Below are 288,358 nucleotides of genomic sequence, written 5' to 3' on the forward strand. Positions count from 1 at the left end.
AGACCTGGCTAATCCAGCCCTTCCTTAGCCTAGTCTGGTCTGACACTTTCAGATGTGTCTCCTGCAACATAATTACGTCCGCCCTCAGGGCCTGCAAGTGCGCGAACACCCGCGCCCTCTTAACCGGCCCATTCAGTCCCTTGACGTTCCAGGTGATCAGCCTGGTCGGGGGGCACATCCCACCCCCCCACCCCGCCGGTCAGCCATAGCCTTTCTCGGGCCGGCCCCTGACCCGTGCGTCGCGCCCTTCCTGGCCCGCCCTATAGCTGCCTCCACCCTCGACCTCTTTTCCAGTGCCTATTTCAAGTCCCTCTCCCGTCAGCAGAACAACCCCCCCCTCCCCTAACCCCATCCCCCGATACCCCCACCCCTGCCATCTACTGGCTGTAACTTCCCCCCCCATCTGACTTCCTTGACTAGCCAATCTGCTAGCCCGGTGACTCAACACTCCGGCGCCTTCCTGTCCCATTCCCCTTGCTTCCCCGTCCTCCTCCCCACCCACTGGGGCAAGCCGGCTCCAGTGTCTTCCGCGAGCTGCACAAAAAGCCCAAACAGGAAAAAAAAAAGGGAAAAACCACAGAAAAAAGAGAAAAAGCACATAAATGTCCATGAACAAAGGAAAGAGTCTCAAATGTTCCGCTTGGCCCCTTTGGCCCAGCAAACCGTTGAGCAGCAGTCCAGGCACATTCGGCGTTCCTCCCCACAGAAATCCTCGGGCCCTAACTCGCGTCCTTGGGGCCTCCTTTCGGGACCAGCCCCAGGTCCCTCACAAAATCCATCGCTTCTTCGGGCTCGGAAAAGTAGTGGTGTTGACCCTGGTGCGTGACCCATAGCCGAGCTGGGAACAGCAGACCAAACTTCACGTGCTTCTTGAACAGAACCTCCTTGATATTCTTAAAGGCTGCTCGCCGCCGAGCCACCTCCTGGCTTAGGTCCTGATAGATGCGGAGAACACTGTTATTCCACGTGCTGCTCCTGGCGCTCTTTGCCCACTGCAGCACCCGCTCCTTGTCCACGAACCTGTGGAACCTAATCACCATCGGGCGGGGGGGTCCGCCCGGCCGCCCCTGCCTTGCCTGCACCCTGTGTGTCCCCTCCAGCTCCAGCGGTCGCAGAAAGGCTTCGGCTCCCATCAGCTGCTTCAGCAGGTCTGCTACAAACACTGCAGCATCAGCTCCCTCCGCCCCCTCCGGGAGGCCGACCATCCTCAGATTGTTCCTGCGGACTCTATTCTCCAGCTCCTCCACTCTGTCCAGCAGTCTTCTCTGCCGCTCTTTCAGGCCGTCCACTTCTAGCGCTGCAACCGTTTGCGCATCCGCCTGCTCCTCCACCGCTTCTCCCTGCTCCTTAACTTTAACATCCTGGGCGTCCAGCCTCTGGTTCAGCTGATCCACCACTTTCTGGATTGGGTCCAAGCTGTCCCGCTTCAGCGCTTCAAAACTGGACTTCATTACCTGGAGCATGTTATCCAGCGCCAGCTGGATTGCTGAGTCCGGGGTCCGTGTGTCCGCCATCTTAGGTCCCAGGTAATTTTCTTCCGGTCCTTGTCTCTGTCCCTTTTTCTCCTTCTTCTTCTGCTTTCTGGAATCCCGCTGTTCCATGTGCCGCAGCCCGCTCCTCAGCGCCTCCGCTGTCGCTTTCCTTCGCCCAGCTCCTTCAATTTTACCTCCTGGGCATCTGAAGTGGGTCCAAGCTGTCCCTCCTCAGCAACTCCAAACTTTTTTTTTTTCCCTTTGTCCTGGAGGAAGGAAGGTCCGTGGGTCCGCCATCTTACCCTGCAGGTCAGCTTCCTCCTTTCTTCCGTCTCTCTCTCCTTCCTCCTCACCTGCTGGCCTCCCACACTTTCATCTTCTGCAGCCCGCTCTCCTCTTCTGTTCCCGGCAGCCTTTCTGCCGCCTTCGTGGTCCCGCTATCGCGGGGAAACAGCTGTTCAGGCCCGCCGGAGTGAGAGCCCACCGAATGTGCGGCTCACCCGGACATCGCCGCCACCGGAAGTCTCGAGGCTGTCAACATTCTGAGGTAGCATCTCCCAGGAGTATCCAGTGATGAGTAAAACAAGCATTTTGTTGCTATTACCTTTCACAACGATCTACATGTGCAAGGTTAGATTTTCTGCTCTCAGAAAGATGAAGGTGGTACAAAGGAACTGCCTGAACTCTGCACCTGATATGTGCATTGTGAACCTCCTGTGAACCTGATTGGAGTGAGATCATGAGGACCAAGCTGGCTCCCCTTTCGCATTAAAGGTAAGTGAGAATGGTGGGTCACGAAGGTCGGCTAGCATGGGTTGTGAAGGTCGGCTGTTTGGCAAAATGGGTCCCCGGGAAAAGAAGTTTGAAAAATACTGTTCTGCTTGTTCGTAGAATCTCACAGCATTTACCTAAATATTAAGCAGATAGAGACATGAAGTCGACTCATGGAGTGGATAATGTTAAATCCAATTCATGCATTCTGGATTTAAAAGCTCCAAAACCCAATTTAGATTGAACTGCAAGTTAGATTGACAGGTCTGAAGCTAAAGGCATCACTTAACATTTGACAGTGTTTCACTTGTTCACAAATCAGGTCAATCATTTTCCAACAAATATCCATACCATTCCTTTTTATATTTTAAGAATATGCCTTCTGTTCCATTAGATTTAATTCACTTATTTCAGAACCTTAAATGGCTTCGACTTTCCAATGTCTTTCCCAAAAAATAATATCAAAGACTGGCCAAAACAGAGTGGTTCCTGGAGTGTATTGTCTGTGGGGACCCTTTATAGTTTTGTTTTGAAGCTGCAATATATATATATATAGCAACAAATGTAACACTGACTCACTCAATACCATTCACTCAAACACACCAGGGGCTGGATGCTCCATCCCCGTGACGCCCGGAATGCATTCCCCAATGGGATGGAGAATCGGGCGTCGGGGCAAAGTCGGTGAATGCCATGCTCCGACCATTAGCTGGTGGCATGAACAAATTCCACGCCGCACACCACGGGAGCATGGAGATAAATGCAGATAGGTCATAATGACCAATTTGCATCTATTTAGCAGGCCTGGCGCCCTGTGCTCCACCTTCCCGTGATTCTCCAGTCCCCGCGGCTGGGAATCAGTGGGCGAGGTTCACTTGCAGTCTCTACAATGGTGAACCTGACATGGTGAACCTCGCGTTGGGCCAGGGGGCAACGGTTGGCTCCTTGGCCCACCGGAGGTCCACCAGGTCAGGTTCACGATCATAGAGAACAGCCAAGGCCATTCTCTCCGCACTGCAAACCAGCCCTAACAACCCCCCCTTACTCCCAGCACCTCACAGCAGGCCCTAACCCCCGGATTGCCTGGGTGTCCCCCTCACCAAGTATGGGAGTTACCTGTCCCGACCTTCCCAGGGACCCCTGTAATTTGCCTCCCCCCAACTCCTCCAATAGGAAGACCACCCCCCACAGGGAGACCCTGCCTAAAGTGACCCCCTTAACACACAGACCCCTCCCACACACAGAGCCCCCATCCAAACCCAAGACCCCCCCCCCCCCCACATACACACAGACCCTCCTCACACACAGATTCTCCTCACACACACACACACAGACCCCCCCCCCCCCCCCCCAGAAAAGAGACCCCTGCCTGGAAGCTAGAGAGCAACCACTTTGGAAACTTTGGAACCCATTTATAAGAAACTGTGCCATTAAGAATATTACAGAATTAGCAAGTGATGTATTGAAAGTGTTTAGCAGAATGTTACATGATTTCTGCCTCTTTTCAGATAAATATTCTCAACAGTCAGAGACTGAGGTCAAACACGTGACCAGAGTCCAATGACCTGCTCTGGCATTGTACATTATATGTAATTCTTTGTTTAATGATAATACCAAGACTAACATGACCTCTAAAGTCAGAATTTAAAGTAAGCAGAAATAATAAGCCAGGAATAAGCTGGATCCGGCTCTTTGGCAGCCTCTTGCCATTTGTAAAATGAGCATGGGCCAGTTTCACATGTAAGATAGAGCAAGTGGTTTTTTGTGCTTTGGTGTTTTGAACATGACTGTAATATTTGTATTACTGTAAACAGGCTGCACAGAGTACTGTTTCTTTATCGGTTTAACAATAAATGAATCGATCTACTGTTTATATCCGTAGTTTCTGATAATTGAAGCTGACCCCCAAATGGAATACGCACTCTGAAAAATCCAACACCCAACGTTCAACTTAAGGTGGGACTACAAGACAGTGGGCGCAATTCTCCACTCCCCACGCCGGGTGGGAGAATCGAGGGAGGGCCGGGTGAATCACGCCACACCGCCCTGGCACCCCCCGCGATTCTCCCACCCCCCCCAAAAATGGCATGTCGCGTTTTTCGACACGCCGCTCGGAGAATAGGCGCTCGCCGTTTCTCACGGTGACCGGCGATTCTCCAGCCCGGATGGGCCGAGCAGCCTGCCGAACCCGACCGGTTCACGCCGGCGCCAATCACACCTGGTCGCTGCCGGCGTGAACAGCGCGCGACAGGTGAGTGTGGGGCCTGTGGGGGGCGGAGGGAGGATCGAGCACCACGGGCGTGCTCAGCAGATGTCTGGCCCACGATCGGTGCCCACCGATTGTCAGGCCGGTGTCTGTAAATAACGCACTCTTTTCCCTCCGCTGCCCCGCATGTTCAAGCCACCATGTCTTGCGGGGGCAGCGGAGGGGAAGACGGCAACCGCGCATGCGTGGGTTGGAGACGGCAAACCTGCGCATGTGCGGCTGACGTCACTTCGGCGCCGCCGGCTGGGTCATTCCCGGCACGCCACTTTGACGCAAGCGTCAAGGTCGGGTGTTCGGGATTCACGCTCCGCCGCTCCTAGCCCCCTGGGGGGGTGAGACTAGGGGACGAGGAGCGAGGGGGGGGGGGGTCTGACCCCAGGAGGGACCCCACAGTGGCCTGGCCCGCGATCGGGGCCCACCGATCTGGGGGTGGGCTTGTTCCGTGGGGGGGCCTTCATTCCTCCACGCCGGGCCCCCGTCGGGCTCAGCCCAGGGGCTGGTGGGGAGAAGAGAACCCCCGCACATGCGCGGACATATACGCCGGCCGGTCCGCGCATGCATGAGACAACTCCGGCCGTTCCGCGCATGCACAAACTCGTGCCAGCCCTTCACCGCCAGTTAGAGCGGCGCCAACGACTCCAGTGGCAACCTAGCCCCCTAGAAAGGTGAGAATTCCTCACCTTGGGGGGCTGTTGACGCCGGAGTCATTGGCGCAGGTTTCCCTGCCGACGTGGGGACATAACCCCATTTTCAGAGAATCCCGCCCCAAGAGTCTCAATTAAAAATAGAATTATTCAGGCTGTGAAAATAAATCCCAAGATTAGTAATATAAAATGGAGATAAAACTGCTGAATGTGAAGGAATGTTTTCATGCAAATAATACTTTAAATTGTAAGTTCCAGACAATTCTCTCCAATTTGAGCGACTGCAATCAGCCATGATCATAATGAATGGCAGAGCAGGCTCAAAGGGCTCAATTGCCTTCTCCCGCTCCTATGTTGGAAGTACTGAAAGTTGTAAAAGGCCATGATTGTGTCACAACTTCAATAATGTAAATGTAAATGTCATCTATTGTTTATCTATTCAGTTGCTAAAAGCTGGCAGATCTTCAAATACTTTTTCACCAAACTTTCTCATCTGCCGAGACATTCCTATTATGTTTGTTACAGGCCTGTTACAGGATATTTCACATATCAAAATCTGGAGAGATTCAGCAATTTAATTACAACATAATATGCATTTATATATTTTCTCTTTCATGGAAAGCCTGTGATTTGTAAGGACAGCATTTGTTGCCTGTTGCGTATTCATGTTTGTGCCTAGCTGGAACACAGTCATATCAGAGTCCGATCAGGTGACATTTTGATTATATCATCGGCCGTTTGAGCGGGCAAACAGGCAGCCTATCCTAACAGCCCATACAGTAAACACATTTCCAATAAAGCTCTTGTTGGTTTGTATCTCCGTGGTCTGCAAGCCTATCCTTTAAAAATACCACAAATAAAACTGGCGACGAGGTGGTCGGCACTATGCTGGCAAACTCTTCAGAGAAGTAAAAAAAAAATAGAAAAATCATTGATCCATGCACAGACATCCAAAAAGGATCAAGAAGCTAAAAGGTTTACTACACCAAAGTTGGCAATGGAAGGGTGCCAAATGCTGGGATCAACCATCGAAGAAACCAAAATGTAAACATAGTTTTTGGAGGAAACAACATGGAAAAGGAACTTGCCACGTGCTCTGCCCAGAAAGATCTGGAACAGTACAGGAAACACTGAGTAGCACACAGCCTGCAGCAACAGGTTAGAGCTGGGCTGTTCCAAAACTCAAACAGGCTGAGCTCAGTTCAAAAAAAAGTGAGGTAGTGCTGAAACCTTTTGCGGCACATCGTGCTTATGCAAGCCGTTCCCATTGTAATAATGGTGGGAATTTCTGGCACTGTGGGACTGCATGAGGAGAACACTGAGCGGTGGGGTCATATACTGAAAGATTTGATTATTTTGTCCAAGCGAATTATTGTAGTCCCAACTTTCCTGAGTACAATGGGGGGGGGGGGGAGAATACATTCAAACTCCTGCAAAGTCGAATGCAGCCATAAAAATCAGGCTCGAAAACCTACGATAAGATTGTGCCAATATTGCAAGGCCGCTTGTCACCTAAACCCTTTGGTCATCACAGAGGTTCAGGTTCTATAAACATAACAAGCAAATCAAACACACAGTTCGTAGCTACCTTGAAGAAATTAGCTGAATGCTGTGAATATGGAGAGGTTTTGAATGACACCATTAGAGACAGACTCGTGTGTGAGTTAAGAAGCTGTTAACAGAACGCAATTTAAACCTAAAGAAGGCTTTAGAAGTTGAGATCTCTTTCGAATTAGCAGCTAAGAAAGTCAAACAATAAAGTCTGAGCATTAGAATCCATAAAATGTCAGCTAAGAGCCGAACACAGACACAGGTCCGAAATTGCTACCGATGTGCAAAATCTGGGCACGCAGCAGCAGGTTGCTGGTGCAAAGATGTAAAATGCAGGAATTGTTGTAAAATGGGGCACAGTGAACGAGCGTGTTGGAGAAAAAAGCAACAAATTCCAAACAAGAGCTATTAAAAGCAAGAACCAAGTATATCAAATAGAAAACCAAATAGAGGACTTCCGGTGGCGGCGATGTCCGGGTGAGCCGCAGATTCGGTGGGCTCTCACTCCGGCGGGCCTGAACAGCTGTTTCCCCGCGATAGCGGGACCACGGAGGCGGCAGAAAGGCTGCCGGGAACAGAAGAGGAGAGTGGGCTGCAGAAGATGAAAGTGTGGGAGGCCAGCAGGTGAGGAGGAAGGAGAGAGAGACGGAGGAAAGGAGGAAGCTGACCTGCAGGGTAAGATGGCGGACCCACGGACCTTCCTTCCTCCAGGACAAAGGGGAAAAAAAAAGTTTGGAGTTGCTGAGGAGGGACAGCTTGGACCCACTTCAGATGCCCAGGAGGTAAAATTGAAGGAGCTGGGCGAAGGAAAGCGGCAGCGGAGGCGCTGAGGAGAAGGCTGCGACACATGGAACAGCGGGATTCCAGAAAGCAGAAGAAGAAGGAGAAAAAGGGACAGAGACAAGGACCGGAAGAAAATTACCTGGGACCTAAGATGGCGGACACACGGACCCCGGACTCAGCAATCCAGCTGGCGCTGGATAACATGCTCCAGGTAATGAAGTCCAGTTTTGAAGCGCTGAAGCGGGACAGCTTGGACCCAATCCAGAAAGCGGTGGATCAGCTGAACCAGAGGCTGGACGCCCAGGATGTTAAAGTTAAGGAGCTGGGAGAGGCGGTGGAGGAGCAGGCGGATGCGCAAACGGTTGCAGCGCTAGAAGTGGACGGCCTGAAAGAGCGGCAGAGAAGACTGCTGGACAGAGTGGAGGAGCTGGAGAATAGAGTCCGCAGGAACAATCTGAGGATGGTCGGCCTCCCGGAGGGGGCGGAGGGAGCTGATGCTGCAGCGTTTGTAGCAGACCTGCTGAAGCAGCTGATGGGGGCCGAAGCCTTTCCGCGACCGCTGGAGCTGGAGGGGGCACACAGGGTGCAGGCAAGGCAGGGGCGGCCGGGCGGACCCCCCCCCCCCCGCCCGATGGTGATTAGGTTCCACAGGTTCGTGGACAAGGAGCGGGTGCTGCAGTGGGCAAAGAGCGCCAGGAGCAGCACGTGGAATAACAGTGTTCTCCGCATCTATCAGGACCTAAGCCAGGAGGTGGCTCGGCGGCGAGCAGCCTTTAAGAATGTCAAGGAGGTGCTGTTCAAGAAGCACGTGAAGTTTGGTCTGCTGTTCCCAGCTCGGCTATGGGTCACGCACCAGGGTCAACACCACTACTTTTCCGAGCCCGAAGAAGCGATGGATTTTGTGAGGGACCTGGGGCTGGTCCCGAAAGGAGGCCCCAAGGACGCGAGTTAGGGCCCGAGGATTTCTGTGGGGAGGAACGCCGAATGTGCCTGGACTGCTGCTCAACGGTTTGCTGGGCCAAAGGGGCCAAGCGGAACATTTGAGACTCTTTCCTTTGTTCATGGACATTTATGTGCTTTTTCTCTTTTTTCTGTGGTTTTTCCCTTTTTTTTTTCCTGTTTGGGCTTTTTGTGCAGCTCGCGGAAGACACTGGAGCCGGCTTGCCCCAGTGGGTGGGGAGGAGGACGGGGGAACAAGGGGAATGGGACAGGAAGGCGCCGGAGTGTTGAGTCACCGGGCTAGCAGATTGGCTAGTCAAGGAAGTCAGATGCAGGGGGAAGTTACAGCCAGTAGATGGCAGGGGTGGGGGTATCAGGGGATGGGGTTAGGAGAGTGGGGGGGTTGTTCTGCTGACGGGAGAGGGACTTGAAATAGGCACTGGAAAGGAGGTCGAGGGTGGAGGCAGCTATAGGGCGGGCCAGGAAGGGCGCGATGCACGGGTCAGGGGCCGGCCCGAGAAAGGCTATGGCTGACCGGCAGGGTGGGGGGGGGTGGGATGTGCCCCCCGACCAGACTGATCACCTGGAACGTCAAGGGACTGAATGGGCCGGTTAAGAGGGCACGGGTGTTCGCGCACTTGCGGGCCCTGAGGGCGGACGTAATTATGTTGCAGGAGACACATCTGAAAGTATCAGACCAGACCAGGCTAAGGAAGGGCTGGATTAGCCAGGTCTTCCACTCGGACTTGGACTCGAAGTCCAGAGGGGTGGCAATCATGATCAACAAGCGCGTGCAATTTGAGGCAGAGGGCATATCCGCAGACAGGGGGGGCAGATACCTGATGGTACGGGGCAGGCTGGAGGGGAGAAGAGTGGTGCTGGTGAATATATATGCCCCGAACTGGGATGACGTGGACTTCATTAAAAGAGTGCTGGGGAAGATCCCGGACTTGGATTCTCGCAGGCTAATAATGGGAGGGGACTTTAACATGGTCCTTGACCCGACTTTGGATCGGTCGTGTCCCAGAACGGGTAGACTCTCAGCAATGGCAAGGGAGCTGAAAGGGTTTATGGAGCAAATGGGGGCAGTGGACCCCTGGAGAGAGGGACAGCCAAAAGGAAGGGGCTACTCGTTTTATTCGCACGTCCACAAAGTATATTCCAGGATAGATTTCTTTGTACTAAGCAGGGACTGTATGGGGGAGGTAAAGAACACGGAATACTCAGCAATTACCATTTCAGACCATGCCCCGCATTGGGTGGACCTGCAGTTCGGGGGAGCGAGTTATCAACGCCCGCAATGGAGGCTAGATGTGGGACTGCTGTCGGAGGAGGGGATCTGCGAGAGGCTTCGGAAATGTATAAAAAATTACCTGCAGGTGAATGACACTGGGGAGGTCTCAGCGGCGACTGTGTGGGAGGCGCTAAAGGCAGTAGTGCGGGGGGAGCTGATTTCAATTGGGGCCCATAGAGCCAAGGCAGACCGGGCAGAGATGGACAGATTGGTCAGGGAAATGGGTCGGATAGATGAAGAGCACGCGGAGTCCCCGGGGGAGGTTTTACTCAGGGAGAGGCAGAGGCTACAGGCGGAACTGGGGGCACTATCCACGAGCAGGGCCGTGGAACAGCTTAGGAAGGCGAGGGGAGTGGTGTACGAGTATGGGGAAAAGGCTAGCAGACTGTTAGCGCAGCAACTTAGGAGGAGGGAGGCGGCCAGGGAAATAGGTAGAGTGAGGGACGAGGGGGGGCGCAAAGTGGAGGATACGGCAGAATTGAATAGGGTATTCCGGGACTTCTATCGTAAGCTGTATACTTCGGAGCCGCCAGAAGAACCGGAGGGGATGAAAAGGTTTCTGGATGGGTTAACATTCCCAACAGTTGGGGGGGGGGGGGGGGGGGGGGGCGAGTGGAAGAGCTGGGGGCCCCGTTTAGAGTAGAGGAGGTATTGGGGGGCCTAAAGGCCATGCAGTCGGGGAAGTCCCCGGGGCCGGATGGATACCCAGTAGAGTTTTATAGGAAGTTCTCGGAGCTGGTGGGCCCGGTCTTGGCGAGGGTTTTCAATGAGGCAAGGGACAGAGGGACCCTGCCGCCGACAATGTCACAAGCCACCATATCTCTGATATTGAAGCGGGGTAAAGACCCGGAGGTGTGCGGGTCCTACAGGCCAATCTCCCTGATTAATGTAGACGCCAAGCTCCTGGCAAAGGTACTGGCGGGTAGAATAGAGGACTGTGTACCGGAGGTGATTGGGGAGGATCAAACGGGGTTCGTGAAAGGTAGGCAGCTGGCGGCCAATCTGAGGAGATTGCTCGATGTGATAATGATGCCCCCGGCGGGTAGAGAGGTGGAGGTAGTGGTGGCTATGGACGCCAAGAAGGCCTTTGACCGGGTGGAGTGGGAATATCTATGGGAGGTGCTCGGACGGTTTGGGTTCAGGGAGGGATTGGTGGATTGGATCAAATTATTATATCAGGCCCCGAGGGCCAGCGTCAGGACCAACAGAGAAGTGTCGGAGTACTTTAGGTTGTACCGAGGGACCAGGCAGGGCTGCCCGCTCTCCCCGCTGCTGTTTGCGCTGGCCATAGAGCCGCTGGCGATTGCGCTGAGAGCCGCAGAGGGTTGGAAGGGGATGGTGAGGGGCGGGGTTGAACACAGGGTTTCTCTTATGCAGACGACCTGCTCCTGTACGTGTCGGACCCAGTGGCCGGGATGGGAACTATACTGGGAATGCTGAGGGAGTTCGGCCAGTTCTCAGGATACAAATTAAATACGGTCAAGAGTGAAATGTTTGTGGTACAGGCAAGGGGCCAGGAGAACAGATTGAGAGGGCTACCGTTTAGGTTAGTTGAGGAAAATATCCGGTATTTGGGAATCCAGGTGGCACGAGACTGGGGCAGGCTGCATAAGTTAAATTTGGCCAGGGTGGTGGAGCAAATGAAGGGAGAGTTTCGGAGATGGGATGCACTCCCGCTGTCGCTGGCAGGGAGGGTGCAGACTGTAAAGATGACAATCCTCCCTCGATTTTTGTTTATTTTTCAGTGCCTCCCGATCTTTTTTTTTTTTTAAATAATTTTTATTGAGAAATTTTGATTTTATACAACATTGACGCACCTTAGTAAAATACCGAAAATAACAATAATATTAACAATCATATACATTCACCCCATCCCCATGAACAACCCAGCATTTTAACAACAACGCATATTAACACACTATAAAGTTACAGAATAAACACTACAATAATGCACACCCCCCCCCCCCCCCCCCCCGTGCCTCCCGATCTTTATCCCACAGTCCTTCTTCAAAAGAGTTAACGGGCTGATCATGAGCTTTGTCTGGGCGGGAAAGTCTCCGCGGGTGAAGAAGGCGATGTTGGAGAGGAACCGCAGCGAGGGAGGGCTGGCTTTGCCGAGTCTGGTCAATTATTACTGGGCGGCCAACATCGCTATGATAAGGAAGTGGATGGTGGGTACGGGGTCTATTTGGGAGCGGGTGGAGGCGGCTTCGTGCAGGGGCTCCAGTTTGGAAGCCCTGGTCACGGCTCCTCTACCGCTGCCGCCGGCCAAATACACCACCAGCCCGGTAGTGGTGGCGACCCTGCGGATATGGGGCCAGTGGAGGAGGCATGTGGGGGAGATGGGGGCGTCTGTCTGGGCGCCAATCTGCGACAACCATCGGTTTGCCCCCGGCAGTATGGATGGGGGGTTCCGAGTATGGCGGCGAGCAGGGTGGGTGATATGTTCCTGGAAGGGAGCTTCGCATGTTTGAGGAGCTTGGAGGAGGAGAAATTTGGGTTGGTAAGGGGAAATGATTTTAGATACCTACAGCTGCGGGACTTTGTTCGTAGACAGGTCCCATCTTTCCCGCGCCTCCCGCCAATGGGGATCCTAGACAGAATAGTCTCTGGGAGGGACGAAGGGGAGGGTAGAGTCTCGGGTATTTATAAGGTGCTCATGAGAGAGGAAGGGTCCCAGACAGAGGAAGGAGGAGGAGGAGGAGGGAGGAGGAGGAGGGAGCTAGGCGGGGAAATGGAGGATGGGCTGTGGGCAGAGGCCCTGAGTAGGGTAAACTCGACCGTGACATGTGCTAGGCTCGGGCTGATCCAATTTAAGGTCGTTCACCGGGCCCATATGACGGTGGCTCGGATGAGCAAATTTTTCGGGATAGAGGACAAATGCGCTAGGTGCGCGGGAGGACCAGCGACTCATGTGCACATGTTTTGGGCATGCCCTGAGCTGAGGGGGTACTGGGAGGGATTTGCGGGGGTCATGTCCCAGGTGCTAAAAACAAGGGTGGTGATGAGTCCAGGGATGGCAATTTTTGGGGTTTCGGAAGACCCGGGCGTCCAGGGGGAGAAAGCGGTCGATGTGCTGGCCTTTGCTTCCCTGATAGCCCGGCGACGAATATTATTGGCGTGGAGGGACTCAAAGCCCCCGAAGACTGAGTGGTGGCTTGCGGACATGTCAAGTTTCCTGGGGATGGAAAAAATTAAGTTCGCCTTGAGGGGATCTGTGCAGGGGTTCACCCGGAGGTGGCAACCATTTATTGACTTCTTTGCGGGAGAGTGAGCGTCAGCAGGGGGGTGGGGGGGGGGGGGGTAGAGTAGAGTAGGAGGGAAAATATGGCGGGTAGTACGGGTGGGAGGGGAGCGGGCTTGTGCAATATGTTACGATGGAAGTATTGAAAGTACGTGGATGTTTGCACATTTTTGCCTTTTTTGCTTTCTTTCTGATGATGTCTGTAACTGTTTATAAAGCCAAAAACTACCTCAATAAAATTGTTTATTAAAAAAAAAAGAAAACCAAATAGAAGGCAAAGGTCCACAAGGCACGAAAAGGGTGTGAAAAAGGACCAGAGTCACGGTCAGATGATGAACTGGCATTGAACATACTGGCCATTGCAAGTGCAGCTAGCTATTACTGGATCTCTCCTTTACTGGATGGATAACCGGTGAAAATGAAGGTGGCACTGGAGCAGCAATTTCATTGGTACCAGAAGCTGCTTACCAAACGAACCTTTGACACATCACCTTAAAACCCTGAAAAGATTATATTAAAAAGCTATATTGGGGAAATGGCACTGTTGAGGGTGGAACCTGGCTGGAGAGAGTCAAGCAAAACTGGGCTGAAGTGAATCTCATGTCAGAGTCCGAAGCATGTCTACCGAAGATTTTAAAGAAACATGCCATAGTCTTTAACGGAGAGCTGGGAAGTATGAAAGAGATCTCAGTCAAGCTAAAGAAGAAAACCAAGCAAGATGTTTAAAGGCTAGGGCAGTGCTCTACGCCACCAGGCCTAAGGTCAAGAATTGGAGAGGCTGGTCAAGACAGGAACCTTAAAACCTGTTAATGTAAGTGATTGGGCCATGCTGACAGTACCCATGGTGAAAAAAATGGTTTGATGTGCATATGTGGCGATTTTAAAGAACTAACAATCCGCTACTGCAGAGCAGTAACCTGTGCCTTTGATTGATGACTCGTTTGCTGGGTTGGCTGGAGGCCAGCATTTCAGGAAAGTTAACCATAGTCAAACTTATCTCCAGATCAATACAAATCCAGGTACACAACAATATTCGACAAACAAAGGGCTATTCAGATATAAAGACTTCCATTTATCATCAAGTCCACACCTGCGGCATGGATCAAATTCTAAGTGGATGAGAAGGAGCTCAGTATTACACAGACAATATCGTAATTACTGGAAAGAATGAATAGCGCTCTCAAAATTTAGACGCTACATTCCAGAGACTAGAAGATTATGAACTATGAGTATGGAAGGATAAATGTGAATTCTTTAAATCTTCTATTGAATACCTGGGGCACATCATAGATTCAAGGGACTGCACAAATCCCCTGTAAAAGCCATAAATGAGGCACCTGCACCTCAAAATGTAAATCGACTTTGATCGCTTTTGGGCTTATTCATTATAGAAGGTTTGTCCCTAATCTAGCAACTATTCTCAAATCTTCATAGAACTTGTGTGTCAAAACAGGGAATGGGAGGATCAGTGCGAGAAGGCCTTGGTACAAGCTAAAGAGGCGCTACTAAAGTCAGAAGTCCTGACATACTTTGATCCGTAGTTACGCTTGCAAGCGGCTGTGACATATCACCTTATAGAGGTGGGATCAGTGGTTTTTCATATAACATCCAATTGTGAAGGGAAGCCAATAGTGTTTGCATCAAGATCCTTGAACAAAGCAGAAATGATCTGTGCACAAATAGAGAATGAAGGCATCATTTTCGGAATCAAATGGAGGATTTTAGGAATATTGGTTTTTAAAATTTTTTACAAATGTATTTTATTCCAAACATGCTCAAAAGTACACAACCGCAAATCAGTCACATTGTCACAGTTCAGTTTGTGCAATTTTTCCCCTTTTCACCCCCCCCCCCCCCCCCCCCCCCCGGGCCCGCGACAAACAATTCCTCAAACATTGTCATGAACAGTCCCCACCGTGTCTCAAAGCCCTCTGCTGATCCCCTCAATTCAAACTTAATATTTTCCAGCCAAAGGAAGCCATTCAGGTCCCCCAGTCAGGCCGCCAGCCCCGGAGGGATTGACAACCTCCAATCCAGCAATATCCTTCGCCGGCAGTTAGAGAGGTGAAGGCCACGATATCGGCCATCCTCCCCTACGGCATTTCCGACATCCCAAAGGTCGCCACCATTGTCCGGCCTGACCTCTACCTCCACAATCTTTGTTGGTGTCCCAAACACCGCTTCCCAGTTTCTCTCCAACTTCTCACAGCCCCAGACAATATGCACGCGGTTTGCTGGGCCTCGCTCACACTTCTCACACTTGTCCGCCACTCTCTGGAAGAAGAGGTCAAATTTATCCTACGCAATGCCTCACTCCACACTCCCAATCGTATCCTTCCCCTTCCTCATCCAGGGGTAGCAACCTCTCCAGCAGGGCCTACTCCTGCAGCTTGGCAAACCCTCCTTCCGTACGCAGTCCCTCACTTGCATATACCTGAATTCACTTCCCTTCAGCAGCTCCACCCTCTCCCGCAGCTCTTCCAGACTTGCAAACTTCTCTTCCAAGTATAAATCCCTCGCCCTCACCAGTCCCGCCTCCCTCCAGTTCTTTTACATGCCATCCGTCACCCCCGGCTTAAACCAATTATTTCCACACAACAGTATCAGCACCGACATCCCCTTCATCCTAAAGGGTCTCCTCAATTGGTTCCGAATCCTAATCGTGGACTGTACCACTGAGTTCACCGTGTCCCTCAGGCTGGACCCGCTACAGGACCCCTCCTACATCCTAACCCACTCTGACCCCTCCCACCAGCGTCTCACCTTCCCCAAGTTCGCTGTCCAGTAGTAATGCAGCAGGTTTGGTAGCGCCAAACCCCCCCCCGTCCTGTCTCTGCCTCTGTAACAGGGCCCTCTTTACCCTCGGTACCTTCCCCAATCATATAAACTCAGAGATCAGCATCCAATTTCTGGAAAAAGGCATTAGGGATAAAGATCGGGAGGGTCTGGAATACAAACAGGAACCTCGGCAGCACGTTGATCTTAAGCACCTGGAATCTCCCCGCCAGTGTCAGGAGTTCCCTACTCCCCCTCACAATCCCCTGCCACTCCCTAAAGGCCAACGCGAACAACAGCGGTGACAGCAGACACCCCTGCCTCGTTCCCTTGTGCAACCCAAAACTCTGTGAACTCATCCAATTTGTCCGTACACTCGCCACCGTGGCGACAAACAATAGACCCACCCTCGCCACAAACGTCAGGCCAAACCCGAACCTCCCCAGGATCTCAAACAGATACCACCACTCCACCTGGTCAATAACTTTCGAAAGGTCCATCGGAACCACTAAGTCCGGTGCCCACATCTCCTGATGTTACTGGAGAGCTGCCAGTCCTTTCCGAAGTCCGTTGATCCTTAACGACCACCCCCAGAACTCACCCCTCCATCCTCTCTGCAACTATCTTGACCAACATTTTCACATCCATGTTCAGCAATGAAATGGGCCCATATGACCCACACTCCAACAGGTCCTTTCCCTTCTTTCGGGATTAGCATAATCGATGCCTGGTATCTCCCCCTTCTCCAGCGATAAACACCCCCAGCCAATGCGGTGCCAACTCCGTCGCAAACTCCTTATAGAACTCTACCGGATAGCCATCCGGCCCCGAGGCCTTACCGACTTCACCACCCTTATGCTATCCATCACCTCCCTCAGCCCTAATGGCTCTGCCAGTGTCTGCCTCCTCTCTTCATCCAGCTTGGGAACAACAGCTCATCCAAAAATCGGCCAGCTCAGCTTTGCATAATATTCCCTAAATGCTTCATTAATCTACCCCGGCTCCAACATTACCTCCTCCTTCCCTGTCAACATCCTCAATTTTTCCCTGGAGGTGGCCTGCCTCCGTAGCTGGTGGGCCAGCATATGGGCTCACCTTCTCTCCATATTCATATTGCACCCCCCTCACCCTCCATAGCCGCCCCACTGCCTTCCCCATCATCAGTCTATCAAACTGCCCTTTAACCTTTTTCTCTCCGCCAACCCCACCTTGGTGGGAGCCTTCGAATATTTCCTGTCCACCTCTACTATCTTGCATACTTGTCCCTCCTCCTCTCCCTATGCACCTTGAACAAGATAACCTCCCCCGAACCACCACCTTCAACGTCTCGCAGAACATGGCTGCTGATACCTCCCCATTCTGATTCAACTCCACATAGTCTCTGATCACCGACCACACCTTCTCACACAATCCCTTATCCGCCAGAAGTCCCGGATCCAGCCTCCATCCCAGCCTCTGCTCCTGCCTCGACCTAGGTCAAACCTCCAACCATGCAGCGCATGGTCAGAGATCACGATTCCCACGTACTCCGCCCCCACCAACACAGCTTGACTCACTAAAATAAAGAAAATCAAATCTGGAGTATAAGTTGTACACGTGTGAGAAGAAGGAGTACTCCCTCCACCCCAGTTTACTAAACCTCCTCGGGTCCACCATTCCCATCCTTTCCATAAACCCTCCCAACTCCTCCGCCATCCTCAACCTTCCCATTGACTTGGGGCTCGACCTGTCCACCCTCGGTTCCAGCAGTTAAAATCCCCCCCCCTCCCCCCCCCCCCCCCCCCATAATCAATTGATGAAGTCCGGAATCATTCCCAGTAACCCATTCACAAACCCCATGTCGTCCCAATTCGGCATATCTACATTCACTAGCACCACTTGCATCCCTTCCAATACCCCTCTCCCTATAACATACCTCCCACCGGGGTCCCACACCTCCTTGGCCCCTACAAACCCTGACCTTTAGCTCTGCAGGACAGCGAGCCCCCGCGACTTTGAATAAAACCCCAAATGGGATACCTGACCCATCTATCCCTTTCTCAAACTGACCTGATCCTTCACTCAGAGATGCGTCTCCTGCAGAAGGACTACCCCTGCCTTCAAAGTTCTCAAGTGTGCGAAGACCCGAGAACTCTTCACCGGCTGGTTCAGTCCCCGGACATTCCATGTTATGAATCTTACCAAAGGCTTATGCCTCCACTCCCCTCTGCTGTCTGCCATCATCCCCTGCCAATTCTATCTCTTTGAATTCGCCCTGAACCGGGCCCATCCAAGACGGCCCCTTCTCCACCCATGACCACGCTTAGTTTCCAACTCTGCCATATCGTGTCTCTCACATCCCCCTTTCCCGGCCCGCCCTCACCTCCAAGCCCCTTCCCCAGATCCTCTTTCCCTGCCCCCTCCACGGCCACCTCACTTCTGTTCACCAGCATTACCTGTCAGCGTGGCAGCTCCTGCCCAAAGGCCTCTCCTACCTATCCCTCCACCCACCTTTCCCTCCTTGGTCTATGCAAACTGCTCCCTGTGGACCCCTCCCCCCCCCCCCCAAACACAAAGACACATCCAAAACCACAGGTCACCCCCTCCAAAAAAAACCACAGGATGGCAGAAGGTGGGGGGGGGTGGGGGGGGGGAGATGGCAGTTGCCCCCTTACAAACCTATAGCCCGAACAAACAGCAACAATGACAAAATCACCCAATCCAAAAAAATACACTCCGGCCCCTCACAACACCCACATCATCCAACCTCTGCTGTTCGAGCTCCTCCGTCTTCCATCAATGTTCAGTTCTCCCCAGCTTACAGTAACTCATGAAGTCATCGGCCTCTTCTGGCATTTCAAAATAATATTACAACCATCAAAAGGTACCCACAGTTTTGTCGGTGATAGAATATTGATTTATTCATAGTTTCAGGTGCTAGTTGAATGCATGTAGCTGAGAGTTAAAATGATTAAAAGTATCTTGACTGGGAATCGAGTCATTGTTTCACATAATGAATTAGCCATTGTATTCCAGCGTATTCAGCACTAAAGACATTGTCGGTCTAATCACCTTATCAGTTACGGGCCGAGCTGTGTGGCATGGAATGCATGAGAAACATATCCAGTAATTTTCTTGAGACTGTACATGCAGACGCTGAGCTCGTTTTGATAGGCATCAGTCAATCTTTAGTAATGTCCAATGTTTGACTGACAAATCGTCCGCTAAGTAGCAGACATTCATTTGGACAAACCAGGAGGTCTCAGCTGAGAATTGTAAACCAATGAATAAATGAGGGATCAAACCTGGGAGAAGAATTCCCTGAAAAGTAGGGCCTTTTGTTTGAGGTCTTTGTTCCTGATTTCTTGAATCATCTATCTGTTTGTTTGTGTTAAAGTCATTTCTTTATGTATTATGATTTTTGCCATGTGTTCGACCTTTTTATGTATTGTTTGATATTTTGTTTCTAAGTTTTGATTCAGTTCTTATTCAAGTGAATAATTAGCAATTAAGTCGTATTTTTGACACCTCCAATCAACCGGACAATTGACTCTTATTAGAAGGTAAAATAAGAGTCCCAACAGCGGGGTACAGTACCCCAAACTGAATCTGCTTTTGTAACACCTTGTTAAATCCGGCACGCCTCTTTGCCAACTCTGCACCGATATCATGGTAAATTCAGACCCGGTTCTCCTCTCATTCGCAGTTATGCTTCTCCGTGGCCCACCACAGGATCTTTTCCTTCTCCACAAACTTATGGAGCTTAACAATCACCGCCCGCGGGGACTCCTCCTCTCTTGGCTTCTGCCTTAGGGATCTATGGGCCCGGCCGACCTCTGAGGCCTTGTCCGTTACCCCCTCCACCACCAGCCCCACCAGCATCCTTGAAACTTATCTCGTAGCATTTTATGGGGTGGAATGGTAGCAGTGGTTGGCACTATTGCTTCACAGAGCCATGGTCCCAGGTTCAATTCCCGGCTTCGGTCACTGTGCAGAGTCGGCACGTTCTCCACGTATCTGCGTGGGTTTCGTTCTGGTATTCCAGTTTCCTCCCACAAGTCCCGAAAGACATGCTTGTTAGGTAATGTGGACATTGTGAATTCTCCCCCGAGCAGGTGCTAGAGTGTGGCAACCAGGGGATTTTTACAGTAACTTCATTGCAGTGTTAATGCACACCTGTGACAATAATAAAGATTATAATTGTACCACCCACACCCTCTGGCAGGTTCTGCCTTCTGGACCTGTTCTCCTACTCCTCTACCTTTGCCCCCAGTGACTTGCAAAGGTCCCCGAGGAGCCTCACCTCCAATGAAACCACCCGGTCACTGTGGTCAGACATCACCTTCTCCATCTCCCATATCTGTGACCCTTGTGCATCCAGACATTTTTCCACTCATTCCATCGATCCTTTCAGGGGGGCTACTGCTCCCTCGATGCCCTGTGTGCGACCACTCACTCATGGTCACCACCAGAAGTTTAATATTGGTACAATTTAAGGGTTAAAAGTCTGGAGTTGTGTGTTTGACTGCAGTGGTCATGTTTTTAAAAAGGATTTTGTTTTGCTTCCAGAAAACAGCAGATAAACTTGATCAGAGGAATGTGGTTGGACCGGGGAAGTCCCTGGGGGGTTCATGTGCTTTTGGAAGCATACAGAAACAATTTGTTTTAGAGAAGCTTTGGAGAGAGAGGAGCTGAATTCTGATCTGTCTGAAACTGAGTCCATAATTTTCTCACAATAGGAAAACTATAAAAGAGTAATAATCTGTAAAGCAGAGCAGTGTTGTCTGGGGACAAGGAAGAAGCTGAAACACGTGAAGTGAACGAGCTTTTTGAAGATATTCAGCAAGAGTCTGAAGGAGTTCTAACCAGAGCAAAATCTGTTTTATAAAGCAAGTATTATTCAATGACCTACTAATTTAAGATGGATGAAGAGCTGTACCTTTATTTTCTTGTCGTTTATTGGGGAAATTGAGTAGTAGTGTTAATGGATAATTGTAAGCTGTTCTTTTTGGGTGTGAAGTTTAATATTATATTCATAATAAAGTTTTGGTTTAGAAATACCAAAGCCCTATTTTGTTCATGTAATCACTCGTGGAATGAACCATTCTTTCCAAACAGTCTCACAAAATAAACTAAAATACTGTAGTTTCAGTCCCGTATCCTAGCCACTGCTGGTCTGGGATTGTAATAGAATAGAAAGACTGGATGAGATTTTTTTTTTTTAAATGTTTATTTAAAAAGTTTAATAAACAAAATCAATCATACAAAAACTTACACAATGAAAGAGCAAGACTAATAAGCAAAAGTACATATTTACTTAACCCCAAAAAGCTAAACTAGAAACTCTAACAGCTGGTGGTGAGTAGTTCCTTAAAAGAGGAATGAATAACTGGCATCTTAGATAGGATCCTTCTACCACTGCTCTAATGGTGTACTTAACAGTCTCCAAATGTAGGAAAGACAGGAGGTGACCCAACCAAGCCAAGTCACTGGGTGGAGTAAGAGATCTCCCAAGCAGAACTTGTCTCCAGGTTATCAAAGAGACGAAGACGAGGACATCCACCTTTACCCCAATTTGATGGCGAGCCTAATACCCCAAAAATGGCTACCGGCAGGCATGGATCCAAATCCAACATTGAGTATTTCCGACATGGTGTTGGCCCAAAAACTTACTAACTTGGGACAAGACCGAACACAGGAGTGCAGTTAGCCAGCCCCCCAAGAACAACGCTCACAGTTATCCTCTACCCTAGAGAAAAATCCACTCTCCTCGCTTTAGTCACCCGGTTCACCACCTTGAATTGGATTAGACTCATGAAGACATGGAGTTGATCCTGTGAAGGGTCTCACTCCGTAACTAATCATCCAGAATGGGACCCAATTAACCCTCCCACAGTACAGTAGCATGATGGTCAGCACTATGGCTTCACAGCTCCAGGGTCCCAGGTTCAATTCCCGGCTTGGGTCACCGTCTGTGTGGAGTTTGCACACTCTCCCCCTGCGTGTCTGCGTGGGTTTCCTCTGGGTGCCATAGTTTCCTCCCACAAGTCCCAAAAGATGTGCTGTTAGGTGAATTGGACATTTTGAATTGTCCCTCTATGTACTCGAATGTGGCGACTTGGGGCTTTTCGCAGTAACTTCATTGCAGTGTTAATGTAAGCCTATTTGTGACAATACACATTATTATTACTTCGCCTTCACCTCACTCAATGGAGCTGACTCCACTCAGAGGATGTGGTCATATATGTCCGAAATAGTTCCCATACAAGACCCAGACAAAGACAAAATCCTCTTCAACAGGGAAGAAGGTGACGCCAAGGGAAACAAGGGAAAAGCCTTGCATGAAAAAACACAAATCTGTAAGTATCTGAAAAGACTGGAACCAGGCAGCTGGAAATTCCCCCCCACAAACAGATCTTCAAACATTTCCCCATCTATAACTTAAACGTTGAGTCCAAATTTGCTGGCAGGAAAAGGGGAGCTAACATAAACAGGGACCAAGGCTTGAAATGCTAAATGAACTACTTCCAGATTCTCAGGGTGGATAACACTACCAGACTTATGGAAAATCTCACCGCAGGTAAAGGCAATGATGTGGTTATCATTGCACCATTGATAGAAACGGTGCAGAAGCTCTATTCCATTTGTCCTCATATGGAACCCCGATCACTGAACCATAACAATATCTTCTGAATATTGGCTGTCAAATAGTAAAACAATAAGTTCGGTAGAGCCAAACCCCCAAACTGCCTATCTCTTTGGAGAAAAGCCCCATGGATCCTTGGGAGTCTTAACTACCCAAATAAAGGAGGACATAAAATCATTGACTTTGCCCAAAAAGGACTTGGGATAAAAATGGAGACACATTGAAAAAGGAAATAAACATCTCGGGAGTTTGTTCATTTCAATAGACTGAATCCTTCCTGCCAAGGACAGGGGAGGTTATCCCATTTCTGTAAGTCTGACTTAATGCTATCAACCAGACTAGTTATCATTTAATTTATGAAGCGAGGTCCAATTGTGGGTCACCCGGAACCCTAGATAACGAAAGCTGGTCTTGGCAAGGCAAAAAGGTAGCATCCCCAGTTGGGCTCTTCTCCCTAGAGGGTTGACCGGGAAGTATTAATTCTTGTCCAAGTTCAACTTGTGCCCAGAGAAGGAGCCAAAATGCCCAAGCACCTTCATTATCCTAAAGAGGGCATTTGGTCCGCAATATAGAGCAGGTCATCTGCGTAAAGGGAAACCCAATGTTTCACCCCGCCACAATTTATCCCACTCCACTTCATGGAGGACCTCAGTGCTATAGCAAGCGGTCTATTGCCAAGGTAAGCAGGAGCTGAGACAGTGGACACTGCTGTCTTTCATAGAATTTACAGTGCAGAAGGAGGCCACCCGGCCCATCGAGTCTGCACTGGCTCTTGAAAAGAGCACCTACCCGAGGTCAACACCTCCACTCTATCCCCATAACCCAGTAACCCCACCCAACACTAAGGGCAATTTTGGACACTAAGGGCAATTTATCATGGCCAATCCACCCAACCTGCACATCTTTGGACTGTGGGAGGAAACCGGAGCACCCGGAGGAATCCCACGCACACACGGAGAGGATGTGCAGACTCCGCACAGATGGTGACCCAAGCTGGAATCGAACCTGGGACCCTGGAGCTGTGAAGCAATTGTGCTATCCACGATGCTACCATGCTGCCCAGTCTTGTGGCTTTATTCAATGGGAAGTAGCCAAAGTTCAGCGCATTGGTACGAACGCCAGCAGTGGGAGCACTTTACAGTTGCCGAATCCAGGAGCAAAACCTTTTGTCCAAATTCAAACCTCCAAATAATCTCAAACAGATAGTCCCTCTTCACTCTATCAAATGCGTTTTCGACATCTAGGGAAGCAATCAACTCTGGTTCAGACTCAGAGGGTGGCAAAAGGACACCTTTTAGCAGGCGACGTATAGTGGCCGACAATTGCCGACCCTTAACAAGATCACCTCTGGAAGGCGGGGCACCAGCAGCAGTGGCAGCACATTGCATTTAAGAATGAAATAGGTTGATATGATCCACACTCTGTTGGGTCTTTGCCTTTCTTGAGAACCATTGAGATTGAGGCCCGTGTGAGGATAGCGGGGCTGTTTAGCACAAGCGGGGCTGTTTAGCACAAGCGGGGCTGTTTAGCACAGGGCTAAATCGCTGGCTTTGAAAGCAGACCGAGGTAGGCCAGCAGCACGGTTCAATTCCCACAACAGCCTTCCCGAACAGGCGCCGGAATGTGGCGACTAGGGGCTTTTCACAGTAACTTCATTTGAAGCCTATTTGTGACAATAGGCGATTTTCATTTCATTTTTTCATTTCATAGAGTGCAAAGAATCCCGGGATAAGAAATCATTAAACATAACCAGAATGAAAGGTACCAACTGCCCTGCAAACCTCACAGAAAATTCAACGGGGAAGCCATCCATGGCTCTACCAGTTTGCATCAATCTAATGCCTTTCCTAATTTCCTCCAGACCCAATCTCCTCGCTTCTGCCCCTCCTCCTCATAGCTGGGATGGATATGCTGTCCAAAAAGTCAGTTATGACTGATCGTTCAGTCAGAGGCTACAATCTATAGAGACCCCGATAGAACAATTCAAAAGCTGCATTAACCAGAGGGCCAGAAACCAGGCTGCCGCTCGAGTTACGTACCTGCGTGATCTCACAGGAAGCCGCTTCAGCTGTCGAGTTTAGAGGTGACTGGTCTTCTCCCCATATTATTAAAACATAGAAAATTACAGCACAGTACAGGCCCTTCGGCCCTCGATGTTGTGCCGACCTGTGAAACCACTCTAAAGCCCATCTACACTATTCCCTTTTCATCCATATGCCTATCCAATGACCATTTGAATGCGTTTAGTGTTGGCGAGTCCACTACTGTTGCAGGCAGGACATTCCACGCCCTTACTACTCTCTGAGTAAAGAACCTACCTCTGACATCTGTCCTATATCTATCTCCCCTCAATTTAAAGCCCTCGAGAGTCACAGCTGGCCCACCACTGCCCAATAGCTCGATTTGTGTCTGCAGCTTTTTCCTACTTGTCAATAACTCCGGGTTTGGGGCAAGGAGTACTGCTAGTCCACCAGCCTCTGCTGCTCCGCCCTCACTGTCTTCACTATGTGCACTTTGTGGGAGATAATCTCCCCCGAGGACCACCTTAAGGGCTTCCCACAGTGTAGAAGGGGAGATTGACTCACATTTATAACATTTTATATATTTCCCAACGGTGGTGGATATGCATTCACAAAATCTTTAGCCTGCTAATAATGCCATTCATTATGAGGGTTTCCAAAAGAAAATACCCCCTGACCTAAGAGAAAAGGGGCAAAAAGAGCAGTACCCAAGCCGAAGCCACCTCTCATGTACGTCTTCCCCCTACATAACGCCACCGGACGTTTTTCAGACTGGGTGAGATTTTCACAAGATTCAGTTATCCTGAATAACTTATTAGCGACAATGATCCACAGTTCATTTTGCAAGAAATCACAAATTACCTAAAGAAGAACTGAATCCAACACATCCAATCCACTCCTTACCACCCTGCCACAAATGGGCTGGCTGAAAGTTTCTTCAGACAGTAAAGTATCTATTGAGGGTAACTAGTGAGAAAAGGTCATTGTCCAAACAACTCAGCCCATTCTTGATGACATACAGGAATACAACACCGTCCACAACCCAAAGTTCTCCGGCATTACTGATGGTAAAACATCAGTTATGCATTTGATTTGCTGAAGCCGCCTAAGACAAGAGGAATTGATGAGAGGAAATAGAAAAGTAAGGTTTTACGATGTGGTACCAAGGCTAAATGCTGTGTTTTTCAGAAATTTGCAAATTTGACAAATTTGACCCTCTCCAATTTTATAAATCCTGCCATGTCACTGATCCAGGACTCCACACTTGGGGGCCTCGTATCTTTCCACTGCAGCAAGATCCTCTGCTGGGCTACTAGGGACGCAAAGGCCAGGACACCGGCCTCTTTCGCCTCCTGCACTCCCGGCTCCGCCGCAACTCCAAAAATCCTGAGTCCCCAACCTGGTTTGACCCTGGATCCAACCACCCTCGACACCGTCCCCGCCACCCCCTTCCAGAATTCTTCCAGTGCTGGGCATGCCCAGAACATATGGGCATGATTCGCTGGACTTCCCGAACACCTGGTGCACCTGTCTTCACCCCAAAGAACCTACTCATCCTAGTCACAGACATATGGGCCCGATGCAGCACCTTAAATTGGATGAGACTAAGCCTCGCACATGAAGAGGAAGAGTTGACTCTCTCCAAGGCATCCGCCCAAGTCCCATCCTCTATCTGCTCATCTAGTTCCCCTCCCATTTAGCCTTCAGCTCCTCCACTGACGACTCTTCCACCTCCTGCATTACCTTATAAATGTCAGACACCTTCCCCTCTCTGACCCACACCCCCGAAAGCACTCTGTCCATCGCCCCCCGCGAGGGCAGCAAAGGAAATTCCTCCACCTGTCGCCTAGCAAACGCCTTTACCTGCAAGTATCTGAACATGTTCCCTTGGGGGAGCCCAAATTTATCTTCCAGTTCCCCCAGGCCCGCAAACCTCCCGCCAATAAACAGGTCCCTCAATTTACTGATGCCCACCCTTTGCCATCCCCTGAATCCCCCATCAGTGTTCCCCGGGATGAACCGATGATTTCCACCTAATGGAGCCTCCATCAAGCCCCCTGTTTCCCCCCTATGCCGTCTCCACTGTCCCCAGATTCTTAGGGTCGCCGCCACCACCGGGCTCGTGGTATACCTCTTAGGAGAGAGCGGCAACGGCACCGTTACCAGGGCACAGGGCACCCAGGCTCGTACCTCGACAAGACGCCATCTCCATTCTTTTCCACGCCGCCCCCCGCATCACCCATTTACGCACCATTGACACATTGGCCAGCCAATAGTACCCCAAAAGGTTGGGCAGCGCCAGCCCGCCTCTATCCCTCCCTCACTCCAGGAAAACCCTCTTCACTCTCGGAGTCCCATGCACCCACAAAAGCTCAAAATACTGCTAGTCAGCCTCCCAAAGAAGGCCCTGGGGATGAAGATGGGCAGGCACTGAAAGAGGAACAAGAACCTCGGAAGCACCGTCATTTTGACGGACTGCACCCTCCCCGCCAACGACAATGGCAGAATGTCCCATCTCTTGAACTCCTCCTCCATCTGATCAACAAGCCTGGTGAAATTATGCTTGTGAAGAGTCCCCCAGTCCCTGGCCACCTGCACCCCCAGGTACCTAAAACTCTCCCCTGCCCTCCTAAGCGGGAGCCTACAAATTCCCTCCTCCTGATCCCCAGGGTGCACCACAAACACCTCACTCTTGCCTAGATTTAGTTTATAGCCTGAAAAGGTCCCAAACTCAGCTAGCAGCTCCATCACCCCCGGCATCCCTCCCACCGGGTCCGCCACATACAGTAGCAGGTTATCGGCATACAACGACACCCTATGTTCCTCCTCATCCCGCACCAAACCCCTCCACCTTCCCGAATCCCTCAACGCCATCGCCAACGGTTCCATTGCCAATGCAAACAAGGGGGACAGGAGGCAACCCTGCCTGGTCCCTCGGTAAAGCCGGAAGTACTCCAACCTCCTCACATTCGTGGCCACACACACCATCGGGGTCTCATATAGCAGCCTCGCCCATCTAATAAACCCTTCACCAAATCCAAACCTCTCCAACACCTCCCATAGGTACCCCCACTCCACTCTATCGAAGGCCTTCTCTGCATCCAGCGCCACCACTATCTCTGCCTCCCCCTCAATCGCCGGCATCATGATGACATTCAACAACCTCCACACATTCGTGTTCAGCTGCCTTCCCTTCACAAACCCTGTCTGGTCCTCGTGTACAACCCCTGGCACACAGTCCTCTATCCTGGTGGCCAGGATCTTTGCCAGCACCTTGGCATCCACATTAAGGAGAGATATGGGCCTGTATGAACCACACTGCTGGGGGTCCTTGTCCCTCTTTAAGATTAAAGAAATCAGCGCCCGCGACATCGTCGGGGGCAAAGTCCCCCCTTCCCATGCCTCATTAAGTGTCTGCACCAGCAGGGGGCTCACAAGGTCCACAAACTTTTTATAAAACTCCACTGGGAACCCATCCGGCCCCTTCCCTGACTGCATCTGCCTGATCCCCTTAACCAGCTCCTCCAGCTCAATCGGCGCCCCCAACCCCTCCACCTTCTCCTCCTGCACCTTCGGGAAAGATAGCCCGTCGAGAAAACTCTCCATTCCCCTCCTCTCCACCGTTGGCTCCGACCGGTACAGTTCCCCGTAAAAGTCCTTGAAGACCTCATTCACCTCCACCCCCTTCCGCACCACATTTCCACTCTTGTCTCTCACTCCAGCAATTTCCCTAGCCGCATCCCGCTTGCGGAGCTGATGAGCCAGCATCCTACTCGCCTTTTCACCATGTTCATATACTGCCCCTTGTGCCTTCCTCCACTGTGCCTCCGCCTTTCTAGTGATCAGCAAATCAAATTTAGCCTGCAGGCTGCGCCTCTCCCCCAACAGTCCCTCCTCTGGTGCCTCTGCATACCTCCTGTCTACCTCCAGCATCTTTCCCACCAGTCTATCCTTCTCACTCCTCTCCCTGTGTGCCCGGATGGATATCAGCTCCGCACGAATCACTGCCTTCAGGGCTTCCCAGACCATCCCCACTCGGACCTCCCCCGTATCATTCACCTTGAGGTACCCTTCAATACTTGCCTGAACCCTCCTGCACACCTCCTCCTCCGCCAACAACCCCACATCCACCGGCCACTACGGGCGCTGGTCCCACACCTCCCCCATCTCCAACTCCATCCAATGCGGAACGTGGTCGGAGATTGCAATGGCCGAATACTCGGCCTCCTCCACTCTCGGAATCAGTCCCCTACTCACCACGAAGAAGTCTATCCGAGAATAAACCCTATGTACATGGGAGAAGAAAGAGTACGCCCATGCCCTCGGTCTCACAAACCTCCATGGGTCCACCCCTCCCATCTGGTCCATAGACCCCCTCAGCACCTTGGCCGCCGCCGGCCTCCTACCCATCCTTGAACTGGACCGATGCAGTGAAGGATCCAACACCGTATTGAAGTCCCCCCCATAATCAGACCTCCCGCCTCTAGATCCGGGACCCGTCCCAGCATACGCCTCATAAAGCCCGCATCATCCCAATTTGGGGCATACACACTAACAAGTACCACCTTCTCTCCCTGTAGCCTGCCCCTTACCATAACAAACCTACCCCCCTTTATCCGCCACCACCTCAGATGCCTCAAACGACACATTTTCCCCCACCAGAATCGCCACTCCCCGGTTCTTCACATCCAACACAGAATGGAAAACCTGCCCCACCCACCCCTTCCTCAGACGGACCTGGTCCGCCACCTTCAGGTGGGTCTCCTGAAGCATTGCCACATCTGCCTTTAGCCCCCTCAGATGAGCAAGTACCCTAGACTGCTTCACCGGCCCATTCAGTCCTCTCGCATTCCAGGTGACCAACCGGATCAGGGGGCGTCCCGCCCCCCTCCCCCGTCGACTAGCCATAGCCCGTCGACTGCCCGCCCCAGGCCAGCACACCCCGCCCGACCCAGTCCCCACGGCGACAACACCTCACCTCTGTCCCCCCGGCCCACACCAGCTCCTTCCTGACCCTGCCAGCAGAAACCCGGTATTCCCCTTTGCCTCCCTCCCTCCCCCCCCAGGCTAGGAACCCTCCTAGCCGCGACCCGTCCTCCATTGTACTTCCGTGGGTCAGCTAACTTCTGCTCCCGCCAAAAACCCGACCCCTCTAAAAGTGGGATCGTCCCCAATCCTGTCACTCCTCAAGGCACCGCTCCAGTGCGGGGAGGAACCAGTTAAGGCCCCCCCGCCCCATCATCATCTCCACCCCCCCAGCCCCGCAACGCGGGAAACCAGAGGAAAGCCTGCTCTTTCGCACTGCCCCACCACACCCTTCTGACGCAGCTCCAGAATAACAGCCCCACTCCATACCCTCAACCCTATACAGAATACAACAAACCCCCCAACCCCCGCCGCAAAATACAAAACTCAAACAATGCCCCCCCAACAAAAAACAGAACAACACCCCAATAAATAACCATATCAAAATTACAAAAGTACAGAAAAAACACAGCAACAGCAGAAACCAGCAATAAAGCATTACAACCGACCCCGCAACAGTCCAAAGATGTGCAGGTTAGGAGGATTGGCCATGATAAATTGCCCTCCGTGTCCAAAATTGCCCTTAGTGTTGGGTGGGGTTACTGGGTTATGGGGATGGGGTGGAGGTGTTAACCTTGGATTGGGTGCTCTTTCCAGGAGCCGGTGCAGACTCGATGGGCCGAATGGCCTCCTTCTGCACTGTAAATTCTATATCTATGATAACCCCTAGTTCAAGTCCAGCTTCTCCGTCCGCACAAAGGCCCACGCCTCCGGGGAATCAAAATAATACTGCCGCTCCAAATAAGTTACCCACAAGTGCGCAGGCTGCATCATTCCAAACTTTATTTTCTTCTTATAGAGCACCTCCTTCGTCCGATTAAACCCGGACCGCCGCTTAGCCACCTCCGCACTCCAATCCTGGTAGATCCGTACTATCCCATTCTCCCAATTGCTGCTCTTCACCTTCTTGGCCCAGCGCAGCACACACTCCCGATCACTGAACCGGTGGAACCTCACCAGCACCGCACGCGGGGGTTCATTCTCCTTAGGCCTCCTGGCCATTACTCTGTGGGCTCCCTCCAGCTCCAGGGGCAGATGGAAAGATCCTGCCCCCACTAGCGAGTTCAGCATCATGGCCACGTAGGTTGTCAGATCCGACCCCTCCAGCCCCTCCGCAAGGCCCAAGATCCTCAGATTCTTCCGCCTCATGCGGAGATCAAGCTCCTCGAAGCGGTCTTGCCACTTCTTATGGAGTGCCTCGTGCCCCTTCACCTTACTCACGAGGACCACGGCCTCCTCCTCTTGTTCAGCGGCCTGCTCCTGCAACACCTGGATGGCAGCACCCTGGGTCGTCTGAATCTCCGAAAGCTTTTTATTAGTTTCCTGCAGAGAGCTCAGCACCTCAGCCTTAAAATCAGCAAAAGAGCACAGGAGAGCAGCTTGCTGCTCCTGCGCCCACAGCTTCCACTCTGGTGCTCCGCCGGCCGCCATTTTGGAATCCTTCACCCCTTTTTTTCTGGGGAGCTGCTGCCGTTTTTTCCCACTTTTCACTCCGAGTTCGAGGGATTAAATGTGGAGAAAGTTGATCACCACACCTTCTCCCACCGGGAGACGTCGAAAAAATTCCGTGTTGGGCTCTAAAAAGAGCCGAAAAGTCCGTTTGAATCGGAAGCTCCCAAATGTGCGGCTTCCTACGTCATCGCCGCCACCGGAAGTCCGCATACTGAAAATTTTGACTGAAACAACATTAACATCACAGAAATCTCTAATGCAAAAGGGAAGGGAAGTGTGTATTCATGCTTGTTCATCACCTGATGTATGGATGACATCATCAGCCATTTGCACAGGCAATCTATTCAAACAGTCTGTAAATACCTTTCCAATAAAGCTCTTGTTTGTTTGTACTTTCATGGTCTGCAAACCTGTCCTTTAAAAATACCACATTGCCCATCCTCAATTACTCTCGAGGTTGTGATGAACCACTTTCATGAACTGATGTAGTCCATCTGGTGCAGGAGCAAGGCGCTGTTAGGGAGTTCCAGGTTTTTGACCCAGCAACAGTGAAGTCATGGTGGTATAATTCTCTGTAGGGATGGCAAATAGCTGAGAGAGGAACTTGGAGAACAGCTACCAGAAGATTGTTTAATCATGCACAGAAATTTGGGAGAAATTCAGCGAGGTTGGTTTCAGTGCCACTGCATCCTTACCCAAGTAAACACAGCATTTTACTTCATAAGGGTGCTCATCAATTAAAATAGGAGTGCCTTCAGTGGCTTGGTTTCCTAAGATAGTGGAACAAAGAAGTCGGTTTTAAGTGGTGTCTTGAAAAGGTAGTAGAGGGGCAGCAAGGTTTAGAGAGAGGTTAGATGCTTGGCCTGAACACTAATAGTGAAGCAATGAAAATTAGAGGCATGCGAGAAGCCAGGATTGAAGCAGCACAAACATCACGAGGGATAGGCTGGAGGATGTTAGAGATAGAGACTGTAAAGGGCATGAGGGAATTTGGAAACAAAGATTACTTTTTAAAAATATATATCAAAGGATTGCTGGATGTGCAGCCAATAAGCACAGGAATGCTAAGTGAACATGCCTTGGTGCAATTGAGGATATATGGAGCAGAGTTTTGGATCAGCCCAGGTTTATGAAGGGTGCAAAGTGGGAGACAGGCCACAGAACAATGGAATGGTGGAATGTAGAATCAACAGAGAGAGTTTCTGCAGCTTTAGCTTAGGCGGATGTGGGAATAGGAACTCTCAGGGACAGGAGCGGCTATGTCAGAAGCGGAGCTCAGGATGAAATAGGTCACAGGAGATACAAAAGTTCAGCATCAGGTAATTGTCAAATTAAGCAATGGAGTCAGTGGCTCGGAAACAGATTTTATGGGAAATATCGTTGGTGGTCTCGATTTTTGACTGGAGGAAATTCCTGTTCATCCTACAAGCAACGTGACAAATCGGAGGCAAAGGAGGGGTCGGGTAGGGTGGTGAGGTAGAGTGGTGTACCGTCTGTGTACACATTGGGCCTGAAGTTGTTTCGGGATCGTGTCGCTAACGCTGTATGTAAATGAAACACTTTGCTGTGAATGAGCACTTGGGAAGAGTGTGGGTAGTTCGGGCTTCGGTTCTGGAATCCCTCTGGCTTTCTTTGACCAGTTGTCAGGGTGTTTATATGAAGGAGACCACAACGAGATAAAGATAATCTTTAACAGACAAGTTTGATATAAATTGTCCTGGATTATTTACGGAGGAAAACCATGCTGCAAATCCATATGAATTTCCATGCAAAGTGATGGGTGGTGTTTTGTGACAAGTGTTGTCAAGTGGCATTTAATGAACAATATCCTGCTCAACTGACGCTTCGTTTGGGTTCCTTCCACCAAGGCCTCTCAGTTCAAACCTCATACAGCTTCTTCAAATCATGGACACGAGGTGAATTCCAGTAATGGAGAGTGACTGCCCTTGACATCAAGGCAACATTAGACCGAGGGCAGAATCAAGGAGCTCTAGCAAAACTGAAGTCAATGGGAATCTAGGAAATCTCTGCAGTTGGAGTGATACCAAGCACAAAGGAAGATGGTTGTAATTGGGGGAGGTTTGAATCCTGCTGATTACGCACTGTAATTGGGGGAGGTCACTCGTCTCCATCCCGGGACATGCTGCAGAATTCCTGACGGTAGTGTCCAAGGTCTATCCATCTTCAGCTGCTTCATCACTGATCTTCCTTCCATCATAAGACCAGAGGTGGGACGTATGCCGATGATTGCACATTCAGAGGGCAGCACGGTGGCGCAGTGGTTAGCTTGCTGCCTCACGGCGCCGAGGTCCCAGGTTCGATCCTGGCTCTGGGTCACTGTCCGTGTGGAGTTTGCACACCCGTATTTGTGTGGGTTTTGTCCCCACAACCCAAAAATGTGCAGAGAAGGTGGATTGGCGACACTAAATTGCACATTAATGACTCCTCAGGTGCTGGAGTAGTCCTTGTCCATACATAGCAATACTTGGACAACATTCAGGCTTGGGCTGATTAGTGGCAAGTAGCAGAAGTGCACAGAAGTGCCAGTCAATTACCATTTCCAAAAAAAAGAGAATATAACCATCTCTCTTTGACATTCAATGGCATTATAATTGCTGAATCCTGTATTAACATCCATTGACCAGAAACTGAATTGGACCAGCCATATAAATACTGTAGCTGCAGGAGCAGGTCAGACTGGGAATCCTGCAGTGAGGAACTCGCCTATTGACTCCCAAAAGCCTGTCCACCATCAACAAGTCAGAAGTGCGATGGAATATTATTCACTTGCCCGGATGATTGCAGCTCCAATAAGTCTCAAACCTGACACCATCCAAGGCCAAGTAACCTGCTTGATTTAAACATTCAATTCCTCCATCACCAAAGGAGCAACTGCTCCTTTGACAGCATCTTTCAAAGCAGCCTCCTCTACCAGTTCAAAAAACAAAGGTAGTAGGAGCATGGAAACAACACCACCTGCAAGTTCCCCTCCAAGCCACACACCATCTTGGCTTGTAAGATAATCAGCTGTCCTTCAATGTCACTGGGTCAAAATCCTGGAAATTGCGGCCCAACAGCACTGTGGTTATGCCTACAACACAAACTGAAGAGTTCAAGGCAGCAGCTCACCTTCTCAAGAGCAATTAATGATGGGCAATAAAGGGTGGCCTATCAAGGTCCACATTTCATGAAAATAAATTTTTTAAATTCCTGTTATGGCAAATAAATTGATAAGTAATCTTCACAATATACTCAATGTAAATTAAGGTCATATATTGTTTTTGTAATAGCGCCCTGTGGCAAAGTCCTGAAACAGTTCCCCCAGGGGAAATTTAAGCTGAAGTTAGGCCCTCCTTTTTGGCCCAAGTTTACCAAAGAATTGCTGAAGCATCTTCATGTCAACTGTCTCCATTTAATTGAGAGTGAAGACTAAAGCAGGTATGGGCACAACAGGCGCTGAAATAGAAGCATCGGGGACCATGATTTCTCTCCCTGGTCCTGTCTATTCCTTGACCATGCAGACACCCACACCCACACGCACAAGAAAATATTATTCCTAGAGGTAACATGCACTTAAGGCCACTTCTTTAAACGGTCCTTAAAATGGTCATTAAGGTTGCAGGCCTGAAGGATTCTCTCTTGGTTCACTGAAAACACAGGTGGAAGTTTCTGGACTTCCCACCGGATATTGTGACCGAGTGAGGATTATGATCCTATAGGAAAAGTGAATTAACCCCTTTTCACCACCCAAGTAACATTTTTAAAGGAAGAGTTTTTCCCTTTTCCTGGGCAAAAGCTCAGAAATGTTCGTTCCAGACTCCTTTATTGGTCTGCCCTTGTAATAATAAGACATTCCATATCACAAGCCAGTGTCATGTGAGAGTACCTTTAAGAAATGGGTGTTTAAGAAATGTACTTTTAAGGAAGGGGGCAGCATGGTGGTTAGCAGAATTGCTTCACAGCTCCAGGGTCCCAGGTTCAAAATTCGGCTTGGGTCACTGTCTGTGCGGAGTCTGCACATCCTCCCCGTGTGTGCGTGGGTTTCCTCTGGGTGCTCCGGTTTCCTCCCACAGTCCAAAGATGTGCAGGTTAGGTGGATTGGCCATGATAAATTGCCCTTAGTGCCCAAAATTCCCCTTAGTGTAGGGTGGGGTTGCTGGGTTATGGGGATAGGGTGGAGGTGTTGACCTTGGGTAGGGTGCTTTTTCCAGGAGCCGGTGCAGACTCGATGGGCCGAATGTCCTCCTTCTGCACTGTAAATTGTATGAAAAAATGATTGTTTATCAGTGATGTCAGAGTGTGGGTGGAGCTGGACTGTGTCAGCTTTTTACTTTTGTTTTAGGCTGTTTGCTGAACGGTGTGTGTTAGTTTCATTTTCAGAGCTGGATAGCTGCAGTCACAGCCAGAAGGGGTTTAGTCTCTCTCTCTGTAATCTAAAAATTGTAAATCGATCCTTTGGTAATTTAAAACTAATAACTGCTCTCAGTAGTGACTTTAACCTGATGTGCTGCTGTTTAAAGTTTTTTTTTAAAAAAGTCTTATGGATGTTATAAGGACAGCTTAAGGATTACTTCATGTTGTATTCTTTGGGGGTTGTATTTGAATTAATGGTTGCCAAGATGTTCACTGTATGATTAAAAAGATTAACTTGAGTTCATAGAAGAAAGATTGTTTTGCTTTAAAAAATACTTTTCCATTTCTGCTCTACCACAACGATAGTGGTCCGCGTGCTCCCCACACCACAATCTATTAAAAGTTGTGGGTCAGGTGAACTCCATGATACACTTTTGGGGTTCTCTAAACCCTGGCCCATAACAAATTGGGGGCTCATCCGGGATAAAAGTCTGTCTATTGGATTGGCTTAGTGAACTTAAAGACAATGAGGGGTGAGTATATTGTGGTTGCTTTTTAGGTGTGGTATTTTAGTTTAAGTAGGGAGTGTGTTGTGGACAATGGCTCTTTCAGAGGCTCTGAAGTTTTTGGAGGTGGGCGGCCACATGCACTACCGTACGGACAGAGACTAAAAGCAGACTTTTAGATTTGGCAAAAACATTGTAGTTAACATTACCTGACAAAATGCGAAAAAAATTAGGTAATTATGCTGGTGGCTATGCATTTAAAGTTGCCTGAGGTAGTTTGACTCATTGAAAATGGCAAAAATTCAGTTACAAAATTAAACAAATGGAGCATGAGAAAGAATTAAAGAACAAAAAGAGAACGGGAGATACAGATCAGGGAAAAAGATACATATCAGGGAAAGGGAAAAAGAGTGAGTTTGAACTTCAGAAAACGGCCATGAAACATGAGTCAGTTAAAGTTGGCAGACATAAAGGGAAACGTACCGTTGGTTGAGAGTGATGAGGATAGTGAGAAAGAGAGTCAAAGTCGAAGGCTTGGTGTGAATCTATTTAAATATGTCCAAGCATTGCCAAGGTTTGGTGAGAAGGAGGTAGAAGCCTTTTTCATTTCATTTGAGAAGGTAGCTAAACAAATGAAATGGCCACAGGACATGTGGGTATTACTGATTCAAACAAAGCTGGTAGGTAGGGCTAGTGAAGTGCTTGCATCACTACCGGAAAAGGTATCTGGGACATATGAGGAGGTGAAAAAATCCACCTTAAATGCACATGAGCTAGTGCCTGAAGCTTACAGACAAAGGTTTAGAAATTTAAGGAAATAATTTGGTCAAACATACATGAAGTTTGAAAGGCTCAGAGTAATTTTGATTGGTGGAAAGGGACTTCGAAAATAGACCAAACGTATGAAGCTCTCCGAGAAATTATACTTTTGGAGGAGCTTAAAAATTCAATTCCTGATGTCGTGAGAACTCATGTGGAAGAACAGAGGGTTAAAACTGCGAGATTAGCGGCAGAAATGGCAGATGATTATGAATTAGTTCAATAATCAAAGTTTGGTTTCCGACATCAGTTTCAGCCGGTGAGGGAGAGAAACTGGGGACATGTGAAGTACTCAAGTGGTAAAGGCAGAAGTGATGGGAGACAATAAGGGCAGTGTACATCAGACTAAAAAAGAAATCCAGGAGGGTGGAAGAGACATGAAAAATTTCAAATGTTTTCACGTAATAAACGAGGCCATGTAAAGCCAGTGTTGCTGTTTGAAGAAAAGCACTGGGAAGACTGATGTGGTAAAACAAGATAAGACAGTGGGGTTTGTTAAAGTGGTAAAGGAATGCCCAAGTGAAGCGAAGGAGATGCAAAAGATTGTACAGCTTGATCAAGAGGTGATTGATAAGAAGGTGCCAGATCTCTTTAAAGAATTTACTTGTGTGGGTAAAGTTTACTCATGTGTATCAGGAATAGCAGGTAAATAAGTCACTATTTTAAGAGATACAGGAGCTAGTCAATCTTTAATAGTAAGAGATGAGGAGTTATGTAGTTTGGAAAAAATATTGCCAGAAATGGTGGTAATATATGGAATTCAGGGTGAGAGGTGTAGTGTTCCATTATATAAGGTAAGGTTGGAAAGTCCAGTGAAGAGTGGTGAAGTGATAGTAGGAGTAATAGAGAAACTATCTTGTCCAGGAATACAGTTTATCTTGGGTAATGATATACCTGGATCGCAGGTGGGAGTGATGCCTACTGTGGTGGATAAGCCAGTGGAAAATCAGACAACTGAGGAGTTGAAGGACGAATATCCTGGGATTTTTCCAGATTGTGTAGTAACAAGGTCGCAAAGTTACAGGTTAAGACAAGAGGAGAAATCAAAGAGTGAAGATGAAGTTGAAGTGCAATTATCAGAAACGATTTTTGATCAGATGGTTGAAAAACAACAAGAACAGGTAGAGGATCAGGCGGATATTTTTAGTTCAGGAAAATTGGCGGAGTTACAACAGAAATGTCAAAATAAACCTGATGTAGCAGAAAGCATACACAGAAGAGGAATCTGAGTGTATACCAGAGTGTTATTACCGTAAAAGTGATGTCTTGATGAGGAAATGGAAACCTTTAACATATGCAGGTGGATGAAAAGTGGGCAGAAGTTCATCAAGTAGTATTGCCGGGACGGTATATAAAGGATGTGTTGCAAGTTGCACATGAGGTACCAGTGGGAGGTCATTTGGGAATAAGGAAAACTCAAGCTAAAATCCAAAAACATTTTTATTGGCCTGGACTACATAAAGATGTAGTTGAATTTTGTCAATCATGTCACACATGTCAAATGATAGGGAAACCTCAAGCAGTGATAAAACCAGCACGCTTAATACCCATTCCAGCATTTGAGGAACCTTTTACAAGGGTCTTAATTGATTGCGTAGGACCGCTTCCTAAAACCAAAAGTGGTAATCAATATCTTTTGACTATAATGGATGTGTCTACTAGGTTTCCAGAGGCCATTCCAGTACGTAATATTACAGCTAAAAAGATTGTGGAGGAGCTACTTAAATTCTTTAACAAATATGGACTACCCACAGAAATACAATCGGATCAAGGATCAAATTTTACCTAAAGATTATTCAAAGAAGTTATGGATAGCTTAGGAATAAAACAATTTAAATCAACAGTGTACAATCCAGAATCGCAGGGAGCGTTAGAAAGGTGGCATCAGACATTAAAGACAATTTTGAGGGCTTATTGTCAAGATTATCCAGAGGATTGGGATAAAGGAATTCCATTCATACTGTTTGCAATTAGGGATGCACCTAATGAGTCAACCAAATTGAAATCTTTTGAACTAATTTTTGGTCATGTGGTAAGAGGACCACTTAAATTGACTAAGGAAAAATTGGTGAGTGAGAAATCGGAAATTACATTATTGGATTACGTGTCAAATTTTATGGAACGATTAAATAGAGCAGGTGAATTGGCTCAACATTTACAAGGTGTACAACATATGATTAAACGGGTAGCAGACAAGAAATCCAAAGTTCGTAGTTTTTCCTGTGGAGATAAAGTTTTAATATTGTTACCAGTGGTAGGTGAACCTTTAAAAGCAAGGTTTTGTGGACCTTTTCACATTGAAAGGAAATTAAGTGAGGTGAATTATGTGGTAAGAACGCCAGATAGAAGGAAGACTCACCGAACGTGTCACGTGAATATGCTTAAAAGGTACTTTGAAAGGGAAGGAGAGAAAAAGGAGGTATTAATGATTCTAACTCAAAGTGATGAACCAAATCCAGATGACTGTGAATTTAATATACCGCAATTTAAATTGGAAAACGAGGATATTCTTAAAAATTGGGATAAATTGTTGAGTTACCTTCCAGAGGAAAAACAAACTGTCCTGAAAGAGTCACGTGCGCAAGTTTGGAGAGATAAATTGGGAAGTGCTAAAATAGCTATACATGATGTAGATGTGGGAAATGCCGTTCCAATCAAACAACATCCATATAGACTTAACCCTTTAAAATTGGCACGGGTTAACAAAGAGATGGAGAGTAAGCTTAAAAATGGCATAATTGAAGTGGGTTGCAGCCAATGGAGCTCACCCATAGTGATGATACCAAAACCAGGCTGTACCCAAGGGTTATGTGTGGACTATAGAAAGGTTAATGCAGTTACAAGAACATACTCTTATCCTATCCCACGTTTGGACGACTGCATTGAGAAAGTGGGACAATCAGCTTTTATTTCCAAACTGGATTTACTTAAAAGTTACTGGCAGGTACCTTATCCAAAACGGCTAGGGGAGATTTCAGCTTTTGTGACTCCAGATAGTATATACCAATACAAAGTTATGCCATTTGGCATGAAAAACACCCCAGCCACATTTCAGCAGTTAACTAACAAAGTTGTTTCAGGATTACCCAATTGTGCGATGTACATCGATGATCTGGTAATTTTCAGCCAGACATGGAAAGAACAAAGTGAATTTGGAAAAGCCCAAGTCACTTTCCTTGGCCATACAATCGGACAGGGTCGAATGGTCACACGGGATATAAAAACAACAATTATTGAGGAATTTTGTATACCCTCAAGATGAAGGGAAATAATGCGATTTCTTGGCAGGAGTGGATTTGATCGAACATTTGTGCAAATGTTTTGTAGCGTGGTTGTTCCACTGATGGACTTGCGGGAGAAATGTCGAAAATTTTGATGGACAGCGGAGTTTCAACACGCATTTGACTGCCTGAAAGCTGTGATAACCAATGCTCTTGTGTTGGAGAATTACAAGGGACGCAGTGATCAGATTGAACTAAAGTATCTGACTTTAAAGAAAAATGCCGAGGCGTAGAGAAATGGATGGATCATGCAGAGACCTTCTTGTTCAGAGACTGTCAATCGAGAAGGATTTCAGTTGGAGGAAGAACAACGAAAAAAATGGACTATATTATTATACCTGTTTGCGTGTTGTTTTTTTTTTAAACGAAAAGTATATTTACTGTGTGTATTTCTTAAAGGATAGTAAAAAGGTGAAAAATGAAACCATCTTAAAGTTGATCCTTATTATTTTTCTTGGGGGTAGGCGTCATGAGAGAGTACCTTTAAGAAATGCGTGTTTAAGAAATGCACCTTTGAGAAATGGGTGTTTATCAGTGGTGTCAGAGTGTGGGTGGAGCTGGGCTGTCTGTCAGCTTTTTACTTCCGTTTTAGGCTGTTTGTTGTAGGGTGTGTTTTAGTTTTGTTTTCAGAGCTGGATAGCTGTCCAGCAGCCAGGTTTATTAGAATCTCTCTCTGTAACCTAAAGACTGTAAATCGATCCTGGTGATTTAAAACTAATAACAGTAGTGACTTTAATCTGATGTGCTTCTGATAAAAGGTGTTTCAAGTCTTATGGATGTCAAAAGGAAAGCTTAAAGGATTACTTTGTGTTGTATTCTTTGGGGGTTGTCTTTGAATTAATGGTTGCTAAGAGGTTCACTATGTTTTAAAACGGTTAACTTGAGTTCATAGAATAAACATTATTTTGCTTTAAAAAATACTTTTCCATTTCTGCTGTACCACATCTGTAGAGTGGGCCGTGTGCTCCCCATAGAAAATCTATTAAAAGTTGTGGGTCAGGTGAACTCCATGATACACTTTGGGGTTCTCTAAACCCTGGTCCATAACACCAGTTTCTGTTACATTAAAAAAAAGTATTGATGTTTTCCATTGTCTATACGATGGATTGATGGCTAAGCAGTCCATCACACAATCGTGGATGATTGCTAGTTCATGAACATTCCAGCTGTGAACAGCCTCCTAAATCTTTTTGAAATTCCATCTTCATGGGGACAGCAAGTCCAGCAGCCATTATCATTTCAAATTCTTCCACTGAAATGGTGAGGAATAGTCAATGGGAAGTAACTTCTCAAAAATAGAACATAGAACGATACAGCGCAGTACAGGCCCTTCGGCCCTCGATGTTGCACCGACATGGAAAAAATCTAAAGGCCATCTAACCTACACTATGCCCTTATCATCCATATGCTTATCCAATAAATTTTTAAATGCCCTCAATGTTGGCATGTTCACTACTGTTGCAGGTAGGGCATTCCACGGCCTCACCACTCTTTGCGTAAAAAACCCACCTCTGACCTATATCTATTACCCCTCAATTTAAGGCTATGTCCCCTCGTACTAGCCACCTCCATCCGCGGGAGAAGGCTCTCGCTGTCCACCCTATCTAACCCTCTGATCATTTTGTATGCCTCTATTAAGTCACCTCTTAACCTTCTTCTCTCTAACGAAAACAACCTCAAGTCCATCAGCCTTTCCTCATAAGATTTTCCCTCCATACCAGGCAACATCCTGGTAAATCTCCTCTGCACCCGTTCCAAAGCTTCCACGTCCTTCCTATAATGAGGCGACCAGAACTGTACGCAATACTCCAAATGCGGCCGTACTAGAGTTTTGTACAACTGCAACATGACCTCATGGCTCCGGAACTCAATCCCTCTACCAATAAAGGCCAACACACCATAGGCCTTCTTCACAACCCTATCAACCTGGGTGGCAACTTTCAGGGATCTATGTACATGGACACCGAGATCCCTCTGCTCATCCACACTACCAAGAATTTTACCATTAGCCAAATATTCCGCATTTCTGTTATTCTTTCCAAAGTGAATCACCTCACACTTCTCCACATTAAACTCCATTTGCCACCTCTCAGCCCAGCTCTGCAGCTTATCTATGTCCCTCTGTAACCTGCAACATCCTTCCGCACTGTCTACAACTCCACCGACTTTAGTGTCGTCTGCAAATTTACTCACCCATCCTTCTGCGCCCTCCTCTAGGTCATTTATAAAAATGACAAACAGCAACGGCCCCAGAACAGATCCTTGTGGTACGCCACTCGTAACTGAACTCCATTCTGAACATTTCCCATCAACTACCACTCTCTGTCTTCTTTCAACTAGCCAATTTCTGATCCACATCTCTAAATCACCCTCAATGCCCAGCCTCCGTATTTTCTGCAATAGACGACCGTGGGGAACCTTATCAAACGCTTTACTGAAATCCATATACACCACATCAACTGCTCTACCCTCGTCTACCTGTTCAGTCACCTTCTCAAAGAACTCGATAAGGTTTGTGAGGCACGACCTACCCTTCACAAAACCATGCTGACTGTCCCTAATCATATTATTCCTATCTAGATGATTATAAATCGTCTCTTCTAATCCTCTCCAAGACTTTACCCACAACAGACGTGAGGCTCACCGGCCTATAGTTACCGGGGTTATCTCTACTCCCCTTCTTGAACAAAGGGACCACATTTGCTATCCTCCAGTCCTCTGGCACTATTCCTGTAGCCAATGATGACCTAAAAATCAAAGCCAAAGGCTCAGCAATCTCTTCCCTGGCTTCCCAGAGAATCCTAGGATAAATCCCATCCAGCCCCGGGGACTTATCTATTTTCACCTTGTCCAGAATTACCAACACTTCTTCCCTACGCACCTCAATGCCATCTATTCTAATAGCCTGGGTCTCAGCATTCTCCTCCACAATATTATCTTTTTCTTGAGTGAATACTGACGAAAAGTATTCATGCTCAGATATGCTCAGATATGTGCGTGTCAGTACAGAAACCGCAAGATCACCTAACACCGCTAGAGTACATTTCTTCAGGTAAATTGTCCGTATGTTATGCTTCTTTTAAAACGCATCCATCATCCTAACAAGTTTCACAGGCAAATGGCATTATTTAACAGAACGTATTAAACAAAAACCTTGATTTTGAATTACACTATATTACAATAATTGGGTTACATTACTCTATTTAGAACAGGCTCCTCAAAATAAGAGATTTTACAAAGTAGATTAGATGCAAAATTCAAATCTTAGTGGAGTGGTTTTTAATTATTGCAGTACCAGATTTGTACCACTGAACTTCACTGGGACATGCAAATAGTTACATACGGCCCAAAGTGGCCTCTTGTGGAAGACAGCGAGTCCTGCAACACTAGTGCAGGAGACAAATGAATTAACAATAATGAGTAGCATGAGCTCTGAGGGACGGGAATGAGGGTCATAACTTCATGTTGTCAAAACTACCAAACCTGTTAAGAGGACAAGGGTGGCACGGTGGCACAGTGGTTAGCACTGCTGTCTCAGAGCGCCAGGGACCGAGGTACGATTCCTATCTGTTTGTGTTTTGCACTTTCTCCCCGTGTCTGCGTGGGTTTCCTCTGGGTGCTCTAGTTACCTCCCACAGTTTAAAGATGTGCGGGTTAGATGGATTGGACTTGCTGAATTGTCCCTCACTTTTCAAAACGTTAGGTGGGGTTACTGGGTTATGGGGATAGGGTGGAGGTGTGTATTAAGCTTAAGTAGGGTGCTCTTTCTGAAGGCTAGTGCAGACTTGAATGGCTGAATGGCCTCATTCTGCATTGCAAATTCTGATTCCAATCTTGGGTGACTGTGTGCATTTTGCACTTTCTCCCCGTGTCTGTGTGGGTTTCCTCCCAGTGTTTGCGTGGATTTCCTCCGGGTGCTTCAGTTTCCTCCCACAGTCCAAGATGTGCAGGTAAGGTGGATTGGCCATGTTAAATTGCCCCTTAGTGTCCAAAGGTGTGTAAGGTTAGGTTGCAGGGGAGTGGGCCTAGGTAGGGTGGCCTTTCAGAGGGTCAGTACAGACTCAATGGGCTGAAGGGCCTCCTTCTGCACTGAAGGAATACTATGAAGCAATCTTCGCCTCGCAGAGACACCTCAGCACCTTTAACACAATCAAATCTTCCAAAGCACTTCACAGTGGCATTATAAAAAAAACAAGCCACATGTGAAGTTAGGCTAGCTGACCAAAGGCTGAGGGAGGTAGGTTTTCAGTAGTGTCTTTAAAGAGAAAAGAGGGGCAGCGAGACAGAAAAGTGTCGGGAGGGAATTTTAGAGCTGGGCCCGAGCCAACTGAAGGCATGGCTATCAGTACAACAGCAATTAAGATTGGGGATCCACACAAGGCCAAGGTTAGAGGGACACAGATCGTGGAGGATTGTGGGTTGGAGGAGATTACAGAGATAGGGATTTGAAAACAAGGATGGGAATTTTATAATCAAGACATTATTTGACTGAGAGCTAATTTAAATTAACGAGCACATGAATGATTGGATACCAGTTGGTTACCTATGTTTCATGCTGTTCTTCCCTGTTTCCTTTTAGTCCTGGCATCACCATATTTAATATTGCTCCTTCCACCAGATTTCAGTTGTGCGCTTGAAGAAGCAAGTAAAACTTCTCAAGTTGTTCCCTGACTTTCAATGCCAGAAAACGCAGGCGTAACAGTATTAAGGGGGTACATGAGCAGTTAGGATTTCGGCTAGTGTTGGATCAGTTAACTAACAGCTCAGGCCATCAACAGCATTGGGTTAAAACACATGAAAACATAATCACCCATTGACATTTTGCAAGCATCGGTCAAAATCCTGATCAGATAATAAAAAGATGTTGCATGACTAAACTGCCCAACACATTTTGAAAGGATTGCTTGAACTCCTGGCTATCACATGCACACATCTACCTTTAAGGTGCAATTAGAATGGTCAAAAATCGAATCAATTTTCCAGAAAGTATCTATTTGCAGAGCTGTAAATTTATTCCACCGATAATGGTGAAAATAGGTTGCAAACTGCCATCTTAAATATTTACAGTGAATTATAGCAGTTTCCATTTTATAAAAATAAGTCAATTCAAGCACAAAGCGCCTTGGTACAGTTATTATCAATTATTCTTGCCAGGTGCCATCGTCCACATTATCTGTATCAGTAATTCGATCTTTACTAGAGTATGGCAAGGCTGCAGATTCATGTTACAAAATACATTTCTCACCTATAAATGCCCTTGTAACAAGTATTCTACATGATGACAATAAAAGAAAACCAAGAACTGAAGCAAGGTGTCCCAATGTCTGTACTGGCTGATTTGTTAGAACAATTTTGTTCCCAGGGGAATATAAATACAAAGCAACCAAACACAATGTCTTTGGTGGTTATGGTCGCTGTAAAAAAAAAGGTCTCCTCAACTCAGCTAAAACCACATTGTCTTAAATGTGTCAAAAATGTCAGTGAACCCATGAAGTGCCTTTACTGAATATTTTTACAACACTTATTTGGAGCAGCCAACAGCACAATTCCCTGTCCACAGTGGATGTGTCTTGATCAGTCCATGTCCACTGGCCCGATCATACAGAGGGCGTCTTAGGCGGGTGCACCTGCTGAAGCAGCAGAGGACGTTTGACTCGTGGCTTCCGTCTCTTTGGCTTGCTCTTAGACTTTATCTGCACCACAAAGAACGCCAGCACCACCATAGCACCGAGGAAAGCAAAAACTGGAATCGTCTGCCCCACGTCTTGGTTATAGCGACCAGGCATTATACCTTAAAAGCAAACAAATAACAATTAAATGCCACAGTACTCTACTTACATCATTCAGCTGAAGTAGAAGAATGACAAGTAAATGTGGATTGGCCCTCAGGTTAACGAGAAGCCATAGTCATCTTCTATCACAGATTCTATCAGTCAGCTGGTACATGCAAGACCCAGGAAATAGTGGAGATTTGGCAGTTCCTTTTAAAAGAAAGCAGTTCCCGCTTTTAAAGGTTCAAAACTGAGGACTAAAATAGATAATCTCCACATAATTTAGAAGATAGTAATTAGAACACACACTGCTGATACTAAAGCATTATGTTAAAAAGAGGACAAGTTATTTGCATCCCTAATAATGCAACTTTGTTTTCTCAGCTCAAAAGATCTTTCTACAATTGGAAACATCACTACATTATCAGTGAACGGTAGACCAAGTCTATACTGCTGCAAATGTTAAATAAGCTGGCGTGAGAAATATACAGGACACTTGTAATGAATATAACAAATCCAACAGCCACTTGGACAATTTAACTACCTGTGAAGTACATTTAACTCAACATCTCAATAGGTTACGTTGCTTGCCCAGATAAAAGGCATGCAATAAAGTTGAGCAAGCTTTAATAATCCCTGCACTTGGGAAATAAAGATGAATACAGTTTTGATTTGGCTAATAGGGTTAAGGAAAATCCCAAGCCTTTTATTCGTATATAAGGAGCAAGAGGGTAACTAGAGAAAGAATTGGCCCACTCAAAGACAAAAGAGGGAATTTATGCATGGAGTCAGAGGAAATGGGTGAGTTTCTTAATGAGTACTTTGCATCGGTATTCACCAAGGAGGGGGACATGACGGATCTTGAGGCTGGAGATGGATGTTTAAAAACTCTAGGTCAAGTCGGCATAAGGAAGGGGGATGTTTTGGGTATGCTAAAAGGCATTAAGGTGGACAAGTCCCCAGATCCGGATGGGATCTATCCCAGGTTGCTGAGGGAAGCGAGGGACGAAATAGCTGGGACCTTAACAGATATCTTTGCAGCATCCTTGAGCATGGGGGAGGTCCCGGAGGACTGGAGAATTGCTAATGCTGTCCCTTTGTTTAAGAAGGGTAGCAGGGATAATCCAGGCAATTATAGACCTGTGAGCTTGACGTCAGTGGTAGGCAAACTGTTGGAGAAGATACTGAGGGATAGGATCTATTCACATTTGGAAGAATATAGACTTATCAGTGATAGGCAGCATGGTTTTGTGCAGGGAAGGTCATGTCTTACAAACCTAATAGAATTCTTTGAGGAAGTGACAAAGTTAATTGATGAGGGAAGGGCTGTAGATGTCATATACATGGACTTCAGTAAGACGTTTGATAAAGTTTCCCATGGCAGGTTGATGGAAAAAGTGAAGTCGTATGGGGTTCAGGGTGTACTAGCTAGATGGATAAAGAACTGGCTGGGCAACAGGAGACAGAGAGTAGTGGTGGAAGGGAGTGTCTCAAAATGGAGAAAGGTGACTAGTGGTGTTCCACAGGGATCCGTGCTCGGACCACTGTTGTTTGTGATATACATAAATGATCTGGAGGAAGGTATAGGTGGTCTGATTAGCAAGTTTGCAGATGATACTAAGATTGGTGGAGTTGCAGATAGTGAGGAGGACTGTTAGAGAATACAGCAAAATATAGATAGATTGGAGAATTGGGCAGAGAAATGGCAGATGGAGTTCAATCCAAGCATATGCGAGGTGATGCATTTTGGAAGATCTAATTCAAGAGTGGACTATACGGTCAATGGAAGAGTCCTGGGGAAAATTGATGTACAGAGAGATCTGGGAGTTCAGGTCCATTGTACCCTGAAGGTGGCAACGCAGGTTGATAGAGTGGTCAAGAAGGCATACAGCATGCTTGCCTTCATCGGATGGGATATTGAGTACAAGAGTCGGCAGGTCATGTTACAGTTGTATATGACTTTGGTTAGGCCACATTTGGAATACTGCGTGCAGTTCTCATCGCCACATTACCAGGAGGATGTGAATGCTTTAGAAATGAAATGAAATGAAAATCGCTTATTGTCACGAGTAGGCTTCAATGAAGTTACTGTGAAAAGCCCCTAGTCGCCACATTCCGGCGCCTGTCCGGGGAGGCTGGTACGGGAATCGAACCGTGCTGCTGGCCTGCTTGGTCTGCTTTATAAGCCAGCGATTTAGCCTTGTGAGCTAAACCAGCCCCTAACCAGACGATTCCTAGAGAGGGTGCAGAGGAGGTTCACCAGGATGTTGCCTGGTATGGAGGGTGCTAGCTATGAAGAAAGGTTGAGTAGATTAGGATTGTTTTCGTTGGAAAGACGGAGGTTGAGGGGGGACCTGATTGAGGTCTATAAAATTATGAGAGGTATGGACAGGGTGGATAGCAACAAGCTTTTTCCAAGAGTGGGGGGTGTCAATTACAAGGGGTCACGATTTCAAGGTGAGAGGGGGAAAGTTTAAGGGAGATGTGCGTGGGAGGTTTTTTTACGCAGTGGGTGGTGGGTGCCTGGAACGCTTTGCCAACGGAGGTGGTAGAGGCGGGCACGATAGCATAATTTAAGATGCATCTAGACAGATATATGAACGGGCAGGGAACAGAGGGAAGTAGATCCTTGGAAAATAGGCGACAGATTTAGATAAAGGATCTGGATCGGCGCAGGCTGGGAGGGCCGAAGGGCCTGTTCCTGCGCTGTAATTTTCTTTGTTCTTTGTCTTTGATTCAATATACCATGGGACAGGTGGGCAGCTTGGTCTAGACAAGCCCACAAACAACAAAGCTCCATCTGGTTATCTGGAACTTATGTTGCGCTCACCCTATATTGGTTCTGAGATTTAGAGACAGATTTTCCCCACTTAGGTCACTAGCCTGACATTTGCTTCAATTCTGGCAGGGACAAACTCTGAAGTGGTCGTGACAGGATGCTGGTTGTGATTTTCCCCAGAGCTGGTCAATTAAAAGTTGCCTCTGGAAGACAATTTCAATTAAGGAGGTGGACCTGACACAACAGACCAGTAGACCCACTTGGCTGCTGAGGCAGGCGAACAAAAGGGCACCTCAACATGAAGGCTGCCCTTGGTTGCCAGCAGAGAAATCGACAATGAGGCCCAAAGCCAGTGGGACCATCAGGGTGGAATAGAAAACCCTCCTCAGGAATAGGGTCAGTTGCAGTCCTTGATACCTGTGGATCCGTCACCAGGGCACAGAGCCTCTGTGGACATACTGGCAATGGAGCGTGTCCAGCGGAGATTCACACGGATGATCCCTGGAATGGCGGGTCTAACATATGAGGAACGGCTGAGGATCCTGGGATTGTATTCATTGGAGTTTAGAAGGTTAAGGGGAGATCTAATAGAAACTTACAAGATAATACATGGCTTAGAAAGGGTGGACGCAAAGAAACTGTTTCCGTTAGGCGAGGAGACGAGGACCCGTGGGCACAGCCTTAGAATTAGAGGGGGTAAATTCAGAACAGAAATGCGGAGACATTTCTTCAGCCAGAGAGTGGTGGGCCTGTGGAATTCATTGCCGCGGAGTGCAGTGGAGGCCGGGACGCTAAATGGCTTCAAGGCAGAGATAGATAAATTCTTGATGTCGCGAGGAATTAAGGGCTACGGGGAGAATGCTGGTAGGTGGAGTTGAAATGCCCATCAGCCATGATTGAATGGCGGAGTGGACTTGATGGGCCGAATGGCCTTACTTTCACTCCTATGTCTTATGGCTCCCATGGCCATCAGGCTTGCCACTGGGAAGCTGCCTGAAGAGAGCATGCAGTGTTGGAGCATGCCCAGAGGAGAGGGGGTGCTCCAACAGTGGGAAAATACATGTGCCATCACAAAATGGCCCATGCTAGGCTGTAATCACGTGAATTGGCTGAGCACTCCATTCAGTGAGGAACTTGGCGAAGATAATTATCTAGATAGAATTTTCTGGAGGCAATGCAACAGAAAAAAAAGCTCCTGTATAACAGAGCGAACATTATGCTGGTTGTTTTTTTTTCATTTAATGCTGTTGAACTCTCTCGTCTTGCTTCTGAAAATATAGGTATTCAAAGTCTATGGTCACAAGTCAATCATCCTAATCCAGGTTTCACTGGTACAACATTAAACATTCTTTTAAAACGCAAGACAAGAACTTATCCAATTAGCTGCATAAATTCAACAGTCTAGTTTTTGCTGTACTGCAGATAATTGAAAAATTTAACCTATTTCTCTAAAAGATTATCTGGGATTTTCACAATTTTAGATCTTGGATTGTCTTAAATTATTCTAGCTCCAACTACTTGCAGCAGACTAAGTTTGTTGTTGAGAGATTTATGGCGCCCTAAAGAAATTATTCTTCTCGTAACTAGTTCACTCTATTAACAGAATCTTTAATCAAGCAAACGCAACAAAATCCAAAAATTTTCAGTATCTGTAATACTATTTTACTCATTCAATTTCCCACCTCTCCTTCCAATCTTACAACCCTCTCAAGGTCACTCAGAAACGAAGGCATTACAAATAAAGGTCTTCCATTATGAACTTTTATCAATATAAAGGCAATATCAATTGCATGACAGGTTACCCAGTATTTCACAGCACAAAATACTGAGCAACATTTTTGAAACTATCCTTTAAATGTTAACAAGAAAGAGTTATTTGTGCATACATTCCTATTTTTCTTTCACTTGTGAACTGTTGGAATACATGGCCTTTGACAGTCTGGGCTGGGAGCAACATTGTCACCCTGGAGGCGTTTTACTTTCCAACTGCTCAAAGTACATGAGGTAAATGTTGTGACTCCAGTACTCACCTCCAGGAATGTCCCAGGCCCCACTTTCACCTGGTGATAAAGGTCGCACTTGGGGACGGTTTGGCTTGAAATTCGGCAGAACCACTTTGTCCAAGTCAATGGACAATAGCTTCTGGTGCTTCCAAAGGTTACTGAAGAGAAAAAACAATAAAAGCCATTTACTTGTAGCATAGGCTTGCACTAACTCCAGAAGCTAAATTTACTGCATAACTCTTGCTTCTTTATTTGAAGCAATATTTCCAATTGGCAACTTAAATTATTTCATGTTCTTTATAATATATTTTTAATTTGGTTTTTTCCCCCATTTATTTGACAATAAACGCAATAAAGTAACAAAAAAAAATCAGAGCAAAACGGGTACAGAACAGAGCGAGTTATTCCAGCATAAATACAAGCAGAACAGAACACTATACTTAAGGAACCAATCTAGGTCAAATGTGGGATCAATCCAACACAGTGAACACATTGAGTCGGGGAAAGAGGGGTAAGATCGTGCAAGTATAGAAGGATAGCAATTCAGATCGCAAGCCTTAACGTATTTAGATATCAAGCCTAACAATATGAATTAATTCACGGAAAGCCCAACAGGAGCAGGTCATCCAAGATAGAGCCTATGAATTTAAGATAGGGATCCCATACTTTACGGAATGCATCGGAGAGTGGATCACAGAGGTCAGGAATTCCATAGGCTTGCCTATGCCAGTTTTGGATTGAAGGGCAGCAGTGGCACAGTGGTTAGCACTGCTGCCTCACAGCATCAGGGACCTGGGTTCTATTCCAACGGGTCGGTGCAATCTCAATGGGCTGAGTGGCCTCCTTCTGCACTGTCGGGATTTGATGTTTGTCACTGATCCAAGAGCATAGAGGGTGTTCTAGCAAGCTGCAAAGTTCAGGATATTGCACTGCCGTTTATCGTTAGAATCAATAATTCTCACATCTGGAAGGCCCAGAATCAATAAACCATGATTAGATTCTAAAAGCTCAATCAAAAATCCTCTCCTCTCTGACCACACCAGAGCAATAGGATTGAATCCTGACAATCCCATAAACAGTGGATACACTCACCCTCAATTACCAGGCACTTTAGGCACATCAGATATATAGCAGGATCAAACCTGTGTCTAAGACTAGGCGTAATATGAAGACAGTGCAGTATCTTGAACTGAGTCTCCATTTTATTGCAAACTGAAATTTCACTGACATAGTCCCATATGTTACCCCATGTCTCCTCATCGATATTGATTGCCAAGTCCTTTTCCCATGACTGTAATGCACTCAACGTGCTAATGCAAGATCTGGAATTTAAAGCATCATAGAACTTGCTCATTAATTGTTTCGGCTCCAATCAGTTCAAGGTTCTTTTCACCGGGGAAATTGAGGAGTCAAGACCCCAGGTTGTCTTATTAAAGATAAAAGTCTCTAAGTTGCAAATACTTAAAGAAAAAACTATCTCAGAATGTCAAACTGCTTTCATAGCTGCTTAAAGGACGACAAGGAAGCATTTCTGAACATATCTCCGAACATACAAATGCCTCTATCTCCTCAGCTATCGAATCCATGGTCACTTAGACCAGGTGGATAGTCTGGACTGCCCTGGACAGGGGAGTGGAAGTCAATTTAGATCTTCCTTCTAGTTGACATACCAATCTCCACGCTCTAAGAGTACTTAAAAAGGCTGGATTATCACACTTAGCAGAACTTGCCTTAAAGTCAGCACAAAATAATAAGACCTGTACAGGATAAACTGACTGGCCTACTTCAGTATCGAGCCAAATGGTTGTAGAGTCCTTCCTAACCCAATCCCTTTTAAATCTTAGATGAGGAGCCAGTTGATATAGTCTAATATTCAGGAGAATATCTCCTGGTAGTTGAGGCTTAATAATAATAATCATCATCATTTATTGTGTCAAGTATGAAGTTACTGTGAAAAACCCCTAGTCGCCACATTACAAACTTGAGGCGAGATTTCTTCTTGTTCCAGATAAATGCATTAATCATTCCATTAATTTCCTCAGCAACACTAACCGACAACAGTATAAGCAGTATCTGCAGCGTGTATAGCAATCTAGGCAACACGTTCATTTTAATTAGGGCGATCCTTCCGAGCCAAGAAATCTGTAGGACCGACCAACGAGTTAGACCCATCTAATAGTTGCGATTAACTGAGAAAAGTTGGCCCCATACAACACTCTAATCCTGATATCAGGGAATCTGTTCCAATTGCCTCTGCCAATGGCACAACAGCCAACACAAACAAGGGGCATAGAGAACAGCCCTGTATAGTCCCGTCTTGAAGCACAAAATTCCATCGACCGTAAACAGTTTGTGAGCACTGCTGCCACAGGTCTGTGATACAATAGTTGAATCCACTTAATATAATCCTCTGGCAGCATGGTGGCACAGTGGTTAGCACTGCTTGTTCAAGGCGCCGAGTTCCTAGGTTCGATCGCGGCTCTGGGTCACTGTCCGTATGGAGTTTGCCCATTCTCCCCGTGTCTGCGTGGGTTTCGCCCCCACAACCCAAAGATGTGCAGGGTAGGTGGATTGGCGACGCTAAATTGCCCCTTAATTGGAAAAACTGAATTGGGTACTCTAAATTTATTTTAAAAATATATAATTTTCAACCGATCCAAAACCTGGCAGCATAGAAACCAAATAATTCCATTCAACTCGATGAAAAGCTTTCTCTACATCCAGGGAAATCACCAGGCCATCCAGTGTACTTTTCTGAAAAGCCTAAATCACGTTCAGCAGTCTTCTAAAATTGTTACTGGAAAGTCTTCCCCTGATAAACCCAGTCTGGTCCTCCCGAACGATTGTCAGAACAACTTCGTCCAATCTTCTTGCCAGAATCTTGGACAATAATTTCAAGTCAACTTTCAGGAGCGAAATTGGCCTGGAAGAGCCACAATCCTCTGGATCCTTAGCCACTTACAAAATTAAGGAAATATTAGCCTCACAAAGTATCAACGCAACAGCCCTGCCTCAAAGAGTGGTAACACATACTCACCAACGGATCCAACACCAAATCTTTAAACTCCCTAAGCTTTAACCTGGCTGAAGGTAATGGCCATGGCTACCTTTTCTTCAGAGAGAGGAACATTAAGAATCAAGCATTGGCTCTCTGAGGCCAATGGAAGCCCAAGGGAAGAGAAAAAATGCTCCAGATCTGCCATTACATCACCAGACTTGTATAACCCCACATAAAATTCCTTATAAGTTTCATTTATCTCCTGTGTCATCATGACCCTCTTATCCTCCTACCCCCCCCCCCCCTCCCCCGCCCCCCCACCTCCCAAAAAAAAAAGAATACCCTAGAGTCAGCCTTCCTCTTAGTTAAATATGCCAGATACTTGCTCGGCTTATTTCCAAACTTCTCGCAAACATTAAACTTTTCACGCTTGCTGAATCAATAGGAATCAAGAGCTACCATTGAAGCATTAACCTCATCCAACAATTGACTGTTGGGGGCCCTCTCCTCTGCTTTCACCAATCAAACCTCCAACCAGAGCTGGCTCTCCAACACCTTACACCTTTTATTAGCTGTGTAAGAGATAATTAGCCCTATAGCACAACATTTACACGTTTCCCACAAAACAGAGGGGGAAACACTAGGAGTCAAGTTGACTGAGAAAAAATCTCAAACTCTTTTAAAATGCACAGCAAGTGATGTACCTCTTATCAAGGGAGTATCAAACCGTCATGCTCTGGGGGGGGGGGGGGGCAGCTCAAGCAAAAATTCCAAGAAAATGAGGGCATGGCCCAAAATGACAATGCTACCTGTAGAGCAGAAAGATACCAGATGTAGGATTGCCCTCAGCACAAAGCAGTCGTCAATTCTAGTATGACTGATGAGGGGCTGAAAAGAAACAAACATCCACATCACCCACCTCCTTGCATACCGGTACCAACACCCTAGCTTGTAGTGTAAGAGGGTTCCTAGTAACTGGGAACCAATCTACAAGTGAGTTCAGGTGGCTGTTAAAGTCACCAGCCACAAAGGAGTTAGCTGAAAACAACTCTGCAAAGTCCAAAAAAAGCCTTGGGTGATAAACCCCATAGAGTATTTCGGAGGTCAGTACACATTCATTGTTGAAACATTGGGCACAATTCTCCCATCGAGAGACTAAGTCCTGACGCCGGAGTGAAAACCGGAGTGTTTCACTCTGGCATCAGAGGCCGCTCCCACCCCCTATTCTCCCGCCCCCGGGGGGGCTAGGAGCGGCGCCGCGTCATTTACGTAAAAGCCGCGTAAATGACGTCACCTGCGCATGCGCAGGTTGGCCTGCGCCAACCCGCACATGCGTGGTTGCCGTCCTCCCCGCAAGAAGATGTTGGATGGATCTTGCGGGGCGGCGGAGGAAAGGAGGTCCTCCTTCAGATAGGCCAGCCCGCCGATCGGTGGGCACCGATCGCGGGCCAGAGCCCTTTTGAGGCCCCCCGGTGCAAGAACCCCACCCACAGCGTTTCCGCGCTGTTCCCACCGGCAGCGACCAGATGTGGACGGTGCCGGCGGGAACCTGTCGTGTTGGGCAGGCCGCTCGGCCCATCCGGGCCGGAAAATCGCCACTCGCCCGTTACAAACGGCGAGCCTCCCAACAGCCAGCCGTGCATCTCGCCGCGCCGCTTTGGGGCGACGGTGGGAGAATCGCACGCGGGTGCCAGGGCAGCACTCGCTCGGCGCCCCGCCAATTCTCCCACCCAGCCGGGGGGGGGGGGGGGGGGGGGGGGGGGGGGATTCCGCCCAATATCTCTGTGCACCGAGCATCTAATGATCACATATCTATCCCCCTTCCTTGTCTTTAGTAAGTATCTACCTTAAGGGGGATATTTCTGTCGATCAGGATTTCCGCCCCACCCCCATTACTCGATGTAAGAGAGAATTCGACCAGACCCACCCATTCCCGCTTCAATTTTATAATGTGTTTCATGTAACAAGGCTATGTCCACATTGTCTAAATTTTAAGATTAGTTGCTGCCGTTACATAGGCCACGGAAGAAGAATAAGAGTGGATTTTGCACCACAATAATAAAAATACAAAAGAATCACGGCCACAATAGTTCTAAGGGGACAGTATTCAATGAGACCGAGGACCCGTAGGATTAACCTCACAGTCATACTGTTGTTATCACCAGGATACCTTCTCCACAGTGGGAAGAGGAGAAAAAAATAGCCACTCGCACATTTTAAACCCACCCATGAAGACCTGTATTCACCACCACCCTTCGGCAATGAGACTACTTGTTTCTGCCATGATTAAAACACTGATGGGAGAAAACAATGACGGAAAATAAGCTCATGACACATCTACCATGACTAGGATAAGATAATAAGAGTCCTTGAAACACTTGAGGAGAAGGCGAGAACATTCAATACAGTGTTCATATTAGCATCTCCCTTTTACAGGATAAAAGACAAAAAATTCAGACCAACACCACGATGATGGGGAAAAGAGTCCGGAATAGAGCTCGAGTTAGTTCAAATTGCAGACCATCATTCCAAATTGCTGTCCTTTGTGGATTCAATGAAGGCCAAGGCAGCAGCTGGATACTCACAAGACTTAGGGGAGTTGTCGGATACAATTTTCAGGGTTGCAGGATAAAGCATAACATAAATCATGGCAACAACCTTGAGTTGCCTTTGAATTACATTGAAGCCCTGATGCTTTATCTGCAAGCTACCCTGGAAGGAGGAAATCCTCACCCTCCCGTGCAGCCAGGTCCCACCACACCTTGTCGTCTCTCGGACGTTCTGCCGATCTTTAAAGTTGTGGAAGCAAACTATGAAGCTTCAACTCAACGGTTTGAAAATCTTTGGAATTCTCTACCCAAAAGAGCAGCATAGTGGCACAGTGGACAGCACTGCTGCCTCACAGCGCAAGGGACCAGAGTTAGAGTCAAACCTTGGGTAGCTGTGTGGAGTTTGCAAGTTAGAACATACATATAGTGCAGAAGGAGGTCATTCGGCCCATCGAGTCTGCACTGACCCACTTAAGCCCTCACTTCCACCCTATCCCCGTAACCCAATAACCCCTCCTAACCTTTTTGGTCACAAAAGGCAATTTAGCATGGCCAATGCACCTAACCTACACATCTTTGGACTGTGGGAGGAAACCGGGGCACCCGGAGGAAACCCACGCAGACAAGGGGAGAACGTGCAGACTCCACACAGTGACCCAGCAGGGAATCGAACCTGGGACCCTGGCGCTGTGAAGCCACAGTGCTATCCACTTGTGCTACCGTGCTATGCCCTGATGCTTTATTCTCGCCGTGTCTGCGTGGGTATCCACCGGGTACTCCACTTTCCTCCCACAGTCCAAAGATGTCCAGGTTAGTTGGGGTTACGGGAATTGGGTGGGGAAGTGAGTCTAGGTTGGGTGCTCTTGCAGAGGTTCAGTGCAGATTTAATGGGCCAAATGGCCTCTTTTTGTACTGTAGCAATTCTATGGATTGCAGGTGCTCCATCATTGAATACACTTAAGGCTGGGAGTGAGATTTCTCGTCTCTCAGTGAACCAGGTGTAGCCGCCGAAGTTGGCCATTCCCTCAATACAAAATGGAGGAACGCAAAGCTTGCAGGGTAAAATGGACAAAGTTTGCAGCACAAGCAGGCTGCAACAAGCCACTATGTATTCTGTCTGCTAAGAGAGCAGACAGCACCGAAACGAACATTGCGCATACTAATGAAGCAATCTCCGGGACAGTTAGCATAGTAATGGAACGATCCCAGGGACAAAGGACACAAATAGGGAAGTAATTGCAACATTGTATGGGAAGCCAGACACCCCGGCACCAGCGGGGTTCGAAGACAAAGCACCTGAAGGCCCGCCCAGTAGCTGAGGGACAGCCTCAGTATTGGGGGGATTCAAACAAATCGATTGGGAAGAGACCCAATCGATCCCCAGCAGATAGAGGGTCCGCCCAAAAGGACGCAAAGCCCTGTGACCTATAAAAGACAGGTCCCAAACTCAGTTCGTTCTTCTTGACTAGCCCTCCTCTCTTGACCAGCCCTCTCGACCAGCCTTTACCGAAGAAGACCTTGACCGAGAGGAGAGGTTCGGACAGCAGCCACCAGAAAGTAAGTGTCTCACAACGTTCACTACCAGAGATAGACACTCCTGACCCCTTTTTAACCCGTACCAACTTGAAGTCTGCGGACCCAGTGCAGAGCAAGAGGCTATTGTCCCCTGATCCGGCAGTTCCTTATTCAGATAAGTATTGGTCTATTTAGTGGTAGGAATAGTTTAGTCATCTTAGCGTGTGCATGAGTAGTTTATAATTGTATTATAATAAACTCATTTGTTTGAACTTACTAATTGGTGTATGGTTTTATTGCTTTGAACGTGACCTTGAAACTTGTGGCGGTATCTTAACGATACCTGGCGACTCCAAAGCTAAGTAACGAAACAGAGCCAAATTGAGTGTTAAGCACACTCACGAATTGAGTGTTAAGCACGAGCAACACAGGAGACATCAGCTCTTATCATATTGAATAGTGAAGCAGGCTTGAAGGGCTGTACCTGATCCAATTTAGTGTTCTTGAATACAAATGATCGAATCACATTTTCGATTGTCATAAGCTGGTGATAACTTCTTTTATAAGAAAAGATAGGATCCTTCGAGTTAGGTCTGCATTTTTAAAATAGATTCTGGTTACTGATGAACGGCAGTAAACCATATACAACTGTGCATCTCCGGTGGTTAGTGGTTTACCTTATCTCTTTGAAACAGGAATGTATGCAATACTTCCAGCTCAGAGGAAGACAAAAACATATCTTTGACAGAGGTGAATGTTGAAGAAGCTGAGCCCGAAAGTGGAGTCTTGGTATCTTGCGGATCATGCAGATAATATCTAAGTATTGTATTTTCCATCACTTTTATTTGTTGTCTGGATCATCGCCTCCTCATAATGGAATATTTTAGCTGCTATGATTCGGTGTCTATGTTCCTTCAAATATTTGACAACAGTACGGGCCTTCTAGGTCAGACACTAAGGTTACATCCTTGACAATGCCTTTCAAACACAGTTGAAGGCATTGTAAGCCTTCACTCGGAGCAAAATGAATGGCTAATAATTGCAAACATGTTTTGTCCGCTGCTCTTCAACTGCCCATCTTGGAACCAAGACCTGGAGCAGGCAACTTTCAGCACAATACAGGCACACAATAAATCTAACAATGCAACTTTGCTGAATAAGACTTCATTCATCAGTATGGAAAAGCAGACATGCCTTGCTGACTTCACACAAAGGCAAAATTACTCAGCATCAATTTTCCTAAGGAAACTGTTGAGCAATGCTGATGTTGAAAAATATCCAAAAAACCTATCTACAAATAACTTAAAAAACAATGCTAACCTTGTACCTCGGCAGGACCAGAGGATATTCCATTGTAAACATGCCAGAGGTCACAGAGTCAAACAGTCAAGAACAAATGAGTTACAAAAGAACCATTGTATAGAGCAACTTGCAACCATTTCAACATTGTGGTCCTCCTGCAGATTAATCAGCTGTTTAAAACTCCAGCAAATTTACCAAATGAGTCAAAATAAATGTCCACTCAATGACTACTCAATCAGGTAAATGTTTCCCATTTCTCTGTATTCGTGACCTTTTACACAAGTACGGGTAAGCTACTCACCACCCCCCTACTCAAACAGCAACTTATCCATACCATCACTAAGTCACATATTGCCATTTCCCACAAAGTCAAACATTGCCATTGACCATTTTTTTTTCATTTGTTTGTTCATTCATTCAGGGGATGGGTGGAGTTGCTAAATTCCACTTGCTTCTCTCGCCAGAGCAGACCTGCGGCTCTTACCTCTATGGATTTACCATATGCCTGCACATATTCTTTGGCACTCATTCCGCATTTCCGCTATCCCACATTCAACACCACCTGTTTTTCTTTGTTACCACAGCCACGTTCCAGAATAATTGCTGCAAAACTCTTGTTGACCAACTTTCCATCGCTTCACAGAGCCCTTGTAAATCTCTTCTTTAGGATTTTGCACACTGGGCTAAATCGCTGGCTTTTAAAGCAGACCAAGACAGGCCAGCATCACGGTTCAATTCCCGTACCAGCCTCCCCGAACAGGCGCCGGAATGTGGCGACTAGGGGCTTTTCACAGTAACTTCATTGAAGCCTACTCGTGACAATAAGCGATTTTCATTTTCATTTCATTTCAAACTTTTATTCCCTTTCTCTTCAGTTTCTGGCTTCATGTATGGCAGATTGGTCAGAGTGACAGGAAACAAAGGGTAATGGTCAATGTATGTTTTTGTGAATGGATAGTGGTTTCCAGTGGTGTTCCAAAGGGCTCAGTTTTGGGCCCTTGCTGTTTGTTGTATACACAAATCATTTGGATTAATATGGGTGGCATGATTGGGAATTCTGTTGACGACACAAAAATTGGCCATATAGTTGATAGTGAAGAGGATAGATGTAGATTCCAGAATCATATCAATAGTTTGGTTGAGTGGGAGGAAAAGTGACAAATAGAATTCAATCTGGAAAAAAGTGTTCCGAGAAGGCAAACAAAGCTAAGGAATACAGAGTAAATGGGAGGATTTTGAGAGGGGTTGAGGAAATTATAGACCTTGGAGTGCATGTCCACAGGTCTTTGAAGGTGGCAGGGTAGGTAGATAAGGTGGTAAAAAAGCATATGGAATGTTTTCTTTTATTGGACAAGGTATTGAATACAAAAGCAGGGATGTAATGATGGAACTGTATAAAACTCTGGTTCGGTCACAGCTGGGGTTTTGTGTACAGTTCTGGTCACCACATTACAGAAAGGACATATTTGCTCTGAAGAGAGTGCAGGAGATTTACAAGAATGTAGCCTCGGCTTGAAAATTGCAGCTAGGAGGAGAGATTGGATAGTCTAGGGTTGTTTTCCTTAGAACAAAGGAAGCTAAGGGATGGCCTAATTGAGGTCCACAAAATTATTAGGGGCCTGACAGGAAATACTTGTTTCCATAGCTGAGGGGATAATTATAGGGGGCATGAATTTAAGATGATTGGTAGAAGGATTGGGTTGGGGGGAGGAGAGACATGAGGCAAAGCCTTTTCACCCAGAGGGTGGTGGGCACCAAAATCCAATGTCCGAATTAGTGGTTGAGGCTGAATCGCTCAATTCATTTAAAAAGGTTCCTGGATCGGCACCTGAAGTGCTGCAACCTACAAGGCTACGGACTAGGTGCTGGAAGATGGGATTAAAATGAGCGGCTATTTTCTTCTTTTTCTCTTCTCTGACATGATGGGCTGAATGGCCTCTTTCTGTGCCATAACCTGTCAATGGTTTCATGTATGTTCTGTACATCAGAACATTCTAGGTTTTTCTTTTCTCTACCCGGTGAGCTGCTGATACACTTCTAAACAAATACCATACAAACAAATACCATACAAACAAGGATACTGTTGAATTCAATTTAAGTACTTGCTTCACTAATGACTTTTATAAAATTAAAAGTTGCTACTCTTTAGTCGGGCCACATTATAATCTGTACAAACACAAATTGATATGAATGAAGATGTGGGTATCTGTTGTCACGCACTAACCTTGGTGCAGTCTCATTTAGAGGTTGTGGTTTGGCCCAGGATAGGTGAGGGCAAGCTGGCAGAGGTCGAGGTTTGGGGTCTGCAAGGTGCGGTTCAAGTACCTTGGAAAATCGATACAAGTGGTTGCCTAAGAGTTTCGATAAAAACAGAATCAGAATAGAATGCTGTTCAAACATGACTCTAGAAGAAAACTTTAAATATTTGGTAGTGTTCATAGATTTCTCTATAAAATCTTCTTAAACAAAGTTATGTAAAAGAAAACAGCACCAAGTTATATGCATGTATGCAAAGGAGAGTACACAACCTCATTTTTATATTAAGTTCAGCTTTTCAAAGAGTAATTTTCACCTGAACCAGCAGGGGAGCCATAGTAAATTCACAGACAATTGGTATTTTAGCGAATGTAGATTTTTTACAATGGAAACCAGTGGTGCGAATTCAATTAGATATCAGGGGCTGGATTTTCCACCCCGCCGCGTCACATTTTATTTCACCCAGCCGACGGGATGCTCCGTTATGCTGGCCGGTCAATGGGGTTTCCCATCGTGGGGCAGCCCCACGCCGTCGGGAAACCCCTGGGTAGTCGGCAAAACGGAGAATCCCGCCGGCGGAGAATCCAGCCCCAGAAGTTTGTCACCAAAACAGTTTGTATCATTAGCTGAATATTTTGCATTGACACAGTGCGGACATATAATGGAAAAAATACTGAGACACGAGATACCAGAATTTTTGATTTCACACACAAACCGAAGGTCAGAAAATCTGCGAACACTGCAGTCCTAAAGTAAAACTTCTCAATTTCATAACATTTTCAGTTTTACATTTAATATCAATAACTGAAAAAAATCCATCTTAATATATAGACAAATCCTAGAAGGATGACACAGATAACAGGGAGCATTACATGTTTGCAGATGGAACATTGAACTGACATTATGATAGAGTCCTGAGTTTACAAAAACTCTTACCTTCCATCCTCTCTGGCAGGGGGTGGTCTGCTCCAGAAGGAGGTTGCCGCCTATTTTCAGAGTGGCTTAGGCTGGGGGGCATCACACCATACGAGGTGTACTGAAGGAGAGCATCAAGCAACCAGAAGCAATCTGGGAGGGGTGCGTGGGAAACAAAGGATAAATGTGCAGTCAGGTTTTCAAGCAAAACAAATTCAAAAACTGTGACATTAAAAATACAAACGCATGCCTATAAATCATTGAAACGTTCCTACACTTGAGCAGAAATTGCCAGATTGTTGCATACAGGGGACCAGGTGACATGTGGATGGTGGTGGTGAGGGATGTGGAAGGACAGTTCAGGTTAAAGATAAACACTGATCTTACTAAATGGTGCAGCATGTGCAAGGATCTGAATGGCACGCTATTTGTCAAGTCACATTCATATATATTATGTCCTCACTAAAGTTGCAGTTGCTTTCCTGAAAGTTGTGAATCATGGGATCCTGCAGAAATCAATGTTAAAGCCCGACTAAGGTTCCTTACGACATCTCTCACTTGGAAAAAGCAATGTACGAGTTGAAATACTGCACCATACTGCACATTGCTAGCTGAAATAACTTCACTTGTAAAATAAAATACATCACTAATGATAACAGAAACACAATACACATTGCAATTCAAATAGTTTAAAACATAATTGTCCAAACAATTTGCGAGGGGCCACTTTTCAATTTTTTTCTCACTCAAGCGGCTAACGTGTGCCGACTTGCTCATTCACACCCCAGTTCATCAGCCTGCTTGCTCATTCACACCCCTGCTCCCAGGCCTGCTCGCTCATTCACACCCCAGCTCCCAGGCCGGCTCGTTCACACCCCAGCTCCCAGGCCGGCTCCCTCACACCCCAGTTCACCGGCCGGCTCACTTATTCACACCCCAGCTCCCAGGCCGGCTCACTCATTCACACCCCAGCTCCCAGGCCTGCTCGCTCATTCACACCCCAGCTCCCAGGCTGGCTCCCTCACATCCCAGCTCCCAGGCCGGCTCACTTATTCACACCCCAGCTCACTCGTTCACATCCCAGCTCCCCGGCTGGCTTGCTCGTTCACTTCCCAGCTCACCGGCCGGCTCCCACACACCCCAGCTCCCAGGCCGGCTCCCTCACATCCCAGCTCCCCGGCCGGCTCCCTCACACCCCAGCTCAGGGGCCAGTTCGCTCATTCACACCCCAGCTCCCAGGCCGGCTCACTGATTCACATCCCAGCTCACCGGCCGGATCACTCGTTCACACCCCAGCTGCCAGGTTGTGAGCTTGATCCCAGGCCAGCTCCCTCACAACCCAGCCCAGAAGGTTTGGATATTTTACCACTGGGAGACATTCAGGATGGCCATAATGATGCCAAGACAAGCTTCCTCACTCTGCTATGCTGGAAACTCAACTCTCCAGGCAGGGGATGGTGTTGTTGCAACTCTGCTGTTCCTTGCGGCAACCTTGGTCCACTTCACCAGCTTGACCATTGTCCTTTAGGAGGACAGTGCCTGCGCTGGAGGGCAAGAGGCAGTGCAGCAAAAAGGCAAAAAGAGAGCGCACCCTGTAAAAAGAAAAGGGATGACACTCACCTTCACACTGCTCCTCCGATTAGAGACTGTTTCTTTCCCAAATTTGCTGCTGATAGACTAAACACGGGAGACAAACAGCCTGTGATTGGAAGAGCAACTCCATGCAGATCCTTCATTAAACGTACCTACATTTTAAGCAGCGAGTTCGGGGGCCAGATGGATGTGAATGGCGGGCTGGATTGTAGCCTGCGGGCCATATATTGGGCAAGCCTGCCTTTAAAAGATTGCAGTACTTTCCTCAGTACTTTTAATTGACGATGCTCCATCTTGTGGCAGAGGCTGGTCAGTGCAGTTCGCAGTTGAAGAATTATCTGCACCAACCAAATTCTACCACTGGGTAGAGGCCAGGCCTTCAGTTTCAGAACAAGAGCCACTGAAGAGGACTAAAAACAGAGACCAGGAGCTGACAGAAGAGGAAGTACAGCAGGAAAAGCCATGTTGAGCAGACAGCCGCAGAAGAGGTGGTCTGTGATAAACAACATTGAAGTGAGACTGACGATGTTAAATGGATTTACTGATAGTTTGATAAACAGATTCACTTGTTAATAAAACAGAGTTTTGCAGTGCTGGTTGAGTTACTGAGCTCATCATATCTATATGTTCCAGAAGATGCCTGAAGGTGGTGTTTGGTTGTGGGTAGATGGCAAGTACAACAATCTGATCTGCTGAGCCAGATGAAAATACAGTACCCTGTTTGGGGCGTTGATACTTTTTAAATTGGAAAGAAAGTCTCTGATAAATGTCGACTTGTATAACGTTAATCTAACACCTGTTTCTACAGACGTTTAGTGTAACATAGAGACATATGAGCTCAGTAACTCACCCAGCACTCCAGTCAATGGGTATCTTGGCTGAATGAACAGATTCACTAACGGCACGAAGAACCACACTTTTTCCATACACAGAAATAAATCTGAGTTCTAAAATCTTCTCCTTTTGGCAAAATAAAAATCTTACATCAAAGCCTTCAGATAGATCAAGGATCTCTGCGCCCCCCCCCCCTCTCCACGCACACCCCGCCCTCTCTGCGCATGCATCTCACACCCCCCTCAACGTACACACCCCACCCCCCCTCAATGTACGCACCCCGCACTCCTTCCCTCAACATACGCACCCCGCACTCCTTCCCTCAACATACACACCCCGCCCTCCCCCCGTCAACATACTCACCCCGCTCTCTCTCGCTCTCAACACACAATATCATCAGTGCAGAAGGTGGCCATTTGGCCCATCGAGTTTACATCGACCTGCTTGAAGAGCACCCTACCTTGCCCTATCCCTGTAACCCTTTCTGCCATTTTGGACACTAAGGGACAAATTAGAATGGCCAATTCATCTAACCTGCATATTTTGGGACTGTGGGAGGAAACCGGCGCGCTCGGAGGAAACCCACGCAGACAATGGAAAAATTTGGAAACTCCACAGTCAGTCACCGAAGGTTGGAATTGAACCGGGTCCTTGGCACTGAGGCAGCAGTGCTAACCACTGTACCAATTTAGAACCTAATGGTCAGATACAAGTACATATACTTTACAAAATAACTACATTTATTTGGATATTAATGATTATTTTCAGTCTGGAGGGAAGTATACAGTGGTGCTCCCCATGGGTCAGTGATAGAAATCACTGCTCTTTATGATATCTATTCATCTGCATTTGGGTACAAGAGTATAATTTTAGTCTGCAGATGACATGGAAGTTGGAAATGTAGCAAGAGACTTCAGGCAGACTGGTAAATGAGCAGACCTACAGCGGATGATAGAGATGCCTTTAAGTATGTTGCCTTTAAGAGGCAATATAAATGGCATGGTACAATTTCAAAGGGGGTGCAGGGACAAAGGCCTGGGGTGCACAGATCTTTATAGGTGGCAGGACAAGTTGAGAAGACAGTTGAAAGAAAAAAACAGGATTTATAAACAGGGGCATAGGGAGTGCAAAATGAAAAGCGGTTTACGTTAAACCTTTTCTTAATCACTGGTTAGACTTCAGCTGAGTACTGTGATATCAAGTCCTTGGAGAGTGTGCAGGGAGGATTTACTAGGATGGTACCAGAGGCAAGGACACAGTGTAAAGGTCCGTCCTGTTTATTCCCTTATTTCCCCTTTCTTTTATTTTGCCATTATCATTTTTGATCCATGGATGATTAACGGACATGTATCTTTTAAGTCAAGCAGCAGAGAGGAATGAGGAATTCAGAAGTGAGAACACTTGGCTGGTTTGAACAGGAGACAGACTTGGGCACCAGAGAGAGAGATGGGATGGGACCCGGTTTGATTGGTTGGTTGGTTAGTGGCCAATGAATTGGCCAAAAGACCAGACTCTGTCAGGTAACAGGTGGTGACTGGATCCTATCCCAGTGGGAATGTTCTCAAGAGCAGTTGAATCCTAGACACAAAGACAAGAATGTTATCTCCTTCTCTCCAGAAAGGCTGTGTGTGTTATATTTCTGAAGCTGCAGAGAACCTGAATGACTGAATCGACAGGGAAATTATTACAGGCTGCAAACAGAGACCAAGACCTGCTCCCTCTCTCCAGAAAGACTGTGGTGCTGTATTTCTGAAACTACAGAGACCTGAATGAATCTACAATAAAAACTTTGAACTGAAAGCAAAGTTTGAAGAGGAGTAAGGTAGCTCTTATTATAAGTAAACAGTAATTGTGTTTGAACTTACAAACCCTGTGGCTGTAATTATTGGGCCGTTAAGGTCAAAGACTTTGGGTATTTTTCTAAGAATTATTGGTTAATTCACTTGTGTTGGGACTCCGGGTCAAGGGGGGGGGGGGGGGTGGAATTTAGCCCAGGGTATCGTGACACTTGATGTGGAGAGACTAGAGAAGTTGGCATTGTTCTTGAAGCACAGAACTTAAGAGCAGATTTAATAGAGATGCTCAAAATCATGCAGGGAAATAAAGAGTAAACTAGGGCACAGCGTGCTCCAGTGGCAGAAGAGTTGATAACCAGAATGCACAGACACAGATTTATGGTAATTGGCAAAAAAGGTCAGTGATGTGGAAATATTTCAAAAACAAAAACCACAGTGAGTTGCATTGATTTGGAATCACTGGCAGAAAAGAGTGGTGAATGCAGATTCAATAGTAGCTTTCAAAAGGGAAAATGCTTGAAGGGGAATGTTTTGCAGGGATTTGGGAAAAGGTTGGGTGGGATGTGGAACTAATTGGACAGCTCTTTCCAAAACCCAGATACAATAGAATGGGCCAAATTAATACAGGAACATAAGCAGCAGGAACAGAATTAAGGTCATACAATCCCTTGAGACTCCTCAATAAGACCATGACAAATGTTCAAAATAACATATGTATTCATTTAAAAGTCAAATTTGAGCCCCCCCAAAAAAACTGTTGCAACGGAATAAAGTAAAAAACACTGAGAATTCATATTCTTTCTCTACCATTACATTCTAACATTACAATCTATATACATTTCATCCAACACAAAATTAATATACACTATAATAAATTAAAATTTCACTTGAAAATCTTCCGAAATTGTTCTGTACACCATCTGAATCATCCAGTCATAGCCCCAACAGCCCGATTGTATAACATCACATGGATCTTCCTCACTGCATCATTGGTGGAACCAGTAACTACAATTATTTGTCCTTGATGTCAATGAGGGCATTCAATACTGCACGCTTTTAGACAAATTATTTTTGGACGATATTGGGATTAGGTTTATTCCATCCATACCTCACTGCACAACGTTGCTAGCGAGGGGGCTTACTTATTTCCACCATTAGTGAATGTAATTTTGCTTTCCAACATCCAATTGTTCCACATTTTTTAGAGACTGCGCGAGACAACGCATCCAAGGGCTGAACAACACTCATAAAACCGCCGGGGAATAACTACCACATCAGTGCTGGTTGATCTCATCATAGACTACATAGTCAACGGATCTGAACATATTCCAGATGAGCAAACTTTTTTCTTAGCGCAGTCCTCCTGGTATTCAATTGCACACTGCTTTTATCCATTTCTTGTAACTGCTTTCATCCATTCATTTCTCATGACACCACCTTCCTCAAATTTCTCTGTGGGGATAGATTTGTGCTTGAATATCACCAGCAGCTGAGACCTTGTGCCATCCACCAGATAAGATGGAACCACAGTGAACCATATCTTCTTGTGCCAGCCATCTTGACAAGGGCTTTCTTTCTCTTCAAAACCAACCTTGTTAACGGTCTTGTTTGTTGACACGTCCAAGCTCATCAGTGTTTCATCCATATGTCCAGCACAGGCTAATCAAAACACATTCTTTTCTTGATGTTAGGTAACAACAGTAGAATTTGATGATTTATCGACAAGTTCAGGTGGCAGGTGCTGTGAAATGTTTTCTGATGGAATAAGAAATCATGTCTTTTCATGAATCATGTGCACAACCTCGAATTCCAGAATACCACCTTTCTTCATTTCTCGGAGTGCTTGGAGTCAGATGACACTATGGTTGATCATATGCCATTTTGTCAACACTGTCGGCCACTTTTAACTCGAGGTGAGGCCATTTGCTCTGTATTCCTCTGCTGCTGTATTTATTTGTCGATATCTTCTTCCAGTCTTTAACTATTTCATCAGAAACATTAAACTCTTTAAGTTGCACAATTATTAATCTTCTCGGATACAATTTTCATTTCAAATGATGTTGCATACTTGTTATTTTTCTCAAAGGCATTGTGCTAGATTATGTGGTACATGCCGGTCTAGTCAATTGACTGGAAGACTGCTGCGCCATTAAATTAATGAACTGTAATAATTAAGAGCAAATAATAATCACAATGCAGTTTGACCCCTGATAAACCAGGGTTGACCTTTACGGGAGAGTGAAAAATTCAGTGTTTTTAGGCCAAGGGTCACCGTTTACGGGTATATATGGTAATCAAATCCCTGCAAGTAAAGATATTTCTTCTAATTTTAGTCCAAATTACCAACCTCAGCATTTATACCAATCAATAGCATTGATTGATAATCATAATTAAAATCATTCTGAAATAAATATACCAAAAGCTTCAAATAAATTAACTACATTCAAATCAATTACATAAAACTATTAGTCTGTGGTTTGTCTTTTTCCAGATCATATTCTTACTCAATTCAATATTCTAACATACAAGACTCTGCCATTTGAATTTATTTCTGCTTCTAAATGTATAACGTGGTTAAATTACTTTTGCAATGAATAATTTCCCTTACATTTGTTCTCAAAGAGCTGCTTGCTTTTCTTTAGTCTATTCTATGGCTCATCTACCTCGTTCTCTGTATGCTTCCATCTGCACCTAGATTTGCGATCTTTTTATCTACCACTCTTTCAGACTGGCAAAGTTCCTAGACACCATCAAGCTAATCAAATATTAAAATTACCTACACGTTTGCTGAATGGGGCATTTTCCTTGGTTTGGTTGCCAGTGATTCTCTGGGTGGTTTTATGAAGGTGCTGGGAGATAGTTGTCTAATTGCTCAACAGTGACAGGAATCAGATCCAAGATTAAGAGGAGCAAAACTAAAATTCCGTGGATCCTCCTGAGAACAAAGCTGATTGCATGAATTTCTAATAGAAGATAGCAATTTTATGGGTACTTTTATTGTAACAAACCAACATTGTTCAAACGGCTGGAAAATTAGATGAGCCGATTTTGTTGGGTCCTCTTGTGGTTGATTGGTGACTTTTGCATACAATTCTTTATTGCATCTTAGTAAATACAAATAGGTGTGAAAACAGAGTGATACTTTCAAAAAAGGTGACTGACGTTTAATTAATTTACGCAGCAGCATTAAAGCATATCATAGTTTAATGTGCTACGGCACTACACAGGAACATTAAATTTGATATTTATAATAGATAAAACAAATGGAACAAAAACTACTTAGCCAACTGCATAAGATTATTTTTTAAGAAAAGCACAAAATCAGAAGTACAGGTTGCATATCAGGATAGCTTGTTCAACAGTGGATTGTTTGCGATTCATCAATGGAAGATTTCAGCTATTGATTATTAGTTTACAGCTTGTGGGTATTTTTCACACACTGGAGATTCTGGAGCTGTAACACCCTATTGATTGTACGCTAAATGCAAAACATGAAATCTCACGAATCAGAGCCAGGCTTTTTGAAATCAAATTTGCAGTACACCGTTAAAATTCACATGAACCACAGACATGGGATAACTTATGTTTGGGACTGATCACAGACTGCATTCTAATTGAGGAATTCAGATGGTTTATATATAGAACAATAACTACTGTGAATTATTGCTAAGCAGTAATTAACTTGAGCATTCAGGTAGCATCAAACAATAGAAGGATTTCAGTGGTTATTAACTGTCATCTGAATTTTAAATACAAGCTATAATTACGGTTGTGTTTTTAAAATAAAATACAATAACCAAGTTGACTGGGTAGTTTTGATCATTTTTGGTCCATTTGTTTTGCCTGTTGTGAATGTTAACAGCCAAAATATTCTACGCAGTTAATGCATAGCGATGTGCACACTTGGCTGATGTGATCATTACACAAGATAATGAAACTATAGATTATAATGCAAGGCCATTATTGGGTTTTACTTTTCTTTAACCTATTGGCAGCCATTCACCAAGTTGCCCAGAAGGTGGGGCTAGTTTAGGTCTGCAGATGATCACCACCATTAAAGCCAGGCACTGTCCAGGTGGAGTTTACCTTTGATTGACTAGTGGTCCAGAATGCTACACTACTATCCAGTGGTACAGACCAGTCAAATAAATGGAAATAGGCTTCCACAAGTTCGGGGGACAGGAAGGACCTCAACCAACAAAAACTTACTGGCAATTCATCACCACCTGCAATAGCAGGCACACATTCAAAAGCATATACACTAGATTGCATTCGGCACAGGATCTATGCAAATTTCTCCCAAACCCCAAGACTGTGGAAATAAAAATCAGTCAAGATTTTTTGTTTACCTTTTTGCCTGTGGCTGTCATCCAGGCAATTAGAATCTCCGTATAAGACAATCCGCCCACCACCATCAGATGGTGTCTGATACAATCCCAAAATAGGGACATTTGTAACCACAGCCGTCTCTTGTTTTAAAACTTCCAATCCTGCAAGACAGGAGGCCAAGACTGAGATTTTCCTGGCTCGAAAGTGGCAGTTAAAAAAAAAAGAAACAAATGCAGTTAAATATTTAAAAAACACCGATTAGTGACGATAACATGAACCAACTTGTAACTAACCAGAAAATTGTAAGCAAATTAAAATCAATTTCAAAACTAAGGAAAACGCCCAATTTGGTTTGTAGCAATTTTATTCTCTTCACCGAACAGAAATCAGAGCGGGAATAGTTATGCCAACCTACAGCAGAGAAACTGCAAAATTCTTAATTCATTATAAATTCTAGAAATGTTAATTTATCATTTGGATGTGAAAGTATTAGAGGGGGTGCAAGGAAATTTTGCGAGAATGGAGCTCCTCATCCCAAGAGCCAATTACGTTGAAATCGTGGAGAGATTGGGACAGAATAGGGACGGCTGAGCGGAAATTTGATAGAGGTATTCAAAAGCACGAGGGATTAGGATAAAGTGGAGGGGAGAAATTGCTCTAACTGGTGGAAGGATCAAGAACAAAATAGTAATTGGCAAATAAATAATGGTGGGAATTAACTCTCGAGTGTGGTGGAGTCAATTGAAGCGTTCAAAAGGGAATTACCTCATTTGAAAAAGAAAACAAAATTCCAGAGCTACAGAGAAAAGGCAAGGGAGTGGCACTAAATGAATTTCTCAGTCAGTGTCTAGTTCAGACATGATGGGCCAAAGAGCCTCCCTCTGTGCTATAACTATTCTATGAATCTATTCTGTGATTAGTTGGGAACTTACATCCATTATGTCTTGCTACACAATAAACTCGCTATATTTGCAATTCAGTCCATCTATAATAGGCTTTTAAGAGTTACCCAAAAAAACCTAATACAAATAAAAGAGAGCGATCACTCATACAAATTTGACGTCAGAAATATAGCCATTAATAACGCATGTTTGACTGAGGGCCTCCTGCAATCTAACCACACAAGATAATAGACAAGGTGACTGACCAAAAGGAACTGAACTTTTAAATGTCTCAACAAAGGACCATTCACTTGCAACAAAATCATACTGTGACAAGTCTTCCATTTGGTTTATTTTGGATATCACTTCTCCAGTATTGATTTACTGATTACATTTCCTGGCAAAGTGAAAGAAGTAGAATAAGTAAGCAAAGCCTTCAGGGCAGCTACTTCCATTCCAAATTAATCTGACTCATTCTGAAATCAAGCACCAGAGTAACTGGATTGGGACTTACTCAAGGGTCAATGAAAGAACATGTTTTTTCCTTTGGGTTTCTTGACATGCTGAAGACAAGCATACCCATAGATACTCCCTTCATATAGCACTATTAAAAATCCCACGATAAATAACTATCGTCATAACAACCAAAATAAGCAGAGTTTAATCATTTATGCCAATCAGTGCACACCGACAGTTCAATTGCATCTGTCGCATGGTTCGTTTAGCACCTAGAAGCAGGAATATTAAGCCATTGTTCTGCGTCAATCTCTTTCACGCTTTACAAACTTCAGTTCATCTACAACTCTACAGTAGAATCACAGCCCCTCTCACAAATCTCCTGTTTGGAGCTTGATACCTGTTGAAACAGAGTTTTATCCTTGTCGTTTTGGTCAACTCAACTTTCGTCCTTACTTCACATTTGTTTAATTGCCAAGATTGCATTTTTCCCCTCTGGAACACCAGTAATTTTGTGTCGTACAACCATACGAAAATCAATTGGGAACAGGCAATCATTTGGCACCTTGAGCCTGCTTGGTCATTTAACAAGCTGATCAGATTGTGGCCTCAGCTCCGCATTCCATCTACTCCCGATAACTTTTGATTCCCTGTTAGTCAAGAATCTATCTCCCACTATCTTAAAAATATTCATTGATCCTGCCTCCACTGTTCTCTGGGGAAGATGGCTCCAAAGATTCATGACCCTCTGGAGAAAAAAAATTCTTCATTTCAATGATTGCTGCATCCCGTCGTGCTGTTGATCGACTAGACCCATCTGAAGTGGACAAAACTGTAATTTGTTAGCACCGGCTAAAACCGGTGCATTGTTTATAAAGCAAGACTGCACCTGCAAAAAGAACAGTGTAATGTGGATGGAGAAGGCGCTGGCAGTTATGTAGGAGGTGATTTTCATTTGGGATGCAGTGAAGTAAGGCAGAACTTGAAAATACACAGGCACCAAAGGTTTCGGACACTGAACCGGAGACCTTGGTGGGGGAGGTGCTAAGTAATAGAGATGCCCTGAATCCAGAGATACCCAGGAGGCCTTCCAGACACGCTTCAAAGGTAGTGGGAGCAAATAGCCAAGGAGGTCAATAGAACATAGAACAGTACAGCACAGAACAGGCCCTTCGGCCCTCAATGTTGTGCCGAGCCATGATCACCCTACTGAAACCCACGTATCCACCCTATACCCGTAACCCAACAACCCCCCCCTTAACCTTACTTTTATTAGGACACTACGGGCAATTTAGCATGGCCAATCCACCTAACCCGCACATCTTTGGACTGTGGGAGGAAACCGGAGCACCCGGAGGAAACCCACGCACACAGGGGGAGGACGTGCAGACTCCACACAGACAGTGACCCAGCCGGGAATCGAACCTGGGACCCTGGAGCTGTGAAGCATTTATGCTAACCACCATGTTAGCAGTCAGGCCCAAAGGACCTGGAAGCAGTGTCACAAGGTGAAAGACCTTACGTGAATGGGCAAGGCCACAACGTAACTTCAAATCCTCCATCTCACACCGCACCAGTAGACATATACGCTGTTCAACTCACCAGACACCTATTCTTCACCTTGCACAAATCTCTATCAATCAGGACTCAGACCCCTCATTCACATGCTTAGCATCACTGCAATGCTCACATCCACAAGGTGCACTACTGTCTATTAATAACGAGAGTCAGGGGGCGGCACTGTGGCGCAGTGGTTAGTACTGATGCCTCATGGCATCGAGGACCCAGGTTCGACCCAGGTTCGATCCCGGTCCGTCTGGAGTATGCACATTCTCCCCGTGTCTGAGTTGGTCTCACCCACACAATCCAAGGATGTACAGACTCGGTGGATTAGTCAAGCTGAATTGCCCTTTAAATGGGAAAAAAGAATGGGTATTCTAAAATTTAAAAAATGGCAGTCAAACAGATGGTACGATACGAACTGACACACATCCCTCTTTCTTGCAGGACAAGGTGATGTACTACCGAAGACAGTAGGAACTAACTGTAGGGCGACACGCATATCTGCATGCCCTATCCTCCTTGCAGGTCATGCAGTGCTGATCATTGCTGAGACCAAACTTGATGGTATCATACCCAACTCACATTCCACACACACATTTGACTTATTATTATTAATCTTTACTCTCACAAATAGGCTTACATTAACACTGCAATGATGCTACTGTGAAAAGTCCCTAGTTGCCACATTCCGGCGCCTGTTCTGATACACTGAGGGAGAATTCTGAATGTCCAATTCACCGAACAAGCTCATCTTTCGAGACTTGTGGGAGGAAACTGGAGCACAAGGAGGAAACCCATGCCGACACAGGAAGAACATGCAGACTCCGCACAGTGACCCAAGCCGGGACCATGGCACTGTGACTCAACACTGCTAACCACTGTGCTACCATGCCGCCCACAAGCTTCAGATGCAATAGCCATGCATCTCCTATTATTCCAGCAACACCCCTCCCCGCAACACAACTTTGAAACTTTTTGTTCTCTGACCAGGCAATGGAGAAACAGCAAGACAGTAATGAAGTTGACATACTGTCAATTGATTTTACACTCGTAGCCACCAACTCAGGTATTGACATTGCATGTAGTTTAAGAGGATAGTACATAAGCAGGATCTGTCTGTAGTGAAACACCAGGTGCAAGGATAGCACAGGTGTCAACAAGCTGAGTGCACTGCTGCAGAGGACGGAGCTGAGCAATTCAATGGGGCAGCCTGCAGACGACAATGGATGGGTGTACACAATAAAATGTTTGGTACATGGGCGAGCTTGCAGAAAGCCTGGGGTTCATGTCAAGGAGAATGGAGGAGATGGACACCAATTTGACATAGAGCCTTGTGCAGAGCAAACCCTTTCCAGCATGGAAATGGCAGCCAACTCTATTTACACACTTGCACACCCAATGCACAATCTGATGGCTATTATCAGCATGGGCAGCACAGTAGCATTGTGGATAGCACAATTGCTTCACAGCTCCAGGGTCCCAGGTTCGATTTCTGCTTGGGTCACTGTCTGTGCGGAGTCTGCACATGAAAAAAAAATGAAAATCGCTTATTGTCACGAGTAGGCTTCAATTAAGGTATTGTGAAAAGCCCCTAGTCGCCACATTCCGGCGCCTGTCCGGGGAGGCTGGTACGGGAATCGAACCGTGCTGCTGGCCTGCTTGGTCTGCTTTAAAAGCCAGTGATTTAGCTGAGTGAGCTAAACCAGCCCTGTGTGTGCGTGGGTTTCCTCCGGGTGCTCCGGTTTCCTCCCACGGTCCAAAGATGTGCAGTTTAGGTGGATTGGCCATGATAAATTGCCCTTCATGTCCAAAATTGCCCTTAGTGTTGGGTGGGTTACTGGGTTATGGGGATAGGGTGGAGGTGTTGACTTTGGGTAGGGTGCTCTTTCCAAGAGCCGGTGCAGACTCGATGGGCCGAATGGCCTCCTTCTGCACTGTAAAATCTATGATAATCTATGATCAGAGCTTTCAACGCAGCACAAGCAGCAATCAACTAATCTGGAGTTGAAGCAGAAACTCAATCTGCTGCCACTGGGTGTATATTAGTAGTGTGGGAAAGCACTTGCACAGGGTCACAGCAGTCCAATAACATACAATTAAGAATCTGCTCTAAGCGAATGGAGCACAAACCTCCTGTCTTCTCTCAGGCAGGTAGCATGCATCCAGTGGCCGCTCTGCCAATGCCATTGTTGTTGCCTTGTAAACCAGCCAGTGCAAACTCTGCCACCATTACCAAGATGGTGCAGTCGGCAGCCAGATGTTTTGGGTCCAGATTTGCTCAAGGACACCCTCAAAAGTTTATATGCAGTCTCCTCCTCGGAAAGTCCACCAGCCTTGCCGCAGTCAATGCAATACAGTAGCAATAAGCAGAGCCACAAGGGCAAGTTGATCATTGAAAGCAGGCACCACAAGAGCACACAAGGGTGATTATTGACTTCTGTATGCAATATGTCATAAATTCATTGATAAAATTAACATCTGAAATCAAATTTAATGGTGGCTTTTCCTTTTGCATTGTGGCCAAGCAGACACAGACAACCAGTGGCAGAGGGAAGATAATGGATGGAATTTAGTGTGCCCGACAGAGGGCTCGCATCCACCAACACCCCAAGTCAGAGAACTGGTGGAAGCTCCACAGTGCCCCTTCTTCTGGAGGCCTGATGCTCTTTAAGTTCAGTCAGGCACTTAACTGGAGAGTGTCAGGACTCCCATGCAATCATGGCTCGAGTCATCCAGAAACCCTGCCTCCGACAGCTGCCCGCCAATCAGTGGCCAGCAGCTCTCCAATACGGCAATGCCACCTGGAGGGGTAACTGCTGTCAGTAAAGCACCGAGGCCTTTATTAGGGATCTTGGAGACCAGAAAGGGAGAAGAATGCGCATCATAGGGCGGGGGTAACCAGTGGGTGCGGAAGTTGGGGAGATTCATATGCCAAGACACGGGGTGGTTTTAAGCACCGTGCCACACCCCTGGCCTTTCCAATGCCAGGTCCCTCAATCAGGTACTGAATGCCCATCAGCAAAGGGTCCTCCTTTATGGGAGATCACAGGAAATCTGATGGGGTTTGCTGGGCAACCTTCAGGAGACACAGGAGACCCATGCAAATCCCCTAACTTCCTGAGTCACCATTAAATCCCTGTAGGCTGAGGGATTTTAAGTTGCTCATTAATGAGCCCAATTTACATCCCACCATCTCCCCACCTCCATCATGCCCATCTCTGGCAGAATCCAAACTCTGACTCTTGGAAGGCAGAATTGGGGTTGTGGATACTTGGATGACATCTTTACAGGTACTCGGACCAGAAAGGTCATGTCCTCCTCTTCCAGCACCATAGCTTTTGCTTCTCACAGGCCTATTTTGCTTTAAACCTGCTGCTTGCCACTTTCTCCCTTCAACTTGGAGCCTTCCTCTGCTCCTCACCAATTTCACAGGACATTTTCCAGATTCGTGAGTTTTTCCTATAATTTAATTTAATTTAATTTAATTTAATTTAATTTAAAAGCCTTCTTGGGGCTTTCCTCCTTTAGGGCCTGGTCTCCTGCCAACAACTTGGTATCTCCCTCGAGTTCCAGAAATCACTCGACATTCACTGTTATTTTAGCTAGATCAACCAATTTAGGATTCTTAGACTTATTTCCCTCAATCTGCTTGTATATGCAGCTAGAGAGAGAGAGACTTAAACTGCTCCTTTCACTGCGCAGCTTAATCATCAACTGAACTGAAAACTGCTCTTCTGTTTCTCCATGTCTGTGTATCTTCTGTTGCTAGACAACAGCTCAGTTGTTCTTGTTCTTTAAATTCACTTCAAGAGTGGTAAAACTCATGAAAAATGGAGGTTAAACAAATAGTTACAATCCAAAATGAAATTAGACACAGGTTTTACCTTTTTAAGCCACTAAATAAAAAAAATTTAATTTAATTTAGAGCTAAAACTTGAAGGTATAGCTGATTCCTAACACTCAGAAATATAAATACAACTTACTTAACTACCTCTACATCCTAACAAAAATGGATGGTTGCTTCTGACCAGCAATAGATTAATGAGCAACGGAAGAAGCTTGGGAATGCACTGTATATGTGTGTCCTTTGGGGTGTTGAAATGTTGTGCAGAAAAACGAAAAGTTTGGGATGAGAGAAATACTGCACATAAGATGCTTGATCCACATAAATCAGGTCTACTTCATTACCACCATTGCATTTTTCAAAAATAATAAACCCAACCAACTACTAGTTCAAACCCTGTAGGAAGAGAGTAAAATGCAGTTGCTATAGTTCCTACCTTGATCCTTTAGAGTATGAGCAAGAACAAGTCCATCCTCAGGAAATTTTGCAATACTGCTCCCTGAAGCATAATACACTGAAAGGAAAACAGAAGCATTTTGTTTTATTCCAGAACATTTCTGTAAACCGTACTGGTGAATATCCGCAGAAAGCAGCTTGTGGACTGAAAACAAAAATACTCATCCTGTACTCTGGATTACTAACCAGTACAGGACAACATTTTAAGCACCAGCCCAAATGTTATGCTACACATGCATTAAACATTGGCTCGGCCACACCTGGAGTACTGTGTGCAGCTTTGGTCACCATTTAATAAAGAGGTGATGATGCACTTGAGAGGATGCAGAGAAGATTTACAAAGATGATAAAATGCATATCAGGATAGGATAGACGGGTTGGGTCACTTTTGGAAAAAGGCAGCGAGAGGGAGCAAATAGAGATCTTGAAAATTGCAAATGTCTTTTATAGAGAGAGCAAGATAAGGGAAGGAAATCACAGACCATGGTGCCTATCTGTTTCTGAGCCAATTATACCCAGCACCCAATCCCCTCACCCCACCGTTAACCCACGACAGCTTCAATATAACACCTTAATGACGCGCTTTGGGTCCATAGAATTGAATGAAGTAGCACAGGAGGAGACCATTGAGCCCATCCAGTCTGCACCAGTTCTTTTGAAGAGTACAGTCATTGTGACCCCATTTCCCTTGTTTCTGCTCTTTCCCTATACATCTTTTTCTCCTGGTATTCATTAAATTTCCTTTTGAACATTAATTTAATCGTCTTCCACCACGATTTCAGGGAGGGAATGCATTCCAAATCTAACCACTCTGTGCAAAAGTTTTTCTTCACCTCTGGTTCTTTTGTCAATCAACTTAAATGAAGTTAAATCCAGGTCATCTGATTATCAATCCTTCAACCACTAGAAATAGTTTTGATTTCTCTAAACCAGTCATACTTTTATACACCTCTATCAAATCCCTTCGGGCTTATTGACTCCAAGGATAACAACCTCCATTTTCAATAATAATCATTATTAGTGTCACAAGTTGGCTTACATTAACACTGCAATGAAGTTACTGTGAAAATTCCCGAGTTGCCACACCACGGCACCTGTTCGGATGCATAGAGAAAATTCAGAATGTCAAATTCACCCAACGAGCTCGTCTTTCGCAATTTGTGGAAGGAAACCGGAACAAGCCGGAGGAAACCCACGCAGACACAGGGAGGCACATGGGCGGCACAGTGGTTAGCACTGTTGCTTTACAGCACCAGGGTCCCAGGTTCAATTCCCGGCTTGGGTTACTGTCTGTGGAGTCTGCACATTCTCCCCGTATCCGTGTGGATTTCCTCGAACAAGTCCCGAAAGACATGCGGTTAGGTGAATTGGACATTCTGAATTCTCCCTCAGTGTACTTGAACAGGCACCTAAACAGTGGTGACTAGGGGATTTTCACAGTAACTTCATTGCAGTGTTAATGTAAGCCTACTTGTGACAATAATAAAAGATTATTATTATCACGTGCAGACTCCGCACAGTGACCCAAGCAAGAATCGAACCCGGGACCCTGGTGCTGTGAAACAACAGTGCTAACCACTGTGCTTCTGTAATCCCTGAAAACATTCTAGTAAATCTCTTCGGAACCCTCTGCAAAACCTTTACATCCAACCAGTGCCCAGAATGGTGAACCACAACCAGAGTGGAATCAAAGTATTTTATGTAGGTTCAGCAAAACATCTTGGCTTTGCTACTCATACTACAATGTACAAAGCCCATTGAAAGCTCAGGTTTCAGTATGATAAACCAACCACAGTTTTCGCAGACAATTGCATAATAGAAACAAGCATGTTGTCTGTAAATAGATCTGCTTCTTTGCAACTGGCCCCATGCAATATCTGGACAGCAACATGCAAATATCCTTTCAATTGCACATCCAAATTTAAGCATGGCAAAACATCCCTGTTAATTAGCACGAACCAATTCACTTGCAATAATGTGCTATTTCTATCCGCACAAGTGGGCTTTGTTAACAGAAAAATTATACTTTGCATTGAGTGATAAGTATGTTCTAATTTTAAATTGAATGGAGCATATAATAGGAGAGCACAAATCTGAAATAGAAAATACTGGAAATACTCAGCAGGCTAGGCAGCATCTGTGGAGAGAGAAACAGAGTCAATGCGTCAGGTACACTATCGGCACTAGTTTTGAAGAAGGGTCACTGCCTGCTGTTGCTCTCAGCACAGATGCCACCAGATGTGCTGAGCATTTCCAACACTGTTTCTCATGGAGCAAAAATAACCGCTTTTGCCATCCCCTCAAAAAGCCATCAAACTACTTGTGAGCCTTCCATTCCTCTTCAGCAAGGAAACCATCAGCAGCTGCCTAAAATCTGGTTTGGCACAATCTTAAACATGAATTTCAGAAGTATGAAGAAAACAAACAACTTGCTGAGCCAAAAACATGCCAAAGCAATAAATTGATAATTTTAAAAATGAACAATTATCAAAAAAGTGCCTGATGCAGAGCTAACTAATAGTTGGAGAAAGAGACTACAGGCCCCAAGTCCTGGTCACCAGAGAAGATTGCAAGGTGAGGGGGGTGGAAACCAGGACCAAGCTAAGGAGTTAGGTTTAACCCACATCAACCTCACTTTTGCCTCTGGTGGTATATACTCCACAGCCACCATCGACGCTTGCAAAGAGGTCAGGAAGCGGGACCACATAACGGAGGGAGGGGAGGTCAGGTTGGGAAGAGTCATGGAGGGAGGTGGTCAGAAAGAGCCATCTATGGGTAGATTGAACTTAAGATCTAAGGCACAAGGCCTCTCATCTAACCTTGCATTCTAGATCCAAAGGTCAGATCAAAAGTGAAGAGTGATGCAAGCACCCAAGAACTCCCAACAAAAACAGAACAGTCCACAAAGGAAGCGAGAGGGAGGGACTGGGGAATCTGGCGTGCCCTGCTTGGCCATTGATTGCTGCGGTCTTGAACAAGGTCCCCAAAACAGCAAATCTGGCAGGAAGACCAGCCAAATCGATTGCCTGCTCAGCCTATGAGTCCAGTCCCATACCCCCTCCCTTCCAGAAAGCACCGGCTCTGATGTACCTTATGCAGCCCTCTCACCTAGACTCTGTAGGGAACAACACAACTCCAAAGCCACTAATATTATATTGGTCACCATGAAATTCAACAGGGTATTCAAAAGAAATTTCTTTACTCGAAGAGCGGTAAGAATGAGAAACATGCTACCACAGGGAATGGTTGCAGCACATTACATTGATGCATTTAAGGGAGGACTAGACAAACATGAAAGAGAAGGGAATGGAAGGTTAAAATGGTAGATTTGGAGGAGGAAAGATTGGGCAGCCTCAAATGACGTAAAAGTACCAACAGGTACTTGGTGGGCTGAATGGCCCCTTTGTGTCATAATTCTTTGAATGGAAGTTCTTCTTGGCTTTCTGTACTGAAGGCGCAAACCCATGCATTTGCAGTCTTACATCACCAGCAGTAAATGTAAATGTCTCCACAGTCCCCACAGAGGTCCATAGGTTGCTCTACCCTTTTGAGAGAGAGCTGACTGGTGGTGATTTAACCCGAGGATTACCAGACCTCAGGCGAAGGCTTCATAAATAACCTCAGCTGATACGGGAATTGAATACACACTGTTGGTGTTGCTCCACGTAACTAACCAGTCGCCCAGCCAACAGAGCTAACTGACCCAATCACATGCAGTAATCTCCATAACATTAAGGCATGTATCTCCCAGTCCCTACATTGCATCTCCCAGTCCCTACACTGACCACAAGGATAGTACCAAATCAACATTCACAGATTTCAAATGGGGAAAAATTAATTTTTGATTTCTTTAGTGGGGCTGGAAAAGGAAATAAAGGGTCAAAAGCATTTATAAAATTTGTATATATTCATTCAACATCAAACGAAGTTACTCATGAACTTTTATGGATATTCTAAGTTTCCAGCAGAAGGGCTTTTCATCTTGAAACACTTGCATATAATCATGCACCAAAAAAAGTGCGATATCATAAACAGCTTAATGTAATACAGTTAGAATCTCACTGTCATGGTTTGCCATGCTGAAATCTCCTTCATACAAGCCGTCACCAAAAGCCATGCCCCACACCGATAACAGGTCATTGAGTGCTGGGATATTCGCCCCTCCAGTGTCTGGCATCCACCACTGTCTACAACGAAGGGACAAGGAAGGAAGAATTACAATCAGGTATTGGTTTGGTTCGTCAGCAAATTAACTTTTGTTAAGTTGAATTACAAGATATCTCAAGGGCCGTTATACATTGACTTATTTCTGTTTAAAATCATGACTGCTCCCAAATTATACTTTAAAAGGTGTCACTATCTTGCACTGATCTTCCACACACTCCAGGAAGCCACTGAATAATTACATGATGGTTCAATCACATTAGGCATCATTTCTAAATCATATTCTGCTTGCATTCAACATTCACGAACACAGGATCTAGGATTAATGGATGCCAAGCAGAACATTAGCAGAACATTGCTCAGTCAAGACCACACGGTCATACCCCAAAAAGATTTAACCAACCTAGCACATGTCTGGGTTCAAACTTGGACCTTCCTGAACACATTAGCCCAGTATCACATGCACTGTTCTTTAAAAATGAAAGCAGACTTGGCTTACTTGAGAAATATTAGTTGAAAGGAAGGATTCAGAATGGAAGATGGAGAAGTTAAAATTTTCAACACATTTATTCTGTGAAGATTATTCTTACGTGGAGTGCATTTATGTGGTAAAGATAGGTGTTAGTTCAGAGCAAGTCAGGTTGTATGACTGTAGACTTAAAATGAAAATCACTGCAAAGTTTAGAAATAATGAAAAATGTCTTCACTTGCATAATTTGGGATTATCAGACAAGCAAAGTGGTAGAAACCAAAATTTCAGGGCATCTTCAATGCAGTTGAACTTTAGACCAGTAGTACTGGAGTTTTGAAAGAATCTGCACTGATTAGCCAAGTACTCTTTAATCAGTGTAAACAAATAGAAAATGCAGAGATCGTAAAATAGTTCCTGTACCATTTGTTAAAAGAAGAAATGGCATTCTACCTAAATTTTTAACATTTCATTTTTAGAAAATATTTTGCCACAAGGTGGCATGGTGACACAGTGGCTGGCACTGCTGCCTCACAGCACCAGGGACCCAGGTTCAATTCCAGCATTGGGTGACTTGTCTGAGTGGAGTTTGTACATTCTCCCCGTGTCTGTGTGGGTTTCCTCCGGTTTCCTCCCACAGTCGAAAGATGTGCAGGTTGGGTGGATTGGTCATGCTAAATTGCCTCTTAGTGTCCAAAAGGTACTGGGATAGGGTGGGGGCATGTGTCTAGGTTGGGTGCTCTTTCAGAAGATCGTCGCAGACTCAATAGGTCAATGCCTCCTTCTGCAATGTAGAGATTCTATGATTATAAGACTTCTTTGGGAGTGGAGTGGGGTGAGAAAGACACGAGATCGAGTAGAAGATAACACAATGTTTATACCTGGTATTTTCATCATAGAATTTCACTTTTCTCATGACAGAGGTGTTGTACCAATCACTAAAGACAATTACAGAAAGGCCATTATCAACATCGCGCCTCAATTTAGTAATTTCCTCAGGAAAGTACTCTTCTTCACTATCTACCATCAGTAGGGTACCTGCAAGTGAAAATAAAAATCAGCAATTCATAGATGGTAGCATATCTCAATCATTCAAATGGCTGCATTGAATTGGCCTAAAATGCAGTTAACCACAGAATTGATTTTCAAACCAGCTCAAATCCTTGGGGAGTATTACAGGTGGGGGTTTGGATTTGGCTAAAAAGTTAGTCAAACCTCAGTATAGTTACAGAAAGCAGGTCAGAAATATTAATTGGAACACAGTGCCTTGGAAAAGGTCCAGCAGCCAAAGCTTCCAAGGAAAATAAATGCAATATTGTTTACATTGCATATGGCTGTCTTCCAACTATTAAATGCAGTTCAACCATTAACCTGATCCTTCAGTAGTTTACATAGAAGCCATGTAATGGTGTTCTTCTTAGCCTGACATGAAAAAGTACCTCATTCTGGTTATTACAACCAAATTCCTCATGTACTTATCAAGCTTGGGTGTAAATGCATGAATGCCTCAAGCACCCCATGTGGTAGCAGGTTCCAGCTAATAACTAAACTCTGGATATATATTTATGACCCCTCCCACAGTAGAAACATCTCTACCCCATCAAACCTCTTCACAAATGAGACCTCTATCTAGGTGGTCCCTCAAAAATAGAAAGAAGTAAATGTCTCTAATTACGTAGTTTGCCTCAATTCATTCTGGCAGCTGAAAAGCTGAATCTGGGGCCTCACGGCGCTGAGGACCCGGGTTCAATCCGGGCTCTGGGTCACTGACCGTGTGGAGTTTGCACATTCTCCCCATGGGTCTCACACCCACAACCCAAAGATGTGCAGGGTAGGTGAATTGACCACACTTAATTGAAAAAAAAAAGAATCGGGTACTCGAAATGTATTTTTTTTTAAAAAGAAAAACTGATACTTCAGCCCCACTAAACATATGTCAAAGAAAGGCATCCTGAAACTTCTACTAGCTTTTGAATGCTGACAGGCAAATAAATTTGCAGTCACACATTCCACCTGCCTGCAGCTCAGCCCCATCTCCCAAACAATGCGCAGGGCAGTGACAAAAGAGCCTGGTGGGGGGTTTAATTAATCATTTGGGTGGAGGTAATATTGGCGAATTAATTTTAGCAGAAATGATTAACTACCCTCAAAGAATGTGCTGTGGAACACTGCTCTTATTAATAAGTTAAAAGCATTAACACCAGGCAAGAAGCTAGTCTGTACGCTGCACATACCTGAAAGCTTGTCAGCTAACCAGAATTTCACTTATAAACACAAATGCATTGTAAGGGTTGGCATATTTCCCTTCTGTGCTACTTGCCAACAAAGGAAGTGAGCAGTTATGTTTTGTCAGCACACAATCTACTCACCACCAACTTAATTCAAACTAAGCTTAGAATAGCGCAGGCAAACAAAACACATGTTTCCTACAAAGACTTGTTCGATTTTATTTAAAATTAGTGGGTGACTTCCAAACACAAACGGACAAAGAATGGCCTACATGAAACTGCACTTAAGCACATCAAAACCAGGTGGGAATAGCCTTTACGGAGGTCCTGGGTCTTCAGCAACATGAGGTTCAAGGTATTCCAGATGCCAATCTGAAAATTGTATTTCATACTTATCAGCTGGGTTCTTCAAATTGGTTTACAAAACTTTATCTACATTATCCTCAAGGGAGTTGTATTTGAACACAGTCTTATTAATTTTTTTTATTTGTTTATGGGATGTCAGCATCGCTGCCCAAGCCAGCATTTACTGCCCATCCCTAATTGCCTTCAAAAAGGTTGTGGTAAGACACCTTGAACAGCTGCAATTCATAGGGGTACACCCAGTGCTGTAAGGGAGGAAGTGCTAGGAATTTCATGCAATGCCAGTGAAAGAATGGCGATATAGTTCCAAGTCAGATCGTGTGTGACTTGGAGGGGAGCTTTCGAGTTTTGGTCTTCTCAAGCATCTATTGTCTTTTCCTCTTCTTGGTGGTGGAGGCCATGGGTTTGGAAGATACTGTCAAAAGGAGTCTGGGCCGAGTTGCGGTAGAGCATCTGGTAGATGGTAGAACCGCTGCCACTGTGCACCAGTGGCAGAGGGACAAATATTTAAGGTAGTGGATGAGGAGCTTTATACTGGATGGTGTTGAACTGAAGTGCTGTTGGAGCTACACTCACCCAGGAAGCTGCAGAATATTCCATCACGCTTCTAACTTGCGCATTGTAGTCAGTGAACAGGCTTTGGGGAGTTAGGTGGCGAGTAAGTTACCTCAGAATTCAGTCTCTGACCTACCCCTGTAGCTACAGTATTCATACAGCCAGTCCAGTTTAGTTTCTGCTCAGTAATAACCCAATGATTAGGTGATAATAATGCAACTGAATATCAAGGGGATATGGACAAATTCTCTCTTGTTGGAGATGATCATTATCTCGCACTTGTGTGGCATGAATTTTACTTGCTACACATAAGCCCAAGCCGGAAATTTGTCCAGGTCTTGCTGCAGATGGGCAGAGACTGTTTCAGAAATGAGTTGAGAATGGTGCTGAGTTACAATGATGAGTGAACATTCCAACTCTGACATCATGATAGAGGAAAGGTCATTGATGAAACAGCTGAAGCTGGTTGGGTCTATGGCACTACCATGAGGAAATCCTGCAGCAATGTTCTGGGTGGAGATGATTGGCCTCAACAACCATAACCATCCTCTGCCAATTCCCATTGATGTCAGCTTTTCTAAGGCTTCTAGATGCCACACTCAGTTATATGCTGCCTTGGTATCAAGGACAGTCAGTCACTCTCATCTGCCCTCGAGTTCAGTTGTTTTGTCCATGTTTGGACCAAGGCTTTAATGAGATCAGGAGCTCAGTGTCCCCCTCGAGCAGAACCCAAACAGAGCACCCATGAGCAAATTATTGCTGTGCAAGTGCCACTTGATACCAATGTCGATACACCTTCCATCACTTTGCTTATGATTGAGGGGGTTGATGGGGTGTCAATTAGCCAGATATTTTTTTGTGGATAAACTCCCCAAAGCCTGTTCACTGACTACAATTTTCACATTGCCAGGTAGAAGCCAGTACTAAAGCTATATTAGAATAGCTCGTCCTGGAGCATGGGATGTTCTGGAGCACAAGTCTTCAGTACTATTGCTGGAATATTGTCAGAACCCACAACATTTACAGTATCCAGTGCATTCAGCCGCTTCTTGATATTATGTGGAGTGAATTGAATTGGCTGAAGACTGGCATCTGTTTTGGTGGAACCTCAGAAGGAGGGCAAGATGGATCATCAACTCGACATTTTTGGCTAAAGATGGTAGATTGAATTCATGCTACTACATATCAAGGGATGATGATTAGATTCTCGCTTGTTGGACATGGTCATTGACTGGCACTTGGGCGGTGCGAATGTTTGTCACTTTATCAGCCCACAGCCCAAGACTGAATGTTGCCCAGGTCATGCTCAATGCAGGCATGGTCTTCTTTAGTATCAGAGGAATTCTGCAAGATACTGGTCTGAATGGTATTGAACATTCCACACACTTTTCACCTTTATGATGGAGGGAATGTACAGCAGATAAGAAGTTTACTGCAAAACCTACCATACTGGCTGGCATCAAAACAGGTGATGGGTGCTCCAAGTACCTCCACAAAATACCCCATGCTACGCAAGTGTTGGTACATATCTCTAAAATTTGTGTGGACATGGTCACCATTCCTAATTAAAAGAAATGAAACAACATACATTGGAACAGTTTCTTTCATTGTTGAGATAACCTTAAGTTTAAATACTTTGGGGAATTTTAATACAACAGCAAAGGTAAGCACGTTAAATTTTCAATTGAAAAATAACCAACTGACATCAATTAACCCTGCACTTTCAAACTAGCTTACATCTCGAGATCACTTTGAATTACTTAATAGCTCGAAATAGCAGTCAGTAACTTTATTTAATGTTGAAGTGTGATTTTTAACAAAATATATTAGTACCAGTCAGATATACAAAGCTGACAATCAATGTATCTAACTGTATTACATCAAGTGCTATCAAGGGTCTCTTTCCTCTGTAAAAACCAGCTACTATACCAGGACCATAGCAAAGATAATATCCAGCTTCTATTTTCCCCTACCAAGCCTCCTTAAACCCTGCACTTTTCTCCTTCTGCCCTCATCTCCAAACTATAAGGAGTTGGGTCTTCTTCCCTGCGTCTCGGGTATCATCGGTCTGAGCCCTGGTCAGATGTTACTACAGATATTCAATTCTCCCTCTGAAAGCTCATCATATCTTTGGGATCTCCTATTCCTTTGACTCCATCACCACTAGATTGTTTATCATCCAGCTTCACTTTCTGACATCAATGCAAGCTACAACTAAAAGTATGCGGATCTGGTGGGCCCCCTGTTGGTGCGAGCCTTCAATGAGGCATGGGGGGGGGGGGGGGGGGCTTTGCCCCCGACGATGTCGCGGGCACTGACATCTCTGATCCTAAAGCGGGATAAGGACCCCTTGCAGTGTGGATCATGCAGGCCTATCTCGCTCCTCAATGTTGACGCCAAGTTGCTGGCAAAGATCCTGGCCACCAGGATAGAGGATTGTGTGCCAGGGGTGATACACGAAGATGAGACAGGATTTGTCAAGGGATGGCAGCTCAACACGAATGTGCAGAGACTGCTAAATGTTATCATTATGCCGGCAGTGGAGGGGGAGGCGGAGATAGTGGTGGCGCTGGATGCAGAGAAAGCGTTTGATAGAGTTGAGTGGGGGTACCTGTGGGAGGTGTTGGAGCGGTTCGGATTTGGGGAGGGATTCATCAAATGGGTGAGGCTGCGCTACGCGGCTCCGATGGCGAGTGTAGTTAAAATGGAAGAAGATCAGAGTACATTAGGCTCTACCGTGGGACCAGGCAGGGGTGCCCCCTGTCTCCCTTGCACTGGCGATTGAACCTCTGGCTATGGCGTTGAGGGAGTCAGGGAGATGGAGGGGTCTGGTGCGGGTGGGGAGGAACATCGGGTATCGCTGTATGCGGACGACCTGCTGTTGTATGTGGCGGACCCAGTAGGGGGAATGCCGGGGGTGATGAAGCTGTTAGCAGAATTTGGGGGCTTCTCGGGCTATAAGTTAAATTTAGGCAAGAGCGAGGTATTTGTAGTACACCCGGGAGATCAGGAGGAGGGAACTGGGAGGCTCCCGTTTAAGAGGGCAGTGAAGAGTTTCAGATATCTGGGGGTGCAGGTGGCCAGGAGTTGGGGGACTGTCCATAAGCTTAATTTTACCAGGCTGGTGGAGCAGATGGAGGAGGAATTTAAAAGGTGGGACATGGTGCCGCTATCATTGGCGGGTAGAGTGAAGTCCGTCAAAATGACAGTTCTCCCGAGGTTCTTGTTCCTCTTCCAGTGTTTGCCCATCTTAATAAGTAGAAAAACTGAAATCGTACAGATTCAGGAAGGTATGTCTCATACTTGTCTGAAATCTCACTGATACAGAATCAAAAATGAACCAGTGCTGAGTGTCAATTATTACAACCAGTCTCCTGCGGGAAAATTTGTATATAATACATGCTTATAGTTACTCTATCTTTGGGGACATGGGTTCAAACCCTACCAAGGCAGCTGGTGTAAATTCAATTACTAAAATCAGGAACATAAGAAATAGATAGTCTCAGTAACGCTGACCACAGAACCACAGAGGGGGAGGGGGCAGCATGGAAACGGATGGAGAGGGCGTCCTGTGGAGATACAAGCCTGGGGGCCCTGGTAACGGCGCCATGGCCGCCCCCTCCTACGAGGTATACCACGAGTCCGGTAGTGGCGGCTACCCTCAAGATTTGGGGGCAGTGGAGGCGACATAGGGGAGAAGTCGGGGGCTCGATGGAGGCTCCGTTAAGGGGGAACCATAGGTTCGTCCCGGGGAACATTGACGGGGGATTTCAGGGTTGGCACAGAGCGGGCATCAGACAGATGAGGGACCTGTTTATCGATGGGAGGTTTGCGACCCTGGGGGAGTTGGAGGAGAAATTTGGGCTGCCCCCGGGAAACATGTTCAGGTATCTGCAGGTAAAAGCATTTGCTAGACGGCAGGTGGAGGGATTCCCTTCGCTTCCCGCGAGGGGGGCGAGTGACAGGGTGCTTTCGGGGGTCTGGGTCGGGGATGGGAAGATATCTGATATCTACAAGGTAATGCAGGAGGTGGAGGAGGCGTCAGTAGAGGAGCTAAAGGCTAAGTGGGAGGGGGAACTGGGAGAACAGATCGAAGATGGGACATGGGCTGATGCCCTCGAGAGGGTTAACTCTTCCTCCTCATGTGCGCGGCTTAGCCTCATCCAATTAAAGGTGCTGCACCGGGCCCACATGACTGGGACGAGGATGAGTAGGTTCTTTGCGGGTGAGGACAGGTGTGTCAGGTGCTCGGGGAGTCCAGCGAACCATGCCCATATGTTCTGGGCATGCCCGGCACTGGAGGAGTTCTGGAAGGGGGTGGCGAGGACGGTGTCAAGGGTGGTGGGATCCAGGGTCAAGCCAGGACGGGGACTCGCAATTTTTGGGGTTGGGGTGGAGCCGGGAGTGCAGGAGGCGAAAGAGGCCAGTGTGCTGGCCTTTGCGTCCCTAGTAGCCCGGCGAAGGATTTTGCTACAATGGAAGGATGCGAGGCCCCCAAGTGTGGAGACCTGGATCAATGACATGGCGGGTTTTATTAAGCTGGAGAAGGTCAAATTAGCCCTGAGAGGATCGATACAAGGATTCTTTAGGCGGTGGCAACCTTTCCTCGACTTTGTGGCTCAACGATAGGGTACTGGGACAGTAGCAGCAGCCACCCGGGGGGGGGGGGGGGGGGGGGGGAAACGATGACTATGTTTGTTTATTTAATTTATTTTTAAGTTCTCTTATTGGGGTTGGGGGGGATATGATACATGCGTTGATACGGTCTGGGGGGTGTTACAGTTGTTATGGGTTATTTTGTTGTATTTCATTGTTTGTTGTTATATTTTATATTTTCTGTAAAAAATTCCAATAAAATTTTTTTTTTTTTTTAAATGCAAGCTACAACTTTTCCCTCGAAGTGCTGCCCCCTCCCTTGCAAAGTTGCTATTATCAATCCGTGTGTCACCCCATCTCCAACCTCCCTTTCCTCTTCCATGTCCTTGAACACTGTTGCCTCCCAAACCCATGTTATTTCCATTGTATCTTGGATCAGGTTTCTCTTGTCACGGAGAAATAATATAAAATATCTTTCCGCATTCAATTAACTTTCATTTACAGGAACTGACGGTTGGACCTTGGATTTACATCTCCTTTTGTAGTAGCACAGTGCTATATCCTCACTGCCTTGTAGTCAGAGCAATGCACTAACACTTGCTGAAAGAACGCAAACTGCCCCAGGTTTCAGCCTCAGATCAGCTCCCAAATGTACGTTAGCATGATTACATTAAGACTGGCTTTCCCAAGTGGATTTTGTCCTGTTGGACATGTGAAAAATTGCACTTCACCAGCATCTGCCAAAAGCTTTCATAATGGGTTTACGGTCTGCAAAATAAAGTACTGAATAACCAATATTTGTGTCACTAGAGGGTTGTGCTCGGTGCTCTACTGAGCAACATTTCCTTCCCATGGAAGGACTGCAAGACGACCAGTTTCAGGTTAAAATGTTCTTTTCACTTAGGATATTCTCAATTACATTTATATTACAGCAAATAAATGCTTTTTGTAGAACATAGAACATAGAACAGTACAGCACAGAACAGGCCCTTCGGCCCTCGATGTTGTGCCGAGCAATGATCACCCTACTTAAACCCACGTAACCCGTATACCCGTAACCCAACAATCCCCCCATTAACCTTACACTACGGGCAATTTAGCATGGCCAATCCACCTAACCCGCACATCTTTGGACTGTGGGAGGAAACCCGGAGGAAACCCACGCACACACAGGGAGGACGTGCAGACTCCACACAGACAGTGACCCAGCCGGGAATCGAACCTGGGACCCTGGAGCTGTGAAGCATTGATGCTAACCACCATGCTACCGTGAGGCCCCTTTGTGATAATAAAGAGTTTGGATCCAAATGATATACCATTGTCCCCACACACACTAAAATCTGCAAACCAAGGAACATGTTGGCGTTAACTACTTCTTTTAGTTGCTTCACTGCTTCCATCGGTACACGCTGTTTCATTAAAACTGGAGCTTCTCACTCAAAATATAGCAGATGGACTGTGAAGAGCATAAACACAGCCCGACTCCTTAGAGGGACTCACCAATCTAGCGGATCATTTTTCATGCGCAGGTTGTCCCTTGGAAAGTAACCGGGTGGGTAACGTAGGTTGTGATACTGATCCCAAAGGACTCTTTTACTGCGAGGTGGTGTCGGAATGATCTTCACTTTGATTGGCAGCTTAACAGTTGATGTCATTTCATTGCCATTGTTCGACTTAAGGAGAGGAAGAGAGAAGACAATTTAGCACTACACAGATTGTCAACACTCGGCACACTTTAATTTCAGGCTATTCAGCAAACAAAATAAAACAAAAACATCCCAGTCTACCCTGCACTTGGGAATGATAATCACTAATATTCAAAAGTTCTCCTGAAAAACAAACATAGAACATAGAACGATACAGCGCAGTACAGGCCCTTCGGCCCTCGATGTTGCACCGACATGGAAAAAATCTAAAGGCCATCTAACCTACACTATGCCCTTATCATCCATATGCTTATCCAATAAATTTTTAAATGCCCTCAATGTTGGCATGTTCACTACTGTTGCAGGTAGGGCATTCCACGGCCTCACCACTCTTTGCGTAAAAAACCCACCTCTGACCTCTGTCAGAGTGGACTTAAATTATATGATCACAAATTACTTATCAGAATTAATCCTGGGAAGCCGTGACAGCCACGTCACTTTCCCAACGGACACTTGTTTCAAATTAAAGCCAGTTGGTGCCAATAGAACAAATAATTTGTGCAACAAACATTGAAAAGCCAATGCATAGGGATTTAGGTGTATATTGGTGGGATCAATGAGCCAAAAACAACAAATTTCATACTGAACTTAACATCTTAACTTCGGTTCAGTAGTACTGATTTTTGGTTGCTCCCCATTCTGACTTCTAATCTATTAATTGTTCTGTAAAACCGAATTGTCACATTTCTCCTTTACCGAATATTATTTTTCGCTGGGGACTGGCAACAGCTTAGAAGAAACCCGAAGATGATCAAAGGTTGATGGTAATATTAAGTTTCCATACGGTAAAGCTATGACGACACAAATTTCAACATACAAACATACGAATGAGAAGCAGGAGGCCCATCGAGCCTGTTCTGCCATTTAATATCATGGCTGATCTTATAGCAACCTCAAATCTGCATCCCGCATACTCCCGATAACCTGTCAACCTTGCTTACCAATAATTTATCCACCTCCATCTTTAAAATATTCAAACACTCTAATTCCACCACCTTTTCAGCAAGTGAGTTCCAAAGACATGATCCGCAGTGAAATATTTTGTCTCATTTCAATCTTAAATGGCCGACCCCTTATTTTTGCAGTGACCCTGGTTCTAGATTCTCCCAAAAGACAAGCCATTTTCTGTACATCCACCTGGTCAAGATCCCTTAGGATCTTATATGTTTCAATCAAGTCACCTCTTACTCTTCTAAACTCCAGTAGATACAATCTTTCCTCATAAGACAATCTACCCATTCCAGGTATGAGTGTGGCAAACCTACTCTGAACTGCTTCCAACACATTCACAGCCGTCCTTCAATAAGGAAACTAATTGTGTACACAGTATGTCAGATGTGGTCCCACTGGTACCCTGTACAATTGAACATAACCTGCCTACATTTTAATTCAATTCCCCTCGCAATCAATAACATTCCATTAGCTTTCCTAATTACTTGCTGTACCTGGATACCAGCATTTTGTGATTCATGCACTTGGGGCACCCAGATATCTCTGCATGTCAGTACTCTTCAATCGTTCATCATTTAAATATGGTTCCTTTTCATTCTTCCTATCAAGAAGGACAACTTCACATTTTCCCACATTATACCCCATTTTCCAGATCTCTGCCCATTCAGTTAATTATCTATATCTTTTTGCATACTTCTTATGTCCTCTTCACAACTTACTTTCCTACCTGCATGTCATCGACAAATTTGGAAACCATCCCTCAATCCAAGGCATTTATGTCAATTGCATATGGAGGCCCCAGCACTGATCCCAGTGGCACACCACTCATTACATCTCGTCAATCTGAAAAAGATCCATTTATGCCTACTTTCGGCTTCCTGTTAGCCAGCCAAGTTCTTACCCATGCCAATATTACCCCCTATGCCATGAGCTTTCATTTTTTGCAATAATCTTTAATATGGCACTTCATAAAATGCCTTCTGGAATCCCAAGTACAGTATATATCCAACAGTTGGTTCCCCTTAATCCACAGCACATAATTTCCTCACAGAACTCCAATAAATTGGTTAGACATAATTTTCCTTTCACAAATCCATGTCAAGTCTGCCTGATTACCTTAAGCTTATCCAAGTAGCTTCTAACATTTTCCATATTTAAATCATAGATTGGCTCATTACATCATACAGTTCAATCATCTTTCCCTCAACAGCCAAGGGAGATTAACTATGGTGGACAACATGGAAGATTGAGACACCTTGCAGAAAGTTAACCCCGAGTCTGGTAAAGTAAGGTAAAATCACCATAGGCTGCTTTCCCCTTTGAGGGGGAGAGCTGACTGGTAGTGATTTAACCCGAGGATCACCACACGTCAGTGAGGGACAAGGCCAGACGAGGGATCTCAGCCAGTATAGGAATTGAACCTGCGCTGCTGGCCTCTCTCTACATCACGAACCAGCTGTCTAGCCCACTGAGCTAAACCTGTACAGTAATCGACAATGGTTCTGTGGTCAGCGTTATTGAGACTAGCTATTTATTATGTTCCTGATTTTAGTAATTGAATTTACACCAGTTGCCTTGGTAGGGTTTGAACCCCTGTCCCCAGAGATAGAGTAACTATAAGCATGTATTATATACAAATTCACCCGCAGGAGGCTGGTTATATTAATTGACACTCAGCACTGGTTCATTTTTGATTCTGTATCAGTGAGATTTCAGACAAGTATGGGACATACCTTCCTGAATCTGTACGATTTCAGTTTTTATACATATTAAGACAATATAAATTGATCTAACAAACTTACATCATTTTCAGCTGGTGAGGCAACAGTAACCATCACATGGCCCTGAGCAATGCCTTCCCATGATGCAGCTTTCTTGGTGACAGATATCGATATAGCTAGAAATCCAGACCAAGGCCAGAGGACTTGGGAATAGGAAAACGCAACCTCTATGTTGTCTCCATTCTGAGGTAAATATGGCTGCCAGATGGGCTAAAAACAAAATACAGTAGTGAGTAAAAAGCCTTTGGTATAATTGACAAGTAACCACATTGATTAAGGAAACATTGGCAGGGGGAGGAAAGGGTAAAAGGAGATTTGTAAGAGAATTTAGACAATGGTTTTCCACAAAATGTAAAAAGTTACCGTAATTTTCGAACAGACAGCACTGCCACCAAATCCCCTGGTGAGATACATGAAGCAAGTGAAGTAAATACATGAAGTAAAAGGTTAATGGGGGGGTTGTTGGGTTACGGGTATAGGGTGGATACGTGGGTTTGAGTAGGGTGATCATGGCTCGGCACAACATCGAGGGCCGAAGGGCCTGTTCTGTGCTGTACTGTTCTATGTTCTATGTTCTAAGTATGGAACTAAGGGTGCTGAACCTATTGTAACATGACTCAAACCCTGGCTACAAATGAAGGAGGAACACACCAACACTGTGCATCCATCTGATCACTTCGTAAATTCTATAATCTCTCAACCATTTTAAATCTTCGAGGTGGCCATCATTGCTGATCTCTTGAATATTTTTTCCAGAATGCGAAGAGAGTATGATCTACTGTGGGTCACTTGCTATTTTTCTTGTTTTTAGGAGTCATGTAAATCTCTCTCATAAATAACATCTAGATTGCTGCAGTCATCCAAACATCAACAGGAGGAAGGCTGCAAGAAAGCAGTTCAATCTATTACTAAATCAAACATATGCTGAAACTATGCAGCACTCTGCTCAGGCCACAGCTTTTGGTTGGTGTCTATCTTTAGCAAACTAAAGTCCTGGAATTGATATAGAGGGGCCACGTTACTGATTCAGAGTGTCAGAATATTGTGTTCTGAATGACAATAAACTTGAGCTCTACAATCCTGGAGAAGTGAGATTATAAAATGATAGAACATTTTACGAAAGCGACACTACTTCTAAATAAACTATAATAGAAAAAAGAAACATGGTTTCAAACTGCTTTAACGTAATCTTTAAGATTGTCAGGCGATTAGGTAGAGAAGTCAGTCAAAATTGGACCATCAGGTAAGGTTGTGGAAGCAAAAAAAGTATTTCAACAAATAATAGGATGCAGTGATTAAAGATATTATAGGTTTTTTCAGGTGGATGAACTAAATTTGGCTACGTCTTCCGTATTATTTGGATGAGAGCACCAGGATTTCACATTCTTACCATGAAGTAAGGTTCATTTCATTCTGTCCTTCACTCAATTTAGTAACTCATTTTACTTAAAAATTCAATTAGATTAGACAATTTAGAAACCAGATATATTGGTTTTGCAATTTGACTCCATTGATTGAAGGGAAAGGAAGAGAAGTTAGGAAAGAGGCCTACTTGCAGGTTGCTCGGGTTTTTTTGGGTGGGGGGGGGGCTCTGTAGGTATAACATTTCTAGTTTAGTGGGGAGGGTGAAAGCTGATCTGGCAAGGTGGGATGGTCTCCCTCTATCACTGGTGGGTCAGGTACAGGCGGTTAAAATTAATGTGTTACCATGATTTGTTTATTTTTCAATGCCTGCCGATTTTCCTGCCAAAGACATTTTTTAGAGAGATTGAAGGGATGATTACCTCGTTCATACAGGGAGGGAAGGTGGCCAGAATTAGAAAGGTGTTACTACAAAGAGGAAGGCAGGCAGGGGGTTTGCATCTTCCGAACCTGATGTATTATTACTGGACGGCGAATGTGGAGAAGGTGCGGAGCTGGGTCAGGGGGGTTGATTCCCAGTGGGTCAGAATGGAGGTGAGTTTGTGCAGGGGTCGGGATTGAAGGCGCTAGCAACAGCGCCACTCCCGGTGGCCCCAGGGAAATACTCAGGAGTCCGGTAATAAAGCTTTATTGAGAATTTGGAGGCAGTTTTGCCAGCTCTTCGGGTTGAGGGCAGGGTCTGGGGAAATGCCGATTTGATTTGAGCCAGGAAATTGGGATAGAAATTTTCAGAGATGGGAGGAGAAAGGAATTAGGACACTAAAAGATTTGTTTCTTGGAGGTCGGTTTGCAGGATTGAAGGAGCTGGGAGCAAAGTATGGGCTGGAGCAGGGGGAAATATTTAGATACATGCAGGTTCGAGACTTCGCCAAAAAGGAGATACAGAGCTTCCCAGTAGAGCCGGCCTCCACATTGCTGGAGGAGGTGCTGATGACAGGGGGACTGGAGAAGGGGGTAGTGTCGGTGGTTTACGGGGCTGTTTTGAAAGAGGAGAAGGCACCACTGGAAGGAATCAAGGCAAAGTGGGAGGAAAAGTTGGGAGAGGGTATGGAGGAGGGGTTCTGGTGTGAGGTGCTTTGGAGGGTGAACGCCTCCACCTCTGTGCGAGGTTGGGGCTGATACAGCTGAAGGTGGTATAAAATATATAGCGCACACCTCAAGGGCGAGGATGAGCCGGCTCTTTGAGGGGGTAGAAGATGTGTGAGAACATTGCGGCGGGGGGATCCGGCCGGGGTTGGAAGCCGGTGCAGAGGCAGATGCTGTAGCCTTCGCCTCATTGATTGTCCGAAGGTGGATCCTGTTACGATGGAGATCAACCTCTCCACCCTGTGCCCTGGCATGGTGGGGGGACCTGCTGGAATTCTTGACTCTTGAGAAGGGCAAATTTGAACTGAGGGGAAGGATGGAGGGGTTCTACAAATCACGGGTGTTATTCATTATCCACTTTCGAGAATTGGATTACAACAAACATTGGGGGGGGGGGGGGGAAGAGACTGTGTGTTAATGGTCACTATGGGTGATTCCTGATTCCTTTTTGTTATTTGTTTATGTTAACATGCGGTCTGCTGTTTGGGGGTTTGGTGGGAGGATGGGATCGTTGTTGTTATGGGGATTGGCTTTGCATTGTTACTGATTATTGTTTATTGTTGGGTGTAAATTTGGGAGAAAATGTGAAAAAGGAGAATAAAAATATTTATAAAGAAAAAAAGAGGCTGACAGCTGGCATAATAAAGTTGGACACAGTGGCTAAATGTAGGCTGTTTACTACCCTACCTTCAATCCTCAGTTACTTCAAAGGCTAAATCAATCATGTTCTTGTGCTAGGAAGTAACTTGTATGCACTGGGTTAAGATGGAATTTCACCACTGAAGAATTCAGATATTGTATTCCATTCTACAATTCAAGGCGACATGGTAGCACAATGGTTAGCACTGCTGCCTGACAACATCAATTCCGGCCTTGAGTGACTGTATGGAATTTGCAGGTTCTCTCCATGTTTGCGTGGGTTTCCTCCAGGTGCTCTGGTTTCATCCAGTCCAAGGATGTGCAGGTTAGGTGGATTGATCAGGTTAAATTGCCCCTTAGTGTAGGTTAGGTGGTGTTACAGAGTTACAGAGATAGGGCAAGGGAGTAGGTCTACACCCCTTTCAACCATTTTGCAAATTCCACATCATTACCACCATCATTTTACAATGCTTACCTTGTCAATAATCCGACCAGTGACACCCATGCCATTTAAGATTGTTACATTGACAATAGTAGGCATTCCCCCACAATAGATGGGCTGGGAGCAGTAGGGCCACATGTAAGGACACTCGGTGAGGTCAATGTAGCTTGGGCTCAAACTGAAAGGAAAGAAAGTTGGCAATTTCAGAAGATAATCCACAATCACATTACAAGAAAAGTGCAGCTGGATGGAACAGGTTCCACTCACAAGCAAATACAGTTTGGTGTTTAGTTAGGATCCACAGACGTCTGCATATCAAAGAAAGAGTTCACTGCAGCCCTCATCAATTCTGAAGAGGCTGATATTTCAAGAAATTGTGCAGTACAGGCATGTCACTTGTCTCTGTTCTTTCCACCAATCGCTCAGTAACAACACTGTGCTTGCACTATACAGTACCGTAATTCCAAGGTTCAGCACACAGGAGAACAGACCGAGTGTAGATGAATGAGGAACAATAACTGAATGTACGGTCAAATAGATAGATGTAAGGCAGAAGGCAAAGTATTAATATAACAATGTTTAGTTCAGATAATGTATTTCAAAAGGCACAACCTAGACAACTTAAAGCTCACGCTGCAGTATATACTGCATTTCCAGTTACATGATATAATTCTGATATTCACTAAACTTATCACCCAACTTCATATGATCAAGACAGCAGCTACATAGACAAGAACTGGACAACCTTTTTTATTTAAAAAAAAACATTTTTCTAACTAAGGGACAATTTAGTGCAGGCATTTTCAAAGTGGGGGTCGTGACCTGCGGGAGGGTCGCGGAGCCGTCCGTCGCGGTGTTCCCAATCGCGTGAATTCGCGCGCAACAGTCGCAGCAGCCGGCTTTTAACAATGCCGACTGCGAGCGGCTTTGAAAATGATGGCCGCGAGCAGATAATAAAATGCGAGCGCACTGCACATGCATGCCTGCTCAGTGCAGAACCAAGCGAGAAGCACGGCGGCCTCCTCCTGACGTTATTGCTGACCCAGAAGTTTAAAAAAAAAATTTAGTACAATCTTCCTGTCTGAAGCGCCTTGACGCACAGAGCAAGCCCCCCACCAAACCCTTGATGTCACGTTCTTTGGGCGTGATCGAGAATCCTCCATTTTGTCAGGAGCAAACAAGTAAATGAGGACCAAACAGGCTCACTTCTCACATTAAAGGTAAGATAAAACGGTGGGTTGCGAATGTTGGCCAGCGTGGGTCCCGAAGGTTGGCCGGTTGGTAAAAAATGGGTCCCCGTAAAAAAAGTTTGAAAAATACCAATTTAGTGTGACCAATCCACCTACCGTGCACATCTTTGGGTTGTGGGCGTGAGACCCATGCAGACACAGGGAGAACGTGGAGTTTGCAAACTCCACACGGACAATGACCTGGGGCCGGGATCGAACCGGGATACTCAGCGCCGTGTGGCAGCAGTGCTACCCACTGCACCACCTGAAACACAAATCCTTTGCATATTGGCACAGTGATCCTCTTCCATTGTTTTCCCAGTACAGACTTCTGTAATTAATGTTGACTCATTAAGCATGATCCTCCCAAAGGTTATGAACCTATCCCCCCCCCCCCCCCTCCGGTGCTGTTCACATTTGCCTTCAACCTCCAAGAAGCCACTCATGCATGTTGTTTCCAAGTGCACCCAGTGTACTACTTTCAGCTGGGTTAGAATCTGCACTGAGCACGAGGCGGAGTTCGCCCTATGCAGTCCTTTGCTCCAGAGTCCTCCCCGTATCGCTATGTCTACCTTTTTCTCCCTCGTCTCGTCCAGTGGGTGACTTTATCTCCGCTACTAGTCCTCCGTACATGTTGTTTCTTAACCTAGTCTTCATTAAACAGCACGTTACATGAACATGTAGCTCTCAATCCACTTACACAGACAGGCAAAGGCAATACTTGCATTTACAAAACATTTTTGTTCTATTAGGGAAATCCTTCAAGAACCCTTTTCCAAAACCGACATTGGTGGCAACTTTCATGACCTCTGAAAGCTTTCCAAAACCTTCTACCTGTATCTGTTCAAAACAGGATTATTTCTCTCTAAACTCCACCTAGCCCCTCAAACAAAGGTTTTCCACTGGGGTGTCCAGACTTGAGCCCATCATAGTTATCTTCACTGTTTGATTGCCCACTCCCTGCATATAGAAGAATGGAGCCATGTTATTGATATGCAACTAACCTTCCATTGACAGACAGAGGTCATCAGACTCTGATGGGCTAATAGCTGGTCAGACAAGAGTGTCCCGGAGGACAATGGAACATGAGTGACGCATCCTTGCTAAACAGGGCCATTTGTGTATTCCCACTAACAAGTTTAAGTCTGAATGGGATAATGTAACTCATGTCATGTGTGGGTGCAGCCCTCAGCCTCCATGCTAGCAGTTTTTTCCCCCTCAGTCTGTTAAACTCCAGAGTTACCTGCTACATCTTCAATCTAATTTGTGGACCCCATTTCCTAATGTCTCCCTCATGTATCAGACCACCCTCATCTTCAGAACAAATAACACGTCCCACTTTGCTTTCTGAATGGCATCATATCGATCAACAGCAACAGCATTCACAGTCATGCGCCATATTATTCCACAAATATGGCACCTATTGTGCCATCAAGTGCATTGGATACCCCACATTTCTTGAATAATTTGACGACAATCTCCATTCTGATTTCATCTTGGGCCTTTGCAATGCATTTACACACGATTGCTAATGTTGGAGCCCGTATGCCTCTTTCGTGGGTGCCTTCCCTCCTCCAATTATCTGTTCAATTTTTCTCTTGCGCAATCCTTGAAGGGCTTGCTCAAAGAGGTATCCAATGGTTGAACGAGGCTGGTTAGACAATTGGGAATCACAGCAACATCATCGACTAGGTGCAGTCTGAACATGTCCCAGAAGGACAACTTTTTTCTTTACCTAATCCTCCGGATCGAAAACTCCAAACTTTCCTCCACATTTTCAGGCCAGCTTCATCTATCTATCCTCTACTGTGAACATGGATAGCTTCTCCTTTTGGAAATTTTTGGAGGGTTGTTCTCTTTAATATCTTCATTGACATCTTCAGCTTTATCCCATAAGGCATACACAACAGCAGAATTGTGAATCTACACTTTTCAATGGTACTTGTATTCGCAGTTTGTTATTTCAGTTTGACTGGCTGGCACATCAGAATTCAGTCTTACCCATGTACCCGATACAGGCCAATCTGTATCCAAATTTTTTGTCTATGTTTGATTATGAACCATTGAAAGTTTTGTGGAAGGCGGTATGAAATCTCCGTATTCTGTTCAGTGAAGAATTGGTTCTTTTCATAAACCTGGCACACCACCCAGGGTTGGCTTCGAAATCAGCAATACTTAATTTTCGGGGCAAAAATCAAAAAGATTCGAGGAAGAAAGTCCATTTTTGGCAAAAAGTCAGGGTGGGTTAGTTGGGTGGGGGGGGTTGGGGCTGGAAAATCGAACTGTATAAAAATAGGTTTACAAATTTATGAGTGGCATGGACAAAGTGGATAGTCGGAAGCTTTATCGCAGGGTGGAAAAGTCAATTACAGAGGTTTAAAGTGCAAAGGGGAAAGTTTAGATAAGATGCGAGAGAAGTTTTTTTTTAGAAACACAAGAGGGCGTGTGACTGGAACGTGCTGCCGGAGGAGGGGATGGAAGCAGATACAATAGTGACATTTAAGAGGCATCTTGACGAATCCATGAATGAGGGGGGAAAAGAGGGATACAGACGCTGGAAATGCAGAAGGTCTTAGTTTAGGCAGGCATCATTATAAGCACAGGCTTGGAGGGCCGAAGGGCCTGTTCCTGTGTTGTACTTTTCTTTGCACACAAGTTATATGAAAAATTAATGATTTTTTTTGGCCAAACATCAGGGTTGACTTTTACACACGATCAACCGTTATTCAAGGATGTGTGATAATGGAAAGAAATTGTAGGGGAATTGATATTTAATGATTAGTTTTGGTTTAGGTGACACAAAGTAGATATATAGTTGAAATGTATTTTATTCTAAACATGTATAAACAAGAACAGTAACAAATACAACACATTCAACAACCTACAATTTGTACAGTTTTCCCTATTTCCCTCCCCTGCAACGACCAATTCTTCAAACATGGTCATGAACAATCCCCACAGTGCCTCGAATGCCTCCTCCGTCACCCTCCCTGTCAATGTCAGATGCAGTGTCCCCCATCTCTCAAGGTCCCAATTAACCTCTTCCACCAAAATTGTCAAATTCCACTTGTGCATCATAGCCCACTCCCTTGTCACCCGAATCCCGAAATACCAAAATCCTTTCCGAGCCACCATAAATGGTAGCATCTCTTAAGTTGACCTTCAGCCCCCCCCCCCCCCCCCCCAACCAAACCTTTCCAGTATTCCCATGATCCTACCCATATTTTCCAGCAGATACAATACAAACAACAGATTGTCTGCGTATAGCGATGCCCAATGTTCTCTACTCCCCCCCACGAACCCCTACGACTCTGCTGATCCCCTAAGGGGCATCGCCACGGGTTCAATCGCTAACATAAATAGCATTCATGACTACAAGTGGCACTGGGGCTGTATACAAGCAACACATCCGCACCACAAACTTCGGTCCGAATCCAAACCTAACCAAAATCCATGGACCTCCAGCACCTACACACGCGCACGCGCGCACGCACACACGCACGCACACACACGTGTCATTATCACATCAATCGACAGGATCAAAAGAACTCCCCCACCCTCCAACAGACAACAACTGTACCCTCCAAGCAGCTCCCTCCTTTTACACCAACTCTCAGATACCCCCCCCCCCCCACCACCTTACGGTCTCTTATTTGTTCGCCTCTTCTAGCGTTTCGAGATAATATTCCCAGCCTTCAAAAGTGACCCACAATTTTGCTGGGTATAAAACCATGAGCTGAATTTTCTTTCGGTAAAGTACCGCCTTGGCCTTGCTGAAGCCTGCATGCCTCTTCGCCAGTTTTGTCCCAATATCCTGGTATATGCGAACCCAGTTCCCTTTCCATTCGCAATCTTGCTTCTCTCAGACATTCTTCTCCAGAAATTTGCACATCTGCAGAATCCCCACCCACGGCAGCTCCCCTACTCTCGGCCTTTGTTTTAAGGACCTGTGTGCCCAATCCACTTCTGGGCCTTATCCAGCACTCCCAGCTTCACCAGCACCTTTGTCAGGTATTTTGTGGCACTCGTCCGCTCCACAACCTCTGGCAGCCCCACGATTCGGTCTGGACCTGTTTTTGTGCTCCTCAATCTTCACCTTCAGCGATTTACACAGGTCCCCCAGGTTTCCAACCTCCGCCTGCAGGGATACGATCTGGTTCTTTGATGGGAGATACCACCTCCACCTCTCGCCAGCTTCGCTCCTTAAGCCGCGATGCACATCCACGCGGTGTATTGTCGCTCACAGAAGTGCTACTGCACCCTCGATCAGCCCCTTGCATTTCACTTCTCTGCTGCCGGAGTTCGCTGTTTGAGCCTTTCCTGCAGACACCAACACTTCCCTTCTCCGCCGTTTTCTCGATCATTACCACACCTCGAGTTCCCACCAATTATTTGGTCAGGTTTTTAACCGATTTTTGACAGGCCCGGTAGCTTACTGGCATGACAATCCTGGGGAAAACTCTACCCTCTTCAACTTCTGCACCCTTTTTCTGTTGGAGTTAACGCATTAACGGGTTTAATGTGTCGAAGCCATTGCCTCCGAGCCGGAGTCACCCTGTGTGCCGCCACCTACACCATAGCTGTCACCACGACACGAAGTATATTAACCGATTAACCCAATAGTATATACTAATAGTTTAAACTGTAACCAACGGACAACTTTAGTATCTTAGTAACATGTGACTTTGCTTAGCTTCACTTGACATGTGGACGATGAGAATTTAAGACAGTTTAAAGTAACACACTAATAAATAATCACAGAACTAATACTGAAGAGGGCCCTATTTGTACTGATTTACATTTCACAGAGCCACGTTGTGAGAACTTGAGTTTACATTCTCGCACACCGTTAAACTCTTATCAAAACCTGGTGTTATCAGCTCAGGAAGGTTAGAAAAGATTTATTATGTGGAGAGGGAGAAATAACAACAGCTGCGTTCTACATTTAGTTTTAATTCAGTGTTTCAGAAGAAAACCAATTATATTTGGTTCAATAGGAGTTAACTAGCTGGTGATTAATTTGTAACTGTATAATCCTTTTAGACTTTTATTACTCAAACTTTACAACCTTACATTTTAAATTTGATTATTGCTTTCCACATAAGTATTATACACACTGTACAACTTTGTAATATTTTGTAACCTTGTGTTAAGTCTACACAGTTGAAGCCTATAAGCAACTTTACCACTCTTCTTCTTTGTTTGAAAAAAAGCAAAGCAACTCCTCCCAAGTGGCACCAACCACAGAGATAAAAACATCACCTTGCAAACGCTTCCTAAAATGTAATTGATGGATGTTTGATTTAATGAGGAATTGTACCAATGAAACAAAATTTGCGACGATGAGCTCAAGGTCTCATTCATGAGGGCATGACAGTATTATTCCTCTATCCTAAACAAATGAACGAGCAAAATATCATAAAACATTCTTTTAAAGTAACATAAACAAACTATAATGAGAAAGATGGTCCTCTGAGTAATTGGCATTTTCAGGGATGAGTCAGGGGATAGAATGACTTGAGGGCCAATCTCAGATTGATCACACCCCTCTTCAACCAATTAAAAAATAGCCTCGCCTCATTTAGGCCAATCTAAATGTAACATTATTGATCATGCTATAGCTTTCAGTAATCAAAGTTAACCAAAGGTTAGAACCTTAGTTAGGCCACACTTGGAGTATAGTGTTCAATTCTGGTCGCCACACTACCAGAAGGATGTGGAGGCTTTAGAGAGGGTGCAGAAGAGATTCATCTGGATGTTGCCTGGTGTGGAGGGCATTAGCTATGAGGAACTGTTGAATAAACTCGGTTTGTTCTCACTGGAACGACGGTGGTTGAGAAGCGGCCTGATAAGAGGTCTACATAATTATGAGGGGCATAGACAGAGTGGATAGTCAGAGGCTTTTCCCCAGGGTAGAGGGGTCAATTACTAGGGGGCATAGGTTTAAGGTGTGAGAGGCAAGGTTTCGAGTAGATGTACGAGGCGTTTTTTTACACAGAGGGTAGTGGGTGCCTGGAACTCGCTGCCGGAGGAGGTGGTGGAAGCAGGGACGATAGTGACATTTAAGGGGAATCTTGACAAATACATGAATAGGATGGGAATATGGACCCAGGAAGTGTAGAAGATTTTAGTTTAGACGGGCAGCATGGTCGGCACAGGCTTGGAGGGCCGAAGGGCCTGTTCCTGTGCTGTACTTTTCTTTGCTCTTTGTTCAAAGGGCACACCAGGTTTGAAACAGACATTTGCAGAGCCTGCTGTCCACAGGACCACAGAAGTGACAGTACGAGACCATAGACCGAGTGTCGTTGTGTGCCCCAAGCTGAACTGAGAAGCAAGAACCATAGTACGCCCATGTAGATCCTGCCCTGCTTTGTTAAGTATTATTTTATTACTGAAGTTTCCTGAGTTACTTCTTCAGATGGTCTCCTGTTGCTATATGGTTAAAATCTCAACTAAACAATTAAGGCATTGGAGTTCAAAAGGACCCAAAACTTGTAAAATATAAAGTACTGTATACAGGAAAGAAAAGTAAATGATGCACACAATCTATAAACGATGTCAACAGCTGAAGATACTTAGTCACCATAGTCCCAGATAACCATAGGTTGATTTCCCCTTTGTGGGGGAGAGCTGACTGGTGGTGATTTAACCCGAGGATCAGCACACCTCAGGAGAGGAGCACGGTTGAGAAGGCGGGGCCTTAATGAATAGCCTCTAAAGATACATGAGGGTCTTGGCAGATCAGACATTCAGCACTTCCAAAATATGTAGAGAAGCAGAGAGGACAGAATGCTGTATTCTACTATTGTTATGTACTTGAAATCTGCACAGTGCTCTGGTTTAACAGAACCTCAAGGAGTGTATCCACATCTGATCACCAAAACACAATGAAAATGTTTAAACACTGGGCAGCCAAAAGGCTGATCACTTTGTCTTAAGGACCGAGTTACAAGGAATAGGGAAACTCTGGCTAGAAAGAAGAGGTCCAAGATGGGATTTTACAGAGGTGTTCAAGGAATGAGAAAGATAAATCAGAAATATTTAATTAAATATACAAATAATCGCAAGAATGCAGAAGGGGATTTAGATTAAGCTAAAGGCAAGAGAATGCTTCACATGATCAAAGTTATGCAATAAACCACAAAGAAATGTAATGGTTTAAAACTCTGAATGTTTACCGGAATGCACCTCAAACATCACTTGATTAGACTCTTCCCACTCACACCTGAGTGAGCTCAACACCATGTCCGAACACACAGAGTCCCATTCAACCATCACCCATGTGCTTGCTGACCTACAATGACTTTTGGTTAAGCAATGCCTTGACTTGAAAATTCTCTTGCTGGTTTTCAAATCCTTCCATGGCTTCACCCCGCCATCTCTCTTACTCAGATACTCCATCCCTACAACCCCCCGGAATATCTGTGCTCCTCCAATTTTGGCCTTGAACGCTGCACAAAAAAAAATTAATCTCCACCAATGATGGCTATGCATGGGCTCCAACCTCAAATTCCCTTCCTAACCATCTCTGCTCTGTTTTCCACCTTCAAGACACTCCATTAAGACTGGTCAAGCTTTTGGTCATCTTGCAGAGAAGAGCTAATTCTAATTGTTATGGTAAAAGATATAGAATTCAAAGCCAAGAACCATGGATAAAAATGGAAATTAAAGTTAAAATAGAACAGGAAAAAAGGAGGTTGACAAATGTCAAGAGCAAGTTTGTCAATAAGCAGGAAAATTAAGGAGTAAAGGAAGGAATTGAACATTTTTATACTGGATAGGTGGGAGAAAGACTAAGTGAAGTACAGAGAAATGATTAGTGGCAACATTAAACTGAACCCCAAAACCTAAGAAATGTAAGTAGGGGAAAAGTTGGAGCCCATTCAGGGCCCAAAGGGAAATCATTGTGTAGAGGTGAATATATTCAGATGATCAGAAGGTAAAAAGTAAAAAAGGGAAAATATATGGTCAGAATAGCAATAGGGAATATACACACTAAAAAGATTAACATTTCAAGTTGATAACTCAGGTGATTCAGATAGAATGCACCTTAGGTTGAAATAGTAAAGTTAGTAAAGGCATTGGTAACAATCTTTCAAATCCTTATTAAAATGCAGAGAGTAGTGCTAAGGACTGGAGGATTGCTAATGTTATGCCAATTTTCAAGAAATTGAATTGGGATAAAGCAGAAAACTACAGGCCAGTCAGCCTAACATCAGTAGTGGTACGTTATTGGTAACCCAGGTAGCAAGATGGCACAATGGTTAGCACTGCTGCCCCACAGCGCCAGGGACCCGGGTTCAATTCCAGTCCTGGGTCACTGCCAGTGTGGAGTTTGCACTTTCACCCCATGTTAGTTTCCTCCGGGTGCTTCGGTTTCCTCCCACAGTCCAAAAATGTGCAGGTTAGGTGGGCTGGCCATGATAAATTGCCGCTATTGTCCATGGATGTTCAGGTTAGGCAGGGCACTTTCAGAGAGTCGGTGCATATTCGATGGGCCAAATGGCCTCATTCTGCACTGTCGGAATGCTATAATTCTATTAAATAAATTTTCTTTCGGAAAGGAATGGTTTAATCAAAGAGGGCCAGCTTGGACAGCAGAGAAGATAAATCGAGGTAATGGAGCACCATAAGTAATGAACAGGAATTTTGGAAGGCGTTCGACAAGGTTCCAAGAGGGAGATGTATTTTAGATGGAAGCCCAAACAATCAAGGGGAAAGTGGTGGGCTGATACAAAATTGGCTCAGTAACAAGAAGCAGAGTGTGCTGGTGGAGGTGGTTTACAGTGGTATTCCTAAAAAGGCCATCATGTTTCCCAAGTTTCGCGCAGCATAGTGACGCAGTGGGTTAGCCCTGCTGCATCACGGCGCCGAGGTCCCAGGTTCGATCCCGGCTCTGGGTCATTGTCCGTGTGGAGTTTGCTTATTCACCGTGTTTGCGTGGGTTTCGTCCCCAAAGATGAGCAGGTTAGGTGGATTGGCCACTCTAAATTGCCCCTTAATTGGAAAAATGGATTGGGTACTCTAAATTTATTTTTTAAAATGTTTCTCAAGTTTCATAGATGTCTTAGTGTGGAGAACAAAACTATAAAGTTTGCAGCTGCTAAGACATTTGGCAAAGTAGTGACTTATAGGCATCAAGGTTGCACAGACAGAATGATGAAACAGGTAGATACGTGCTGTCTGATGAAATTTATACAAAGGAGTGTAAAGTGATATACTTTGAAAGGAATATGTGGAAAAACTGTACGATTAAATGTCACAATTTTGGAAGTGGAGACCTCCTTTAGTTTCCATATATACCAATTAGTGGTATAGTTCGAGTACATTAGATGGGTCGTTCTTTGTACAATGTGTGCAGGAGGGTTTCCTGACACAATATGTTGACAGGCCAACAAGAGGCGAGGCCACATTGGATTTGATTTTGGGTAATGAACCAGGCCAGGTGTTAGATCTGGAGGTAGGTGAGCACTTTGGAGACAGTGACCACAATTCGGTGACCTTTACATTAGTGATGGAAAGGGATAAGTATACCCCGCAGGGCAAGAGTTATAGCTGGGGGAAGGGCAATTATGATGCCATTAGACATGACTTAGGATATGTAGGTTGGAGAAGTAGGCTGCAAGGGTTGGGCACACTGGATATGTGGAGCTTGTTCAAGGAACAGCTATTGCGTGTTCTTGATAAGTACGTACCAGTCAGGCAGGGAGGAAGGGGTCGAGCGAGGGAACTGTGGTTTACCAAAGAAGTGGAATCTCTTGTTAAGAGGAAGAAGGAGGCCTATGTGAAGATGAGGCGTGAAGTTTCAGTTGGGGCGTTTGATAGTTACAAGGAAGCGAGGAAGGATCTAAAGAGAGAGCTAAGACAAGCAAGGAGGGGACATGAGAAGTCTTTGGCAGGTAGGATCAAGGAAAACCCAAAAGCTTTCTATAGGTATGTCAGGAATAAAAGAATGACTAGGGTAAGAGTAGGGCCAGTCAAGGACAGTGGTGGGAAGTTGTGTGTGGAGGCTGAGGGGATAAGCGAGATACTAAATGAATACTTTTCGTCAGTATTCACTCAGGAAAAAGATAATGTTGTGGAGGAGAATGCTGAGACCCAGGCTATTAGAATAGATGGCATCGAGGTGCGTAGGGAAGAAGTGTTGGCAATTCTGGACAAGGTGAAAATAGATAAGTCCCCGGGGCCTGATGGGATTTATCCTAGGATTCTCTGGGAAGCCAGGGAAGAGATTGCTGAGCCTTTGGCTTTGATTTTTATGTCATCATTGGCTACAGGAATAGTGCCAGAGGACTGGAGGATAGCAAATGTGGTCCCTTTGTTCAAGAAGGGGAGTAGAGATAACCCCGGTAACTATAGGCCGGTGAGCCTCACGTCTGTTGTGGGTAAAGTCTTGGAGAGGATTAGAAGAGATACGATTTATAATCATCTAGATAGGAATAATATGATTAGGGATAGTCAGCATGGTTTTGTGAAGGGTAGGCCATGCCTCACAAACCTTATCGAGTTCTTTGAGAAGGTGACTGAACAAGTAGATGAGGGTAGAGCAGTTGATGTGGTGTATACAGATTTCAGTAAAGCGTTTGATAAGGTTCCCCACGGTCGGCTATTGCAGAAAATACGGAGGCTGGGGATTGAGGGTGATTTAGAGATGTGGATCAGAAATTGGCTAGTTGAAAGAAGACAGAGGGTGGTGGTTGATGGCAAATGAATGGAGTTCAGTTACGAGTGGCGTACCACAAGGATCTGTTCTGGGGCCGTTGCTGTTTATCATTTTTATAAATGACCTAGAGGAGGGCGCAGAAGGCTGGGTGAGTAAATTTGCAGACGACACTAAAGTCGGTGGAGTTGTAGACAGTGTGGAAGGATGTTGCAGGTTACAGAGGGACATAGATAAGCTGCAGAGCTGGGCTGAGAGGTGGCAAATGGAGTTTAATGTAGAGAAGTGTGAGGTGATTCACTTTGGAAAGAATAACAGGAATGCGGAATATTTGGCTAATGGTAAAATTCTTGGTAGTGTGGATGAGCAGAGGGATCTCGGTGTCCATGTACATAGATCCCTGAAAGTTGCCATCCAGGTTGATAGGGCTGTGAAGAAGGCCTATGGTGTGTTGGCCTTCATTGGTAGAGGGATTGAGTTCCGGAGCCATGAGGTCATGTTGCAGCTGAACAAAACTCTGGTACGGCCGCATTTGGAGTATTGCGTACAGTTCTGGTCGCCTCATTATAGGAAGGACGTGGAAGCTTTGGAACGGGTGCAGAGGAGATTTACCAGGATGTTGCCTGGTATGGAGGGAAATTCTTATGAGAAAAGGCTGATGGACTTGAGGTTGTTTTCGTTAGAGAGAAGGTGGTTAAGAGGTGACTTAATAGAGGCATACAAAATGATCAGAGGGTTAGATAGAGTGGACAGTGAGAGCCTTCTCTCGCGGATGGAGGTGGCTAGCACGAGGGGACATAGCCTTAAATTGAGGGGTAATAGATATAGGACAGAGGTCAGAGGTAGGTTTTTTACGCAAAGAGTGGTGAGGCCGTGGAATGCCCTACCTGCAACAGTAGTGAACTCGCCAACATTGAGGGCATTTAAAAGTTTGTTGGATAAGCATATGGATGATAATGGCATAGTGTAGGTTAGATGGCCTTTAGTTTTTGACTTCCCATGTCGGTGCAACATCGTGGGCCGAAGGGCCTGTACTGCGCTGTATCGTTCTATGTTCTATGTTCTAATTGTTGAAAAGTGTAGGGCAAGTTAATAAAGGTGGTTAAAAACACCAATGGGTTACTTGGATTTATAAGTAGAGGAATTGAGAATAAAATCAAAAAGATCACACTAGAACATCATAAATCACTGGTTAGATCTTAGCTGGAGCAGCACACTTCAGGAAAAATGAAAGGTATTCAAGGGGGTATGGAAGAGGTACATTAGGATGTTAATCAGGAATGAGACACTTCTGAGGTGACACAGGAGTTGTAAAAGTTCGGACACAGAAGTTGTAGGACATCGGACTAGAGGTTTAAAGGTGAGAAAGCAGATTATTCCCTTTTGAAAGTAGGTCCACAATTATGGTCAGATTAAAAATTATTGGCAAAAGATCTAAAGGGCGATGATGAGATATTTTTCATTCAATTGTTGGACGAGTACTCTACCTGAAAAAGTGGGGGAAGCCAATTCCAGGAGAGTCTTGATCGGGCAGGTATTTAAGATGATTTTCAAAGATCACCACAGGTACAATAGGCAAATGGCCTATGGCTATTCTAGAATTTATTATGGTTAGGATCCCAAATTATGCTGCATCCGAAAGTGACCTAAAATGATCTATTCTGAAAGGGAATTAACTTTAAAACTTGTACGTCAATAAAATTAGACTTTCCAGAGATTTTGCGTTTAGTCAATTAACTGCTTTCTACCTGCCTATCCAGAAAGATCTTTGATGAACCTGATCACATACCTCCAAATGTAAAATAATTTCACATTCCCCTTTAGCTGTCTAGAACCTCTGGATGCCTTCAATGCAGTATACCATCTGAGAAATTTCCAAGTCTCCTTATTACAAATGCATTCAAAATGTATTTCTTTAGCAAACTACATTGGTATGTGCACACAATTGGCCCCTTCAAGATTTAATATTATGCATGATCAACAATCTCACCGTTTGTAAACTTAATTGAGGAGTTTAGCCACATAGATAAGGCCAATATGAGGTTCAATTCCCAAACTGAGCTGTTCTCAGTCAGGGAAGCGGTAATGATATTATCTGGCTCTGCCTCAGGATTCAGTTCAGTGACAAACCCTGAAGCGTTAATCACAGGCCCATTGAAAGAAGCCATTATGTTGCATTTACAGAGAAGCAGACAAGGGAGGCAGTGAATTGAACTTTTATTACCAAATAGTCTTTGAAACCTCTATTTGCATACAACTTGGAAATGAAATTGCTCTTTAAATGGCAGGACACATTTAGGACATTAGGAAAAGAACATATCAGCCATGATAGAATGACAGAGCAGACTCGATGGGCCGAATGGGCGAATTCTGTTCCTGTGTCTTATGGGCTTGGTATGGAACAGAATATATATAGCAAAAATTGGAGTTAATGGAGGATAGGAAGTCAGCAAGTAGAATATTATTATTAAATCTAGAGGTGACAAAGGCATGGCTAAGGCTTTCAATTGTACAGGGTCAGAGACAGGTGTCAGCAGTTATGACTATGAATTAAAGTTTTAAAGCTCAGTTCTGGGTGAAATGGAATGTCAGTGATGGAGTGGTGTGGTTTGGCCTAATACAGTGGGTTGTGGAGATGGAAGGCACCAGACAGTTTGCAGTAGAGGCTGAAAACAGTATTATGACTTATCCAAGCCTTCATGTCAGACAAGTAGTCTTGCAGCACAGAGGCAGTCAAGGGCTTAGAGGAAGGGTAGATCAGGGCATACATGTGACTACACCAGTCTCAACCATTAAAGTCAAGTTAGCCCACAATACTCAGATGGAATGGTTAACTTATTCAAGGTAGGGCCTTAAAAATCACTACTTGTAACCCACAAATCAAAGAAAACAGGAAGGGACAAAAAAAGGTACATTATCCAAATTCACTTCAGTACTTACCTGGCTTGAGGCTTATAGATTTTTAGAATTTGGTATGCTTTCAACAGATCCAGTTTGCCATGACCTTGTTCGAACATATTGACCCCAGGCAATCTGCGTGCAGAGGCTATCAATGCTTGTTTCATACTGGCTGGATTCACCATCTCACGGTGCTGCACAGTGCTGAAAGAAAAGAAAAGAGAGTTTTCATCAAAAAGAAACTCGCAGGGGAGTTCAGACGATTAAATAGGTTGGAATTTTGCATAAATTGCAAAACTTAGTCTTTTGAAATTGGAATGGCTCAGCTAAGATAACCATATTCCTTATTACCAAGTCAAATTTCCATCTCACATGCCACAGGAACTGCTTTTTCTACTTAAAAAGAACTTGTAAATGTTTTATTAAATGGATCTAAAATAGTGCAATTTGAAAGCCTTCAAAAAGGTGGTGCAGCTAACTGTCCATGGTCAGCTAACCTTACAAAATGTTACACTACTGAAGTACAGTGACTAAGAGTGGGATAGTTACAAGATTTCTCCCATGATTTCCCTAAAATATACTGGGGTCAGAGTTCATAATCTGCAGCAGGTTGCACTAATGAGATGCTATTTTAATATTTGTCTGAGTCATCACTCAATAGGAACAATGAGCATCTTCGACCAATAAGATCTGAAAAGATGAATCTTAAAAGGATTTTAGATGCAAGCAACCACTTTTTGGAATAACATCAATTTAGATGCAAGCACACCTAATATATGAATCATCTATACCCATTTGCTTGAATCCATACCTCTCACCAGTTTCTCTATGAAAAATAAGCCCAACTTAATTAGAAGGTTCATACCTACTCTTGATTCAATACTAATTTAAAACATCTGTCATTCATTTAACAACACAGTAGCAACTCAAACCCAGATCCGGTATCCGTTTCTCATATCGCTAACAACGTATTTGCTTAACTTCAAGCTGTAAAGCTATTTCCAAAAGAACAAATATTGGCATATACTAATGTTTGACCAATCCACAATGTGGCTTTTCCAAATATTTACCCATAGTACAAACTTAAAATAGAAAATCTTGGAAATTATTCAGAAAATAGCCCCACAGCTCTTTAAGTGACATCCCATGGGTGTTCCAACTTATGCTAGTGTGGTAGAATGTGAATTTCCTTTCCCCACACCACCCATAGAGATCCTGGGCAATCATGTTAAAGGAAGACACAGAGCAAAGAAAGCAAATGCTTCTCCACATAATCAGACCTATTGAGTTTAGAGTTAATCACGGACGCTGGATTAAAAAGCAACATTGCAAGGATGGCATGGTGCCGCCATGGTTAGCACTGCTACCGCATGGCACCGAGGACCCAGGTTCGATCCCGGTCCGAGTCACTGTCGTTATGGAGTTTGCACATTTCCCAGTGCCTGCGTTGGTCTCACCCACACAACCCAAAGATGTGCAGGGTAGGTGGATTGGACACACTAAATTGCCCCTTAATTGTAAAAAAAGAACTAGGCACTCTAAATTTATTTTAAAAAACCAACATTGCAGAGGCACAAAGCAGACAGTCCGAATATCAGTTGATTACATGGAACGTCCAGAACTTAAATGCCCCAGTCAAAAGGTTGTGCTTTTTCGCTTATTTAAGGAGTTTGAAAGCGGACACGCTGTGTTTTTGCAGGAGACATACTTGAAGTTGGGGGACCAGACGAGGCTGAGGAAGGGCTGGGTGAGCCAGGTGTTCCACTCAGGGTTTGCTATGAAGACAAGAAGGGTGGCGGTGCTGATTAACAAAAGGATGGCTTTTGAGGTGGGCAATGCTGTGATTGATCCGGGGGAAAGGTTCGTGATGGTGAGTGGGAAGCTGCAGGGGATGCCTATGATGCTAGTGAGTGTATATGTCCCAAAGTTTGAGAGGCAGGTCTTAGCAAGAATTCCAGACCTGGACAGACACCGGCTGATTAGGGGGGTGATTGAGCGACACAGTGGCAGTGATTAGCACTGCTGCCTCACTGCACCGAGGACCCAGGTTTGATCCCGGCTCTGGGTCACTGTCTGTGGAATTTGCACATTCTCTCCCGTCTGTGTGGGTCTCACCCCCAGAATACGAAAATGTGCAGGGTAGATGAATTGGGCATGCTAAATTGCTCCTTAATTTGGAAAAAAAAAGTAAATAATGGGTGATTTTAACATTGTTCGGGATCCAGGATTGGATCAGTCATGCTCTAGATCTCAGAAGGTTTCAGTGACGGTAAATAAGACGGGTAGTCACCGAAGGTGGTGGTGAAGGGGAATTTATTTAGATTCAGGCCAATGGGGAGAAGGTGGAATGGGCAGAGAGGGTGAGGTTGGAGGATGGTATCTGGAGAGTAGATCGGAGGTATTCGTTGGCACCAGATGAGGCGTTGTAAAAAGGAGAGGCAGAGGCTCCAGAGTTTAGGCTCGTGTCTACAGGGTGGCGGTGGGGCAAGGGGGGGGGGGGGGAAATCAGGGTCTGTATATGTTAGAGCCCCCGACGGGGGATGAAGGGATGAGATGGTTTCCAGATGGGTTGGAGTTCCCGAGGATTAAGGAGGTGAAGGTGGAGGGTCTGGGGGCCCCAATCAGGATGAGGAAGGTTATGGGCTGTGTGGGGTCAATGCAGGTGGGAAAGGCCCTGGGCCCGGACAGGTTCCCAGTCGAGTTTTATAGAAAGTTTGGGATGGAGCTGCGGCCCCTGTTGGTGGTGGAGATGTTTAATGAGTCGAGGGTGAGGGCGGAGCTCTCCCACGCTGTCTTAGGCCTCAATTTCGCTTATCCTAAAGAAGGATAAGGACCCAGAGCAGTTTGGGTTGTATCGTCCGATCTCGCTGCTAAATGTAGATAAAAAGGTGTTGGCGATGCAAATATAGGACCGTGGGGATGATAGAAGAGGACCAGGCGGGATTCACGAGCAGGCGGCAGTTGTCGGCGAACGTTCGGAGATTGCTCAATATTATGAATTATGAAACCCTTGGAGGGGCAGGAGGTTAGAAGTGGCGGTGGGAATGGACACGGCGAAGGCGTTCGACCGAGTCAAATGGGAGTATTTGTTTGAGGTGTTGGGTAGGTTTGGGTTTGGACATGGGTTTCGCCTGTTGTATAAAATGCCTAAGACGAGTGTTCAAACAAATCAGGTCAGCTCAGGTTATTTTGGGTTGCACTGGGGGACAAGGCAGGGGTGTCTGCTCTCCCCGCTGTTCTTTGCCATAGTGATTGAGTCGTTGGCGTTCAGCCGCTTTTCAGGGTACAAGTTGAAAATGGGGAAAAGTGAAGTGTTTCCAATCAATGAATAGGAGCAGGAGGAGGCGGCTGGGGGAACTGCCATTTCGGTTGTTGGAAGCAGGTTTTCGCTACCTGGGATACAGGTGGTGTGGAGTTGGGACCAGCTGCAAAAGTTGAATTTGGGGCGACTGGTGATGGGAGTGAAGGAGGACTTGGATGGGATGCGTTGCCATTGGCGGGTCGGAAACAGATACTGAAGATGATGGTGCTGCCACCAAAGTTCTTGTTCTGCTCCAGAGCCTCCCCAAGTTCTTTTTTAGGAAGGTGACCGGTATGATTTTGGAGGTTTGTGTGGGTGGGGAAGGCCCCGTGTGTGCTAATACTAGGCGGCAAACATTGTTCTGGTTAGGAAACGGGAGGTGGAGGAGTGGTCGATTTTGGGATGGATGGATCGGCCTCGTGCAAGGGGACCAGTTTGAGGGCACTGTTCTTGGCACCCCTTCCGCTCTCGCCAGTCAGTACTCCACAAGCCTGGTGGTGGTATCAGCGCTGAAGGTCTGGAACCAGTGTAAGCAGCACTTCGGTTTGGAAGGCATGTGGGCGCCGATCTGTGATAATCACAGGTTTGCACCGGTAGGGCTGGACGCGGAATTCCGGGGGTGACAGCAGGTAGGAATAGAATGTTCCAGGGATTTATTCATTGGGAAAAGGTTTGCAGACCTGGAGGGGCTAGAGGGGACGTATCAGTTACTAAAGGGGAACAGATTCAGGTATCTGCTGGCTAGGAACTTTGTTAAGGAGGAGGTACCATCGTTTCCGATACTGCCGCCCCCTGTGCTGCAGGATAAGCTTCTATCCGAGGATAAAATTGGGGAACACAAAGTGGCGGACATGTATGGGGAGTTGGAGAGGGAGAAAGCCCCCGAGGATGTTAGGCGTAATTGGGAGGAGGAGCTGGGGGGGCGTTGGGGGCTGGAGTTTAGAGGGAAGCCTTATGGAAGGTGATTGCATCCTCGCCGTGTGAGAGGCTAAACCTCGTTCATTCAGTTTAAGGGGCTGCACAGGGCTCACATGACAGTGTCGAGGATGAGTCGGTTCTTCTCGGGAGTGGAGAATAGATGTGGAGTGTGTGCAGGGGGTTCAGCCAACCATGTTCATATATTCTGGGCTTCCCTGAAGTTGAGGGGATTCTGGAAGCGCTTTTTGGGAGCAGACATGGCTCCGAGGTGGCAATACTTGGAGTGTGAGAGGATGGTTTTGTGGCCTGGTATGGTGGTTGGGGCTTGTATTTCCTATGTGTTTGTAAATATGTAAAAATGTCTTCAATAAGATGATTTTCAAATTTTAAAAAAGGTGGCGACCACGCAAGGTGCAGCAAGGCACATGCGTGGCCATCACTGCTCTCACAGACAGGGCTGGAAAGAGCAAGTGGCAAATGCGACCTATTTTGTCCATCCATCCTCACCCCCAACTAGTTTAAAGTGATGGCCACCTGGTTGCATTCTTTTGTGGTATAACTCATTTTGGGGATACATAGGCAATAAAATAAGATTCACTATTAAAAATTAAGACTGTCAAAAAGCGATAACCGTTTGAAGGTGGATTTGCATCTCTTGCAAATTATGTCATAGGATTCTGCGCATGCGGCAACAATTGTATATGTGCAGAAGCGCTGCTGGTGGCCACCTTGCATTGGTAGGAGTTAGCATTACATAGCACCTTTCATAGCCACAGGACATTGCAAAATTCTTTATAGCGATTAAGTCATGTTGAAGTGTAGCCACTGCTACAACATAGGAAACAGCACGCATTGTTAGGATAGGCTCATAACCTAAAAGTTGTATCTTATGTTGTGGCACGGATTTTCAAGTGCAAATAGAATTAGATGCAGCCTACTGCTATTTTGCACTAGGTCACACAAAGATCCATAGTGGTATATCCAATGATCCAGGTGCACTTTCACTGCATAATAGCCAATAGATTTCACTTGCTCTCAGATTTACTTGCCTTGCAAGCAGAGTGACAGCACCCGCCACTACAGGTGATGCCACACTAGTTCCAGAAAGTGAGCGACAACCACCCTGCATACCAGAACCTCGGACACCAGAACCATAAGTCACAATATCGGGTTTCATTCTTCCATAGCCACCAGGAAGCTCCTAGAAACAAAAAAAGAAACAAGCACTCAACTGGCTGGAGCCCAAATTCTGGAGTTACAAATGTGCCTAGTTTTTAATATAAATTAACCTTAGCAATTGGCCAATATTACTCAATAAGCACCATTAGGTACAGGTGGCCATTTGGTTACCTTTCACTGCATTACCAACCAATGTACGGATTACTTTTTAGCTTGCATTTAGAAGCCAAATAAAATAGCCAAGGGTCAGCGTGTTGAATCAAGCAAAATTTGGATACATTGATTAGTTAATGTTAAACTTCGCTTTCAAAAGTCTAGATTCTACCTTTATGGATAGGCGATAAATCATTTGTTTGTTAATCATTTGTGCGCTCTGCTTGTATCAGTTGATTGTAGAATATGGATACTGTATAACAATCCAAAGCCGAAAATGCCACATACCATTCTCAGCCAGAAATAATCTGTATTTATATACTGCATATTCTCAAGACATCCAAAAGGAGTTTAATGCCACCTGTTCGCTCATCAGTTAAGGTGACAAGTGGCTGCTAGGGAGATTGTGCAGTTACCATTGGGGTTGGGGATGTTCAATGATTCATTGGCACGGGGTTCACTCCCGGAGACATTGGGGCAGGGATCCATCTCTTTCCTCCTGAAGGACAAGGACCCCACAGAGTGTGGGTCGTATCACCCGATTTCTCTGCTCAATTTGGATGCAAAACTTTTGACTAAAGTCTTAGTTGGAGCCCTGCCTCCCAGAGGCAGCAAGGGAAGATCAGACAGGCTTTGTGAAGGGCAGAAAACGATCTCATGAGGCGGTTACTTAATGTGGTACTTAATGCGGAACCGGAGATAATAGCGCCAAAACGCCAAAAAGCCATTCAATAAGGTTAAATGGAGTTACCTGTTCGCGGTTCTGAATAAGTTTGGTACGGTCTTGAGATTGTGTTGTGGGTTCAGATGTTATGTGAAGTGCTGGCGGCTAGCATGCGAACTGCCATTAGGAGTTCAGGGTCGCTTAGGCTATACAGGGGGATGAGGCAGGGATGTCCTATGTCCCCTCTTTTGTTTGCACTGGCGATTGAACCATTGGCAATTGCCTGGAGGGCCTCAGAAATGGGGAGGGATTGTGAGGGGTGGAATAGAGCATACAGTGCATCTATATGCAGATGACCTTTTTGCTATACATAATGGATCCAGGATCAGCTATAGAAGATATGGGGATATTGAAGAGGTTCGCCTCTTTTTCAGGGCATAAATTAAACATTGGGAAGAGCGAGTATATTGTGGTTAGTCCTTCAAAGGGAGGAGTTGGGTTGCTGGGGCTGCCGTTCAGTATGGCTGGGACTAGTTTTTGCTACTTGGAGGTCCACGGAGCCAGGGATTGGGCGCAGCTTCGCAACTTGAAGTATACTAGCCTAGCAAGTAGGGTCAGGATGGGCTTACCGAGATGGGACAGCCTTCCATTGTCCCTGGCAGGCCGGGTTCGATCTAGTAAGATGAATCTCTTGCTGCGATTGTTTTTTTTTTCAATACCTCCCAATTTTTCTACTGTTCGGAGATGGAGTGGCTCATAACGGGTTTCATTTTTAAAAATAAATTTAGAGTACCCTATCATTTTTTTTTACAATTAAGTGGCAATTTAGCGTAGCCAATCCACCTATCTTGAATATCTTTGGGTTGTGGGGGCGAAACCCCCGCAAACACGGGGAGAATGTGCAAACTCCACACGGACAGTGACCTTGGGCCGGGATCAAACCTGGGTGCTCGGCGCCATGAGGCAGCAGTGCTAACCACTGCACCACCGTGCTGCCTTGACAACAGAAATTGAGGACGGGGATGGGAGCAGACCCTCTGGCATTCGCCTCATTACTAGCTCGACGGTGGATTCTGCCGAGTTGGAGGCAGGCGACACCACCTAGTGCTGCTGCATGGCGAGGTGATTTGATGGAGTTTTGTACCTCGAGAAGGTCAAGTTCACTGTGAAGGAGCTGATTGATGGGTTCTATAATAGATGGCGGTTGTTCATATTACACTTTAAGGATCTGAGTGTTGTTAGTTAGGGGGTGGGGGTATAGTTTTATTATTAATGCATGCATTACTGTGGTTGTGATTTGTATAAAGTGATGGAAGTTCAATAAAAATATAATTTTGTTTTAAATCGGAGGGCTGCAATTTAAAAAAGGTAAAGATAAGTGCTCAAATGATTGGATCTGTTAACAGTGATAATCACAGAATATTTTGGGAAAACCCAACAGGTCTGGCAGTATCGGTAGAAGGAAACAAAGTTAATGTTTCATGTCAATGGCCATGCATGAGAACTTTCACATTGGCAGTATCAAAAGATTGTGTTTTAAATGTTTAAACCACCATCAAGCTCTACACTTTGTTCCAAAAAAACGTTTTAACACAAGTGCACTTTATGTCAGGGTTAGATCAGGTAATGCTTGCACTACATTGCCTTTTGTCATTCGAACTGACAGAGATCTCGGGTTTGGAAGGTGCCGCAAGGGAGCCTTTTTGAGTTGCTGTAGTGCATTGTGTAGATGGTACACACTGCTGCCAACGTGCAGTGCTGGAGGGAGTAAATGTTGAAGGTTGTGGATGAAATGCCAATCAAATGGGTTGCTTTTTTTCTGGATGGTGTACAACGTAAGTGGCAAATGGAGAGCATTTCATCATATCCTGATTTGTGCCTCGTAAATGGTGGACAGGCTTTACCAGCCTTTGCCCTGCTCACGTAGCTGTAGCCACAGTATTTATATGGCTCATCCAGTTCAGTTTCTACTGCATGATAACCAGTAGGATAGTGATAGTGGGGGATTCAGAGATGGTAATGCCACTGAATGTCAAGGGGCGATGGTTAGATTCTCTCTTGTTGGAGACTGTCAGTGCCTGGCACTTGTAGCCACATGTTACTTGCCATTTATCAGCCAGAATATTGTCCAGGTCTTGCTGCATTTGGACATGGACTGCTTCAGTTTCTGAGTCGTCGGGAACAGTGCCAAACATTGTGAAATCAGAGAAAATACCCACTTCTGACCTTGTGATGGAAGGTCTTTGATGAAGCAGCTGAAGACTATGGTTGGGGCTAAGACACGACCCTGACGATCTCCTGCAATGGTGCCCTGGGACAGAGATGATTGACCTACAACCACCTTCCTTTCTGCTAGATATGACTCCAACCTATTGAGGCTTTTCCTCTGGATTCCCATTGACTCCAGTTTTGCTAGGGCTCCTTGATACCATACTCAGTCAAATGCTGCTTTGATGTCAAGTGTAGTCACTCTCACCTCTGGAATTTAGCTATTTTTTCCATGTTTGAACCAAGGCTGTAATGAGGTTAGGCGTGACCCTAACAAAACCCAAACAGTGCTGTCAGCGAGCAGATTATTGCTACGCAAGTGCCGCTTGATAGTACGGTTGATGACCCCTTCCATCATTTTACTGATAAGAGTGTAGACTAGGGTGGTAATTGGCCGGGTTTGATTTGTCCTGCTTGTTGTGTTCAGGACGTACCTGGGCAATTTTCTACTTGCCAGGTAGATGCCAGTGTTGTAGCTGTACAAGCATAGCACTAGTCTTCCATTGATCATTACTCGATTCCTATTACTCAGTCAATGTTGCTACGTCCCTTTTATTCCATTAGTCTTACTTGTGAAACTCTCACATAATCGGTAGGAATTCCACCTCTTGTATGCACAAGTCCAAGTACTGAAAGAAGGCTGTAGTAGTTTAGTTAAATTATAGGCAGACTCTACACTTTCTCTTCAGTTTTGATAATTCACTTAGGTCAATGTTACAAGGAAGTATTTTCTGACACTACATGATTCCCACTAATCAACAGCGCTGTGTTACATGCAAGTGACTCTGTGGCTTACCCAAGTGGTCATTCCTCTGGAAGAGAATCGAGCCATGTTGTCTTCAAAGTCAATTCCACCCACACCAATCACATCCATCTGGTCAGCAGGGTTATTGAGGGTGCTGTAAAAAGTTACGGCATCTCAAACATCTCAAACAAATAATACTACAATTAATTCTAGCACAAATTGGGAATATTTGCTCAGGAAGGGTTCAATTCCTTTAACTGCGTAATGAAAAACAGCTGGTTTATAACAGCTTAATGTTAGTTTGTTGTACAACAGCTATTCCATGTTCAATCTCTGGGTATCTCTACATTGGTTTAGGTAAAAACCCATTGTTCTGGTGGGTAACTGTACACAGTTAACTGTAATCTAGCAACACTAATGCCCACACTTGCAGAGATATCACTCAAAACCCTTAAACCTTGAAAGTGACCCTCCACTAGTTTACAGCTGAATCATTAGTCAAAATGTAACACCCAATGTCTTGTTATGCAGGAAATAGCCTTAGATAGCATGGCTGTAGTCACTTGGAAAATTTTACAACAGACCTCCCCCTTGAACAATGAGCATCAAGTAAATTGCGGTTGTACATGAGTCATGTTAGACCCTATCTTCCCAGAAGTAAACATGGTTAAAAACACATTGACAAGTATTCATGTTGACAGCTATTCGAGTCCTAGATGACCCAACCTTTCAGCTCAACAACTACCACTGTTCCATATCTACCACTGCTCCACATTCAACAGAAGCTTAGTCCCTCGAGCACTAATTCAGTCTCCCTTCCCAACTGTTCATTCAGCTAAATGCAGCAGCAATACGCCAAGGCTCCTTCTTGGTACTTTGCAAATCAACATCCAACAGCTCAAAAGGACATGGGTAGCAGATGCAAGGTCCCCTCCAAGCCAACCACCAACCAGACTTGGAAATATATCTGCTCCTTCACTGTCACGGAGTCAAAATCATGGAATCATAGAATTTACAGTGCAGAAGGCCACTTGGCCCATCAAGTCTGCACCGGCTCTTGGAAAGAGCACCCTATTCAAGTCCACACCTCCACCCTATCCCCATAACCCAGTAACTCCACCCAACACTAAGAGCAATTTTGGACACTAAGGGCAATTTAGCATGGCCAATCCACCTAACCTGCACATTGTTGGACTGTGGGAGGAAACCGGAGCATCCGGAGGAAATCCAAGCAGACACGGGGAGAACGTGCAGACTCCGCACAGTGACCCAAACTGGGAATCGAACCTGGGATCCTGGAGCTGTGAAGCGATTGTGCTAACCACTGTGCTACCGTGCTAGAACTCCCTCCCTAACAGCACTGTAGGTGTATCTACACAACACGACATGTAGAGGTTCAGGGTGGCAACTCCCCACCACCTTCTCAAGAGCAATTTGGGATGGGCAGCAACCTCCACACCCAATGAAATAATAAATTATTTTTAAAAATCTTCCTTCATAAAGTTGGTCCAAATCACTGCTATGAGTTGCAGCTCCTGATTGCTACAAGAAATGCTCTCAGCCAGGCAGATGAACATCAGTGGCGAGGTTTAAGGATGAGTCCCAGAAAGTGGGATCCCATGAAACCAGTCTCCAAACTGGTGGGATTCATTGGAATTGGAAACCTGAAGCTAAAAATTATATCTTGCATGACATTTCTGCTGAACACAGGAAATCCAGCATCTCAGTTTTTAAAATGTTTGGTATCAGCAAACATGGCAATACATTAAACATTGCTTGTCACTTCCCAGATTTCAAACAGTTTCCGTATCACAAATGGATCTCATTTTAAAAATGAATTTACAAAGTGATCCACAAACTACACTTGCGAGGTTAATAATTAAACAGAAGACTCCAGCAAGTCTTTAAGCATCCATATCCAACAAAAGCAAGTCAAAGTTGTGCTGACATTAGAAAGACTTCTAAAAAAAGCTTTAATACAACACAATAATTCCTGCCTCAAGATTAACTACTAAATGCAGAAGAGATTGCACAGGCTCAAACTGGCTTTAGCCATCTGTTTCCAGTCGTTGTTTGGCTGCCTTGTATTCTATGAATACTGTAGGGTTATATTGGAAATTCTGCTCAACACCCTCACATGTTATTCTGGCACCTTCAACTCCCTGACTTAAAAATCAGACATGAAAGAGGTACCAATGTCATCAAATATCCAGCTTTTTTTCCCCCTGGTCACACATTGCATTCACTGAAACGAGGATGTACATCATTACTCAAGAATGCGGGGTGGAGACAAGGTTTTTGCAAAGTGCCATTTAATAAGTATAATTAATGTGTTGGAGTCACCCACTGCCTACAGTAAGAGTGTAGACCGCATAACCTGTATACTTGCATTATTTGCATCATATTGAAGGTGTGGAATATTGCCAAAATTCACTTTCTCTGTTCTAACCTGTCTCTTAAACCAGGAATCTACAGACAATATTTACAAAAACTTTATCCGCCCCCCCAAAAAGCACTACCTTTGTATAAAATTACCAAGAATGCAGAGGCAGTATCTTCCCATTCTGACTGCAGATCTGGCCACCATATTTTATACAGCCCACTTAAAGAACAGTAGCCCAATGCCATGTTTCGCTTTCCAGTGCCCCAGTTGTCTCCATTTTTTCAGTACAATGTACTCCGATGCCCATTTTCTTTTATATTGATACTCATGCTTAAACAAGAACACCCAAAAAGTCAAGAATACCAAACTCACCCATAAAGAGGGCCATCGTTACCAATTGCAGAGACCATGATCACTTTGTTAGCTGTCAGCTCCCAAACCTATAAAACCAATGAGAGCTATCAAATATTGTTTCAACAGCATGCTCGTCCCTATATACTCTAAAAGGCGCCTTGCAGTCATCTCATCACATTACCATGAGCAGCAGATTTATCTCTTTACTCAAGAACACAGATTTCCCTCCGTCATAAAGGATGGGACAAACATTCACCAAAATGTAAAAATGCAAAGTGTGAAATGTTAACATTTACTTTTCTAGCTAATTTGTTTTCAAGTTTTTGAGCAGCAGAAAATATATTGGGGTAGTGAAGAGAAAAGACAGGACATTGTTTAGAAAAATATTATTTGAGTTATATAACATTATGTAGCATCTAAACATTTTATTGCAGAGTGTGAGCTAAAAGCATGGTTGTTTCAAGGTGCCAACAGGCTTCTTGAACTGCCAGTGTTTGATGGATTATTCGTTTTGTACTTGAACACAAAACAGCATAAACCAGGATGGAAAGTAACTGCATTTAATTCCAGCAATATGAAGGACAGACACTATGGCATTGTCTTTAAGTGCACACACTGATCAGGCTACTGACGCAAATGTCTTTGGAATAAAAATCAAGATTTGAACTTCATGTCAATTAACTGTTAGAGAACTTAAGTGTTTAAAATGTACCAAATAACATTAAATGTACACAAACAAGACATAATTTATGCTATTCGTCTCAACCACTCCCTCTAGTAGCAGATAAGCCGACAGGCTCAACAATGAGCAGAGAGGTTTCTTCAAACTTTTCCATTTGATTTCTTGGTGACGATCTTAGATTGACAAGATCTTCCTCCCTCGTGAAAATTCTTGTGTCTACGCTATCAAAGCTGATCATAACTTCAAAATTTCAGTCAAGCGAGCCCTCAATCTTCCCTTTTTAACAAAAAAAACTAATCTTGTTCATCCTTGCGATAATTTTATATTTGGATATCATCGTTGCAAACCCTCGATATCCTTTTCGTGATAATGATCAGATATTTTATACAAGTTTAACATCTAGTCTCTACTTTCTAATTCTATTCCTCGAGAAACAAAACAAAATCAAGTACTGGAGTTTATGTCCTTTTGAACTTGCATTGCTGCTTTTCAGGATGTGCACATTTATACTCCCAGATCCCTTTGTTCCTTCAAGTAACATGGGTCTCCTTCATTTTCTTACCAAAATGTAATACCTAAAGTATCTATGTTGTATCCCCATTCTATAAGTTTATTGTCATCTTGTAACTTGTTGCAGCCCTCCTCAGCATTGACGATACAAGCCATCCCACAATTTTTCATCCTGTAGCCACCTGGGTTGGCCACTTCCTGACTTTAAAATGGAGATTCGCTAAGAACGCAGGGAAAAATGGACAGGTACAGGGAAGCAAGCAGAATGCAAAGCTTCCTATATATTAAGACTCGCAGAAAGCAGACAGCACTGAAACTGACGACTATCTGTATATTGATGAGCGATCCCCAGGAACAATAGCAACAGTTAACATAATCGAGGCAAAGCCAGACTCCTCGGCGCCAGCAGGAGCCAACACAAAAGAAGCCAACGGACACTTAGGAACCGCCCAGCGATCAGCCCCAGTATTGGGGAAATCAAACCAATCGATTGGAACCAGGTACGGGTCCGCCCAAAAGGGCGCAAAGCCCCTGGGGACTATAAAGTAGAGTCCCCAAGTTCAATTCGGACTTCTTGGCAGGGTCTCCCAGCAGCTCGAAACAACCCTTGACAGAGACCTGCCTAGCAGCTACACCAACAAGTATGTGTCCAGTCAACGCGCGCTACGAGATAGGCGCCCCTAACCCTTAGTCCATACCAGCTGGAAGCCTGCAGTCTCAGGATCGAACGAGAGGCCATTGTTACCTGACCCAGTGGGTTCCTTTTCCTAAGCTAAGTATTGGCCTTTAGTGATAGAAAGTAGTTCTGTAGTATTTTATGCATGAGTAGCGATTGACTGTATATATAATAAATGTGTTTTGATTTGAACCTTACTAACTGGTGTATTGAGTTATTGATCAGCACTTGAACTTGAACCTCGTGGTGGTATCATAAAGATACCTGCCGACTCTAGAGCAAGGTTATAAAACAGAGCAATTAAGTGTAAAGCACACTTAGCAAAACGAGCAACAATCCATAAATTCCAATGACTAATCAGGAATATTAAAAAAAAGTGTGAACACTAGTCCTAGTATTCATTGTTGTGCGACTCCACTTCTGCTTCCACTCAATGCTCCCCTTTACTCCTGCTCTCTGCATCCTGTCCTGGGAGCCAGCTAGCAATCCTACACCCATACATTTCATAGTCGCTGACATTATTTATTAGTTGATTATGTGGCATTTCTTCTGAAGCCTTTTAAAAGTTCACAGAAATTACACATACAGCATTACCTTTGTTTTCTCTGTAACCTGCACATTATAATTAAACCACTTTTATTCAGCCAAGGGCCTTTGCTATTTGCATGCACTGAACTGCAGCATTCCCATCTGTGAAATAAATTTGTCATGGCACTAATTTGATTCCTAAAGCAATAGCTCAGCAGGAGAAATAAAGACATTTTATAGTGGGCTGGATGCCCATCTCACAGTGCATTCCACACTTGTCTTCTTACCAGTGATGACACCACATTCATCTTGGGAGCTAGATATTTAATCATTAGCGTGACAAAAATTGAATGGTTTTGAAGCCACAGAAGTATTTGGAAAGAGGACACTTACAAATAAATGTCTTTACAGGGTACCCTCACAATTCAAAGCCTTGTGTTATATAAGATTAAGATTTGTACAATGTCTCATCACCAAGGAGGCACAGATTTTAAGGTACACACACAGCATTTGTCAGGCAAATGAGACTGCACTTGGCAGATACTGGGCGAACGAAAAACAGCTGCCAACTGGCATCAGGAAGACCATCTGTTGCTGATGCAAGCAAAAAGCTGTCATTTGGCTCCACCCAAGCTGAGCACATCAATTCCCCACCAAATCAAAAATGTCAAGTATGCCTAGTAACGTAGTGTACAAGATATCTGTTGTTACACAAGTCATACAATACAAAACATAGGAGGGTTATTTGGCCTCAACAGAGCAACCACCCTCGATTAAATCATATATTTCATGCCCTCATCAAAAGAATGGCTACATATTCAATAGTTCTTTACATCTGTCAATCAAACCAACCTTATCGACAAAAGGATGATCCATGAAGTCTGGTCCACCTATACTGAGATTTAGAACATCTATCTTCTTCAAAATTGCATAATTAAAGGCATCCAGGAACCAAGAGGTATAAGAGACCTGTTTAAAGAAAATCAGAATTACTCATTTCTAAAACTTGTATTAGGTCCACATCAAAACGTGAGACATCCGTTCCCTTATTTCACAATTCCCTTTCTCTATCTCTCCCGACTCTACTGTTGCTACGCGGTCAGGAAACCTCTCTGGAGTCATCGTTGTCACACTGATGAATCAGGAAGTGACACTTCATGAAAAGCTCTTTCCGTAACGCACGCTACTTCACTAAGAATCTCAAACAACAGAGTACAGTTCACATGTCATTTCAGGCTGAGCTCAGAGTTTACACTTCCAAATGACAATCCGGTGTACCTTTATCACAGATACACTGCATTTGTTATACTGATGTACTGAGATTCATTAGGTGTACACAGCTCTGAGGACTCTGGAATTGAAGGCCTCCTCTGCTGAAGGTAGTTTGGTTTTACAGGTAATTTCAAAAATAGAATAAAATGCTATGTGACAGATCATTTGAAATTGCATTTCAAGATAAATTCAAATTCTAACAAGATAACGAAGGTTTAGCAATCATTCTTTCACTGCAACAATAAAAAAGCGTGTTCACAAACCAACACAGCTATTAATTCTTGGTTAAACCAAGGATAGTCCACCAACACGTTGGAGTTAAAAAAACCCACTGAGCTTAGAGACTCACTGACATCAGGTTGGTCAGAACCAAAGATAAAAAACAGTAGTTGCATTCTTTAATTTTAAAAGAAGTCACACCACTCAAGACCCTTTGCAGTACATTATAGGGTATTGCACAACCACTGAACCAACCAGAAGCAGACAGTGGATACAAACAAGCAATTTGACTCCACAAAGTACTTCCCCCACAGAAAAGAGCTAGACTCAATATTTGGATATTTTTGTACACATTTAGCACTTCTTTACATGTGAAGAACGATCACTTTGTGAATAAAAGGGTGACTCATTAAATCTCACATCAGGGTATTAGTTGTTGGTCCTCTTGCGTTAAAGTTGCCTTCGGGATGTCAAAGTGAAGGAGCAAATCCCTGTTATCACTAGGTAATTACATAATAAATTGTCTAGGCGAGCACTACTAAGTTAGAGGCAATCGAACTAGCCAGGCGCCTAGAGTCACTACCATCTGGGAACACAGACTTTACATTTTCCCGATCCATTTTTCCTTCCTCATCAGCATTTTTCTCTGACAAAAATATCCAACAGAACTGAATTACAGCTTTTACACAGGCTGCAATGGGAAAGGGTGATTCACTTAACATGTTTTCATTTAAAGTTAGCACTTAAGTGAGGATTGATTGCAAGTTAGGTGTGCCACAATGGCTGCAGATATACATTCAGCTCATTTTGAAAATGTGCTAAAGGAACATCAGTGGCTATGCACTAATGATGGCCAATCAGTAGCTTTGAGTGGGGATAGAGAACTGAAATCTGCTCAGAAGTGGATAGGAATTAGCAAGCAAGACACACTCAAGATATTTATAAATATATATTTATAAAGAATTTATATTTCACACCATAAAAATTGGAAAGAGAAACTAACCATAAATTACATGGACAGTCTCCCATTAACTTTCAAATGGGTCACTAATACTCAACTAAGCTAAAAAAGATGAAGGATACATGAACACAACAGAATGATCAGAGCTATAAGCACTCATCTCACTGATCCTACCACATGTTGGCAAAACAAGGGCTTTGTCCTCAACAGACTAATGTAACTGCATACCAAATGCAAAACACAGGCCAACACCATTTGTACAGCTGTTAGAGATATGCATGGAGTAAAAACATAGCCAATGTTCCAAGATGACAAATGAGAAGCAAAAATCATATAAATGGAATCTACTTCAAATATAGCTAAACAATCTGTTTATTGCGCACAGGACCAATTATCAAACAGTGCATAATAGTTTGCATAATACCCTGCACAAGGGCACACCAGCACTAAAAGCAAATTCCACCTGGACTTCAGCCAACAGGAAAATGGATAATAAATAACCAGTCAGGGGTGAAGTATTTCAAAAATTGTGCATTCTTTGTTCTGGCCAGCTCTTCCCAAGGAACACAGGAGTTAATCTCAGGACATGTAGCAACCTGTAAAGATCTTGGTCAGTTTCTCTACAGAGTAATTATTTCAATGGTGCTTATGGTAACCTGATGCCTATGCCCTTACCTCAAATGTTCAATTTAAAAAATAAAGTCGCTCATCAAGTTTTACAAAATTAAGACTGCTCCAATCTATTTTCTCGTTTGCTGGAAAGCCAGGGCATCATTCAAATCTCACATCACACCCCAGACAACCATAAAGCAAGGCATGTATTTGGAATGCTCTAGCCAGTGTAAACAACTGGTCCCACTTCACATAACCTAGATGGGTTATTCACATCAAAAATAGATTTAGAGAGCACATTGGATTGGTAATGACAATTTATCCTTGAATCCATAGAATCCCTGCAGTTGAGGAGGAGGCCATTTATCCCATCAAGTCTGCACCCTACCTAGGCCCACACCACCACCCTATTCCTGTAACCTCACCCAACCCAGGACGGCACGATAACACAGTGGTTAGCACTGTTGCTTCACAGATTGTAAGGTGGATCGGACATTCTGAATTCTTCCTCAGTATACCCGAACAGGTGCTGTAGTGTGGCGACTGGGGGATTTTCACAGTAACTTCATTGCAGTGTTGCTGTATGCCTACTTGTGACACTAATAAGGATTAGATTATTATTATTAATCTGCACATCTTTGGACTATGGGAGGAACCTGGAGCACCCGGGGGAAACTCACACAGACATGGAGAGAACGTGCAAAGTCCACTGTCACCCAAGGCCGGACCGAACCCGGGTCCCTGGCACTGTGAGGCAGCATTACAATTTCTTCTGAAAGAATAATAATTCTGCAAACTATGCTTGATAGTATCAGTGGAAAATGAATAGTCATTACCTGGTTGTTAGTGAAAACTCTGAAGATATGCAACTCTGCATCTGGTGCCAATCCCTGACACTCCCGCATGCTGGCAATCACTCCTGCAACAAACGTCCCATGCCCCAAGCCTAATATCAACATAAAAAGCAAGCAAAAAACACATGTTCAAGATTGGTGAAAGGCCATCAACAATGTGCATATTCACCCATTAGACATGGCCACTCTGTGGCAGATTATACTTTCTCCCTCTTCTTTCCCACCTCAAATGTATGAATAGGACTCAATTTTTTAAAATATGATGAGACAGACAGAGCACCACAGTATTAGTCCCAACAGTGAAGCCATTTCTTACACCAATGTAGTTTGCTGTGTGGAGGGTAGAGAAATCTGAATACTCTCCACTTTCTGTGAAAATGTCTAAGACATCAGTGCATCCCTGTCCACTGAGAAACTTGCTTTGCCAACTCCAAAGTCAGCACACACTGCAGCAAGGACTATTTCTGTTCTTTTCATGCAAATCACTTTTTTCTATTTTCTTAAAAACTGGTGAGGACACCAAGGCTACTCTCCAACATATTAGTCATTGAGATTCCTTCAGTCACGTGTGATGTATCCACATGCCCCACAGTACAATCTAAGATGTAAAGCAGCAGTCATAAAGCCAAAGTTAAGCTACCACTTTTGTTGAAGTGGTAATTTTTGTTAATGAACTAGTTCATGATCCAAATATATTAAAAATCAATGAAAACATCATGGCACACATTAGCTCAAATACCCTGTGAAAGAAAGACAGGGACACACACCCACACACACATAGACAGAGAGCCGGATCAGCGGGCGGGGGGGGGGGGTGCACAGAAACAGAGAGAGAATCTCAGTTCACAGCATTGCTGCAAGCTGGTTCAAGAACAGATTTTTAAAAATCATCTTTTGATATCTACACCTTAAAATAGTACATAACAAAATGCTGTATCCATACAAAGCTACAAGAAAATGACTCTTCTGCTTTTTAATCTCTGGGTATAGAACTGTATAAATTATACATTAGCCAACATCACTGTCTCAAAGGGATTTGCCAATCCCAAGTTAGCAGCAGGAACACCACTCCCTGTTTGGTCAAAATTTCCCAGTAAAGGATGCTTTTGCTGAAAGAAGCACATTAAGTGAATGACCGCACAACCGCTGACAACATAAGCCAGTCTATAATTACATTGAACCTGCAGAATCTATCTTCCTCATCTGAAATGTTGCTTCCCTCAGCTGTCCCTGGTCTGTTGTAAATCCCGAGTACATCAAAAACTCATTTTTTTTTTTAAACTGTGATCTGTTCATTTTTATTCACAGGTATGGTGCTCTACTAGTTACAGTACTCGACAGGTAACAAAACCGGATAACCAGAATTGAGAGTTCAGCTTCAACTTGTAAATTTTTTTTTGTTTTACATTTTTTTTTTATAAATTAAGGGGCAATTTAACATGGTCAATCCAGCTACCCTGCACATCTTTGGGTTGTGGGGCAAAACCCACGCAAACTCAGGGAGAATGTTCAAACTCCACATGGACAGTGACCCAGGGCCAGGATCGAACCGGAGACCTCGGCGCCATGATACAGCAGTGCTAACCACTGTGCCACCGTGCTGCTCACTTGTAAAATTTAATGTAGTTGAGTTCCTAATTTGTGGACTAACACAAGAAAACGGTAAACGCTACTGCATTGTCATTAATGTCCTTCAGAGAAAGTAGCTTCCATACCTATCCAATCTGCCCACCTGCAACTCAAGCCCCATGCTTTGCAATTGACTTCTTGCTAGTCTTGGGGAAGCTTAGAGATGGGCACACAACCATTGCTTGGTAGCTTTTGCCAAGATCCTAAATTTATATCATTAGAAATTTAAGTCACTTCATTCAAATTATCTTCTTGGTGATCCTTCACTCACTAAAATTTCAACATTGTGTTATTCATGTTGCCAAATAACTTTGCATCATCAGGACAGATCAAAAAAGCTATTGGTTTGACAATTTGTAGAAGAGGATAGAGATGTAATGGAGGTGAGGGAATAATGGGACTTGGTCCTGGTGACTTGTTAAAGGTCCCCATGGCATCTTATTCAGCTGGACTCAGCAAGAGATCACAAAAGCACAAGTTCCTGAGAAGAAACGGCATGACAATCCATGGAGAGCAGACCATGGGCTGGCAGGGGGACACAAGACGCACCAGTTGTCAGTCTCGTGGAGCTAGTTTGATTACTTAAAGGCTTCTTGTGATTAGGGATGATTATGTACTGCACATTTTCCTGATTGGAATGGGTTTGGTGGACTAAACAGCCTTTCCACACTCTTCTATCTAAAACTAAAAGTGGAAACAAAACATGTTGAACATGGATGCCATTGGTACAAATAACTTAATGAAAGCAATGCACTTCACAAATCATCGAGATACTCCATGGGATACAGAAAGAGTCCTGTAGAGCAAGATTGAAGGATGCTGGCGACCTTCACTCCAAATGGTTGATCATTGCACCACACACAGCCGACAGCCTTCCTGATTCCTTAACTATTGCTCCCCATGATTTCATAGAATGGTGTTTTCATAGAATTTACAGTGCAGAAGGAGGCCATTCGGCACATCAAGTCTGCACTGGCTCTTGGAAAGAGCACCCTACCCAAGGTCCACACCTCCACCCTATCCCCATAACCCAGTAACCCCACCCAACACTAAGGGCAATTTTGGACACTAAGGACAATTTAGAATGGCCAATCCACCTAACCTGCACATCTTTGGACTGTGGGAGGAAGTCGGAGCACCCGGAGGAAACCGACGCACACACGAGGAGAAAGTGCAGACTCCACACAGACAGTGACCCAAGCCGGGAATCGAACCTGGGACTCTGGAGCTGCAAAGCAATTGTGCTATCCACAATGCTACCGGATGGAACCATCAATTCACCAGACACGTGCTTTCTGATATGAACAGTGGTTTTAATCTATTTACTACAGAGCCAGCCTGTGACCCGTTGATGAACTCTCGGTGAACTGCAGGCTGACTCTGGACAAGGGTATTTATACAGCAGCACAAGGGGGAGGAGTCATGGGCGGAGCCAAGGGTGGAGACCCATACAAACTCCTGAGCATTCCCAGAGCTACTCCCCCTAGTGGTCGGATAAGATAGAGTGTGAATTACCAAGTTACATTCACCACATTCACCCCCTGCAAAAAAATCAAAAGTCCGGCGGGGGTGGTGGTCTACAAAGTCAGTCTGTCCATTGGTCGAATTGTCCGCTGTGATCTGCGGAGCACTGGGGTTGCAGCCTCTTGCAGTGGCTGGATGGGTGTTGTGTGCTGGGGTACGATGGCAGACTCCAGGGAGGGTTGTATCCGAGCTTCATACTCTCCTGGTTCGACTGGGGGCGCTGGCGGCTGGCCGGCGTGGGTGCGCGGAACTGGTGGAGCGAGCCCATGGGCTCGGGAGCGCGAGGATGCGGCAGCATGGGGTGTAGGGTGAGGGGTCCTTCTGTGGGGGTAGAGGGGGCGCTGGATCCGGCGGGTTCCAGATCCCGGAGGGATACAGTGTCCTGACGGCCGTCAGGGAACTCGACGAATGCGTACTGGGGGTTGGAGTGGAGCAGGCGCACCTTCTCAACAAGGGGGTCTGTTTTGTGTTCCCTGACGTGTTTCCTCAGGAGTACGGGGCCCGGTGTCCTCAGCCATGCCGGAAGTGAGACCCCCATGGTAGTGTCCCGGGAAAAAATGAAGAACCTCGCGTGAGGGGTCTGATTGGTCGCTCTGCACAAAAGGCACCTAATAGCGTGGGGCGAGTCTGGGAGGACTTCCTGCCACTGGGAGAGTTGGAGCTTTCTAGACCGGAGGGTCAGTAGGACCGTCTTCCAGACCGTCGCATTCTCCCTCTCCACCTGCCCGTTCCCCCTGGGGTTGTAGCTGGTAGTCCTGCTCGAGGCAATGCCCTTGTCGAGCAGGTACTGACGCAGCTCATCACTCATGAAGGACGAACCCCGGTCGCTGTGTACGTAGCTGGGGAAACCAAACAGGGTGAAGATGCTATGCAGGGCCCTAATGACTGTGTGCGAGGTCATGTCGGGGCACGGGATAGCAAATGGGAAACTGGAGAACTCATCTACGACGTTTAGAAAGTAAACGTTCTTGTTAGTTGAGGGGAGTGGCCCTTTGAAATCAATCGCGAGGCGTTCAAAGGGCCTAGAAGCCTTGACCAGGTGGGCCCTGTCTGGTCTATAGAAGTGCGGTTTGCACTCCGCACAGATCGGGCAGTCCCTGGTGACCGCTTTTACCTCCTCGTTGGAGAAAGGCCGGTTTCGGGCTCTGATGTAGGGGGCGAGCTGGGTGACCCCCAGGTGGCAGAGGTCATTGTGGATGACTTTCAATCGGTCAATCTGCGTGCTGGCGCATGTCCCGCGGGATAGGGCATCCGGAGGTTCGTTGAGCTTCCCGGGTCGATACTTAACATCGTAATTGTAGGTGGAGAGTTCGATCCTCCACCTCAGAATTTTGTTGTTTTTAATTTTGCCCCTTTGCGAGTTGTCAAACATGAAGGCAACCGATCTTTGGTCGGTGATGAGGGTGAACCTCCTACCTGCGAGGTAGTGCCTCCAGTAACGAATAGCCTCCACAATGGCTTGTGCTTCCTTCTCGACTGAAGAGTGTCGGAGTTCTTAAGCGGAGAGGGTACGGGAGGAAAATGCGACTGGTCTCCCTGCCTGATTTAGTGTGGCTGCTAGAGCTACCTCTGAGGCGTCGCTCTCAACCTGGAATGGAGTGGATTCATCCACCGCCCGCATGACCGCTTTGGCGATGTCCTCCTTGATGCAGTCAAAGGCCTGGCGTGCCTCAGCTGACAGGGGAAATCATGTAGCCCTAAAGAGTGGGCGGGCTTTGTCCGCATATTGAGGGACCCACTGGGCGTAGTAGGAGAAGAAGCCCAAGCACCTTTTGAGGGCCTTGGGGCAATGGGGGAGGGGGAGTTCTAAGAGGGGGCGCATACGGTCCGTGTCTGGGCCCAGGACTCAGTTTTCCACGACATAGCCGGGGATGGCTAGTCTGGTTGTGCGGAAAACGCATTTCTCCTTGTTATACGTGAGATTCAGTTTCAGTGCCGTCTGGAGAAAACGGTGGAGGTTGGCGTCGTGGTCCTGCTGGTCGTAGCCGCAGATGGTGACATTGTCCAAGTACGGAAACGTGGCCCGCAGACCGTACTGGTCCACCATTCGGTCCATTGCTCGTTGGAACACCGAGACCCCATTAGTGACGCCGAAAGGGACCCGAAGGAAATGGAAAAGGTGGCCATCGGCCTCGAATGCCATGTAGTGGCGGTCCTCCGGGCGGATTGGGAGCTGGTGGTATGCAGACATCAGATCCACCGTGGAAAAGAGCCGGTACTGGGCCATCTGGTTTACCATGTCTGCAATCCTGGGGAGGGGATACGCGTCAAGGAGCGTAAATCTATTTATGGTCTGACTATAGTCGACAACCATGCGGAATTTTTCCCCGGTCTTAACGACCACCACCAGAGCTCTCCAGGGACTATTGCTGGCCTCTATAATCCCCTCACTGAGAAGTCTTCGGACCTCTGTTCTGAAAAACACCCTATCCTGCAGGCTGTATCGCCTGCTACGGGTGGCTACGGGTTTACAGTCCTTTGTGAGATTGGCAAAGAGAGGAGGGGGGGGGATTCGCAGCGTAGCGAGGCTGCAGATAGTGAGTGGGGGTAGCGGCCCGCCGAAGCTGAGGGTGAGGCTCTTAAGGTTACATTGAAAGTCTAGGCCTAACAAGAGTGGCGCGCAGAGGTTGGGCAAAATGTAGAGTTGAAATTTTGAGTAGCTAGCGCCTCGGATTGCGAGTGTCGCGGCGGTTCGCCCCTGGATCTGGACCGAGTGGGAGCCTGAAGCGAGTGAGATAGTTTGCCGCATGGGGAAAACGGGGAGCGAACAACGTCTTACCAGGTCTGGATGTATGAAGCTCTCAGTGCTCCCGGAGCTGAAGAAGCATGGCATTTTGTACCTGCTGATTTGGACCTCTGCCATCGAATTTTGCAGATGCTTCGGGCGTGATTGGTCCAGAGTGACTGCGCTGCATTGCGGGTAGTCGGCGGCTCGATCAGCTGTGCTGGAGTGGCCCCGTGATGACTGCCCTTTGAGTTTATAGTCGTACTCTTCCGATGAGTTGTCCGAGCGTGGTGATGCAGGTCAGGCCCGTTGATCGCACGTGGCGGGCGGCGAGGAAGATGGCGTCCAAGATGGCGGCCGCCATGAGTCGCACGTGGCCGGCCGCGTGGCGGAGGTTTGCCAAGATGGCGGCCCCCATGGATCGCACGTGGCAGGAGGGAGCGGAGTCGGGGCATAGGCCGCAGCGTTTCGGGCCGTGAGTGCGGGTAGCAATTACTTCGTGCCGCTGGGGAGTTGGAAGCTGGGGCCCTTTTAGCGAGGCACACTCTTGCATAGTGGCCTTTCCGCCCGCAGCTGCTGCAGGTCGCGTTGCGGGCTGGGCAGTGCTGCCGCGGGTGCTGGTTCTGGCCGCAGAAATGGCAGGCTGGAGCAGCATAGTGGCTGGCTGGGGCAGCTTGGTGGCTGGCTGGGGCAGCATGGTGGCTGGGCGGCCGCGTAGCACATGTCTGGGGGAGTCGCTGGTCGGGGGCCCATGATTGGGTCGCGGGGAACGAGTTAAGGCTACGGAAGGAGACCTCCATCGCAGTAGCAGCTTCCACAGTTGTTTCTAAGTCTTGGTCCCCCTTTTCCAGCAGGCATTGGTGCACATAATTAGACCTGAGGCCCGCTACAAAAACATCGTGTACAGCAAGTTCTCTGTGTTCAGCCGCGGTAACCGCTTTGTAGTTACAGTCATTGGACAAATTATTGAGTTCCCTTAAAAATTCGGCAAGTGATTCTGTAGGCCGCTGGCGGCGAGTCGTGAACACATGGCATGCGTAAACTTCGTTAATGGGCCTTACATATATCTTATCGAGTATCGCTAGCGCTGCAGTATATGAACTGGCCGTGTTTAGTTGCGGAGAGATTCTGTGGCTCACCCTCGCGTGCAGCAGACTTAGTTTCTGTTCCTCTGTCATTTCGGCTGTGCTCGCTTCTGCCAGGTAGGCCTTAAAGTACCGCAGCCAGTGGGAGAAAATTTCTTTTGCCTCTGCATCCTGCGGGTCGAGTTCCAGGCGTCCAGGCTTGAGGGCCGATTCCATGATCGATCTTGACTGTTCTTAAGTAGATGAAATTGATGGAATCATCAATTCATCAGACACGTGCTTTCCGATATGAACAGTGGTTTTAATCTACTTACTACAGAGCCAGCCTGTTACCCGTTGATGAACTCTCGGTGAACTGCAGGCTGACTCTGGACAAGGGTATTTATACAGCAGCACAAGGGGGAGGAGTCATGGGCGGAGCCAAGGATGGAGCCCCGTACAAACTCCTGAGCATTCCCAGAGCTACTCCCCTAGTGGTCGGATAATGCTACTGCGCTTACAAAGATACAGTGTGAATTACCAAGTTACATTCACCACACTACCGTGTTGCCCTGCCGTTTGGCAGACCCCGAGCCAGTTCCTCCATTACATGTGCCAACGTCTACTAATCCATGGCCTCAGGCAGAAATTTCCTCTGTATAGCTCACAAACTGGAGGTGGTGATACTTCAGAATTTTCTCTCTTTGTTAAATTCACTAATACCAGTTCTGGCTTGGACTAGAATACTTGCCACAAGTACAAATACAAAATGGCCGACAAACAAAAAAATTAACTTTTTTCTGCTAATAATGGAGTAAAATCTCAGATCATACAGAAGAATAGCCTTTATCTAATGACATCAAATCTTTTATTGCATTATTTTCCACAGCAGGAAATGTGGCCCCTACACTCCAAAAAATGTTTGCTTTTAGCTAAAGCAGTAGTGTGACACAGCATATTCTGAAAAATAAACTCCAAACAATAAATCTCATCCAAAAAATACGGTTTGTAGAATTCAAGGGAACATACCATCATCTAGAGTTTTCTCATTGGTCCAATTTGTCCGTTCTTTCACATTTTTGAAATGAGGATGCTTTTCACTAAGACCCGTATCAAACACGGCTACTTTTACACCAGCACCTGAAAAAATGATTAAAAACCAAACTGAAAATCTATACAGTGCAGCCAGTTTTGTGAAAATTATAGTCATAACATTAATCATTTTGCTTCAGAAACTTCCTGGCCCACTTTGAACACCCAGTTAATTTTAGTTTACCTCCTCCACTGAAGGTGGGCGATAAGAATGTTTTTGCCCTGCGTTAGCTGTTTGGCTGTAAACAATACATCTCCAAAAACAATGGGCAGATTTCAACAAAATACTTCCCTTGGGATACACAGATAGGGTAATGTCCCAAGGGTAGTATTAGAGGCGGATCCTGGGATTTCTTTTAAAGGATCCATCAATATTGGGAGATAGGGAGAATTGACTTTTCTCTTTAAAGAATGTTGTGGGTTGCTTTGTTTCGAATTGCTTAAAATGTGGATCGTCTCAGCTGCTGTTCTTGAATTTGTGCCAGTTGTCAGAATGCAAATAGAATTTTCAGAGCAGGTTGCTAAGGTTGTCTCCTCAGTTGAGATGGAAGTTTTTAGCAAAAAAGAGTGTTTCAGCTTTGTCGTTAGAGCATCAACCAATGGGGGAAAAGCTTCAAGAAAGAGCTACATAATTGTGGTAACACGGAGTTAACACAGTATGGCAGCTGTATACATCAAGTGCCCTTCTCACTTGTTTTATTTAAAATTGCCAGCAATTATGGCTTTGAAACATATAGTTACAATGCTACGGTTAGTGATTTATTGCTGGAAGTCCCAGTCATAATCAACTTGTCTGCTTCTTTGCTCCAGTTATCTGCCCATACATAACATTGGGATGCACATCAAATAGACAATAGTTTGGAATTTCCACTTAATTTGAAATAATGTCTCATCTCAGATAAGTGTTATCTAATCAACAATGGCAGAGAGGAACAGAGAAAGAGTGGTTCTGATGGCAGCTTGGATTAGGGCAGATATCAGTGTGCCTGTGATGGGCATATAATTTCAAAAAAACGCCTTTTTGTTTTGTACAAACTCTGAAGTTACTGCATTAACAAACTGAAAATGGGGCTCTAATGCAGAGCACAGTAAAGAGACTCCATCTTTCAAGGAACCTCATTCTGCTTTCTTCCCAGTGCTAGCTCTGCTCCCATTTATGATTCTAGACTTCTGCAACTACTTGAACCACTGAGTGTGAACCACAGTGAGTGTGAAGCATCATTAGTGCTACAGGTGCAGAATCAATTTAGTTGCAAATGTAATTACTGAAGTGACCAAAATAGAAAAAAATACAAGCAAGCAGTCAGAGTTTGGGGATGGGGGTGGAGAAAAACAAAATAGATCAATTTAACTACAACTACAAGCTCAGAAGACAAGGTCATGTGTCTGACAAACTGCTCAAAGCCATGGTTAGTGCTCACGGTGCCGAGGTCCCAGAGTCGATCCCGGCTCTGGGTCACTGTCTGTGTGGAGTTTGCACATTCTCCCCGTGTTTGCATGAGTTTCGCCCCCACAACACAAAGATATGCAGGATAGGTGGATAGGCCATAATTAACTGCCCCTTAATTGGACAAATTAATTGGGTACTCAAAATTTATTTTAAAAAAAGCTTTACCAAAATGTGGAATCCAACCATCAAACCCAATTGTGTTAACTCTGCCATCATAATGGTCATGAACATAATTGTGAAACAAGCCCAGCTAATTTTAGACCTAGTTAATGGACAACCCATGTACTATGCTCTGGGAACTAAGGTTCAAATTTCACCATGGCAGGTGGCAAAATGTGAATCGAATAAAAATCTGGAATTAAAAATCTTAATGATAACCACAAAACCATTGTTGATTGTCTTAAAAACCCATCTGGTTCACTAATGTACTTTAGGGAAGGAAATCTGCCGTCCTTACCTGGTCTGACCAACAAGTGACCCCGCATCCACAGGTATGCAGTTGGCTCTTAACTGCCCCAAGGACAATTAGTGCTGGCCCAGCCTGCAATGCCCACATCCCATGAATGAAAAAAATAAACACCATCTGGAGTCCCATACATACCTGTATGCCCCATCTGCCACAACACGTCTGCCTGTAGGGTCTGAGCTACCTGACGGGGGATGGCCCTCAATAGACGTCTGCTTGAATGCCTGCCAGTAGCATGCCAGAATCCAGAGCCCAGGGAGAGGCTGGTTCTCCTCAGAGGCCTTGAAGACTGCCACTTCTGCGACCATCGACTATCATTGCATGGTGCAGCCACGTCTGCTGTAACAGAAGCAAAAATACATTTAAAGTCTCCGCGAACATGGAACAAGAAACACCACTCAACGGATTTGCGAATAATGAGGCTGTCTTGTTATTGGATTTTTAAAAACTTTTGAAGCAGGCCGACTTAATTGTGTTTCAAGGCAAAAGATCAGCAGGTGGGAATAACTGATAAAACTAAAAACCGTGACAGCTTTCAGGCAGAATCGAACAGGGTTCGCCATAATCACTTCTTTGGCAAAACCTTTAAAACCCATAATTTCTCAATTATTCTCCATCTGCCAAATGTCTGGCCACACACCTAACATATCTATTAATAATAATCTTTGTTAGTGTCACAAGTAGGCTTGCATTAACACTGCAATGAAGTTACTGTGAAAAATCCCCTAGTCGCCACGTTCCGGCACCTGTTCGGGGACACTGCCCCTCAAATGAGATCATGCTGCAACTTGCTTGCCCACCTATCTTTGTATAGTTGTAAACAGTTGAGACCCCAGCACAGATCCCTCTACTCCTCCCTCCCCCCCCCCCCCCATTAGTTACAATTTGCCCATCTAAATATTATCCTGATCCTGTTTCCTGCTGGTTAGCAAATCATCCAATGCATGCAAATATATTGCTCCAACATCATGAGTTTGTATCTTGCGCAGAAATTCCTTATACGGAACCTTATCAAATGCCTTTTGAAAATCAAATGCATGACATCTACAGGTTTCCCTTTATCCATTCTGTTCATTACTTCTTCAAAAATGATTTTCCTTAAAACCTGGTTTACGATTTTCTAAATGTCCTGCTGCACCTTCATTAACATTGGATTCCAGCATTTTCCCCATGACAGGTGTTGCTCTCACATTTGCAGCATCCCAATCGGGACCTTTACAGAATCTAGGGTATTTTGGAATATTGCAACTAATGCATCCACCATCTCTGCAGGCACCAAGATCCAAGGATGCAGTATCAAATTCAGAGGACTTGTCAACCTTTAGTCCCATTAGTTTGCCTATACATTTTTTCTCCAGTGACCGCAATTGTTTCAAGTTTTTCCTTTCTTTTTGCTCCCTTATTTTCTACCACTATTATTGGGAATTTGCTTTTTTTAAAATTTTGTAGCATTTCCTGGTTTTCCATTAATTCCAGTCTCATCCACCAAGGAATCAATATTTACTTTAATAGACATCCAAATACTTATTGACTGTTTAATATTTCATGCTAGTTACTCACAATCCGTTTTCTCCCTGGTTATAGTTTTCCTTTGCTGATTTCAAAACTTTTCCAAATCTACGACTAATCTTTGCAACTGGTATATCCATTTTTTCAATTTGATGCCACCTTTAGTTACCAACAGATGGTTCATTCCTTCTCGTAGAGAATTTCTTTCTCAATGGACAAGTCTGCCACCGCTAATCTAAAAGTCTTACTTTTAATTTTCCCAGTTCACTTTAACCACTTTAACCAACAAACCTTTAACTGCCCAGGTTTAAGGCACTAGTTTCAGATCCAATTTCAAACAAAGCTTTTTATTTGTGCCACATCTAAAAGGAGCACTTCCTGTACATGTTCAGTGCAGTCTCGGTGTCAGAGAGTAAGCTAAATCAAACAAGTTGACTTGACACAGACCAAGTTCAAAGTATCAAGTCTGCACAGCCTTCAAGCAAAGGAACCCCACACAAGCACAGGGGTGGGGGATGCAGTCTACACAAGGCTGGAATTGAATGCAGGTCCCTGGCACTGTGACCTGCATTCAATTCCAGCCTTGTGTAGACTGCATCTTGTGTTTTCTTGTGTTTTTGAGAAATTAGCAAAATGGGAAGCCTGTGCAAGTACAAGAGTTAAATCTTGTACAAATCTTGCTCATCATTGCATGTACTCCCAGTTATGTTTTCTGCACACTTCATTTGCTTTTTCCCTAAAATAACTTCATCTGTTCACCTTTTTTCAAAAATTTAGAGTGCCCAATTCATTTTTTCCAATTAAGGGGCAATTTAGCGTGGCCAATTCACCTACTCTGCACATCTTTGGGTTTTGGGGGCGAAATCCACGTAACCACGGGGAGAATGTGCAAACTCCACACGGATAGTGACTCAGAGTCGGGATTGAACCTGGGACCTCGGTGCCATGAGGCAGCAATGCTAACCACTATGCAACCGTGCTGCCACCTCTGTTCACCTTTAATTAAATATACTCTCGTCAACTTGTCTGCCATTATGCAATTGTAGTTTCCAGCCAAGTGCCATGCTTCTAGCAGTCCACCTCCCAGAATGTTTAAAAAGCCTTTCGACCTCTACCAAGATCAAGATCAATTGGGTTTGGCCTGATCAATGTTTCTTTTGTGTCCATCCCGTCCTCTCCCTCAGGTTACACACAAACGGCACTATGACTGACCATGAAAAATCATTCCCGATAATCCTTCGACAGAGCTGACCACACCATCCCCCTGAAACACCTGTCCATTAACAGTTGAGTGGAACTGCAAGAGTTTGGTTCCATTCTTTCTCCATCATAGGCAGAAAATCACCTGCAACCACTACTCATTCGACACTTGCACTGTTTCTCCTGGAGATGCAAAGAAGGTTCACTTGACTGAGTGCAGTCTCGGTGTCAGAGGGTTGTACAGGATGAGCCTGTATCAATTGCAGTTTAGAAAGTTAAGAGATTATCTTATTGAAAAGTACAGGATCCAGAGAGGACTCAACAAGGTAGATGCAGAAAGGATGCTTCCCCTTATGCAAGACTAAACTAGGGACACAGTTTTAACAATAATAATCTCCCATTCAAGACAGATAAGAAATTTCTCAGAAGGGCTGGGAACCTTTGGAACCCTCTTTCTCAAAGAGCAGTGGAGGGAGGGTCAATTAATATTTTTCAGACGGAGGTAATACGATGCTTGGCTAACAAGGAGGTCAAAGATTAGATCGGGGTAGGTAGAGTTTAGTTTAGGCCACAATCAGTTCAGCCATGATCTCATTGAATGATGGAGCAAGCTAAGGGGCCAAATGGCCTAATCATGCTCCTAATTTGTATATCTGTATACAAAAGATCTATCGTTGGTCTACTTCTCATCTATGTGCTTTCCCTCAGCAACATTACCAAAAACCACAATACCAAGTGCACCTGTACGCTGCCAACCATGCTCTCTCGCCACCACCTTCTTGCATTTCGCCACTGACGGATTTGTCACACTGTTGTCAAATATCTTGTATGGAAATGAAAAATTGCCGTCAACTAAATATTGGGGAAATGATTGGTGTCTCCAACCAAATTCCTTGTACATTTCTATATAGCAACTGTTCCCAGCTGACCCAAGATTGTGCCCGATCTTGGTATTGTGTTTGAAGCCAAATTGAGTTTATCACCATATTTCCACACCATTTCCTAAGCTCCTAACATAGAACTCTAGAATAGCACCCAATTCCATGCTTTTGTTACCTCTAGAATTGACTATACCAATGCTTCCTGGTCAGCCTCCCATCTTCCACCCTATGTAAATGTGCTCTCTCAAAACATTGCTGCCCGTATCCCAACTCCCTCCAAATTTTTTAGATCCCCCAACCCAACACCTGCTAACGTTCATTGATTGCCTTCCCATTTGACAACACCTCAATTCCTTGCTAGCCTCCTCCAGATTATCCCTGATATTGAAACACTCCACCATTGACAGCTATACTTTCAGTTGCCTTGGTCCCAGGCTTTAGAAATCCCTCCCGAATACCTCTGCCTCTCTAGATGCTCCTTGAAGCCAACATCTTGGATCACGGTTTGCTCATCTGTTTTGATCTTTGTGTGAGTATCAAAGATCTTGTCTTGTTAAGCATTCCCAATAACGGTTTGAACAATATAAAACGTTTGTAAAAACATATTTTATTGCATGATGAAATTCATCCACGGCATCTTTTTAATAGTTTCATCAGAGATTTCACTTCCAAGGTCCCAGATGCCTGGTGACAATTAGACACCAGTCACATCTGTGTATTCATTGTATGTGCAGTCTGTAGAATATTTCAACATGCTACTGGAGCAGCAAGGTAGAAGTGTGTCCTCTCACCTTAAAAGTTTGTTTTGCTTTTACCAAAAGACTTTAAAATAACCACACACATTCTCAAAGCAGCTGAAAACATTTTGTAAGGTAATTTTATGACAGCAGCTATTGGGGGTTTCTAATTTCTTTTTAAAACTGTGTTTTCTAAATGGTCTTTCAGATGTTATATATATATATATATATATACAGACACAATTAGACTGTGTAAATTTGAAACTGAATAAACCAGCTTCTGAACATTTTACAAAGCTATTTTTAATTTTATGTACACATTTGCATAAATAAAGATGACGACAAATAAGGCATTTCGACACAAATTCACCAACAGATTGTACAAGAAGCTTGATGATTGCAGGATCGCAGCATTTAATAGGAAAAAACAGACCAGGTCGAATAGCTAAAACTCAGTTGCTGGGCGTGCCAAATGCCTGGAATTCGGAAGACTAAAATTACTCTGCAACTGAAGATTGAAAAGCTATATGGATTATACAACATGATAAAATTTCAATTCTCTGATTTCACTTACTTTCTGTGAATTTGAGGGAGCGGATGACTTTCCTTTGAGGCGTAACTCGTTTAATGTGTGGGTGGTCTTCCAGAGTTAATACAGTATCCCGTTGTTTCTCTTTAATTTGAACAACCTCAAAGTCGCTGGGGTAGTCACTGGCAGGATTGTCACGTGGAACAATTCGCCATTCCACCACATCAGTGTTTTTCAGTGCACTAGAAATGAATTTACTCCTGGCTGTGGCAGTGAAGTATCCTTTAAAGGCCACAATGTACTCTAGAATAGAACAAATAAAAATGATACCATTGGCTTTTCTTCATATTTAAACATTAGAAAGTTTTCACCATCAGTGACTCCATTCACACGTTCGGCACAGGTCGCTCCTCAAAAGGTATTATGAAGTTCACATCTGCCTTCCAGCCCAGAGCTCTCACACAACATCCATTAGCAAGAGGGTAGGGAAAGGGAAATAAACAGGGAAATGAGCACATGACTGGCACAGGCAAGAGCCACCTAAATGATTCTGTGATTGTTTAAGGAACAACTGACACCACCTCAATCATTCCATCATTTTGGCCATTAGGTAACTAAACCTGCAATTTATCACATCCACAACCATTTGATGTGAACTTCTGCCAATCAGTTTTCTTATCTCAAACATAAGAACATAAGAACTTGGAGCAGGAGTAGGCCATCTGGCCCTTCGGCCGGAGATCATGGCTGATCTTTTATGGACTCAGCTCCACTTTCCCGCCTGAACACCATAACCCTTTATTCCTCAAATAAACTATCTATCTTTATCTTGAAAACATTTAATGAAGAAGCCTCAACTGCTTCACTGGGCAGGGAATTCCATAGATTCATAACCCTTTGGGTGAAGAGGTTCCTCCTATACTCAATCCTAAATCAACTTCCCCTTATTTTGAGGCTATGTCCCCTAGTTCTGCTTTCACCCGCCAGTGGAAACAACCTCCCCGCATCTATCCCATCTATTCCCTTCATAATTTTATATATTTCTATCCTTCTAAATTCTAACGAGTACAGTCCCAGTCTACTCAACCTCTCCTCATAATCCAACCCCTTCAGCTCAGGAATTAACCTAATGAATCTCCTCTGCACATCCTCCAGCGCCAGTACGTCCTTTCTCAGGTAAGGGGACCAAAACTGAACACAATACTCCAGGTGTGGCCTCACTAACACCATATACAGTTGCAGCATAACCTCCCTAGTCTTTAACTCCATCCCTCTAGCAATAAAGGACAAAACTCCATTTGCCTTCTTAATCACCTGTTGCACCTGTAAGGGCAGCACGGTAGCCTTGTGGATAGCACAATTGCTTCACAGCTCCAGGGTCCCAGGTTCGATTCCGGCTTGGGTCACTGTCTGTCTGTGTCAAGTCTGCACATTCTCCCCGTGTGTGCGTGGGTTTCCTCCGGGTGCTCCGGTTTCCTCCCACAGTCCAAAGATGTGCAGGTTAGGTGGATTGGCCATGATAAATTGCCCTTAGTGTCCAAAATTGCCCTTAGTGTTGGGTGGGGTTACTGGGTTATGGGGATAATGTGGAGGTGTTGACCTTGGGTAGGGTGCTCTTTCCAAGAGCCAGTGCAGACTTGATGGGCCGAATGGCCTCCTTTTGCACTGTAAATTCCATGATGATAAACCAACTTTTTGCAACTCATGCCTAGGGCAGCCAGGTCCCTCTGAACAGCAGCATTTTTATATTTTATCGTTTTATTTTAATATTTTATCGTTTAAATAATAATCCCTTTTGCTGTTATTCCTACCAAAATGGATAACCTCACATTTGTCAACATTGTATTCCATCTGCCAGACCCTAGCCCATTCACTTAAACTATCCAAATCCCTCTGCAGACTTCCAGTATCCTCTCCAGTTTTTGCTTTACCGCTCATCTTAGTGCTGTCTGCAAACTTGGACACATGTACTTGGTCCCAAACTCCAAATCATCTATGTAAATTGTGAACAATTGCGGGCCCAACACTGATCCCAGAGAGACACCACTAGCTACTGATTGCCAACCAGAGAAACATCCATTAATCCCCATGCCTTGCTTTCTATTAATTAACCAATCCTCTATCCATGCCACTACTTTAACTTTTAACGCCATGCATCTTTATCTTATACAGCAACCTTTTGTGTGGCACCTTGTCAAAAGCTGTGGCACCTTGTCAAAAACATGTTTGCAGTCTAAGGAAAATATTGTTTGGTGGTCGGTGAATGGTATATGCTGTGCATATACTTGATCAGCACAATACTAGAGATAGGAACAAGAGTGGACTATACAGTCTGTGCCAAAAGTCAGTATGATCATGGCTGCCATCTTTCACTTTTTTCCTTACCCAATCTCTTAACTCAGCGACCAATCTAGTGAACCTTTGCTGTACTGCCTCCACTGCAAGTACATCTTTAAATATGGAGACCAAAACAGCACACAGTATTACAGATGTGGTCTCACCGAAACCCTGTACACTTTTACCAAGACTTCTTTATTCTTGTACTTGTACCCTTGAAATACAGGCCAGCATGTCATTTGCCTTCTGGATTGCTTGCTGTGCCTGCATGCTTACAGAGTTCGTGCATGAACACATCCAAGTCTTTCGGAACATCAACACTAACAGATTCCACACCATTTTAAAAATATTCTGCTTTTCTACCAAAATGAACAATCTCACTTCCCCACATTATACTCCATCTGCCCATCTTATTGCTCACTCACTTAACCTGTCCATGTCTTTTCATATCAGTGCAGCACGGTAGCATAGTGGTTGGCACTGTTGCTTCACAGAGCCAGGATCTCGGGTTCAATTCCAGCTTGGGTCACTGTCTGTGAGAAGTCTGCATGTTCTCCTCGTGTCTGGGTTTTCTCCGGGTGCTCTGGTTTCCTCCCACAAGTGCCAAAAGACATGCTGATAGGTAATTTGGATATTCTGAATTCTCCCAGTGTACCAGAACAGGTGACGGAATGTTGCGACTAGGGAATTTTCACAGTAACTTCATTGCAGTGGTAATGTAAGCCTACTTGTGATAATAATAAAGATTATTATATCCCCCTCACAACCTACAACTCCACCTGTATTTTCTATGACTGTCGAAATCATAATGTAATTTAAGTGCATTGTTAAAGTCTTCCTTAATAATAGATTCCAGCACTTCCCCAATGATTAGTGCCAGGCTAACTGGCCTGTAGTTCTCGGTTTTCTCTCTCTCACCCCCCCCCTCTCCTTTCTGGTATGGCAGAGTCACATTTGATAACTCCAATTTGCTAGGATCGTTCCAGAATCTAGAGAATTTTAGCAGATGCTCTGGCTGTGATTTTCTATCACTGAAGCTATCTCTTTTAGAACCAGTGAATGCAGGGCCTCAGGTCCAGATGATGTCAGATTTTCTCTTCAGTTTCTCCAGTACTCTTTCCTCTGTAGACATTAATCACCTCCTTTTTTTTTAAGCCTGGTCACCTTCTATTTCTGGTATGCAACTTGTGTCTTTTACTGCAAGACGGACGCAAAATATTAATTCAATGTCTCTGCCATTTCTTCATTCCCCATAATTTTAACCAACCTCCGATTCCAGAAAGCCAACATTTACTTTAGCTACTCTCTTCCTTTATATATTTGAAAAAGCTCTTACAATTTGTTTTTATGTTTCTGCTTAGTTCACTTTCAACCTATGTTTCCATTATCAACATTTTCACAGCCCTTTTCTAGTTTCTGAAACACTCCCAATTCTCATTTTACAACATAATGATTTACCATTAACCTAGTACCATCCTTAACTTCCTGAGTAAGCCACAGATGATCTTTCTTGCTGAAGGTTTTTTTCAATTGAATGTATTTTTATTGAACATTGTATTAATGATCACTCATCCCCAGCGGATCTTTTAAATTACTTATTAACCCTGCCTCATTACACAATATACAAGATCCAAAATAGCTTATCCAGTGTTGGTTCCAAAACAAAATTGTTCCAGGAAACTGGCATGAATACATTCTACAAATTCACCTTCCAGATTACTCTTGCCAATTTGATGGTGCCAGTATAAAAGAAGAAAAAGGTTCCCCATATCTATTAAGCTGCCTTTGTTGCACATTCCAATAATTGCTTGTACAATGCTCTGTTCAACAGTATACTGTTGTTAGGAATAGCAAGAGTCAGAAAAAGCTAACAAATAGAAGGTCTTGGTTTCCTAAGTCTCCACTCAATGCTGATTCTACTTCATGCTCTTCTGAGCGAAGACCCTTCCTCACTGAAGAGACAAGACAGACACCCTTATTACGGTACTAGCCGCCCTATGGCATGTTTAAATGTCCCGTGAGAATTTTGCTGACTAGGTGAGTGACCTGAATGTTAAAGCAGGGCTGGCAAGAGTTAGTCGGGAGTTAGTATGGTTGGGAGGGGTATATTACCCAGGAGTCAAACTAGGATTTTTCTGTCTTAACCTGTACCATGGAACTGTCTGTAGTCTTGGACTCTTTTTTAAAAAACTTTAGTAGAGACATTGGAGAGTCCCAGGGAGCAGGCGCCTAGTGCAGGTTCAAACTTCCAGGACAATTCCCACAGGGTCCTGACATGCACCTGGAGTAATACAATCCGGAGACTGGAAGATCTGGGCCATGCAATCCTTTGCCTTTTATTCCAATATTATATACCAAGATTTTTCTTTAAAGGAATAAAATCATTTTTCTCCAATTTACAAGTTACTTTAATAGCTTGATGGACAACCTGATTATTCTCATCCCTCCTCAGCACACAGCCTTCTCCTTGGTCGATTGTCTAAAAAATATATATTTATGTGGATTCCAATATGAATATTTTATGCATTCCAATTAGTTCTGTGCCACATATCCCCAATTATCAACTCACTAGAATAAATGGTGTGAGGAAACCAGTGTATGGAACCATTTCAGATTCCTGGATCTTATTCCAAATTTTCTCTCCCCTTTAGCTTCAACCACTCACCTATCAAAGGTCATTACCTGGTTAAGACAATAACTAGTCAACCATCAAAGCTTGGTCAGTCAAGAACTCAACCACTGAAGTTCACTGTGTTGATCAACTCCCGCAACAAATCTTACGCATTAGCCATATTTCTGTTTTCAGTTAACTGCCCCACTTTGAAACAGCCTAACCCAGAGTATAAAAATGCAATTCAAATACCAGAATTCAAACTAAGCTTCTAGTCAGCCCAACGAGACTAGAGCTATTCCTATATATACACCCTGTCTTTCACCATACAACCACAGGAATCATTTAAAAAATCACACACCGACGCCAATCTAAAAATAAAAATAGACCCACTCCCTTTCAAACAGCAAATTAAAGGACTACTCAAGAATAAAAATGTATCCTGGAAAGACGTGGGTTTTTAAAATTCAAAGAATGACCAAGAAAAATTATAGAGGGAATGAGAGTAAACTAGCAAAAGACACAGATGTGTAAAAAAGGAAAAAAAAATAGCAAAATTAAACTTGGATCCCTGAGGCAGAAACAAGCGAAATTATAATGGGGAAGGAGGAAATGGTAGAGGTATTAAACATAGCTTTTATCGTCGTCTTGGTAGAAATTACAAAAGTATTCTGGAAATAGTGGCAAACCAAAGGTCTAGTAAAAATGAGTAACTTGGAGATATACTATTTGGAATATTTGGAAATAGTACTGGAGAAATTAATGGGATTTAAACTCAACAAATTCCTGGACCTGATGGTCTGCATCTTAAGGTTTTAAAAAAGGTAGCTACAGAAATAGTGGACACATCGGTTTTGATCTTCCAGAATTCCCAAGATTCTTGAACGGTCTCCATGGATTAGAAAGTGGCAAATATAAACTCGCTACTTACAAAAATACGCAGAACTGCAAGGCCAGTTGGCCCAACATCAGTAGTAGGGAAAATGTTTGAATTTATTAGGGACATGACAACAGGGTGCTTGGAAAATCATAACATGATTATGCAAAGTTATAGATGTATGCAAGAGAAATAAGTGTTTGAAAATTCTAATTAGAAAAGCAGGTGGTATAGGAACCATTATTACAAAGATTGGCATGCAAGGGTGAAAACCTTACTCCAACTTGATCAGGTCTCCATGAGACCACCCAGGGAGTACTATATAAAACTTTGATCTCCTGACAAGAAGAATGATATAACAGAGCCTTGGAGGCAGTGAAACAGTTTACCAGATTGATTCCTGGGTTGAAGGGATTGTCCCACAGTGGAGATCGAGTAGACAAGGCCTACATTCCCTAGAATTTAAAAGCACAAGAGGTGAGCTCATTGAAACAAAATTCTTCAGGGGCTTGCCAGGGCAGATGCTGCGAGGGTGTTTGCCCAAGATGAAGAATCTAGAATTTGGGATTACAGTCATAAAATAAATGTTCGCCATTTAGGACGGAGATAAAAGAAAACTGTCTTTTCTTGGAGAATTGTCGGTAGTGGAATTTGCCGCCCAGAGCTGTCGATGTTCAGTCATTGAGCTCAATTCAAGACAGAGCTCCAGCAATATTGAAGGACATGGGGGAAGCGCAGGAATGTGGAGTTGTGATCATAGAATCTACAGTGCAGAAGGAGGCCATTCAGCCCATCGCGTCTGCGCCGACGCTTGGAAAGAGCACCCCACTTAAGCCCACACCTCTACCCTATCCCTGTAACCCAGTAACACCACCTAACCTTTTTGGACACTAAGGGCAATTCAGCATGGCCAATCCACCTAACATAGAACATAGAACAGTACAGCACAGAACAGGCCCTTCGGCCCTCAATGTTGTGCCGAGCCATGATCACCCTACTGAAACCCACGTATCCACCCTATATCCGTAACCCAACAACCCCCCCCTTAACCTTACTTTTTTTATTAGGACACTACGGGCAATTTAGCATGGCCAATCCACCTAACCCGCACATCTTTGGACTGTGGGAGGAAGCCAGAACACCCGGAAGAAACCCACGCAGATACAGGGAGAACATGCAGACTCCGCACAGAGTGACCCAAGCCGGGAATCAAACCTGGGACCCTGGAGCTGTGAAGCAACGGTGCTAACCACTGTGCTACCATGCTGTGATAGATCTTATCGTATTGAATGTCAGAGCAGACCGTTTACAGCCTTTCCTTACAGAAGGAAGGTTGCATGCTATTTGTAACAGCTTCCATTCTCTCTGCACCCTACCGAGCATCTCCCAATTAACCTCACTGAGGGGTACAGAAAGAGCATAACAGCCAGAGTGGACAGCCAGCGCCAGCTTCAAACAAGACAATGAGGTAGATGAAGGTATAACCACCCTGTATTTTGCTCCAATGTCAACCTATGCAACTCAGTTGACAGCGAATCTTCCCAATTTCCGAGCAGTCTCGCGCCCATGCAGCTTTATGGGAACTTGACTTGGATAAGAATTGTTTCAGTACACTGTTCAGACTAAAAATCTTATTGGAGGGGTTTAAACATTGAGTTCATGGAAAGATAGGCATAGACTGGCCAGGCAACAGCACACAAAAGACTTGAGAAGAAAAGGAGGTTGGTGCAGGATGGTAATTTGAGAGGTAAACAGTTGTGTTTTGAAAGGGGTGATAGTCGCATATCAGCCAAAATGGGGACTAGGAAAGGAAGTTGATTGGTTTTCAGTTTAGTGAGAACAAGGTCAAGGGAACAGGAGATGGGTCTTGTGAACAAGATAAGCTCACAGAGGACGCATAGGAAGATGTGAGAGAAACTAGAGTTCAGGGTTAAACGAAAAGGTGAGAAAGGGGAACTTTAGTGCAAGTTTGGCCTGGTGGGCAGGGAAAAGAGAGGGAAATAGCAGAGGCAGCTGATCAAATAACTTATCTGACAAAAGAAGTCCGTGAGCTCCTTGCATTTTTCTATAGGGAGGGGTGGAGATGGGTGCGGGCTTAATCACAATCTGGATTGAATTAAAATCCTGTGAACATATGGCATTTTGTCCAGTTAAATCAAAATGCAGCTCTCCATAGGCCTGGGTTGTGTGGTCAGGGGCAAAGCATGGCACTCACTGCTGATATCATAGAAAGCCACCCAAAAAGATCTGGCGATCTGTGAGGTATGGATTTCACCTTTCCAGACACAATTTCTCTTTATTTCAAAGACAAAGGGATCTCGAGGGGTCCAACAGTCTAAGCAACCAATGACACTGAAGTATTTTCAAATGCCAAATGTATAAATTAAGTGATTGGATCTCAAAATCCCTACAGTGCAGAAGGAGGCCATTTGACCCATCGAGTCTGCACCAAACCTCCAGAAGAGCACCCCACCCAGGGCCACTCCCTCATCCTCCCCATAACCCCATCCAACTTTTGGACCCTAAGGGGAAATTCAGTATGGCCAATCCACCTAATCTGCCCATCTTTGGACTGTGGGAGGAAAGCGGAGCACCCGGAGGACCCACACTGACATGAGGAGAAAACAAATCCACGACGAGAATCGAAACCGGGTCCCTGATGCGGAGAGGCAGCAGTCCTAACCACTGTGCCACCATACGCAACAGATTTTGAAATATCAATAAAAGTGAAAAAATTTGGCACTGCACCAATGTTTTTTTTTTAAATTCAATTTTCCAGAGCCAGGAGGTTCTTAAGCTACTAAGATTTAGCACACTGTCCAGCTACTCCTCATTAAAAGGCACAACTTTTTCCTGAGGTTTATTCAACAGGACTAATGGAAAAGGGGAAAGTTGTCCGTTCATGGATTTCTAATTGATGGTTCTTAGAACTTCACCAGCACACCTATGAGGAGTCACAGAACCACTGACTGAAACTTCTGGATGCGTGTTCAAACTTGGCTTAGTGGACTTCACGTTGCCTTCTATTTCAGAGGGATAATGATGGCGCACGTCAACAGCTTTGCCATCATTGCTACTGCAATATCCAAACATTTAAATGGTCAAAACTAATTGCAATATATTTTGCATAAATATTCTGTTAAAAGAAAGTCATCTTAATTTTAAATAGATTTGCTTACCATGTTCAATAGCACTGGATGTGTATTCCAACTTCAGAGCCAGATGGGTACAATTTGGACAAATCTTGTTCCGCAACTCTGTACCAAGTCGGCCCCCACTGCACAATGCAACAATCACTACCAACAGCAGCCAGCCACACTCCAATCGCATGGTCACAAAATCCTAAAAAGTTTCCAAAGAGCCAGAAATCCAATCCGTTTTGTGCTGTCTCAAAGAATCAGTTCATTTTCCTCACCGAAAAGATTCTCTTACTGGTGTTCAATTTGCAAGAGATGTTTGCAAAGTAAACTATTTTTGTTTTCATGATATTTAAGCAGTGGTTGACAGTACAACCCAGTTCAGAAGGCTTTCATTTCTTTCTCCGTTTCTTCTCCATGGCACCAGGCTACTGCAATCACTAATGTGGTACATGGACTGGAGATTCCATTTGTCAATCAGTTAAAAGAGGGGGGAATACTGGAGGGAAATCCTTCAGTCTCAGCTCAGCTGCTGAACCAATCTGTTGGAAGAGGAGAGAAGTGGAGAAGGTTAGGATTTCAAATACAATCTTCGGGGGAGGGGAGTGGTGGTGAGGAAGAGGACATGAACAGTTGAATAACCTTTTAGCCCCTTTCCCCACCCATTCCAAAAGAGGCAACAAGCAATGGACTAAATGTCCTTCTAGACCTCCATGCAAGAAAATCTGTCACTGACCAACCCTAGGATGTTTCATTTCTCTTCAAAAGAGATACAGGACAAGTATATTCATGAAGGTTTTCAAAAATTACCTTGTAAAATAACCAAATTATTACCAAATCCAACATAGTGAAGGCAAGTTTATTCAAAAAAGCAGTACGGAAATTTAGGGTCCAAGCTCCAAACCTTTCTGAAACACACCCAGTTCATATCCAGCATTTAAAGACAGTCCAATAACTATATAATTTCAATGTAAACATCTGTCCTTGAAAGAAATTAGAAACAAATTGTGAAATTCCAACTATTGTGGATGGGGAGGAAAACTTGGAAAATGTTTATATTTTTGCTCCAGAACACCCCTAAAATCACAAACTCATTTTCAAAAATGTTTTTTGCACACGTGCTTCCCCACAAAGCTTAGAGAGCATGAGAATTGTAGTCCCAAGTCACATACTTATTACAAATTTCAAAGAGTCAGGTATGGTTATATTCCTCCAAGACTTACTTTCCCAATTCAAAAAAGGTTTAGTTCAAATCCGGCAGGAATTTAATTACAACTGACACCAGCTATCTGCACCTTTCCATAATTGCGCAGGTCAAGTCTCCCATGTCATTATTTCTGTCAAGCAAACAATTGAACCTCATTAGTCAAGTTATTAAGTGCATCTTCCCGGTCATCCCATTCTCCCCACACAGCTTCCTAATGGATCTTAGTTCTATTTTTGAAGCCTACTTGGGACAATAAGCTATTATTATTATTTTCACAGTTGTTCAATTATGCATGGTTTTCTTTCGACCATCACAATCTATAATACAACAATCACATTCCAATAAAAAAAGGATGCACTTCAACTAAAGGGACAGTTCTGAACCCATTCTATTATAAGACCTAAATTAAAATTCAAAACATATGAAACAGGCAAATAGATATGCACATGGAAAAATGGTAAAAAAGGAATGCTGGTGAGGTTAAATGAAGAGGGGGGGAAGGGGCTTCTTCTGAAGAATGAACACTGCCATGGATCTTGCGGCCAAATGGTCTGTTTCAATACCGCAAATACCTTTCCATTCATTTGACAGAACACAAGACCTTTTTGCTGCAAATGATAATTTATTTTATAACAGATTAAACTATACGGAACAATAGAACAGATATTTGATCGGCAAGTGACATTTCAAGCATGAAGCTACTACGGTGACCAGCCCTTAAACAATCTGAAACAAAATACATGCAAATATCATTTACTGCCTGAAAACCTGTAGGGTTTAATCAGCATTTATCTTTGAGGAAAATAAAAGGTATAGTAGGCCCCAAATACAGCCTCAATACAAACTGAATGTTAATGTACACCAACAAACTCCTATTATTAAATTAAAAGGTCAACACAAGCATCAAAATTACCAGAAACGGCAGCAGTTCCAAATATAGTTTACGGCTATTTAATATTTCATTGAAGTTGCTCATGGAAGTGAACACATTTAATGGGACCAGCTGCCTCATTCTTTTGGTCTATACTGAACAAAGTAAATAGGAGGCCAGCCCACTGTGTTTGTCACCAGCTGGGACAATGCCCTGCATCCCCCACAACCAACCAATGGAGTAGACAGTAGAGGATGGGCAGGGAAACAAATGATTAAATCTTTCAGCCATGAGCAAATGAACAGCAATCACAGACATTGATGCTGATTCTGGGTCATGCATTTTAAGGAGGACGTGGGAACATGGTGGAGGGGAGGAGAAAGATGCCCTAGCCTCAAGTACTTGCACATCAAATAGGATTGTGAAGTAGATTTGAACCATCATTTCAGTTTAAGACAATAGCTTACCACTCGTTTAAAAATTTTAGAAACTAAACCCATGCTGAAATTTAATCATAACTTGAGGAAAGCAACAATAGATTAAACACTGGGACAGAGGTTTCTTTTAAACTTCTGTGACAATGAAAGCAGCTTAACAGGCAGATTCAACGTTTCCCACATCAGGTTTCATGGCTGATAATTTAACAGGGCATGGTGAGCTGTGGCCTCTAAACCCAAAGATTGTGGGTTCAGGTCCACTCCAGGACTTGAGTATAAATCATTAAAGTGGCACTCCACTGCAATACTAACAGAGCTCCCTCCTTTTAAAAGGAAGGGATCTTTCGGAAGAATGTTAAACAGAGACCCAGTCTGCCCCCTCAGGTGAACACGATGATTCCCGTGACATCATTTTTTTAAAAAAGAGTAGGGGAGTTAGCCCACCACCTTGATCAATATGTATCTCCCAATCAACATAATTAAACAGATCCCATTATAATATTGCTGTTTGTGAGAGTTTGCCGTTCACAAACTGCATGCCATTTTTTCTGACATTACAACAGTAAATAAATTCAAAAGCATTTAGGGACATCCTGCAATTGTGAAAGGTGCTATTTAATGCAAATCTTCTCTTCTGGTTGTATCATATTACTTCCTAGAGATTCTTGTTTATTACTGCAGTTTTCAGCAGGAAAATATTTGTGGGCACAACTTTAAATTGCGTTTCCGACAGGAAGCAAACGTCTCAAAATATGTGCTGCAAGACAGAATCCATGATGAGTACTCCGCACTAAAACTTACCGATAGACCTATGGACTCAGTATTCCTTTCAAGTGGAAACATTGATATGGTGGGACAAAGAGAAACTAGAAGTACAACAAGATTCTGGGTAATATTCTATTCAAACTAATTAGGACCAGTACAAAAACAGAAAATACTGGACAATCTCAACAGGTCTAACAGCATCTGTGGAGAGTATACGGAGTGAACGTTTCAAGTCTGGGTGACTCTTTGTCAAAGCTAGAGACAACTGGACATAGGGTGAGATTTATACTATGGGGAGGGAGGGACATAGAGCAGTGGGGCTGGAATAGAAGGCCAGTGATAGGTGGAGATTGACAAAAGATGTTGTGGACGAAAAGACAAAAAAGGGAATGTAAATGGCAATGATAATGACTGAGCAAGGTGCTGAGAGTGGCAAATGAAAAGATCAGAATATGTTAATGGCAGAACAAAGTGTGTCAAAGCGGAACAGGGAACAGATGGTCCTACCGGTGTTGGGGTGGAGGGGAACAATGGTTGAGGAAAAACGGATCGATGGGAAAAATTTAACACTGACAAGAGTTCAGTCTGAAGTTGTTGAACTCAAATGTTAAGTGCAGTTAGGGCCAGTACAATTCAGTAATATTCCAAACGTCAGAGCATAGCGATTCACATAGGGTACCACGCTGAATCCCACATGCCACATTTAATGTTAATTCATCCCACAATGCAGAATCACAAGGGCCATGCAGACAACGTATTCAGTCCATAATACGTCAACTAGCATTAGGTGCTGCCCGTGCTCCAGGGACTCTGCAGAACAGCTCATCCAGCATGTATGCATTACTAATTTAAACCAGACTAATGGTGCGCCTCGCTACTCAGACTGCAGGCATCATGTGCTTTTATATTTTGCGAGGCCCACGTTCATCTCACAGAGTCCCTCAAAGTGCAGGTCCACAAAGACAGAATGGATGCTCACAGGACTTATCATCATGGTCAGTTTCAAGGAATATGTGTTATTAGTGACTCTTCAATCTTATGGCCATTCTTAAGCAAATGTCAGGAGTTTTATATTTAGCGTCAAATCAGCCACACAAGACCACACCCAGGGAACAACACTCGGTATTTTATTGAGTTTGTTAGGATGTGGGCAATGTAATATTTACTGCACATCTCTAATCACCCATAGATGGTGGCAGCACTTTAATTATCAAAGTCCTTGTGGTGATGTTGTTTCCATTGCAGTTTGGTTCTGTAGAACTTTTTTTCTTAAATTTAAAATAGTTACCATGCCATTTCAGAGGTTTAGAGTTAAGCAGTTATTCTGGCACTGGACTAGTGGAGTAGGCCATCCAGAAAAACAAGTTACCCTCCCTGAAGGTTAAGTAAACCAGCAGCTTTCATGGGTTATTTTTCCAGTGCAAACCCTCACCTTTTTTATATTTTTCAAATTCAATTTCCCGATTTTTGTATCGAGGTATCTAATTTCTGCAAGGATATCTTGAATTTCAAACAATAACTTCAGCAGACGACTCGGCACTTTCTGCTGATCTGGACAGCAGATCCTACTTGAAAATTCTACCCTATGACCTAGAGGTTGATGGTTCAGTACCAGAACCACTAGGCTCTATGGGACACAGCCTGCCATGAATTCAAACATGTAATAAAAGCCTGAAGTAAAGCCAATCAAGTATAATATCACCAGTACAGTGATGGGTACCCTCGGCAAAACATAGATGGTCTGAGCCTCACCAAGATTGAAGTTTTAACTAGATTGCAGCAGTGGAGGGATCAAGCAACTTAAACACAGTCAAAAACTGTGGAAAAGAGATTTCAGATTCCCTGTTTTAAAACAACCTGTTTTGGCAGATCGAGCATTTCACGGTTAGGGGCAGATCGCCCTTGTATTTCTGTGTAAAACAGTTGATAGTGAGTCAGCAACATTTCAACATCTCAACTTTCTTAATTTAATTGAAACTGGAGATAAAATGTGAGATGACAACTCATCATCAAATAAAGTCAAGATCTACGCCATAATGTCAGTGTTTTGCTGCTTCCATGTAGTTATGTAATTTACAAACTATTAATGGAAATCAGAATTCAGAGTATTAGTTACCATCTTTTAAAATGAACAAAAGGACATAGTGAACATTGTACTGGGCCTAATATTTAAAATGCTTCACTGTTACTCTTGTTGCAGGCAACCCTATTCATTGCACACACAAGGTTTCAAATTTCAATTAAATAGGTCTACTTACAAAAATTGCATTTTTGATTCGAGTGCAATTGTTGGAAGAAGGACACCAATTCTATTGTTAGGTTAATCCACATCCTGCAGGCATTTAAACGCCATCACTTGCAACTAGAGACATGACTGCATCGGCAAACCTGCTCTTCCCAATTTAAACTTTCAGAAATGAAGTGAATTTATAAATGATAATACTTATTCTCTACCGTCTCTCTAATAAGTATAATATATATATGAATTTAAATCTGCCAAATACCAACTTAAGCAGAAGAGCAATAAACAAACCAGCCAGCAGCAATAGCATGATGATGATCGGTAACAATTTGGACATGGAAGACAATCAAGTATAATATCACCAGTACAGTGATGGGTACCCTCTGCAAAACATAGATGGTCTGAGCCTCACCAAGATTGAAGTTTTAACTAGATTGCAGCAGTGGAGGGATCAAGCAACTTAAACACAGTAAAAAACTGTGGCAAGATAAACAAGCCTTTTAATGGTTGTGTTGTTGGGGAGTGGGGGGGGGGGGGGGGGGGGGGGGGGGGAACAGAGAAAAAAGTAGAATAATGCTAAAATAAGCTAATGGAGTGTTCTAACTATGTCAAGCAATACTTCTTGATCACAACTTCAGAATAACCGCATTATCCAATGTAATATTATCCTTTCTCCTCCCCTATCAGGCCAGCCGTGCTTATGCTCCAATAACACTGCTGCACAATTGTGGATAGTTCAGTGTCACAAATACAAGGAATTGCATTGACTGTGTCTAAATCTAAACCATTTTGCCACAGGCACTTTAATTACTTATCTGGATTAAATTTAGATCCTGGGTCCTTGAGAAAGGAGGTAATCAACAGGTCCAAACAAAGAAGTTCCCTGGACACGGAATTGACTTCCAGAATATGAGAACACAAAGGAATGTAAAAAAGGAGGAAAAAATCCCTTCACCGCCAATTAAGAAGTTTGAAACTTTAAAAATGGTCTCTCTTTTACAACTATGCTGGCATTTCCCAGCCACACAACAGGTCTGTGAAAGCTCTGCAGCAGGATACCATGGTAGGGACCTAGAGTTAGAATGTTGCAGGATCTACCATTAGTAAGACAGTGTCAGTTGTCACTAGTATACAAGCAGCTGGGGCTACACAAAAAAAAACCTCCACCGCAGGACTTTGCATCTTGTGCTGGAAGTATAATCACCCTGCAGTCTGTAAACACACTGAATTAATTAGCAATGACTATAAAGTCAGGCACCTCTTCTTCAAACAGTGACAAGGCCAATCTGTACACCAGATGGATGGAAACAGGAAAGCAGAAGATTGCAACGACCAGACGATTAGTTTCCAACTGCAACTAAAATCATAAGAAACTAGCACAACTATTCAAAGATTATTTCAGCCTAACTAATATTAGGTATTTTAAATAACTTACGATTGCGTTTCTCCAGCTCCTTCACAATAATATGGCGTTGAAAGAATCAACGGTCTTGATATTTTTCTAAGCAGGAGAAACAAGAGCAATTCCCCAGATGAAGACCATGTTCCACAAGTGTTGAGTTTCGGAACATTAATGTTTCTTCCTATTCTCAACATACTTTGATAATCCTGCAACACGGCCACAGGCTGGAAATTGCAGACCAATTCCACTGCCCTGGAGTCAATCAAAAAACTGCAGTTGACTCCCTGATTAAAGACAGTTTATATTTTCTGACCATCAGAACATCCCCAGTGACGAGGAAAGTCAACACTCGCCAGAAAGCAGATACATCTATTACATGGTGCCAGCTGTGGCCAAGTGGTAAGACATCTGACTTCAAATCAGATGGTTGTGTTTAAGACCCACTCCAGAGACTAGAACCCAATTTGGGATGACACTCCAATGCAATGTTGCAATGTCAGAGATGCTAGATTTTGGATAAGACATGAAACTCTGGCCACCCTCTCAAACCGATGTAAAAGATCCGATGGTATTATTGAGACTAGGAGGAATTCTCCCTGGTGCCCTGTCCAATATTTATCCCTTCACCAACATCACCATTGTTGGAGGGAGTTTGCTTGCAAATTGTTCCCTCGTTGCTGTGCGCTACAGCAGTGGGTACACTTTTAAAATATTTCATTAGTTGGAAGCTGAATGTTGTGAAAGGCACTATATAAACTTGTGAATTATTGCCCTACCGACTAGGAGCAAACTATAAACACATGAGAAAAAGCTGGTAGGAGGCAGATGTTGCTGACTATCAGATCAACAACAGTCTGCCGTTTGGCCTGTGAAATGAATTCCTTGGTTTGGTTCATTTCATCTAGTCTCGAGCCCTGATTTTTGAATGTTGGCATATCCTCATACCACATGGAGGATTATGGCCATTTCTTACTTTAAAATTATTTACAATATTCACTGAACCTCTCGTCAATACAGATGCATGGGGGGGAAAAATGTTAAACTAGAAAAGAAATTAGGATGACTAAAACCCTAGTCAAATAAATGGGCTTTAAAAAGCTTTTTTGTTAAAAAAAAAGCTTTGCAAGCAGAAGCAAAGCAAATGAAGGGGACAGTGAGATGCACATAAAGTTAAAGAACTAGGAAGATTATGGGTGGGATTCTCCTGTAATTGACAGGACAGCATGTACTGACGCGAATCACTCCGGCTTTGGGCTGCCCGCAGGTTGCAGAATCCTCCGCATTTCTGGGGGCTAGGCCGGCGCTGGAGGGGTTGGCGCCATGCCAACCGCGCCAAAGGGCCGCTGCATGCGCAGGACTGCCGGCGTGTTCTGGCGCATGTGCAGAACTGCCGGCGTGTTCCTTGCGCATGCGCAGGTAGTTCCTTCTCCGCACCAGCCACGGCGGAGCCTTAAAGAGGCTGGCGCGGAGGAAAAGAGTGTCCCCACAGCACAGGCCCACCCGCAGATCGGTGGGCCCCGATTGCGGGCCAGGCCATTGTGGGGGCCCCCCCGGGGTCGGATGCCCCCCCCCCCCCCCGCCAATTTAGCTATCAGGCAGCAGTGTTAGCCACTGTGCCTCCCCAACTGAACGAACTGAGTTTAAGGCAATCCAGAATCACTTTACCAAATCTTACTTCCAGACTTCCATCTCGTTCAAACAAAGCAAATAGTCATAAGGAGCATGAAAGTAGTTAACAAGTGAGTGTAGTCTGTGGAATAGCAAATAACAATAATCAGTTCAAATAGAAGGCTTCTCCATTGCAATTATTATTTCATACTGACCTTTTAGGTATCTTAATGTAGATTCAATGTTTTAAAAATAAAATTCACAATACAATCTGTCTACTCCAATAACACAGAATACTGAAGAATTGCTTACTTAAGGAAAGATAGAAGCTGGTTCACTGGTTAACACCTTATTAGCAGGAACCTCCCAATCATATATATCTGTCACTCTTCACTGTGGGACAAAAGCCCACTGTTGACCATAATGAAAAAGGAACAGTGGAGCTTGTTTTACTAACCATTCCTCTGGCATTGGGCCAGGGTCTCATAGAAAATGAGTAAAATTTACAGAAACAGTTGTTGGAGAGCACAACGAAAGAAAAAAAATGCTAGCTACACAACTGGTTATGGAAGTGTCAAGAGTGAGAAAGACAAGTTATGGCATTACAGATGATAGACAAAGGCTATGCACCAAAACCAGTCTTTTCATTTTACAGATGCTGACTGTCTACTTCCAGCATTTTCTGTTTTCATACAAAAATACAGCACATAAAGAAGTCAGTCATTCGGCCCATCATACCCATGTCGACTCTTTGAAAGAGCTACTCAATTTGCCCCACTCCCCTGCCCTTTTGCCCAAAGTCCTGTACCCCAGGACTGATGCAAGCTCTCAGGCCCAAAATATTAACTATTTCTCTTTCTACAGATACTGCCAGACATGTTGAGTATTTCCACTATTTTCAGGTTATGAGAATTTTCTCAAGGAGGAAAGCGCGGTACAAAATTGAAGACAATTGGAGGGAATGCAAGGGTTTACGGCCAACACAGCTGAAGGTAGAGCCCCTAATGGAGGAGCAAGTAAAATCAGTGATGCTGAAAATGCCAGAATTAGAGAGTAGATATCCGAGGGGTTTGAGAAACTGGAGGAGATTGTGAGAAAAAGACGGGCAAGGCCATAGAGGGATGTGTAAACAAGGGCAAGAATTTTTAAATTGAAGCAATCCTTAACCTGGAAGCAGTGCATGTCAGTGTGTGCAAGAAAAGCAGTTTCTACTGGAGGCCATAATTTCCCCACCTACCTCAATTATCTACAGCATGAAGTGATTCTATTAATCCTGTATCTAGCAGTAGTTTCTACAATGCCAGAATCATCATTAGTTCATATGCAGTTTCACACAATAAGAAAAAAAGATTCACAAGGAAATTTTAGGTATCCCAGTCAAATCAGATTTGTTTCTCACTGAAAAAAAGACATGTGAAAGCTTTTTGTCCTGCACTTTTCATGACATTTGCAAGAATACCAAATGGAAAGGCAACAATTTGTACTTCATGAGAAGAGTGTTAACTGATGCATTCTCCATACAATGTTTCCACCAGTGTCAACTTGCCAATGAATCAGCACTCAATACATTTGGAGTTCTTGCAATGAGTACCAGATGAGAAGCCTCATCATGTGTCTTTTTCAGCAATACTCAAGATTTGCGATTTTGATTTATAGGCTTGCTATTTTGCACTATATGGAGGATATTTTTGTTACACTCCACAGCAAGAACTAGGAAGCAAGCATCGACTTCTTTGATTCCAGTAATCACTTCTCCACAACAAACCAGCGTATCCCCTTTATATATTAATGCAGTCCATTAAACAATTAAGTGCAATCTATTGAACAATTAAAACCCCAATCCAAACATAAGACTCAAGAGCTTCAACTCTTTCCTAACTATTTTCTGCAACATTTGTCAGCTACCCAAAGGAAAACAATGTCTTTCAGGATTAGCCCCCCGGACAAACTTACTCCCTATTCTGTGACTATTTGGAGCAACTCCCAGACAAAGTTTGAAAATGGGAATATAAGTGCATTACAGAAAATACAAAAACATGTAATACAGCATGAAAATACAAATACGTACATGTATTTATACTTCAGCCAAATTGAGGGAGCTTATCAGCTGACCACAAGCCCACTTGTGAGATAATGCTGTAAACTGTTTCTTTCAGTCAATGGCATATTGCTTCATTCTGTTCTGTGACCATAATAGCTGTCTGCACCCAGTAACAGAAGGTGCCATCCTCATACAAGCGATAGGAATTGCAACAATGGTACAAAAATACATTGTGATGGTCACAGTGTGCGTGTGTGGGCTCCTGAAGTGATAAGTCAATTTGAGTTTCAAATGAACACCAGATGCTACAGTGAGCAACTTAAGTCGAACTTTCAGGAAGTTCCCATTTGAAAGGAAAGGAGTAAAACCACAGTTTATCCTGTTGAACAGGATATGCTGCACCCTTTTTTATGCTCAAATCTCTGCATTTGCTTTATGCCCACTCAAGATCCAAACTTGTTCTTCCAGTAAATGCTTTTTACTCAAGGACTCTTAACACCTGAGGCAGCAAGACCCAAGTCATTTTACCCGAGTTGATCATTCCTCAATACCCAATTCAAAACAGTGTGCCAATTTGCATACATTGCCATAAATTATGTATTGAACTGGAGATTTCTCCCAACCCCCTTCCAACTCTAAAAAGGAGCTGAAAAATGCATGCAAAGGTATTGTATTGATACACATACACACAGGCATTGCAAAAGTTACAAGGAGCCGTTTAAAAAATAAATTTAGAGTGCCCAATTCATTTTTTTCCAATTAAGGGTCAATTTAGTGTGGCCAATCCACCTACCCTGCACATCTTTGGGTTGTGGGGGCGAAACCCACACAAACATGACGAGATTGACTCCCTACTGAAGGACAGATCTGAGGCGTTCAAGGCAGACGACCCTGTCCTATACAGGAAATCCAGGTACAACCTCCGCAAAGCCATCCGAGATGCCAAGAGAGAATATCAAACTAAGCTAGAGTCACAGACAGACACTCGGCGGTTGTGGCAAGGACTAAACAACATAACGGGCTACAAAGTGAAGCTGAGCAGTGTCTCTGGCAGCAGCGCACCCCTCCCCGATGAACTTAATGCATTCTATGCTCGGTTCGAGCAGGTAACCAACAATCCGCTGTCGGGTGCCCCAGCAACCCATAATTCACCCACACCCACCATCACAGTAGTCCGAAGTCAGATCGGCTTTCCTGAAAGTGAACCCGCAGAAGGCGACGGGCCCGGATGGGATCCCTGGTCGTGCACTCAGAGCCTGCGCAGACCAGCTGGCAGAGCTATTCACAGACATCTTTAACCTGTCCCTACTCCACTCCGAGGTTCCCACCTGCTTCAAGAAGACCACCATCACACCGGTGCCAAAGAAGAACCAGGCAACGTGCCTCAATAACTACTGCCCCGTGGCCCTGACGTCAGTTGTAATGAAGTGCTTCGAGAGGCTGATCATGAAGCGCATCACCTCCATACTCCCGAAACGCCTTGACCCACTTCAATTCGCATACCGTCGCAACCGGTCCACATCAGATGCCATTTCCCTGGCCCTACACTCATCCCAAGTGCATCTCGAAAACAAGGACTCCTACATCAGACTCCTATTTATTGACTACAGCTCCGCCTTCAACACCATAATCCGAGCCAAGCTCATATCAAAGCTCCAAAACCTAGGTCTTGGCTCTCCACTCTACAACTGGATCCTCGATTTTCTGACCAACAGACCACAATCAGTAAGAATGAACACCAACACCACAATAGTCCTCAACACCGGTGCTCCGCAAGGCTGCATACTTAGCCCCCTACTCTACTCCCTGTACACACACGACTGCGTGGCAAAACTTGGTTCCAACTCCATCTATAAGTTTGCTGACGATACGATCATAGTAGTCCGGATCTCGAATAACGACGAGTCAGAATACAGGAGGGAGTTAGAGAACCTGGTGGAGTGGTGTAACGACAACAATCTCTCCCTCAATGCCAGCAAAACTAAACAACTGCTCATTGACTTCAGGAAGCAAAGTACTGTACACACCCCTGTCAGGATCAACGGGGCCGAGGTGGAGATGGTTAGCAGTTTCAAATTCCTAGGGGTGCACATCACCAAAAATCTGTCCTGGTCCACACACGTCGACGCTATCACCAAGAAAGCACAACAGCGCCTATACTTCCTCAGGAAACTAAGGAAATTCGGCATGTCCACATTAATCCTTACCAACTTTTACAGATGCACCATAGAAAGCATCCTATCGGGCTGCATCACAGCCTGGTATGGCAACTGCTCGGCTCAGAACCACAAGGATCTTCAGAGAGTCTTGAATACCGCCCAGTCCATCACACGAACCTGCCTCCCATCCATGGACTCCATTTACACCTCCCGTTGCCTGGGGAAAGCGGGCAGCATAATCAAGGATCCCTCCCCTCCGGCTTACTCACTTTTCCAACTTCTTCCATCGGGCAGGAGATACAGAAGTTTGAGAACACGCACGAACAGACTCAAAAACAGCTTCTTCCCCACTGTCACCAGACTCCTAAATGACCCTCTTATTGAGTGACCTCATTAATACTACACCTTGTATGCTTCATCCGATGCCAATGCTTATGTAGTTACATTGTATATCTTGTGGTGCCCTATTATTTATTTTCATGTATTTTCTTGAATTTTGTTTAATTCCCTTTTCTTCCCATGTACTGAATGATCTGTTGAGCTGCTTGCAGAAAAATACTTTTCACTGTATCTCGATACATGTGACAATAAACAAATACAATCCAATCCAATGTGCAAACTCCACACGGACAGTGATCCAGGCCGAGATCGAACCCGAGACCTAGTTACAAGGAACTTAAAAGCTGGGATGCAACTCGATAAGACTATAAGGATGGTAGGGATGGAAGAATTTAGAGCGACATTTGACTAGAGTTAAATGCACACTGCTGATGCAGTTGTGCTAGAAATCTTTGAAAACTTGTTTGTTATACTGCCAGAATTGGCAGAAAGGGAGTTAGCTCCCAAGAACAAGACATTCATCCCAAAGACAGGTTCGATTCCGGCTTGGGTCACTGTCTGTGCGGAGTCTGCACATCTTCCCCGTGTGCATGGGTTTCCTCCGGGTGCTCCGGTTTCCTCCCACAGTCCAAAGATGTGCAGGTTAGGTGGATCGGCCATGATAAATTGCCCATAGTGTCCAAAATTGCCCTTATTGTTGGGTGGGGTTACTGGGTTATGGGGATAGGGTGGAGGTGTTAACCTTGGGAAGGGTGCTCTTTCCAAGAGCCGGTGCAGACTCAATGGGCTGAATAGCCTCCTTCTGCACTGTAAATTCTATGATAATCTATCTATGACATTCATGACAAAAGACAGTACTGGACCAAGCTCAAGTCCCAGGCTAGCCACACTGATCCCCACCGTCTATGGCAAGGTCTGCAAGACATAACGGGCTACAAGATGAAGGCATGTAAAATCGTCGGCTCCAACGCACCCCTCCCTGATGAGCTCAACACATTCTATGCCAGCTTTGAGCAAGAGGTCAGCTAGAGTGAGCCTTCCACCCCAGAAGCCACGGATGAACTTGTATCTGAGATCACCACTGCAGACGTCAGAGCAGCCTTCTCGAAGGCCAACCCACGGAAAGCCACTTGCCCGGGTGGGGTACCTGGACGAGCACGCGGGTCTTGCGCGGATCAGCTGGCGGGGGTATTCGCAGACATCTTCAACCTCTCTTTACAACAATTTGAGGTCACTATCTGCTCCAAGAAGACAACCATCATCCCTGCACCAAATAAAGTCAAGCAGTGTGCCTTAATGACTATCGTCCAGTGGCTCTGACATCCATCATCATGAAGTGCTTCGAAAGGTTAGTCATGGCACGAATCAACTCCAGCCTCCCAGATTGCCTTGATCCACTACAGTTCGCCTACCACTGCAACAGGTCCACAGCAGACGCCATCTTCATGGCCCTGCATTCTACCCTGGAACACCTAGATAACAAAGACATCTATGTCAGACTCCTATTTATCGACTACAGCTCAGCCTTCAACACCATCATTCCTACGAAACTCATTGCCAAACTCCGTGGCCTTGGCCTCGGTTCCTCCCTCTGCGACTGGATCCTGAACTTTCTAACCCACAGGCCACAATCTGTAAAGATAGGCAACAACTCCTCCTCCACAATCATCCTAAACACCAGTGCCCCACAAGGCTGTGTCCTGAGCCCCTTACTATACTCCTTATACACCTATGACTGTGTGGCCAAATCCCCTCCAACTCGATTTTCAAATTTGCTGAAGACACCACAGTAGTGGGTCGGATTTCAAACAATGATGAGACAGAGTATAGGAATGAGATAGAGAATCTGGTGAACAGGTGCGAAGAAAATAATCTCTTCCTCAATGTCAACAAAACGAAGGAGATTGTCATCAACTTCAGGAAGCATAGTGGAGAACATGCCCCTGTCTACATCAATGGGAACGAAGTAGAAAGGGTCGAGAGCTTCATGTTTTTAGGTGTTCAGATCACCAACAGCGTGTCCTGGTCACCCCATGCCGACACTATAGTTAAGACAACAGGGCAATGACTTAATTGGCCAAAGTCCTTTGTGATTTATAGCCATTGGAACAAATTTAATCTCAGATTTGTACGAGCTGTCCAGAATTTGTCAAGAGGACAGGCAAGATGTGTTGAGCTCAACATTAAAAACTAAGAGGCTTGTTGATTGGCCTATTATATTTTTGAAAGAAAGCAATTTGTGTCTCTGTTGTTTTATTGATGATGTGGAGATGCCGACGTTGGACTGGGATGGGGTTTATTGAGGAATATCAATAAACCATAAACTGGTTTATCAATGTAAGTAAAATCACTTATTGGTTGGTAATCACCATTGTGACTTGCGAGAGTGTTTTTCAAATTCACTGTTAAGGAAAGTGAGAATTCACAGTGGCATGATACCATCTAGTAGCTGATGAAGTGTTAAAGACTCAGTTACAATCCCAGGACATAACTTATCTGCATGATAGGCAGGGAAAAGTGTCGTGCTGATAATCAGAAATGCGAGATCTGCTTATGCTGAAGTTTAAAGAATAACCAGCAAATAACACAATAAAACAAAAGCAGAAGTAGAAACCCGCCTTCTACTTGACCTGGAATTATTTGATGCAGGTACTGACATTGTCACTTCAAGTAGTAAAAATCGAGATATCTTGGCTTGTAATATTTCCAATGTTACAACAGTGACTACATTTCAAAAATAATTCATTGGTTGAAATACACTTTGGGATATCCTGAGGTTATGAAAGTCATTATGCAAATGCAAGTCTTTCTTTTGGTTTGGTCCAAGAACATCAGACGCCTTCTCCTCTAGGAGTAGGTGAACTAAAGTCAAGTGAAAATTGGTATTAAAACATGCATTGTTAACAAATCCTGTCGAACAGGATAGGGCTGCTTCACATACCTCTCAATCAAGGGTAATTACTACAGCAAAGGAAGAAAATATTAACAGAGATAGTTATTGAGCTGATGCTGCACAAATAATTTCAATGATTTTGCCAAGAACTCTTTGACCCACACTATACGATATACTGTACTGATATAAAAGAGGAAGAAATGCTAGAAGTCAAATAGGGAATCTTAGTAAAAGCAAAATACGGCGGATGCTAGGGATCAAAATAAAAACAAAATGCTGGAGAAACTGAGCAGGTCAGTCACCATCTGTGGAGAGAGAAACATAGTTAACACTTTAAATCCAACATGACGCTTCTTCGTAATTCAAGAGAGGCAGGAATGTACAAATGTGATGATGGGGATGAAAAAAAAGAGGGTCATCAGGTGGATCTAAAGAGACAGGCAGAGAGAGGTTAGAGAGATGGGGAGATTAAATACAAAAGATATCATGGATATCTTTCATATCAGAATGAAAAGGGAGTGATAATAGAAGTTGGAAAGAAAGAAAGATTTGATCCAGAATAGATGTTAATAGCAGAATAAAGGTCAGAGAACAAAAAGGGTTTCCTCCGGGTGCTCCGGTTTCCTCCCACAGTCCAAAGATGTGCGGGTTAGGTAGATTGGCCATGCTAAATTGCCCGTAGTGTCCTAAAAAGTAAGGTTAAGGGGTGGGGGGTTGTTGGGTTACGGGTATAGGGTGGATACGTGGGTTTGAGTAGGGTGATCATGGCTCGGCACAACATCGAGGGCCGAAGGGCCTGTTCTGTGCTGTACTGTTCTATGTTCTATAAAAACAAAATACAAACATTTAATTGGAGAAAAAATTCAAAATGAAGGGCTGTATTTAGTGTAAAGTTGTTGATCTCAATGTTGAACCAGAAGACTGTAAAATGCCCAATTGGAAAATGAGGTGTCATTCCTTGCACTCGGCTTTCCTGGGAAACTGCAGCAGGCCAAGAACTAAAATGTAAAACACTTGAGCAAGATGATGAATTGTCATGCCGGAGGTTGGGTAATGCTTGCAGACTGAGTGGAAGTGTTCTGCAAAGCAGTCATCCAACCTCCATATTCAAAGGATCATCAAACGGATCATCCTCCGCCTCTGCCACCTCCAGCACGATGCCACCAAACACATCTTCACCTTCCCTGTCAGCATTCCGAAGGGACCATTCCCTTCGAAATACCCTGGTCCACACCTTGTTCACCACCAAAAGCATTCCCTTCCCATGCAATAGCAGGAAATGTAACACGCCCCTTTACCCTCTCCTCACTGTTCAAATTCCCAAATACTCAATTCAGAGCAAGCAGAAATTTACTAACTTCTTTCAATTTTGTCTAACGTATTCGCTGTTCACAAGGCAGTCACTCTAGGGGGGGGCAAACACAAACTGTGTGCAGAACACCACTACCCAGTCCTGTTCGTCATCATTTCAATTCACCATCTTGCTCTCATGCTCATTTTCTGTCCTCGGCCTGCTACAGTATATTAGGGAAGCCCAATGAAGCTTGAGGAACAGCATCTTATCTTCCGATTAAGGACTTTTCAACCTTCTGGAATCAACTGTGGGCCCAACAACTTCACACCATGAACGCAGTCGTCCATTTTGTTTTTCCTGCCCTCCCCCCCCCCCCCCCCCCCCACCCCTCCCCGCCCCCGGCACAAGCTTGAATCCTGATTTTTGATTTCAGATAGAGCTGATCTTTATTCTGTTAATCACACCTACTCTACACGACCATTACCACTTTTGCTCCATGAAATCTTTGGTATTTCATCTCTGTCCTTTGCCTGAACTTCCCCTTTGTTCCAACTGAACCCCCTCCTCCCCCCCCTCCTCCTCCTCCCCCCCTCCTCCTCCCACCCCCCTCCTCCTCCCTCCCCCCCTCCTCCTCCTCCCTCCCCCCCTCCTCCCTCCCCCCCTCCTCCTCCCTCCCCCCTCCTCCCTCCCCCTCCTCCTCCCTCCCCCCTCCTCCCTCCCCCCTCCTCCTCCTCCTCCTCCCTCTCCCTCCCCCTCCCTCCTCCTCCCTCCCCCCTCCTCCCTCCCCCTCCCTCCCCCCCTCCTCCCTCCCCCCCTCTTCTCCTCCCCCCTCCCCTCCTCCCTCCCCCCTCCTCCTCCCTCCCCCTCCCTCTCCCCCTCCTCTCTCTCCCCCCCGCTCCCCTCCCTCTCCCCCCTCCTCCTCCCTCCCCCCCTCCTCCTCCTTCCTCCTCCCTCCTCCCTCCTCCTCCCTCCCCCTCCCCCCTCCTCCTCCTCCTCCCTCCCCCCTCCCCCCTCCCTCCCCCCCTCCCCCCTCCTCTTTCTCCCCCCGCTCCCCTCTCCCCCCCTCCCTCCCCACCCCTCCCCTCTCTCCCCCCGCTCCCCTCTCCCCCCTTCCTCTCTCTCCCCCCGCTCCGCTCCCCTCTCCTCGCTCCCCGCTCCCCTCTCCCTCCTCCTCCTCCTCCTCCCCCCCCATCCCCTCTTTCCCCCCTCCTCTCCCCCCCTCCTCCTCTCTCCCCCCCTCCTCCTCTCTCCCCCCCCCCTCCTCCTCTCTCCCCCCCCCTCCTCTCTCCCCCCCTCCTCCTCTCTCCCCCCCCTCCTCCTCTCTCCCCCCCCCCTCCTCCTCTCTCCCCCCCCCCTCCTCCTCTCTCCCCCCCCCCCTCCTCCTCTCTCCCCCCCCCCCTCCTCTCCCCCCCTCCTCCTCTCTCCCCCCCTCCTCCTCTCTCCCCCCCTCCTCCTCTCCCCCCCTCCTCCTCTCTCCCCCCCCTCCTCCTCCTCTCCCCCCTCCTCCTCTCTCCCCCCCTCCTCCTCTCTCCCCCTCCTCCTCCTCTCTCCCCCCTCCTCCTCCTCTCTCCCCCCTCCTCCTCCTCTCTCCCCCCTCCTCCTCCTCTCCTCCCCCCTCCTCCTCCTCTCTCTCCCCCCCTCCTCCTCTCTCCCTCTCCCCCTCCTCCTCCTCTCTCCCCCCTCCTCCTCCTCCTCTCTCCCCCCTCCTCCTCCTCTCTCCCCCCCCTCCTCCTCTCTCCCCCCCCTCCTCCTCTCTCCCCCCCCTCCTCCTCTCTCCCCCCCCTCCTCCTCTCTCCCCCCCTCCTCCTCTCTCCCCCCCTCCTCCTCTCTCCCCCCTCCTCCTCTCTCCCCCCTCCTCCTCCTCTCTCTCCCCCCTCCTCCTCTCTCCCCCCTCCTCCTCCTCTCTCCCCCCTCCTCCTCCTCTCTCCCCCCTCCTCCTCTCTCCCCCTCCTCCTCCTCTCTCCCCCCTCCTCCTCCTCTCTCCCCCTCCGCCTCCTCTCTCCTCTCTCCCCCCTCCTCCTCCTCTCTCCCCCCTCCTCCTCCTCTCTCCCCCCTCCTCCTCCTCTCCCCCCTCCTCCTCCTCTCTCCCCCCTCCTCCTCCTCTCTCCCCCCTCCTCCTCCTCTCTCCCCCCTCCTCCTCCTCTCTCCCCCTCCTCCTCCTCTCTCCCCCCTCCTCCTCCTCCTCTCCCCCTCCTCCCCCTCCTCCTCCTCCTCCTCCTCTTTCCCCCCTCCTCCTCCTCCTCTCCTCCCCCTCCTCCCCTCCTCCTCTCTCCCCCCCTCCTCCTCCTCCTCCTCTCTCCCCCCTCCTCCTCCTCCTCCTCTCTCCCCCCTCCTCCTCCTCCTCTCTCCCCCCCTCCTCCTCCTCCTCTCTCCCCCCTCCTCCTCCTCCTCCTCTCTCCCCCCTCCTCCTCCTCCTCCTCTCCCCCCTCCTCCTCCTCCTCTCTCCCCCCTCCTCCTCCTCCTCCTCTCTCCCCCCTCCTCCTCCGCCTCCTCCTCCCCCCTCCTCCTCCTCCTCCTCTCTCCCCCTCCTCCTCTCTCCCCCCTCCTCCTCCTCCTCTCTCCCCCCTCCTCCTCCTCCTCTCTCCCCCCTCCTCCTCCTCTCTCCCCCCTCCTCCTCCTCTCTCCCCCTCCTCCTCCTCTCTCCCCCCTCCTCCTCCTCTCTCCCCCCTCCTCCTCCTCCTCTCCTCCCCCCCCTCCTCCTCTCTCCCCCCTCCTCCTCTCTCCCCCACCTCCTCCTCTCTCCCCCTCCTCCTCCTCTCTCCCCCCTCCTCCTCTCTCCCCCCTCCTCCTCGCTCCCCCCTCCTCTCCTCCTCCTCTCTCCCCCTCCTCTCCTCCTCCTCTCTCCCCCTCCTCTCCCTCCTCCTCTCTCCCCCTCCTCTCCTCCTCCTCTCTCCCCCTCCTCTCTCCCCCTCCTCTCTCCCCCCCTCCTCCTCCTCTCTCCCCCTCTCCCCCCCCTCCTCCTCCTCTCCCCTCCCCCCCTCCCCTCCCCCCCCTCCTCTCCACCCCCTCCCCCCTCCCCTTCACCGGGCCTTTTCCAACAGCATAACACCCATCACATTTCTACTTTTCTTCAGTTCCAAATGGAAGTCATATTGGACTTGAAATGTTAACCGTTTCTCTTGCCACAGATCCTGCACTTTGTTTTTATTCGGGGCTCTTTAATATTGGTGGAGGAGCACACCTCTGCCCTGCCAAAAATGATTAAAACACCTGAGCCAAAATTCCAGCAAACCTGTTTAGGTTACCCAACAAAATAAGCAGAGTGTTTTCAGATTACATAACTGATCAAATCAGCTGCAAAAAAAAAAAAAAGTGCTTACAGCACAAAGCAGATACCCAAATTCAAACTGTAGCCCCTGAAAACTTGCCCACAGCTCTGAATTGTCACTGTTGCCCAAGTTCGGACTCCAAATGAGATCTGGTAAGGACACAGCAGCAAGAGTTTTCAGATGGCAGCGGCAGAATCACTGTCACACACAGCCAGGCTGACATTCCCACTGGGAGATGAGAGGTACTAGAACTCAAAATAATACAATCAAAACAGCAAATTTATTTGGCAGAATTCACAGGCATACCTGCATGCAGGTTGGTCCAGTAGTTATAGTACTGGACTAGAAATTCAGACACTGAACATTCAAATTCCAACAGTGGCAAATTATGAAAATGATTTCAATGCTGTAAATTAGCACTTGAGGGGTGGTGCTGTCAGATGATCACAAGAACTCAACTTGGTCACTTATGCCATCCCTACCTGATCTGGCCTAAACTCTCAGCACTCTCTGAAAAGCCCCACCAAGCTACACAGTTGTAAAACCTGCTGACCATCTTGGAGGAAACTAAGGGACAACAGATATTGCCTTGCTAGCACACATCCTGAAAATAAATTTTGTTTACAAAAAAAGGACAGGTTTTTATTTAAACTGATCCCGTTTAGAAGAACTCCAAATATCTCAATTTGCAATGCAAGCAGAAACTAATCCCAAAATTCCAATTGGACACTAACATTAAATAATTGTTTGCTTCTTTAATTCCCAGTGCCCAGTTTACCGTCCACATTACTGTACATGGTCAGCCTCCATCAACTTCCATTAATTTAACCTGCTGGTAAAACAGCAGTCATCACTACAGAATGCACATGGCCTTCCTACTCTGCTTCCAGGGAGAGTGCCAAATGTTCTCAGAAACCACAGAAAGAAAAGGGAAGGCTACCAGTGGAAATGGGATTCCAGGCCAAATATATAACAACTTAAAACCCATACAAGCCATGGCAGCACTGTGGCACAGTGGTTAGTACTGTTGCTTCACAGCGCAGGGGACCCTGGTTTGATCCTGACCCCGGTTTAATCCTGACCCCAGGTCACTGGCTGCCTGGAGTTTGCACACTCTTCCCAGTGTCTGTGTGGGTCTCACCCCCATAACCTAAAGATGTGCAGGGTAGGTGGATTGGCCACACTAAATTATCCCTTAATTAGAAAAAAAGGAATTGGGCACACATTGAATACAAAAGCAAGGGAATTGTTATATTTTATACAGAGCACTAGTTAAGCCACAGTTGAATTTATGGAGGTCAAGGATCTTGCAGTAGGAAAATTACAGTCAAAATGCATACAAGATAAATGCAAGGTTATCCTTATTAAATAGCATAAGATATGTGTAAATTGAACAGAGGTTAAGGTTGAATCTATTCAAGGACTCCACACAATGTAAAAAATATTTTAAAATAAATAGCAAAAGATTGATTCCATCCATTACCAAAATTGGTGACAATAGGAGAATAAATTAAAAAGAAAAAGGTGCGTTAAAAGAGTTCCTAGACCTAATGTTGGGCCATGTACAGAGTTAGAGCATAAAAACTTGCAACGGAAATATTTAATTACAATGAACAACAATTTGTACAGCACCTTGAATATCATAGGCCAAGGAGGGGTCAAATGGACGCTGCCAGTAACCCCTTTTAACATCAGAAGAGATAATGGCCAAGGGAGTCAGCCCAATAAGAAATCGGGAGTAGCGCTCCAGGTGGTGACCCCTTTCAAACAAGCAATTCCTGCAACCGACTGGGTCCCACCCTACAAGGCCCACTCCCACGTCTCAAGCCCCATGACTCCACCTAACCTGCACATCTTTGGACTGTGGGAGGAAACCAGAGCACCCGGAGGGAACCTACACAGACACCGGAGAAAGTGCAAACTCTCTTCATAGGAACATCAAGCAAAAAATCTGGCACTGAGCCACAAGAAGATGAATATTAGTCACCAATGCTGGAACAATTAAAAGCTGAGGCCTGCTCATTAGACCAGAAATAGAGCAGCACAGAGATCTGGGTCGTGGGGCTGGAGGAGACCGAGACAGGCAGTGCCAGTTCACAAGATAATATTTTTTACATAGAATTTACAGTGCAGAAGGAGGCCAGTCGGCCCATCGAGTCTGCACCGGCTCCTGGAAAGAGCATCCTACCCAAGGTTAACACCTCCACCCTATCCCCACAACCCAGTAACCCCACCCAACACTAAGGGCAATCTTGGACACTAAGGGCAATTTATCATGGCCAATCCACCTAACCTGCACATCTTTGGACTGTGGGAGGAAACCGGAGCACCCGGAGGAAACCCACGCACACACGGGGAGGACGTGCAGACTCCACACAGACAGTGACCCAAGCCGGAATCGAACCTGGGACCCTGGAGCTGTGAAGCGATTGTGCTATCCACAATGCTACCGTGCTGCAATATATAGGAGTATGCCATACAGCTCTCAGGCATTCTCTGCCATTCAATAAAATCATGGCTCATCTGATTATGGCTTTAACTCCATTTACCTGCCCCACAATCCTAGACTCCCTCTTAGATCAAAAATCTAACTTAGCCTTAAATACATTCAATAACTCAGCCTCCACTGCACCCTAGAGAAGAGATCCTCAAAGAAAATAGTTCTCATCTCCTCAATGGGTAAACCCGTTACTTTTAAACTGTGTCCTCTAGTTCTAGACAGGTGTTTTCCACAAGGGGATACATGTTTTTAGCATCCACCAGGTCAAGTCCCCTCAGAGCCTTGTATGTTTCAATGAGATCACCTCTCATTTTTCTAAACTTCAATGGGTAAAGGCCCAGCCTACACAACCCTCCCTCATAAGACAATTCCTTTATTCAGAAATGCCAGAATGGTCCAAAGAGCGTCATTCTGTGCTATAATGGAGAGAATTCACACATCTGTAACCACTAAGTCGCTCACTATTTGTTCGGCCACATTTACAGCGATTTGTTCCAATATCACCAGGAATGCTGGAATAGCTGCTCTCCAGGAGTGATTTCCATTTGTTGTTGCAACCAAGCAGTAATATTTTTTTCTTTGAAAAAAAATCCAAACAGGGTTTTCCAAATTATACCCCCAAATGAGGATTTGGACATATTCTGGAGAGGCTCAAAAAGGGGACATACCAGATGATCAGCATTAGTACACAATTAGCAGATACACATGAAAGAATATTGAATTGGACCCAAGGAGATTCACAGTGCCCTTCAGCCATGTAAGTTCAATTGTACTAGAAAATTCCAAATATACATAACACCGAGTGAAGAAATATCTCATGTCAACACTGGATGTTTCAATGGGATCTTCTTTCAGCCTTTTAAGCTCCAGAGTGTACAAGAACAATTTACTTAGCACAACCCGGTCCTCCCAGGGACCAATCTAGTGAACTTTAGCTATTTTGGCCTTCAATGTATCAACGCTGTCGGAGACGGACTCACCACATCAGCTGGGTGTACTAGCATCAGTGTCCTTGAAGGAGCCAAGAGCACCAGCAGCGAGGCCATGATCATCTGAAACCAACTCCACTGGGCTGGTCATGTGCTCAGGATGTCAGAGTCCTGATTACCAAAGCAAATCTTCTTCACCCAGCTCACGGAAAGCTCCCAAGAAGCCAAAGGAAGTGCTTCAAAGACACCCTGAAGTCATGCCTCAAGAAATGCAACATAAACATCAATTTCTGGAATACCCTTGCTCAGAAGAGACTTGCTTGGAGGAACCTCCTGATTGAAGGGGCACAATTCTTAGAGGACACTCAACGGCAAGAGGAGGCCCGGAAAAGCAGCCCAAGAAAGGAATACCAGCGATCTAGAGTTCAAGGAACGACCCCATCTCCCGGAAACACCTGCCAAGCGTGCGGTCAAAGATGCAGCTCTAGGATTAGGCTCAGCAGCCATGCACGGACCCATAGAACCCATGACAAGTAACCGTTTCTTAGGTGGACAAGCACACTCATTAGCACATGATTGCCAAAGAAGTTGTCTTAAATATAGAAATCAAAATTGCACATTACTCCATGTGTGGTCTCACCAAAGTCTTGTACAATTGTGGCAAGGTTTCCTTATCCACATACTTCAATCCTCTAGCCGTAAAGGCCAGCATGCCTTTTGCCTTCTGAACTAATTGCTGTACCCATATCCTACCTTCTGCATTCGTTGAATACCAAAGTCTCTTTGAACATCAGCATTTGGAAGTTTCACGCCACATTCTGTTTTCCTATTCTCACTACCAAAATTAATAAGCTCACATATCCCACATTATACTCTATCGGCATCTTGTTACCCACTCATTTAACCAGTCTACTTAACTTTGCAGCCTGTGTCCTTCTCAGAACGTACATTCTCAACTAGCTTTGAGTCCTTCTAAACTTGGATGCATTACTGTCAGGCTTTTCACCCAAGTCATTGACATAGGTTGTAAACAATGGAGGCCCCAGCATTAATCCTTGCAGCATGCCACTCGTCACAGCCTATCAATTTATGGGGCAGCACGGTGGCAAAGTAGTTAGCACTGCTGCCTACGGCATTGAGGATCCAGGTTCGATCCCAGCCTTGGGTCGCTGTCTGTGTGGAATTTGCATATTCTCCCCGTGTTTGCGTGGGTTTCACCCCCACAACCCAAAGATAGAAAAAAAAAATTTGCTACTCGAAATTTTAAAATGACCCATTTATCCTTAGGCTCTGCTTCCTTCCCATTAAGCAATCCTCCACCCATGCTAACTCATTACACAAACTCCTGGAGTCTCATCGTGCATTTTAACTTTTTGTGTAACACTTTATCGAATGCCTTTTGACAATCCCAGTATGCTAATGTCTACACTTCCCCTTTAACCTACCAGGTTACATCCGCAAAAAAAGTGTCAAACACAACTTCGCTTTCATAAAACCATGTTGACCTGTCTGATAAAACTATGACTTTCTTCGAACATTTTTAAGACTTCCTTAATGATGGATTCAAGCATATTCCCAATGAATGACATCAAACTAAGTGGCCTGTAGTCCCCTGTTTTTTTCATCTCCCAAGGGCAGCACAGTAGCACAGGACAAAACGGTAGCACAGTGGTTAGCACTGTGGCTTCACAGCGGCAGGAACCCAGGTTCGATTCCAGGCTTGGGTCAGTGAGTGTCTGTGAGGAGTCTGCACGTTCTCCCGTGTCTGCGTGGGTTTCCTCCCACAAGTCCCGAAAGACATGCTTATTAGGTGAATTGAACATTCCGAATTTTCCCTCAGTGTACCGAACAGGCGCTGGAGTGTGGCAACTAGGGGATTTTCACAGTAACTTCATTGCAGTGTTAATGTAAGCCTACTTGTGACACTAATAAAGATTATCTTTGGACTGTGGGAAGAAACCGGAGCATCCAGATGAAACCCACGCAGTCACGGGGAGAAAGTGCAAACTCCACACAGTCACCCAAGACCAGAATTGAAACTGGATCCCTGGTGCTGTGAGGCAGCAGTGCTAACCACTGTGCCACCATTTGCTGACTTCCAATCCACTGGGAAACTAGAGAATTTTGGAAAATGACACCAGTGCATCCGCTACCTCATCAGTTCTTTTGGAACTCTCAGATGTAGATCATCAGGTCCTGGGAATGACAGCTTTTAGTCTCTTGGGTTTCTCCAATAAGTTTTTCCCTGCTGATATAGATTATCTCAAATTCTTCGCTCTTATTAGCTCCTTGATTATCCCTTATTTCTGATATGCAATTTGTGTCTTCTATTGTGAATTTGGATAAAGTATTTGTTCAACATCTCTTCCATTTCCTGAATCCCTCTGACTACTTCTTTCACGACCTCTTCAGAGACCATTGTTCACTTTAGCTACTTTGCTTTTTATATATTTGCAAACTCTCTTATAAACTGTCCTTATATTCATGGATAGTTTACTTATTCCATCATTTTCCTTTTATTTTGAAATTTAAAGTGCCCAATTCTTTTTTCCAATTAAGCAGCTATTTAACGTGGCCAATCTACTTCCCTGTGCATCTTTGGATTGTGGGGGCAAGACCCACGCAGACACAGGGAGAAAGTGCAAACTCCACACAGACAGTGACCTGGTGCCAGGATCGAACCCGGGGCCTTGGTGGCATGATGAAGCAGTGCTAACCACTGCATCACCACGCTGCCCTTGATTTCCATTTTCAATCTACTTTTTGACCACCCTTTCTAAAACTGGTCAATCAATCCTCAGCCTTACAAATAGTCTTTGCAACATCATAAGCCTCTTGTTTAATTTAGTACCATCTTCAACATCCCTCTTTGGCCATAGCTGGATCTTTCTTGCTGAGTTTTTGTTTGTTACCAGAATGTATTTCCATTAAACATTTTGAATCAGTTTTTAAAAATGTATCCCACCATTTATTTATCACTCACCTCACCCCACAATAACTCACCTTTGAGACAGAGTTGAGGTTTTCCAAAATCAACTGCTTTACCCTGATACAATTATGCCAGACATTTTATCCAACTAAAATAAATTCAAAAGAACTAATATATACTTCAAGAGCTCCAATGTCAGCCATTGTCATTCCTGCTAAAGAAGCAAGCATTCTCTTAACCAGAGTTTAGTCCCCATCTCAATAATAGGTACAACCAAGAACCTACCCTTGAAACTTTGTCAGGTCAACCAGACCAAGTTCGCATTACCTACTACGGCTTTAATTACAAACAACTACCCCATCAAAAAGGAATATAAATTAAATGATGGAAAAGTCTATCAGCACCACACACGACAGCTAAAGAAGCCCCTCAAAACACTAAAAAGTAGGGGGGGGGGGGGGGGGGGAAAGAGTGTGGAAGATTGGGGCAACACATTGAGTTGTTACCGAAACACATAGGGTGACAGTACAGAAAGTACTGCAACAAATCACAACAGTGGTTGAAAGATCTACTATGTGTAGTTCTACCCTGTGAGTAAACAAGAAGTTGACCAGACTTGCCAGTGAAGGAACCTGTTCCTTTCAGTCACTGTCAGGGGGAACCTGCAGACTGATGGGGACGAGGAGGCTTCTCGCAGCAGCTGCCGGACAGGCCTCGCTCCCTGGCCGCTCCGGCAGCAGGGAGACGCTCAGCTCTTTCCCGGCGCAAGCCCCCGGCTCCTGCCCCTCTCGGTCAAGGGGCCTGCACTCTCCGGGCAGCCCCTTCACTCCAGGCCGTGCAACAGGCCCCTCTCCCAGCAGCGAAAGCACCCTCCCCGGGAGGGTGGATGCGGCGATACTAACCTGCAATCGGGGTCCCTTTGCCAGCTGTCGGGCCCAGCACAGCCTCACCTCCCCCGCCGCTCCAATGCCTCTCACACCGCGGACAATCCCCGGTTTCCAAACCGCCCCCAGCTCCTCCCCCCTCCCGTTTGACTGACACCTGGAATAGCCAGTCACGGTCACGGAGAGCTCCGATTGACAGACCCGAGGACCAATCAGCACCGTGGCAGTGGGTGACTATGGGGGACGAGTGTGTGTGGGCGGGGCAGAGAGAGGGAGCAGTTCCTGCTGCCGTCACAGGGGGCGCAGTTACCGCATTGGGAACCCAACGTAAGCGGACCTCCCGCAGCGTTGCTCGCAGATAAAGCACCAAGTGCATTTCGAGTTTGACGATGTTAGTGGCTTCTTGCAGGCAACGTGAAGGGTAACTACACGGATGTCAGCTCGAATCTTCCGCAATCTAATGCGCAAACAGCCCCCATATCTGCATAACCACCCCTTTAAAAACAGCAAATGCTGGAAATACTCAGCAGCTCTGGCAGCATCTGTGGTGAGAGGAAAACAAAGTTAACAGGCTGGATTCTCCACCCCGCCACGCCACATTTCTGTTTTACCCTGATGATGGCCAGCATGATGCTCCATTATGCCGGCCGGTCATTGGGGTTTTCCATTGTGGGGCAGCCCCACGGCGTCAGGAAACTCCCGGGCTGCGGGCAAAAGGGAGCATCTCGCCAGCGGAGAATCCAGCCCAAAGTTTTAGATTGTGACCTTTTATCAGAGCTGAGGGATCAATGAAAGGGCACGACCTGAATCATCAACTCTGTTTCTCTCTCCACCATTGCTGTCAAACCTGCTGAGCATGGTAGCATAGTGGTTAGCGCTGTGGCTTCACAGCGCCAGGGTCCCAGGTTTGATTCCCAGCTTGGGTCACTGTCTGTGAGGAGTCTGCATGTTCTCCCCATGTCTGCAATGCTTTCCTCTGGGTGCTCAGGTTTCCTCCCACAAGTCCCGAAAGGCGTACTATTAGGTAATTTGGACATTCTTAATTCTCCTTCGAACAGGCACCGGAATGGGGCAACTAGGGGTTTTTCACAGTAACTTCATTGTAGTGTTAATGTAAGCCTACTTGTGACAATAAAGATTATTATTAGTATTTCCAGCATTTTCTGTTTTTATTTCAGATTTCCAGTATCCGCAGTATTTTACTTGCCCTTAACTCAGGCTTTACAGTTCTGACCCATAGCCCTCCAGCCGTAACATCCTAACCTGAAGATCACCCCCCACCCCCATTGAAGCCTTGAAGTTTTAACATTAAGATCTCCAACACTAACCACTATTTAAACTCAAGGAGCATTGTTAATGTCACAATGTGGGATGGCCATGATTACAATAGTGATCATGGGATTATAGAGCACAGGAACAGGACTAGGCTATCTAGACCCTCGGAGCCTGTTCTGCCATTCAATCAAATAGGGGACACTGTTTTAAACTTAGGGGTCGCCCTTTTGAGCTGGAGATTCGATTGTCTTTTCCTCAGAGAGTTGTGCCCCTTTGGAACTTTCTGCCTCAGAATTTGGGGTTGTTGAATATTTTTAAGGTAGGGGTAGATAGATTCTTGTTAGGCAAAATAATCAAAGATTATCGGGGGTAGATGGGAATGTAGAACTTGAGTCACAAGCCGATCAACCATAATCGTATCAAATGGCGGAGCAGGCTCAAGGGACTTCATGACTGACTTCTGCTCATATTTCATATGTTCGCCATTCATGGTCTATCTGTAACCTAACTCCATATGCCTGCCCATTCCCATATACACAAAAACCTTTGTTTACAGAATCACTTTTGTGTTCACCAGATTGGCGGCACAGTAGCATAGTGGTTAGCACCGTTACTTCACAGCACCAGCATCCCAGATTCAATTCCCAGCTTGGGTCACTGTTTGTGTGGAGTCTGTACGATCTCCCTGTGTCTGTGTAGGTTTCCTCCGGGTGCTCCAGTTTCCTCCCACAAGTCCCGAAAGACGTGCTGTTAGGTAATTTGGACGTACTGAATTCTCCCTCAGTGTACCCGAACAGGTGCCAGAGTGTGGCAACTAGGGGATTTGCGCAGTAACATCACTGCAGTGTTAATGTAAGCCTACTTGTGACAAAAATAAAGATTAATTTTATATTTGTTGCTGTAACCATCAGGGACTGACTCTCAATCCAACTGGGCTTTGAGGCAGAGAACCAGTGAAATCATTCACAAATCTGAAGTTAAAACTCTACAGCATGTGAGGTAATCTCAAATGGTGGGTCCCTGCCATCACCCCCACCTTTCCACCTAAACATTCCCTGCCAGTCAATTCTATGACAATTCAGCCAGATTATTTCTCTATGATCTCACTAGTATTGACATCACCAGGATTGCTATTTTAGTAATTCACTTGGATTGGTCGCTGATCAATCCTGTTACAGGAAAAAAAATAGAGGCCCAGTTCTATCTTAGTGAAGTCAGTATTGCTGGTGACCAGTTTAATATCAATCGGCTCTCAATATCCATTATGCATTATTGTAGTGCTACATTTTGTTTGTTAAGTAAGTGATTGGTGCCACATTAACTACAATGTGACCAGGTTAAGTTTGGCTTAGCAGGACACCTAACTGCATTTGCCATTAGTTAGATTTGCCCTTGCACATTTTGGTTCATCATTAGACATAGGAGCAAGAGTACGCCATTTGGTCCATCAGGCCTGCTCCACCATTCAATAAGATCATGGTTAACACATTTTTTTTACAAGTTACAGAAAGTGTGGCTTGATAATAGTGCAATGGGGGAAACAAGACCTAGATGAACAGGACAAGCAACTGTGTGTGTTCTTAATGAATCAGACCAAAGGGTAAACAGTGTAAAGATGGAAAAGGAATTTTGTTTTTGGAGTGAGTAAATTAAATACCAAATCTTGTAGAGAAAAGAAGAGAGGAGAGGAAAGGTTGAACCAAGAGAGAAATAGAAAAAAGGACAAAAAGGAAACCTAAAAGCAGAAGTTCAAATTTAAAATGTTACTTTTTGAAATCTCCAAAACCAATTATGACTTGAAGGAATGAGACACCACACTTTTAACAGTTAACATTCAGCGCAAAAGCGATTGATAGACAGTAATTAACTCTTATTGCATAATTAAAAGTCTATTTACACTTGCAATTACCAGGCTTACCTTTCTGTATTGATTTAGTTTATATCTATTTTGCAAGTTCTTCAGAGATAGAATCGATACCTGCAGTCCAGAAGGAGGTCATTCAACCTATCAAATCTGCACCAACTGTGCAGAAAGAGCACCCTACCCAGGCCCACTCCACTGCACCATCCCCCTAACCCTAGCTAACTGTTGGACACTAAGGGGCAATTTTAACATGCCCAATCCACCTAACCTGCACATCTTTGGAAGAAACCAGAGTACCCATGGGGAGAATGTGCAAACTCCACATGGTCACCCAAGGTCAGAATCAAACCTGGGTCCATGGCACCATGAGGCAGCAGTGCTAACCACAGTGCTGCCATGCTTTGATAAGGCAGATAGTGAAGGTAATGGTAGTGCAGGACATCACACATGGCAGCTTTTTGTTGTTTTCTTATCACTGCCCCTTGCTGACATTGCTGTAGCATTTGCACATCAGTATTCCATTAGTTTCACCATTATCCTGACAGCAACGTCTGGCCCAACCTTACTGCAGGAGTGACAACCTGTGTTGCTGTAAAGTGAAAGAGATAGATATGGCTAATTATTTAAATAACTTTGTGGTTCACATTGGTTTGTGTGGTTTGGCTTGAAAGGATCTGATATATAGCACTCGGCTGGAAATTAAATCGGCAATTATATATTCCAATTTTGCTCTGGACTCACAACCGCAGTGACAACAACAGAAGGTTTATTTTCATACTGTAAACTTAAAGTAAAATGAATGAAGTAAGGATTGTTAAAAAAAAAGTCAAGCTGATCAGAAAATTCATTGTTGAAACTGACAGAAACTGACAAGAAAACTGCATCACTTTACATGTTACACATGCCATGGTACACAAACACAGGAGTTTCAGGAGATTTAGTTAACAGAATCATAATTCAGTCAATCTCACCCAATCTCACCCAATCACCCTCTCATCACGTCCATCTTCACATTACCTTGGTATTGCTTTTGAATTACTGTACTCGCTATGAAATTAGGAAACTGTGTGCTTCAGATTCTCAAGAGTGCAAAGAGGGCTTATAATGCTGTCCTGATGCTATTGCCAAAAGGGCACTATTTTTTGGTTGGTGTATGTCAGACTATAAGATGATCTCACCCAACAATGTACAGTGAACTATTTGACAAAATGGCTACCATCAGCGTACAAAGAAATAGAGATATGTAATCTGTTACCATAAAAGGTTTGCTGATTGACTTAGACTTCATTTTACTGTAGAATTGCTGGAGCAAAACCAAGATAACACTTTCCAGGATTGAACTTCAGGGGTCCTGTTGTAGGAGATTCTGAACAGAAGGATTACACTGGCATCCTTCTTCTTCAGCCAGAGTGGCATCCTGCTTTGAAGAATAGCACAAGAGTTACCTGGAGGAGATGGAAAAGGAGGTGGAGTCCAAAGATATGCAGCTTAGGTGGATTGGCCACGATCAATGTGTGGGGTTATGGGGATAGGGTGGGGGAGTGGGCCGAGGCTGAATATTCTTTCGGAGGGTCGGTGCAGACTCGATGGGCCGAATGGCCTCCTTATGCACAGTCTGGATTTTATGGACTCTGAGATGGCAGAAAGAGTGAAACCTTCCTCATTTGTGATCGGATCCTTGGATCAGGTGTGAGAAGACTTTACTTGTCAAAGCTTTGACAAAGGATCATCCAGACGCGAAATGTTAGCTCCCTTCCCTCTCCACAGATGCTGTCAGACTTGCTCCAATTGTCCAGTATTTTCTGTTTTTGTTTCAGATTCCAGCATCCGCAGTAATGTGTTTTATATTATAACCGACATTTCATGATGTTGCTTTATAATGTATTTTTAACAGCACTTTATGTAACTTGGTGTGAGCATTACAGAATGAACATCATCTTGGCATCAGTTCACCTCAGTACATTGGTATGCCCACGCTGTCGCACTTCACTCAATATTATTCTCGTGGCACTGCATTTGCCTTATTGCCCTATTATGTCAATGGATACTGTCACTTTGCCGCCCAACCTAGGTTAAATTTTAACCCCAGTGTGTTTATCAAAGGACTTTCCAAGTACCGAAGGTGTACAGGTCCCAGCCGCGTTTGCTGACCCTGTGGAAGCATTGGCTGGGTTTTTTGAGGGAGGGGTGGACCTGTGGAGGTTTTTGCATCTGCAGGACAGGGAGTTTTTTTTTCGCCTGTGCACAAGGTGTACTCGAGGATCGACTTTTAGGTTCTGTTAGCTGGGGTGAAGAAGGCAGAGTATTCGATAATTGTAATCTCGGACTATGCTCCACGTTGGGTGGATGTGGTCCTGAAGAAAGGGATCGGTCCAGAGGCTGGCGTGGAGGTTGGATGTGGGATTGTTGCCGGACTCGAATTTTTGTATAAAATGGGGAAGGTGATAGAAGATTATGTGGGGTTTAATCGTAATGGGGAGGTTTCACCGTCAGTGGTATGGGAAGCGTTGAAGGCGGTAGCGAGGGGTGAGGTTATTTTGTTTAAGGCACAGGTGAATAGGGAGGACAGGGAAAAACAGCAACGGTTGATAGAGGAGATTTTGGAAGTAGATGGGAGGTATGCGGAGGACCCGGATCTTCTGGTGAAGAGATTGTAGTTACAGGCAAGGTTCCATCTACTGTTGATGGAGAAGGTGGTTCGACAGCTGAGAAGGGTGAGGAGGGGTTGTTTATGAGCATGGGGAGAAGGCCAGCCGCAAGTTGGCGGGCCAGCTCCGCAGGCAAGCAGCAGTGAGGGAGATGGTTCGGTTCAGAGATGGGACGGGTGAGCTGGTGGTGGTGCCGGAGCAGGTGAACAAGGTTTTTGAAAAATTTTACAGGGATCTGTATAGGTCAGAGGCGCCGGAAGATGCATTGGGTATGAGGGAGATTTTCGAGTGGCCGGGCGGAGATAGGAGGGAAGGAGAGGGCAGGATTAGAGGAGCCAGTAGTGGTGGTAGAAGTGCAGGCAGTAGTAGGGAAGATGCAGATGGGTAAGACGCCTTGACTGGATGGCTTTCCCGCTGTTGGTAGAAATGTTTGAGGATGCGATGGTTAGGAGAGCCTTTGCCGAAAACAATAGGTCGGGCATCCATTTCATTGTTGCTTAAAAAGGATAGGGTCCTGTGGAGTGTGGGTCATATAGGCCCATATCTCTAATGAATGTGGATGCCAAGACACTGGCGAAGGTGTTGGGTTGAGGATGGAGGAGTGTCTTCCGAAGGTGATTGGGAAGGATCAGGCAGGGTTCATCATGGGTAGGCAGTTGTCATGAACATGAACATAGAACATACAGTGCCAAAGGAGGTCATTCGGCCCATCAAGTCTGCACCGACCCACTTAAGCCCTTGCTTCCACCCTATCCCCATAATCCAATAACTCCTCCTAAACCTTTTGGACACTTAGGGCAATTTATCATGGCCAATCCACCTAACCTGCACGTCTTTGGACTGTGGGAGGAAACTGGAGCACCCGGAGGAAACCCATGCAGACACGGGGTGAATGTGCAGACTCCACATAGACAGTGACCCAGTGGAGAATCGAGCCTGGGACCCTGGCACTGTGAAGCCACAGTGCTAGCCACTTGTGCTACCGTGCTGCCCCGCACTTGTCGTCGAATGTGTGGCAGCTACTAAATGTGGTGCTTTCTCCGGCAGAAGAAAGGGTGTTGGAGGTAGTGGTGGCGTTGGATGTGGAGAAGGCGTTTGATCGGGTGGTGTGGATCTATCTGTTTTCAGTGTTGGAGAAGTTTGAGATTTGGCGGAAGTTTCTGGCGTGGGTGAAATTGTTGTATAAGGATCCGATGGGGTGTGTGCGAACAAATGATATGAATTCAGGGTTCTTTCCACTGCATCGGGGAACGAGGTAGGGATGTCCCATTTACCCCCTTCTGTTTGACCTGGCGAAAGAGCCCATGGCCATTGCGCTGAGATTCTCGGAATAATGGAAGGGGATAGTGGGGGTATTGGGGGAGCACGGGGTGTCTCTGTACGTAGATGATCTGCTGTTATATATTTCAGACCCAAGCTCTTCAGTGGGCTGCTTATGAGATTCGTGGCGTTTTCAGAATACATGTTGGGGGAAAAAGCGAGTATTTTGTGACGTCTTTTCCAAGGATGGGGGTTGGAGTGGCAGGGGCGGCATTTTGGGTGGCAACAACCCATTTCAGGTACTTTGAGATGCAGGTGACTCAAGATTGGGCACAGCTCCATAGCTGAACATTACGAGTCAGGTCGGGAGGGTGAGAGTGGAGTTATTGAGGTGGGACGGACAGTCTTCCCTTGGCTCTGTCTGGTCAGGTGAACATTTTTACACAGTTTTTATTCTTATATCAGTGCCTACTGGTATTTTTGCCGAAGTCGTTTTTAAGGGGGTGGACAGGCTGGTTGTCGTATGTTTGGTAAGAAGTCTTACAACACCAGGTTAAAGTCCAACAGGTTTGTTTCAAACACGAGCTTTCGGAGCACTGCTCCTTCCTCAGGCCGGTATCTCCACATCGTCGAATGTTTGGGCAGAGACGTTGGCCAGGATAAGGAGGGCGGCATTTCAGAGGGGCTGGCAGTCGGGTTGGTGGTGGTGTGGGGGGGGGGGGGGGGGGTTGAGCCTTCAGAACTTTCTGTATTATCAATGGGAGGTGAACGCAGAGAAGGTGTGGGCTGGAGTAGGGAGGCGGAGGCTTTATGGGTGAGGATGAAGGTGGGTCATTGTAGGGGGTCAGGGTTACGGCTCTGGTGATAGCACAACTTCTGTTTGCCTCAAGGAAGTATGGTCCTGTGGTGGTTGCCACATTGAAGATTTGGAGGAACTTTCGGCAGCATTTTAGGTTGGGAACGAGGCCGAGAATGATGCCGATCCAGGGGAACCATGGATTTGAGCTGGGGAGGATGGTTCGGAGATGAGAAGAGAGAGGCGTGAAGGAGATGAAGGATTTGTTTTTCAAGGAGTGGTTCGGAAGCTTGGAGGAGTTAAGGGGCTAGTTTGGGTTTCCGCGTAAGAAGGGTTTCCGTTATATGCAGGTGTGGGACTTTGCGAAAAAGGTCTGAAGTAGGACATTTTTTAAGGCTATATTGGATTCGTATTAATATTTACATCATCAAAGCATTCTTCATTTATTGGACTGATTGGCACCATTTATGATGTAAAGGGATGGGCATTCGTTTGAATCCCATTTTTGCACAGCTGAGAAACCTTTTCCGAACGAAATGGAGAATCTATAATCTGACTAGCAACAGCACGAAGCTGCATCTTAAAACGGCACCATGGCCAGAAGATCGGGATATCTGCGAGTCAAGACCCTGATAGTGGGGCAGATATATATATATTTTGATTAAAACTAAGACTTATAAAATGAAATGTTATAAAATGAAATATTGTAAAACCAAAATGACCCAGGTAGACAAAAGAAACCTAAGGATTAAATATATTGATTAGATTAGTTTTACACACAGACACAAATCCTATCAAACAGGAGGCTGACACAATAGATTCCCAGGTTAACCCAGGAACCACACTCAACACCTAATCAAGGTACAGCATAGAGATAATGGGACCCCATTGTAAGTCAAGGGAACACCTATTGAAACCAAGCAGATAACGAGACATTGACGTCAGAGTCAGGAAGCCCGTGAAATCATGGGCGCGATTCTCCCAAAACGGGAGAAATCGTAAGGCTGGCGTCAAACCCGGGTGGGTTTGACGCCAGCACGCCCCTTCCCGACCGGAAACCGATTCTGGTCCCCGGTCGGGGCTAGCAGCCCGACGCCGTAAGCTCCGGCATCACGGGCTTAACGAATTTCGTTAAGCCCGCTTGCCGGAGTTAGCGCCGGCTGACGCGTCATATGACGTCAGCTGCGCATGCGCGGATTGGAAGACTCCAACCCGCGCATGCGCGGATGACGTCATCGCGTATTTGCGCGAAACCCGCGCATGCGCGGGCCGGGATGCCCCTCAGCCGCCCCGCGAATGGATACTGTGGGGCGGCGGAAGGAGAAATAGTGCGCGGGCATCGGGCCCGCTGCCCGCGATCGGTGCCCACCGATCGCGGGCCCATGGCACCGTTGGCACGGCCGTGGTACTGCCGTGCCAATCGGTGCCATGGTTATAAAAAGCGAGTTGTTCCCGCCGTTTTTACGAACGGCCAGACCAGGTCTGTTTGCCGTTCGTAAAAACAGCGTAAAGGGCTGGGACTTCGGCCCATCTATCAGCTGTGAATCGCTGCCGGCCGTAAAAAAACGGCGGCAGCGATTCGTGTCGGGAGTTGGGCGGGGGGGGGGGGGGAGAATAGCGGGAGGGCGGGAAAAATGTCGGGAAGGCCCTCCCGCTATTCTCCGACCCGTCGTGGGGGGCGGAGAATCGCGCCCCATGTATCTGTACTATTTATCTGTACTATTCAAATGCAAAACGGCAAAAGCCCGCCAGAACCTTGCAAATGCTTGTACTCTCTATAAATATTGAACCTCGTCTGCATATCGGCGAGATCACCCTGGTCAAGCCATTGTTAGGAGCTGGCTGCGTGGGTCTCCCTGAAGGACTTCAGAACTTGTACAATACAATAAAAACGCTTTGAACCTTGCCTTGAGACTCGACCTCTTGAATGCACTGGCACAAGGGATTTTTCCCTACAACAGGTTTTTCCAACCTGCCTCCTCGTTGCTGAAGGTGCTGCTGTCGATAATGGGGCTGGAGGGTGGGCCTTCTCGGCGATTTATGGGAGGACGAGGTGTCTATGGAGGGGGTTAAGGCCAGGTGGGAGGCAGAGTTGGGGTTGTCACTGGAGGAGGGAGGTGCTGTGGAGGGTGAATGCCTCAACCTCATGCACGAGGCTGGGGTTGATACAGTTGAAGGTGGTACACATGGTGCACTTGATGAAGTCAAGGCTGTTTGAGAGGGTGGAGGACACTTGTGAATGGTGTGGGAGGGGGCTAGCTAATCATGTGCATATGTTCTGATCCTGCCCAAGGTTGGGGAAATTTTGAAGGTCAGCGATCCTGCATGTGGATTTTGAACCGAGTCCCCTGGGAGCCATATTCAGACCTGTTGGAGTTGTAGGTGGGTGCGGGGCAGATGTTTCAGCCTTCACCTTGATCTCTCACAGGTGGTTCTGTTGGGGTAGAGATCAGCTTCTCCACCCTGCGCCTCAACGTGGCTGGGAATCTAATGGAGTTCTCGCACCTTGAGAAATTTGCCCTAAGCGGGGGCAAATGAGGGGTCCCATAAGAAATGGGGTTTGCTTATTTTGCATTTCGGAGAGTTGGTTACCGTCAACTTTTGGAGGGAGAGGGTTGGTGCAGGGTTTACAGGGTTTACTGTATTTGGGGTATAATGTTTTTGTTTTGGAATAATAATAATCTTTATTAGTGTCACAAGTAGGCTTACATTAACACTGCAATGAAGTTACTGTTAAAATCCCCTAGTCGCCACACTAGGTCACCTGCCTGGGTAAACTGAGAGAGAATTCAGAATGTCCGATTCACCTAAAAAGCACGTTTTTCAGGACTTGTGGGAGGAAACCGGAGCACCCGGAGGAAACCCACGCGGGGAAAACGTGCAGACTCCACACAGACAGTGACCCAAGCCTGGAATCGAACCGGGGTCCCTGGAGCTGTGAAGCAACCGTGCTAACTACTGTGCTACCGTGCCGCCCTGTTTTGTTAAATGTTAAAATGCTAAAAATTTGAGTAGAATGCTTGCACACAGCTTAGAAAGAGGGAGGCAGCCAGGGAGATAGGGAAAGTAAAGGATGGAGACGGGAACCTGGTAGGAGACTCAGCAGGGGTGAATAAGGCATTTAAGGAGTTTTATAGTTGGCTGCACGGATCAGAATCCCCACTTGGGCAGGAGAGGATGAGGCACTTCCTGGGGAGGCTGAATTTCCCGAAGGTGGACGGGGAGCTGGTAGAAGGGCTGGGGGCCCCGATCGGGATCGAAGAGATAGCAGAGGGGCTGAGGGTCCATGCAGTCGGGTAAAGCCCCGGGGCCGGTTGAGTACTCAGTGGAGTTCTATAAAAAGTTCTCTGGGATATTGGGGCCAATGTTGATGATGACATTCAATGAGGCAAGGGAGAGAGGGGTGCTTCCCCCCCCCCCCCCCCCCGATGATGTCACAGGCCACGATCTCACTGATCCTGAAGCGGGACAAGGACCCGGAGCTGTGTGTGTCCTACAGTCCAATATTCCTGTTGAACTTGGACGCCAAACTGCTGGCCAAAGTTTTGTCCTCTAGGATTGAAGACTATGTTCCAGGCATGATTGGGGAGGACCAGACGGGGTTTGTTAAGAGAAGGCAGTTGGTGGCCAATGTAAGAAGGTTGTTAAATGTGATCATGATGCCCCCAGAAGGTAGGGAGGTGGAGGCAGTGGTCGCAATGGACGCAGAGAAGGCCTTTGATCGAGTAGAATGGGAATATCTGTGGGAGGTACTGGGACGGTTCGGATTTGGGTGGGGCTTTATTGACTGGGTCAGGTTGCTGTATCAGGCTCCTGTGGCGAGCTTACGGATGAATAGGACAACATCAGACTATTTTAGGCTGCATCAGGGGACGAGACAGGGCTGTCCCCTCTCCCCACTGTTGTTCGCATTAGCTATCGAGCCATTGGCAATTGCACTGAGAGCTTCAAGGGGCTGGTCCAGGGCGGAGTGGAACACAGAGTCTCGCTTTACGCAGACAAATTGTATTGGACCCAGCAGAGGGGATGGAAGAAATCATGAGGATTCTGGGGGAATTTGGCCGGTTTTCCGGGTACAAACTAAATATAGGGAAAAGTGAGATGTTTGCGATCCAGGCAAGGGGACAGGAGAGGCGACTGGGGGAAATGCCGTTTAGAATGGTAGGGGGAAGCTTTAGGTATCTAGGCATCCAAGTGGCGCGGGAATGGGAACGGTTACACAAAATTAATCTGGCCCGATTAGTAGATCAAAGGAAGGATGATTTCCAAAGGTGGGACGCGCTCCCGTTGTCATTAGCTGGGAGGGTCCAGATGGTGAAGATGACGGTCCTTCCGAGATTCCTGTTTGTATTCCAGTGTCTCCCCATCTTTATTCCACGGTCCTTTTTTAAACAGGTTAACAAAGTGATCACTGGCTTTGTTTGGGCGGGCAAGACCATGCGAGTAAGGAAGGGGATGCTTTTTTTAAAAAATAATTTTTATTCAAGTTTTTCAATAACAAATTTTCTGCCCACAATTTTAAAACAAACAAGGCGTGTTTCCACACCAACACAAAAAAGAACTCACCCCCCCAAAATAAATAATAACAAAACACCAACAGCAATACAAGAAAGAAGAAAATAAAAACATTGCATACCCACCGCCGCAAAAACAAACCCCCTAACCATCCCCAAACCCACCCACCCCCCGCCCCCCCAAGTTGCTGCTGAGACTGACCACTCTCTACCCCTTCGCCAGGAAGTCGAGAAAGGGCTGCCACCGCCGAAAGAACCCCTGTACCGACCCCTAATCCTCTCCAACTTGATTAACCCAGCCATGTCGTTGATCCAGGCCTCCGAACTCGGGGGCCGCGTATCCCTCCACTGTAACAGAATCCTGCGCCGGGCTACTAGAGACGCAAAGGCCAGAATAGAACATAGAACAGTACAGCACAGAACAGGCCCTTCGGCCCTCGATGTTGTGCCGAGCAATGATCACCCTACTCAAACCCACGTATCCACCCTATACCCGTAACCCAACAACCCCCCGCTTAACCTTACTTTTTAGGACACTACGGGCAATTTAGCATGGCCAATCCACGTAACCCGCACATCTTTGGACTGTGGGAGGAAACCGGAGCACCCGGAGGAAACCCACGCACACACGGGGAGGACGTGCAGACTCCACACAGACAGTGACCCAGCCGGGAATCGAACCTGGGACCCTGGAGCTGTGAAGCATTTATGCTAACCACCATGCCACCGTGCTGCCCTTAATGCCGGCTTCTCTCGCCTCCTGCACTCCCGACTCCGAAGCTACCCCAAAGATCGCGAGCCCCCAGCCCGGCTTGACCCTAGAGCCGACCACTTCCGTCAAAGTCCCCGCTACCCCCTTCCAAAACCTCTCCAAGGCCGGACAAGCCCAGAACATTATGGTGTGGTTCGCCGGGGCTCCCGAACACCTCCCGCACCTGTCTTCCCCTCCGAAGAACTGGCTCATCCTTGCCCCTGTCATGTGAGCCCTATGCAGCACCTTCAGCTGAATTAGGCTGAGCCGTGCGCAAGAGGAGGAGGAATTCACCCTCTCTAGGGCGTCTGACCACGTTCCATCTTCAATCTCTTCCCCTAGCTCTTCCTCCCACTTTGCTTTGAGCTCTTCTACTGAGGCCTCCTCCTCCTCCTGCATCAGCTGGTTGTGGTGGTATGATTAAATAGCTGCCTGCCACTGGTGCAGAACACCGGCTTACCATTGGCCCTGGTCGGTCATGTGCCTCTCGACTGATTGGTTGAGACCAGTCATGTGACGGCTCCCCAATTGGTCGAGAGGCTGAGTTAACCCCGCCTCCAGGGTGAGGTATAAATACCCAGTACGCCCAGCGGTCGTCCATTTACTGTAGTCAACCGCAGGGCTAACATCTAGCTTATTAAAGCCTACTTTTGTACAGCAACTCGTCTCGCGTTCAAGCGATGGTTCATCACTGGTAAATAGCCGAGATCTTTCCTTCACCGACCCACGTCCCCGAAAGAACCCTATCTTGCACCCCCCTTGGTGGCAGCCGCGGAAACTCCGCCACCTGCCTCTTAACAAATGCCCTGATCTGCATATACCTAAAAGCGTTCCCAGGGGGGAGGTTCCACTTCCCCACCAGCTCCTCCAGAGTCGCGAACTTCCCATCGAGGAAGAGGTCCCCAAACTGTCTGATGCGTGCCCTGTGCCAACTCCCAAATCCCCCACCTGTTTTCCCCGGCGCAAAACGGTGATTGCCCCGTATCGGGGCCCAAACTAAGGCCTTCACTTCCCCCCTATGCCGCCTCCACTGTCCGCAGATTTTAAGGGACGCAACCACCACCGGACTTGTAGAGTACTTTGCCGGGGGGAGTGGAAGTGGGGCCGTCACCAAGGCATCCAGACTCGTACCCGCACAGGACGCCACCTCCAATCTCTTCCATGCGTCATCCTCCCCTTCCGTCACCCACCTGCGAATCATTGCCACGTTCGCCGCCCAATAATATCCACACAGGTTGGGTAGCACCAGGCCCCCTACCTCCCTTCTTCACTCCAAAAATACCCTCCTTACTCTCGGGGCCTTCCACACCCACACGAACCCTAGAATCGACTTATTCACCCTTCTGAAAAAAGCCTTTGGGATCAATATGGGGAGGCACTGGAAAAGAAACAAAAACCTCAGGAGCACCGTCATCTTAATCGACTGGACCCTGCCCGCCAACGAAAGCGGTAGCGTGTCCCACCTCTTAAACTCCTCCTCCATCTGCCCCACCAGCCTCGAAAAGTTAAGCCTACGCATGGCCCCCCAGTCCCTAGCCACCTGGACCCCAAGATACCTAAAGCTCCTCTCAGCCCTCTTCAACGGGAGTTCACCTATCTCCCTCTCCTGATCCCCCGGGTGCAGGACAAACAGCTCACTTTTCCCCACATTGAGCTTATTGCCCGAAAAGTCCCCAAACTCCTCAAGTATCTTCAGCACCTCTGCATACTTCCCAACGCCTCCACCAGCTCCTCCAACTGAACACCCCATTGATGTCCTTTCCACCCCGCACCAAGTTCCCTCCTGCATTTGTGGCTCCCCCAATTTCTCTAGCTGCCTCCCGCTTCCGGAGCTGGTGAGCCAACATCCGACTTGCCTTTTCCCCGTACTCATACACTGCCCCATACACCGCCCCCTGTGCCCTCCTCCACTGCGCCTCTGCCTTACGGGTGGTTAAAATGTCAAATTCCGCTTGGAGATTGCGCCGCTTTTTCAAAAGCCCCTCCTCCGGGGTGTCTGCATATCTCTTATCCACCCTTACCATTTCCTCCACCAGCCTCTCCCTCTCGGCCATCTCCTCACTCTCCCTGTGTGCCCGAATAGATATCAGCTCCCCTCTGACAACTGCCTTTAGCGCTTCCCAAACCACCCCAACTTGCACCTCCCCGTTATCATTGGTTTCTAGATACCCCTCTATGCCCCTACGGATCCGCCCGCACACTTCCTCCTCTGCCAAAAGCCCCACATCTAGCCTCCACAGCGGGAGCTGATCCTTCCCCTCCCCAGCTCCAGATCCACTAAATGTGGGGCATGATCAGAAATGGCTATCGCCGAATACTCCGCCCCCACTACTCTCGGGATTAGCGCCCTGCTAAGCAAAAAAAAAAAAATCAATCCGGGAGTACGCCGTATGAACATGGGAGAAAAAGGAGAACTCCCTACCCCCCGGCTTCAAAAACCTCCAAGGATCCACCCACCCCCCCCCCCCCCCATCTGATCCATGAACCCCCTCAGCACCGAGGCCGCTGCCGGCCTCCTGCCCGTCCTAGACTTCAAGCGGTCCAGAGCCGGATCCAGCACCATGTTAAATTCCCCACCCAGGATCAATCCCCCTGTCTCCAGGTCCGGGATCAGGCCCAGCATTCGCTGCATGAAGCCCGCATCGTCCCAGTTGGGGGCATAAACATTAACCAAGACCACCCGCTCCCCCTGAAGTCTCCCACTCACCATCACATATCGACCTGCACTATCCACCACCACTTTGGACGCAACGAACGACAGGCTCTTACCCACCAAAATTGCCACCCCACGGTTCTTCGCATTGTAGCCACCTGGGTTGGCCACTTTCTCACACAAAATGGAAGAACGCAAAGATTGCAGGGTAAAATGGACATTGGCAAAGAAACCAGCAGTCTGCCGAATCCCCTGTATTCTAGCTGCCACAGAAACCCGACAGAATTGTAACTAACAAGCTGCGCATATTAATGAAGCGATTTACGGTGATTCCCAGGCACAATGGACACAACAGTTAAACATTCTATGGAAGGCCAGACATTCCGGCGCCAGTAGAGTCTAAGACAAAGGGGACCAATAAAGTGTAAGGAATCGGCCGGTGATCGAGGGACAGCCCCGTTATTGGGGAAATTCAAATCAATCGATTGGGAAGAGACCCAATCGATTGCAGGTTTATAGAGGGTCTGCCCTGAAGGAGACAAAGCCCCTGGGACCTATAAAAGACAGGTACCAGAACTGATTAGCTCTCTTAGCCGGCCCTCCGAGCAGAACATCTTAGTAGCTCTCGAAGAACCTTGAGAAGGAGAGGCCTGGCCAACAGCAGCCACCATCATGTAAGTGTCATACAACGCACGCTACGAGAGTAGACACTCCGGACCCCTTTAGTCCACACCGACTGGAAGCCTGCGGATCCAGGACAAAGCAAGAGGCCGTTGTTCCCTGATCCGGCAGTTCCCTTATTCCAGATAAGTATTGGCCTGTTAGTGGTAGGATTAGCCTAGTCTTGTAGTTTTATATGCACAATTAGTAGATAACTTTATTATAATAAATCTTGTTTGAACTTACTAACTGGTGTTTTGAGTTATTGGTCTGAACTTGAACTTGAAACTTGTGGCGGTATCTTAACGATACCTGGCGACTCTAGAGCTAAGGAACGAAACAGAGCCAAATTGAGTGTAAAGCACACTCACCCATAACGAGCAACAGCATCAAGCCCCGAGTGAAACACCTGCCCCACCCAACTTTTCCTTAGCCTCACCTGATCCGTAACCCTAAGGTGCGTCTCCTGGAGCATAGCCACATCCGCTCCCAACCCCCTTAAGTGAGCCAAGACCCGGGATCATTTCACCGGACCATTCAGCCCCCTCACGTTCCATGTGACCAGCCAAACATGGGGGCCATCCCCCTCCCCCTACGCCGATCAGCCATTTCTCTTCCTCAACCCGCCACGCACCCAGGGAACCCCCCAAGCCCGCTCCGCACGGCGGCAGACCCTTCTCCCAACCCCCCCCTTCACCATCCATTCCCTCACAGTCCCTGCAGCAACAACCCGGTAACCCCCCCTACTTCCTCCCGTCAAACACCCCCACCCCCCCCCCCAAGCTAGGGCCCCCCCTAGCTGCGTTACCCCTAACATTGTGCTTCCGTGAGTCAGCTGACTTCTGCTGACCCCGGCTACTCCTGCCATAACCATGGCCCCCCCCCCCGATGCAACACAGCCACCAATCCCTCCCTACCAGTGCCGCCCCCGCCCCCAATTCCTCCGGCGCAGGAAGAAAGCCCGTGCTTCCAACCCGAGCCCCGCCTCTCGACCCAACACGTGGGAAAAAGACGGACACATGACCCATCGGGACCCCAAACTACTCCCCAACCCACCAGTGGACAAACAAAAAAAACACCACAGTAAATAAACAACAGCCCAGAAAACAACCCCGAAAAAACCAAAATAGCGAAAACGAACAGGCAACATCAATCAGCAAACACAGCCAATATAAACGACAGGATACCCAGGAGGGCAAAGCCTCCAAACAAAGTACATTTTTCACCAGCCCCCCAGTCCTCAGTTCGAGTCCAAGTTCTCTGCCTGGACAAAAGCCCAGGCCTCCTCCGGAGAGTCAAAATAGAGCTGGCGGTCCTTGTAAGTGACCCAGAGGCGAGCCGGCTGTAGAAGGCCAAACTTCACCCCCTTCCTATGAAGCACTTCCTTCGCTCGATTGAAGCCAGCCCTTCTCTTCGCCACCTCCGCGCTCCAGGCCTGAAAAATCCTAACGTCCGTGTTCTCCCACCTGCTGCTCCTTTCCTTCTTCGCCCATCTCAACACGCACTCCCGGTCGACCAAGCGGTGAAAACGGACCAGTACCGCCCTGGGCGGCTCGTTCGGCCTCGGCTTCCGCTGCAGCACTCAATGGGCGCCCTCCAGCTCCAGGGGACCACGAAACGCCCCGCACCCATCAGGGCCCAAAAGCTCATCCTCGTTGTCCGAAGCCTTTTGCCGCAGCTCCCGAATCTCCACGGCCTGGGCCATCTGAGTCGCCACCAGCTTGTCCAGCGAGGCCTTAAACGGATCCAAGATCTCAGCTTTGAGCTCCTTGAAGGAGCGCTGAATCAGCTCCTGCTGCTCCCGCGCCCACTGCTGCCACGCTGCTGTTGCTTCCCCGCCCGCCGCCATCTTGCTTTTTCTGCCTCTCGCCTTCCTCTGCTGTAAAGCCGACTTTTGGACCGCTCCACTGCGAGTCCAGTTCATCCACCAGCCGCTGGGCACACTGGCTGTGTTTCCCCCCCCCCCCGGGAAAAGTTAAAACAGCGCCGTTGCGGGCTCTTAAAAGAGCCCGAAAGTCTGAAAAAAGCGGGAGCTGCCGAACGTGCGGCTTAGCTACGCATCGCCACCACCGGAAGTAGGAAGGGGATGCTTGAGCAGAGCCGGGGGAGGGCGGGCTGGCACTGCCAAACTTCAGTAACTACTATCGGGCGGCGAATATAGCCATGATCAGGAAGTGGGTGGTGGGGGTGGATCGGTGTGGGAGCGTATGGAGGCAGCTTCATGTAAGGGGACCAGTTTGGGGCTGTTGATAACGGCACCTCTGCCGTTCCTGCCGGCACAGTACTCCACCAGCCTCATGGTGGTGGTGGCCCTGAGAGTCTGGGGCAATGGAGGAACATGTGGGAGCAGAGGGAGCATCAGTCTGGTCTCCAATTTGTAATAATCACCAGTTTACCCCGGGAAGGATGGACAGGGGGTTTCGGAAATGGCAGAGGGCAGGGATTGAGAGGGTGGGGGATATGTTTACAGAGGGGTGCTTTCCTAGCTTCATGAGGCTGGAGGAGAAATTTGTATTGGCGAGGGGAAATGAATTTAGGTCCCTGCAGGTGCGGGACTTCCTACGTAGACAGGTTTCAACCTTCCCGCTCCTACCACCAAGTGGGATACAGGACACGGTAGTTTCCAGAGTGTGGGTGGGAGAAGGCGAGGTCTCTGACATCTATAAGGAACTCATGGGGTCAGAGGATACGCAGACTGAGGAGCTGAAACGCAAGTGGGAAGAGGAGTTAGGAGGAGAGATAGAGGAGGGTCTCTGGGCAGATGTGTTGAGTAGAGTCAACGCGTCCACAACATGCACCAAGCTCAGCCTGATAGAGTTTAAGGTCGTTCACCGGCTGCACATGACAGTGGCCCGGCTGAGCAGGTTCTTTGGTGTAGAAGATAGGTGCGCAAGGTATGCGGAGAGGAGCCAGCGAACCATGTCCACATGTTCTGGGCATGCCCAGAGTTTAGGGGATTCTGGCAGGGGTTTGCAGATGTCATGTCCACGGTGTTAAAAACAAGGGTGGCACCGAGTCCGGAGGTGGCAATTTTTGGGGTGTCGGAAGATCCGGGTATCCAGGAGGAGAAAGAGGCAGATGTTCTGGCCTTTGATTCCCTGGTAGCCCGGAAACGGATACTATTAGCTTGGAGGGACTCAAAGCCCCCGAAGTCGGAGACCTGGCTATCTGGCATGGCTAGCTTTCTCTGTTTGGAGAAAATCAAGTTCGCCTTGAGAGGGTCATTGTTAGGGTTCCCCCGGAGGTGGCAACTATTCGTCGACTTCTTTGCGGAAAATTAATCGTCAACAGAAGGGGGGGTTAGTTTAGCTAGGGGGTTAATAAAGGTGGGACCTGCAAGGGAGGAAGCAGGCATTTGCACTATGTTTATAGACTCATGTACATTGTTTATTTTGTTGTTGTAAAACCAAAAATACCTCAATAAAATGTTTATTAAAAAATATGCTAACAATTTGAATAAAAATATATTTTAAAAAAGAGAATGTACCAGCAGGGTTGTACCATCACACATTTATCCCGTCTGTTCCCCGGGGGGTCGGAGAATTCCGTCCATGGTCCCTGTTATAACCTGCCTGCTTACCATTGGCTGGGGACTAATGACAATCCCACAATCCTGTGGGAGTATGAGCTTCCCCAATGAGGGGGGGGCGGAGAAATCATTAGCAGACTCCCTGCATAAATAGAGCTGGCCAGTTTGGAACCAGCTAGAGAGGAGTGAGCAGCAAGGGAGTTACTGCTGCTGTTATGTATAAATATGTTATTGTAAACAAATGCTTATTTCTTTCTATCCTACCACTCGTGCTGGATTCTTCGTGGCCCTCACAAAGCCCACCGTCTCAACCTTGTCCCTCACCTGAGGTGTGATGAACCTCAGGTTAAATCGCCACCAGTCAGCTCTCCCCCCTCAAAGGTTAGCACAGCCTATGGATATGTGGGACAATGGCGACTTTACCTTTACATACTGAAAGTGTAGTGAGAAACCAACTTGTCGTAACTTCAGCCGCAGAAATATCCAACTAAAGTTATTGGATATGTTTTTGGGTTGTCTGATTGTTCAGAGGCTGGTTCAGAAGGATTCTTTTTTAACCTGAATTTTCAACCATCATATGACGGTAAATGGTTTGCATGAACAGAAACCCATCAGTAATTCAAACTAGTCCTTCAGCTAGGTTTGAACCACCTGGAAAAACAAACTGAAATCCGCTTTGACCTTTCAACTCAGATAAAGCAAACACATCCTTCATAAAACTATTGTAACTTAACTGTCAAAGGAAACCACAGTTGCTGTTAACCGCATGCAATGTCCACCTGCAAGCTGTATATTATGGAAAAAAGGGCAGCTGTTGGTTAATGTTTGAAATGAGAGCTTGCCTGAAATTAAGTTCTGAGATTCCAATCTCCATTTTCTTTCAAAGTTTCTGGAAATAAAACAAATAAGCTCTCATTACTCACAGGATAAGCTTGAGACATGTTTCTGGTTTAATTCAGAAGCCTACTGATGTGTCCTAGGTATTTTGGCAACTGCACATGCTCCGAATGCACAGGCTTTAAGAACAGAATGAATCTTAAAGTGAAAGATAAGCAAAGCATTAAAATACAGAAGAGAGAGAGGTCAGTTTAATGAAGCTATTGTGAAATTGGTACATTTTATTTATAAATATATTTTAACTGGGTCACTGTCAGTGTGGAGTTTGCACATTCTCCCCTTGCCTGCTTGGGTTTCACCCCCACAACCCAAAAGATGTGCTGGTTAGATGGATTGGCCACGCTAAATTTCCCCTTAATTGTAAAAGAAAAATAATTGGCTACTCTAAATTTATAAAAATATATATATTTTAAGACCATACTTGGAACATCAGAAATTTCCGTTACTGAGAAAAGTTGGCAGATTTGTATTTTTAAAACATGTTTTGAGTAGTTTGAGTGGTTCACTTTTTTAAAATTATTGGTAAGTTTTACTAACTGGTTATTCACGATAATCTTTTTCATTAACCTTTAATAGCTTTACACCTGCCTCCCATTATATTGATGGACTGGGTATGCAGGTTTGGAGGGCCGAAGGGCCTGTTCCTGTGTTGTACTGTTTGTTCTTTGCATCCGTTTAGGGAAATTGGTGCTCAAAAACATTCACGGATAGTTAAAAACCGAACTTTAAGGTTAATATGTATATGTGCACGTGCCATATGCAACAGCTCGTTTGTACTGTCGAAGCTGGATATCATCAATATTTGTGGAGAGTATATCCATTACCGAAAGCTCTGGTATAAAAAAAAACACTAAGGCCAAATTAAATAAAGAAAAGTCTTTGGAATTCTCCACAGAGAGCAGTGAGAGGTTGGGTCATTGAATATATTCAAGGCTAATTTAGATAGATTGTTGGTTGACAAGGGAGACATTATGGACAATAGGCAGAAAGGCTACAGTCAGCTCAACCATGAACTTACTGCAGGCTCGATGGACCGAATGGCCTACTCCAGCTCCTGGGCAGGATTCACCGATCATAATCGGCGATCGGGCGGAGAATCCCTTCAGACGCCCTAATCGAGAGCGGCACCGGTTTGTCGTCCGACCCCTCCGAAATGGCCTCATCGCGTTGCACGGCGCACGCCATTGGAACGACATTGGCTTGTCACCTGAAGGCCCTCCCCCGATACTCTGCCCCTGATGGGCCACGTTCCCGACCGCACGAGAGTCGTGTGCGGCTACGGACTATGTCTAGCATCGCCACAGTCAGCCGAGAGCTGTGCTGCTGGCCGGGGGTCTGGTGGAGGGTGGCCAGGCGTGGCCTGGAGGGAAGTATATGGCAGGTCTGCGCACGGCCGGCGCCATGTTTTATGGCGTGACCGCTGCAAGTCGTTGCCATGTGCATGCACAGACACGGACCCGGCCATTCTCCAGCCGTTTACATCATGGGATCCGGGGGGTATTATCTGGCGCGGCTGGTAGCCCCTCAACGGTCGCAGGATCGCTGAAGGTTCGGCACCGATTTTGGCGTCATAAAGCACCACGGTTCCCACATCGGCGTTGGTGAATTCAGCCCCCTATTTCCAAAGATCTGAAAGGTTGGCTGCAATGTTCCGACCTTTCCCGCTGACCGTGACCAGAACAGGAAACCATGTTGACAGCGGCAGGATCTTCCAATCGTTGCCGCGAAATAAGCCACAGGGATGCACGGAGCATCCTGCCTATTAACTCTTTCTCTCTCTGTAGTTGCTGCCTGACCTGCTGATTACTTCCAGCCATTCTATTTGTATAGCATTTCACCTGTGTTCCACTTTTAGTATATTCCCTATGTAACAGGCTGTAAAAAGTAACTCATTGTGTTGCACTAAGTTGCTCTGTTCTGTTTTTATTTTCCTCTCGATCACTAATTGCCACAGTTGAATTAAAAAGCTTATACACTGTGCATTTGCACCATCCAGTGGTTGAGAAGGACTATTGCAGAAATACATAACATAACATTGCAAATTTTGGGTGTAGTAACCATATACAGTATAATGTAAAAGGAACAAAATGAGCCCAGAGGGACTTGAAAAATGACCTGGGACTTCAAGCAGGTTTGTCAGCTTTAATACTGAGATAACATGGAGAAGCAGTTTTAAAAAGCAATTTTAAATAGAATATTGGTATACAATGCCAGAACTAAAATGATTTGCATTTATACATCACCGTTCACAACAGAGGGGTACATCTGCCATTGTCCGACCCTGGTATTGGGATTCCCAATCGGGCAGACAATTGAGCCTTGAGGGAAAATAGTTGCAATGTCCCAATAACCTGCTGGCAGTCTCAGCGCTCTGCCCATCCTGCACCAGTGCCGATTTGTATCCAATCCCCTTTGATTAACGGGCTGGAAGCCCCATTCACCACCCTCCCCCGTCATAATGCATGGTAGTGCAAGGTAGTAGCACTACCTTCAAATCCAGCAAGTCCAGCACGTACAGCTCGCACACATTGGTGCATGTACAGCACGCTCACATTGGTGCACGTACAGCACGCTCAAATTGGTGCACATACAGCACACTCAAATTGGTGCACGTACGGCGCGCATACATTGGTGCACGTACAGCACGCATACATTGGTGCACGTACAGCATACTCACATTGGTGCATGTACAGCCGCTCACGTTGGTGCACGTACAGCATGCTCACATTGGGGCACGTACAGACGCTCACATTGGTGCACGTACAGCCGCTCACATTGGTGCATGTACAGCTCACATTGGTGCACATCCAGCATGCTCACATTGGTGCATGTACGGCGCGCATACATTGGTGCACATACAGCACGCATACATTGGTGCACACACAGCACGCATACATTGGTGCATGTACAGCATGCTCACATTGGTGCATGTACAGCATGCTCACATTGGTGCACGTACAGCATGCTCACATTGGTGCATGTACAGCCGCTCACATTGGTGCACGTACAGCACACTCACATTGGTGCACGTACAGCACGCTCACATTGGTGCATATACAGCACACTCACATTGGTGCACGTACAGCACGCTCACATTGGTATATGTACAGCACACTCACATTGGTGCACGTACAGCACACTCACATTGGTGCATGTACAGCCGCTCACATTGGTGCATGTACAGCACACTCACATTGGTGCACGTACAGCACACTCACATTGGTGAATGTACAGCACACTCACATTGGTGCACGTACAGCATGCTCACATTGGTGCATGTACAGCACGCTCACATTGGTGCACGTACGGCGCGCATACATTGGTGCACGCACAGCATGCATACATTGGTGCACGTACAGCATGCTCACATTGGTGCATGTACAGCACGCTCACATTGGTGCACGTACAACATGCTCACATTGGTGCATGTACAGCACGCTCACATTGGTGCATGTACAGCGCGCACACATTGGTGCATGTACAGCGCGCACACATTGGTGCACGTACAGCACGCTCACATTGGTGTATGTACAGCACACTCACATTGGTGCACGTACAGCATGCTCACATTGGTGCATGTACAGCACGCTCACATTGGTGCATGTACAGCGCGCACACATTGGTGCACGTACAGTACGCTCACATTGGTGCACGTACAGCACACTCACATTGGTGCGCGTACAGCGCGCTCATATTGGTGCATGTACAGCATACTCACGTTGGTGCATGTGCTGCATGCTCACATTGGTGCACGTATAGCATGCTCACGTAGCACACATACATCACACTCACATTGGCGCACTTACAGCACACTCACGCTGGTGCACGTACAGCCGCTCACATTGGTGCACATACAGCCGCTCACGTTGGTGTACGTACAGCGCGCACACATTGGTACATGTACAGCATGCTCACATTGGTGCACGTACAGCGCGCACACATTGGTGCATGTACAGCATGCTCACATTGGTGCCATACAGCACACTCACGTTGGTGCGAGTACAGCGCGCTCACATTGGTGCACATATAGCACGCTCACGTTGGTGCATGTGCTGCATGCTCACATTAGTGCACGTATAGCATTCTCACGTAGCACACATACATTACACTCACATTGGCGCACTTACAGCACGCTCACGTTGGTGCACGTACAGCCGCTCACATTGGTGCACATACAGCATGCTCACGTTGGTGCACGCACAGCCGCTCACGTTGGTGCACGTACAGCATGCGCACACTGGTGCACATACAGCATGCTCATGTTGGTGCACGTACAGCCGCTCACATTGGTGCACGTACAGCGCGCACACATTGGTGCACGTACAGCACGCTCACATTGGTGCACGTACAGCATGCTCACATTGGTGCACGTACAGCATGCACACATTGGTGCATGTACAGCATGCTCACGTTGGTGCACATACAGCGCGCACACATTGGTGCACGTACAACATGCTCACATTGGGGCATGTACAGCATGCATACATTGGTGCATGTGCAGCATGCACACATTGGGGCACGTACAGCACGCTCACATTGGTGCACGTACAGCGCGCACACATTGGTGCACGTACAGCACGCTCACATTGGTGCACGTACAGCACGCTCAAATTGGTGCACATACAGCACACTCAAATTGGTGCACGTACGGCGCGCATACATTGGTGCACGTACAGCACGCATACATTGGTGCACGTACAGCATACTCACATTGGTGCATGTACAGCCGCTCACGTTGGTGCACGTACAGCATGCTCACATTGGGGCACGTACAGACGCTCACGTTGGTGCACGTACAGCATGCTCACTTTGGTGCACGTACAGCCGCTCACATTGGTGCATGTACAGCATGCTCACATTGGTGCATGTACGGCGCGCATACATTGGTGCACATACAGCACGCATACATTGGTGCACACACAGCACGCATACATTGGTGCATGTACAGCATGCTCACATTGGTGCACGTACAGCATGCTCACATTGGTGCATGTACAGCCGCTCACATTGGTGCACGTACAGCACACTCACATTGGTGCACGTACAGCACGCTCACATTGGTGCATATACAGCACACTCACATTGGTGCACGTACAGCACGCTCACATTGGTGTATGTACAGCACACTCACATTGGTGCACGTACAGCACACTCACATTGGTGCATGTACAGCCGCTCACATTGGTGCATGTACAGCACACTCACATTGGTGCACGTACAGCACACTCACATTGGTGAATGTACAGCACACTCACATTGGTGCACGTACAGCATGCTCACATTGGTGCATGTACAGCACGCTCACATTGGTGCACGTACGGCGCGCATACATTGGTGCACGCACAGCATGCATACATTGGTGCACGTACAGCATGCTCACATTGGTGCATGTACAGCACGCTCACATTGGTGCACGTACAACATGCTCACATTGGTGCATGTACAGCACGCTCACATTGGTGCATGTACAGCGCGCACACATTGGTGCATGTACAGCGCGCACACATTGGTGCACGTACAGCACGCTCACATTGGTGTATGTACAGCACACTCACATTGGTGCACGTACAGCATGCTCACATTGGTGCATGTACAGCACGCTCACATTGGTGCACGTACAGCATGCTCACATTGGTGCATGTACAGCACGCTCACATTGGTGCATGTACAGCGCGCACACATTGGTGCACGTACAGCACGCTCACATTGGTGTATGTACAGCACACTCACATTGGTGCACGTACAGCATGCTCACATTGGTGCATGTACAGCACGCTCACATTGGTGCATGTACAGCGCGCACACATTGGTGCACGTACAGTACGCTCACATTGGTGCACGTACAGCACACTCACATTGGTGCGCGTACAGCGCGCTCATATTGGTGCATGTACAGCACACTCACGTTGGTGCATGTGCAGCATGCTCACATTAGTGCACGTATAGCATGCTCACGTAGCACACATACATTACACTCACATTGGCGCACTTACAGCACACCCACGCTGGTGCACGTACAGCCGCTCACATTGGTGCACATACAGCCGCTCACGTTGGTGTACGTACAGCGCGCACACATTGGTACATGTACAGCATGCTCACATTGGTGCACGTACAGCGCGCACACATTGGTGCATGTACAGCATGCTCACATTGGTGCCATACAGCACACTCACGTTGGTGCGAGTACAGCGCGCTCACATTGGTGCACATACAGCACGCTCACGTTGGTGCATGTGCTGCATGCTCACATTAGTGCACGTATAGCATTCTCACGTAGCACACATACATTACACTCACATTGGCGCACTTACAGCACGCTCACGTTGGTGCACGTACAGCCGCTCACATTGGTGCACATACAGCATGCTCACGTTGGTGCACGCACAGCCGCTCACGTTGGTGCACGTACAGCATGCGCACACTGGTGCACATACAGCATGCTCATGTTGGTGCACGTACAGCCGCTCACATTGGTGCACGTACAGCGCGCACACATTGGTGCACGTACAGCACGCTCACATTGGTGCACGTACAGCATGCTCACATTGGTGCACGTACAGCATGCACACATTGGTGCATGTACAGCATGCTCACGTTGGTGCACATACAGCGCGCACACATTGGTGCACGTACAACATGCTCACATTGGGGCATGTACAGCATGCATACATTGGTGCATGTGCAGCATGCACACATTGGGGCACGTACAGCACGCTCACATTGGTGCACGTACAGCGCGCACACATTGGTGCACGTACAGCATGCTCACATTGGGGCATGTACAGCACGCTCACATTGGTGCACGTACAGCGCGCACACATTGGTGCACGTACAGCGCGCACACATTGGGGCACGTACAGCACGCTCACATTGGTGCACGTACAGCGCGCACACATTGGTGCACGTACAGCCGCTCACATTGGGGCATGTACAGCACGCTCACATTGGTGCACGTACAGCGCGCACACATTTGTGCACGTACAGCATGCTCACATTGGGGCATGTACAGCACGCATACATTGGGGCATGTACAGCACGCATACATTGGTGCATGTACAGCACGCTCTCGTTGGTGCACGTACAGCACGCTCACATTGGTGCACGTACGGCGCGCATACATTGGATTGGATTGGATTGGATTTGTTTATTGTCACGTGTACCAAGGTACAGTGAAAAGTATTTTTCTGCAAGCAGCTCAACAGATCATTCAGTACATGGAAGAAAAGGGAATTAAACAAAATTCAAGAACGAGTATAAGTTAAGTTAAAAGGGGAGTGCTTGCAGAGAGTCGCCTCGCTCTAGCACCATCTTGCAGATCATTGTACAGCACGCTCACATTGGTGCACGTACAGCGCGCACACATTGGTACATGTACAGCATGCTCACACTGGTGCACGTACAGCCGCTCACATTGGTACATGTACAGCATGCTCACATTGGTGCACGTACAGCACGCTCACATTGATGCATGTACAGCCGCTCACATTGGTGCACGTACAGCACACTCACATTGGTGCACGTACAGCACGCTCACATTAGTGCATATACAGCACACTCACATTGGTGCACGTACAGCACGCTCACATTGGTGTATGTACAGCACACTCACATTGGTGCACGTACAGCACACTCACATTGGTGCATGTACAGCCGCTCACATTGGTGCATGTACAGCACACTCACATTGGCGCACGTACAGCACACTCACATTGGTGCATGTACAGCTGCTCACATTGGTGAATGTACAGCACACTCACATTGGTGCACGTACAGCACGCTCACATTGGTGCACGTACAGCGCGCACACATTGGTGCACGTACAGCGCGCACACATTGGTACATGTACAGCATGCTCACATTGGTGCACGTACAGCCGCTCACATTGGTACATGTACAGCATGCTCACATTGGTGCACGTACAGCGCGCACACATTGGTACATGTACAGCATGTTCACATTGGTGCACGTACAGCGCGCACACATTGGTACATGTACAGCATGTTCACATTGGTGCACGTACAGCGCTCACACATTGGTACATGTACAGCATGCTCACATTGGTGCACGTACAGCCGCTCACATTGGTACATGTACAGCATGCTCACATTGCTGCATGTACAGCGCGCACACATTGGTGCACGTACAGCTCACATTGGTGCATGTACAGCGCGCACACATTGGTGCACGTACAGCATGCTCACATTGGTGCATGTACAGCCGCTCACATTGGTGCACGTACAGCACACTCACATTGGTGCACGTACAGCACGCTCACATTGGTGCATGTACGGCGCGCATACATTGGTGCACATAAAGCACGCATACATTGGTGCACACACAGCACGCATACATTGGTGCATGTACAGCATGCTCACATTGGTGCATGTACAGCATGCTCACATTGGTGCATGTACAGCCGCTCACATTGGTGCACGTACAGCACACTCACATTGGTGCACGTACAGCACGCTCACATTGGTGCATATACAGCACACTCACATTGGTGCACGTACAGCACGCTCACATTGGTGTATGTACAGCACACTCACATTGGTGCACGTACAGCACACTCACATTGGTGCATGTACAGCCGCTCACATTGGTGCATGTACAGCACACTCACATTGGTGCACGTACAGCACACTCACATTGGTGAATGTACAGCACACTCACATTGGTGCACGTACAGCATGCTCACATTGGTGCATGTACAGCACGCTCACATTGGTGCACGTACGGCGCGCATACATTGGTGCACGCACAGCATGCATACATTGGTGCACGTACAGCATGCTCACATTGGTGCATGTACAGCACGCTCACATTGGTGCACGTACAACATGCTCACATTGGTGCATGTACAGCACGCTCACATTGGTGCATGTACAGCGCGCACACATTGGTGCATGTACAGCGCGCACACATTGGTGCACGTACAGCACGCTCACATTGGTGTATGTACAGCACACTCACATTGGTGCACGTACAGCATGCTCACATTGGTGCATGTACAGCACGCTCACATTGGTGCACGTACAGCATGCTCACATTGGTGCATGTACAGCACGCTCACATTGGTGCATGTACAGCACGCACACATTGGTGCACGTACAGCACGCTCACATTGGTGTATGTACAGCACACTCACATTGGTGCACGTACAGCATGCTCACATTGGTGCATGTACAGCACGCTCACATTGGTGCATGTACAGCGCGCACACATTGGTGCACGTACAGTACGCTCACATTGGTGCACGTACAGCACACTCACATTGGTGCGCGTACAGCGCGCTCATATTGGTGCATGTACAGCACACTCACGTTGGTGCATGTGCAGCATGCTCACATTAGTGCACGTATAGCATGCTCACGTAGCACACATACATTACACTCACATTGGCGCACTTACAGCACACTCACGCTGGTGCACGTACAGCCGCTCACATTGGTGCACATACAGCCGCTCACGTTGGTGTACGTACAGCGCGCACACATTGGTACATGTACAGCATGCTCACATTGGTGCACGTACAGCGCGCACACATTGGTGCATGTACAGCATGCTCACATTGGTGCCATACAGCACACTCACGTTGGTGCGAGTACAGCGCGCTCACATTGGTGCACATACAGCACGCTCACGTTGGTGCATGTGCTGCATGCTCACATTAGTGCACGTATAGCATTCTCACGTAGCACACATACATTACACTCACATTGGCGCACTTACAGCACGCTCACGTTGGTGCACGTACAGCCGCTCACATTGGTGCACATACAGCATGCTCACGTTGGTGCACGCACAGCCGCTCACGTTGGTGCACGTACAGCATGCGCACACTGGTGCACATACAGCATGCTCATGTTGGTGCACGTACAGCCGCTCACATTGGTGCACGTACAGCGCGCACACATTGGTGCACGTACAGCACGCTCACATTGGTGCACGTACAGCATGCTCACATTGGTGCACGTACAGCATGCACACATTGGTGCATGTACAGCATGCTCACGTTGGTGCACATACAGCGCGCACACATTGGTGCACGTACAACATGCTCACATTGGGGCATGTACAGCATGCATACATTGGTGCATGTGCAGCATGCACACATTGGGGCACGTACAGCACGCTCACATTGGTGCACGTACAGCGCGCACACATTGGTGCACGTACAGCATGCTCACATTGGGGCATGTACAGCACGCTCACATTGGTGCACGTACAGCGCGCACACATTGGTGCACGTACAGCGCGCACACATTGGGGCACGTACAGCACGCTCACATTGGTGCACGTACAGCGCGCACACATTGGTGCACGTACAGCCGCTCACATTGGGGCATGTACAGCACGCTCACATTGGTGCACGTACAGCGCGCACACATTGGTGCACGTACAGCATGCTCACATTGGGGCATGTACAGCACGCATACATTGGTGCATGTACAGCACGCTCTCGTTGGTGCACGTACAGCACGCTCACATTGGTGCACGTACGGCGCGCATACATTGGATTGGATTGGATTGGATTTGTTTATTGTCACGTGTACCAAGGTACAGTGAAAAGTATTTTTCTGCAAGCAGCTCAACAGATCATTCAGTACATGGAAGAAAAGGGAATTAAACAAAATTCAAGAACGAGTATAAGTTAAGTTAAAAGTGGATCTGTTGGGGAGTGCTTGCAGAGAGTCGCCTCGCTCTAGCACCATCTTGCAGATCATTGTACAGCACGCTCACATTGGTGCACGTACAGCGCGCACACATTGGTACATGTACAGCATGCTCACACTGGTGCACGTACAGCCGCTCACATTGGTACATGTACAGCATGCTCACATTGGTGCACGTACAGCACGCTCACATTGATGCATGTACAGCCGCTCACATTGGTGCACGTACAGCACACTCACATTGGTGCACGTACAGCACGCTCACATTAGTGCATATACAGCACACTCACATTGGTGCACGTACAGCACGCTCACATTGGTGTATGTACAGCACACTCACATTGGTGCACGTACAGCACACTCACATTGGTGCATGTACAGCCGCTCACATTGGTGCATGTACAGCACACTCACATTGGCGCACGTACAGCACACTCACATTGGTGCATGTACAGCTGCTCACATTGGTGAATGTACAGCACACTCACATTGGTGCACGTACAGCACGCTCACATTGGTGCACGTACAGCGCGCACACATTGGTGCACGTACAGCGCGCACACATTGGTACATGTACAGCATGCTCACATTGGTGCACGTACAGCCGCTCACATTGGTACATGTACAGCATGCTCACATTGGTGCACGTACAGCGCGCACACATTGGTACATGTACAGCATGTTCACATTGGTGCACGTACAGCGCGCACACATTGGTACATGTACAGCATGTTCACATTGGTGCACGTACAGCGCTCACACATTGGTACATGTACAGCATGCTCACATTGGTGCACGTACAGCCGCTCACATTGGTACATGTACAGCATGCTCACATTGCTGCATGTACAGCGCGCACACATTGGTGCACGTACAGCTCACATTGGTGCATGTACAGCGCGCACACATTGGTGCACGTACAGCTCACATTGGTGCATGTACAGTACGCTTACATTGGTGCCGTTCAGCACACTCACATTGGTGCGAGTACAGCGCGCTCACATTGGTGCAGATACAGCATGCTCACGTTGGTGCATGTGGAGCATGCTCACGTTGGTGCACGTATAGCATGCTCACATTGGTGCACATACAGCATGCTCATGTTGGTGCACGTACAGCCGCTCACGTTGGTGCACGTACAGCATGCGCACATTGGTGCACGTACAGCATTCTCACGTTGGTGCACGTACAGCATGTTCACGTTGGTGCAGGTACAGCCGCTCACATTGGTGCATGTGCAACCCGCACACATTGGTGCACGTACAGCATGCACACATTGGTGCACGTACAGCACGCTCACATTGGTGCACGTACAGGACGCTCACATTGGTGCACGTACAGCGCGCACACATTGGTGCACGTACAGCCGCTCACATTGGTGCACGTACAGCGCGCACACATTGGTACATGTACAGCATGTTCACATTGGTGCACGTACAGCGCGCACACATTGGTACATGTACAGCATGTTCACATTGGTGCACGTACAGCGCTCACACATTGGTACATATACAGCATGCTCACATTGGTGCACGTACAGCCGCTCACATTGGTACATGTACAGCATGCTCACATTGCTGCATGTACAGCGCGCACACATTGGTGCACGTACAGCTCACATTGGTGCATGTACAGCGCGCACACATTGGTGCACGTACAGCTCACATTGGTGCATGTACAGTACGCTTACATTGGTGCCGTTCAGCACACTCACATTGGTGCGAGTACAGCGCGCTCACATTGGTGCAGATACAGCATGCTCACGTTGGTGCATGTGGAGCATGCTCACGTTGGTGCACGTATAGCATGCTCACATTGGTGCACATACAGCATGCTCATGTTGGTGCACGTACAGCCGCTCACGTTGGTGCACGTACAGCATGCGCACATTGGTGCACGTACAGCATTCTCACGTTGGTGCACGTACAGCATGTTCACGTTGGTGCAGGTACAGCCGCTCACATTGGTGCATGTGCAACCCGCACACATTGGTGCACGTACAGCATGCACACATTGGTGCACGTACAGCACGCTCACATTGGTGCACGTACAGGACGCTCACATTGGTGCACGTACAGCGCGCACACATTGGTGCACGTACAGCCGCTCACATTGGTGCACGTACAGCATGCTCACATTGGTGCACGTCCAGCATGCTCACATTGGTGCACGTACAGCGCGCACACATTGGTGCACATCCAGCATGCTCACATTGGTGCATGTACAGCGCGCACACATTGGTGCACGTACAGCACGCTCACATTGGTGCACGTACAGCATGCTCACATTGGTGCACGTACAGCGCGCACACGTTGGCGCACATACATCACGCTCACATTGGCGCATGTACAGTACACTCACGTTGGTGCATTGTCAGCCGCTCACATTGGTGCACGTACAGCCGCTCACATTGGTGCACGCACAGCATGCTCACGTTGGTGCACGTACAGCATGCTCACGTTGGTGCACGTACAGCATGCTCACGTTGGTGCACGTACAGCCGCTCACATTGGTGCACGTACAGCCGCTCACATTGGTGCACGTACAGCATGCTCACGTTGGTGCACGTACAGCCGCTCACATTGGTGCACGTACAGCCGCTCACATTGGTGCACGTACAGCCGCTCACATTGGTGCACGTACAGCATGCTCATGTTGGTGCACGCACAGCATGCTCATGTTGGTGCACGTACAGCCGCTCATGTTGGTGCACGTACAGCCGCTCATGTTGGTGCACGTACAGCCGCTCACATTGGTGCACGTACAGCCGCTCACATTGGTGCACGTACAGCATGCTCACATTGGTGCACGCACAGCATGCTCACATTGGTGCACGCACAGCATGCTCACATTGGTGCACGCACAGCATGCTCATGTTGGTGCACGTACAGCCGCTCATGTTGGTGCACGTACAGCCGCTCATGTTGGTGCACGTACAGCTCACATTGGTGCACATACAGCCGCTCACATTGGTGCACGCACAGCATGCTCACATTGGTGCACGCACAGCATGCTCATGTTGGTGCACGTACAGCCGCTCATGTTGGTGCACGTACAGCCGCTCACATTGGTGCACGTACAGCCGCTCACATTGGCGCACATACAGCACACTCACATTGGTGCACGTACAGCTCACATTGGTGCACATACAGCCGCTCACGTTGGTGCACGTACAACATGCTCACATTGGTGCACGCACAGCATGCTCATGTTGGTGCACGTACAGCCGCTTATGTTGGTGCACGTACAGCTCAAATTGGTGCACGTACAGCCGCTCACATTGGTGCACGTACAGCATGCTCACGTTGGCGCACATACAGCACACTCACATTGGTGCACGTACAGCTCACATTGGTGCACATACAGCCGCTCACGTTGGTGCACGTACAGCATGCTCACGTTGGTGCACGTACAGCCGCTCACATTGGCACATATACAGCACGCTCACATTAGTGCATGTATAGCACACTCACATTGGTGCACGTACAGCATGCTCACATTGGCGCTCGTACAACAGGCTAACATTGGTGCACATACAGCTCACGTTGGTGCACACACAACATGCTCACGTCGGTGCACATACTGCATACTCACATTGGTGCACGTCTAGCGTACTCACATTGGCGCACATACAGTGCGCTCACTTTGGCGCACGTACGGCACTCTTACACGAGTGCCCTTCCAAGTATGAGCAGCCATGTAGGTTATGCCAGAAATGGCTACACGCACAGCCCCTGCCATTTTCAGGGTTTTCAGCTCTGTAGTATCCACTCCTGCAGTGTTAAGGAGTGGAACGTTGGGGCTGAAGTGAGTAAACAGGATTAAATTTCAGTTTGATAATAACACACGTACTGTACTACTCACCCATTAAGTATAATGAATTTCCACCCTCAGCAAAATCCTTATGCAGAACCTTACACTCCCCTGCTGGCGGATTTGAAGGTGCAATTATTGACGACTTAAGGACTGTTTTTCACCCAGCCTCAGTTTTCAGGCTGGAGGAAGGAGGAGATCAGTGCAAGGCAGTAGCCCAGAAACCAACCCTATTCAGACCTCAGTCTGATTCCTGCGGGGAGCTTCTCTCCTCCCACTCCCACCTCAACACCCCAACCTCTCCACCTCTCCAGGCCTCAACTAACCTCCCCACTCTGAAACCATCAAAACCTACCTGTTGCTGGTCTCCCAGGACTTAGGCTCCAGGGACTATTTACAATTCCAATTCTGTCCACTCCAGCCTCTGACACATTTCATTGGTCTTCTCCGACCTGTTGACGAACTTCTACTTTCTGCCTTTTTCCCCCCCAAATTTTCTGGGCATTTCACAAATATATGATCTTTTGAAAACCCTCATATTTAATGGAATGAAGATCCTATATTGGTGACATGCCCAGAAAATTTGGGGGGGGAAATAGGCAGAAAGTAGAAGTTCGTCAACAGGTCGGAGGCCTCTCGGGGTTTGTCGGCTGAAAAGTTGGCGGAGGCAGCCTCTAGGGCTCTGACCACTCCACTGACGGCCGAGATGCTCATGAGCACCTCGGCAGTGGAATTTAACAAACACTGGTGGGTTGTGCCGGAAGTCATCTGCAAATCGATGGAAGGTGTCTTGACTCCTTGGCTTTGGAGAAGACCAATAAAATGGTGTAGGCCTATTGTAGCCATCTAAGATGGACACTGGGCTACAAAATGGAAAACTGCTAAGGCTGCAGGGAAAAACAGTCTTAGCAAGGACAAGCAGTTTGCAGAAGACTAATTAGCATTCTGCACGCACAGAAACCAGTTTTTGGCCAGGTGCAGAGTTTCAGTCAAAGGTGTAAATGGCAATAGATCTACATAGTAATGAAGTGATCCAGATCCAGACCCCGCACAATAGAAACATTTAAGTATCAATGGATACTTTTGAGTAGACGCCCAGACAGAATGGCACCACAGTAACCAACACAAAGAACCATAGGGACCGCCCCACCCATCGAGGAACGACCCTCAGATTGGGGGGTTTAGAAGATATCGATTGGGAAAGGCCCAATCGATACATGGCAGGTAAAAGGCCCGCCCCACGGGGGCACGGACTTCTAAGACCTATAAAAGTAGACCCTGCACATGGTTCGGTCTGTTGTGGCTCCGGCTCTCTGTTTTCGCTCCGGCTCAGGACTGCTTTGGCTCCGGCTCTGACTGCTGCTTTGCTCCGGCTCCGCTTTGCTGATACATCGCATCCTGACTCCAGTTCCATCACCAGCCGTTGAGCCATCAGCCATCGAACTGTAAGTGCCAATACAACGATCGCTACGTGATCCAGACCTTGCTAGATCCTGACAACTTTAAGTACCTGAGAGTTGCAGACCAAGAACGGGACGAAGGCCTTGTCCCCTGACCTTGCCTGTTCCTGTCTAGATAAGTATTTTAGTTGTTTGGTATTAGAAGTAAGTTAGTCTCTTTAGCGTATGCATGTGTATTTATTATATTTGTCATAATAAATATCAGTCGTTTGGACTTACTAATCGGTGTACAGATTTATTACTTTGAACCTGACCTTGATATACTTGTGAGGTGTCTAAATACGGCACCTGGCGACTCCTGAGCATAATTACATACACAGAGCCATAGTAGTGTTAAGCACACGGCCTTTAAACGGAGGCGTGTTAATCACACTCCAGTAAAACGAGCAACATTCTCGGCAGTGGAATTTAACAAACACTGGTGGGTTGTGCCGGAAGTCATCTGCAAATCGATGGAAGGTGTCTTGACTCCTTGGCTTTGGAGAAGACCAATAAAATGGTGTAGGCCTATGGAAGCACGATAAAAGGCATTCATGTGGTCCTACTGAGACATAGTGATTGTCTCACTGGAAGCAGAGATGTTTCTGATGGCCGAAGCAAATAAATCACTGAAGGCCAAGGCGAATGATTTGGAGAATTATTCTATGAAAGGAAGGTGTTGGATGGCCCGACCCCCACAGGATGTTTTGCAGAGATGTTCGGGAAGATAGTGGAGGAGGATGGATTCACGTGTCCTCCTGAGTTGGACCGGGCCCACAGTACACTCAGCAGAAGCCACGCCCTGAGGAACAACCACCTGCTGTAATTGTGACGTTTCGCAGCTTCAAAGAAAAGGAGCAGGTGCTGAGATGGGCGAGGGATCACCATGAATACAAATGGGAAAGCCACACCATCAGGTTGTACCAGGATGCGAGAGCAGAGCTAGCGAAGAAGAGGGCTGCATTCAACAAAGCTAAAGCTACCCTGTACAGAGGTGGAGTCCAGTTTGGGGTGGTGTACCTGGCACGGCTAAGAGTGACATTCGAGGGAAAGGACTATAATTTTGATACACCAGGAGAGGCAGACTCCTTTGCAAAGAAACAGGGTTGGGCATGGGATGATTGAATTTTTGGGGTATTGGATATTTTTGAATTGTTAACTTGTTGGGGTTCCATGTTCATGTTTGTATTTTTCTGTTCTTGTTGGGGTTGAATTTTTACAGTCTGGGCTTTAGGTTTATTCGAAGTAGCACTTAGTTGTTTATGTCCTCCTTGCAATTATCTGTATGCGCATTTGGATGTGGCAGTGTCTGAGGGTAAGGAGGAGAGGGGAGGGGGATGGGAGTACTTTGCTAATGGTGAATGCAGATTTTTCTTGGTTTAGTCTTGTGAATTGGTTTGGCGGCCATTTGGGTGGGCCTGGTTGCCGTATGCTCTATGTAACTGTTGGATAATTTGTCTTGGCAGCTGACTCCAGATCGGGGGTGGGGGGGCTGGTGGATCCCAATTTGTTTGGTCACCTGGAACGTCAGGGGGTTGAATAGCCCAGTGAAAAGGTTGAGGGTATTTGCTCTCCTTAAGAGTTTCAATGCTCAGTCTCTCCCCCCTTTAGTGGAGGCGCCGGGTTATTCAGCAATTTTGATTTCGGAGCATGCCCCATACTTTGTTGATTTGGCACCCAGTCTGGTCCCTCCCAAAGTCGACCACGGAGGTTGGATACGGTATTATTTACGGACAAGAGACTCTGTGAACGCATGTCCGCCGCCATTGGGGAATATATTAAATTTAATAAAAGTGAGTCTATCTCACCATCTACGCTGTGGGAAGCCGTGAAGGTGGTTACCAGGGAGGAGATAATTTCCTACAAAGTGCACATGGTGAAGACAGCGAGGGTGGAGCAGCAGAGGATGGTGGACTCTATTCTCGAGGTGGACCACCAGTATTCACTTGCCCCAACTCCAGAGCTGTTGGCAAGTAGGAAAAAACTGCAGACACAAATTGAACTATTGTCAACGGATAGGGCAGTGGGTCAGTTGCAACCTTCGAGGGGTATGTTTTATGAAAACGGGGAGAAGGCCAGTTGTCTCTTAGCTCACAAGCTGTGGCGGCAGGCAGCCTCCTGGGAGATCGTACAAGTAGGTGATTTGAGCAGCAGCCTGGTTTTTGCCCCTCCTCAGGTCAATGCGGCTTTTGAATCATTCTATCGAGGTCTCTGTAGATCAGAGCCTCCGGCTGATGGTTCGATCATGACTGATTTTTTGGAAAGGTTAACCATCCCAGCTGTGGAGGGGCAGAGGTGTGAGGAGTCGGAATCCCCTGTTGGGCCCAGAGAAAATTATAAAATGCAATGGGTTGATGCAGACTGGTAAAACTCCTGGCCCTGATGGCTTCCTCATTGAATTTTATAAGAGGTTTGCGGAGAATTGGTACCCCTAACTCTAGAAATGAAAATGAAATGAAATGAAAATCGCTTATTGTCACGAGTAGGCTTCAATGAAGTTACTGTGAAAAGCCCCTAGTCGCCACATTCCGGCGCCTGTCCGGGGAGGCTGGTACGGGAATCGAACCGTGCTGCTGGCCTGCTTGGTCTGCTTTAAAAGCCAGCGATTTAGCCGAGTGAGCTAAACCAGCCCCTGACATGTTTAAAGATTCATTATCCCGGTGTTCATTGCCCTCTAGCTTTGTACAGGCCTCTTCTCCTTGAAGAGTATGGGTCATATCAAACTATTTCACTTTTAAATACAGATGTTAAGCTGGTTGCCAAATTGCTGGCACTGCGGTTGGAGCCTGCCTCCCAGAAGTTATCTCAGAAGACTCGACAGGCTTCTTCAGGGTCGACAATTGTTGGCCAATATCCGTTCTCTGCTAAATGTTGTCCTTGTCTCCTCGGTGCCCGAACCAGAGGTGATTGTTTCCCTAGATGCTGAAAAGGCTTTTGCTAGGGGGGAGTGGGAATATCTCTTTGAACTTCCTGGGAAGTTTGGACAAACTTTTATATCCTGGATTTGTTTACTGTATAGGGCCCCCACTGCTAGTGTTTGCATGAATGCTTTGAATTCTAGCTACTTCTCGCTGAATAGGGGCACGAGGCAGGGTTGTCCATTGTCTCCGCTCCTGACAAAGAAGGACTTGGGGAGAAAAGTGGGGAGACATTGAAAAATAAATTAAAATCTCAGGAACAAATTCATTTTAATACTCTGAACCCTGCCCGCCAAGGACAGAGGGAGGTTATCCCATGGGGGAAGCTGTGGCGTAGTGGTATTGTCACTGGACTAGTAAACCAGAGACCCAAAGTATTGCTGTGGAGACCCAGGTTCAAATCCCGCCACGGCAGATAGTGAAATTAGAATTTTTAAATAAATCTGGAATTAGAAGTCTCATGACGACCATGAAACTATTGTCGATTGTCATAAAAACCATCTGGTTCACTAATGTCCTTTAGGGAAGGAAATCCGCAATCCTTACCTGGTCTGCCCTACATGTGATTCCAGACCCACAAGTTCAACTTGTAACCACGGAAGGAGCCAAAACTCCCAAGCACCTTCATTATCTCGTCCATTGTGGATACTGGGTCCGTAAGTTAAAGAAGCAGATCATCTCCGTACAGGCACACCTGCTGCTCCACCCCTCCCTGACGGTTCCATTGCCAAAGCAAACAGGAGCGGAGACGAAAGAGAAAATGCTGGAAAATCTCAGCAGGTCCGGCAGCATCTGTAGGGAGAGAAAAGAGCTAACTTTTCGAGTCCATTGACTCTTCGTGTCCTCATTTATTTGGGTGGAGAAAACTTTGTGGATCCAAGGTGGGACTTGTGATGGAGGTAGATGGTCTTTGCACTATGTTTATAGTTGTTTGTATATGGTTTATTGTTAGTGTTATAAAATCACAAATGCCTTAATAAAATATTTTACAAAAAAAAAACTTTGTGGATCCGTCGGGCGCTCCTCCAGAGAGATAGGCAGTCAGGAGACTTGGCTCTACCCAATTTATTATTTTACTATTGGGCAGCCAATATTCAGAAGGTACTGTTGTTGTTCAGTGATCCGGGTTCCATATGGAGACAAATCGAGGCGAGTTCCTGCAAGGATTCTCCCTTGATGCAATAATATTGCATTGTTGCCTTTTTCTCTGGTAAGATTTTCCCTGAATCCGGTAGTGGTGCCCACTCTGAGAATCTGGAAGCAATCTTGGAACATGCCCCCATCTGCAACCACCTTTTTTTTTGCCAGCAGGTTAGGACTCGATGTTTAAGTCATGGGAGGGAAAGGGCTTGGAGAGGTTTGGGGATCTGTTGTGGAGGGAAAGGTTTGCCAGCCTTAAGGAGCTGTTGGAGAAATTTCAAATCCCTGGTTCCAGCCTTTTCAGATACTTTCAGATTTGTGATTTTTCATGCAAGGCATTTCCCTCTTTCCCATCGGCACTGCCCTCCTCTCTGTTGAAGAGGATTTTGTCTTTGGCCGGGTCTGGTGGGGGGACTAAACAGCCAAATCCTATCAGTGGAGTCGGCTCTGTTGAATTAGGTAAATGAAATTGGAGGGTGAACTGTGTTCCATTTTGGATGATGAGGCATGGAGCGATTCCTTCACAGGGTCAACTCCACATCTTCATGCTCATGTCTGATCTAATTCAAGGTGGTGCACAGGATCAGACTAACGCGAGGATGAACTGACTCTTCTCTGAGGTGGAGGACAGGTGTGAGCATTGTTCTCGGGGCCAGCTAACCACACTCATATGTTCTGGTCTTGTCCCAAGTTAGTTAACTTTTGAGTCTCTTTGTTCAACACCCATGTCAGAGATACTCAATGTTGATTTGGAGCCATGTCCGCCGGTGGCCATTTTTGGAGTGTCAGACTCGCTGGTGCAGAAGAGGGGGGTGAAAGCAGATGTTCTCCCTTCACCTCGTTAATAGTCCGGAGATGTGCTCTGCTTTTGTGGAGATCTCCTACTCTGCCAAGTGCCTCGTCTTGGTTGGGTGACCTCATGTCGTTCTTACATTTGGAGACGGTCAAGTACATCATTAGGGGGTCGGTAAAAGAGTCCTACCTAAGATGGCTGCCATTCATTTTCTTTTTTAAAGAGCTAGTCACCATCAGTTGTTAAGGGGTTTAGTTCCTTTTTTGGGGGTTAATTTAATAGGTGCGTTTTCTTGTTGATCTTGTTTTGTGTTTATTGCGTAACTCTGGTTGGTTCTTTTGTATGATTTTGCTTTTTCTGAAAATGTTTAATGAACATATTTTTAAAAAAATGAGAGGTAAGCGCTGCTGAGGAATGCAGTTATCCGTGGGAGCTGGACCAGGTAATTTAAAAAAATTATCAGGGAGCTGACTGTTGGAAACAAAACTCCTCTGAGGAGATCAATGGGGTTGCGGGAACTGCCTTCTGTGGCCCATGGCCCTCTCTTTCGGGCACTAAGCTTCTCCCTCCAATGACTACTGGGCTGCGATTGGGGACCCGCCTCCATTTCGCTGACGACTGTACTCCCATGTCGCAGATTTGTCGCCCTGTAGTTAACAAAATGCCAACGACATGGAAAAATGAGCCCTAATTGGATCTTTAATCATCATAGTTGGTGCCCACCTCCTTGGAGTGGAATGTCAATCATTCGTCGTTAGCAATTGTCGTGGGTGGCACAGTGGCGCAGTGGTTAGCACTGCTGACTCAAGGTGTTGAGGAGCCAGGTTCACTCCTGGCCCTGGGTTTGTACATTCCCCCTACGTCTGCGAGGGTCTCACCCACAACCCCAAGATGTGCAGGGTAGGTAGATTGCCTCTTAATTGGAAAAAAATTGTCCGGTGGTGGGACTGCACTGGGGAGCTAATCGGCTGCAGAGGCGCACTATTTTGCTACCCTGCCCACATCCCCATCAGCCTCCCTTCCTGGGAGCTGGTAAAATTCCAGACATTTACTCTGTTTCTCTCTTCAGATATGTTGCCTGATCTGCTGAGTACTCCTGAGCATTTCCCACTTTTATTACAATGAATACTCACTTAGAAACATGCAATTTAAGTAAGAGCAATTTTTAAAAACGGAGTAATATCTGACAAATCTAATAGGACTTTGAGGAAGCAATGAAGTGTATTTATGTGGGAAATGGAGTGAATGTTGTGCATGTGGATTTTCAAAAGATGTTTGATAGAGTAATCTTTCAAAGGCTTGGCTGGATTTCCAAAAGTCCATGAGGCTGGGGGCAGGTATCGAAAATCACGATCCCGGATGGATCACTGGATCTCAAATATTTGGACGACAAGGTGGGAAGGCGGTACCCCGGATTCCTCCAACTAACTGATTGCTGATCCGTTGTGGAGCTCATTAGCAGACTTTGGAGCAGCAGTTTGAGATTTTAAATTGCGAGACCTGGGAAAAACAGGAGGTCTGGGACACATCAGGGTCCAGCTGTCATGAACAACAGAGCAGCAGGGGAGTCAGCAGGGATAATCTCCAATAGTTATGAGAAAAAGGAGAATAACTCAGCTGTTCAACCCGGGGCAGAGTTCTATGGTTTGTGTTAAGAAGCTGGGATTTATGAGCAGTGAGCGGTTGGACTCTTGAGAGGGGCGTGAAGCTGCTGGCATCACTTGGGCATCAGAATTGTGCAGAGACTGTCCTGCCATTGGACAGGGTATCCAGAGCAGAGCTTCAGCAGATGCATCCACCTGATCAAGCGGGGGCTGGAGGAACATAAGAACAAAGAAACAGGAGTAGGCCATTTAACCCTTCAAGCCTGCCCCGAGCAGGGGCAGGAGCACAGCACAATGCTGCAAGGGGAAGAAAGTGCTATCCAAGACATCAGGTTTACTGCCCAAGTGACAGCTACCTCCAATTATGGTCCACCACTGCCTCTCAAGGCCAATAGTCTCAGATATATATGCTTTGGTCCACAATAACATGATGCCTCATAGCTCCCATGACAGTATCCTATTGTAGCCGTCAAGGTCATTGTGCTGCTAAACTTTTTTCCATCCAAGTCACTCCAGGGATCAGCTGTGTGCCTGATGCACTATCAATTACGACGAGACGAGAGTATAATGTAATCAAGGCTTTATTACACAGAGATGTGTGGCCTCCTACAGCAGCTGACGAAATGGCTGCTGTACGGAGAGCACACACATTTATACTCTGTCTACTGGGCGGAGCCAGCAGGCAGGGATCTACCCCCATTCCTGTAGTACAGGGGCCTTACCTTAAAACCCATATATACAATATAATACATCCGTTGTGACAACCACATTCACCCCCTGTTAAAATTGAGTCCCGCAGGGGTGCTGGAGAACTATATAAGTACAGATTGCTTTTAAAAATTACAGAGAAGGTTACAAATTTAGACAGTCCGGTGCCTTGATCTGTCGTCGAGAGCGCCACAGTGCTGGTGGCGACTCCGACGTCGGCTTGGTCTTCGGTGACTCCAGGAACGTGTCGAAATCCTCTTCATCCCCGGGTGGGAGCAAGGAGAGGATGGATTATCCTGGAGCGGGGGCTGCAGTGGGTGCGCCGGGGGAAGGGAGGGTGGCACCAGGGCAGAGGGGGGGTGTGTGTGGGGAACCAGCTGGTGCCAGGTCCCTGACGGAGATTGTGGCTTGGCGGCCGGCGGGGTACACTACGTAAGCGTACTGCGGGTTGGTGTGGAGTAGCTGTACCCTCTCAGCCAACGGGTCCGCCTTGTGGAGTTGCACGTGTTTACAGAGGAGAACGGGTCCTGGAGCTGCCAGCCACGTTGGGAGCGAAACCCGGCGGTGGACTTCCTGGGGAAGGCAAAGAGACGTTCATGGGGGGTTTCGTTAGTCGCAGTGCACAGGAGCGACCGAATGGAGTGAAGTGCGTTGGGGAGGACCTCCTGCCAGCGGGAGGCCGGGGGATTTCTGGACCGTAGGGCCAGCTGGACGGCCCTCCAGACCGTCCCATTCTCCCGCTCCACCTGCCCGTTGCCCCTAGGGTTGTAGCTGGTTGTCCTGCTCAAGGCAATGCCCCTGTTGAGCAGGAACTGGCGCAGCTCATCGCTCATAAATGAGGATGCCCGGTCGCTGTGGACGTAGGCGGGGAAACAGAACAGAGCGAAGATGGTGTTGAGGCCTTTGATGACGGTGGCTGACGTAATATCAGGGCATGGGACGGCAAAGGGGAATCGGGAATATTCATCGACCACACTGAGGAAGTACATGTTTCGGTCGCTGGAGGGGAGGGGCCCTTTGAAATCTACACTGAGGCGTTCAAAGGGGCAAGAGGCCTTCACCAGGCGCGCACGGTCTGGCCGGTAGAAGTACGGTTTACACTCCGCGCAGACCTGGCAGTCTCTGGTGATAGCCCTGACTTCCTCAATGGAGTAGGGCATGCCAGAAATCTTCCACAGACTCACAGGGAAGCTGGTGCCGCGTGGATAGGAGATGCCTGGTGTAGATTTTGTTGGTCTGCTGAGCGTAATTCTCCTTCAGTAGCGCCATGGCTTCTGTGTAGGTTGGCGCGTCCTGGACGAGGGGAAAAAACGTTGGAGCTCAGCCGCATGTACAGAATCTGGAGCTTCTGTGCTTCTGGGATTGGGTATAAGGCAGACCCGATGTATGCTTCAAAACAGGCTCGCCAATGTTCGAAGTCTTTTTTTGGCGTTGTCTGTTTGAGGATGCAGCTGCAGGCGATCCGGCTTGATACCTGTAGTACAGGGGCCTTATCGTAAAACCCATATATATATAGTATACATCACTGGTGACTACCACAGTGCCCATAGTCGGCAGCTCATAAAGTCATTAAACAGGTCAGGGATGCCTTATTTCAGAGATCAGGGGGACTGTGCCCGCCATTTTGATTCTTCCCATCACCCCCACCGCAAGTGCCAGTCTGTATCTTGTTTTCATGTTTTGCTTTCAGACAGTGCTGACCCTTTTTCTGCTATGCTCATTCTGCTTCTTTTTGCTTTCAGACAGTGCAGGCCTTTGTTACACTATTAACGCCTGCTTTAGTCTTTAATGTTATCATTACCACTCCTGTTGTCTTGTGTTCCATGATATCTGTCATTTAATCTCTCCAGATTTCCAACCTATCCCATATCTTCTATTCTGATCCACCTGTCCCTCCCCATTTTTCAACACCATAAAGCTCACCACATTTATATTGCTCCCCAGTTTTGGTGAAGGGTCTTATTAGACTCAAAATATTAGTTTGTTTCTCTCTCCACAGGTGCTGCCAGACCTGATAAGATTTTGCAGTATTTTGTTTTTATGTTAAGGGACTACATACATTTCCAACAGGCAGACAAGCATAGGCATTAGGATCTGCTGCCATTGATGGGCTTGCTCAGGCCCAGGGAGTTCAGTGATCGTAACTCCCCCAGCCAGTCAGATTCCCGAACAGAAAAGGCTTCTACTTGATGAATGTCCAGCTGGTCTCTGATCACAGGAATGATATTGTTGAGGGAAAGCATAAACCAGGAATATTGACCAAGAACATTTTAAAACACTGGGGCCATTGATAAGGTGTGGCTGCCTGAGCAAAATAAAGCCATGCCACTGCAAACAAATCAGATCAACCTCTGCATCCCTGTCATAAACATACCCCCCAACATAGGAGGGAGACAGCCGCATACTGGTAAGGTCACTGGACTAGTAATCCAGTGGCCTAGGCCCACAGTAGATGGTGGAATTTAAATTCACTTAACAATTCTGGAATTGAAAGATAGTCTCAGTAATGGGGACCATGAAACTACTATTAATTGTCATAAAAGCCTACCTGGTTCACTTATGTACTTCAAGGTACGGAATCTGCCATCCTACCTGAGCTGGCCTAAACATGACTCTAGGCCCAGACCCACAACAACGTGGTTGGCTCATAACTGCCCTCCAGCAAGCCACTCAATTCAAGGGTGATAAGGGATGGGCAACACATTTTGATGCCACACACCCACATCTCATGAAGGAATGAATGGGAGTGGTCAATTAAATGATTAACTGGAGGAGAAGCTTCCACAAATAACCTAATCTATAATGATGTGGGAGTCCACCACATAAGAACATAAGAACTAGGAGCAGGAGTAGGCCATCTGGCCCCTCGAGCCTGCTCCGCCATTCAATTAGATCATGGCTGATCTTTTGTGGACTCAGCTCCACTTTCCGGCCCGAACACCATAACCCTTAATCCCTTTATTCTTCAAAAAACGATCTATCTTTACCTTAAAAACATGTAATGAAGGAGCCTCAACTGCTTCACTGGGCAAGGAATTCCATAGATTCACAACCCTTTGGGTGAAGAAGTTCATGAATGCAACCATGAAATAAATGGCATTTAAACTCTGATCTGTAAGTTGATTCAAGCTCACCTTGTCAAAGTAAACTACAATTTAGTTTAAAGGCTGAAAATTTAGATTCAAAATTGGGATTTAGATTTAGAGTTCAAGGTAGAATAAAATAACTGGATTTAAGATTATAATTAATAATTAGAGTGAAGAATATACTGTCATAGAATCATAGATTACCGACAGTGCAGAAGTAGGCCATTTGGCCAATCGAGTCTGCACCGACTGCCATTAAGGAATTTGATTTAAAATCAGACTAAGATTTGAAAAATTTAGAATGGGGAATATAATTAAAGATTTGGACTGAAAATTCAGATTACGAATTGAAGAATTTAGAGAGGGGAATATAATTTAAAAATTGAATTTAAAACTAAGATTAAGAATTGAAGAGTTTATTGTGGCAAAAAAACTAAAGATTTAGATTTAAAATTCAGATTAAGATTTGAAGAATTTAGAGAGGGAAATATGATGTAAAAATTGGATTGACAATTGAGGTTAAGATTTGAAGTATTCAGAGATGGGGAAAAATAAAAAATAGGGTTTAAGATTATGATTATGATTTGACATTTTTAGAATGAGGGATATACTACCATTAAAGAATAGGATTTAAAATTTGGATTAAAATTTTAAGAATTTAGAGTAGGGAATATAATTAAAGAATTGGATTATAAATTCAGATTAAGATTTGAAGAACTCACAGCTGGGAATATAATTTAAAAATTGGTTTTAAAATTCAGATTAAGATTTGAAGAATTTAGAGGGGAATATAATTATTGCATGGTAGCACAGTGGTTAGCACTGTTGCTTCACACCTCCAGGGATGCGGGTTCGATTCCTGTCTTGAGTCACTGTCTGTGCGTAGTCTGCACGTTCTCCCCGTGTCTGCATGGGTTTCCTCTGGTGCTCCGGTTTCCTCCCACAAGTCCCAAAAGCTGCGCTTGTTAAGTGAAATGGACATTCCAAATTCTCCCTCAGTGTACCCGAACAGGCCCCGTAGTGTGGCGACGAGGGGATTTTCACAGTAACTTTGTTACAATGTTAATGTAAGCCTACTTGTGACACTAATAAATATTATTATTAAAAAATTAAAGAATTGGATTGAAAATTCAAATTAAGATTTAAAGAATTCAGAATGGGGAATATAATTAAAGAATTGGATTGAAAATTCACAATAAGATTTGAAGAACTCAGAGTGGGGAATATAATTTAAAAATTGAAATTAAAATTATGAAGAAATTTAGAAAAAATTAGAGTGGGGAATATAATTTAAAGAATTGCATTGAAAATTAAGATTATAGTTGAAGGATTCAGAGAGGAGAACATAATATAAAAATTGGATTAAAATTAAGATTAATATTTGAAAAATCTAGAGTGCGAATATAATCAAAGAATTGGATTTAAAGTTCAGATTTAGGGATTTTCACAGTAACTTCAGTGTTAATGTAAGCCTACTTGTGGCATTAATAAAGATTATTATATTTAGAGTGGGAGCAGAGTCCGCCAAAGCAGCACCCATGAACCAGGAGGTAGAAAACAATAACTAGGTTTTATTCGATATACAATAAGTTTCCACTCCCCGAAGGGTTTCCCTCCTTGACCTGCACCCAGATCGGGGTTTATATACAATTGAGCGCTCCCCTAGTTAAGGGGAAACCCCATGTCGGTAAATTCTATGATTGTATGATATGATTACCGGGGAGGTCACGGGAATCGGATTTTCCTTATACTGTGACCTCCGCGTCAGTCACCCCCCCCCAACATCCGGAGAGACGTCCATGTCCGTGGTTGGATCCAAGGAGTCTCTAGTCTTTTTAACCCGGGGATGGTTGTTGGAATCGACCGAGTGGCACCGAAGGCATATACTGGACTAGAGAGCGGGGTTTTCGTGCGGGGCGCCTGGGTGGTGCTGGTAAAACCAATGAGGCAGTGCGACCTGGCACGACGGGCTCTGGCAGTGGCAACACATCCATGTCCAACTCTGATTTGCAGCTGGGCGGGGCTTCGTCCAGCAGCTCGCCATCTTCGACGTCAGAGTCTTGACAGCTGGCATAACTGGGAGTAACAGTGCTAATGACAGCTAAGGTTGCAACGCAGGAGGTGGAAGGGCCTCTGAAACCAAGTCCGTTGTGTTTGAACATGGCTGCGGAGATAGTCCATCTGTCAATTAGGTTTGCACCCCTGCATCCTCACTCAATACGAGAACAGCCCTGTCTGTGCTAACACAACACCTAGAATCCACGTGGCACCTTCTCCAAAGTTGTGGATGTATACCAGATCACCAAGGGTGAACATGCTTAAGGGTGTACACATCAGCCTCAGTCTTATCCTGGCTACTGCGGAATTTCCCGGCAATGTCTGGGATGACCAAACTCAACCGGGTGTGGAGGCGGTGACCTATCAGAAGCTGGGCCGGAGCGACCCCCATCATGGCGTGCGGTGTCATTCGGTAACAAAATAAGATACGAGCCATTTGAGTCTCCCAGGAACCGGTGGTCTGTTTCTTCATGCCGAGCTTAAAGGTCTGGACTTCCCGCTCCGCTAATTAATTTAATGCTGTGTGGTACAGGGTGAATATGTGGCCATGACTGCCCCAAACTCTGCACTTGTGAAAGCTGTTCCATTATCTGAAACCAACTCTTCAAGTATTCCGTGTGTGCTGAATGACCGCCACAGCTGCTCGATGGTGGCCTAAGTGGTTGTCACCTGCATCTTGTGGACCTCCATCCACTTTGAGTGGGTTTCCACGATGAGGAGGAGCATCACCCCCTGGAATGGTCCCGCAAAGTCTATGTGAAGGCAGGACCAAGGACGGCCCAGCCATTTCCATGGGCGGAGCGGCGCTGCCGGACGCAGTTTCTGATGCTCCTGGCATTGTGCGCAATGCTGGGCCTTCTTATCTATGTCCACGTCAATCCCTGGCCACCAAACATAGCTACAGGCCAGCATCTTCATCGTGGACACCATCCGGGTGTCCGTTGTGGAGGTTCTGCAAGAATGATGGAGACCATTACATGCATTCCCCACAGGCTGACACCGTCCACAATGCTTAACTCCAGTACCTTGTGTTGCCTTCTTTACTTTGGGGTGAACCACAAGCTGTTTATTAAATTGACCAAATGACCACACAACCAATATGTTACCTCAAAAACACAGTTTATTAATAACACAAGACTTGTATCTCTATGCAATAACACACGGGGCTCCGTACTAAACAACACCAAACAACTAAGATGACCTTTACGTAACTTCGAGTGACCGGCACTGTGTGAGACAAGGCCCTTTTCCACGTGGTCGGTTTGGAAGTTCTTGGGTTCATCTCAGCTGGGCTCATCCTTCAGGGATGGTCACGGGTCCTTGAACTTGGTTGTTGTGCTGCAGTTGGTTGCACACGGGCCGGTCCCAAAAGAGACAGATCTCTAGTGCTCAGGGCTTTTTATCCTTCGTCTCTTTCGCGCCCATTTGGGCGGTCCTTACTCCAGGTCCAAAGGATCAATAGTGTTTTCAATCACCCTCATCGATCTCAGCCAATTAGGGGGCGGATATCTCGATAGCTGGGCAGGTCCCAGCTATCATTGTCCCAGGCATGCAGGCCTTTCCAAATAAGGGGGGGGGAGGTGGTGCCGGTTAGTCTGTTACTGTTGTAACTCCTTGATTCAAACTCTATTGTCCTGGGGGAAATGGTGATCGGCTCTTAATGGATACAAGTTTCAGCCAAGTCTGGTTTCTTTGCACAATACACAGAGGCTGTGTACCTATCTGTGTCCCAAATTGACCACAATTCCCATGGTCCGTTGCAGGTGGCCATTTTACATGGCTACACTTGGTGGTGTAGGCCTTCAAGTCACCCTTCAATGCACAGTGCTGGGTTCGATACAGGATGATGTGTCACACCCAGTACAACTGTGGGTCTGTTTGGGTCCAACCGCGGATCCTGGATGCCATGACCGGCAGAGAGTCTATAAAATGGAGGACGCAGATTACCTCGTTGGCCGAATCCGGGGGCCTGGTGGGGATCAGGAGGCGGCTCAATGCATCGTCGTGTGTAACCTTGGTACCAGACTGATTTTCCTACACATATTCATAATAGCGCCCAACGCTGGATCCTGGCAGAGAGGATGGGGGCAATTGCTCGGTGCTCCTTGAAATGTAGGGGCTTGTGATCTGTGAAAAAGGTAAAGGCTGCCTGTAGAAATATTGATGGAATTTCTTCAGTCTAAAAACTACTGCCAAACCCTCTCTTTCGATCTGCGCATAGTTTTTCTCAGCATCAGCCAACGTCCGAGATGGAACTGCGATGAGGCGCTCCGACCTATCATCTATCTGGTGAGTAAGGACATCCCTGACCCTGCAGGGAGAAGCATCACACATTAACAAGAACAGCTTGGACAGGTCAAAGTGGGTCAGCAGTCAGGAGGGTGACAGCTGCTGGTTGACTGACGTGAAAGCCATGCCTCGGGCCTGGGACCATTCCCATCACTGACCTTTTTTTAGCAGACGATGAAGGGAGCAAATAACGTGGCGAGGTTCAGGAGAAACTTACCATAAAGTTGACAAAGCCCAAATACAAACTCAGTTCTGTTGGGCCGTTGGGAACAGGGGTCCGACGGATATCCTGTATATTTTCCTCCACTGGATGCAATCTGTGTGATAGCTCAGGTAGGTAACTTTAGCCGCATTGAACACCCATTTTTCTCTGTGGAGGCGCACTTCAGCTTCCCCAAACCACCGGAGGACTTCAGCCAAGTTTTCCAAATGTTCCTGGTCAGATGAACCTGTGATCAACACATCATCCAGGTACACTGCCACCCGTGGGAGACGTCAGAGGATGTTCTCCATCACCTGCTGGAAAATGGTACACGCCAAGGAAACCCCGAAAGGCAGCCGGGTACACTCATATAATCCCCAGTGCGTACTGATGGTCACAAAATGTCTGGAGTCAGGAGCCAAAGTTAGTTGGAGGTATGCACGGTTCATGCCGAGTTTCAAAAATGAGCGGCCACCACTGAGATTGGCGTACAGATCCTCTATGCAAGGGACAGGATAGCGATCCAATCGGGAGACGCAGTTGACCATCGGTTTATAATCGCCACATAGGAAGATGGAGCAGTCGGGTTTCGTATTGGGCACGACTGGCACCGTTCAGTCGGAGAATTGGACAGGATGTATGATTTTCAAGCCCTCCAGATGGTCCAGCTCTGCGGTCACCTTCGATCACAAGGCATATGGGACTGGTTGGGCACAAAAGTATCACTTTTGTGCCATTGTGTTGATGCTAATGCAAACCCTCCTGAAATACAGATGGGAACCTCACCAGGACTCCTTCAGGGCCATTTGGGGCAACCGGCAAACACTCTACCAGTCCAAATGGAAGTGGTGCAACAAATCCCTCCCCAAAAGACTTGGTCCATTGCCATGGACGACTACCAAAGGTAGATTTGCCACTTGTTGTCCATACTCGACCTGAACCGTCAAAGTACCTGCAATCACCAGAGGTTCCTCCATGTACGTGGCGAAGCAGGAGTTGGTGTCCCAAAGATTCAGTGTTTGGAGGCCAGACTTGATCTGGTCAAAGGCATGGTGGCTGACCACAGATACCGCTGATCCGGTATCTAATTACATGCAAATGAAATGCCTGGACCGAAAGCTGGGTAGAGCGACCCGCGGCAAGGCCATGTAACGGAGCTGGTGATAGGAACTGTCGTCTTCCCCCACATCGTGGGTCTGGCCCCAGGGATGGTGGTCGCGCATGGCGGGGTGGCGGGGGGTTGGGTCCTTGCAGGGCCGACTGCCCTCCTGAGCTGTGCAGCCAGCGATTGCTGGGCGGTATCCGTTTTCTGGGTTTTCGCGGTCGGGGGGAATGGTTGGCAGCGCTCCGGGCCCTGGCAGCAGCTGCCACTTCTCTGCAGAACGTTCAGATTTAGATTTAAATCTAAATTCAGATTTAGATTTGAAGTATTGAGAGTGGGGAATATAATTAAAGATTGGATTTATAATTCAGATTAGAAACTTTTAGGATGAGGGATATACTGGACCACATGGTGGCATAGTGGTTAGCACTGCTGCCTCATGGCGCGAGGACACAAGTTTGATCCCGGCACCAGGTCACTGTTCATGTGGAGTTTGCACATTCTCCCCATGTCTGCGTGGGTCTCATGCACACAACCCAAATAGATGTGCAGAGTAGGTCAATTGGCCACGCTAAATTGCCCCTTAGTTGATACAAAGGAATTGGGTATTCTAAATTTTAAAAAAAGATGAGGGATATACTACTGTGAAGGAATAGGATGTAAAATTTGGATTAGGATTTGAAGAATTTAGAGTGGGGAATATGATTAAAGAATTGGATTGAAAATTTTGATTTTGATTTGAAGAATTCAGTGTTGGGAATATAATTTAAAATTGGATTTAAAATTCTGATAAAAAATTGAAGAATTTAGTGTGGGGAATATGATTAAAGAATTGGATTGAAAATTTTGATTTTGATTTGAAGAATTCAGTGTTGGGAATATAATTTAAAATTGGATTTAAAATTCTGATAAAAAATTGAAGAATTTAGTGTGGGGAATATAATTAAAGAATTGGATTGAAAATTCAGATTTCGATCTTAAGTATTCAGAGTGAGGAATATGCAAAATAGGATTTCAAATTCTGATTAACGTTTGAAGAATTTAGAGACGGAATATAATTAATGAATGGTATTGAAAATTCAGATTAAGATTTGAAGAATTCAGATTGGTGAATATAATTTAAAAAGTGGATTTAAAATTCAGGATAAACTTTGAAGTTTGATGCAGGACTTAAATAATTAGCATTCAAATTGGGAGCAGGATTTGGAGTTAGAAGAGGCAGATTTAGAGTTGGGTGTTAAGGTTGAGAGGGGCAGAAAGACGAGTGAAGCAGTGTTTGGGTTGGGCTCACTCTGCAGGTGAGGCTCTCAGGAATGGGACAACCTGTCCCTGGAGCCGGCGCCGCTGTTCGAGCTGGATCCGCCGGGGGCAGCAGAGAGCCGGCAGCAGTGACAGGAAACCCCGCGGCTGCTCTTGGCTTCCTGTTTACGCGGGCCGGAGCGGGCCGGAGCCGAGCAACCGAGTGGGGGAGTCGGCTCTAACGGCAATAGTCAGCGGCTCCGTCGACACCCCTATCCGGCCTTCCGGGCACGCTGAATTCTCCTCGGCCTCTCCGCCCCCTCTCCCCCGAATAGACGCAGAGCGAGAGAGTCGTGCGGTAGGACAGGCCGCGGCTTTGGGGGGTGGAATTGGAATTGGGCCTGGGCCTGGCCGGCACTCGGAGCCGGGGCCTCACCCTCAATAGCCCCAAGGAGCCAGCAGGTACCGGCGACAGGCAGGCGGGGTTATCTAGACCGAGCGATGAGGCCGATGGGTTTAATAGCGAGGGCCCGAGATTCCGCGGCTCTCGCCCCCGCGGGCGGGCAAGCGGGGAGGAAGGAGGCGGCCATTGTCCTGGGCCTGGCGGCGATGGCGCTGCCCAGCCCAGCCCAGCAACAGGGGAGGGGAGCGGGCACTCACCGCTCCACACTGCGCGCCATGTGCCAGCTTCACTGAGGCTGCAGCTGCTCCCTGAGCCCATGTGCCAGTGTGATACCCAGAGTGACCCAGTTAAATGCAGTTGCCCCATGATCCCTGGCACCTCTGCGCCGTCGCCCCTCGATCCCTGGCAATGTTGCCCCTCGATCCCTGGCGCCGTCGCCCCCTCGATCCCTGGCGCCGTCGCCCCCCCCGATCCCTGGCGCCCTCGCCCCACCCCGATCCCTGGCGCCCTCGCCCCACCCCGATCCCTGGCGCCCTCGCCCCACCCCGATCCCTGGCGCCCTCGCCCCACCCCGATCCCTGGCGCCCTCGCCCCACCCCGATCCCTGGCGCCCTCGCCCCACCCCGATCCCTGGCGCCCTCGCCCCACCCCGATCCCTGGCGCCCTCGCCCCACCCCGATCCCTGGCGCCCTCGCCCCACCCCGATCCCTGGCGCCCTCGCCCCACCCCGATCCCTCCTCGCCCCACCCCGATCCCTGGCGCCCTCGCCCCATCCCGATCCCTGGCGCCCTCGCCCCACCCCGATCCCTGGCGCCCTCGCCCCACCCCGATCCCTGGCGCCCTCGCCCCACCCCGATCCCTGGCGCCCTCGCCCCACCCCGATCCCTGGCGCCCTCGCCCCACCCCGATCCCTGGCGCCCTCGCCCCACCCCGATCCCTGGCGCCCTCGCCCCACCCCGATCCCTGGCGCCCTCGCCCCACCCCGATCCCTGGCGCCCTCGCCCCACCCCGATCCCTGGCGCCCTCGCCCCACCCCGATCCCTGGCGCCCTCGCCCCACCCCGATCCCTGGCGCCCTCGCCCCACCCCCATCCCTGGCGCCCTCGCCCCACCCCGATCCCTGGCGCCCTCGCCCCACCCCGATCCCTGGCGCCCTCGCCCCACCCCGATCCCTGGCGCCCTCGCCCCACCCCGATCCCTGCCGCCCTCGCCCCACCCCGATCCCTGCCGCCCTCGCCCCACCCCGATCCCTGCCGCCCTCGCCCCACCCCGATCCCTGCCGCCCTCGCCCCACCCCGATCCCTGCCGCCCTCGCCCCACCCCGATCCCTGCCGCCGTCGCCCCACCCCGGTCCCTGGCACCTCTGCTCACTCACCCCTTAATCCTAGCGTGCCACCTGGTACCCCCGCGGCCGCATGCCCTTGACCTGGCGCCCCTGCTAGGCCCTGTGCACCGCTGCCACGCCGCACCATTGCCCTTCGACTCTTGGTAGTTGTTGTTCTATGCTTTTATTAAGTATTGTTATTTACTATTTTACAGCCAATACTCCAAATTTCCTATCAGAACTCTGATATTTTTTGTACATAATTGAGAGAAGTAGAGAAACCCTGGATTAGATGAGGTACACAAAAAACAAGGGAAAAATTATTCTGCATCTTTAAAGCTGTAGTTAGAGGTCAATAACATACATAATGTTCTTTGAAGTAAGCTTTTTGTGCAAAATATAGAGCCCCGTACCTGACAATGAAAAAGACCTTTCTTTCTGAAAGTGTTTAGTGATTACATTTATACCATGTATGTATTGTAGTTGAAACCCTGTTTGATGCTTCAACAGGCAGGAAAGCATTGAAAGGATGGCCTGAGTTTTAAGCTTCGCCTCCACAGTTCTCTGCCCTGTTCATTTTAACAGACAGGAAAGTCGTGGGCTGGCATATACAGAAGTGGTAAGCCCCCTCTGTGTTTGATAGGCCCCTCACTGTACCTGGCTCCCATTTTTCAAGAGTCACAAACAAATTTGTTCCTGCTCTTAATCTGTGTTCAATTGTATCAAGCACTGGCCCTGATTTGCATGTGCAGACCGGCATTCATTTCAGTGGTGTTAAGGTGCAGTCCATGCTTGGCAGTAGCACGAACTGTTGATTACCTTGTTTAACTTGGTGTCTTCCACTTAGTTTAACTCGGTGTCTTCCAGTTGGTTTTCATAAGCTGCTTTGTGACCAGTAAATAATGTAACCGTACCTTGCTTTTGTCATCTCCAAGTTTAATATTCTTTGCACTTAAAAAGTTGAATTGATTGTAATAATAATTCCCCACGGGAATCTAGTACCAAAAAGGAATAATTGGATATTGTGAATTAGCAGCTGCATTCAGAGTAGTCTGTGGGAGACGAACCAACGTAAAATCCCATTTCAAATTAAACCTCTTTTTGCAACTGAATTATTAACTTTCACTTCACTTCCCTCCTGTTACAAACCATAGTGATGTAATTCAGACTTCCTCCCAGTAGAAGGCTGTGCATCACATTAGATCCTTTTAATCATTAGGCAAATTGACTTGGAGACAAGAAATCACCAGTAATAAAAGCTTTTGTACCCAGAGAAATTCAAGTGATCTCACTGCCTATAGCTCGACACTAAATACAACGTAACTCTCAACAATTTTGTTGATGTACAGATTTATACCTTAGACACCATAGAGGAGACGAGCATAGTGGTTACGGTGCTGCATGAGTAACCCAAACAGCCACAAGTTCAAATGCCACCTTGGCAGACCAAGATATGGACTGTGTGAAATGAGAGCTTCTAGGTTTGCAACAGAAAGAGATATGACAGTTGAAGCTGACAGAAATAATTGTAGAAATCCAAACGATTCATTAAAGTCCTTTAAATCCGAGAACCGCACCCTTTCTCAGTCTGGCCCGCCAAATTCAAATCCACAGACTGTAACGCTTAAGAACAGTTGCTGTGGGTGCTGAAGGCCAATGCATGTGGCATTGCCAGTGTAGCCTGAGATGTTATGGGAAGTGCTTCCAAGAAACAGATTTCTGTTTTTCCTCTCTGGATTCAGAATGGCTCTTGTTAACAAGCCAGGAATCGTATGCATTCCAGTGTTGTTAGTAACATGAAGGTAAACTTTCCCTGCAGCTGACCGTGGGCACTTTTGACTCACTGGGATTTTACACAGGGAATATGAAATTTTCATACTGCATCCACTTAACTGTAAGAACATGTAGCTGTACAGTTAGATTTGGATTAGTCACGTAAGTGGTGTGTTGGAACATTAATAGGCAATGGCTTAAAAAAGGTTTTCCTATGGCATATCGTTATGAGTACGCCATATGGAAATTCCTATATAGACCCATGTATAATGCTGCAATGTGTTTTGAAAAAGCGATTGCAATTATACAAAGGAGTTTTCACCCATCTGTCTGCTTTAAGCTGTCAGACTTTACCAGGAGACAGTTGGTAAGATGGTTACATCCACCAGAGTCCATGGAGACAGCAGTAAAACAGCCTACACCACTTCAACTTATTCAAGCGGATCTTAACTCTATCCTTTTTCTCAGAACAAATCATGACATGCTTTTTTTGTTATTTCATGAGATGTGGGCATCATTAGCCAGGTCAGCAGTTGTTACCCATCCTAAATTGCCCTTGAACTAAGTGGCTTGGCAGGCCATTTCATGGGACGGTGAAGAGTCAGCTACATGACTGTGGAGCAGGGGTTACATGTAGGCTTGACCAGGTAATGATGGCATTCCGTGGGGGACATTCGTGAACAAGATGGGTTTTTAATTAAAATCGATGGTAGTTTCATGGTCACTATTACTGAGACTAGCTTTCAATTCCAGATTTTAGTCATTTGAACCCATGTCTCCAAAATATTAACCTGGTTCCGTTGATTATTAATCCAGTGACATTATCACTACAGTACGTTTTTCCACAAACTAGTGCTTCTGACCAGCAGAGGAGCCGGCATCCTATTTTCCTCATTTCATGATGCATCAGTATATTTGGAATGGAATTATTCAAATACAGGCTAGCTGGACCACTCAAAATGTTCTGCCACCAGCGTATCTGAGTTTTACTCGCGGTATCCATGCTTAAAGAACTGAATCACATCCCTGTTCATACTTGTCCATTGGAATTATGTTTAGTCCTGAGAGTTGCCCTTGAAAGTCCAGTTGGGATAAGCACTTTTTACGATATCATGGCTCTTTTGAACATTGGGGAGGGGGAGGGTTCAGCGTTGTGTGCAATGTTCCAAATATGCCCAAAACAATAAGTTAAAGGAGGTTAAAATAACATAACTAGTAATGGAATGTCTTTAACATATGATTCCATTACTTGAATAACCTTGGTAATGCCTTCATTGTTGGGTATTTCTTGAAATTATTACTTATTTTATGTATGTGACATCATATTAAGATGACAATATAACAAGGTCCCCACATTAGGAACTAAATATAATAGTAACAGGCGGATGGCTGATATTAATTGAAATTATTACTTATTTTATGTATGTGACATATTAGGATGACAATATTACAAGGTCCACACATTAGGAACTAAATATAATAGTAACAGGTGGATGGCTGGAGTCAGCATTTCAATTTCCTCTCAGCTGCTGCTTCTCTGTTGATATTAATGCTGTGCCATTATGTTGGTGCTGCCATACTTTCATGATTTTGTTGTCTAATTATTTTCAGTAGCTATGTGACAGTTAGAAATTTGAATCTGATTTGTTACCCTACAATTGTGCATATTAAGGTTCTGGTCAAAGGACGTTTGTGCAAATTGGTGGCTTTGGGCAAGCTAGGAATGAGAAGCAGACTGGACTGTAACCATTTGGAGAACTCGCTTTGTGTGGCTGGCCTTTGAAATGTTCTGGATTGTGCAGGATCATGGTTCTAGCCAAGAACGAATGCAAATGAACTTTGCGCCTGCCTCTTCAATGTCTGTACTGCAGGCATTGTATTAAAGTGGTGCAACTCCTTCCAACATGTGGGGTGGTGGTGGAATACACATTCAAGCTTGTGATGCAACCCAACAGCCCTGCACCGGTAACTCTTCCATGCCAGCCACATTGTCCAGTTGATGGATGTTGGCCAAGACTTGTAGGTGTGGGAACAGGGCAGTCACTCACCCTTTCACCCCAAGGTTGATCCAGTAACCAACAGATAATGCTGGAGTTACCAAACATTCACAGTATCATGACTAACCTTTGACAGAAATGGCAGTTCACCTGGGCCACCCAAGCAGAAAAATATCTACATAGTATTCACTCCTTTCCAATACCAGAAGCCTAAGAATGCACTTGATATGGTATCACCTTAGGGTGGCAGAGTGGTTGGCATTGTTACCTCATGGCGCTGAGGACCCGGGTTCAATCCCAGCCCCGAGTCACTACATTTGGAGTTTGCACATTCTCCCTGTGTCTATGTGGGTCTCACCCTCACAACCCAAAGATGTGCAGGGTAGGTGGATTGGACATGCTATGGGTGGCATGGTAACATTGTTGCTTCACAGCGCCAGGGACCCAGGTTTGATTCCCGGCTTGGGTCACTGTCTATGCGGAGTCTGCACGCTCTCCCAGTGTCTGCGTGGGTTTCGTCCGGTTTCCACCCACAAGTCCCGAAAGACGTGCTGTTAGGTAATTTGGACATTCTAAATTCTCCCTCGGTGTACCCGAACAAGCGCCGTAGTGTGGCAAGTAGGGGATTTTCACAGTAACTTCATTGTAGTGTTAATGTAAGCCTAATTGTGACACTAATAAACATTATATAAAAAAAGAAATTGCCCCTTAATTGGAAAAAAAGGAATTGGTTACTCTAAATTGGAAAAAAAGATACGGTATCGCCTATATTAATTAAAAGATTGAAGTCAGACTGAAAACTTTATGATTGACTGCATATTTTCCAGGCAGTTCCTGTACCAGCTAGTAGTGTTCTTTGTTGAGTGAATGTCACACCATAACTTTAAAACGGGTTCCTGATTCAAATCAAAGTTAAACTGGCAGGGCAGAGATATGTTGAGAAGGGCCATGAGCCTGTGATTAAGTTTAGTAAGGGACTTTGCACATTGACAATCCATTACTCATGATTGGTCAGATTTCTTTGCCTTAGTGTTGCAAATGGGCTATTTCTCCCCACCTTCGTCTCCTTTTTATTCTGCTTCTCCCTTTTAGTGGCTCTTATTTCTTTCTCCAGCTGTCAGGAGTCTTTTGGATGGACTGTGGAAATCAAGGACACAGTCCCCTTCCCAGAGTGTGTTATATTTCTGTTGTGCTGTTGTAGTAATCCAGAGAGCCAGGGTAATGAGCGGGTCCAGGTTCGATTCCACCAGTAGCAGATGGTGAAGTCTGAATTCAGTAAAGAATCTGGAATAAAAAAATTATGAAATAATTGTCGATTGTCATAAAACCCATCTGGTTCACTAACGTCCTTTAGGGAAGGAAATCTGCTGTCCTCACCTGGTCGGGCCTGGATGTGATTCCACATCCATAGCAACGTGGCTGATTCTTAAATGCCCTCTGAAACAGACCAGCTCAGTTCAAGGGCAATTAGTGACGGGGAAATGAATGTTGGCCCAGCCAGCGACGCCGACATTCCCGGTTCGAATGTTTTTAAAATGTTTCGCTCGTTGTTTGTTCTTGCTTGCAACTCTTCCAACATTGTTTTTTTACAGTTTATGAAAAAATGCAACGAGGACAGTTTGGATTTTTAAAAAATATACAGCTGATTTGAATATTTTCTTTTGAACAGATAAGGCTGCCCGGGGCTCTTATTGCTCAGTGTGGAATCAGTGAGAGGCATCCATCGTTTTGGCCATTTCATCTCGGGAAGCAACTATTTTCCAATGTGAGCCCGTTCAACATGACTGAGTGTTGGGAGGAACACCCAGCCGCCCCACCCATGGTGGAGAACTGCATTCCCCAGAACACCGAACGCGCACTCGAGTTTGCGATTGTGTTCCCCACAGACGGAGCCCTTCAGCAGCATCAGCCCGTGTCAGCCGAGAGTTCCCAAAAATGCAACATGTGCGGCCAGACGATCACGCAGCTGTCAGAGCTCCAACAGCACCCCTGTTTTGTTAACATGAACCGTTTCTACCAGTGCGCCCAGTGCCAGAAGACCTTCAGCCACTCCAATGACCTCTTGCAGCACCAGTGTGGCCAGATAGAGGAGAAGCCCTTTATTTGTCATGTCTGCAAGATGGGCTTCTCCCAGTTGCTGGCGTTGGTCCAGCACCAAAATGTCCACAATGAGAACAATCCCTTCAAGTGTAGCATATGTGGTGAGAATTTCCAGCAGTCATCAGAGCTCATCCTGCACCAGCGGGTTCACATCGAGGATCAACCCTTTGAGTGCACTGTCTGCAAGAAAAAATTCAAGGACTCGTCAGAGTTGGTGGCACACCAGCAATTCCACGCCCCTGAAAAGCCCTTCAAATGCAGCGTGTGCCAGAAGGGCTTCAAGAAGTCGTCACAGCTGGTCCGCCACCAATACATCCATGGTGAAAAACCCTTCAAGTGCTTGTCCTGCGAGAAGGCTTTCCGCCACGCTTCCGAGCTGCAGCGACACCAGAGGGTGCACACGGGCGAGCGGCCCTTCAAATGCGGCCAATGCGACAAGACCTTCAGCCAGTCCTCCCACCTGGCACACCATCAGCGCATCCACTCGGGTGAACGGCCCTATGACTGTAGCGTATGCCACAAGAGCTTCAAGCACCGCTCACATCTGGTGCGCCATATGTGTGTTCATGCCGGTGAGGACATGTTCAAGTGCGTCATCTGTCACGCAGGCTTCAAACAGCCTGGGGAGCTGCTGCAGCACCAGTGCGCAACGGAGGCTGAACGACCCTTCAAGTGCGGCCAATGCTCCAAGAGCTTCAAGCGCTCTTCCTACCTCCAGCATCACCAGCGTGTCCACTCAGGTGAGAGGCCCTTCAAGTGTACTACCTGTCAGATGAGCTTCAAGCAGCTATACGCACTGGTGCGACATCAGCGCACCCACACTGGTGACAAACCCTACAAATGCACCGTGTGTGACAAGGGCTTCAGTGAATCCTCGCACCTCCTGTACCACCAGCACATTCACACTGGAGAAAGCCTCTTTCAATGCACAGGATGCCAGAAGGGCTTCAAAGACTCGTCTGAGCTCTTGCGTCACCGCTGTGCCCGTGTGGAGGGGAAACCCTTCAAGTGTACCGTGTGCCAGAAAGCTTACAAGCGGGTTTCAGCCCTGCAGCTCCACGAGTCAACCCATGTCGAGGAACGGCCACTCAAGTGCAATGCCTGCGAGCGGCGTTTTGCATGCTCCTCCGAGCTAGTGGAGCACCAGTGTCGGCCAGCCAAGGAGAAGCCGCTGAAGTGCAGCGACTGCGAGAAGCGGTTCAAGTACTCTTCAGACCTGGAGCGACATCGGCGAGTTCACACAGGGGACAAACCTTTTAAATGCATCACTTGTGACAAAGGCTTTAAGCAGAAGGAACATCTGATAAAGCACCAGAATGTCCACGCCAGAGAGAGTCAGTGTAAGTGCACGTGGTGTGGTGAGAGATTTACAGAGCTAAGCTATCTGCAGGAGCACTGCCTTCAACACACAGTGCAAAACTCCTATGAAAGTTCTGCTTGTGGACAGTGATTTTCTTTTTAAATTTTAGTTTTGAAAGCCTGATCTTGGCTCTAAACTTGTACAAATTGTGGCACAGATATATTTGTACGAGTTTAGGGGCAACAGTAGCCCTGGAGAAAAGTGCTTGCACTTTCATGGGCCATGTGGGTCACAAGTCTCCCCTCCTGCCCCCATTGAGTTTAAATCCAGTTTCCCATCAATTCACTGATACCAACAGATCTTCAATCCAATTTAGGATTTATCCACCTATAAAATTCCCCAACCTCCAGGTCCACAAAGTTAAGATGGGACAAACCAGCAAGAATGAAATGTAAGTACAAACAGAAATGAGTTATCTAGGCCTTGTAGGTGAGATTGCCTGGACTTGAGGGCATGCACATGACTGGAATTTGGATACTTCTGCCCTGGGAGAGGTACTGACCAATGTTGACAGACCACAACCAGTTCCAGTGAGCTGTAAGTCACATCATTTAGTGACCTGGATTCTTCAGTCACTTCTGCCTGTGTCCTGCTGAGAGTGTTCAGGCTTTTAAAGCTGAGACTTGTGTCTCAATGCAGTGTTTTTAAAAAAAATATGAGTTGCATCACTAGAGAGCAAATTCCTTTTTTGAAGGTGATGTTACAAAATAATGCAAGTAGGTTTAGGTGACCAGCACATCGGTGTGCATTGGACCCCCCCCCCCCCCCCCCCCCCTCCTCCTCACATGACCACACCAGTATTCACAACGTGACCAGGTAAGGCATCAGAAAAATATTTTTTTTTAGCAACACAGATCCAGAAACTGATTTGAACCATCTTTGTTGGAATAAAGCTCCGATGTAGAAAGAAGTATTTGCATTTTAAGATCAACTGCTGTGAAGTGTGGGGTGTGTTTTAGTATTATTGTTTCCCACCAATGGCAGCAGTGCTGTTATTATATACTGCAATGTTTGAAAGGCTTTTGCCTGCAAATGTCTCGTTATATTCAGTGGTTTAAAGGTATTTAATTTACATCATTTTGCTCCCACACTTCCTCCTGGTCTGTGGACCATAACTGCGCTTAGTCCTAATCCCATGATCTTGCTACCCACAATTCTAAATTGCTGCAGAATTTGGTGATCCACTGTTCTGGTGGAAAGTTGATTCTTCATGACTCCTGTTTTAGTGAAGAGAAAAAGGATGCAAAAGGTAATGTATACTTGGCTTACTTCCTCTGCTCCAAACTCTGACCTCCCTGCCTTGTGGACCAGTACTAAGAGCTTGGAGGTCAATGCAGCAGCTTTCTACCAATATAGCAGGCTGTGAGGAAGTGCATGAATGTGGCTTTGGAGAATTTTATTCCCCCTCTTGGCCGTTGCGCATCCTTGGAGTGTACATGTACATTTCCATGGCATAGTGTACCCTCCAGTATCCTATGCCATCATGGCACCTGGGTTATGTTTGCTAGTAGCTGCACCTTAAGACAAGATAAGTAAATGATCTCCACCTAGTTAATACTTCACAAACAAAAACAGTGGCTGTGGACTGAGTGTTTCATTATATTGAAACCAAAAAATGAAATTTAGGAACTTCTGATGGATTTTGCATGGATTTCTGTACTATGGTGGAAGCTGAATCTGTGATCCATTGATAGCCAGGAAAAGGTTATCCACCCACAGACCTGCAAATATTGAATTATTTTCAGAGTGATGTGGCAAATGTGTAATTAAAAATAGACTTTAATTTATGTATTTTCATGTAGCATGAAATCCAGGGCTGCATTTTCACTGCTGCAACCTATTAAAATGCCAGTCCTATTTTGTTTCTTTTTTGTTTTATCAGCTTCAGTGACTTGACAGAAAGATGGTTTTATAGTGTGTGTCCACATTTCTTAAAGGCATTACTTTTAACAAGAATGTTTGCTATAAATGTCCTCATGTCATATGTGGAAAGGGAACTATGAAGTGTTTTTTATGGGTTTTTTGCCATTTCAACGTCTACAGTCTTAATATAGAACAGGATGGATGTGAAGAATCGGACACAGCAGAGCTCGCCTGTCAAGCCTCCTTTGAAAACGAACCTGCACCATGGAAGGTTGGGCAAGACGTCAGCCAAACACGACCAGTCTAAACCTTAAATACTGCAATCTTTAAAAAGGTGGACTTTTGATGAGAAGAGTGGTATGTTGTTGCCCGTTGAACCAAGGGTGGTGTTTTGTGTCATCTCCATTTTGTAAGCACTAACAGTTTGCTAATGCAGACGCTAAAAATGAAATGCAGATTAATTAAAAAAAAGTAGAATTAATAATACTGTCTTATCAAAATAGTCCTGAAGCTGCCTATAGGATATCTCCACGGTTACCAGTGTTTTTTTTAGGAATGTAAAAGAGCTGTCTTTCCTGCTGCTGCGCATGGCTAATTGCAGAAGATAGGATTGTAGTTAATCTACCATCCTTGCTGAGTGTAAAGAGAGTGTCTGATCGTAAGCCAATGAATAGGGAACTGATTGCTCTCATCAGTGGGACCCACACAACTCAGCATATTGACTCTTTATTCAGTTGGCTTACCATTGAATATTCTCGTACTACAAGTGTGATGTGTTTTAAAAAAATGTCGCAGAAGAAAGTTTTTATTTTATTACAAATCAATTTTATTTTGTTTGGGCTACCGTAAACACAAGATGGTGGGCAATTTACTTCCAGGGTTCAGATGACTGTACCATAAATCCCGCAAGCAGCTTGTTGATGTTATCAGAGCCCAGAAAATCAATTGCCACCTTCATACTCTTGCCACCTGTAATTTTTTTTAAAATATACATAGTCTTAATAAAGTTAAATCAATGCTAATGAAAGTTAACTAGTGCTGACTGATGTGATTACTGCAGAATAACATCTGCTTTATAGAAGAGTATAATGGAGCAACTTTGCAGTTCTCAATTAGAATTATAGAGGAATTAAAAGCTTGTTCTGTGTTGTTGGTGTCTGCCACAGCTGTGGAAATAAATTCTTTTAAGTGGACCGTGTCAGATCTGAACCATCTCATGCTTTTTAATAGAATTGCTGCCAGAACTATAGTTAGCATCAGGTTTTAATGGTCCCAGTTTAACATGCAAGCAACAGGGTCATAGTGTCTGTCTCTCCCTGCAGCCTCTCACCCTGTAGACCCTCCTGACAGTTGTTTATTGCTGTTAGTATCACAGTGATCTCTTAATACCCCAAATATTTTTCTGCATTCCTATTTGGAAATGTTATTTTCTCTGACTTTTCTTTAAATGTAAAATATTAACCAGCCCCGATGTTAAATCTCTCTGGGGAACTGTATCTTATTCCATTACTTTCCCCTCAGTACTTAATTTAGTAGTTTTCATCTTCAGTCGTTTGGAAAAATTATAACTTTAATTGATAGGCTAGACTCTTAACTGTACACATGCAATTGGGCCAAATAATACATGGTTATATGGGATCTATTCCCATGAAATATCATCCCGATTTATTTTATTGGCATGTGTATACAACTGTTTTTATTTGAATCTGTTTCAGTCTAAATTACTTCTCTGCCGCCAGGAAGGACTGATTGAGGAAATTCAAATAATTGAGAATGTAAATTTGAAGAAACTGCCTCGCCAGCACATTCGGAAGTGTGGAAGGTTAACCGTAGGGCTTTTTATAGGAAGAGGAAAAATGGAGAGAGCTGACTTCTGCCATTCACATCTCCGAGGCAGATCTTATTTGAAGAGTTCAACCCCACCAGCTAGACCTGTTGCATTCTCCTATTGACCTTTCCCATCATCTCAATGGATTTCTAGAATTCCTTCACCTGTGCATCTACCCAGCACATTTGACTTGGGAAGGTCCAAACCAGCATTTCTTCAACCTGCTAGCATTTACAAATGCAAAACTATAATAGCTGCTGATGGAAAGTTTTTCCCCATTTCCTTTGGCACAAAGTCTGTGTCTGTGAAGTCACCTGGACAGGAATGGAACCTAGCCTTGCAAATTAAAAAGAAATCTGACTCACTCGATCATTGGATATGCGACACAGTTTTTAGATGACGCTGGATCTTTTTGCTAGCCGCATGCAGACTGTCACCACAAATGGTCCCAATTTTATTTTAATAGATAAAGCACCTTAATTGTGATGACAGAATTATAGCACACAAGGACAACTTTAGGTGATCATTGAGTACATAAATCATCTATGTCCCAAAACCAACCTATAAATGGTCTGAGTAATGAAGCGAATGGGAAACTAATCACATATATTCCCAACACAATAATAGGACAACCGGGCAAAAGAACAAAACAATTGATAGGAATTATGCAACTGTTCAAACACATGAATAGTGAAATGTAACTGAAATGTTACATTTCGCAGCGTTTGAAAAATTACATATAATGTATATATCGTCAGGACAAGCCCATACAAGTTTACGAAGATTATGGGTAAAACTTTACAATATCCTTGTCAGACCACAGTTGGGGCGGTGTATTCAGTTTTGGTCACCATGACACAAGCAACTTGCATTGGAAAGGGAACAATTAAGAGTAACAAAGATAAATTAAGTAAGGTTTTATAGCTCACAAGGAAGTGGAGGGTGGGGAAATACTGCCAGAAGACTGGCGAACAGCTAATTCAGGGAACTACAGATCAATTGGGTTAATGTTGGCAGTAGGTAAATAATAGAATCCTTGGTCAAGGATGTAATGCTGAAACATATAGAAACTGGAAATACATGGAGTAGTCGGGGCCAATTCTAAAAAGGTTCTTACTTGGACAACCTTATTAAATACTTAAAAATAATTTAAGAGTACCAAATTATTTTTTTCCTATTAAGGGGCAATTTGGGGTGGCTAATCCACCTACCCTGCACATCTTTGGGCTGTGGGGGTGAAACCCACGCAAACACGGGGAGAATGTGCAAACTCTACGCAGACAGTGACCAAGAGCTGGGATCGAACCTGGGACCTCAGTGCCGTGAGGCAGCAATGCTACCACTTCGCCACCTTATTAAATACTTAGAAGAAGGAACAGAAAGGGTAGATAAAGGTGATGCAATAGATATATATATTTTGATTTCTAACACGTGGAGTTGGAGCAAGTAGCAATGTATTGCAATCTGGCTAAAAGCAGTTTGGGTTGAAGGTCATTACTCTGATTGGGAAGTGGTGTTCCACACAAATTGGTGTTGGGGCTACTGTTCATCATTTATGAAAAGGTTTGACAAAATTTTCACCTTACATTAAAGCTAATCAGAATCCTTACATTACAGAAAGAGGACATTTGGCACATCAAGCCTGCACCAAACCTCCAAAAGAGTATCCCAATCCCCCAACGTATTCCTGTAACGCAACCCATCTTTTTAAAATACTTATGGGGCAATTTAGCACGGCCAATTGACCTAACCTGCACATCATTGGACTGGGGGAGAAAACCCACGCAGACACGGGGAGAATTGTGCAAATTCCAGACAGAGCCACCAGAGGTCGGAATTAAACCTTGATGCTGTGAGGCAGTAGCACCGTGCTGCCCTGCCGCACCGTGCAGAGGATTGGAACCAGAAAACATTAATACATTTGTAGAATAGGTGTGAACATGCCAATGAATTTCACTAGTGTGAGGAAGAAAAAGAAAGCCATGAATTCCTTTGAAAATAGATCTCAATGGGATAGATGAGCTTCAGAAACGGTGTACAGATAAACTAATTATTAAAAGTAATGATGGAAATTAATAAGGCCATAAACAGTATGGTTTACTTCTGAAGGAATGGAATTGAAAAGCAGAGAAGCTTTGTTAAATGTGAATGGAACCTTGGTTTGACCACATTAAAAAGATTATGAACAGTTGTCATCTCCAATTTATCAACAGGATATAGAGACATTGGAGAAGGTGCAAAAATGATTCATTAAGGCGACAGCATAACTGGAAGAATGTAGTTATTAGGAAGGGTTGAACATACTAGCATTCTTTTCTAGAACAGAGTAGACCAATGGGTGGCCGAGAGGTTTGTAAGACCATGGAAGAGTTTGGTAGAGTAGCTATAGAGAAGGTGTTTTCACTTCAGGCAAGTAAAGAACTTGGTATCATACTTGAGATAGTTTCAAATAAAGAATTCAAGAGAAACTTGTCACTTGACAGATTCTCTACTTCACATGAACGACCAGTTTTTGCTGCACCATAGATGAAAGTAACTTTTGACTTTAATCTTTTCCAAATCCCTTTGTTTCTCTCTCTCTCTCTCTCCTCTCTCCCCCCCCCCCCTTACATCTCCACGGCTTGCCACTCTGGGAGAAAGAGCAAATGAGTGCTGAGTTGACGATGAGGAGAATTCAAGAATAAACTTGGGCAGAGACCTGTTGAGTTAAATGACCTGTTTCTATTACTGTTAATAGTTTGTTATTGCACTGAAGGGTCTGGTTAGATTGCGTTCTCAGATCCTGAAGCCTGACTTGAGCCCAGAAACATGACACTAGAACATGGAGGCACGGCCTCATGTCAGGACTGATATTATTTAGTACTGAAAAGAGAAGTTTCTTCAGTCAAGGGAATGTGGATCCTTAAAATTATCTACTCCAGAGGGTTGTAGATAAGACCATAAGACATAGGAGCAGAATTAGGCCACTCGGCCCATCGAGTCTGCTCCGCCATTCAACCACGGCTGATATTTTTCTCATCACCATTCTCCTATCTTCTCCCCATAACCCCTGACCCCCTTATTAATCAAGAACCAATATCTCTGTCTTAAATGTTCCATTGTTGAATACATTTAAGATTGAAATTGATCATTTTTTTTATCTCTGAGGAAATTAGGGGAGATGGGAAGCAGGCAGAAAGGTGAAGTTGAGGCAGAAGCTCAGCTGTGATCCTATTGTTTGGCACAGCAGACTTAAAGGTCAAATGGTCTACTGCTCCTATATCTTATGTTCTTAACTATTGAGGGATGCCTATTGTGCACAGAAAACATTTCTATATCACACGTCCCAAAAAAAAAGTACCCTTGTGTTTCCAAGGCTAATTATACATACAGGGTTAGTGCAGAAGGACAACAAACTGTTTTGTTATTGAGAATACAAAGTTTGTAATTACTGTAAATACATTGATTCACTGTTCATTTGCTTGTTGCGCTCTGGCTAGAGATATTTTCTAGTAGAATGTATCTCCATCGAAAATGGAGCATGCCAGTTACAAGTGTTCAGCTCTTCAACCTCACTACATTTAGGGAGATATTGGGCAAATAAAAGTGCTCTGAATGATAGGGAACATTCGATCCCTCATCTAGGAGTGGCTGGTGTCACTAAACCCAATTTTTAAAACCCCCCAAAATGTAACAGCTTTGTACTGCAATGTGTTACATACATATGTATCCTGATTGCTATGTCAGTTCACAGGTAAAGTGAATTATACTTTAAAAAAATATATATTTAAAAATTATCCTTTTTCACATTTTCATCCAAATTCACACCCACCAACAATCAACGGTAACAAATACAATGGCAATCCCCTGGCCAACAATTCCTCCCACCAACCCTCAACATTTTAAATACAAACATCAAAGAAAAGGATTCAGGAATCCACCTATACATCGTCACTAACAACATACACAGTCCAACCCCTCACCCCCCTAATGTTCGATGTCATCCAATTCTTGAAAGTGCATAATAAACAAAACCCATGAATTGTAGAACCCTTCCATCCTTCCCCTCAACTCAAACTTTACCTTCTAGAGTGTTTAAAAACTCCCAACAGATCCCCCCCCCCGCCTCTTGCCAGGGCATCAGGGTGGAGAAACTGACCTCCACCCCAATATAATCCGCCTTCGTGCAATCAGCGAGGCGAAGGCTAAAGCATCTGCGTCCGCATCCGCTTCCAATCCGATACCCCGAACGTGGCCTCCAGAGGAAAACTGAATTATACTGGAATAGAAAAGGCACTTAAAAAAAAAAATGCCACAAGTAGTCTTTGACATCACACATGATAAAAAGTTTTCCTCTGAAGGGTTAACCAGAATTTGTGTTCCTCTCAACCACACCCACTCCATTCGCAGACTCAGGAATTAACATAAGGGACATTATAAAATCTTTGATATAATTGGATTTGAACACAAATATTGACACTAGCAGGGCCAACTGTGAATATATCTGGACAGTTTCATGTATTAGTCTGTTTTGTGATGTAGACAATGGACTCCTTTAATGGTGCCGCTGAAAAGTTGAAATTTACATACACTTTTGTTTTGCAAAAATATAATGCAGAATTTTTCCAGCTTACTGCAGCCACTACAGCAATATCTGCCAGTTAAGAGGAGAGCCCTGCCGTGCAGACGGCTTTGTATTGCATCCTATCATAGAAGAAAGGGCAAGTAGTGAGTGAAATGGTCTGCTGAAGGGTTATCCAACCACTTTACCATGAAATATTAACTCACTTTCTCTCTCGAGATGCTGCCAGACATGCTGCGTATTTCCAACATTTCCTGTTTTATTTAATGACTTTACCACCTTCTGCTCGTGTCAGAAACAAATGGAAAGTGTCCAGAAAGGGTAAAGCCAGCTTCAGGGACAGCTACACTGTTTCACTTCAAAATCTTTATAGGGTTTGAAAAGGAAATATGCGCAGCAATTGTTTCCACAATAGCAATTAATCTCAGATTCTTGAACACATTGCCCCAACAGCAAGTTTTAAGTATTTCACTTACACCAGTCTCAGGCTGGATGGGTGCACATATTTTCACAGTGACCCAAAGCTATTTTGCAGGAAGTATGTGAGGCTCATTGTTCGTGAAGTAAAAACTTGTACAGTCTGGTTTCAACAGCCAAAAAGTCAAGACATTGCTCATTGATACAATAATGGCAGGCTCCCTTTGTGTAATTATTTGTCATTTGAGTTACAGGTTGTATGAAATATCTTTCCTTATCTACCCTCAGGAAAGAATAAAATAAATTATGGCTCACTTTGCCTGGACTATTTTGTCTCATTTGAACTTAAAAAAAATTCAATTTGGAGCTTTTGCAGGCCTTTTTACTATTTGATTCCAAAGATCTGAGTATATATAATCTTGATAATTTACAGAAAACTTAATTCAATTTCTAAAAAAGGCATGTTGTCAAAGCATTTTATCTTTCACTCAGGACCATTAGCAAGAATGCCACTCACAAAGGAAACAATAATTTATACTACATTAAAAGTGTCCTGATTGGTAGAAGCAATGCCATAGAAAATACATCAGAAACTTAAATACCAACCTTCTGTTCAAATTCAAACCACGCAGCCGACTCTGATTGGTAGAGACATTGTCATGGGAATGAACCAAGGAATGGCCACTACCTTGTTTGGTAGTGTCATTGTTTAGTTGAAAAAGGAGTAATGTGTGGACATGCTCCTTCTGTGCGCATAGGACGGGACCCTATTTGTGAATATATGTAGCTTCCAGCATGTGTAAGTGAGCCGCACTGAGCTTAATTTATAATCTTAAATTGGTTTTCAGTGTAATTCTGAGCACAATCAGAATTGTTCAACAAGTGTTGTACAATCACTTGAGGTACAGCCATTCCTCCCTGCTTGACAATGCTTTGGCCAATCAGAGTCGACCTGCCTGGTTTGAATTTGAACAAAGTTTGGCAGTGAACTGCTTCCTGGTAATGCCAGCCTCTACTTGCCAAATAATCCACACTTTAATCCCATTTAGTGTAAATTGTTCCCTTTACTACTGGTAATCTTGCAAACTGTCCTGATCAGTGCAAGACAAAATGCTTCAACAGCATGTCTTTTTTCAGCAATACTCGAGCAATACTGCAATTATCTGTAACCCAATGATCTCTTGAGAACGTTTAGAAGATAATCGCTTATTGTCACAAGTAGGCTTCAATGAAGTTACTGTGAAAAGCCCCTAGTTGCCACATTCCAGTGCCTGTTCGGGGAGGCCGGTACCCGAATTGAACCCGCGCTGCTGGCCTTGTTCTGCATTACAAGCCAGCTGTTTAGCCCTTTGTGCAAAACCAGCCCTTAGCTCGAGTAGTTTGAAGAGTAGTTTGTTTTTGGTTCAAATTGGATTCCTGGACTGTCAACCAACTGTCAATGCAGCTTGTCTTCTTGTGGAGAATGGAGATACAATATGGGGTAGTCACGTGTTTAACAGCGTGCAAAGCAATTGTGGCTTAACATTTATGTTTAATTTTTGTGTTGTAATTAGGGTGCCAAGATTGAACTGCTTCTGAAGTGAAATTGAGTGAGATGACCTCTTCCACTCTGCTTTGTTGTTTGTGCTCCCATTCTAGTAGAGTTTAAATGTATCTTTGGTGTCAAATTAACCTGCTTTGCAGCATTATAGTTGCAGTTATAGTGTGAATGCGCCCTTCAGCTCCATGTTTATATTAATGTATTTCTTTTTAAATACATTCATTCGATTTTTCAATTGTCTTTTACAAATATCGCAACAAAGAAAAAGAAAGTAACCATCAATGCATTTGGGCAGCACGGTAGCATTGTGGTTAGCACAATTGCTTCACAGCTCCTGTGTCCCATGTTCGATTCTCGGCTTGGGTCACTGTCTGTGCGGAGTCTGCACATTCTCCCCGTGTGCGCGTGGGTTTCCTCCCATAGTCCAAAGATGTGCAGGTTAGGTGGACTGGCCATGCTAAATTGCACTTAGTGTTGGGTTGGGTTATGGGGATAGGGTGGAGGTGTGGACCTTGGGTATGGTGCTCTTTCCAAGAGCTGGTGTAGGCTCGATGGGCCAAATGGCCTCCTTATGCACTGTAAATTCTATGATTCAATTATTCAAAATAGGTACAGTACAGAACAAAAATGATTGAAAATATAGAAACAAACAAGACAGGATGAATTTAGACCAGTATACTTAAGGAATTAGTGCCTCCATTTGAATACTGGACAAATCCAATAACGGGTTAACAACAGATTAAATGGGAAAGAAGGATAACAGTTTAGGATATGCACCATCATGTATTGCGAGATCAAGACTTTTTTATAAATTGAGTAGCCAATTTTTTCCCCAATTTAGGGGCAATTTAGCATGGCCAATCCACTACCCTGCACATCTTTTTTGGGTCGTGGGGCGAAACCCATGTAATCACTGGGAGAATGAGCAAACTCCAAACCTAGTGACTCAGAGCCGGGATTGAACCTGGGATCTCAGCGTTGTGAGGCAGCAGTACTAAGCGAGATAAAGACTTGCAACATGGAAAGCCCAATAATAATAACAATAATCTTTATTATCACAAGTAGGCTTACATGAACACTGCAATGAAGTTACTGTGAAAAGCCACATTACGGTGTCTGTTTGGGTACACAGGGAGAATTCAGAATGTCCAAATTACCTAACAGCATGTAGAACATAGAACAGTACAGCATAGAACAGTACAGCACAGAACAGGCCCTTCGGCCCTCGATGTTGTGCCGAGCAATAATCACCCTGCTCAAACCCACGTATCCACCCTATACCCGTAACCCAACAACCCCCCCCCGTAACCTTACTTTTCAGGACACTACGGGCAATTTAGCATGGCCAATCCACCTAACCCGCACATCTTTGACTGTGGGAGGAAACCGGAGCACCCGGAGGAAACCCACGCACACACGGGGAGGACGTGCAGACTCCACACAGACAGTGAACCAGCCGGGAATCGAACCTGGGACCCTGGAGCTGTGAAGCATTTATGCTAACCACCATGCTACCATGCTGCCCGCATAAAACAAAAGTTTTGGGATTTGCGGGAGGAAACCCACGCAAACACAGGGAGAACGTGCAGACTCCACACAAACAGCGATTCAAGCTGGGAATCGAACCTGGGACCCTGAAGCTATGAAGCAACATTGCTACCCACTGTGCTACCGCGCTGCCCATAGGAGCAAGTCAGACACGATGGAGCCTATAAATTTAAGATAGTCCCCTACTTTACAGAGTGCATCAGACATAGGTCGGATCACAGATAATCAGGAATTCCATATGAATACATTCCATAACTAATTTATGCCAGTTTTGAATTGAAGGGTCACTAATCCAGGAGCGTAGGATATTCTTCCAAGCTGCAACAGTCAAAGATATTTTACAGCTTTTTTTCATTAGCATAATTAATTCTCAAATCTGGAAGATTGGATTCAGCCCCAAGATTCTGCCAAAGATCTCCAAATCCCTGACTGCACCAGACCAAGAGGCATGACACAGTAAATATCATCACCTTTGACTACCAGGCACTTTAGGGATACAGCAGAATCAAACTTGTCTCTAAGATAGGACGTGATATGCAAGTGGTGCATTATCTTAAATTAGGTCTTCATTTTATTGCAAACTGAAATTTTACTGGCATAATCTCAAATACTACTCCATGTCTTCTCATCAATGTCAGTTGTCAAGTCTCCCTTAAGATGGCAAGGTACCCAATGAAATAACACAGGATCTAGAACATAAAGTATAACATTTGCTGATTAACTGTTTATGCTCCACAAATTTAAGGATTTTTTTCCACTATGGAAATAAAGGAATCAAGGTTGTCTTATTATGGATAAGTCTCTAAATTGTAGATACTCATTCCTGCCTCACTGTTAAGTGTTCTCTGTCATGCAAATGAGTCTCCTGTAACAAGATTGTATCCACTTGCTCCTTTTTAAGAAAAGAGAGGATTTTTCCCTTTGATGGGATGATGGATTCCCCGTACATTCCATGAGCAAAGTTTAAAATTAGTTACTGCCATTGCATAGACAACCAGAAGAAAAGTAGGATAGGATTTTTGCGTCATATTTGGGCATGCGCCATCTCAATTTTAACCAGAGTCATCAAAATGTCCTTAATATGTTCCTTTCACAGATAGAATACCTGTCTGTACCAGTGCAGGATATAATCAACAACATAGAGTCCCCAATATAATAGTAATACAAAAGAATCATGACCACAGCAGTTCTAAAGGGGCATTCCGCAACATGAGTGAGGACCCGCAGGACTAAGCCTATGGCCATATTGTCAATACCAACAGGATGCAGACTCCTCAAGGAGGAGGAGAAGAAGGGAGCAAAAAAAGGGAATGGGAGTCAAATGCCCCTCCCACATTTTAAGACTACCCATGAAGGCCTGTAGCCACCACCCACCCTTCGGTAATGGCGCCACTCAATTCTGCCATGATTAAGACACAGATAAGAAAAGATGATGGATAACTAGCATGCGGCACAGCTATCATGAATAATGCTACAGTAATAAGCTCAAAGCACTCAAGTACAAGAAGGCCACATTCATTATAGTGCTCAAATATTATCAGCAGGGTACATGAAAATAAAATCAGACAAATTACACCATGATAGTGGGAGATTCCAGATTAGAGATTTTAAGTTTTCTGAGATGCAGATTCAATTCTTTGCCCTTCATGGACTTAACAAAGGCCAAGACAGTAGCTGGATTATCAAAAAATTTAACAGAGTCGTCGAATAACACTTGTTAGTTTTTCCAATTAAGGGGCAATTTAACATGGCCAATCCACCTACCCTGCACATCTTTGGGCTGTGGGGGAGAGACTCATGCAGACGGGGAGAATGTGCAAACTCCACACAGACAGTGACCCGGGGCCGGGATCGAACCCAGGTCCTTGGCGCCATGAGGCAGCTGTGCTATCTGCGCCACCATGCTGCCCGTCGAATATCACTTTCAGGGTCACAGGATAATGCATGGCATAATTGTCTCCAACTGCCTTTGAACTTCATCAAAGACATGACGCTGCCAAAAAGTCCTGGAAAAAACTCCCTCGAGGAGCTAGGCTGCACCGCACCTCGCCATCTACAGGACCCTCTGGCAATCTTTAAAATTGTGGAAATGACTGATTCTAGGCCTGAAACATTGATTGTCCCTTGGCCTCAAAGACTGGATATGGTGCACCCTTTCCAATTTGAAACAGCCAGCATTCACATCGAGCTTAAGAAAACATGGTAGCTAGTTCTCAAAAAAACTTAATAGGAGCCTTACCCTCACTCCCTCGGATAGACCGATGATTCGGCTATTCATTCTCTGAACTCGGTTCTCCAATCTTCCAGGATTTCTGACAAGCCACTTAGCTGATTTTCTAAGGATTGAATATGCGTTTCAGCTGAAGAAGCAACATTTTTCAACATTCAGGATTCTTTCCTCCATTTCATCGAGCCTCTCATTGGTATTCTACAATTCGGGTCTCATGAGCACTTAGGTGCACACCGAGTCTCTGATCAATAATTCGGATAATGTTGGCAGTCATCGTTTTCAATGTGTCCATGAGTATCTCAGAGAGCGCCAGGTCAAGAGACCACTCGAGGATCAAGTCGCCATATTGAAAAGGCAGCTCCACCCCCGTTGAATCCGACTGCACCCGTTTATCGCTGCATTTCCTCAAGTTTTTCAGCATATTCTCCCCAGTACTAATCCAGAAGTCGTTTAGGCACAGAACATCAAATGCTAATTCATGGATTAGGCAAACCTGCGCCAGGAAATCAGGATAAATGACGGATTATAAAGTGAGTGGCGCCAGAACCCACGGAAAAGCTGCTACTTCCGCGCCCACATTACGTCGTACCCCATATTAACGTATTTCTTACAGAGACCATAATTTGTTTTTGCTGAGAAACAATGTTACTTTTTGTTTTCTGATAAATATTTTTAAGTCAGAGAACCATGGAAAACTCATGGCACAAAAGGAGGCCACTTGTGTCTGTGACAGCTGAAAGTAAGTTTACAAGTCTAGTCCCAATTTCCAGTTCTTAGTCCGTAGCCCTGTTGGTTACAAGTGCACATCCAAGGACCTATTCAATGTTTCTACCTCTGCCACTGTTTCAGTAAGTGGGTTTCAAATCCTCACTACCTTCTGGGTGAAGTGATTTCTCCTCACCTCTACTCTAATCCTTCTACAAATTACTTCAGATCTATGTCAAAAACTGGATAAAAGCAAATTGATGCTGGAATCTGAAACCAAAAGAGAAAATGCTGTAAACCCTCAGCAGGTCTGGCAGCATCTGTAAGCAGAGAAAGGAGATAACATTTCGAGTCCAGCTTTGACAAAGGGTCATCTGGACCCGAAACGTTAGCTCTTTTTTCTCCCTATAGGTGCTGCCAGACCTGAGATTTTACAGCATTTTCTCTTTTGGTTTCAGATCTATGTCCCCCGGTATTGAGCACTCTGCAAGGAAAATAGGTCCTTCCCATTCACTATGCTCATGGTAATAATACTGTTGGTGAATAAATCAGTTGAATAGTTTAGAGTGTTCCAAAGAGTGTCTGGTATGGCTGATATTACCTTTCTGTTGATGCGATGTGAGACATAAGGTAATTAATCATCTGCATTGTTCAGCAGCAAGTTTGCAAGATGGGGTGGAGTGTTTACTCTATGGTATGTTGCCTCCTCTGTACTAAATATAAGATTCAGATCTTCGAGAATGCGGGCTTGTATTTGTAATGGAACCATTTTATGTAATGGAACTTTTATAATGAAAATGGGAAAAGTATCGACAGCCTGGTTCACAGCAAGATATAAAGAGCCTGTGCAGAAGGGGTGCAAAGCCTTTCTCGTGTGGAGGTTATTTGCACTTCTGTGAAACATGGGACTTATTCCAAAAACAAAAACTGCTTCAACTTTTTTATTGAATGTGTAAAGATTTATCACAATAGCTTGATCAAAAATAATCCAAGTGCATTATCAATACATCAAACCCAACCCGGTCAAGCCCAGCACTTTTAACCAATGCAAGGTATATAGAATGAAAAAGAAAACTGCTGAGTAGTGTGCTGTAATATACACATACAAAATTATTACCGTTCTTTGACCATCGATGTGAACCACAAAAACAAGAATTCTGAAACAGAACCTTAAAAGATCAAATTACACACAGGCAAAAAATAAGTTGTGGACGTGATCTGCGTGCTGTTGCACAGAACCATTGCAGGCTCATTTCCTATCTGCAGGACTCCATAGAATTCTGAGTACACTGTGGGGTAGATTCTACCTCCTGGCAGTATTTACATTTCCCCAGCCTGTGGAAGTGCAAGAATTCATCACCTCCAGCCTTCTGAAATGTGCAGCAGTGGTTGGGGGGGGGGGGGGGGGGGGGAGATAAGCAGAAAAGTGGTTTCCTTCAGGCAGTGCCAGTGAAATTGACAGGTGGGCAGGACTCCACAATTCTCAGGATTCTCTAACAGGTTCCATTTTACCTTGAAGAACATCTGCTTAGTGTGCATACCACAGCAGGGGCCAAGGCATGTGTCCTGACTTGTCAGCAGCTCCTGTTGCTTGGGTCCAGTCTTTATTAGAATTCCTCCTGTCCAACTTCGGTATCTGGGAAATATGTACCTGTATCCTCAGTGAGCTCGTACAGGGCTGTGTCGTGGTCTAGATTGGAGAGTTCATGATTTATTGGAAGATGTGGCTCTTGAAGAAAATGCTGTGTAGTTTGCTGAAGATGTGGCTTTCCTAAAGTAATTGGAAAGATATCAGAACATCATCAGCCATCTCAGCAAGACCCTGAAGAGCTGTATAATTGAAATCCACTAACTGAAGGAGTGTGGGAGGTGGGGGTAGACTAAATAAATAATTCTGTGGAAATAATCTTACTTCACATCCAAATAATGGAATGTCACTCACCCCAAAATTAATTTACTTTTTCTTAAGAGTTTTAAATATAATGGGGAGGAGAAATACATTAATATGTGCCCAAATGGCTACTTTTTAGGCTCTTGTTTGGCACCAGAGAACAGCACACTCATTTTTCCTATGATATGATTTATGCTTGACAAGAGACACCAATTTATCTTTATTATTGTGAGAAGTTTATATTTTATTTGATCTCTGGTCCACCTACGAGGGGGACTAAGACCTCACATTGTATATCTATATCTTTATAAAATATATATAGATTTCCTCATGGCTATTTCTAAAATTTTAAAACTGGACAAAGACCTTTTAAAATGGCTGAAACAATGTTGCTCTGTGACCCACAAACAAAAGGAGGCACCATGGAATTATTGAACAAACTTGCAACTCATTATTTGTGCAATTATGGGCTGCAAAGATCAAATTCAAAGGGACCTGTACAAAGAGCTTCTGCATTTCATAACCCAGACTGGATAACTGGAGTCTATTTGTCTGCTAGGACAATGGGCCCACAACTATCCTTTCAATTTTTAATGGCTGGGACCTACGTGAGGAATACACATCCCTTATCAAAGATAACGTGGAGAGGTGAAAGTCATGTAACATGGATCTCTAGTTTCTGAAACCAATAATATTGCCTCCTGGAACTGCAAGCTCAACCTGCCATTTTACTATCCTGCAAGCAGCCTCACAGAAAAGGGGCTGATTATCTGTTCCCATCTCCTCTGCTTCCGCTGAAACTTCTGTACCCTTGTCCACAAAGATTGATTCACCTCTATGTGCCACCCTCATCGTGTGGTCAACTCCACCAGAAAAGTAAATTATACAGCTTCAGTTTTCAGCCCGCTGACCTCCAAGAAGAAATCCTCATTGGACTTTGTTCTGGACTCCAAACCCATGTGAAACAATATTTATTTTCTCTTCGTTCCTTGCACTGTAAATCCTTATCTCTGTATCTCTTTTTCTGTACCAATGCATAGAAGGCAATGTTGCTACCATCCTCCTGCGGTTGAGTATGTGCAAATAAAGTAACCCTTTGAGTTCACTTTACCTTGAGTTTGCTGAGGGGTTATTCCTAGAAATTGGACCACACCAAAGCCGAAGGGTTGAGAAATATGCCACCGCTATTAAGGAAGAGGCCAATCAAAAATACCTTTCTGCTTATGGACAGGTGGTGAGAGGAGAAATTAGGAATGTTGGAATTGACACCTCCCCCCCCCCCCTCCACCATCTGTAACAGAAATTGGGAGCTCAAATCCAAGATCACCCATTTGAATTTGAGTCCAAATCTAAGACACAAGCTAAATCGGAGGTAAAAGGGCCAATTGGAAACCGAAAAGGAACAACTTGGTGGCTGGAACAAATTTTAACACACAAGCAAGTTACCACATCAAATTCCTTTTCCCGAACACCACGGAAATGGCAACCGTTGACACTCAGATGTGGGTCCACAATGAAAGTTTAACGACCCTGAGCAGAGCAACTGAGAGCTGTGGTTCGGGAGGTACAGTTAAAATTTCCCAGTAAAGTGAAGAGAAGTGAATTGATCTAGTTGCTGGTTGAACATTTGGATCTTATGTTACTGATAGAGCAGTTAGACATGGGGGTCGGTTTAGCTCAGTTAGCTGGACAACTGATTTGTGATACAGAACGAGGCCAACAGCGCAGGTTCAATTCCCATACCGGCTGAGGTTACTCATGAAGGCCCGCCTTCTCAACCTTGCTCCTCACCTGAGGTGTGGTGATCCTCAGGTTAAATCACCACCAGTCAGCTCTCCCCCTCAAAGGCGAAAGTGACCTATGGTCACCTGGGACTATGGCGGCTTTACTTACTTTACTTTGATGGAAAGCTAAACCATAACTCCCCAGGCCAGATTTGAGCAAGACAATTCAGAATACATATAGAATTTAAGAAAGGGAGAAAAGGAGAGAGTATCCCACCTCCAAAAGCTGGGGATAGAAACACTGAAAATAGGACCAGAAAAACATTTGGCCCTTTGAGCTTGCTCTACTGCCATGGCTGATCATCCAACTCAATAGCCTAACCCCGACTTCCGCCCAAATGCTATATCTAACTGCTTCTTGTTTCGGTTTTCTGTGATAGTGAATTCCACAGGCCAACCACTCTCTGGAAGAAGAAATGTCTCCTAATATCAGTCCTAAATGGTCTACCCTGTGACCTCTGGTTCTGGACACCCCCATCATCGGGAGCATCCTTCTTCCATCCACCCTGTCTCATCCTGTTAGAATTTTATAAGTTTCCCTGAGATCCCCACCTTATTCTTCTGAACTCCAGCGAATATAAACCCACCCGATTCAATCTCTCCTCATACATCAGTCCTGCCATCCTAGGAATCACTCTGGTATAACTTCTCTGCATTCTCTATAGCAAGAACATCCTTCCTCAGATAAGGAGACCAAAACTGCACACAATATTCCAGGTGTGGCTTCACCAAGACCCTGTATAATTGCAGCAAGACATCCCTGTTCCTGTACTTGAATCCTCTCACAACAGAGGCCAACATATCATTTGCCACCTTTACCTCCTGCTGTACCTGCATGCTTACCTTCAGCGACTGGTGTACGAGGAGACCCAAGTCTTGCTGCACATTCCTCTCCTAATTTATGGCCATTCAAATAATAATCTGCCATCTCGCTTTGCTACCAAAGTGGATAACCTCACATTTATCCAAATGATACTGCATCTGTCATTCATTTGTGCACTCATTCACTTGTCCAAATCACATTGAAGCACCTTTGTAGCTTCCTCACAGCTCACCCTCCAACCCAGCTTTGTATCTTGTGTAAGTTTGGAGATATATTTTGTTCCCGTATCTATCTAAATCATTACTATATTATTGTGAATTGCTGGGGTTATCGTACTGATCCCTGTCACTGCCTGCCATTCAGAAAAATACCCGTTTATTCCTACTCTGTTTCCTGTCTGCTAACCGATTTTCTATCCATCTCGATACACTACTCCCTATACCATGCACTTTCATTTTACATGCTAATCTCTTATGCAAGACTTTGTTGAAAGCCTTCTGAAAGTCCAAATAAACCACATCCACTGGCTGCCCCTCATCAGTTCTACTAGTTACATCCTCAAGCTCGCAGCTCAAAGGGAGAGAAAGACCAAACAGTTGAAAGCTGGGTAGAGAGAAGTGATATGATCTAGTTACTGATCAGCAGTTAGACATGGGGGTCAGTTTAGCTCAGTTGACTGGTGGTGATTTAACCCGAGGATCAAGGTTGGGAAGGTGGGCCTTCATGAGTAACCTCAGCCGGTATGGGAATTGAACCTGCGCTGTTGGCCTCGCTCTGTATCACAAATCAGCTGTCCAGACAACTGAACTAAACCGACCCCCATGTCTAACTGCCCTATCAGTAACATGAGTTCCAAATGTTCAACCAGCAACTAGATCAATTTGTTCCTCTCTACCCAGTAGCACCCTCACCTCTCCCACCTGGAACCACTCTGAGGCCCTCAAGTCTACTAGTTCCATTCCGAAAACCAAAGAGAGTGATCTGGAATCATTTTCTTGCAACTTTTGAGAAAGTAGGACAGCTAAAATGGCCATCGAAGGTCTGGACCGTTTAAATTTAAAGGCAGGGGAACCCAAGGAGTTTACTCCACGCTGACTTCTGATGTGATCCTGAATTATGAGCAGACCAGGGCTGCCATCCTAAGAGCCTCGGGTTAGACCCGGAGGTATATCATGAGTAATTCCGGGATGCTTGTAAGAAGCCGATACAGATCTCGACAGAGTTCGAACGGCTGAAACAAATTGCGTTCGACTGATGGGTGAGGGCCCCAAGAATCCTAGGCACCCACGAGGGATTGTGCAAGTTGGTATTCTTGGAGGAATTCAAAAATTGCCCGTCTTCCAGCCTGAAGATGCACTTAGTGGTGCTGAGGATCCTAACAGCAGACAGCTCTGATCTCACCCATAGGCCTGGAGAATTAGGCAGACTGTTTCCAAATCATTCCCATGATCCGTAGAGAGATAAACAGGGTGATTTAGAGAGAAAAGACCCCCCCCCCCCCACCCCACCCACAAAAGTAAACACAAAAGAGGGTATGAGAACCCCCGGAGACCGGTGTGCTCTCATTCCAATAAAATAGGCCATTCCAGGTCTGAGTTCTGTAGATTGCAAAGGAAGCCTATTGGTCTAATAAGGCGACCACATTTCCTCCGGATGCCTTCCCCTTACAGCTTCCAACCTCTGTCTCCCAACCCCAGATAGCCCACTTTTACCTACTTCCCAAAATCCACAAAAAGAACTGTCCTGGCAGGCCCACTGTCAGCATGCCCCTGCCCCACCAAACCTATTTCCTCTTGACTCCATCCTAACTCCTTTGGTCCATTCCCTCCCCACCTACATCTGGGATTCCTTTGTGCCCTGCGTCATATTGACAGCTTCCAGTTTGCGGGCCCTAACACATCCTATTCACCATGAATGTGCAATCTCTTTATACCTCCATCCAACACCAGGATGGCCTGAGAAGTCTTCACTTCTTTCTCGAAAAGAGGCCTGGACAATTCCCATCCACCACCACTTTCCTTCGCCTGGCTGAACTCGTTCTATTTCTCAACAACTTCTCCTTTAACTCATCCCAAATCAAAGGTGTAGCAAGGGTACCCGCATGGGTCCTAACTACGCTAGCCTTTTTATGGGGTATGTGGAACATTCCTTGATCCAGGCCTACCCGGTTCCCCTCCCACAACTCCTTCACTGTTACATTGATGACTATTTTGGTGCCGCTTCATGCTCTTGTCCAGACCGAGAAAAAATCATCAACATCGCTTCCAGTTTTGACCCTCCACCACTTTCACCTGGTCCATCTCAGACACTTCCCTTCCCTTCCTTGATCTTTCGGTCTCTATTTCCGGCAATAGATTATCTACTAATATCCACTGCAAGCCCACTGACTCCCACAGCTCTTCGCACCCTACACCCTGTAAGGACTCCATACCTTTCAGCTCCTTCGCCTCCGCCGCATTTGTTCTGTTGATGCCACTTTCCAAAATGGTGCTTCAAAAATATGTTCCTTCTTCCTCAACCGTGATTTCCCACCTCAGTTGTTGACAGGGCCCTCAACAGTGTGCGGTTCATCTCCCCTGCCACTACCCTCGCCCCCTCCCCTCCCTCCCAGAACAAGAGCAAGGATAGCTCGGTATGGCAGCACGGTAGCATGGTGGTTAGCATAAATGCTTCACAGCTCCAGGGTCCTAGGTTCGATTCCCGGCTGGGTCACTGTCTGTGCGGAGTCTGCACGTCCTCCCTGTGTGTGCGTGGGTTTCCTCCGGGTGCTCCGGTTTCCTCCCACAGTCCAAAGATGTGCGGATAAGGTGGATTGGCCATGCTAAATTGCCCGTAGTGTCCTAATAGTAAGGTTAAGGGGGGAGTTGTTGGGTTACGGGTATAGGATGGATACGTGGGTTTGAGTAGGGTGATCATTGCTCGGCACAACATCGAGGGCCGAAGGGCCTGTTCTGTGCTGTACTGTTCTATGATAGTCCCCCTCATTCTCACGTTTCACCCCACCAGCCTCCGCATGCAAAGCATAATCCTCTGCCATTTTCGCCAACTCCAGCGTGATTCCACCACCAAACACATCGTCCCTTCACTCCCTCTGTCAGCATTCCACAGAGACCGTTCCCTCCGAGACAATCTAGTCCACTCCTCCGCCATACCCAACACCTCTCCCATCACCCATGGCACCTTCCCATGCAATCGCAGAAGGTGTAACACCTGCCCCTTTACCTCTTTCATGCTTAACATCCCAGGCCCAAAACACTCATTCCAGGTTATGCAGCATTTCACTTGCATCTCTTCCAATTTGGTCTATTGCATTCCCTGCTCTCAATGTGGTCTCCTCTATATCGGAGAGACCAAACGCAGACTGGGTGATCGCTTTGCTGAGCACCTTTGGTCTGTCCGCATTCAGGACCCTGACCTTCCCGTTGCTTGCCATTTTAACACATGAACCTGCTCCCATGCCCAGATGTCTGTCCTTGGCCTGCTGCAATATTCCAGTGAAGCGCATTGCAAAATGGAGGAACAACATCTCATCTTCCGGTTAGGCACACTATAGCCTTCCGGTCTCAACATCGAATTCAACAACTTCAGATGATTAGCTCCACCCCACCTTGACCTATTTGTTTTCATCCCATTTCATTTTAACTGCCTTTTACCATTTCGTTCTCATCTTTCTTTATATATATTTACCCCCCCCCCCATCTTATGCACCTTTCCTTACCCTTTCTCCCCTTTGCTTCCCCCTTTCCCTCCCCCCACATATACATCTGTCGCAGTTTATCCTCTTAGTTTCTCTGCTGTTTGGCCTTTCACACCTTTTGTTCTCTCTGGGGACTGACATTAGCACTCTTTCCCCTGGGTTTCTGTGTCGAATAGCGCCCCGTTTCCCTGGGTTTCTGTGGCTATGACTCATCTTTCATTCTCACTCCACAGTATAGTTCCCACTTTCTCTGTCTTTTAGCTTTGACAAAGGGTCACCTGGACTCGAACCGTTAGCTCGTTTCTCTCCCTACAGATGCGGCGATACCTGCTTTTTCCAGCATTTTCTCTTTGGTCCAATAGGGCTCCATATGAGCAGTGCCTCGAAGGATGTTCCAATGGATAATGCGGCAGAGCAGGCATAGACTCGCTACAGAGCCCTACCCCCTGGAGGGCGTGGGACTGTGTGTGTCTGAGTCGGGCAAACTTCCAGAGAGCTTCTGGAGTTTTGTCCTTTCTGGGAGTGTTCCCTTAACCATACCAAAATGTGAGCAAGTCTGTCGTACTGCTCCAGGGCATAGGGCCACTCAGTCATTAATGTTAAAAGTAAACCTAAACATACACCCGAGTCCTCCCCTGAAAGCCAAAGCCCTGATAAGTAGAGTGGCAGAAGGATCAATGTTTGCACCCCTTCATAGGGTCCAAAATTTGCTGATGGCACCACCGTAGTGGGTCAGATCTCAAACAATGCCGAGACAGTACAGGAATGAGATAGAGAATCTGGTGAACTGGTGCAACGACAATAATCTCTCCCTCAATGTCAACAAAACAAAGGAGATTGTCATCGACTTCAGGAAGTGTAGTGGAGAACATGCCCCTGTCTACATCAATGGGAATGAAGTCGAAAGGGTCGAGAGCTTCAAATTTTAGGTGTCCACATCATCAGCAACCTGTCCTGGTCCCCCCAATGCCAACACTATAGTTAAAAAAGCCCACCAACACTCTACTTTCTCAGAAGACTAAGAAAATTTGGCATGTCAGCTACGACTCTCACCAACTTTCACAGATGCACCATAGAAAGCATTATTTCTGGTTGTATCACAACTTGGTATGGAGCCTGCTCTGCCCAAGACCGCAGGAAACTACAAAAGGTTGTGAATAAAGCCCAGTCCATCACACAAACCAGCCTCCCATCCATCGACTCTGTCTACAATTCCCACTGCCTCGGAAAGGCAGCCAGCATAATTAAGGATCCCATGCACCCCGGACATACTCACTTCCACCTTCTTCCGTCAGGAAAAAGATACCAAAGTTTGAGGTCAGGTACCAACCAACTCAAAAACAGCTTCTTCCCCACTGCCATCAGACTTTTGAATGGACCTACCTCGTATTAAGTTGATTTTTTCTCTACACCCTAGCTATGACTAACATTATATTCTGCAGTCTCTCCTTCCCTATGTACGGTATGCATTGTCTGTACAGCATGCAAGAAACAATACTTTTCACTGTATACTAATACATGTGATAATAAATCAAACCTAGACTGTGACCTTGTTTCAGACCCTGTTACAGTAGGAATTGTCCCTGAACTACTAGTACCAGGAATCGATTTTCTCCTCGGAAACTATTTGGCTGCTGGCAAAGTGTTAGGCAGCGAAGAAAAAGGGGTTCATATCAGCCAGCAGAAATCTGCAGGAGAGCAGAAAGCTGGAGGAGGTCTCGAGGCCCATAACAGTGAAATAGCATGCATAAACACTGAGTGAGAGCTGATCGAAATAGCAAGGCCAAAGCCAGGACAATAAAGGCAAACAAGGTTCAGGAAGGGCCAGGAGCATTTATAATAGACTCACAAGATGTCCCAGAATTAAACAGGTTTACAGTGGTTCCAGAGCAGGGGAAGAGAAAGTGAGCAAAATGGTACATGTAGTCAAAGAGCCTGGAGGAAGGCAAGTTACTAACCAGGAAAGGAAAAGGTTAAGGAATTCAGCATTACGGCTGGCAGAAAACATGTTTCCAAGTTTAAAGAGGGACAAAGGGACTCAAACAGACAAGTAGGGAGCTGTCTCACTCAGTTGAAGAGCCACAAAGGAGTGTAACTGGAGTTGTACCTCCAGGACAGAAGTTTTCCTGGGGACATGCATCAAGTTAGGAGAGTGCTTTTTCCAAAGCCAAAGGCCCCAGCTAGGAAGTTAATGATTGGTTTAGCCGACAGCTTTATGGCAAACTTGAATGGGGACCACAAATGTTCCCAGATTGCTCCAGGAAGTGAGGGTGATGCCTCACTTAGTTGAAAAGCTACAGGAGGGTACAGCAAGAGCTGACCATCCACCAGAGGGCAGTAGTGTTCCAAAAGACCCGGAGTGGATGACCCAACTGACCAGCAGAGGGACACCAACCAGACTGGTACCCATATCCACCCACCCGAGTGCAGAATCCCGAGACAACCAGGATCATTTTAAATGATCCGCAACAATTTCCCAGGATGCTGCCCTATCCAGTATGGTGCAGGAGACCCCCCTTCCAAAAACCATCTTCCCATCATCCGGGCTTAGAAAGGTTGGCGCAAGTTCAGGACCAGACTGTCAGTGCAGGAACATGGGAGCATTGGTAGGCCGTTCAGCCCCTCAAGCCTGTCCCATCATTCAATGAGATAATGGCTGATCTGTGACGTACTCCATATACCTGCCTCTGGCCTATATCCCTTAACATCTTTGCTTAACAAAAATCTGTTTCAGATTTTAAAGTAGCAAGTGATCTAGCTTTAACTGCTGTTTGTTAGAGAGAGTTCCAAACCTCTAACACCCTTTGAGTAAAGAAGTTCTTCCCAATATCTCTCCTGAACGGTCTGGCACTAATTTTTAGACTATGCCCCCTAGTTTTAGAAACTCCAACCAGTTTATCTTTATCTACCCTGTCTTTCTCTGTTAACACCTTGAATACTTTGATCAGATCACTCCTTAGCCTTCCTAATTCTAGCGAAAATAGGTCTAATTTGAGTAATCTCTCTTCGTAACTCAACCTCTGTAGTCCCAGTATAATTTGTGTAAACCTACGTTGCACTCCCTCCAAGGCCAAAACATCCTTCCTAAGGTGTGGTGCCCAGAACTGCTCATAGTGCTCCAAGTGGGGTCTAAACAAGGATTTCTGTAGCTGCAGCATATCCCTGTGTCTTTATACTCCAATCCTCTAGATATAAAGGCTAGCATTCAATTAGCCTTTTTGATTACTTTCGGCACTTGTTCCTGGCACTTTAAGGACCTAAGCATCTGAAAGCCCAAGTTTCTTTGGACATCTACTGCACCTAACCTCTTTCCATTTAGACACTACTCTGCTCTATCCTTTTTTGGTCCAAAATGGATAACCTCACACTTGCTTACATTAAAGTTCATCTGCCATAATTTTGCCCATTTACCTAGTCCCAATATCTCCTTGCAATTTTATGCTATCATCTAGGCTGTCTACAGTGCAATTTAACGTTGAATCATCTGCAAATTTGGATATATGACTTTTGATGCCATCAGCCCCCTGCCAGTTTGAGTAATTACCTATTATCCCAACTCTCTGTCGCCTGCCACTCACCTATCACTTGGTCTGTTACAAACCAATTTAAAGCACCTGGCAACAGAAGCTGGAACACTCCAGTAGTACTAGTGCCCGAGTTAGACACTGACCCAGAGTCCCCTAAAGAGGCCTAGGAACCATTAAAACCTAATCGCCTGACCATCAGCCTAACCACAACCCCTGGGTTTGAACAGCTGAACCCACAGGTTACTAAAGTGGACAAGGAGGAGTTAAGTTGGACAAGAGCTGCTCAGCCCTCTGATCAAAAGACCCGGAACTCACAGAGTGAGATGCTCAGCATTCCTCTGCGGATAGCCCAGAGCAGCTTGACCATCACTCACCCGCTGTGTGCTAACCCTTTCATCAGAGATTCGACAGGCAGAGTTCTGAAACCAATGGCCTTGTTTTTATGCCTGATTCCCAACAGAGGGAATTCAGGACTCTAACCAAATAAACTTCCCCAAAAGACAGATTTTGAATCATCTCAAGTCAGCTTACCCATTCCGCAAGCAAGGACAAAGTCTAATCTAGATTTAGACCTTTAAAAAAAACGCAGCAGAGAACTGCCACTGCCCCCACTGTCTGACATGCCGGCGTGAATGAGAAATTAATCCATCTTCCTTTACTTCCAATTCTTCCTTCACAATATTACATATTTTTAAAAATGTGACAGAATTAATTTTGTTTCTCCAAGCACGCAAGGACTGCGAGAGAACGAAGATGTCACATTTTAATGAAATAGATAGATATTTGCAAAATTAAAAAATCTGCACAAAGACCTTTTAAAATGGCTGAAGCTAGGTTGGTCTGTGACCCTCGAACAAATGGAGCTACCGTGGCAGTATCAAAAACATTTGCACCTCGTTACCTCTGAAGAGACACTAACTAAACTGCCTTTTTGGGTGCAAAGGACCAAATTCTAGGAGAGCTATGCAAAGGTCATCTGCATTTCATAACCCAGGCTGGTCAACTGGAGTCTACATATCTTCTAGGACAAAGGGCCTGCAATCTTCCTTTCAAGTCTTAACGGTTGAGATCATAGATCATAGAATTTACAGTGCAAAAGGAGGCCATTTGACCAATTGAGTCCGAACCAGCCATTACAAAGAGCACCCCACTCAAGCCCATGTCGCCACCCTATCCCCATAACCCAGTTAACACCCACTTAACCTTTTTGGACACCAAGGACAATTGAGTATGACCAATCCACCTAACCCACACATATTTGGACTGTGGGAGGAAAGCGGAGCACCCGGAGAAAACTCACGCAGACACGGGGAGAACATGCAGACTCCGCACAGATATTTGATAATTTTGAAGACCCAGACAAGCAATAGACATCTTTTGTCAAAGACAATGGGGAAAGTTGGGAGCTATGTGGCATGGACATCCTGCTGCTATGCCATTTTTTCAGCGGCCAGGAAGAGGAGGAGGCCTTCCCTCCAACCCACAGGCTAATGGCACCACTTAAATGGCCAATTAGAAGCCTCTTCCCACTGCTGCTGACATTTTACAGTAGCAGATGGGCCCTGCACTGCATATGGAGACCACCAAGTGATTCCTACTGGCTTCCCTCCGAGCTTGCAGGAGGGTTCCGCTATTTGGGAATTCTTTGTCTCACGGAAGTGCCCCAGAAAGGAAGTGGCTAGCTGACACTGCAATGGCACCACCTGCACAGCTCCACCCCCACTCTTCATTCAGGTCTGCCGGATTGATCCCCGGCATCGCAGATCCCGTTTACCTGGTTGGGAAGACGGTGTGCTTCCATGATACCGTCTTCTTCCAAGTGTAGTTGCAGCTGATGAAGCTGCTTATCCCCTGATTGGCCAGCAACTCCTGAGGGGTGCGGAAGGATGGGTCACCATCCTTTAGAGGGATCTCAACCACCGGGGACAACCAATTATTTTATTTACTGCTGCAAATTGTGGTTGCGTGTCCCACAAAGAGACAAAGCAAGATAACCCTCAGCTTCCTAGTCCACTGTCGGAACCCTCAATGCATGAATATAATTCAAGCCAATAACTGGACTTGACACAGAACAATGGGTTAATTATTGAGATAATTGGCAGGTCCCAAGTCTCAAGAGGTGTCGGAATCAGAATCCTGCCCAAAGGGTGCGTGACCAAACGGCGTTCGCCTAAGTAGGGTTTAAGATCTACCAGCCTCCCCAGCGAGGCTGCAGCTAGGTGCCGTTCAGTACTGGTCGACACAAGTGGGCCACTGGTGGACCAGGCGGAATGGCACTTGGGGGAGGGGAGTGCCTCCCGGGCCATCGGGGATAATGCAGGGTGGCTTCCTGGCCTTCCCTGGAACGCAGGCACCTAGGCACTGCCCGGCTAGCACCTTGGCATTGCCACCCTGGAACTGCCCAGGTGCCCCTGCCAAGCTAGCAGAAGCACTGTGCAAGGGTGCCCTGATGGTACTGCCAAGGACGGACCTGGTGGTCCATGGCAGGTAAGTAGGGGCCTCAAGGAGGTTGGGGGGGGGGGGGGGCGTGAGGGCGCCTGGAGGGGGGCCCCCTAAGACTCTAAAGCAGTGCCATCACCTGGGGATGGGTAATGCCATGTGTGTGGGGGGAGGGTAATGCCATGTGTGTGGGGGGTGACACTGCCAATGGGTGGGGGGGTTGGGGGACCCAGAAGTTCACTCAGAGCCTGATCTTGGAGTTTAGCTCCTCAGTGCTGCAAAAAATGCTAAACCGGTGAGAAACTCCCCAGGGGACCAAAAAAGTGACTAAGGGCGCGATTCTCTGGCTGCATTGAGTGAGGGGCAGAACGTGGTGAATGCATCCCGGGAGAGGCCTCCCGGCAGCCTCCGTGTCTCGCGGGATGCACCCAAGTCCCATGAGTTGTCGGAATCAGAACTCCACCCAAAAGGGGTGTGACCAAACGGCGCTTGGGGAGGGGGGGGTCATGGGTGGAGGTCCTAGAGGGGGGGGGGCTGTAAGGTGGCCCAGGGAGGGTCTGAAGTGGAGGGGGCCTCCAGGAACTCAATAGCGGGGTGTCCTCACTTGGGGGTGTCTGGGAGATGACATTGCCACTGGGTGGGAGATGTGGGGAACCGAAAAGCTCATTTAGAGATCAGGGCACCGTTTCAAAATGGCAGCCCTATCTCAGAGTTCAGCTCCACAGTGCTGAAAATAATTCAAAGTGTGGGCTGAACCAGTGAGAAACTCGCCAGGACCCAAAAAAGTGTGTGTGGGATGGGGTTAATAGTCAATACCGAGGAGGACTACAACAAATTATGGGAGGACAATACATTCGCAGGACGTAATAGGCGAATGAAGATAGAAAATACCGCACAGAACAGGCCCTTCGGCCCACGATGCTGTGCCGAACCTTTGTCCTACTAGATTAAGGACAAATTAATCTACGTCCCATCATTCTACCGTAATCCATGTACCTATCCAATAGCCCCTTGAAGGTCCCTAATGTTTCCGACTCAACTACTTCCACAGGCAGTGCATTCCATGCCCCCACTATTTTCTGGGTAAAGAAGTTCAACATATGAAAATGAAAAAAAAAAAGAAAATCTCTTATTGTCACAAGTAGGCTTCAAATGAAGTTACTGTAAAAAGCCCCTAGTTGCCGCATTCCGGCGCCTGTTCAGGGAGGTTGGTACGGGAACAGTGCCCGCATAACACCATATAACAGTGGTAGACTTAGATGAGGAAAGATGAGAGGGGGCTCGGGTGGAGCATAGACACCAGCATGAACTGGTTGGACTGAATGACCTGTTTCTGTGTTGTATATCCGATGTAATCCTGTAAAAAGCAGCAGTCCAAAATGTATCTTTTAGTCGAGCTGCCAGGCACTTTAATTGGCAGCAAATGACTGGCAGGCACACAAGGCTGGCTGTGACATGTCTTGAGCATGTGTCATGATGTCAATACAAAAGTAATACATTCATTCATGGGTGATGCTGTCAGCACTGAAATGCTCTGCTGCTGACACAGTTTGTTCACTGGCCCTATTAAGACACCGTGGTGGCAGCCAGGCAGAAGCAGTGAAAAATCCTCCATTCCGGCAGAATTACCTTGATTTGATTGCCAGCCAAGGAAGACCCGGGCTATCTGCCTGTTTTCAGTCACTACTTTTAAAAACTTTTGCACTGTGCAAAGCACCAGTCTAATCGGTTTCCCACAGAGGTTTCATTTTTGCATTTGGCTTGCCGCTGGCCGCAATAGTGCAGATTTGCTAAGACCAGTGGCAGAGGAGACCAAGCCACTCAGCTTTCAACTTTAGCATCCCATCAGAGTTACACTCTGCTTGTGGCCAGTTGCACAAACATATGCTCTGAGTCACCTGTTTAGCTCTCATGGAATTTTGAACCAAGATTAATATTTAACTATTTCTCTTCTGTCTGTTGGTGTCTTTCTTGTCTGCCATGTCTTTCTTACTGTTTATCTTATACACACAGCATGGTCTCACTTCTGTCGGTATCCCTCCCACCACCAGTCTGTTTTCTAATCCACAAATCTCTGACTTGTTGAATGTACTGAATGATGTCCCAGATTATGAACAGATAACTACTCAATTCCCCATTTCTTACAGGCTTCTGTTTGTAAGCACAAGGCCCTAATATGTCCAATATGACTTTGAAGGGTATGACTGAAACAGCCGTACTGGGGGGGGGGGGGGGGGGGGGGGGGGGCAGAGAAGGACACTGATCCGACAGTAGATTGAAAAAATAAAGAAAGCCTGAGAAAAATCCTGCTTCCTCAGATACTGCTCTACCTGAGCATTCACCCTGTTCATGAGAATATGGACAAAATTCCTCATAAGACCTTTTGTCAAATATTTAATTGTTTTATCTTCAATCAGACAGGTTGCATGGACTATGGTTTCCAAAGAGTCCTTGCCCTACCTGAATTAATTTTTGCACTTTAAAATCTTGGGGTTTCGACGGTCTTTCCATGTGTTGGACCTGGGAGCAGTTAGCGGCAATATAAAGGGCCTTCTGGACTTAATTCCATTTATTTTATTTTAAAGAGGCTATACGCACTGTCCGCAAAAATCACTTGTAACTGATTTACCTGAGCTTGCTCCAGTTTTCAGGACTTTGTTGGACGGTTCAATCTGCCTCAGCTCTGGATCCACAATAAGTTTCTGAATCTGGGAAAGCACAAGCCACAGACGAGAATCAGAGCTGCTTTTGTGCTGGGAAGGAAGCACAGTCCTTGTCACACAACCATGATGTTTGGTCACTGATCCCACTGTTATATTACTCTTTGGGAATATATCGTACAGCTTCTTAATTTTTTCTTGTTTCTAATCTTACTAAATTAAATTATACTAGCTAGTTTCTGTAGCCAATACCTGGTACCATGTTATATTACTCTTTGGTAATCTATTGTTACTCTTTCTACTGTTCGTAATCCAGAATGGTCCGATGGTGTGATTATAAAGAAACCACCAATCTGTAATTTAAAGCAAAACTGATTTATTGAATAACGATTGATTAATATTGAGTTCACACGAGACTTCCGGTTGCGGCTATGCGGAGCTAAGCCGCACGTTCGGCAGCTCCTGCCAGGAACGGACTTTAGGGCTCCCAGCGGTACTTGCTCGACGGTTCACGACGTGGGAAGGTGTCTGCAGCGGATCCCCAGTGGTCTATGGTCTTGACCAGGAGCGGGGCCAGCAGAATAGCGGTGGCAGCGCCTAAGAAAAAGCGGGGGAAGAGAATCAAGATGGCGGCCGGCGGAGGCCTCGAGGAATGGAGGCAGTGGAAGCAGGTGCAGCAGGAGACTCTCCAGCGCTGTTTTCAGGAGATCAAAGTGGAGCTGCTAGACTCGCTGAAGGCGAATACGGACAAGCTGCTGGCGACGCAGGCAGCCCAGGGGTGGAGATCCGGGAGCTCCGACAACAAGCCTCCGAAAGAGAGGATGAGGCCGCGGCCCTCGCGGTAAAGGTGGAGATGCACGAGGTGCTCCACAAGTAATGGCAGGAGCGGTTTGAGGAGATGGAGAACCGGTCGAGGCGGAAAAATTTGCGGATCCTGGGCCTCACTGAGGGGCTGGAAGGGTCAGACCTGGGGGCCTATGTGGTCGTCTTGTTGAACTCGCTGATGGGAGCTGGGTCCTTCCAGGGGCCCCTGGAGCTGGAGGGGGCCCACAGAATACTGGCCAGGAGGCCCAAACCGAATGAGCCGCCACGGGCGGTGCTGGTGCGGTTCCAACGGTTCGTTGACCGAGAGTGCGTGCTTCGGTGGGCCAAGAAGGAGCGGAGTAGCAAGTGGGAGAACACGGTAGTGCGGATCTACCAGGACTGGAGTGCGGAGGTGGCCAAGCAGAGGGCCAAGTACAACCGGACGAAGGCGGTGCTCCACAGAAAGAGTGTGAAGTTTGGCATGTTACAGCCGGCACATCTGTGGGTCACCTACAAGGACCAGCACTTTTATTTTGAGTAGGCATGGGCCTTTGTGCAGGCCGAGAAGTTGGACTCTAACTGAAGGTCGGGGGTTTGTAAATAACTGTGTTAACTTTTGGTGGGAAGGGTCTTTGTTTTATGCTGTTTCATGCTGTTTTAAGCTGGTTGTGGGTTGTTTCTAGGGTGGGTGGGGCGCTGTCTGTTTTTTGTGGGGGCGGGGTCGGGCAGAGGGAAAGCGCGGGCTTTTCTTCTGTTTCCCGCGCTGAGGGTGGATGGGGGCGGGGTCGGAGCTGAGAAGCGCGGGCTTTTTTCCTGCGCAAGAGCGGGAGGAGAGGAGGAGGGTCTGCTGATTGGTCTGGGGGAGGAGGAGTAGCCCCACGTTGGGAGGGGTCGGAGGTGTGGCGGGAGCTGCCGGGGTCAGCAGAAGTTAGCTGGCTCACGGGAGTGTTACGGAGGGAGTAACGCGGCTGGGAGGGGTCCTAGCCTGGGGGGGGAGGGGGGGGGGGGGGGAAAGAGAGAATGGTGGGGTACCGGGTTGCTGCTGAAATGGCCAGGAAGGAGCTGGAGGATGCAGGGGGGGCCGGGGTGGGGGTTTGCCGCCATGGGGAACGGGCCGAGCGGGGGGTGCTGGCCTGGGGCGGGCAGGGGACGGGTTATGGCTAGTCGGCAGGGGAGGGGGGCAGGGAGCCCTCTGATCCGGCTGATAACTTGGAATGTGAGGGGGCTGAATGGGCCGGTCAAACGAGCCCGGGTGTTTACACACCTGAAGGCAGACGTGGCTATGCTCCAGGAGACGCACCTGAAGGTGGCGGACCAGGTTAGACTGAGGAAGGGCTGGGTAGGCCAGGTGTTTCATTCGGGGCTGGATGCAAAAATCGGGGGGGTAGTGATTCTGGTGGGAAAAAGGGTGTTGTTTGAGGCGTCAAAGGTGGTGGCTGACAGTGGAGGGATGTATGTGATGGTGAGCGGCAAGTTGCAAGGGGAGCGGGTGGTGCTGGTGAATGTCTGTGCCCCAAATTGGGACGATGCGGGTTTTATGCAGCGTATGCTGGGCCGCATTCCGGATCTAGAGACGGGGGACCTGATACTGGGGGGGGGGGGTACTTTAACACAGTGTTGGATCCCCCATTGGATCGATCCATGTCCAGGATGGGCAGGTTGCCTGCGGCGGCTAAGGTGTTGAGGGGGTTTATGGACCAGATAGGAGGGGTGGATCCTTGGAGGTTCGCGAGGCCGAGGGCCAGGGAGTATTCATTTTTTTCCCACGTGCATAAAGCCTATTCCCGGATTGAATTTTTGTCCTGAGCAGGGGGCTGATTTCGAGGGTGAAGGATGTCGAGTATTCGGCCATAGTCATTTTGGACCATGCCCCGCACTGGGTAGACCTTGAACTGGTGGAGGAGAGGGACCAGCGCCCGCTCTGGCGCCTGGAGGCGGGGCTGCTGGCAGATGAGAAGGTGGGTGGGCGGGTTCGGGGGTGCATCAAGAGGTACTTAGAGGCCAATGATATTGGGGAGGTCCGGGTGGGGACGGTTTGGGAGGCATTGAAGGCGGTGATTAGAGGGGAGTTGATTTCCATCCGAGCCCAGAGGGAGAGGGGAGAGCAAAGAGAGAGGGAGAGGTTGGTGGGGGAGATGGTGAGGGTGGACAGGAGATACGCGGAGGCTCCGGAGGAGGGACTGTTGGGGGAGCGACCTAACCTGCAGGCCAAGTTCGACTTGCTGACCATCGGAAAGGCGGAAGCTCAGTGGAGGAAGGCACAAGGAGCGGTGTACGAATATGGGGAGAAGGTGCGTAGGATGCTGGCGCATCAGCTACGTAAACGAGACGCGGCCAGGGAGATTGGTGGAGTGAAGGATAGGGGAGGCAAAGTGGTATCAATGATATGGCGGGGTTCATCAAGTTGGAGAAGGTGAAATTTGCCCCGAGGGGATCAGTACAGGGGTTCTTTAGGCAGTGGCAGCCTTTCCTGGACTTCCTGGCAGAACGGTAGGGAAATAGGCCGGCGGCAGCAGCAACCCGGAGGTTGGGGGGGGGGGGGGGGGGGTGTTTCGGGGGAAGGGAGAAATGTGTATATGTGTTTATTGGATATGCCGGGTGTTTATCTATCTCTCCTTTTTGTAGTTACTGGGGGGGGGGGGGGGGGGGTTTGGTTTTGGGGGTTAGTGTGTTTTTCTTTTTGTTGTTGTTAATATTGTTTTCTTGTTGTTATTTTCTGTTTTGGATATGTTTTTGAAAATCTCAAAAAAAATATTGAGTTCACACACTCCACAGAACTATAACTATTAATAAAGTAACCTATGTTTAAGTAATAACTAATTAAACTACACGCACTACTTCTACTTATTCTTAACTATGCTGTGATCTATCTATCTCTCTGCTTACACTCAAATTGACTAGTACCCAAGATTCCCTGAGTTCTTATACTGGGAACTAGTGGTGCCCTCCAGTGGTTGTGTTATACGGAGATGTAATAATTAACCCTTTACTTGTCTACGTATATACATATCATTACACCCACTAGTGTGGCGGTGTGATGCTTTACTACTGATTAACCATTTATTGTATCAGAGGGCAGTAGAGGATATGTACTGGAAGTACTGCAACCTGTCGGGCTATGGATCGGGTAATAGCAGGTGGGATTAGAATATGCAGCTTGTTGTTTCCACCTGGGGCAGGCACAATGGGCTGAATGGCCTCTTTCTGTGCAATAGTTTTTCTGTGGTCTCGCCTGGCATTAATTTGCATTATGTTAAGGCACGGCCGATGACAAATGCTGAGCTTTTCAAATCTCAGAAGGTGAGAAAAATAAAAATAGAAATACACTTAAACACAATAATGGTTTCACACAGTACCAATTCTTTAAAACAGTTCCAAACAGTCTTAATGTAACTACCTTCAGAGCTAACTTTCCCCATATCTGTTCAGCAACTCCTTTTGGATTTTAAAATCTCCAAAAGGGCAGTCATGTTTAACCACAGAATGCCTTTAATTTCTCTTGGCATGCCCTCTGAAGTTAGAAGTAGCTGGCTTTTCAGATCTTGCTTTGTTCACATTGCTTGCTGGAAGTTGACATCTAGTATCTTCTTTAATCCGTTTTTTCCTTTTGATCTCTCCATTGTGCAACCAGTCTCTTTAGAAATGCTACCTCACAGAATTGATTAACTACCTCTATACTTTAGCTTTTAAAATTTAAAGAAAAGTGAACTCACTCTAGTCCATACGTTACCTATGATACCTTTCTTTTGCACCCTGCATATCCTTTCCTTTGAATCACAACATCCCATTCAAATCTACTCTTGGTCTATAAACATGCTGACTAAGTTACCTTAGGTAAACATATTTCTAGGCTCAGTACCACATCAAACCCACAACTTAGATTCTCAGTCACACTGTCTCTGCTTTAGTTATCATTCATGTACCCTAACCATTTAAAACATGACAAGTGTATTCTAACAGAAAATGTTACAATTTCTTCCTGACAATTGCTACTATCGCTCATTAAAGTATGAGAGTAATGTCAAGAGATGCAGAAACCTTCTCCCACATTGGACACTATGGGCGGGATTCTCCCATAATGGGGCTATGTCCCCACACCGGCGTGAAAACCAGCGTCAATCACTCTGGTGTCAACGACCCCTGAAACGAGGAATTCTCACCTTTCTATGGGGCTAGGTTGACACCGGAGTGGTTCCTGCAGCTCCGGCCGCGTAAGTTCGCACATGCGCAGAACAGCCGGCGTATTTCCACGCATGAGCAGAATGGCCGGCATATTTCCGCGCATGCGCAGAACGGCCGGTGTATTTCCACGCATGCGCAGAACGGCCTTTGTATTTCCGTGCATGCACGGGGGTTCCCTTCCCCGTGCCAGCCCCCGGGCAATATGGCGGAGCCCTACAGGAGCCCGACGTGGTGGAAAGAAGGCCCCCACGGAACCAGCCCGCCCGTAGATCGGTAGGCCCCGATCACGGGCCATGCCCCTGTGGGGGGCCCCCGGGGTTGGATCCCCCCCCAGGATGGCCACCGCACACTTACCTGCCAGGTCCCGCTGTATGTGAGCTGAGTAATCCACGCCGGTGGGACTGGGCAAAACATGTTGGCCATTCGGCCCATTAGAGCCCAGAGAATCGCCGGAGGGGCCATTGTTAACGGCCCCTGACCGGCGTGGCGGGAATCGCGCCAGCGCCTGAAAAACAGCGTCGGAGAATAGGGAAGTCGGGGCGGGGGATTCGCGCCTCCCCCCCCGGGGATTCTTCGATCCGGTGCAGGGTTGAAGAATTCCGGCCTATAGACACTATCAGTACATTCCCACCGCAGGCTATTTTAGGACTGAACATCACAGAGAAGGCCTTATTCATATAAAAATTGCAAACCCCCTGAAAAATGGATGAAAACCTCACCAAGCAGACTAATTTCTATATTTCACAATCTCCACTGAGTACTCTGTTTGTGTAGTTTATACATGGCAAATGCATACTATTTTATTCCTTTGCAGGGTAATGGGGAAAGAGCAGTGAAGCGAGACTGATTAAATTGCTCTTTCATAGAGCAAGCACAGGCTTCTCCCTGTGCCTTATTATCCCAAGATTCTATTAAATGTGAAGAATGCTTTTATATTTAATCGGTAATGTAATCTTTCTCCCTCTGAAGAAGTGAATTCATTTTGAGAGGAGGCATTGTCTGTTATCTTGTAAATATCCTGATAAAAACTGAAAACAATTTCTGTTCGGCGTCCTACATATTATACAATATAATGTAACATTATATTCTGTTCTTTGCCTTTTCATATCAAAATGTTAGCCACTTCCTGGCTATCTTGAACAGCCTTTGGGGTTTTGCATGACATGATCAGTGTCAGCAGGTATGTTTGTTAAAGGATCCTTCAATGGTGCTACATCTACAGTTGATGCATAGTGTAGGCAGACTAGAGACACAGATAATATCCTTTGAACTATAACAAATAGAAGTGATCACTTCAACTTAACATATGACCTGAACACTCAATGATTTGTTTCTTCTCTTCTGATTGTTTCCTCCCTGCTCTCCTATCAATGCTTGCTTCTGCTGGCACAAAGATGCACAGGCACCAGGCACTAATTTCTACCTGCCTGAGCTTCAGCAAGCTGGGAAGGCTGTTTGATCTTGGGGTTGAATGATGACCAAGCCTGATGCTGTCTTCACCCAGCAAGAATCATTGGACGTCAACAACAACAAAAATAATTTATATGGCAACTGTAAAGATGCATTAAGGGGAAGTTAGATAAGGATATGAAGGAGAATGGAATAGAGGGTTACACAGAATAGGATAGTGTAGTGTCGAGAATTTTCTTGATCTACATGTTTCCAGCCCAGTCAGGAAGGAGGCACTGCTGGACCTGATTCTGGGGAATGAGCTGGGCTAAGGATTATCCCCATGGTAGCAGTGTCCAGAACTAGGGGTCACAGTCTGAGGACACAGGATAGACCTTCTTAAGTCAGAGATGTGGATAAATTTCTTCACCCAGTGAGTGGTTGGCCTGTGGAATTCGTTATCACAGAAAGCAGCTGAGGCCAAAACATTGTATGTTTTCATGAAGCAGTTAGATATAGTACTTGGGGTGAAGGGGATCAAAGGATATGGGTGGGAAAGCGGGATCAGGCTATTGAGTTTGATGATCAGCCATGATCTTAATGAATGGCGGAGAAGGCTTGAAGGGCTGAATGGCCTCCCCCCGCTCCTATTTTCTAAGTGGATCTAGAGTCAGCAGAGGAACATTGAGGGAACAGTAATTACTATCTGAAGGTTTATCTTAGTTATGAAAAAGGACAAGAAGCAATCCAGAGTAGAAATCGTAATAATCAATTGGAGGAGGTCCAATATCAGTGGGTTGACGATGAGCCTGTATTAGGTAAATAAGACTCAAATATTAGTAGGCAAAGCTGTAACGAAACAGTAGACTGTATTTAAAGGTTCAGGTACAGTCAAGATAGCATCCCAGACAGGGGAAAGGTAAGACAACCAAAGCTCGTGCTCCCTGGAAGACCAAAGGGATGGTTGGTAAGATGAAGTAGAAAAAGGGCATGAGTGGCAGGAATCAGGTTGATAATACAAATGAGAATAAGACTAAAATAGAAAGTTCAGAGGGGAAGTGATAAAGGAAATTAGAGTGGCAAACAGAGAATATAAGAGATAGGCAGCTAATTTGAAAGGGAATCCAAACGTCTTCTGTAGGCACATAAATAATGAGTACGAAGAGGAGGAGCGGGTAAATTAGGCTCCAAAAAAGCGATGTTCACGTCAAGGCAGACGGTGTGGCCGAGGTCCTAAGTGGTACTTTGTCCTGGTCTTAACCAATGCATTAGAAAGGTTAGCTTTACTTGAAGTTAATAAGGAACAGATGAATGTGTCCGAGAGAAGTAAGGATGGCTATAATCTTCCAACCTGCCTTTTATACGGGTATGTATCAGGGGATTTGAGCACCTTTGTTCAAAAAAAGGTGTAAAGATGAGCCAAGCAACAACAGGCTGGTCAGTTGTTTCAAAAATTATAATCTGGGACAAAATTAATAATCATCTGGAAAATGTAAATTAATTAAGAAAAGCCATCAGTTTTGTTAAAAGTAAATTATGTTTAATTCATTTGATTGAGTGTTTTGGGGTGGTAACACAGTGGGTTAATGAGGGTAATGCAGTTCACGGGGTCTATATGGGCTTCCAAAAGATGTGTGACAAAGTGTCACATATTAGGCTTGCCAACAATGTTGAAGCCCATGGAATTGACGGGAAAGTGGTGGTATAGATATGAAGTTGACTCAGTGATAAGAAAGAGTAGTGAACATTTGTTTTCTGAACAGAATGAAGGTATACAGTATGTTATCCTGACTCGATGCTCGGATCTTCGCTTTTCTTGATATAGCTTAGTGATAAAGACTAGGGTGTAGATGCACAGTTTCAAAATTTGCAGATGGCACAAAACATGGAAGTACTGTGAACTGCGAGGAGGAAAGTCATAGACTTCGAGCGCGACATAGACAGGCTGGTGGAATGGGTGGATAGGTGGCAGATGAAATTTTGCTCTGGTTTCCTCCCACAGTCCAAAGGTGTGCAGGTTAGGTGGTTTGCCCATGATCAATGCGCGGGTTAGTGCAGGGGAGTGGGCACAGTAAGAGTGCTCTTTTGGAGTGTTGGTACAGACTCGATGGGCCAAATAGCCTCCTTCTGCACTGTAAGGATTCTATGGTTGGGTATTAAAAATAGATGTCTTACTAATGTTAAAAAAAGACCCATGTCCTTCACAGGCACAGGACATCCCAAAGCGCTACACAGTTAATTAACTACTTTTAAAGTGTTTATAAACTGTTATAAAGTAACAATCGGAGAAGCCAAATTGCACACAAAGATCACCCACAAATAACACTAAATTCATGAGCGGATAATCTGTTTTCATAACGTCGATTGGGGGATAACGTTGACCAGGACACCGGGGATAACTCCCCAGCTCTTCTCTGACAGAGTGCCATTCCATCTTTAATGTCCATTAGGGCAGTTGGGGCCTCAGTTTCTGATAGCATTCTCGTTAGTGCAGCATGATACTGAAATGACGGCCTAGGATTTTGTGCTAAGTCCTGCAGTCAGGCCTGAACTCAGAACCTTGTGAATAAAAGGCAGAAGTGCTAACTAAACTGAAAAATGACTGACACTGTTTCTATAACATGGGGTGGGCGAAAAGCAGGAACGCTTAACTGTTTTCCCATTACGTAGCCCAGGAGTGCTGAGACCAACCGTAGCACCTCAGCGAGTGTTTCTCCTGATCTCAGATAACTCAGCACCGACTAGGGCCCTTTGGTTTGTCTGGTTGCATGGACACTCAGTGCCTTGAAATATTATTATTTATTTTCCTTCTGTCTTTTTGCACTTGCTCATGGAATGTGGGTATCGGCCAGCATTTACTGCGCATCCCTAAGTCAGCCATTTACTGAGTCACTGAGTTAGAACCCGAAAATTGGAGAACTTGTGACCTTGATCCTTCCTTCTTGCACAGGAGGGGCTGCCATCATGTGTTTGCATTAGATCTAGATTTATGTGCACACACACAATGGTTTCCCTTGGATTTCTACACGTTGCAAGGATTACACAGTGAGGAACTGGAATGCAAAACAGTGATTTCTTGACATTAATCAGATCCTTGCTCTCACATCTGGACAGGACTATTCATTTTGCACCTATCCTTACCATTGCAAGGTTTGCCTCCATGTCAGTCAGGTTCAGCTCATTTAGAGGAATATTTGGATTAAAGATCTGTAGGAGAAGGAGATTAATTTAGAAAATAAAAAGGAGCTATTTCATTCATTCATATATATTTGCTATTTTCTTTCTATCTTACCACATCAACAGCAAATCCAGGGTATGACACCACAGAATGTTCCAGACTGCATTCTTGGGTTGATACCCACATTAACATGGCAATGACATGTACAGGAAAGTATCAAGAAAGGAAGAGCAAGAAGGTGCCTTCAGATTTAATTTGGCAGGTCTGTCATGTCACAGGATCTAATGTGTCCAGGTCTGGACAGGATCCAGGAAATAAGGTGGGAACACTTTATTATCAGACATGGCCCATTCCAGTTGCATCGACTCCAGGACCTGGATTCAATGTTGGAAATGTTCGAACCTGACAAGAAGATTAGGAATGAAACCAGCTTTTGATTTTTCCATATCTTTTTCTTCCAACAACACCTGGCTAGTTATCCCTTCCTCCTGCAGCACCCTGAACAATGCCCTTCCTTGCATTATTTTATCAATTGCATGGGCACATTACATTACCTCTCATTCTGAACTAACACTCGCTGCCTTCAAAGCAGTCATTACAGTGTTCACTATTCTCACCCATTACCTGCACATAACTATCAATGAATGGCTCCCCTCCCTGCTGTGCAAGAGACCCATCGCCTGGATGTAGAGGCACTGCTGCTGCTTTTGTTGCTCCCCTTCCTCCAACCAAAACAATGAAACAAGAATGCAGTCCACGATGAGTCCCGAATGCTTATTCGTATGGAAATCCAAAAGGCACAATCGTAACCTCCACCACCTAAAGCATGTAAGTGGCAGGTGGGAGGAAACACCAAGCCCCCCATGACACACACCATCAGGACTTGGAAATACATTGCATGTCCTTCATCATCACTGAGGCAAAGTCCTGGAATTCCCAGAATAACAGCACCGTGAGAGTACCTTCACCTCATGGGTTGCAGCAGAGAGGATGATGGTCCACAATCATCCTCTTAAGGTTAACTAGGGATGGGCAAAACTGGCAGCAACAATCAGACCTGCAGAATGCATTTAAAAGGCACACAGATCCTTATGATTCAAGCAGCTGTCCCCAAGTGCCACTTTAAATAGTGTTTCATGTGACCCTCTGAAATAAATCTCATTGGATTTTTACTCAATAGTTCGATGCTGGGTTGGTCTTCCAATCTTCTGAGTGAAAAATGCATCAGGGTCCTAATGGCATTATAGGACCCCGATTTACACACATTATCGAGACAGCCACCGGGCATGTCGGCCATGTAAGAAAGTGTGCAAAGTAAGCAGCAAGAGGTAGGAGAGGACTATAGGTTTTCAGAGACAGTTTAATCCACACGGCCAACCCACTGGGTTGAAACCACTCCTGTTTTTGAGCCATAGCTGTCAAGGCAACCTCCTGAAAAACGGTTCAGTCTTCAGCTCTAAATCAAGCTTCTCTGGGCACGACCGCAATGAAAAAAACCTCACAACCTTTTTTTAAAGCAGCCATAAAACACACCTTCATGTGTACTTTTCAATCTAAAAATAAACTGACCAATAAGGCAGCCTTGAATGGCACTGGTGGTAGTTACCATGTAAACTGCTCTCAGTAATATGAAAAAAAAATTCTTAAGAAAGTGTGCCGCGGTTTGGCTTTTGTATTTTTTAATTATAAATTT

At 46.0% G+C, this 288,358-nt stretch overlaps 3 protein-coding genes across 7 annotated transcripts in view; 1 reads left to right on the plus strand and 2 right to left on the minus strand.

Annotated features, from left to right (window-relative positions):
• Positions 1–44,870: 44,870 nt before the first annotated feature.
• Positions 44,871–182,857, minus strand: mbtps1 (membrane-bound transcription factor peptidase, site 1). Of its 2 annotated transcripts, none has more exons than XM_038806916.1 (23): positions 182,745–182,857; positions 155,000–155,499; positions 146,041–146,298; positions 141,275–141,475; positions 139,161–139,271; positions 131,172–131,281; positions 128,124–128,240; positions 124,894–124,961; positions 122,190–122,292; positions 118,179–118,330; positions 112,953–113,114; positions 98,157–98,301; positions 94,556–94,744; positions 91,597–91,769; positions 86,946–87,061; positions 83,236–83,392; positions 81,784–81,908; positions 77,702–77,779; positions 70,542–70,682; positions 61,991–62,122; positions 61,023–61,149; positions 50,462–50,592; positions 44,871–45,672 (listed from the first exon to the last, which is right to left on the minus strand). In XM_038806916.1, exons 2-23 carry the CDS (start codon positions 155,148–155,150, stop codon positions 45,479–45,481), a joined length of 3,141 nt encoding a protein of 1,046 aa, XP_038662844.1. In that variant the 5' UTR covers positions 155,151–155,499; positions 182,745–182,857; the 3' UTR covers positions 44,871–45,478. The 2 variants fall into 2 exon arrangements, with proteins under 2 accessions (XP_038662844.1, XP_038662843.1); XM_038806915.1 differs by having other exon boundaries at positions 141,275–141,478.
• A 53,814-nt stretch (positions 182,858–236,671) lies between these two features.
• LOC119971424 (zinc finger protein 319-like) lies at positions 236,672–248,660 on the plus strand. Its single transcript, XM_038806917.1, has 3 exons — positions 236,672–237,001; positions 243,809–245,579; positions 247,643–248,660. The coding sequence occupies exons 2-3, from the start codon at positions 243,920–243,922 to the stop codon at positions 247,651–247,653; spliced, it is 1,671 nt and encodes a 556-aa protein (XP_038662845.1). The 5' UTR covers positions 236,672–237,001; positions 243,809–243,919; the 3' UTR covers positions 247,654–248,660.
• Positions 248,661–261,218: 12,558 nt separating this feature from the next.
• Positions 261,219–288,358, minus strand: part of hsf4 (heat shock transcription factor 4) — a 112,287-nt gene continuing 85,147 nt past the window's right edge. For all 4 annotated transcript variants that reach the window (XM_038806922.1, XM_038806919.1, XM_038806921.1 and 1 more), the window contains 3 exons: positions 286,629–286,694; positions 277,082–277,160; positions 261,219–262,062 (listed from right to left, as the gene is read on the minus strand). In XM_038806922.1, coding sequence (XP_038662850.1) covers positions 261,899–262,062; positions 277,082–277,160; positions 286,629–286,694 — 309 coding nt within the window. In that variant the 3' untranslated portion in view covers positions 261,219–261,898. The remainder of the gene's footprint in view (positions 262,063–277,081; positions 277,161–286,628; positions 286,695–288,358) is intronic.

This window comes from Scyliorhinus canicula, chromosome 9 (assembly GCF_902713615.1).
Source record: "Scyliorhinus canicula chromosome 9, sScyCan1.1, whole genome shotgun sequence".
NCBI classification, from domain to species: Eukaryota; Metazoa; Chordata; class Chondrichthyes; order Carcharhiniformes; family Scyliorhinidae; genus Scyliorhinus; species Scyliorhinus canicula.

Bases quoted from the DNA above. Each gene is read 5' to 3' on its own strand.
- mbtps1 (XM_038806915.1), bottom strand. From the start codon at position 155,150: ATGCGATTGGAGTGTGGCTGGCTGCTGTTGGTAGTGATTGTTGCATTG. The intron at 81,909-83,235 runs GTATAAACATTG...CCTTCGTTGTAG, and splicing joins TTCTATGATGAAAATACCAG to ACAGTGGTGGATGCCAGACA. The intron at 61,150-61,990 runs GTAAGAGTTTTT...CGAAACTCTTAG, and splicing joins CCTGCCAGAGAGGATGGAAG to GCAACCACTTGTATCGATTT.
- LOC119971424 (XM_038806917.1), top strand. From the start codon at position 243,920: ATGACTGAGTGTTGGGAGGAACACCCAGCCGCCCCACCCATGGTGGAG.